General features: G+C 45.6%; 1 protein-coding gene across 1 annotated transcript; it reads right to left on the bottom strand.

Annotated features, from left to right (window-relative positions):
* Positions 1-32,098: 32,098 nt before the first annotated feature.
* ASZ1 (ankyrin repeat, SAM and basic leucine zipper domain containing 1) lies at positions 32,099-154,725 on the bottom strand. The gene is made up of 14 exons (XM_044277193.1): positions 154,579-154,725; positions 131,212-131,302; positions 120,798-120,920; positions 115,744-115,855; positions 86,799-86,910; positions 67,025-67,159; positions 57,924-58,028; positions 56,584-56,597; positions 49,997-50,069; positions 40,190-40,249; positions 37,079-37,188; positions 33,107-33,209; positions 32,249-32,362; positions 32,099-32,140 (listed from the first exon to the last, which is right to left on the bottom strand). The coding sequence occupies exons 1-14, from the start codon at positions 154,723-154,725 to the stop codon at positions 32,099-32,101; spliced, it is 1,341 nt and encodes a 446-aa protein (XP_044133128.1).
* Positions 154,726-201,956: the final 47,231 nt, after the last annotated feature.

Below are 201,956 nucleotides of genomic sequence, written 5' to 3'. Positions count from 1 at the left end.
AGCATTTTTACCCCAAAAGTGTTTTTCAAAAATGAATGCACAGTAGTTGGTGCAAAGTCAAAATTGTCATTTTTACAGATATGCTATTTCAGTGCCCAATATTTTGTGTGCAGTGTGGGCCAGTATGAAAAGTCAGCCATCTTGTTATTATGCTATGCTTCCTGTTTTTAGAAACATCCAAATTTTTTGGCTGGACATACAATAGGGCTCAGGATTAAAAGGGTACTATGTGTATTTGGGGCCCAATGTGGTGAAACCTTGTCGCGGTAAGTGGGCCTATGCGCTTTGATCAAACTGTATACTAATGCCTCTTAATAGTGCACAGCCAATGATTGATACTAGTGCTGTATAGCCATGTTTTAATCAAAAGAAATGCTGCAAATTGCAAACAGTTGTCATAGGAATGAGGATGTGCGATTTAGATTTTCTCTACATATCAACCCAATGTGGTGAATTACACAGCTTGTGCTGACAATTGTAGAGGCCCTGGGATGCAATCCCCGAGAAGGAACCCATTTCGGAAACTCCACCCCTCAACCCCCAATAAATTACCTCATTTTGCAAAATACAGTGAGTGAGCATTTTGACACCACAGGTATTTTGCAGAAATTAACGAGCAGATGAGTTTTCCACAGATATGCCATTTCAGTACCCAATATGCTGTGCCCAGCTTGTGCCAACTGAGAAACACTATGTCCCTAAATTGTCAGGTAGGTCCTACTGGTAATGCCATAAATAACGACGTAAACGGCAGTTTGGGTACGATGCAGGGTTTAAAAGGGAAAGACCACCTATTAGCTTTTGCGGCACTTATTTTGAAGGATTGGTTTACAGGTGCCATGTACAGTAGCTTTGAAACAGCCCCTGGGTACCAGTACAGCTATTCTCTGACAACCATACTTTTTTTATTTATGTAGCTGTGCGAGGGCTTATTTTTTTGCAGAATGAGGTGCCATTATCACTGGTACTATTTTGGGCTACATAAACTTTTTGATCGCTTTTTATTTTGCTTTTTTGGGGAAAAAAAGGCAGCAATTCTGCCATTGCTTTTTGGGTTTTGTTATTGCTGGGGTACTCCGTGGGGGAAAAATGACATACATTTTTTTCTGCTGGTCAGTATGATTACAGAGATATCAATTTTAAATACCAATTTTATATATATATTTTTTTTTATGTTTTGCTACTTTTACACAAAGCATTTTTGCCATATAGCCATTTTCTGAGAACCATATTGTTAAAAAAAATTTGGCAATGGTCTTATATGTGGGCTTATTTTTTTGCAGGATGAGTTGACATTTTTAGATACAATTTTGGAGTACATAAGATTTTTTAATAGATTTTTTTTTTTTTGTAAGGCAAGGGGACCAAAAAATGGCTGTTCTCGCATAGTTTTAATTTATTTGTTTTTACGGCATTCACCTGACAGGGTAGATCACAGATTTTTTTTAATAGAGCAGGTTGTTACAGACACAATACTAAATGTTTTTTTTTTCCAGCTTTAGGCCTCATGCACACGACCGTTGTTGGTGGCTCGGATGCGGACCCATTCACTTCAATGGGGCCGCAAAAGATGCTGACAGCACTCCGTGTGCTGTCCGCATCCGTGGCCCCGCTAAAAAAATATAACATGTCCTATTTTTGTCCGCGCTTTGCGGACAAGAATAGGCATTTATATTGCCGACTCCCCTTTTCCGTTCCGCAAATTGTGGAAGGCAACACGGGCGGCTTCCGTTTTTAGCGGATCTGCGGTTTGCGGACTGCAAAAAACAGCACAGCTGTGTGAATGAGGTCTTACTCAAAAGGATTTTTGGAATAAAAAAATGTTTTTGTCACCATATTCTGAAAAAAGTTTCTTTTTTTTAATTTCCGGCGATGGTCATGTGTGAGGGTTAATTTTTTGAAGATGAGGCGACTCTTTCAGCGGTACCATTTTAGGGTACACACAACTTTTTGACCACTTGATATGATTTTGGGGGGGGGGGGGCAAGGTGATCAAAAAACGGCTATTCTGGCATAGTTTTTTTCTTTTTCTTTTACGAATTTCACCTGATGGGGTAGATCATGTGACAATTTTATAGAGCCGGTCGTTAATGATGCTGAAATACCTGCGATATGTCTATTTTCTTTATTTATTTTTTGCAATTGTAAATGGTTTAATTAGGGGAAAGGGCCACTTTTTTTTTTTTTTAAACTTTTTTATTTTATAAAAACACATTGTAAACTTTTATTGAACTTTTTATTTTAATCTCACTATGGGATTTCCAACTTTTGAGGGTCTGATCGCTGTTAAAAAGCAGTACAATGCATGCACTGACAGTTGCCTAGGAGACAGCCTGGTAGGCTTCCACACATGGCAGGCCCACAGGCCTCTGTAAGTCTTCTGGGTGTCATAGCACCCATCGTCACCCCGCAATCGCATAGCGGGGAGTTGATGGGTGGAGAAAGGGAGAGCCATCCCTCTGTAAACCTCTTAGAAGTGGTTAATCCACTGGGCATCAGAGTTTTTAGAGTTGCTAAGGATAAAGCAGGGGCTTGGCTGTCAGTAACAGCCAGACCACTGTTCCTGTGCCTGCCCGATCAGCAAGTCTTGACTTCCCGCTGCGTTGTACATGTACATCGAGTGGGTTAATATTGTTTTAAACTTAGACATTTATCATAGTTCCATATTTAGAATGTTCGAGTTTTATGTACAGTTACAAAAGAGCATTGATTGCATAACAAAGTTCTGCTCACAGTAAAAGGTGGTTATCACTGTATCTGGTCTAGGCAATAGTTTTATATTTTAATGCATTAGAGGAGTTCTCTGGGATTATGATATTGTCGGCCTATCCTCATTCCAACTCCTGACACTGCCACCAAATCAGTTGTACAAAGAGGCTGCAGAGCTCCGTGAATGTTTAGATCTCTTCCAAGGCCACGTGATACAGTCCTGATCAAAAGTTTAAGACCACTTGAAAAATGGCAAAAAATCATTTAGCATTGCTGGATCTTAACAAGGTAGAGCTTCAACATGCAACAAGAAGAAATGGGAGTGAGAAAACATTTTTTGAGCATTTAATTTAATGAAAAACAACTAATAAACTGAAACAGGCTGTTTTTCAGCTGATCAAAAGTTTAGGACCACACCTCCCAAAAAAAACTAAACCCCCCCAAAACAGAAATCCAACTTCCAACCATGAACTCAGTAATGAGTAGCTCCGCCGATATTGTTTACCACTTCAAAAATTTGTTTCGGCATGCTTGATGCAAGCGTTTCCATGAGGTGAGTGGGAACATTTCTCCAAGTGGTGAAGACGGCCGCACGAAGGCCATCTACTGCCTGGAACTGTTGTCCATTTTTGTAAACTTCCCTTGCCATCCATCCCCAAAGGTTCTCAATTGGATTTAGATCAGGGGAACACGCAGGATGGGCCAAAAGAGTGATGTTATTCTCTTGGAAGAAGTCCCTTGTCCTGCGGGCATAGTGTACTGTAGCGTTGTCATGTTGAAAAACCCAGTCATTACTACGCAGACGAGGGCCCTCAGTGAATGAGGAATCCTCTTTGCAACATCTGGACATAGCCAGCGGCCGTTTGACGCCCCTGCACTTCCTGAAGCTCCATTGTTCCACTGGAGGAAAAAGCACCGCAGACCATTATGGCGCCCCCTTCACTGTGGCACGTAGAAAACATTTCAGGTGGGATCCGCTTGTCATGCCAGTAACGTTGGAAACCATCAAGGTTACATTTTTTTCTCATCAGAGAATAAAACTTTCTTCCACCTTTGAATGTCCCATGTTTGGTGCTCTCTTGCAAAGTCCAAAAGAGCAGTTCTGTGGCGTTCAGGGAGACGAGGTCTTTGAAAACGTTTTTTGTTTTTGAAGCCCTTCAGTCTCAGATGCCGTCTGATGGTTATGGGGCTGCAGTCAGCACCAGTAAGGGCCTTAATTTGGGTCGAGGATCGTCTAGTGTCTTGACGGACAGCCAATTGGAACCTCCGGCTCAGTGCCGATTAAATTTTTTGGGGTCTTCCACTTTACTTTTTTGTTCCATAACCCTCAGGATCATTTAAGAAATTCAAAAAGGGAGAGTTTTTTTGCCTTTGCCATCACAACGTGTGACTACCTGACAGAAAATGATAATGAATCCACATCTTTGCACAGATTTGGCCTTTTAAAAGGCATGTGGTCCTAAAGTTTTGATCAGCTGAAAAACAGCCTGTTTCAGTTTATTCGTTGTTTTCATTAAATTGAATGCTCAAAAAATGTTTTGTCTCACTGCCATTTCTTCTTGTTGCATGTTGAAGCTCTACTTGGAACCTTGTTAAGATCCAGCCATGCTAAATATGATTTTCTTGCCATTTTTCAAGTGGTCTTAAACTTTTGATCAGGACTGTATCACATTCATCAGTCACATGGCTTGGTACAGCTCAGTCGTATCCAAGTGAATAGGGCTAAGCTGCAATACCAAGCACAACCATATACAATGCTGTGTTTGGTAAGCAGTGAGGAGGCAGCAGTGCTCACCAGAGGTCTCAAAGCAGACGGGAGACGGTGGTCCTGGTATGCTCAGACAGTTAGTAGTAGGAGATTCTATAAATCAGGAAGACGGACAGAATAATTTGTTGTTGAGACTCAACAGAACGGTTTGTCGTCTCCTTAGTGCCAAGGTTCGGCATGTGGTGGAACGGGTTTATAAATTACTGGGAGGGGCTGGTGATGACTCCACTGTCGTGGTTCATGTTGGAAACATTGACACAATATATGGTAGGTGGTCCATGTTGGAAACATTGACACAATATATGGTAGGTGGGGAGTCCTTAAAGGGGTTGTCCGGGTTCAGAGCTGAACCTGAACATACCCACATTTTCACTCAGGCATTTCATACTCAGACGTTCTCCTTTGTTTCTGTAGAGCCCGGTACGTCACCAGATCCCCTAAAAAAATGTCTTTACAGGGCAAAATAGAGCATCGGAGCGTGATATGCTCTGATGCTCGTATTAGGGGGGTGCCTTGGTGAAAATGTGGGTATGTCCAGGTTCAACTCTGAACACAGACAACTCCTTTAAAAATAATTTCAAAGCACTAGCTTGCAAGTTTAAAGGGGCTTTCCCATGATTTATGTAAAAAATGAATATCAATCAGATCCTGCTCCGAATGCCCCTGCAAATCTGCGGAGTTCTCCTGCACTACTCCCTGATCTTTACCAGCCTGCACTGAACTGTGACCTGATGTCAGACAGCTCCAGGTCTTATGGCTCATGCACACGACCGTTGTTGTTTAGAGGTCCGTTTTTCATGGATCTCTTGCTCCGTATCCAAGTTTTTTTTTTTTCTGATTTAAGTCCTCTACCGTTCCGTTATTCCACAAAACATATCCGTATGGTTTCTGATTAAATACGGTCGACATACGGATGTGTTCCAAGTGCGTTCCATATTTTTTGCGGACCTATTGACTTGAATGGGGCCTCAGACTGTGATTTGCGGACAATAATAGGACATGCACTACTTTTTTGCGGAACGAAATGCACACGAAGTACCTTCCGTTGTTTTTGCGGACCTATTGAATTGAATGGTTCCGCATACGGGCCGCAGCGCTGCACTCCACACTCCTCCTGCATACTAATGAGTGCTTCTATAATTCGATCACACATTAGTATTTGTTCAACTACCATTTTTCCCCCACTTTGGTGTGGCCTCATTTGAAATATGCAGTTCAGTTCTGGGCACCAGTTCATAGAAAGTGAACTGATAAGGGGCATGGAGGGTCTTAGTTATGAGGAAAGAGTAAAAGAATTACATTTATTTAGTCTTGATTAACTTTGCAGGATAAAAGGTGGGACCAGAAGGATGTATGTCTTTTTTTCAACCTTACAAACCATGTTACTAAATGTATAAATGGCCCATACAAAGAATAAGGTGAAAAGCTGTTCCTTGAAAAGACAATGGGGCACTGCCTCTGTCTGGAGAAGAAAAAGTTCAGTCTCCAGCGGCGACAAAGCCTCTTTTGAAGGGAAACTGTCACCATAAAAATGCAGTACAATCTGCAGGCAGCATGTTATAGAGCAGGAGGAGGTTAGCAGACTGATATATAGTTTTGTGGGAAAAGATTCAGTATAACAACTAGCATGTTCAATGTGACAAGTTCCCTTTAAAAAAAAAAAAAAAAAAAAAAAAAAAAAAAAAGGCTTAGATGATTTCTTAGAACTGACTAAGATTAAAGGGGTAGCCCGGTGGCGGTCCAATTCCCAGCACCCCTGCCATGTTAGGTCATCAATATCAGAAACCAGACAACCCCTTTAATGTTTATGTAAATGTGTAGTCTGGCACTCACTCCCCTTTCCTAAAATTCCCATCTCCACCCATCCTTGTTTAACTTGATAGACAGGTCTTTTTTCCTAACTACGTAACTATTGTCTCTGGATTTACACAGATTTGATCTATTGCTATGCACCAGGTGATATCTACAGCAAAAACTTAAATGAATCTTACCCAAATCTTACGGATAAAATTTGTAAAAGTATATAAATGCTACAAAAAAATACCATAGAAACGGCTTACAATTTCTTTTCTATGCCATGTGTTTTTTACTTAACAACTGTGTGAGCCACGTGTTTTTCTCTCTCGCTCCCCTTCCCACTAATTAACAAAAAGACCAGTAGCATCAAAAATGCTTGTTGTATGTCCTGCATTTCATATTTCCCATAGACTTTCAGCTACCTTCTGGAGCTGGCATTATCACAGCAAAAAATAAATAAAAATCACTAAAATGACAAGTTCACAAATTTACCAGTAAAAACCTGTGTGAATCTACCCTCTGGTAATGTTTAGGAAAAAATATATAAACTTTTTAAAGTGGAAAGCTAAAAAAAAGAAACATTCTTTAAATGAAAGGAATTAATTTAGAATTGAAAAGTAATTGAACTATATTGTTGAGGTGCGGTATTATGTAACTAAACACAATCCTGTAAGTGATGACCCATTACAGAACAAATGCTGCTGCAAAATCTAACCCAAATTTCTCTAAAAGATTATGTGGGACTATAAAAGGTATGGCCTACACAAAAACAAATAGGCAGTTTTCTCTTCTTAACCCCTTCAGCACACTAAGATTTTCCATTTTCTCCCTGCCTTCCGAGAGCCATAACTTTATTTCTCTGTTCACATACCTGCATGAGAGCTTGTTGAATTTTCTAATGGGACCATTTATTATTGCATACAACGTAGGAAGCTAGAATTTTTTTTAAAGTTCGGTGGAATTGGAAAACAATGCAATTCCACCATAGTTTTATGGGTATAGTTTTTATGGCATTCCATATGCAATAAAATTAAGGCTACTTTCACACTTGCGTTTGGTGCGGATCTGTCATGGATCTGCACAGACGAATCAGTTCAGATAATAACAGATCCGGTTGTGTTATCTGTAACAGCCATGACGGATCCGTCTTGAACACCATTGAAAGTCAATAGAGGACGGATCAGTTTTCTATTGTGCCATATTGTGTCAGTGAAACGGATCCGTCCTCATTGACTTACATTGTGTGTCAGAATGGATCCGTTTGGCTCAGTTTCGTCAGATGGACACCAAAATGTTGCAAGTAGCGTTTTAGTGTCCGCCTCCAGAGCGGAATGAAGGCGGAACGGAGGCAACCTGATGCATTCTGAGCGGATCCTTTTCCATTCAGAATGCATTAGGGCAAAACTGAATGGCTCTCACAAAAATAAAGCCAAAACGCCAGTGTGAAAGTAGCCTAACTACATTCATTCTCTGGTTCAGTACAATGACAGTGATTCATTTTTACTTTTCAAGGTCATGTTCTGACCTCCATAACCTTTTTAGAGTTTATCTGTTGAGCTGTGTGGGGTGAGTGTGTAAGACTTTTTGATCACTTTCTATTTAATCCTCAGATACACCAGGACATTCACATACAACAAATGGCTCCCCTAATCGACATGCGGTGAAGCTGTTCAGGCCCCAGTAACGCAGTGCTCCCGAGGAAAGCTGCTTCAGATGCCGTCGACAAAACTTACCACGGCATATGAGGGAATAAACGTCTGATCGGCAGAGTTTTATTTCAGGATAGTTTCAGAAGTACATGTTATGTATGCATCACAGGGACTACACTTTAGAAGATTAGCACTAGGGATGAGTGTATCGACTTCAGATGTTTCATCCGATGAGCTGAAATTATTACTTCGCGAAGTTTCACGAGGCTTCGTGTAATAACTTTGTGAATTGATTATTACTGTAAAAAACCTTGATACCGAACTCTGGTTCGGTTCCAAGTTTTATGAGAATCTACTTCGGATGAAGCATCCGAAGTCGATTCGCTCATCCCTACTTTACATTACAGGGGCATATAATAATTTTCATGAAACTAGTGCTAGTATTTACTTAGATAAGCGCTTTACATTTTGAATTTTGGGCATGTGAAATTGTGCTCTTGCAAATCGGTATTTTTGTGATGCCAGTTCATTTTCTGACCGACGTGCTTTGTGAGTAGGCGCACTTACACACTGAGCATGCCAAGATATAGGCTGTACCAAGGTGTTCTGAAAATGTTTGAATTAGAACTGCTTATTTTTTTAAACATTTTACAGGCAGTAAAATTGAATATAGTGTAAATTACAAGTAATGTGGAGTTTTCCGAACCCGCAGTGATGTAGAATTTCCGGCACATTACTACCAAAGGTCTAATCCAAATGTTGTAGCCAGGGCACCTTTTTCCACTGAGTGATAAGCTGCAGTGAAAAACAGATACAAGCCCTTTCTTTATAGTTTTGCTTTCTTTAGCATTAACTCTTAATTATAGATGTAAAAAAATCATGTATGAATTGCACCAAGTTTCACAGTGTAAATGTGGCCTTACTACATCTAGACTTTTACACTACAGATTCTAGATATTAATTCTATAAGCAATCCTATCTGTGTACATTTGCTGAGATACCCAAAATTGGCAACTAGATGCTTCCCATCTGTAAATGTCTTACTGTGAAATGATGGATTTCAGTTTGTTTGGAAATGGCCTTATAACCTTTCCCAGACAGACAGTTATAACCAATTGCTTTTCCAAGACCACTAGACATATCTTTTCTCCTTTGCACGGTGTAAAAACAAACATGAACATCCAAACTAACTGATTGAACTTGATACGGAATTTAATTTTTTAATTCTACTGGAAGATTAGGGACCATTCACAGAAGAGAGGTAGGAAAGTGAGGCCTCTTGCACACGTGTTCTGCGGACCGTGCATGGGCACTGACCGTGGAGATGCCCCATGCGGATCGCGACCCCGTTCACTTGAATGGGGGCCGCGATCCGTCGGTTCCGCAAAAAGATAGGACAAGTTCTTTTTGCGGAAGTAAGCATGGAACAGAACCCCACGAAAGCACTCCGTAGTGCTTCCGTTCCGCACCTCCGGATTTGCGGACCCATTCAAGTGAATGGCTCCACATCCATGATGCGGAATGCACACGGCCGGTGACCCGTGTATTGTGGACCCGCCGTATGCAGGCCGCGATATGGCCACGGGGGACACACAGTCGTGTGCAAGAGGCCTTAGGTGAAACAGTCATTAAAAATCTATGTGCAACACTATAACACATCATTGACCCAGAACAGGAGTTGTTACTGTTTTGATGCAGTTTTTGAAGACAAAGAAACTGTATTTCACAATACATTTCTTTTAGTGCACACAACATTGTAGGGCGATGGACTTTAGTGTAGCCCTAAAATAAAAATAAAAAAATAAATATTTTTACTATAAAGTAAAAATATAGCCAAGTGCATGGCCACTGAATGGTCTACACGTCTACCAGCTCCATGGGATGCCATATGTATGGAGATGTTCTCCTCTAAAAGTAATACTACTTCTGATGGAGTGTTCTAAAGTTTGCATACAGCTGACTGGCACTGACCAGAAAAACTTACATAAAAATACAAAGCATTCAGAGGTCTACAAAGAAGCCTTAGGGACATGACATGAACCCTAACAGAGTGTGATTGCAAATATGCAACCATTTCTCCAATGGTCTCTACACTGCATTTTTTTTTCTGGAAAAGCCACTGTAAAGATAGTTTGTGCCAGGCAGCAATAACTGCAACCCAAAGTTTCTAAAACTGTTGGACTATATGACACTTTTACTACAGGTAATATATTATTGTACAATAAATATTACCTATACACAGAATAGTCTTGTTAGAGAATTATGAATAAATTAATAGGTGCTGAGTCTTATATATAAAACATTTCTTTGAATGCTGACGACATGTATGTGTGTCAAGATTTGTAATACCACTATGCCTCATATAAATAAAAAACATGAGAGAGAGAATAAAATTCTAAGGCAATATACCAGTAAAAGCTAATAACTCCAAGATAAAGAGTATTCCTAGAATTTGCAAGCAAATTTCATTCCCAGTAGAGTAAAAAGAAACCACTTAGAGACTCACCACAGCAATCTCTTGCTTAGTTCTTTTGTGCTTACGATAACCGCGTCCCACCCACTGCCATACATGTACGGCAGAAGTCGGGTTTTTAAACATGGCGCCTGCTTGCAAGCGCAGAGGTTGCCAGAGTTGCCAGGTTTCTGCTGTAACAGACCCAGGGCTAATGTCTGCAATTGGCGATAATGTCAATTTAACCCCTCTAAGAGCTAAAAAACCTGGGTTTGCACACTCCTGGGGCCCAAACACCTTCCTTTCGTTGAGATCGAGGAAGGAGTTCCCAAGTAGTAATCAACCTAAGCCTGTACAAGGTTTCCAGGACTATGACTGCCATTTTTTCATTGCTTCTCTTCCCACAAAATATTTAATAAAAAGTGAAAAAAAAAACTAAATGGTATCAGTAAAATCTACAGATCATCTCACAAAAAATTTCAGGAAGACGGAGTGAAAAAAAATGCAAAAAGGAAAAATTATCTGAGGTTGCAAGGGTTAATGTTATACTGGGTTAAGGAGCTGAATGAAGGATACATTTAGACACATTTTTAATTCAATTGGTCACCCATTGAATGTGGTGACCATGCATTACCATGTTTTGGCAACGGTGGGAGTTGCCTGAATAAAAAAAAAAAAAAAAGGTTGGCTAGAATGCCTTATACACAGAGAATACGGATAGTAAAGATGTGTGGTTACTGCTGTTGCTGTTAAATGTACCTGTCAATACAAATTCCCTCCTCAGGCATCTGTACAATACATGTAGGGCAGCCAGAAATGTGTCTAATCTGCACATTATGAGTCTACCTCTTTTTTTCTAAACACACATTATGGGGCACATTTACTAATAATGTAAACTTCTACCAGACAGGCTAAAAATGTGTCAGATTTAAGTGTCTGAATTGTTGTCTACTTACAATAAGACCTTCCTTACCTTTCATTTTTCTTCCCTATGTTCCTTGAGCCAAAACTTTTTTAATTTTTCTGTTCACTTAGCTGTACGAGGGCTTATTTTTTGCAGGACACGTTGTACTTTCCAATGCCACCATTTAATATGCATACAATGTAGTGGAGGCGGAAATAAAATTCCAAATGTCGCGGAATTCGAAAAAAAAACCCACACACAATTCCTTCAGTTTTACAGGTTTTGTTCCCATGGCATTCCGTTTGCGGCAAAACTGACTGTGCCCTTCATGCTCTGGGTCAGTACAATTACAATAGTACAACATATGTAAGGTTTTTATGTCTAAATAGAGCAAAATTGAATGTAATTTTTTTTTTAATATCACCATATTCTGACCCCCATAGCTTTTTTTTATAGTTCTATCTACTGAGCTGTGTGGGGGCTCATTTTTTTGAGGGACAATCTGTAGTTTTTATTGGAAACATTTTAGTGTGTGTGACTTTTTCATCACATTTTATTACTTTTTTTTGGGTAAGAAAAGCGATGAAAAAATAGCAAATTGGTCATTTTGACCCTTTTTATGGCATTTGCCATATTGGAAAAATATTTTAAGAGTATTTTTTGTTATTTATGTATTTTTCTTTTTGTTCTTTGCTGGCCAAAATAAGAATTGCAGCTCAATACCCTTGGCATCTACAGCAAGACCTAGGGCATTGAATTAATTACCGGTATTCTCATTGGCCGCAGAGGATGCCGGTAAGAAGTCGAGCTTCCAGGGTTTTCCACCCTTTAGATGCCATGATCTCACTTGATTACGGCATCTAAAAAGCTGTAATGACCGCGATCAGCATTATTGCCGGTCGCGGTAATTAACCGCGGGTCTCTACGGCGCTGGTAGCAAAGGGGTTAACGTATCCAGTGGAAGAGCGATCAAAAGTAGTCATGAGGTTATAACTGGAAGCAATTAAACTAGTGTGAATCTAATAGTCATGTTCCTGAAATAGTGACTAGTTTCAGATGACCTCACAGTAGAATGCTTTCTTATGCAATACACTCAATAACAAAACATAATGCACCCAGATAGAAATGATGAACTGGTGCAAAACTCAGCATGCAGTTATGTCAGGCAGATATTTAAATGGTTACAGGTCTGGTATCATTAGACAATGAGCTTTGCTACAAGAGGTCATACAAATGCTCCCCCCTCCCAATAAAAAGGCTCACAGAAGTTTTTTGGTTAGTAAACCACTTGGTAAGAGATCACTGACTACTACACATGCCTCTACGACATTTTGCCCAGCTGACAAACTTTGAGAGGGGGTGCATCATTGGATTGCACCCGCCATCTAGGCCCTTTTGACCTAGCTGTTTGGATGTATTGGAAGCAGTGGTTACACAAGGGCATGCACACTTGGCAAACAGGCTCCGGACGGGCCAGATGGACCACCACTAAAACGGATTGTTTGATCAGACAGCTCCCACGTTTCCTTGGCCTGCCCGCTCACCAGATTGATCGCCAAATGAGCATTTATGGGGCCAACTGGAACACCAGCTTTGGCAATTTATGAGTGTGCAAGATCTACAGACCCAGCCACAACTGCTGTGGGCAAATGTACCTCAGAATACCAGACGGAACCTGTATACCTCCATGCCCAACCATATCCCATCTTGTGTCCAGGCTAGAGGCCGTATCGCATCTTGTATCTAGGCTAAAGGCAGCACAACATAGTACTAGAGGCTCCTTTCAATTGTACAGTTTTCTCTAATTAACCTATACATTCACTCTAACATTGTAATCACATATATCCAGGGGAGCACCCAGGAATTTTGTCTGGGGGGGAGGGGGTCCAAAAAGAAAAAGTGCGCTGTGCAATTTTTAGATCCCGCCCATTGTTATAAGCCCCTCCTACATCTAATAGGCCACTCCCAAGAAACACTGTACAGCTGAAATGATATTGTTGAGGATGAAGGTAAGAGTCTCACCCTCATCCTACATTGACGCACTGTACTCAATACTCAGGGCCCCGACAAAGCTCCTGTACGCACACTCACACTGCCCCCCACGTAGCTCAGTGGCAGCAGCTGTTGCAGTTTCACTTCCTCGCTCCTAGACCTGAAGGCACCAAAAGAGGTGTGGAGGAGGAGCTTTGCGATATTAAAGTTGTGCAGGTCCGGATGGGGGCCCGGCTCTACACATCATACAAAGAGGGGAGGGCCTGCCCTGGCTGCTTTACATTATACAATAGACAAAAGCAGGCTACAGCCAGGAAGATCCTGCTCAAGGCCTGTGGTTCCCCCCCACCGTCTGCCACACGCCTGTGGACTGCTGCCCCCCTTGGCCGTCCTCACCCAGCTCTGAATCCTCCTTCTGCAAATAGCAGGGGGAGGAGACAGAGCATCTCCTCTCCTATGTAGCGCCCCATACCCCTTACATCCAGTGATGCCAGTTTGATGTAGATGTTCTCTTTCCTCATCTTCTCCATTCAGACCAGACCGCCCTGATGATTTTTCAGCCATTTCCCATCTCTGCAGAGATTGACAAACAGACATTAGTTTTCCACTTTTCCATTGTCTTCTTAACACCCATACTGCCACCCCCAATTCTGTGCCCGCTGTGCTCCCCAATACTATACTGCAGAAGCTGTCTCTTCAAAAATATTAGTACCACAGATAGTGCCCCCTTCAACAATTATTGGCCCACAGTGCTCTAAAAAAAAAAAACAACTGCACCCAGTAAATGGTATCCCGGACACTAATAGTATAAGCATAATGTCCCCAAAAATAATTGTGCTAAGCTGATACTGTGCCAGGGTGCCCCCCAAAGTAACAGCGCTTCCCAAAATCCCACCAATAAAAAAAATTATCTGCCAGAACACACTTAGTCATAATAATGCCCCCATAGTGCCCATACTAGTAATCATGTTCCCCATAGCCCCCCAGTAGTAGTAAAGCTCACCATAATGCCCCCCTAGTAGTAATAATTCTTATAATATGACAGTACAAGAAATACCTCCGCTTAGTGGCCACAGTTGAGCTAATGTCCCCATAATGTATACCAGCATAAAATACCCCTATATAGTGCCCCAGTAAATTCCCCATAGTGTTCGTCTCCCCCTTCCCCATAGTGCCCCCATAATGTACCAGTATAAAATACCCCATCTTGGTGCCACCAGCACATGCCTCTATTCTGCTCCCCCCCTCCCCATAGTGCCCCTCCATAATATGCAAGTAAAAAAATGCCCCTTCTTAGTGCTCCTCTCCCCAATAATGTGTCAGTAAAAAATCCCTTCTTAATGCCACCAGATGACCCCAAAGTGCTCCTCTCCCCTATAGTGCCTCCCATGTGCCATCACACTGCCACCAATGTATTAAAACAATAGAGGGAGGAAGGGGAGGGGTGGGGTGGCGCACACTGCCACCAATGTTAATGCAATAGAGGGAGGGGGGAGGGGGGCGCACACTGCCACCAATGCTATTATTACAATAGAGGGAGGGAGAGGGGGCAGTCATGTACACAGTTTTTTAGTATATTCTAACCTGAAGCGTCCCCATCACCATGGGAACGCCTCTGTGTTAGAATATACTGTCGGATCTGAGTTTCACGATGTAGCTCATATCCGACTGTATATTCTAACAGAGGCGTTCCCATGGTGATGGGACGCTTCAAGTTAAAATGTTCGGGTGTCCGCTTGTGAGCTCCGTTTGAAGGGGCTCACAAGCGGCCCCGAACACATCCGTCCAGCCCTAATGCATTCTGAGTGGACGCGGATCCGCTCAGAATGCATCAGTCTGGCAGCGTTCAGTAAGTCAATGGGGACGGATCTGTTTGAATATGACACAATATGGCTCAATCTTCAAACGGATCCGTCCCCCATTGACTTTTAATGTAAAGTCTGGACGGATCCGTCTGAGGTTACTTTCACACTTAGAAATGTTTTAACAATATAATGCAGACGGATCCGCTCTGAACGCAAGTGTGAAAGTAAAGGGACTCCTCACTTTACATTGAAAGTTAATGGGGACGGATCCGTTTGCAATTGCACCATATTGTGTCAACGTCAAACGGATCCGTCCCCATTGACTTGCATTGTAATTCAGGACGGATCCGTTTGGCTCCGCACGGCCAGGCTGACACCAAAACTACTTTTTTTTCAGGTCCGTGGATCCTCCAAAAATCAAGGAAGACCCACGGACGAAAAAAACGGTCACGGATCACGTGACCCGTTTTTGCGGACCGTGAAAAAATACTGTCGTGTGCATGAGGCCTTAGGGTTATTCACTTTAGAAAAAAGACCACTGAGGGGAGATCTAATTACTATGTATAAATATATCAGGAGTCAGTACAGAGATCTATCCCATTAGCTATTTATCCCCAGGACTGTGACTGTGACGAGGGGACATCCTCTACATCTGGAGGAAAGAAGGTTTGTACACAAACATAGAAGAGGATTCTTTACGGTAAGAGCAGTGAGACTATGGAACTCTCTGCCTGAGGAGGTGGTGATGGTGAGTACAATAAAGGAATTCAAGAGGGGCCTGGATGTATTTCTGGAGTGTAATAATATTACAGGCTATAGCTACTAGAGAGGGGTCGTTGATCCAGGGAGTTATTCTGATTACCTGATTGGAGTTTTTTATTCCCCTAAAGTGGGGAAAATTGGCTTCTAACTCTCAGGGTTTTTTTTCTTGCCTTCTTTTGGATCAACTTGCAGGATAACAGGCCGAACTGGATGGACAAAAGTCTTTTTTCAGCCTTATGTACTATGTAGTGCCACCAGATGCCATAGTGCCCCCATAATATGTCAAAAAAAGGCCCCTTTAGAGCCCCCAAATGTTCCCATAGTGCTCCACTCCCCCATAGTACCCCCAAATAATGCCCCTATAGTGCCACGAGATGTCCCATAGTGCCCCCCCCAAATGGGGCAGTAAGAAATGCCCCCAGATGCCAACTGGTGTCCCCTATACTGTGCCATTTAAAAGAAAAAACACATACCTCCATGCAGCTGTCAGCGATGCGATTCAGGCCTCTTCCGGCCTGCTGTGTCCTGGGCATTGTGCTGCCAGGCTAGAGCGGTAATAATGACTTAATCGCGCCACCTGAGCCGGCCTCTGAACAGAAGAACGTGGAAGGGAGATGCCTCTCCCTCACCTACTGCAGCACAGCCATCTGTAGGCTGCGATACAGATGCATATGGAGATGAACGCTTCCTCAATGGAAGCGCTCATCTCCTAATGCCCCACTGTGGACCTGAGGAATAAAAATAAAATATGAATGGGTCTAGGAAGGGGTCCAGACCCGTTGGACCCCCCCTGTCGGTGCGCCCCTGCTTACATCATTACATTCACACATAGAAAGTGTCATTCAATTCCAACAACTCCTTCTTGGTGCATTATCTTTTTTGTCAGAAACATTAAAATATCACTCATCTAAAAAACTAAAATTACTTCCAATAATTATACCGTACTTCACAAGCTCCCCTTACTGTATAAAGCCGTATACTCACAAAAATTGATTTCCACAGATGGCTGTACGGCTCGAGTTTGCTATATATTTTTTTTAAATAAGTATCTGGTTCACAGCTTTTTGCTCAAATGGAGCAGTTCTAAACATTTGTGTGATATCACATCACAGCATGATATTAGGTCACAATAATAACTTTGAAAGTCACCAAGAAAGTAAATTAATTGCAATTATTTTTTTTTAACACAGAAACCGATCAGTCATAAAACTAAAACCACCTGCCTCATCCCTCCAAAGCAACTCTGACCCTTTGAGGCATGGACTCAACAAGATCTCTTAAGATGTCCTCTTGCATCTAGCACCAAAACTTTAGCATCAGATCCTGCAAGTTGAGAGATGGGGCCTCAATGGATCAGCACAACTGACAGATGATTTAACTGAAATCTGATAATTTGGAAGCCATGTCAACATGATGATCACTGTCATGTTCCTCAAACCATTCCTAAACAATTTTTTGCAGTTTGGCATGGCCTCTGAAAGAGGACATTATATACATACTTGGTATGAAACAATGTTAAGGTAGGTGGTAAATGTTAAAGAAACATCCACATGTATGCTAATCCATTTGCTGATTTCCCAGCAGAAAATTTGCTTATACCATTGTTGAAATGAGATACCAATGTTATTCACTTCACCTTTTAGTGAAGTGAATAACATAGTTAGTTACTATGAGAACAGCTATGCAAAGAAATATTGTATAGTACACAGACAGTAATGTTAATACCTGGTTCTTCTGCATATACAGTGGCATGCAAAGGTTTGAACACCCCCTGATGAAAATTACTGTTACTGCGAATAGATAGTAAGTTAAAGATGAAATGATCTCTAAAAGGCATAAAATTAAAGATGAAACATACTTTTCAATATTTTTCAGTGTACAGTATTTTGGTTTTGTATAATTTTAGAGTGAAAAAAGGTAAAAAAAAAAAAAAAGTAGTACCTTAGTACCTTACAAAAGTATGGGAACCCAGAGAGCTTTGAGCATTCAAATAACTGACAGTGGTCTTAGACCTTAAATTAATTTAGGGTTAAGGCTTGTTCACCATCATCGTTAGGAAAGGCCATGTGATGCAAATTTCAAAGCTTTATAAATACCCATACTCCTCTAACCTTGGCACAAAAACAATAGCCATGGGTTCTTCTATGCAGTTGCCTAGCACTCTGAAAATTTAAATGGTTGAGGCCCATAAAGCAGAAGGAGGCCGTAAGATAGCAAAGCATTTTAATGTTACTGTTTCTTCAGTCCGAGTCGTAATTAAGGAAAGGCAGTTAAAGGGAACAGTGGAGGACAAGAGAAGGTATGGAAGACCAAGACAAAATTTCAGAGACTGCTGCTTGTAGGATTGCTAGAAAGGCAAATCAGAAACCCCACTTGACTGCAAAAGGCCTTCAGGAAGATTTAGCAGACTCTGTACTTGAGGTGCATTGTTCTACTGTTCAGTGACACCTGCAGAAATATGGCATTCATGGTAGAGTTATTAGAATAAGACCTCTCCTGCGAACTACAAAATTCAGCATCAGAAGTTTTAAAAAGAACATCTAAACAAACCTGGACCATGGTTAAAATAGAACTCTTTAGCCACAATGAGCAAAGGTATATACATTTATATCTCTCCTGTACAAGGTGTGTCTATTAAATAGAATGACTGATGCTATAACCTTAATTTTAATCATACATTCTTACATGGCCTTTTCTCCTTCAATATACTCTCCTTATTTTACATAATTATTTTAAATTGCTCAAAGCCATATTTAAGGTCATTTTCAGTTAGCTGTTTTAGGAGCTTGGTTGTTTTCATCTTGTTTAACATTTGTAAGTGATGCAGAACATATTGGAGCACAGATTTGATTTTGGGATAGAGAAAAAAGTTGCAAAGTGCTATATAGTCTATAAGGAATGGAGAATGGCAATATCTGGATGGAGTTTATATTTTCTCACTGTGTTTACGAGTATTTTCTCCTGGTACGCTGGTTTCTTCCCACACTCTAAAGACATACTGATAGGAAACCTAGATTGTGAACCCCGATGGGGACAGTAAGTGAAGATAATGTCTGTAAAAGCACTGTGGAATATGTTGAATCTATATAAGCAGCAAAAATAATAACATTTTAAAAAAGTGCTCTAGTAATTTAATCCCTATCGTGGCCAAAAATTGCATCACAGACAGTGCTGAGTAAGCTGGAGCAATGTCCTGATGCCGAATAAATTCCATTGGCCCAACTCTGTCCTCTTTCTCTTCTCAACTTTCCAAGGAGTTGTTTGCAGCAATTATGGTTTACCGTAGCAGATTTATCTAAAATCACACCTTTGGCATGGAAGAAGACAACCAACATCGAATTTGGACTTGCTTTGACATGCTTTATTCAGCCACTGACGCTGATATTGGCAGATTACACTATATACATGCAACACATACACAGGAGTGGATTGGGAACTTACAATGGCCCTGGAAAAAAACTAAAAGTTGCCCCATGTAGGTGGGTCCAAAGTGACACAACGGGACAACAGAAGTAGGCAGCACCTGCAATACCGTAGTACAGGACAGAATACTGCCCAACAGAACCGAATACCACAGGGCAGCAGAAAATACTGCCACCCCAACAACAGCATTCAACTGTTGAGTTTAGCAGGGCACCTGTAGCCGTTGAGCATCAGATAATTATATACCTGGCCTGCGGTCATCAAAAGACTTGAGTGGCCCCCCTGCCCCATCAGGAAATTTCCCTTTAGGGTCTAGGGCCAATCCGCCCCTGCATATACAGGTTACAAGACACTGCTTACCCAAATAACTGCACATAATAACTTAGATCTCTGTCTTACTTAGAATATCGCATCATCTTGCAGTACATATCATGTATTGAAAATATGTTGTTTTTGGGAAGGGATGAAAAAACAGCAACTACATTTTTGGGAGCATTATTTCTGATCCAGGGCATGCCAGCAGGATGTTGGCTGCTAGTTACAGCCAGTTCCAGTGTCTGCACCATTACCATGATCTTTTATTACGGCACGGCATATTAAACAGGCTCCTGCTCACCATGTAATAGTACATCATGGAACTGGAAGTGTCAATTTTCCAGGTCACTATAAATGTATTAAAAAAAAATAAAAAAAATCCTGAAATGTTTTAATAGCAAGCCTCAATCCACTAGGAAGCCTAACAGACTGACAAATCTATTCAGCTGTCATCTCATTATCTCAGATAGGATTACAATGAAAGGTAACACCTATCTACAGGAAACACAGGAGCATGCCTAGAACACTCTCCCATAAAATTCAATAAACAGCTCCAGGGCTATGGTCCATGTGGCTGCTGTAAAGCATATCTGAATGCTACTAACAGCTGATGGTGCAAAATGGATACTTCTCATAAACATGCACAGAAAAACACAATAAAAAAAAAACTACCATTAGAAAATAAAGATATCAGCACTTGTTTTATTAGGTAAAAAAAAATAAAAAGGTGACACCTAGGTGGGGTACATACACCGTCACACACCTTTTTAGTCACTGCTTTACATTCTGTCCCCCCCTCTGCTCAGAATTGTGGGAAGGAACACCTTGTGCCCATAAACAGTACACAAGTAATAATGCAACCACAAGGCACTGCTGAGAAAATGGGTGCCGTTTTACATTAAACCTAATGGAGGACATTTACTAGTCATGTTGCTCCAGAATTATGCTGTAAAATAAGGCAAAAATTGCGTTTTTGTGCCAAAAAAGTGTTTTAAATATCAAAGTGGGTGGGGCTACCAAATTAGCATATATTATGCCTTATTTTCAACATATGCTTGGCTTAAAAGGTGCAAAATATAGCGGTAGATTAAGCTTGCTTCTGTGGTAGTGTAAATTGTTAAAAAGGTGCACGGAGGAGCAGATAGATGCGACTTATTTAAAAAGTTGCAATTATAGCAATTAAATGTCATATAATCGACCTTAAAAGAGTCGCCAATTCAAAATCAGTTGAGCACAATTAAAAAAGACATTTTAAAAATAGCAAGTGCCTTTTGATAAATGAGGTTTGATAAATCACCACTTATGATTCATGATGTAAGGATTTTTCTGGAACAAAATACGCCATTATTGATAAATGTCCCCCAATGTCCAGCAAGGCTAAAAACCACCCAGCCAATCTCTCATTCTTCCCTTTATCTTTGGCCATTCATTTTATAGGGTGTGATCTGTAATCCTAGGTCTTACTCACAAGTCCATGAGAACACTGTCTGTTTTTCATCTGTTTTAATTCCTGTGAAACATCCATTTTGGTCCCCGTGTCATCCACATTTATCAGACATAAAAATAAAATTTAAGGAAGTCCATTTAGACTAAACCCACTGAAAATACATAAGAAGGTCAGTGACTGCCCACATGCCATTTTCTACAGTGTTTTTTGCATAGATAAAGTGGCTTTTCGCCTGTCATTTGGAATTGTGGCTGTTTGACTGCAAACATGCCCACCATGTCTTTTAACCATCTTTCACTTGCCTGACCCTCTGTAGACATTTTGAAGAGTAATGTCAGATGCTGGAGGAAGAACCATTGAAGTGGAAGATGCTATGGGTTCATTCCACGGTCTCCCAAAATGCCAGCAAAGGCATACCCCATACCCGTTTTTCTGGACAAAGGAAACTCATACCTCTGCATTTTGAATTTCAAATTGTAACAGCAACCATTATAGATATTGTCTCAGAAACTTGTGACACTGTCTGGGATCCACTGAAGCCTATGCCTAAACATTGCCCAACTGTGCAATTTCCAAAGTACGCTGAGGCCACAGATGGGAAACATATCGGTATGAAGAAGCTGCTGCATTCAGGGTACCAGTTCTTTAACCTCTTCACAACATGTAACTATTACATCACATGTTGGGTCTTTAGAGATTATGTCTGCTCCGGAGCGGAGCAGGAGCCATAGCAGCCGGGTGTCTTCTGTTTCACACAGCAGACACCTGGACATAATGTACGCAACCGGTGGTAATGCTGATTGCTGACATTTAACCCCCAGAGTACATGGTCAAATGTGACCATGACATTTGAGAGGCTGGAATCCCGGAAACACGCACTTCCCGGGCAGGAACACCTTCCCGGGCAGGAACACAAGCTTCCCACTACATTCCATGCAATATTGATGCCCTTAGAAAGTACAACTTGTCTAGCAAAAAAAAAGTCCTTAAACAACTATGTGAATAGAAAAATAAAAAAACCTAGGACTCCATGGAGACAGGGAGTAAAAAAAGGAAAACTTAATGGAAAAATCCCTTCATCGGCAAGGGGGTAATTATAAACCATATTTCTTGGTAATGCCTTTGGCCTTGGCTCACAGAAGGTATTGGTTTGCAGCATTTTCAGGGCTTACAAAATAAGGCAGTAGCTTCAAAGTAACTGAGCTTCCCTGGACCCTGTCTTATTCCTGGATCTACTGGTTCCCAGACCCTTTTTGTTACTGTTGGGGTCTGGACTCCAAATCATGTGATGAGGCCCTTTGCACACCACTATTTGTACAATTGTAGGTGCATTTTTAACTTTCACCTCGCTTTGTTGACCGCATTCTCCCTTTCAAATGAACAGTGCTCTTAGGCATTATTCAGATGACTCCCACCAATATCCAGTCTATAATCAAAGAGTGTGGTCCTGCACAATTTCTCATGGATCTATGATGCCACAATAGATCTGGCTGAGGAGACCCACCATTCAGTATCACAAAGTTCTCATTGACCAAATCCAGCTTGGAAGACTAAGAACACCTGGACTCTGGGACATATTTGTACACTACTTTTGTCACCTGAGGTAGCTTTTTTTATGGCCAGCAGGATCCAGATAATAATGCTTTTTTTTATGCCTCGTTATATCAATTTTTTTGACCCATCTGATATGTGTTTATTTAATTTAGCCAATTTAGTTGCTTTTTGTTGTTGTTAGGGACATGCAAGCAATTGAAGACACTTTGGTGTGGATCGTGAGTTTACGTATTTCAACCTAAACACAAGCTGTTTTTCATGTTGTGTGATTTAAGTACAAACCAGAAACGCATTCTTTTTATTTGTCTTGTAGATTTCTAATAAAAATGTTTCTACATGTATGTCTTTATTGTGTCACCCCAACTGTAAACATACAAGAATATGGATTGTGTTCTACTTAAATTCACAACAACACAAAAAGGTTTAAATGGGATGAATTTGCATAAAGCACTAATTAAAATAAAGTGTAACTCAATCATTTACAAGTTGAGAATGTCCTCATCCCCAGTTTGCCCAACACTTTAGTACTCACAACCCACATTGGGAGGCTGGGACTGTGATGGAGAGAGGCCCTGAGATGTGTAGGAAGGTATAGTACACCACATAACAAAAAACATACCCAGAAAACAAGGGGTTGTTTAACACTAGCATTAAAAACAAACAGGTCCAACAAAAAAATTACTTATGCAAGTAGCAGCCATATTGTTGGCAAGAAGCCTCATAGGGAAAGGGGACCATACACAGAACATGCAGTAGTATAAATATGCGGCACACAGAATATTCTTAGTAATTTAAAGGTAATTTTATTTAGTGACTTTCACAATAATATATTATTGTGAAAGTCAATAAATAAAATTACCTTTAAATTGCAAATAATATTCTGTGTGCCGCATATTTATACTACTGTTAGGCTGCTTTCACACTAGCGTTCGGGTTTCCGTTCGTGAGCTCCGTTTGAAGGAGCTCACGAGCGGACCCGAACGCAGCCGTCCAGCCCTGATGCAGTCTGAATGGAGGCGGATCCGCTCAGACTGCATCAGTCTGGCGGCGTTCAGCCTCCGCTCCGCTCGCCTCCGCACGGACAGGCGGACAGCTGAACGCTGCTTGCAGCGTTCGGGTGTCCGCCTGGCCGTGCGGAGGCGTGCGGATCCGTCCAGACTTACAATGTAAGTCAATGGGGACGGATCCGTTTGAAGATGCCACAATGTGGCTCAATCTTCAAGCGGATCCGTCCCCCATTGACTTTACATTGAAAGTCTGGACGGATCCGTCCCAGGCTATTTTCACACTTAGCTTTTTTTAGCTAATATAATGCAGACGGATCCGTTCTGAACGGAGCCTCCGTCTGCATTATTATGGGCGGATCCGTTCAGAACGGATCCGCCCGAACGCTAGTGTGAAAGTAGCCTTAGATGACCATGGGGTATTTGCTGGCATCGGGAAGTGCAAAACAGTGCGCTGTACTCCATTCTTTAATACACAGAAAACGCAGTGTGAGCAAATGGACATGGCGACAATAGTGAATAGGGCTCATATAAAGTACATGCAGCGTCAGCAGGGGAACAGTATACTGTATATACTGCATGAACAAAATAACATGGAAAACAATTGGAGGCAACCAAGGGACCAAGTAAGGTTGCACTTACCTATCCTCATTCGCTATGGCAAAGTATTGCTTTCCCACTCAGTTGGCTGGAGTTCATGGTCCACACGTGTGATTAAGCGCATACGAATCAAATGGATCAACAACAGCACATGTGATGTGTGAATAAGCCCATAGTGACACAATGGCAGGCTTACGCAAGGCTTTCTCTAAACTGCATAGCTCACTTCTGAGGAAATAAACTTTCTACTGAGGTAAATTAATTCCCCACTGATACCAGAAAATGGAGAGCTCCCGGACCAACAGACATCTGCTTATACCAAAAATGATTCTCTACATTTGGGAGCGATCAATATAGGCCTCTGGATCTAATGCATGATTCACCATGTTTAAACTGTGTGCTGGTATTAATATAATATGCCCCACTGGTTCCAGTCTGTTAGAACAAAGCTTATGTTGGGGTTGAGCAAATACGAATCACCTAGAATACATCATTGCAAAACTTTGTTCTGAATCAGCAGTGGTCGTGAACTACATAAATATCCCTAGACGTAAACGTGTTAATACTGTCATTACAGAGAAAACTGCTATTATCCAGCATCAATAAAATATTCGGGATTACTGGACCATCAGATTAAAGTATATAATGCTCAACAGTAAGCGTAAAGGTCCGATATTGAAATGGAGACAAAATCTGATAATGAATTTTAAAAAAGGGACACTGACAGGCCCAATAAGCATATTTAGCTATATATATGACTGCACCGGTCTTCTAAAGTGTATTAAAATCATATAGTATACCCCCTGTCCACCTTATAAATACAGTAAACTCATGTTTTATAACCTGGTCGAATAGTCTTCTTTCTGTCCAAGGGGCGGCGTTTCAGCTTAACTTGTGCCCAGCCAGCCGCCCCAACCGCCGTTTTGAAGCGCCGCCCAGCTCATCAATATTCACTTCGCTGGGCGGCTTCTGCTGTCCCCAACGTTCCGAGATCCCATAGCTTTCTACTGGGCATGCGTGGGATCTCTGAACGTCGGGCAGAAAGAAGACGATTCGACCAGGTTATAAAACATCAGTTTACTGTATTTATAAAGGTGGACAGGGGGTATACTTATATGATTTTATTACACTTTAGAAGACCTGTGCAGTCATATATATAGCTAAATATGCTTATTGGGCCCGTCAGTGTCCCTTTAAAGACTTTTTAAAGAATGTCCTAATTATTTATCTTTGCTCATTTTCCCATTTCTGTTGATAAATTCTGGATTTCACTGCAATTCTGATCTGGACTATCTGGATAATTGCATCACAGACAGTTCCGTTACATGACAGAAGTTAGGTTCTGTTAAAACATTTAAATTATTTTTTCATATTCTTCTTTTTAAGCAAAACCTGGAGTGGGCCCCTTACAAGATTGCCCATATACCAGGCATGGGAACACATTGTGTGGCATTTGTCTTTTTAAGAATAATTCCAGAACACGTTTACGTTTATTCAGGGTGAAACTGTTCAAACCAACCAGTCCGAGAAGTGATTTTACTTTCAGAAGCTCATAACATTATCGTCCCTTACACAGTTTATTTTGTGAATTAAGATTACATAATCTCTTACATGAAAATATTGCTTACATACTTTTAGTGCAAGGGGCTAAAGAAAAACATTTACCATTGCTAAAACAAACAGAAAAACAAACCAACATTCTAAACTACAAGTATAATACAATTCTATCACATTACTGCACTACAGTACATTTTTATGCCTTGCTGCGATCTGAAAGACTGAGATAAACCCCAAACCTAACATTGCCACCAAAGCCATTCTCCCAGGTTTCCACCATCTGCAGTTTTGCTTTTCTTCAAATGGCAAAAGACGGTACGGAATGCTCTTCTGGCCATGCTGAAACTGATGAGAAAATCATGAATTGGTACATGTTTCTACAGTCACCAATGATTAACAGTGGTTTCAAGACTGAAAACTTGCATAATCCCTTCACTAACGGACAATTTTTTTAGAAGGACTAACTCTTTTCAGCCAAATTTCATTTTTTCTTCCCGCTTTCCAAGAGCCACAGCCTTTTTTTTTTTTTTTTTTTTATACATTTTTTTTTTGTAGAAAAAGTTGGATTTTAATAACACCATTTAATTTAACATATCATGTATTGAGAAAAGGGGGGAAAACTGTGTGTGTGTGTGTGTGGGGGGGAGGAGGGCTTCTGGGGGGTAATGCAATTCTGCCATGATATTTAATTAGAGCAGTAGAATTAGAGCAGTACCAAACATCATAATTTTTACTACTTCAAAAATAAAGTTTGAAGAAAATTTGCTTTGTTTCGCCATATTCTGACTCCCATAACTTTTTTGTGTTCCCCATTATCTACAAAGGTGTCTGCGGATGGGTATCGGAAAATGGCACCCTAAAAAAATAAAATAAAAATTCCCCATAAAATATGCTTCCACTCAGCAAAAGTAAAACATAAAAGACATTTCTGTAAATGACTAATGCTGCAATTGTATGTTACATACTATTTATATTTCACAGTGCATGGCATATAAGAAACAAAAACATCAGAATTGATGACACCCCCCACCCAAAAAAATTTGTAAAATTATATGAAGCCAATAAAAAGTACAACTTCCCGTGCAGAAAATAAATAAATCCATGCCCTGATAGTTTTGTTGATGGGGTTGGGGGGGGGGAAGGGTTTTAGTTCTTGGAATGTGATGAGAAAAAATCCCTTGAAAGCCCAAAATAGGCTGGTGCTTAAAAGGGGTTGTACAGGTAGTATTTATTGATGATATCTGATCTGTAGAGGTCCAACACCCCAACGCTTAGCTGTTTGAAGAGGAGGCGGCGCTCAATGCGAGCACTACTTCCCCTTGGTTACACTGCCCGTCATCTCTCAAGTGCAGTGTAATTACTCACTTCAATGGAAATCGTACTTAGAATTACAAATACAGTATTTTTCATCAGACCCGAAATCTATTCTTCATAAGACCTCAGATCAGACCCCCAAGCTCCATGAGCCTCAGATCTTCAGACCCTCCATAAACCTTAGATTAAATCGCCCATCAGTGTCAGGTCACAGTGTGCGCTTACCAGCACTATGCCCTGACATTGTGCGCCGTCAGGACACAGTGCAGAGCCAGGCCTGGAAGAAGACCGCGCCTCCTGCACTGCCATTTTTCCCTCACTTTTGTGCATCTCAGTCTAAAAAGAATGCTATTTATCTCATAATCTGTATAACAATGATTAATAAAGAGCCTAAAATAAAAATTACAAAAAAAGAAAAGATCAAATGCGAAATCCAGAGTAAATAAAAACCCACATATGCAAGACCCACAAATCAGAAGCTTCACAACTGCAAAGCACAAATGTCAAAGTTGGGAAGCAAAAAAGGGGAAAAGCTTTAATGCAATCTGCTATTATGTATATAAACCAAAAGTAGTCTTAAAGTAGATAATCGCTCCTATGCCATATTATGCACTTGGCATCGTAAACAAATGTCATGTTTTTTTTTCCTCCCTGCCTTCCAAGAGCTGTAACTTTAATATTTTCCCTTCACATAGTTATATGAGGGCTTGTTTCTTGTGGGACATGTTGTACTTTCTAATAGCACCATTTAATAACCTACACAGCATACTGCAAAGCTGAACAATATTAATAGGATGAAACTGGGACAAAATACAATTTCTCCACAATTTTATGGCTATTACATTTATTGCATTAACTGGGTGGTAAAAAAAAATATCACACATTACTTTTATTTTGTGGGTCAGTGCCATTACAGCCATACCAAATTTATATTTGCTGTTTTTTTTAAATAAAGTTAAAAAAACTTTGGAAAACCATTTATTTGCATTGTTATATACCAACTCCCATAATGTTTGTATATTGTATCTACAGATCTTTGTGAAGGCTTTTATTTTTGCGGGATGTGGAGTTTTTATCGATACCCTCTCAAAAGGTGACATATACTGCAAGTGGAAAGACTTTTACTATTAAACAGTATTTAAATTGTAACACTGAATATGCGATATATCTAATCACTTGCAGTGCATGTAGAATTTTACAAGCCCACCCGCGCTCCCTGATTCACTGAAATCTTAAGTGTCATACAGAGGATTCGCTGCAAGGTTCACTGCCACGGTCTGCTGCAGTGACCGTAATAGGAAAAAGTTAGGGAGGTCTGATTTGAATACAAATCAGAATCGGAACCTGCGCTGATTCCAATCTGTGTCCGAGTATTAGCTCACAGTACGAGAGCTAATACTCGGACACAGATTGGAATCAGCGCAGGTTCCGATTCTGATTTGTATTCAAATCAGACCTCCCTAACTTGCAGTGCATGTTCCTTGCAATATGTTGGGTGCACTACAAATGACATCAAGACGCGGATAAGGAAACATTTGTCTGAGATCTCTCACGATCATACCACGAATAAGGATGTAATGTTTACCACAGCATTGTCATGAGTAAGGGTCATATTTTAAGATCTGAAACGTGTAGACGCCAACGCTGTGTACCTGTACTGTGTCATTGGATATTTTATCGCTTTAAAGAATAAAGTCTCCCCTTGTTGTGCCGTTTTGGGAATGTATGACTTTTTAATAAATTTCTATTAAGAGGAGGTAATACTAAAGATGTTTTTTTATGTACAGATGTGGCAGAGTTAAAAGTCAGTCATAACTAGATGTACAGCTTTTTTTAAAACTTTATTTTCAGTCCCCACATGGGGACTTGAACATGCAATTGCCAAACTGCTTATAAGGCCTCAAGCACACGAACGTGGTTTTGGTCCGCATCCGAGACACAGTTTTTGTGGCTCGGATGCCGACCCATTAACTTCAATGGTGCCGCAAAAGATGCGGACAGCACTCATGTGCTGTCTGCATCCGTTGCTCCGTTCCGTGGTCCGCAAATATAATATAACCTGTCCTATTCTTGTCCGTTTTGCAGACAAGAATAGGCAATTATATCAATGGCTGTTTGTGCCGTTCTGCAAACTGCGGAACACACACGGACGCCATCTGTGTTTTGCGGATCCGCAATTTGCGGACCGCAAAACACACAATGGTCGTGTGCATGTAACCTTACAATGACTAACTTGGGTTATCAATGCAGTCTAGGGTTGAGCGAATTGAGTGTTGGATCCAATATACGAAGCGGATTCATTCAAAATCTTCGTTTTAATGCTGTACAGAGACCTATCTGTACAGCATTAAAACGTATGTGCTTTGGCAAGGCAGAATTGGTCAAGTCTGAAGTCGCGCAAGACTTTGGTGAATAACTTCAGGCTTCGATTCTATGACTTTAAAAACAGGAGTCCGAAATAGGCTTAAGTACAGAGGATTCAGGTTTTAAAATGTTTTTAAAGTTGTAGAATCAAAGCCTGATGTTAGATCTTGGATCCAAAGCTCGATTTGCTCACTCCTAATGCAGTCTATGTAAAATCACAATTTTCTATTAAGAGGTAGAGCTTAACAGGAACTTTATTATGGTGGGTCTCAGAGGCTTCACAAGGCCCCAGGCTGCCATAGCAACTAAAGGACTCCTAAGATCTCAAAATGAGGGGGTCCATTCAATCACCATATAGAGTCCTCTCTCATCAAATGACCTCTAAATGCATTGGCTGTAACGGACTACAGCATCTGTGGGATTAAATGTCTGATCGGAGTAGTCTGTGACTACGGTGTAAAACTGCATTGACCGCTATGACAGCTAGAGGCTCATTTGCATATTATAAAAGTTATTTTTTCTCAATAACGGCGGCACACAGTGAGATGGCACTAATATAGTTATGTTCAGCTGACATTAGTACATCACTAATGTCAGCCAGGTTAATAACCATTTTCCTCCTGACAGAAACCATTTAAGTGCATGCCCCTTCAAAGAGCATCTGTCAACAGGATCAACCCTATTAAATTAGGTATACTGAGTAATAGGGTCAATCCTGCCGATTAAAATTATACCTCTCTTATTAAAAACCATGGCTTTGCACTTGCGAAATAGGCTACTTCTTAATTATGCTAATGATGGCTATAGTATAGAGCGGTGGCCCTAGCTCCTTGGAGCACTGCAGCCCCTCGGCTTTCCACCCGTAGTCACTTCCCCTTCCCTTGACTATCCTCTCCTATGCATACTGCATTGAATCTACAATCAGTGCATGTGCAATTAGTATCTCAGTATCGTGGAAAGCCAACAAAGATGTACTACGCATGTGCTGAAAGAAGATTACATGGGATTACAGGGCCAGGCAAGAGGATAGTTAGGATGCCTGGCCTTTTCTGTTAAGGGGGGAGTGAATGTCTAAGGGCAGAAAGTGGAGGAGTTCAGGTGCTCCAAGGAACTAGGGTCCACTCTCTGGTGCACCGAATCCCTCATTAACATAATTATTAAATGGCCGATTTCTCATGAATGGGTATAGAATAAAAAATAAAAATTAGAGAGAGTTATAATTCAGTATTTTGGGAAATAAATTTTCCCAAAATGGAAGAAAGGAAAGGCGCCAATGGGAATGTGATTAGATGGACCTCTAGATGGAAATTCGATCAAGGTGGAGTTAGCATAAAATGTAGGTATATTACCGTTGTGGTGTAGCAAATGTATAAGAAAAGGCTAGAATAGGCAGAGGCTGCTCAGTTACATGGAATTGGTGTCCATTGGTTATCATAAAGAACTATTTGAAAGTACCCTTATGGGAATAAATTCCTCAGTGGGTGTTTCTGGGGAAAAAACAAGCGCCAATATTCCATATATATGTTATATATAGCTTTACATGTTTTACTATTGCTGTATTGCTCCTGAAGGGGGAAACACGTTGAGCTGATTTAGTAAAAGGTCATTGATGAAGATGCTAATACCTGAGGCTGACATTGATTTCTAATACCTTACAAGCGATCTCGGTGGGGGAGGATAAAACCTGTTGGTGTCTTAAGTTTATCATTCAGGCCTCCTCTCTGGTAAAGTGGGTTGATACTTATTTCTAATGTTTTAATTTTTAGGCTATACAAGATATATTTTAATTACACAACTTATACATGAATCCGGGAATTTATTTGAAGTATACCATTGGGCTAGGAGGGTATTCAAAATACAGTGTGAATTCACCGTCATAGATTTATAGTCCTACACTCTCACTCATATAGCTTTACATAGAATATTGCCGCTAATTTTTTCCTCCTTCCCCCTCTCTCTTTCCCCCCCCCCCCCCAGAAACACCCACTGAGGAATTTATTCCCATAAGGGTACTTTCAAATAGTTATTTATGATTCTTATGAAGGGGCCACAGATTTTACTAAGGTAGCTATAGGCTTTATCAGCAGGATCAACCCTACAAAACTGTTTGCGTGATTTAACAGGGTTGGCCCTGCTGCCAGGTGCTCCATAAGATCTATAGAATCTGAACACACATTCTACGCAGCCAGGAATCCTTAAGTGTATCCAGTACAAGATTACATAAATCAAGATCTGGGATTATGAATTAGATTCCCCAGTTTTATTATTTTTTGGGAAATGTTAGTTTAGCTTTGCAGTTTACATTTCCTAAGAAAGAGATGACAACGTCTTCCGTTACAGCCTGTGTGGGCTTACCTAATACAGACTATATATTTTCTTAAGGTCACAAGTACGTCTCTTTTGCAGCACAATATTTATAACCTCTGGCTGTCCCCGACGTATTTTTATACTCTCTTCAATTCCAGAATTACAGAATCCTGTGTTGTAAAATCTTTTTGCTTTCTAACTTCCACATGGCATCATTCAGCAACAAATTCCTCTGTGACACTAGAGTTCAATTTAGTGAATCCTATCCTGTCACTTTTTCCCCCTACAGCCCATTACTCAAAGTGACCTTCCAGACAAGAGCTTGTCACTGTGTTGTTGGTTTGTAAGTGAATGATTTGGTGCTAACACCAAATCTTAACTTTCCCACCTTATTCCTCTGTCATGTTCATGTTTCTTCTAAAAAGAAAAAAATCTTACTTTATCATACACTGCAGTATGCACCTTCACTTTTCTCCAAAAGAAAAGCGGCCCATGAGACCCACAGGACAGAGGACACACACAAACCTTATTTAAAAGATCCTGAAGTCTGCTGATTTCTTTATTCAGCTCTGTAACGCTTGTGAGAATGTCTTCACAAACAGTACAAAAATTTAGAGAAGAATCCCACTCCAAGACTTCCTAATGATGAAAAGTGTGCAGAAAAGGAATAGTTTAAATAATAATAATAATAATAAAAAATAAAAAAAAAACAGATACGAAGAGAGAAACAGACAGGAGACAAATAGACATGAGATAAACAGATGTCCTCATTAAAAATTGCATCCAGGAGCACTTTTTGTTAAAAAAACAAAACGTTTTATATTGTTGTCAAGATTATTCATATTCAGTGAATGGGAGCGCTCCAGAAAACATACAATTCTATTGCAATTTTCTTATGCTATATCCTGATGAAAATGGTATGTATATTTTACTGTATCGGAAAATGTCATCTAATATTGTGAAATTTAATTTTTTTTTGTTTTTGTAACAACGTGTACATATTTTCTTTCACTTCTAATATGGCCAGACGGCATATGCACAATTACTGCGGCATGCCGCTATGACTAATACAATGTGATACTGCACCGACATGAGTGCATTCCACAACACAGTTGCAATGGAAAGCCACTCAAACAACGTGAACTAAAACTGCCATTTCTGGAAAGAAAAAAATACTAAAAAAAACAACAACAGCTATTTAAAAGATTGCACAACTGATCATGACAACTTGCATCTCAAAAAAAGATTTAAAAAATGTTTGTGTGAGCTCTAGAGACATTTTAATGGAAAACAAAAATTCCCTCCCTTACACATTTCATTTAGTCCGCTGTTTCTGGGGACCACCCAAGGCTACATACGCTTCTATCAGAACAACGGATTTACCTTTTGAGGATTCGAAGGCATTTGGTTGCTTACAGTTACCACTGCTTGAGTTATAGCATTACACTGACGATTCAGCTTTAAGAGAAATGCGAACAGCTCATCACTGTCATGGGAAAAAAAAGGAAACATTACAGTGATGTAACGCAGTTTGGATTTTGGGGAATAAAAAAATAAATAAAATAAAAAAAGCTAATTTTAGACGTCATCAGAAACACACATGGTCACCTCGGCGTTAGTCAAGCACACTTATTTATACATATGAAAAAACGTTTACATACATAAACAAGTACAATAAGCATGACCTAACTGGGCGACTGCTCCAGAGGAGGAGAGGGCCCCGACCACTAGGGCTTGTAATCTACAGTCTATCCATCTGTCCCAGGCTGGTTTTAATAAGTGCAGGATAGAGGTGGTTCCCCTGCATATTTACTATGTTCAGTAGGTCTAGAGAAGGGAGTGAGTGGACCGTTCTGAATATTTAATACAAGCATATGTCAGTGCCAGGGGAGTTCTGCTGCACCCATGTTTTTTCCAGTTCTGCATCTGAACACTTGCCTTTCTTGTATGTAAACCTTATACTTATGAAGAACTCTTTAACCCTTTCCCAAATATGGACATACTATTGAACCCTAATTACCACAACCAATATTCTGCAGCAACAGCTGGGACAGAAGTTATCTCTGTTCTCAGCCATTTATTCCCCCGTTAAGGAGTATATGCAGCATCTAAGGAATGGGACACAGAATTCTCTGTCAGTGCCCCACAACACAATTACAAAGTCACAATGGGCAGCCAAAGGCCCCCCCATGTGTACCAGAGGCCTATTAGAACATGCAATAGGCAAAGCATTATCTAAGTGATAGTAACTTCTAGTCCCCTAGTGGGACAAAAAAGAGGAATTGAAATTAAAGAGAATATGCCACCAGACGGCAACATAAACCGGTGACATCGAGACCCTGAGCAAAATGCTGGGACACTTTACTTTAAAGAAGCACTCCAACAAAAAATATTATTCCTTGACCATGATGTAAAGTGTAGTGAAGGTAATTGTCTTACCAGTGACTGTATTTGTGAGTTATAACCTCCCTTCTGATGCTTAGTTGTGCTACGTGACCACTACTCTGCCTTTCCAATTGACACAGGACAGGAAGTCAGTTTCTCTATTCATTCCTATGAGACTGACATTGAGGCTCCCATAGGAATACACAGATAAACTGGCTTCCTGTTCACACAAAATACAGAGCGTTGGTCATGTGAGATAGTTATGGATTAGAAGGGAGGTTATAACTCACAAAAACAGTCACTGGTAAGAAGATTACCTTCACTGCGGATTACATCATGTACATGTCTAACAGGTCAGAGAATAAAAATTTTGTGGTAGTGCCTCTTTAAGGGAGCGCAGTTCTGACATGCATTCAGGGTGCAGTTTTCAATTCAGGCAGTTTGGCAGCCTCGCTAAACCCTGGTGTTCTGCATAGTGGGAATGATTTAATCAATTTCAGTTTTCTACAATAAAAAACTGCATCCTGAATGCATGTCAAAACAGTGCTGCGTGCCAGGACCCTAAGTGACCCAGTCGTTTTGCACTGAGCGTCTCCAGTGCAATTTGACTGCTGAATTCCACTCAACACGCTACACAAGCGAGTCCTAATATTCATGAGCTCCTCACTCGCCCCACACATAGGATTGCATAAGCAGGGTCTCTCACAGCGCACCATCGCTGCCGAGGTGGGACGCAGTAAGACAGTCATTTGGAATGTCAGAGTCAGGGGGTGGAAGAGCTGCAAACTCCTGAATATGAGGAATCACAATACAAGAATGTCACAATACAAGATTTTAGCAAAATAACTTGGTTAAATCACGAAATGATGCTGCCTTCAGATAAGACACTATAAAAAGTGGGACAGACTCATCTTAAGTTCAATAAAACATAATAAAAATCTCTCCAACGCTTCAAAAACAAAACAAAAAGCCAAATGGCCTAAAAAGGTCACTTTATGGCTGAAATGTTGCTTTCACTGTATGTGTATCTGCTGTATATGGAATGAAGTGGACATTTGATCTTTATCTGGAGTTTGGTGGAGTGGCATTTTATTTTTGAAATAAAATAAAAACTCAGATATATAGTACTACTGCAGGTATAACATGTAGAAAAAAAACATGGTGTAAAAAAAACTATAAAAAAAAAACAAGCTTGAAAATGGCTCCAATGAGGAGTTTAAAGCTTGCCAGTGAACATAGCTCCTTAAATCTACACTGACTATTTGCTGGAGTGACATGTCATCTTCATGTTTGTCTTGTACGGTCAAGTGCTGCAGCTCCGCAGTGCAGAATCCACACCACAAAGCTGCAGCATATGCGCCACATCTGAACATGTCCATCACACCTTGCTTCTCGACAATTTTCCCCACATCATTAACTAGTTATTTTTCCATAAAAGTAACTGTATGAAGGCATTTTAAGTCAATGACTATGCAGTATAAAAATAATTGTAACTTTATTTTATGCACTTATATAGCGCTACAACACTCTGCAGCGCTTTACAGACATTAGATTCAAGCTTTCCCCAATGTGGCTCACAAGCTAAAAGTTCTCCATCAGTATGTCTTCGGGCTCATGCATACGACTGTATGGCGTTTTCTGTGTTTTGCGGGCAGTTTTTAATGGATCCGTTTTCCGTTTCAGTAGTGTTTTCGGTTCAGTTCAGTTTTTTCGTATGGCATATACAGTATACAGTAAATACATAGGAAAAATTGGGCTGGGCATAACATTTTCAATAGATGGTTCCACAAAAACTGAAAAGATACGGAAGACATATGGAGTACATTCCGTATGTGTTCAGTTTTTTTGCGGACCCATTGACTTGAATGGAGCCACGGAACGTGATTCGCGGGCAATAATAGGACATGTTCTATCTTTGAACAGAACAGAAAAACGGAAACAGAATGCACACGGAGACACTTCAGTATTTTTTGCTGACCCATTTAAATAAATGGTTCAGTATAAGTAACGCATAGTGAACTAAAAAAAAACGCCCAGTATACTGAACACAAAAAACATTTGTGTGAATGAACCCTTTGTGTGGGTTTCCTCCCACACTCCAAACACGGGGCGTACATTCAAACTCCATGCAGATGTTGTCCTTGGTCAGATTCAAACCTAGGACCCCAGTGCTGTAAGGCACCAGTTCTAACCACTGAGCCACCATGCTGCCCCTTATTACACAGGTCATTACAAATAGCAATCACTATAATTGGATACATAATGGGATTTCATTCTTTACTTTAACCTAATGACTAGAGATGAGCGAGTTTCAGGCTATAAAAATAGTTTACGCTTCGTTTGGTGGTAAAAGCAGAATTGCGTTATGGATTCCGTTACCACCGACCATAACGCAATTCTATGACGGAATGCCTTTAGAGGCATTCTGTTATTCATTCCGTCATAATAGAAGTCAATGGGCTGCATAACGGATCCATCAGGAGGGGATTCCCCAGCATAACGGTAACGGGACGGATCCGTTTTGCAGCCCATAGACTTCTATTATGACGGAATGAATAACGGAATGCCTCTAAAGGCATTCCGTCATAGAATTGCGTTATGGTCCGTGGTAACGGAATCCATAACACAATTCTGCTTTTACCACCAAAATGAAGAATAAACGAATTTCAAAATATTAAATTCGCTCATCTCTACTGATGACCTTGTGCGGTACCTTATGACATGTGCAGTAATGCTGTATGTAAATCGGTGGATGCCTAAATAGACTCTTAGGAGACATCAATGACATGTCAGAACAGTCTTGGCTGGGTTTCCAAGTTAGGTCCTAAGTTGTCCTACCCACTAATTATCTGAATTGATTTGATTAGAAATGTAAGAAAAATCAAGCAAACTTTTGTGGTAAAGAATGATTCAGCTAAATCTGTTCTGGCTATACAACTCAACATGTCAGGAAGCTTTATGAGGGAATACCTTGATTCCAATTTTGAAAGTGATGGCAACTTTTCAAGTTTTCTCTCTTCAGCATGAACTTCTTTCATTGCCGCCATAATTTTTTTACAGTCTTCATCTGTAATTCCTGCCTGTGTTAAGACCAGCAATGATCAATATACCTAGGCTATACTACAGCTTTAAGTGGAGACTAATAACATAAGTCACACATCTGTAAATGTTTCAGGAACAAACTTCAGGACATAGATCTTATGGCTCATTTCTAAACGGAAACCAGCTTTTTCTTGCATCCAGCAGAGAGATAACGATTAGTTACATTTTTATAATTAATTACTGACCTTTTGGGTATAATTTGAACATGCAGAATCAATTTGTTTTTTACAATAATTACTAAGACTAAACAGGCTTTCAAAGGGGTCTTCCCATAATGATTTCATATGAGTGGCAGCTCAAGATCAACTCTTGGTGTTATTTTCAGTGAAGACATGGCCACACAAGCACAGACTCTCCTCCACTCCGATGAATGGGGAGTTTCACATCGCGAGTTAGGCTACGTTCACATCTCCAGTGAACGTTTCCAGCAGAGAACAGCCTGCTGACGTTCACCGGATCCGGTACTGTTGGATTTAACAGATCACCTCCGGATCCCTATTAACTTTAATGGGATCCAGCTGTTTTCTGGCATAATTGCTAAGTTTTGGCCAGACAAAAAACGCTTTTTTGTACAGTCAGCCTTTATGCCGGATGATCTGTACCAGAGATGTGAACACAGTCTAAGAGCATTTCTAGATTTCAATAATTCACTTAAAATATATATATATTTTTTTTTACTTGCATCTACTTTTCACACAACTTTCCATAAAACATTAAATAGTACAGGTGAATAAAACCAACTTTGTAATATCAGACAAAATGCCTCTTTCACCACTTATCAGCTCATTTACTTCCCCCTCCTAAACTAACATGATCTGAGATGGAGAGAACGGTCAGCCTGCTAAATGCTCAGATTACATGCTGTCTATAAAAGCCTATGGGGGGAGTGAGCAGACAATCTCTTTTTCTTGGAAAATGTTAGTTAAAAAGCAGAGTAAAAGAGCTGATAAGTGGGAGAGAGACATTTTTCTCTGATAAGATATTACAAAGTTTTTTGTATTCATCTGTACTATTAATTTATGCAAACTTGTGAAATGTTAATGACCATTTATGGCATACATATTGTTACAGCCACCATCCCTCTACAAAGACTGGGTTCAGAAGTCACTCTAATCCCACCTTATCCATGGTGAATAGTGTCAAAAGCATTTTAGTGACTTTATGGAGGGAGGGGGCTCCCCGTAATGTAATAAGGATGTCTTAAAACCCAAAACGTGTCAAGTTATTGAAAATGACAATGAAATAATTCAATAGCTATGAAGTATTTGCATCACAAGAAGAGTATTACACAAAACAGAACATCCCTGCTGAAATAAGTTTTAGCTAATTTAGCACATTTGGAAAATTTGATTTATGCATTTGTACTGTAAAAATTGCACTAAAAATTGGCAGAAGTTTTAGCAATTTTATAGTCAAAGCCTGACATAGTAAAATATTTGCATTGAACATGTACCACATCAATTATTTTAAGAAAGTATGAGTGCTCGTGATAAATGATTATTATATCCCTTGATTATTTACAGAGCTGGCGATTGTCATGAAAAATGGCCAGAATGTGTCTAACTATAGCCAAATAAAATACATTATCCAAACATCAAATTCTCTAAAGATATATATATATATATATATATATATATATATATATATCTGTGAAGCTAAATCACCCAAACCCAAGTTTAAGTGTTGCATAAGCCACTTACAGTATAAAAACGACAAGTGAATCAAAAAGAAAAATGCTCGGCGCTCTGGATACTGAAATATATATAACCCATAGTACAAATAAGAGCAATGAGGCCATAGCAAAAAGTAGCTTTGAGGTACCAACAGATATTCATTGTATAAAGTAAAATAAATGGAAAAATAAGTAAACAACGGTAATAGAGTGTTCATGATTAAAGGGGGTTTCAGGTCTTTTTATACTGATGATCTATTCTCAGAACAGGCCATCATTACCCAACTGTCGGGGGTCTGACACCCTGTACCACTGCTGGTAAACTGTTCTGCAGTGGCTCTAGAAGTACCACACAGTCCAATGTGTGTAGTGGAGGGAGTTGGTTACTGCAGAGCTGCTCCCATCGAAGTGAACCAGCTTCATCCACTACACACAATGAATGGCCCTGGGGCTACTGCAGAGCAGCCGATAGTCCTGCATGTCAGCTCTTAGCTTACTGAAGCAGGCAGAAGCAGTTGCTCGCTCCGCTCATCCTGGCATGGCACATGGTTTCAGGGTACCCATATGCTATTCGTGGGGGGCAGGAACAGCAATGTGCGCTCCTACCTGTACTTCATGCGCTGTGGCCCCATTGAGAAAATGTGTACTCCGTGCACTGCTGAGAAGTCAACAGTGTACTGAAAAGTCCATTATAAGTGCTCAGGGAAAGGTGCCCTTTCGGGAGGGAAAAATTTATTAAAACTATAAAATACATTAATAAAGTATATTACAGTAATGGTTATTATTACTCTTTTTTTTTTTTTTTTTTTTGCAAAATAGACAAGGAAAACGAATCGCTGTTCCTGCCCTTGCCAGCCCCGCGTTTGCTAAAGCCTAGGATAACATATTGAATGTGCTGTGTCAGGCTTTACTGTACCTTGCATACCACAACAGACTTATTAGCGCAGCGAGAGTAGGAGCTCACATAGCACGCTGCTGTGCCTGCCTGCACACGACCCACTGAACACGGACATAGCAGAGCTTTTAGAGAGCATCTCAAGGCACAGGCAGGAGCAACAATGTATGCTCCTGCCTGTACACTGCGGCCCCACAGAGGAATCTGTACACCTCCAACATGTCAGCAGTGTACGAGTGTAGATTCCAAAGCGTTATACGCACCTGAACTCCAGGTGCCTATTTCACAAGGAAAATTTGTATATTACCAAAATTCATATTTAGAACTGGTTTTAATAATGGTTATTCAAAAATGTACAAACATTTTAAGAACTTCTACTCTAAAGTATCTGATACATATAAGGCATACATACCAATTGTTTAAGCTCTCTTTCTTCCAAACACAAAAGTTGCCTCAAAGTCAAATCATTTTCCTGAAAAAAAAAAAAAAATGCATTGAAAATTTTGTATAAATAGCTTTAGAGACAATTTTTTTTTTTACTAAGTGTCCTCCCGTGGTCTTCCACACTCATTGCAAACAAACATAGTGGTATGCTAAACTGGCATGCTAGGAAATAAGCCTGTGTGCGTGCATCAGATAGGGAATTTAGTTTATGAGCCTGTGAAACATGCTACTTTGTCATTTTTATTGAATTTTTTTGGTTAGCATATTAATGACAATAGGTCAAGAAAACAGCTACAGCATTCTAAAGACCAAACCAATTGTAGATTGATTGGTTGGTAGCATAAACAGTATCATACAATAGGATGGCGATTAAACACCTAACTGTTTTGCCCGAGTCCAGCTCGGGCAGTGGGAAAAGTAGCTAACTAAAAATAAAAAAAAGTTATGACTGCTAGAACACAAAGTGGGAAAAGATTATTGGTTTTTAAGGCTAAAATGATTTATGTCACTAAGAGGTTAAAAATGCAATTGTGTCCCCTGAGCTGTGCACCAACAAGATTTACTGCAGACACGTATTAAAAATCTACAATTAAAAAAAAAGTGACATTTTTGTGAGGGTTTTTCCAATTTTAACGTGACTGTTAGGGAGTTAAAGGGTTATTTTACAGGAATCTTTCCATATACTATATTTTTCAGACTATAAGATACACTTTCCCCCCCCCCCCCCCCAAAAATGGGGGAAAAGTGACAGTGCCTCTTATAGTCAGAATGCTAGTAACCACCTCTATTATGGAAGTACTGTATTTTTCGTCCCAGAGCTCTATTAGGGTAAATAGGACAAGGGATTAAAATATCCCAGGTTCGAGCCCCTAAGGGAGGAAATAGTTATTAAATAAACTGTAAAAAATAGGATAGGACTGTTCTATTATGGCCCCGACGTTCCATAAAATGCGAATGCACGCTGATTTTTTGGGCGTGGTATCGAATATCGCAATACTTTTTTATGGTATCGAAACCAAATCCAAATTTTGGTATCGAAACAACCCTACTCATTAATACCGGAGGACCAGGAAACGGTGAAGGCTCTGTACGCGCCAGTTCACAGCACAGCCGACAGCAGGAGGAAGAGGATCGCGCTGGAGGAGAGGCTCCTGATATAACTTGGCTGGGTGGCTGGTATAACATGGCTGGGGGCTGGTGAGAGGCAATGGGGCTAATATAACATGGAAGGGGGCTGGTGAGAGGCAATGGGGCCGATATGAGGCTGCTGGGGGCTAACAAGAGGTAATGGGGGGCTAATGATAGAAAATGGGGACTGATCAGGGGTCGTAGCGCACATAGACACACACTATGACCTGACGTTGTGCGCTGTCGGGGGGGGGGGGGGGCTAATAGAGGCTGGAGGGGGGTCCAATCTGAGGCTGGGGGAGTCTGATGGGACGCTGATGAAGCTTGGGAGTTTTATGAAGAATGGGGGGTCTGCTCTAAGGTCTGATGGAAAATATTTTGTTTTGTTATTTCCCTCCTCCAAATCCTAGGTGCATCTTACAGTCTGGTGTGTCTTATAGTCCGAAAAATACGGTAGACATTTTCCTTTATATTTTATGATAAGTGGGAAACCAAACTAAGAAAATATAAGCATATACAGAAATGGATCCATGTCATATAGTACCATATAACACTGAGGTTCACAATTTCAAAAAAGATTAAAATATCTCAGAATCTGAAATATTGAAATATATCACTGTTCTTCTCTTCCAGGCAGGAACCAGATGCTGTCCTGAGTGTGTGCCAAAACTGTGGGGCATGGCGCAGGCATGAGATTATGGGGCCAGGCGAGAGCAGAATTCAGACACCTGGCCCTGTTATTCACCAAAGGGACGGAGGGTTTCTTGTCCAAGGGTTGGAACAAAAGGTGCAGCGAGCGTCTAGGGCCTGTCCTATGTGAGCTGGACAGCTCACTGGCATCATTAGCATACTAGAAAAAACAAGATTTTTGTTAAACTTACCAGTAAAATCTCTTTCTCGCTCTTCATTGGGGGGACACAGGAACCGTGGGTATAGCTATGTTCTCTAGGAGACATTGACACTAGGCAAAAGCTGTTAGCCCCTCCCATGGCAGCTATACCCCCTCCAGCCTGGAGAGAAAGCTTCAGTTTGTGCTCAAGAAGTAGGAGAAGCAAGTCAACCAACGAAAAAAAACATGGAACACCAACAATTCCAAAGGACCCAACAGGGTTCTAACCAGCAACTGCTGCCACTGTGGCCGAACAACACCACTGGGTGGGTGCTGTGTCCCAAAATGAAGAGCGAGAAAGAGATTTTACTGGTAAGTTTTACAAAAATCTAGGTTTTCTCGCCCATATTCATTGGGGGACACAGACCCATGGAAGCAAGCGTCCCTGCAGGCATCTAAGAAACTGCCGCCTGCAAGACCGTGCAGCATCCGCCGATGCACAAGTATGCACCTGGTAAAATTTTGTGAATGTGTGTAAGGAGGACCAAGTAGCCGCCTTACACAACTGCGCAGCCAAAGCACTGATTCCTCCGAGCCCAAGACGCGCCCACCGCTCTGGTGGAGTGAGCCCTGACACCCAAGGGTGGAACCCTGCCCTGGGTGGGTTATGCTTCAGCAACTGCAGACCGAATGTAACGTGCGTTTGCCACCTTGGAGGCCGCCAATCCCTTTCGAGGACCCTCCGGAATGACAAAAAGGGAGTCCGTGCGCCAGAAGGAACTGGAGGCTGCTAAATAAATCTTCAGAGCCCTAACAACATCCAAATGGTGTAACTCCCTTTCCTTAGGGTGTGCAGGAGTGGGACACAGTGAGGGAAGGACAATTTCTTCGTTCATATGGAAATCAGTGACCACCTTCGGGAGAAAGGAAGGAATGGGCCGGAGAGCCACTTTATCCTTATGAAGAACCAGGAAGGGTTCTCTACAAGAGAGCGCCGCCAACTCGGACACTCATCTGATGGATGTAATAGCTACAAGAAAAACTACCTTCCAGGACAGGATTCGGAGTGAAATCTCCCGCAAGTGCTCAAAGGGAGAAGCCTGGAGCGCTCAGAGGACTAAATTCAGATCCCAAGTAAAGGAGGACAGGACGGTACAGAGGAACCGTATGTGCCACTCCCTGAAGGAAGGTTTTTACAGGCCCCAGGGGGGCCAGAGGGCGCTGGAAAAGGAACGAAAGCGCTGACACCTGACCCTTCAAAGAACTAAGGGCTAGACCAAGGTCCTGATTGTAGAAATGATAGGACCGTGGGGAGAGAAAAACAAAGTGGGGGGGGGGGGGGGGGGGCGGGGGGTGTTCCGGCTTTCACAGAAGCCCAGGAAGGCACTCCAGGTCCTGTAATAGATCCTGGACGATGCAGGCTTCCTGGCCTAAATCATAGGGGGGATAACATACGCCGAAAACACTCTTCGCTTCAGAATGGCTTCAGGGGGCGAAGCCTCCAGGCGAAACCCGGGTCGGGCAGCGATATTTCAGATGACTTTATACTGATTGAGTCTCAAGACCATCAAGTCCACGTCCGCATGACCCCAACGCAAACAGATCGCCTCAAACACCTCCGGGTGCAGGGACCCCTCGCCCGGATCTATTGTCGTCCTGCTGAGGAAGTTCGTAGTCCAGTTCTCCACACCCAGGATGTAGATTGCTGAAAGTGCCGGTACGTGGGCCTCCGCCAACCGCAAGATCTTGGCAGATTCCTGCATCACCGTGAAGCTGCGCATTCCCCCCTGGTGGTTGATGTACGCCACCGCCGTAGTGTTGTCCGACTGGACTCTGACCGGCAACCCCTTATGAGATGGGTCCAGTGTCGGAGGGATAGAAGAATCGCCCAGAGTTCCAGGACATTGATCGGAAGCTTGGACTCTGACCGAGACCATGTGCCTTGGACTGTCTAGGGAGGGAAAACTCCTCCTCAACCTTGCAGACTGGCGTCGGTGGTAATAACCGTCCAGGATATTGGAAGGAAGGACCTTCCCAGAACTGGAACCGACAGCCACCAACAGAGGAACCACCTCACCTGAGGAGAGAGGCGGATGGGACAGCCCAGACTGTCAGACGATTTGTCCCAGGAGGACAGGATCGCTCTCTGGAACGTGCGAGAGTGGAACTGGGCAAAGGGAATCGCCTTGAAACAGGCGACCATCTTCCCCAACATGCAGAGGCGAATGGATGGAAGCCTGCAGTTGAGAAGAAATCTCATGGAACGGTGTAAAGCCAGGCGCTTGTCTGGAGGAAGGCGAATATGTGCCGCTTCCGTGTCCAGAAGCATGCCCCATAAGTTGTCTGGAGGAAGTCAGAGATGATCTCTGAAGATTGACCAGCCACCCGAAGCGTGCAAGGGCTTCCAGTGTGATCTCCACGCTGCTCGACGCTTCAGCGAAAGAAGGTGCCTTGATGAGGATGTCGTCCAGATAAGGCATAAGGAAGATGCCTCTGGAATGGAGGAGGGCGAGAAGAGGGGCCAGTATTTTTGGAAGGCTGCTCCGTATCCATGTCCAAATCAGAATTCTCTACCTCCCCTTCAGATTGCTTTTGAGGGCCCTTGCACACGACAGTATGCCCTCTGAGACCGTGCACAAAAAGTTTAACACCAAGTGATCAAAAAGGCGTATGTCTCAAAGTGGTACCAATAAAACCGTAACCTCATCCAGCAAAAAATGAGCCCCTACATAAGAAAATCGCTCAAAAAATAAAAAGATAGCTCTCGGAACGTGAAGACACTAAAACATAATTTTTTGGGTTTCAAAAATGCTATTATTGTGTTAAAGTGAAATAAATAAATAAAAAGTATACATATTAGGTATCGCCACGTCTGTAACAACGAGCTCTATAAAAACATCACATGACCTAACCCCTCGGGTGAACACCATAAAAAATAAAAACTGTGCAAAAAAACCAAAACTGTTTTAATTAACTTGAGGGGTGTAGTTTCTACAATGTGGTGATTTATGGGGGTATCCACTATGTAGGCCCCACAAAGTGACTTCAGACCTGAACTGGTCCTTAAAAAATAAAATAAATTTTCAAAATGATGCCAACAGTAGACATATGGGGAATGTTTAGTAATAAATATTTTATGAGGTATCACTTTCTGTTTTAAAATCAGAGAAATGTAAATTTATGAAAATGCTAATTTTTCTGAATTTTTGGTAAATTTGGGATTTTTTCATAAATAAAGGTGAAATATATTGACTCAAGTTTATGACTAGCATGAAGTACAATGTGTCACAAGAAAACAATCTCTGAATGACTTAGATAAGTTATTACCACAAAGTGAGATATGTCAGATTTGCAAAATTAGGCCTGGTCAGGAAGGGGGGCAAATGGCCCAGATGTGAAGTGGTTAAATTTGCTATGAAAATTGGATGTAAAAAGATACAACAATGATGTAGGTTTCTTTCTGTCTTGATGAAGATCAGGACCCAGACGGATCCTCTTTTCTGTAAAATAGGAGTCTACAGCAACAGGATCATTTTACACAACCTTTTAAATGGTACCTTAGTGCAAGTACAGTAAAAAGACGTGGTGTGAACCTGGCCTAAGTAAATTTACAGTACTTCCAAAGTTACTCAGCATTTTATGTGGATTTTAATGGTGAAATATTTTACATTAAAACAAATATTTTGGCCTAAGTGATCACATCATTTTTAAAAATTAAACACTAAACCTAGATTGAATGATAAAAGAAAATAAGATATAAATCTTGCCGCACACTGTTTCAGAAACAGGAAGAAAGCCTGCAAAGTAACAGTCTTGTAGAAATCCTACACAGAACACTGTCTCATCTTCTGCTCCATTACTGCCTGAATAATGAACTAACAATCTTTTGATGTACTGAAGACAGGGCATGACAAGTAGGCTCCTACTCCAGTCAACTGCCCAAAGGTGTCCACAATCCCTTCAACAGTTGCAAGGCTACAGCTATATCTCTCGACTTAGAAACATAGAATGTGTCGGCAGATAAGAACCATTTGGCCCATCTAGTCTGCCCAATATATCTGAATCCTATGAATAGTCCCTGGCCCTATCTTATATGAAGGATAGCCTTATGCCTATCCCATGCATGCTTAAACTCCTTCACTGTATTTGCAGCTACCACTTCTGCAGGAAGGCTATTCCATGCATCCACTACTCCCTCAGTAAAGTAATACTTCCTTATATTACTTTTAAACCTTTGCCCCTCTAATTTAAAACTGTGTCCTCTTGTGGTAGTTTTTCTTCTTTTAAATATGCTCTCCTCCTTTACCGAGTTGATTCCCTTTATGTATTTAAAAGTTTCTATCATATCCCCTCTGTCTCGTCTTTCTTCCAAGCTATACATATTAAGGTCTTTTAACCTTTCCTGGTAAGTTTTATCCTGCAATCCATGTACTAGTTTAGTAGCTCTTCTCTGTACTCTCTATAGAGTATCTATATCCTTCTGGAGATATGGCCTCCAGTACTGCGCACAATACTCCAAGTGAGGTCTCACCAGTGTTCTGTACAGCGGCATAAGCACTTCACTCTTTCTACTGCTTATACCTCTCCCTATACATCCAAGCATTCTGCTGGCATTTCGTGCTGCTCTATTACATTGTCTTCCCACCTTTAAGTCTTCTGAAATAATTACTCCTAAATCCCTTTCCTCAGATACTGAGGTCACGACTGTGTCAAATATTCTATATTCTGCCCTTGGGTTTTTACGCCCCAGGTGCATTATCTTGCACTTATCCACATTAAATTTCAGTTGCCAGAGTTCTGACCATTCTTCTAGTTTTCCTAAATCCTTTTCCATTTGGCGTTTCCCTCCAGGAACATCAACCCTGTTACATATCTTTGTGTCATCAGCAAAAAGACAAACCTTACCATCGAAGGCCTTTTGCAATATCACTTATGAAGATATTAAACAAAATTGGTCCCAGTACAGATCCCTGTGGAATCCCACTGGTAACATGACCTTGTTTTGAATGTTCTCCATTGACTACAACCCTCTGTTGTCTGTCACTCAGCCACTGCCTAATCCACTCAACAATATGGGAGTCCATGCTCAATGACTGCAGTTTATTGATAAGTCTTCTATGTGGGACAGTGTCAAAAGCCTTACTAAAATCTAGATATGCGATGTCTACTGCACCTCCACCGTCTATTATTTTAGTCACCCAGTCAAAAAAATCTATAAGATTTGTTTGACATGATCTCCCTGAAGTAAACCCATGTTGTTTTTCCATCTTGCAATCCATGGGATTTTAGATGTTCCACAATCCTATCCTTTAGTAGGGTTTCCATTAATTTGCCTACTATTGATGTCAGACTCACTGGTCTATAGTTGCTCGATTCCTCCCTACTACCTTTCTTGTGAATGGGCACGACATTTGCCAATTTCCAATCTTCCGGGACGACTCCTGTTACTAATGATTGGTTAAATAAATCTGTTAACGGTTTTGCCAGCTCACCACTAAGCTCTTTTAATAATTTTGGGTGTATCTCATCAGGCCCCTGTGACTTATTTGTCTTCACTTTAGACAGCAAACTTAGAACATCTTCCTCTGTAAAGACACATGCATCAAACGATTTAATAGTCATCCTTTCTAGTGGAGGTCCTTCTCCTTCTTTTTCTTTTGTAAAAACTGAACAGAAGTATTCATTAAGGCAGTCGGCTAGCCCTTTATTCTCTTCTACATACCTTCCGTCCTTTGTTTTTAATTTAGTTATTCCTTGTTTTAATTTCCTTTTTTCATTTATATATCTGAAGAATGTCTTATCCCCTTTTTTCATAGACTGAGCTAGTTTTTCTTCTGCCTGAGCTTTAGAAGTTCTTATAACTTGCTTGGCCTCTTTCTGCCTAATCTTGTAGATTTCCTTATCTTCATTGCTCTGGTTTTTTTTATAATTACAAAATGCTAGCTTTTTATTTTTAATGATTTGGGCCACTTCTGCTGAGTACCACAGTGGTCTCTTTTTTTGCTTTTACTGACAAGTCTAATGCAATTTTCTGTTGCCTTCAATAATGCACCTTTTAAGTAGTCCCATTTCTCCTGGACTCCATGTAATCCGTTCCAGTCTGATAAGGACTCATTTATGACTAATTTCATTTTTGAAAAGTCTGTTTTTCTAAAATCTAAAACTTTTGTTTTTGTGTGGTGGGACTCTTTCACAGTTCTTATATTAAACCACACTGACTGGTGATCACTAGATCCCAAGGTTTCGCCTACAATGACATCATATACCGAATCCCCATTTGTGAATATCAAATCCAAAATGGCCTCCCTCCGGGTTGGCTCCTCAACCATTTGTTGTAGGGATAACCCCAGTAGGGAATTTAGAATATCTGTACTCCTGGTAGAACTTGCTATTTTGGTTTTCCAGTTTATATCTGGAAGATTGAAATCTCCCATAATGATAACTTCTCCTTTCATTGTCATTTTAGCTATTTCTTCAACTAGTAGATCATCTAGTTCTTTAACTTGATCAGGTGGTCTATATATCACACCTACACGAGTTACTGCATGATTAACAAACTGCAACGTAACCCAAACTGACTATGTTGGCCTCACCAACTTGTATTAGGTTAGATTTAATGCTATCTTTCACATACAGGGCCACTCCTCCTCCTTTCTTGCCTTCTCTGTCTCTTCTGTATAAAGAGTACCCTGGTATGGTTATGTCCCAGTCATTTCTTTCATTAAACCATGTCTCCGTAACAGCCACTAAATCTACATTCTCAGATGCCATTATTGACCCAAGTTCATTGATTTTTTTACCTAAACTGCGAGCATTTGTAGACAGGACTCTGAGCTTATTATTTCTTAACCTCTGTGCTTCTGACCTGTTCTGGCATTGTTTCGGGGGGCAATTGGACTCTTATTTTCACTCTTTTGCCCCCCCCTTCCTAGTTTAAATACTCTTTCGCAAATTCTTGGAGTTGTTCACTAAGTACATTTGTTCCTTTGAGAGAAAGATGCAAACCATCTTTTTTGTACAGTTCCTTTCTATTCCAAGTAGAGCTATCATGAGAAACAAAGCCAAATCCTTGCTCTTGACACCATTTACCAAGCCATATGTTGAACTCCTTTATGCGCCTCTGCCTATCATTGTGAACATTATGCACAGGCAGAACTTCAGAAAATGAAATGGTGGATGCAAAATCCTGTACGTCATTACCAAGTGTGATAAAAGATTTTTTCACCTCTGACACTTCATTGCAAGCCAGGTCATTTGTCCCTAGATGGACAAGAACATCCACGTCCCCTTCCTGCTTTGCTTGCTTAACAATATTAATAATACGTCTTCTATCTCTTCTAGCAGTAGCCCCAGGGAGACATCTCACAAAACAATTTTCTTTAAGCTCCACACTTCTTATGATTGAATCATCCAGCAATTCCTCGGTCAAGCACGAATGTGTTTACAATTGAGCGAGAGGAGAAAATAGCTGCTGGACACCTCTGGTAGCAGCTTATGTTCCTTTAGAACAAAAGAATTGGATATTCAAATTCAATATTCCCGATCCTTCTCTTCCCCATCATCTGTTGGGGGAGAGTTTGGAGCTCCCCATACATATTAGATTGTCGGTCGATCCCGTCACAAACAGCCGGTTCAGCCAACAATTGTTGAAGTGGCTGATCTCCAGGGACACTGAACTATCCTTTATATATTTCTCAGTATTATTTGTAACATGAGACCAAACAGGATGAAAGGCGAGGAGGAGGACTGAAGGAGGAAGAGATGGAATATTTATTTTTGTACATTTTGTATTGCGATCTCTTAAGCAAATATATTTACCTTCAGTAATTCTGCCAGGTGCTCCAAGCCCACGCCATGCAAAAACAGTTCTAGATCAGTGGAGGCCGAGTAACTAAAACCAGATAAATATCATTGATTGCTCATTAAAATAACACATAAAGAAGTGGAAATGCAGTTTAAGTAACACAACAAAAGCATGTGAAAAATCATTATTAAGGCAAAGTAGTCCAATATCTTTTGTAGCAATAACATTGGCTTCAATTTTACCTGAGTGAGGTGACTGCCCACCAGTTTCAAGCTGCTATGGCAAGGCTGTTGGAGGAATATACAGCCAACAGATGGAGTGACATAGCCACTACAATACCTAGTCTACTGAAAGGCTCAGGCATCAGACAAGAGTATGTAACGCACACTGTGTGAGACACTGTCGTCATTTACGTTTGATTTGCGCAATAAACCCACTGACCAGAACAGTTCATTGTATATCAGCAGTGCTCACCCCCAAGCTGTTGAGAACTTTCCCAAGCTCACATTCAAACTATGTAGGGGATACCTCCACCCTTTGCTAAACAATGAATATGGGCTATTACAAAATCAGGGTAAGTCCCAAAGCGAAGATCAAATAAATCACTGGTCAACATGAGGCCAGTTTTATCCAGAGGTAGAGAATAGGGATCGACCGATATTGATTTTTTAGGGCCGATACCGATACCGATAATTTGTGAACTTTCAGGCCGATAGCCGATAATTTATACCGATATTCTGGGAATTTTCATTTTTGAAAAAAAAAAATAAAAATTCCCACAAATCTGCTGAAAATTAATGTTTATTGTTAATGTGTATATTTTTTTTTTGTAAATCTTTTTTCATTTATATTTAATATTTTGGTGTTTTTATTATTTTTTTGTAACTTTTTTTTTTAACTAACTTTTAGCCCCCTTAGGGACTAGAACCCTTGTCCTATTCACCCTGATAGAGATCTATCAGGGTGAATAGGAGCTCACACTGTTCCTGCTGCTGTGTGCTCTGTGCACACAGCAGCATGGAGCTTATCATGGCAGCCAGGGCTTCAATAGCGTCCTGGCTGCCATGGTAACCGATCGGAGCCCCAGCATTACACTGCTGGGGCTCCGATCGGAGGAGCAAGGGAGAGGGGATCCTGTGGAGGGGCGCACTGCGACTGGGGTGGGGGGGCCCTATGCGCCACCACTGCTTAATACTGGGGGGGAGGGGGGCGCACTGCGCCACCAATGCTTAATACTGGGGGGGCGCACTGCGCCACCAATGTCTGATACTGGGGGGCTTGGGGGGGCGCACTGCGCCACCAATGAAGCTTAATCTCACATTTATTCATATACAGGAGGCGGGAGCTGGCTGCAGGATCACATAGCCGGCTCCCGACCTCTATGAGCAGTAGCTGCGATCCGCGGCACCTGAGGAGTTAACTACCGTAGATCGCAGCTACAGCTCATAGAGGCCGGGAGCCGGCTATGTGATCCTGCAGCTCCCGCCTCCTGTATATGAATGAATGATAGATTAATCTTCATTGGTGGAGCAGTGGCCATAGCTCCTCCCCTCCTCCTGTCCCCTGTCCTCCCATTGGCTGGAGCGGCAGCAGCAGCACAGGGGGAGGAGACACTGCTCCTTCTCCCATGTGCTGCTAAGGGGAACACGGAGAGCGCTGTCAGCAGCGCGATCTGTGTTCCCCATAAACTATCGGAATATCGGCAAAATAGATGCCGATACCGATAGTGTTCAAAATCCTGAATATCGGCCGATAATATCGGTAAATCCGATAATCGGTCGATCCCTAGTAGAGAAGTTTAAATTTCCTCCTTTATCAAGTGATCAATAGGTAAAGAAGGATGTGGGCAGTCCTATTTTAGCTGCACGCAATTCTTCAAAACATTATGGTTTGGCACGTTGTTTAGGATGCGGACAGTATTCAAGTGTGATTTTATAACTTTTTTTTCAAAAATACATTATATATATATATATATATATATATATATATATATACACATATACATATACACATATATATATATATATACATACATACACACACATAGTGTATCTGTTGAAATATCTCTGCCATCTCATGTAGAGTATGTTGGGGAAACCATCAAACATACACTACTCACAAAAAGTTAGGGATATTTGGCTTTCAAGTGAAATTTATGGAAAATGTAAAAAGTTCATGCTACAGTGATATTATATCATGAAAGTAAGGCTTTTAAGTAGAAGCATGCAATGGTGATTTCCTTATCTCAAACAACTTATTGAAACAAAAGCCAACACTAGTGGGTATACCCCCACAAAAATGTCATTGTCTCATTAGCTTGTCATGTGGCCTTGAGCATCAATTACAGCCTGACAACAACGTTTCATGCTGTTCACAAGTCGACTTCTTGTCCAAGATATGGCATCCTACACTTCTTAAAGTGTCATTAAAGTTCTGGCTACTCAGCTGATCCCATAGGATTCAGGTGTGGAGAAAGTGCAGTCCACCCCATTTGAGCTACCCTAGTCTCCAGCAGCTGTTCCCTAATGATGTGACCTCGTTGAGCTGGTGCATTGTCATCCATGAAGATGAAATTAGGCCTGTGTTGTTCATGCAGAGGCACAATCACTGGATTAATGGGGTTATTTAAGTAGTATGGGCTTGTCACTGTACCATTCACAAAGTGTAGGGCGGTTCTGTATTGATTAGACACACCTGCCCACACTGTAACACCACCACCACCAAAGGCTTGTCTGGAGAAAACAGTGGCATATCGCTTTTCTTTTAGCCGAAAATGAACTTATAAGATTATGTTATGAGCCCTCTCAAGTGCCCAGGGCGGTCTCTCAATCCTCGGAGCCCCAGGCAGCACCTCCTAAACTGCTCATAACCCCGCCCTCCGTGCGCCTCTGCCCGCCCGTTTACTCCCCTCCCCTGTCCTTTTCCACTGCGGCTGTGTGATCCAAATCGTAGCGGGCGCATGCGCAGTAGGTATTGCGATGCCCTGCCAGGAGCGGGCATCGCATTGCGCATGCGCCCGCTACGATTTGGACCGCACAGCCACAGTGGAAAAGGACAGGGGAGGGGAGTAAACGGGCGGGCAGAGGTGCACGGAGGGCGGGGTTATGAGCCGTTGAGGATGTGCTGCCTGGGGCTCCGAGGATTGAGAGACCGCCCTGGGCACTTGAGAGGGCTCATGGGCTCATAACAATCTTATAAGTTCATTTTCGGCAAAAAGAAAAGTCAGTTTTCTACAACAAAGGTACAGTTTTTAAGTTCTGTGTGGATCATATAACCCTATTTGATCGGTCTAATATGCTGAAATGTGGTGACAGACTCCCTTTAAACATCGTTGGTGGCCATCATTTCTGCACAGAGTGAATCGACTGACGCCTTGCCTGAGCCTGGTGGTGTGGTCAGGTACCCTTGCAGGCCGTCTAGCACACAGACCATGCTGATGTAAACGGTTTTGAATGGTCTGACGTGACACTTGGGTGCCTCTCACCTCCCTTAAATGTGCCTGGAGTTGTGTGGCATTCATCATCCGCTTCCCCAGGGCATTGTTCACAATGTAGCGGTCATCAGTGTGGGATGTGCCCAAAGGACGGTCACTTCTATGCCTTTCTGAGACTTCCAGTCTCTCTGCATCTCTGTTGCAACCTGCTGATGACACTCTGTGACACTCTAAGCTCAGTGGTCACTTCCTTCTGAGAACATCCTGCTTGAAGCCTCGCAATGGCGAGGTACTGTTGATCAATTGTTAGGTGTCGTCTTGGTCTCATGATATCAAAGTGATAATTGAACCAAGAAATTTATTGGGCGATTCACGGATCAAACACCTGTTGTGAATTTTGCCGTTAAGCTCCTTGTTAGAGCAACAGCAAGTTTTGTAAAAAGTACTGAAACATTAAACAGTTGGACATGTGCATTCAAAAGTTTAGAGAAGAGCACATTAAGTTCACCTGTAAAGGTTTGAGTGCATTTTAGGTTCATCCTGAAATTTCACCCACAAGCCAAATATCCCTAACTTTTTGTGAGTAGTAAAGTATGTGTGTGTGTGTGTATATATATATATATATATATATATATATATATATATATATATATATCTCTATCTATCTATATATATATATATATATATATCTATCTCAATCATAAGAATGGCAGTACTTTCTCAAAAAATCCTTAGAAGAGAAATTATGCTGCCAACCCTCTAGATTCACGTATACTCCCAGTCCAGAGTTGTCCAAGCTATCCAGCTTACTTTTACAGGTGACCACTGAAGTTAGAGAGCTGAGCAAGCACAGCTTGGCTTTGATTATCTCTTACTGACTTTCAAGGGTTTTTCCCAGACTTTACTAGCAATGGTAGATCAACTGTTCTGCTATGGTTCATGTGAATGGGAACAGCAATGCAGAAACCATCAGTACACAAAAGGACAGACCAGTGGAATTCCAGCCCTGACTTCAAGCACCAGAGTACTTGGGAGGTGTCATGAAATGTTGGACCCCCCCCCCCCATTGATCACATATTGATGGCCTTTTGGCAGAATCTGATATTGGTGACCGAATTGGTGACTGAGGAAAAGCGTTTTTAGTGGAATACCAAAAAGTTTATTTTAACCCATTAGTGACTACCAATATGCATTTTAGGCTGGGCAGCAAACTTTTTTTTTTACGGCGGCCCAGTCCAAGCACTGCACGGGTCTCCTGTGCAGAGGACAGCGGGGGCTCGGCTCTCAAATGAGAGCTGCGCTCCGGCTATAAGAGCTTGTACCTGCAGGAGCGCCGATCCAGGCTGTTTAATCTCTTACATAAAAAAGGTGGGAGGGGGGGTAGGGTGTGTGTGTGGACCCTGGAAATAGCGCCAATCCAAATAGCGGGTGATAAAAAAAAAAATATAAAAAAAAAAAAAAAAAAAGGAGGTGGGGTGTAGGCTAGGTCCCAGATGGTGGCAGGATGGGTTGTGGACATTGCCCTTTAATGTTCACAACCCATCCTGCCACCATCTGTGACTTAGCCTACCCCCCACCTTCCTTTTTTCCATCACCCGCTATTTGGATTGGCGCTATTTTCAGGGTCCACTTGGAGAGGGACTGGGAGTGTACACACACCCTACCCCCCTCCCACCTTTTATATCTACATTTACCTGCAGACTCTCCTGCAGGGTCGACCCTCCCCCCTCACCCCCCCCCCCCCCCCAATCCCCTGGCGCCTCCAGTTACCTCGGGTCCCCTGGACACCCGTTCCATTTGGATCCCTGTTAACCCTCAAACGCTCTCTCTTTTTCTGCATAATCTCTTACATGCCATTGGAAATGGCAAAAGTGAGATTGCGGGATGCCAATTAGTGTATATGCAGGCCAGGACCTAGCATAGGCCCCAAGCCTGCCTCGAGTGTTCCCCAGCAGACTGCGCCTCTCTGGCACAGTCTGCTGGTCAATGTCAGTACAACATTGACATTAAAATACAATGCACTATAGCAGTGATGGTGAACCTTTTAGAAAAGTGCCCAAACTGCAACCCAAAACCCACAAATTTATTGCAAAGTGCCAACACGGCAATTTAACCTGAATACCGAGGTTTTAGTTTACAAAAAAACAACAACTCATACATGAACATGGGCAGGACAGGACTTAAAAGTGGGCTGCACACAAATCTCACCAGCCCACAAACAAAATGGCCACACAGCGTTTTGTGCAACGATGATGATCTATGTATTATATTGCTCTGTAAATGCATTCCATATACATGGCAGAATATTACATATAATCCTTGTTATACAGTGTTCTACAGTATAATACATAGCTCATCATCTCCTTAAATACATCCTCCAATGGATGACCTCCATCTGGCCCGGCGCACGTGCTCACCACCACTGCACTATAGGAATAGTGTATTGTATTTTAGAAGCTATCAAAAGATCGCCTGCTGTAGTCCCCTTGTGGTTAAATGGTTAAAAAATTAATAAATAAAAAATTGCCAGATTCGCCTTTTGCTTAGTTGCTGCCAAAGAAATGGAATAAAAAGCTATCAAAAGTGTTATGTACCCCAAAATGATACTAATGAAAACGCATAGATCAAGCCCTTACAAAACTCTGAAAAGAAAAACAAGTTAAAGGGTTTTTTTATTGTGCAAAAGTTGTAAATCATAAAAAATAATGTATTTGGTATGGCTGTAATCGTACTGACCCAGAGAATAAAGTTATTGTGTCATTATAATGTAAAAACTTAAGGGAGCATTGCTGTTTTTTCTCAACTGTCTCCCAGAAAGTTAATAAAACTTAATTAGTAAATTATGTGCACCCCAACATGGCACCATGAAAAACTACAACTTGTCCTGGAAAAAAAAAGGCTCTCATACCGCTACATAGACGGAAAAATAAAAACGTTATAGCTCTTGGAAGGATACAATGAAAAAGGTCCAAAACAGGCTGGTCACTAGGGGGTTAATTCTTCACAATAAACTTTTGAGCACAATATTAAAGTAAATTGATAACTGGGCATTTTTAACCCTACCAGCAAAATGTGAATATATTAGGTTATTTGCCCGACCACTTACTAGGGTCATCTTGGTCTTTGTTAACTCAACAAGGTGCACCTTCCATTACAGGGATCAGCAACCTTCGGCACTCCAGCTGTTGTGAAACTATAACTCCCAGCATGCTCCTTTCACTTCTGTGGAAGTTCAGAGAGCAGCCAAGCAAGTGCGCATGATAGGAGAAGTAGTTTCACAACACCTGGCGTGCCGGTGGTTGCTAAACCCTGCTCTACTATATATCTCTCTGTTGCACTTGAGTGAGTTGGGTGTGAGTCTATTTTTGTCCAATTCTACATTTTTTTATGAGTTTAAGAAAGATATGTCTTTTTTTTGTCATAAGACTGACTGCTTGTCAGGGTGTCAATTCAATTTGATATATTTATTTTGGAGATATTCATATACACATACTGAAATTCATTTCTTCACTACTATATATCTGATTTCATCTTTTTTTTGTGTGAATACATACTTTTTTTGACATTTTGAAAATTAAAAATAATCATAAAACAAATGGTTATTCTGCAATGTCATACAACACTTTCCTAGTCCCCCTCAGCGAACACTTTATTTTAAACTTGTATTCCAAAGGAACTCTAAGGAACCTAGAAGTAGGATACATCTAGCACATACGCAATCTATAAGATTACAGCACGGAAGTATACATATAACACATCACACTGTGCACCAGCATCACACGTACCAGATTTAGAGAGTACTATTGCCACCTAGAGGTGGAATGTTAATGGTGGAGGTATGCATAGACTTTACGGTCAAGTCAAATACACACCATTTCCTACTGTGTCTCACTAGCCTTTCTAACGTCATAAGAGTATAAAAATAATTCTAGGAAAGTATATGTTTTGTTAAAAGAAATAGAAAACAAGTTAATAGAAAGGACAAATGTGATTTTAGAACTGAAGAACAGAGGAGCCACAACTTACACTGATGTTCTCATAATAGTGGTTCATTCAGATAACCGTATCAGTTTTTGCGGTCTGCAAATTGCAGATCCAGCCATGCGCGTTCCGCATTTTGCAAAACAGCCCTATGATAGAAATGCCTATTCTTGTCCTCAACTGCACATGTAACATAGTTGCTGTGTATTTTCAAACAGAACCAGCCACGTAGATAAGATATCAAAGCACCTTATCCACAGGCTGTAGAGATTGGAAATTGACATATTGAGGATTTTAAAATTGGCATTATGCCGGTTTTCCTGTGGACATTCCCAGCCGATTTCACCCCTCTAATAGAGAAGGAGTAAACAAAATCACCAAAAACTGCATAGATACAGGTTTTAGTGCACATTTACAGTAAAATCTGCCATGGAAAAATCTGCAGGTGGCCTCACATTTCACATTTCTAAAAGCCATTTTACAGTAGCTTTCATAGAAGAACATAAGAACACTTGCCTAATGTTCACTGAGGTCTTGGGTTGTTCTCTCAGATATCTACCCATCGTCTCCTCTTTACTCAAGTTTAATTTTCCATTACTTAGATTTCCAGAAAATGAAAGGATGTTAAAAATCTTAAAAAGGAAAGAGTTATCATTCAGATAGAACATGGACTCTCAATTGTGCACAAAACTCTCAAGGCCAACTAACGTTATAAAAAAGGTGTAAAAGGGGTTATCTCACAAAATGCTGTTCATTAAATAATTCACAAAATCGTATTTTGTATTTAAATGGTTTGTGCAGTGCTATGATACTGACTAGAGATGAGCGAATTTCATATTTAGAAATTTGCTCACGCTTCGTTTGGTGGTAAAAGCAGAATTGCGTTATGGATTCCTTTACCACGGACCATAACGCCAATTCTATGACGGAATACCTTCAGAGGCATTCCGTTATTCATTCTGTCATAATAGAAGTCTATGGGCGGCAAAACGGATCTGTCTCGTTTCCATTATGCAGGGGAGTCATCTCCTCCATAACGGAAAATGGACGGATCCGTCATGCAGCCCATAGACTTCTATTATGACGGAAGGAATAACGGAATGCCTCTAAAGGCATTCAGTCATAGAATTGCGTTATGGTCCGTAGTAACGAAATTCTGCTTTTACCACCAAACGAAGCTTGAACGAATTTCATTTCTCGTTCATTAAATTTACATGAAATTCGCTCATCTCTAATACTGATGTCCTATCCTCAGGATAAGTCACCATTATAAGATCGGTGGTGGTCCGACACCTGACACCAGCCGATCAGCAGTCTGAAGAGTAGTGACTCGTTGGAGGGCCAAGTCCTCTTCACTGTTTAACTGCATGCGGTCTCCCTTGTAGCAGTGCAATTACAACTGTTCATCAAGTCAATAGGAGAGGAAGCTGTAGTTACACTGCACCTACAAGGGAGACTACATGCAGAAATACAGTGAAGAGGATGCGGTGCTCGCACAAGCATCATTACCCTTCAAAGAGCTAATTGTGGGGCTGCGGGAGTCGGATCCTCGCCAATCTGATATTGATGACAGCTCATTAATAACTTGGCACTGCACAAACCAATTAAAGAGATACAATTATATACCACCACCAACGGTTTAAGCATTACACCCATTATTGCATCCAGTTTACTGAAACGACTAAGATGGACAGGCATACAAGTGTCTCAGCTCTCCGCTCAGTCTTGCCAGCGATGCAAAGGAATACCTGCCCACTGATTCTGCAGAATGTGTGTTCCTTTGCAGAGGAGAAGCTGAGAACACAATGACATTCTTCCCCTCTGATAAGCAGGAGGATCCACCGCCAGCTAAAGGGGTATCAAGACTGGCGGCTAAAACCCCAGTTTTAGTAAATTACCCCAATAATCTTTAAGATTTATTCATTGAAAAACAAAAAAACTTTGCACACTGCCAATGACAGAAAAATAGAATATATATATATTTCAATTTGCAATGACATTATGACATCTTGTGACTTGCAAGTAATGGCCCACGCTAATAATTTGTACCCCTGAACAAAGCAACTGTTTCATTTAAAGGGGTATCCCAATGACATTTAAAGGAGCTGTCCAGGGTTTAAGTGATGGCCTATCCTGAGCCATCACTAGCAGATTTCTGGGATTCTGACAATCAGCTTGTCTGTGTAGCTCCATTGACTGAGTGATGGAGCTACACAGCACCAGTAAGAGCTCGCTACTACAGCATTGAAGTCAATGGAGCAGTGTTGTAGTAGTGAGCTCCTGCTGACTTCCATCAATGCAGTTAAGTAGACCAGCTGATTGGAGGAGAGGAGGTGCAGGGTGTTGGATCTCCGCCGATCAGCTAGTGATGGTTTAACAGTTGTAACTTTATTTGTTGGACTACCAAAATTATTTTGCTGACTTTTTAAAAAGTGACACATAGGGTTTTATAATGTTTTTTAAACTTTTTTAGTTTTATTTGGGAAAACTGTGCAAAAGTTTTTAAAAAGTAATTTTTTCAAACTATAGCCCTTTATTTTTTAAAGAGAACCAGTCAGCACAAAATGGAGTGCCATCTGCAGGCGGCACAGTTACAGAGCCGGAGAAGCTGGGCGGCGTTATATAGTTTTGTGCTTTTTCTAACTTAAAAGGTGTTTTCAGAGATTTTTATACTGATGACCTATCCTCAGGATTGGTAATCAATATCTTACCGGTGGGGGACCCCAGCCGACCAGCTGTTTGAGAAGGCACTGGTGCTCTTGTGAGCACCACGGCCCTCTCTCTGCTTTTCCTAGGCCAATGATGTCACGTTCATGTGTCACATGGCCCAGGAGCATTCGTGTGAATGGGGCTGAGCACAATACCAAGCACAGCCATAAGCTCACAGCTGATCGGTGGAGGTCCCGGGTGTCAGACCCCCCACCGTACAGATACTGATGACCTATTCTGAGGATTTTATTATCTCGGAAAACCCTTTTAAAAGGGAGTCACCCCGATTTTGGACTACTATCTAGAGTAACATGTGTACTACTGCAGATAAGGAGTCCCGATCATTATTTTTTATTTTCCTACTGTCCATTCACCCACTGACAGCACTCATCCTGCACTGAAAATACAAAGTCCAGTCGCCGGTGCTGTTCTAATAGACTAAATCCCGCACCTGCGCCATTCACTTCTGTCTTCGGCACAGTGAGTGAAGGCCGCTCTCCTGATGCCGGCTTCCTCACTGTGACGTAGTCGGCGCAGGCGCAGTGAGGAATCTGGCACCAGGAGCGCATCATTCACTCACTGTGCCTGCGCCGAAGACAGAAGTGAACGGCGCAGGCGCAGGATTTCGCCAACGATGCGGTGGACTGCGCCATCAATCAAGAGGAGCTGGGCGGGCAGAACAGGGGACCTGGGCGGGATAAAGCGTGAGTAGACGTAGCCTCTAGGTGCTGATTTTACGCCCACATAGCACCTAGAGGCTCAATAGCATATAATGAAAGTGCTTTTTTTTTTTACAAAAACTGCTGCAGGGACTACTGTTAGAAACCTACTGTTATGTAGTGCTGACATTAGCGCATCGCTAGATGGTAGAAACCCTTTAAGTTAGAGAAAGCAGAGATATAAATTATATTTTTTCCCCACAAACTATATCTCAATCTGCTCACCTTCTCCTGCTCTATAACATGCTGTTGGCTGCTGTATTTTGTGGTGACAGGTCCTCTTTAAAGAGGACTCATCACTTCTCCAGACATGATTGTTTTTGTAACCACTTGCATTATCCACGTAATAACAATTCTAGGGTATCTATTCTTTTAACTCTATGTTGTGCTGCTCTTCTGTTCTTCCTGCTAGAAGTTTATGGATAAAAGTAAAGATGAAAGTTATCAGTTGGGTGTGTGTCCCTCAGTCTGCTACTGCAGCTCCTAATGGACAATGTTAGACAGTGCAACCCCCCCCCCCCCCCCCCCCCAACTGGTAATACCCATTGTACCATTATTCATAAACCTCTAGCAGCCGCGCAGCGTGTGTAGCTGCATTGCTCTGTTGCTCTGAAACGCAATACCCTCTTGCTCTGAAACGTGTCGTCATCTTTCCGATCACCGGGCAGGCACCCTGGGACCCGTATCGGCGATCGCTGCAAACCGCAGGTCAATTGCAGCGTTTTCTGAAGTTTCTGATCTCCGCAGGGATCAGAAACTTCAAAATTACAGGCGGTGCTGGGGGGGGGGCGCGCGCGCGATCATCCCGTCTGCCACTTCTCATTTTCAGGATGGCCGAGCGGTATTCAAGCAGAGTGTCAGCACATTGCTGACACTCTGCTTGAAACGACTGACATCTGTTCCTTGATGTCAGCCGTTTAACCCCTTCCATGCCGCGGTCCGTAAGAACCGCTGTATGGAAGGAGTTAACAGGGAGGGAGCTCCCTCCCTCTCCCATCGGGGGCTGCTGTGCCTTTTCAGCCCCCGATGGGAGAGGGAGGCGGCCCCCCTCCCTCCCCATCACCCGCTGCTCTGTTGTGGCAGCGAGTGATAGTTAACATGGCAACCGGACGCCTTCATGGGATTCCTGCTGTCCATGGTGTTTATCAGAGGCTGTCCATGGTGCTGATCTGACTTCTGCTAAAGGCAGAAGTCTGATCAGACTTTGTAAAGTGAAAATACAGTACACCATATAGTGTATTGTACTGTATTATACAAAACATGATTTTTTTTGTTTCAAAAATTAAATAATTGTGTAAAACGTACATAAATTTAAAAAAAAAGTAGAAATTAGGTATCGCCGCGTCCGTAATAACCTGCTCTATAAAAATACCACATGATCTAACCTGTCAGATGAATGTTGTAAATAACAAAAAATAAAAAAGGTGCCAAAACAGCTATTTCTTGTTACTTTGCCTCACAAAAAGTGTAATATAGAGCAACCAAAAATCATATGTACCCTAAAATAGTACCAACAAAACTGGCACCCTATCCTGTAGTTTCCAAATGGGGTCACTTTTTTGGAGTTTCTACTCTAGGGGTGCATCAGGGGGGGCTTCAAATGGGACATGGTGTCAAAAAAACAGTTCAGCAAAACTCTACCTGGAAGAGCGCTGAACAGGAGCAACTGCCCAGCCAGCGCCAGGGTAGGTCCCCTACCTGAGGGGGGATGTCCCACTGCAGCAACTACGAACTCAAGCATTAGCAACAAAAGCTGCACCTGTGGAGAGTGCCAGCATAGGCACTTCCTAGAGAAGGAGGAGGAGTGGTGGGTAGAGAATACAGAGTCAGTGAAACACTCGACTCGCTGGAACCTACTCACCATATATGTGCAAAGGTATACGCACTACGTATTGAAGCGGACAATATGATGACTGACAGGAATGGTGGAGGCCCATGGAGATGGGGGGTCTCTGGGACACATACAGTTGTGTTCAAAATTATTCAACCCCCAATGCTGTAAAGGGTTTTAGGGAATTTAGTGTACATTTGTAATTGTGTTCAGAATGAACTCTTACAAGGACTTTTTAAAGAACCAAATGCAACTAAAATGACATCAATTGTTTTTGTAATACAGTATTACAATTTTTTTTTGTGATTTTTTTCATTGACACAATTATTCAACCCCTTAAAGCGAACCTTTCACCTCATTTTCACTTTTTAAACTACCAACAGTATGTTATAGATTACCTTTAGTGTGTTGTTATCCATGTTAGGTGCGCTTTCCTGCGCTCTTTATTCATCCAGAAATCGGCTTATAAAGTTCAAATTTTGTGCTGTAACAGTCAAGCAACAAGTCAAGGGGGTAGCCCTTTCCTCTCCTCTGGCCGTACCGCCCCTGCCCTAACGCCGCCTCTATGCCTTGTAATTGACAGCAGGCTCACTCGCAGGGACGGCGCTTCTGAATCCTGCGCATGCACCGTCCTCATTCGCCGCTCGCTCCCGTCTTTCTTGCGGACACAAGCGCGACCATGTAAGAGAATAGCGCATGCGCCGTACGCGATTCCTGTCTGCTTCTCTTCTCTGCCTCCCGTGCGCGCGCTCCACTATCTTCATGCTCCAAGTGCCCCACGTGATCACTGTAGACTTGTAACCAGATTGCAAGCCAGTGATCATCGGGAGCGGAGCTTGTGTCCGCAAGAAAGACGGGAGCGAGCGGCGAATGAGGAGGACGGCGCATGCGCAGGATTCAGAAGCGCCGTCCCTGCGAGTGAGCCTGCTGTCAATTACAAGGCATAGAGGCGGCGTTAGGGCAGGGGCGGTACGGCCAGAGGAGAGGAAAGGGCTACCCCCTTGACTTGTTGCTTGACTGTTACAGCACAAAATTTGAACTTTATAAGCCGATTTCTGGATGAATAAAGAGCGCAGGAAAGCGCACCTAACATGGATAACAACACACTAAAGGTCATCTATAACGTACTGTTGATAGTTTAAAAAGTGAAAATGAGGTGAAAGGTTCGCTTTAAAGACTACCACTCTTAAGAACAGAGTTTCATTCAAGTGTTTTCGATCAGGTATTGAAAACACCTGTGGATGTCAAGGAGCAGCAATCAAGCATAATAAGCACCAATTAGGCAGATTTAAAAGGACTGTAATACTCAGCTCCTTCTAGACATTTACTGGTGTGTTTACAAACATGGTGAAGTCAAGAGAATGGTCCAGGAAGACAAGAGAAGAGGTGATTTCTCTTCACAGGAAGGGCAATGGCTATAAGAAGATTTCAAAGATGTTAAACATACCAAGAGACACCATAGGAAGCATCATTCGCAAATTCAAGGCAAAGGGCACTGTTGAAACGCTACCTGGTCGTGGCAGAAAGAAGATGCTGACTTCGACTGCTGTGTGCTACCTGAAGCGCAAAGTGAAGAATAGTCCCCGTGAGACTGCTGAGGAACTGAAAAAAGATTTGTCAGCTGTGGGTACTGAAGTTTCAGCTCAGACAATAAGGCGCACACTGCGCAATGAAGGCCTCCATGCCAGAACTCCCAGGCGCACCCCCTTGCTGTCTCCAAAGAATAAGAAGAGTCGACTGCAGTATGCCAAAAGACATGTGGACAAAACACAAAAGTTTTGGGATAGTGTTCTGTGGACTGATTAAACAAAATTAGAACTGTTTGGGCCAATGGATCAACGCTATGTTTGGAGGAGGAAGAACAAGGCCTATGAAGAAAATAACACCTTGCCTACTGTGAAGCATGGCGGGCGGTCAATCATGCTTTGGGGCTGTTTTGCTTCTACAGGTACAGGGAAGCTTCAGCGTGTGCAAGGTACCATGAATTCTCTTCAGTACCCAGGAGGTATTGGATGAAAATGTGATGCAGTCCGTCACAAACCTGAGGCTTGGGAGACGTTGGACCTTTCAACAGGACAATGATCCCAAGCATACCTCCAAGTCCACTAGAGCATGGTTGCAGATTAAAGGCTGGAACATTTTGACGTGGCCATCGCAGTCACCAGACTTAAATCCGATTGAGAACCTCTGGTGGGACTTAAAGAAAGCAGTTGCAGCGCGTAAGCCTAAGAATGTGACTGAACTGGAGGCTTTTGCCCATGAAGAATGGGCGAAGATACCCGTAGATCGCTGCAAGACACTTGTGTCAAGCTATGCTTCACGTTTAAAAGCTGTTATAACTGGAAAAGGATGTTGTACTAAGTACTAAGATTGAATATCACTTGGGGGTTGAATAAAACTGATAATGATGTGAGCACAGAAAAGACATTTGTGGTTATTTCATTATAAATGTTATGTTATATTTGTCTGACTTACAAGTGCCTCTTTGATTTAATTGTACACAAGATGACTGAAATGATCAAAATCAATGTCAAACTGGCCAAAACACTCAATTTCAGTGGGGGTTGAATAATTTTGAACACAACTGTAAGTGATGCTAGGCAACTCCCTGAGAAGACAGGATGTTATAAGCATGTCCAAAAACCGTGCCAAAAGAAAAAAGGATAGCCACCGTATCCACTGGCGGCGCCTGTATAACACTAGAGTAAGAGTACCGGGTACCGACTGTTGCCACGACCCCTTGTGAATAAGCAAAGACACCTAGAGCCGTGGCGTAGTTGAATTGCAGCATCCCAAGATGTCTAGTTATTCCCCGCTAGTGGATCACTTCCGGAAGGGGTTAATGCAACAGTAAGCACGGCGAAGTGCTACACTCCGCCCATGGAAAGGGATAGTGCGACAGTCGGGACCGTATGCAATGGTAGTGCAATTACTCTACCTATGGAAGGTGGAATGCATACGGCAAGTACTTAAGCCAGTGGTAGGGAAATACTCCACCTATGAAGGGGGGTTAATGCCCACGGCGGGAATAGTGCATATGGCGAGTCCTGTAGCCCATGGGAGTGCAATTATTGCACCAAAGTAAGGGGGTAATGCATACCCCACCCAATGTAACCAGTGAAAATGTCATCACGCCACCTAAGGAAGGGGCTAATGCATACAGCAGGTACTGAACCCAGTGGAGATGCAATTCCGCCACCTACAGAAGGGGGCATGTATACGCCCGGCACCAAAACCAGTGTTATTGTACTTAGTCCACCTTGACAGGGGACAATGTATAGGGCAAGTACTGCATCCTTAAGAGGTGTGATTACTCCGCCCATGGAAGGGGCAATGCATACGACAAGTACTACTGGCCACCCTAGACGCAGTCCTGGGAGACTGCTTCGGATTCATGTCATGTCAGTGATTCGCCCGCCCCCCCCTGACGCTCTCCGGGAGGGAGGGTGTGTCTGAGTGTAGCCCAGGGAGGAAGTGCAGAGATATTTGAGGAGAAAGATGTCCTGCTGTGATCCGCTTACGCACAGGTCTACCCCCTCAGAATCTCCCCCCTGACCGTTGCGTACTGCGCAGGTGGGGACTTATCAACCAAACAACCATGGAGGGTGGATTGGGAAGTTCCAGAGGTTCTCCACTGGATTGCGCAGGTGGAGAATCATCAACCAACGACCCAGGAGAGTGGATTGGGAATGTCAGAGATCCTCTTTGATTGCGCAGGTGGAGGATTGTCAGCCAACGGGCCCGGAGGGCATATTGGGAATCCTTTAGGGGTCCCTCTATTGCGAAGGTGCATGCAGAATTATCAACCAAGCGGCCTTGTAGGGCGGACTGGGACTATGAGAGGTCCTCCTGTGACCGGGACAGGGCACAGGCCCAGTCTGGTATCGCACGGTTATGATGTGTGCTGAGGGGGGCGGGGGCCCGTATTAAATGTTCTATATATTTTTTTTTATATGACTGGATAAGTGGTAGAAGGGTTAATCCTTGAATAATAAGAACTGTACTGTCTATCTAACCCCTTGATGACCCTATGCTAGCCTAATAAGAAATGGCTGGCCAGGAAGGGTTAAAAGTGCCTAAACAAAACTGTGGCAGAATTGAGCATATTTTTTTTATAATTCCACCACACGTGAAATGTTTTTCCAGCTTCCTACAACATTGTATACAACAGTAAATGGTGCCATTAGAAAGTACAACTTGTCCTGCAAAAAACAAGTCCTCATATGGCTATGTTATGGTTCTGGGAAGGCTGCAAGTAGAAAACAATGAAAAAAACTGAAAATGGCCTGGTCTTGAAGAGGTAAATAAACTTACACAAGAATTAAATATTTCGTATAGCAAACAACAGGAATTACATCTTACAACATACCTCTAAATGGTTGTTTTGCCTAGCTATATCAGCTGCTGTATTTCCACCTTTAGTTGATAGCCTTATGTCAGCTCCCAGTTCCAACATCTTTAAAACTGTGTTCTTATGTCCATTATGGGCAGCCCAAGACATTCCCTATGCAAGAAAAGAAGGTAGATAGATGTGAATTCTTAAAACATGTGAACCAATAGATTTTTATTTTATTTTATTTTTTTAAAGGGTGATAGAGCCGACAGGCCCCAGGGAGCCTCAGCATATTAGTGTTGAGGTCTGCGAGTGGTATAACTTGGCCTAGTGTAGAGTCCTCGTGTCACGATGGTCCTGCCTCAGGCCATCACTGCCTGGGGGTGGTTCCCTGCAATAATTGAGCTGAAGTAGACAAAGTAGTCCAGACCGGAAAACGTGAACGTAATTTACTGAATGAACTTGGTAATACAAAAATGTTTCTTTACTTGTATCGAATTCACTCCACTTGGTACCAGCAGGGCACAAGGTGGCGGCAGTTGGTCCAAATGCTTCTCTTGCTTCCTATCTAGCTTAAGTCTGTTTTCTGTTCAATGAGTAGGGTGTGTCTGGTCAGTTTTCCCTCTCAAGTAAATAAAGTCTATAGTTCAGTCTGAAGCAGAAAAGGGGGGAAACGCATCCCATCGCTGCACGCCATGTCTTGTCCCTTAGGACTCCAAATTGAACTAACTACAGCTTCCTGAAAAAGCCCTCCCTTGGTAGGAAACAGGACAGCCCACTTCTGCCAAAAGGGTGAAAAATGAATGGAAAGGTTAGTTCCATTCTTGTCTCTAGGACTCTGCCAGACCTATGCCACCTGCTGGAAACCAGGCACATACTATCAAATCTAATATATAAAGCTGAGTGTATATGTATGTATGTCCGCTAAAGGAATCCGCACCGTCGCAATTACAATCACGAAATTTTGCACACAGGTACATCACACAGGTTTTAGACCGGGTCTCAGCTCTCTAAGATATAGAGATATTGCCCAAAAATGCATTAGCCAATAGAAGTCTGCAGGTCTTTCTCCTCATATTCCAACTGCCATACACGGTCACATGTCCCTTATCAGCCAATAGAAGCTCGCAGGTCATTAGTCTCCCCATACACACAGTTTTATATCAGGTTTCCTTAACAACCCAGCTTTTTGTCTTCACTGCTGTAGGTCAGCTTTAACCACTTCAACCCCGCTAGCTAAAACCCCCTTAATGACCAGGCCACTTTTTACACTTCTGCACAACACTATTTTCACCGTTTATTGCTTGGTCATGCAACTTACCACCCAAATGAATTTTACCTCCTTTTCTTCTCACTAATAGAGCTTTCATTTGGTGGTATTTCATTGCTGCTAACATTTTAACTTTTTTGTTATTAATCAAAATTTAAAGTTTTTTTAAATGACATTTTTCACTTTAAGTTGTAAAATTTTGCAAAAAAAAAAAACACATCCATATATAAATTTTTCGCTAAATTTATTGTTCTACATGTCTTTGATTAAAAAAAAAATGTTTGGGTAAAAAAAAAAAAATGGTTTGGGTAAAAGTTATAGCGTTTACAAACTATGGTACAAAAAACGAGATTTTTGTATTACTTACCAGTAAAATCTCTTTCTCGCTCTTTCCTTGGGGGACACAGAAGACCTTGGGTATAGCTCATCTCCATAGGAGGCGTGACACTAAGTGAAGACTGTTAAGCCCCTCCTCCACAGCTATACCCTCAGCCTGGAGAGAGAGACTGCCAGTTGCGTGTCCAAGCAGTGAGAAAAGGCAAAGTCCAACAAGGAACCAACAAGCCAACAACCCGACGGGTAACAAAAAACTCGGAAACCGTACAGAGAAAAAACAATGAATGGGTGGGTGCTGTGTCCCCCAAGGAAAGAGCGAGAAAGAGATTTTACTGGTAAGTAATACAAAAATCTCGTTTTCTCGCCCAGTTTCCTTGGGGGACACAGAAGACCTTGGGACGTTCAAAAGCAGTCCAAAAGGGGGAGGGACCACAGCCCAAGGTGAAGCACCCGAAAGGCATCAATGAACCGCCGCCCGCAACCCCAGGCGGGGCAAGGCATTATCTGCCAAAGTCAGAGTATGCACCCTGTAGAACACGGCAAGGCGCAAGGTAGACCCGTGGCCGCCTTGCCCAAATGCATGGCCGAAGCCCAATGCCTCCGGCCCAGGAGGCACCAACCGCTCTGGCGAAATGAACGGTAACACCAAAGACAGAATCCTGCCCTCGGTGCGGTAACCTCAGCAATAGCCAAACTGATCAAGCGGAGGAAAACCACCCTGGAGTCAGTCAACCCCATGCACAGACCTCCTGGAAACCCAAGAGGCCGAACGGCTACAAGAGTCGGAGATCCCCCAAATAAAAGCGGCAAGGCCCAAACAGGTGAAGTGTTGAAGCGAAAGGCAAACACCACCTTCAGAAGGAAGGAAGGAAGAAACTGAACGTAGAACAGCCCTGTCCTGGAAAAGACAGAAGGCTTGGAACAAAAAAAGGACCATTCCGGCACCCGTCAGAGACACGACTGATACGGAACACAACCGTACAAGACAGAAGGGGTAGAGAGAACTTCTGTAACGGCTCCAAGGACAAGATTGGAGCACCGAGAGCTCAGTATAAAGTCCCCAGGGCGATACCGAAGGACAGCACAGAGGAACCAAAGAGCCACTCCGAGGAAGAAGGTCTTGGCAGGCCCAGGGGGCCGAGAACGCTGGAAGAGGAAGAACAGCGCCGACACTTGACACCTCAAGTAAAAGACCGAACCATGGGGAGAGAAATTCAGAGTGGGGAATGCACAGCTTCCCACAGAACCCCAGACAAAAAAACCTAAGCCCTACGACAGATCCTGGACGAAACACTGCCAGGAGTGGACAGTAGCGAACCCGCTAGAGTCGCCTGGCAAGCGGGCGAAAACCCAATGTGATCAGGCGCAGACCAGCAGCACAGGCAGAAGGGTTGACAAAAATAGCCCCATCGGCCCTCGAACAACGTTATCCCGTATCCACCCGAATGGGGAAGCAGAAGGACAGATGGAAAGAACCCAAACGATCCGCCAGATGCCAGGAGAAGACAGGCTAAAATCCATGCTGACGTAACCACGTCGTACCGTCCCGGTGTGGGAGATCAGGAGAATCTGGAATGAAAAGGTAGTCCCCCCAAGTTATCGAGAAGGTAAGTCTACAGCAGGACCATCGTCTTAGAATGGGCCACGCAATCTGCACTCAGCGAGAGAACAGAACGCGGTAGACTCGGTAAATAGGCACACAGCTAATACAGCCAGTGTGAACAAGGGAGACAGTACGAGGCCAAAAGGAACACCGGAACCACCCACATGAACAACCATGCTCTCCCCAGAAGGGAGGACAACGAAGAACAGCCTCTGAAGACAGGCGGGAAGCCACATTGGAGCGATCTGTACCGAGCGGGAGCCAAACAAGGCCGGCGAGATAAGGCAGTCGAGACAGAGGCCGGCATAACACCCTCCCACCGAAAGGAGGAGGAGTGGGCAACAGGGAAGCCATAGGACAGCTCAAAGCAGAACCCACTATACTGTGAGACGCCCGGTCCACCGCCTCGCAGAAGGCGAATACCGTGAAGAACCCAAGGCGGAGGTCCTCCGGACCCGGGTAATCGAGCATCCAAGAGAAGTCGGGTGACCTTCCCGAGAAGAGCAGCCCGAACCTGGTAGCAGATCAGACAGAAGCGTAGAGGCGCCAAGAGGAAGGACTCATACCACACTGCATCCGAAGAGGAGGAAATTGCAGCAGGCAAGGGAACCGCAGTCCTGCCAGAGCCAACGAAGAATTCGAGAGGCGCTGCAGACAACAGCACTCTCGACCATGTGACCACCAGCGCAGGGAAGCAATGCCGCAGAAGGACGAATGGGCATGCATCTAGGACCCACGAACACTCCCTGGAATGAAAAGCCAACGAAATAAATGAGCACCACCCAGCTCGGTGCAGCAGAGAGCAATAGAACCTGTTCGGTCAGGAGGACAGAATGAACTCCTTAGGGACGAGTGCAAGGCTTGCGGCAAGCATCGCATCCCAAGAAATAAAGGTATGCCGCAGGAAGCAGGTGAGGCATACGTACGAGCAGCCCCGTAAGCAGCGGGAAGGCCCGCCCCAGAGTGCCACAGCATGTACGGAATTGCAAGTGCAACCTGAAAGGGAGTTATGCACAAACCTAGCATAGCATGCGATGGAACGCAACCAGTCCACCCCGAAAGGGGGAAATGTACCAGGTCAACAGCAGTCGGTAAGAGTGCAAAGGCCCGTCCCAAAAGGAAGTGATGCCTAAGGCCGTACCTACTTCAGAGAAGCAGGACATACCCTATAAACCAGCAGGAACGCAGGAGGTCCACCTAGCGAAAGGGGAACATGCACAGGGTATCCCAGCATTAAGTGAGTGTGCCACAATGCACCAACACTGAACTCAGCGAGAGTGCAACTACTCTGCCAACGAAGGGGGACATGTACAAGTCCAGCACAGCCATATAAGGACAGCCGTGAATCTCATGAGCGTGCCAAATTCTGCCCTTGAAATGAGAGGTGGTCACGCACAAGGCCAGCACCGTATCCAATGGAAGTGCAAGCGTTCCACCCCTGTTAGAGGGCCATTCACATGGCCAGCAATGTATCCGGTGAGAGTGTAGCATGCCGCCCAGAAAAAAAGGGGGGTAAAGCACATGGCCAGCATCTCATCCAGGGAGAGTGCGAGCACACCGCCATGCATGGGAGTCATACACATGGCCAGCAACGTACTGGCGAGATACAAACACAGTCACTAAGAATGTGGGCATGTCGCCTGAGGAAGGAAGGCAAGCCCCTGGCTGGCAGCGAATCCAGCAAGAGTGCGTACACCGCCACGGAAGAGGGGTCATGCATATGGCCGACAGCGGATCCAGCGAGAGTGCAAGCACCCTGCCATGTATTGGCTACACGCACATGGTCAGTGACGTACCTGCGAGGAAACAACCACAGACAGAGGGATGTATGTAAGCTGCCTGAGGGAAGGAGGCATACCCAAGGCCGGCAGGGAATCCAATGAGAGTGCAGCATACCGCCTAAGAAATGGCCGGCAGCGAAACCAGTGAGAGTGCAGCATAACAACATAGTACCTAAGTACAACATAGCACATCAGTGAGAGTGCAGCCTTCCGCCTATAGAAGGGGGTCGTGCACATAGCCAGTACCGTATCCGGTGAGAGTGCAGTATTCCGCCTAAAAAAGGGGGTCATGCACATGATCGGCAACAGATCCAGTGAGAGTGCTGCGTTCCGCCCAGGAAGGGGGGTCACGCACATGGCCGGCTCACGCACACGGCCGGCAGCGAATCCAGTGAGTGCTGCGTTCCGCCCACGGAAGGGGGTCACGCACATGGCCGGCAGCAAAACCAGAGAGTGCAGCGTTCCGCTTATGGAAGGGGGTCGTGCACATGGCCAGCACCGTATCTGGTGAAGATGCAGTATTCCGCCTAAGAAGGGGGTCATGCACATGGCCAGTCAGGGAGAGTGCAGTAGCCCGCCTAGGAGGGGGGGGAATGCACATGGCAGGCACCATAACTGGAGAGACGATGAATGCTGCCTACAGAAGGGCCGAACGCACTTGGCCAGCGCCGTACCTGGAAGAGGCAAGAAAACCGCCTAAAAGGGGAAAATGCCCTAGCAGCGACGCAGGCTGGGAGCGCAACACCATGCCGCCCGTGGAAAGAGGTCATGCCGACATGCAGCATTACTGATGAGGCTGCAGCGTCCTGCGCAGTCTAATAGAAATCATGATCTATTATTATTTAATTCATATATATTTTTTTATTTTTTTATTTATTTATTTATTGAAACACAGCCTCTGAGGCTAAAGGGGAGCCACCATATAGGGGCACCTGAGAGGCAGGAGAAAAAAGGGGGCCAACTAAACAGACCCATTTTTTGGGGACCGGCCTGTACCCAAAGGGTTAACAGGAATCCGGCCTGGAGGGCGGCGTGCGATCCCCTGGGGGCGGAGGAACCTCCAGGCGGGAAAAATTCGCGCCCGGAGAAGTTCCCGCCCCCTCCACCAGAGACCGGAATATTGCGGCCTAGTAGGCCGCGAAGCCGGAGGCTAAATTGCGGCGCCCGGCCCGTTATACCGCCGGGACCTGAGGCGGAATGCTGCAGCGACCTGCCGCTTTAGACCGGCCGCGGGAGCCCACCCCGCGGGTCGGTTGGAAATGCGGCCCAGCAGGCCGCGAAGCATGGGACCAAATTTGCGGAGCCCCGCCGACCGGCACCCGCTGGGGCATAGTCAAGCCCAATGCCGGCCGCAGGAGCCCACGCCGGCCGGAAGAGACAGGGACCTGGAATGGCGTTTTCCGGCCGCGGGAGCCCACCCCGCCGCCGGACAAGACAGGGACCTGGAATGGCGTTTTCCGGCCGCGGGAGCCCACCCCGCCGCCGGACGAGACCGGGACCCGGAATGGCGTTTTCCGGCCGCGGGAGCCCACCCCGCCGCCGGACGAGACAGGGGCCGGAATGACGTTTTGCCGGCCGCGGGAGCCCACCCCGCCACCGGACGAGACAGGGGCCGGAATGGCGGCTTGCTGGCCGCGGAGCCTAATTTTCGCGGCGCCCGGCCGCACCGGAATATTAGTGCTGGCCGGAGGGGAGGCCTTACTCCACTGCAGCGTCCTGCACACTCCGGTAAGGCCCAATGTGATCAGGCGAGATGGGGACGTGACCCAGAGACGGGATGCCCGTGAGGAGAAGGCAGGCGACGGCCGACCGCCACTAGCTGCATCGCCGTATCCTGGTCCTATGAAGGCCAGGAAAAAAAGGCAGGGAGCAGATTGCCGCACTGCGGCACCCCAGGGGCCAGCTTAGGTCCAGCAGGGGAAGGGTCCAGAGGCCCAGTATGGGGGGGTCAGGCACGCAGGAGACCATTGGGTGGGGGGTGGGGGACGTAGGGCTGGAGAAGCCACTCTCTTACCACAGCCGTCTTCACCCTCGGTCCACTCCAGCAGGGTCGCCCCTTCAGCTACTGGCACCGTAGTGGCAGGACGCTGGAAGAGGGACTTGGCGTGCGGGCGACCCTTGCGCTGGCGGGATGCAGGGGAGCTGGGCTGCCCTGGTCCACCTTGCCTTCTGTGGGGGAGGCAGCAGTGCGGATGACCGGCACTGGCGCAGCTCAACCCCGGGAGAAACAGAGAGGTCTAGTGCGACTCTGTTGTCCCTGATGTTCTGGAACAAAAAGAAAAGAAAAAAGTAAAAATCAAAAATTTAAACAAGGAGAAAAGAGCCCTGCAGAGCAGGGAGTGTCTTGCCTCCTTGGACACTAAGCAAAAACTGGCAGTCTCTCTCTCCAGGCTGAGGGTATAGCTGTGGAGGAGGGGCTTAACAGTCTTCACTTAGTGTCACGCCTCCTATGGAGATGAGCTATACCCAAGGTCTTCTGTGTCCCCCAAGGAAACTGGGCGAGAAATGTGAATTTCCGCTTTTTTAAACAGCTCTGACTTTATGAGCACCTGTCATGTTTCCTGAGGTTCTACAATACCCAGACAGTAAAAAAAAACCCACAAATGACCCCATTTCGGAAATAGAAACCCTAAGGTATTCACTGATGGGCATAGTGAGTTCATAGAACTTTTTATTTTTTGTCACAAGTTAGCGGAAAATGATGATTTATTTTTTATTTTATTTTTTTCTTACAAAGTCTCATATTCCACTAACTTCTGACAAAAAATAAAAAATTCTAGGAACTCGCCATGCCCCTCACGGAATACCCTGAGGTGTCTTCTTTCCAAAATGGGGTCACTTGTGGGGTAGTTATACTGCCCTGGCATTCTAGGGGCCCTAATGTGTGCGAAGTAGTTTGAAATCAAAATCTGTAAAAAATGACCGGTGAAATCCGAAAGGTGCACTTTGGAATGTGTGCCCTTTGCCCACCTAGGCTGCAAAAAAGTGTCACACATCTGGTATCGCCGTACTCAGGAGAAGTTGGGGAATGTGTTTTGGGGTGTCATTTTACATATACCCATGCTGGGTGAGAGAAATATCTTGGCAAAAGACAACTTTTCCCATTTTTTTATACAAAGTTGGCATTTGACCAAGATATTTATCTCACCCAGCATGGGTATATGTAAAATGACACCCCAAAACACATTCCCCAACTTCTCCTGAGTACGGCGATACCACGTGTGACACTTTTCCAGCCTAAATGCGTAAAGCGGCCCAAATTCCTTTTAGGAGGGCATTTTTAGACATTTGGATCCCAGACTTCTTCTTACGCTTTCGGGCCCCTAAAAATCCAGGGCAGTATAAATACCCCACATGTGACCCCATTTTGGAAAGAAGACACCCCAAGGTATTCAATGAGGGGCATAGCGAGTTCATAGAATTATATTTTTTTGGGCACAAGTTAGCGGAAATTGATTTTTTTTGTATTTTCTCACAAAGTCTCCCTTTCCGCTAACTTGGGACAAAAATTTCAATCTTTCATGGACTCAATATGCCCCTCACGGAATACCTTGGGGTGTCTTCTTTCTGAAATGGGGTCACACGTGGGGTATTTATACTGCCTTGGCATTTTAGAGGCCCTAAAGCGTGAGAAGAAGTCTGGAATATAAATGTCTAAAAAATTTTACGCATTTGGATTCCGTGAGGGGTATGGTGAGTTCATGTGAGATTTTATTTTTTGACACAAGTTAGGCTACTTTCACACTAGCGTTCGATCGGATCCGTTCTGAACGGATCCGCTCATATTAATGCAGACGGTGGCTCCGTTCAGAACGGATCCGTCTGCATTATAACTTAGAAAAATTTTCTAAGTGTGAAAGTAGCCTGAGCGGATCCGCTCAGACTTTACATTGAAAGTCAATGGGGGACGGATCCGCTTGAAGATTGAGCCATATGGTGTCATCTTCAAGCAGATCCGACCCCATTGACTTCCATTATAAGTCAGAACGGATCCGCTCGCCTCCGCACGGCCAGACGGACACCCGAACGCTGCTTGCAGCGTTCAGGTGTCTGCTCACTGAGCGGAGCGGAGGCTGAGCGCTGGCAGGCGGATGCATTCTCAGTGGATCCGCCTCCACTGAGAATGCATTAGGGCCAGACGGATGCGTTCAGGGCCGCTTGTGAGCCCCTTCAAACGGAGCTCACGAGCGGACACCTGAACGCAGGTGTGAAAGGAGCCTTAGTGGAATATGAGACTTTGTAAGAAAAAATAAATAAAAAATATATATATATTTCCGCTAACTTGGGCCAAACAAATGTCTGAATGGAGCCTTACAGGGGGGTGATCAATGACAGGGGGGTGATCACCCATATAGACTCCCTGATCACCCCCCTGTAAGGCTCCATTCAGACGTCCGTATGTGTTTTGCGGATCCGATCCATGTATCCGTGGATCCGTAAAAATCATACGGACGTCTGAATGGATCCTTACAGGGGGGTGATCAATGACAGGGGGGTGATCAGGGAGTCTGTATGGGGTGATCAGGGGTGATCAGTGGTTCATAAAGGGTTAATAAGTGACAGGGGGGGTGTAGTGTAGTGGTGTTTGGTGCTACTTTACTGAGCTGCCTGTGTCCTCTGGTGGTCGATCCAAGCAAAAGGGACCACCAGAGGACCAGGTAGCAGGAATATTAGACGCTGTTATCAAAACAGCATCTAATATACCTGTTAGGGGTTAAAAAAAATCGCATCTCCAGCCTGCCAGCGAACGATCGCCGCTGGCAGGCTGGAGATCCACTCGCTTACCTTCCGTTCCTGTGAACGCGTGCGCCTGTGTGCGCGTGTTCACAGGAAATCTCGGCTATCGCGGGAGGACGCGTATATGCGTCCACCCAGAAGAGCAGGGCCGTCGCCAGGACACAATCCTGCGTACGGCGGTCCTGTAGCGGTTAAAGGGGCAGGGCGCTGTGGATGACACTGTTAAGGGAGCGGAGTGCTGTAGAGGCCACTGTTAAGGGGGCGCAGTGTTGTGGAAATAACTGTTAAGGAGATCGGGTACTGTGGAGGCCACTAATAAAAGGGCGGGCGCTGTGGAGGTCTCCGTTAATGGGACAGTCTGCTATGGAGGTCAGTGTTAAGGGGGCGGGGTGTTGTGGAGGTCAAATTTTAAGGTAACGGAGCTCTGTGGAGGTCAAATTTTAAGGTAATGGAGCTCTGTGGAAATCAGTTAACGATACGGGGTACTGTGGAGGCCACTATTGAAGGGGCAGCGGGGTACTGTGGAGGCCACTATTAAAGGGGCAGCGGGGTACTGTGGAGGCCACTATTAACCACTTCAACCCCCCTAGCTGAAACCCCCTTAATGACCAGGCCACTTTTTACACTTCTGCACTACACTACTTTCACCGTTTATTGCTTGGTCATGCAACTTACCACCCAAATGAATTTTACCTCTTTTTCTTCTCACTAATAGAGCTTTCATTTGGTGGTATTTCATTGCTGCTGACATTTTTACTTTTTTTGTTATTAAATCGAAATTTAACGATTTTTTTGCAAAAAAATGAAATTTTTCACTTTCAGTTGTAAAATTTTGCAAAGAAAACCGACAGCCATATATAAATTTTTCGCTAAATTTATTGTTCTTTGATTAAAAAAAAAAAAAAATGGTTTGGGTAAAAGTTATAGCGTTTACAAACTATGGTACAAAAATTTGAATTTCCGCTTTTTGAAACAGCTCTGACTTTCTGAGCACCTGTCATGTTTCCTGAGGTTCTACAATGCCCAGACAGTACAAACACCCCACAAATGACCCCATTTCGGAAAGTAGACACCCTTAGGCTGGGTTCACACTTGAGCGCATTTTATATGCGCGTTTAACGCGCGTTTTTGTCGCACGTTTTTACGCGCGGTTTTTTGCAATAGTAAACTGCGCGTTTGACGCGCGTTTGTGTGATTGACTGCAGTGTCCTATGGCCACAAACGCGCGTCAAAACGCCCCAAAGAAGCTCAAGAACTTTTTTGAGCGTAGGGCGTTTTTCATCGCGTTTGAACGCGCTGTAAAACGCTCAAGTGTGAACCAGGGCCATAGGGAAGCATTGGTTTTCAGGTGTTGAGCGTTTTACAGCGCGTTTGAATGCGCTGTAAAACGCTCAAGTGTGAACCCAGCCTAAGGTATTCACTGATGGGCATAGTGAGTTCATAGAACTTTTTATTTTTTGTCACAAGTTAGCGGAAAATGATGATTTATTTTTTATTTAATCTTTTTCTTACAAAGTCTCATATTCCACTAACTTGTGACAAAAAATTCTAGGAACTCGCCATGCCCCTCACGGAATACCCTGAGGTGTCTTCTTTCTAAAATGGGGTCACTTGCGGGGTAGTTATACTGCCCTGGCATTTTAGGGGCCCATATGCGTGAGAAGTAGTTTGCAATCAAAATGTGTAAAAAATGACCGGTGAAATCCGAAAGGTGCTCTTTGGAATGTGTGCCCCTTTGCCCACCTAGGCTGCAAAAAAGTGTCACACATCTGGTATTGCCGTACTTGGAAATGGGAAAAGTTGTCTTTTGCCAAGATATTTATCTCACCCAGCATGGGTATATGAAAAATTACACCCCAAAACACATTCCCCAACTTCTCCTGAGTACGGCGATACCAGATGTGTGACACTTTTTTGCAGCCTAGGTGGGCAAAGGGGCACACATTCCAAAGTGCACCTTTCGGATTTCACCGGTCATTTTTTACAGATTTTGATTGCAAACTACTTCTCACACATATGGGCCCCTAAATTGCCAGGACAGTATAACTACGCCACAAGTGACCCCATTTTGGAAAGAAGACACCCCAAGGTATTCCGTGAGGGGCATGGCGAGTTCCTAGAATTTTTTTTGTCTCAAGTTAGCGGAAAATGATGATTTTTTTTTCTAACAAAGTCTCATATTACACTAACTTGTGACAAAAAATTAAAAATTCTAGGAACTCCCCATGCCCCTCACGGAATACCTTGGGGTGTCTTCTTTCCAAAATGGGGTCACTTGTGGCGTAGTTATACTGTCCTGGCAATTTAGGGGCCCATATGTGTGAGAAGTAGTTTGCAATCAAAATCTGTAAAAAATGACCGGTGAAATCCGAAAGGTGCACTTTGGAATGTGTGCCCCTTTGCCCACCTAGGCTGCAAAAAAGTGTCACACATCTGGTATTGCCGTACTTGGAAATGGGAAAAGTTGTCTTTTGCCAAGATATTTATCTCACCCAGCATGGGTATATGAAAAATTACACCCCAAAACACATTCCCCAACTTCTCCTGAGTACGGCGATACCACGTGTGACACTTTTTTGCCGCCTAGGTGGGCTAAGGGGCACACATTCCAAAGAGCACCTTTAGGATTTTACAGGTCATTTTTTTACACATTAGGGCCCCTAGAATGCCAGGGCAGTATATCTACCCCACAAGTGACCCCATTTTGGAAAGAAAACACCCCAAGGTATTCCGTGAGGGGCATGGCGAGTTCCTAGAATTTTTTTTGTCTCAAGTTAGCGGAAAATGATGATTTTTTTTTCTAACAAAGTCTCATATTACACTAACTTGTGACAAAAAATTAAAAATTCTAGGAACTCCCCATGCCCCTCACGGAATACCTTGGGGTGTCTTCTTTCCAAAATGGGGTCACTTGTGGCGTAGTTATACTGCCCTGGCAATTTAGGGGCCCAAATGTGTGAGAAGTACTTTGCAATCAAAATGTGTAAAAAATGGCCTGCGAAATCCGAAAGGTGCACTTTGGAATATGTGCCCCTTTGCCCACCTTGGCTGCAAAAAAGTGTCACACATCTGGTATCGCCATACTCAGGAGAAGTTGGGGAATGTGTTTTGGGGTGTCATTTTACATATACCCATGCTGGGTGAGATAAATATCTTGGTCAAATGCCAACTTTGTATTAAAAAATTGGAAAAGTTGTCTTTTGCCAAGATATTTCTCTCACCCAGCATGGGTATATGTAAAATGACACCCCAAAACACATTCCCCAACTTCTCCTGAGTACGGCGATACCAGATGTGTGACACTTTTTTGCAGCCTAGGTGGGCAAAGGGACCCACATTCCAAAGTGCACCTTTCGGATTTCACCGGTCATTTTTTACAGATTTTGATTGCAAACTACTTCTCACACATATGGGCCCCTAAATTGCCAGGACAGTATAACTACGCCACAAGTGACCCCATTTTGGAAAGAAGACACCCCAAGGTATTCCATGAGGGGCATGGCAAGTTCCTAGAATTTTTTGTCGCAAGTTAGTGGAATATGAGACTTTGTAAGGAAAAAAAAAAAAAACATCATTTTCTGCTAACTTGTGACAAAAAATAAAAAGTTCTATGAACTCATTATGCCAATCAGCGAATACCTTAGGGTGTCTACTTTCCGAAATGGGGTCATTTGTGGGGGTTTTCTACTGTCTGGGCATTGTAGAACCTCAGGAAACATGACAGGTGCTCAGAAAGTCAGAGCTGCTTCAAAAAGCGGAAATTCACATTTTTGTACCATATAGTTTCTAAACGCTATAACTTTTACCCAAACCATTTTTTTTTTGACCAAACATTTGTTTTTAATCAAAGACATGTAGAACAATAAATTTAGCGAAAAATTTATATATGAATGTCGTTTTTTTTTGCAAAATTTTACAGCTGAAAGTGAAAAATTTCATTTTTTTGCAAAAAAATCGTTAAATTTCGATTAATAACAAAAAAAGTAAAAATGTCAGCAGCAATGAAATACCACCAAATGAAAGCTCTATTAGTGAGAAGAAAAGGAGGTAAAATTCATTTGGGTGGTAAGTTGCATGACCGAGCAATAAACGGTGAAAGTAGTGTAGTGCAGAAGTGTAAAAAGTGGCCTGGTCATTAAGTGGGTTTCAGCTAGCGGGGTTGAAGTGGTTAAACGGGCAGCGGGGTACTGTGAGGCCACTATTAAAAGGGGCAGCGGGGTACTGTGAGGCCACTATTAAAAGGGGCAGCGGGGTACTGTGAGGCCACTATTAAAAGGGGCAGCGGGGTACTGTGAGGCCACTATTAAAAGGGGCAGCGGGGTACTGTGAGGCCACTATTAAAAGGGGCAGCGGGGTACTGTGAGGCCACTATTAAAAGGGGCAGCGGGGTACTGTGAGGCCACTATTAAAAGGGGCAGCGGGGTACTGTGAGGCCACTATTAAAAGGGGCAGCGGGGTACTGTGAGGCCACTATCAAAAGGGGCAGCGGGGTACTGTGAGGCCACTATCAAAAGGGGCAGCGGGGTACTGTGAGGCCACTATTAAAAGGGGCAGCGGGGTACTGTGAGGCCACTATTAAAAGGGGCAGCGGGGTACTGTGAGGCCACTATTAAAAGGGGCAGCGGGGTACTGTGAGGCCACTATTAAAGGGGCAGCGGGGTACTGTGAGGTCACTGCTAAGGCAGCGGGGTACTGTGAGGTCACTGCTAAGGCAGCGGGGTACTGTGAGGTCACTGCTAAGGCAGCGGGGTACTGTGAGGTCACTGCTAAGGCAGCGGGGTACTGTGAGGTCACTGCTAAGGCAGCGGGGTACTGTGAGGTCACTGCTAAGGCAGCGGGGTACTGTGAGGTCACTGCTAAGGCAGCGGGGTACTGTGAGGTCACTTAAGGCAGCGGGGTACTGTGAGGTCACTTAAGGCAGCGGGGTACTGTGAGGTCACTTAAGGCAGCGGGGTACTGTGAGGTCACTTAAGGCAGCGGGGTACTGTGAGGTCACTTAAGGCAGCAGAGTACAGTAGAGGTCACTGTTAAAGGGGCAGGCTGCTGTGAATGTCAAAGTTAAGGGGGTGGGCTGCTGTGGAGGTCCCATTTTAAGGAGGTGGGGCACTGTGGGGGGCGCTGTAGATGTCACTGTTATGGGGGATACTGTCGATATCTTAACAACACACACAAACATTAAATGAAATAGATGAAATATACCTGTGCGAAGCCGGGTCCTTCTGCTAGCGCAATATAAGTTACAGTTGCATAAATACAATACTTAGTAAGGAGGACATTTATTAAATAGGAACATGGAATGTTAGCCATAAGAAACAACGACAAGCTGTTAATTTGTAGTGCACCTATCCGGGGTACTGCAGATGTCCCACTGCTGTGCCCTACAGTAAAGAGCTGTATTGTGTGGGGAACCCAATGGCAGGTGCTTACTACTACTACAGTCCCACCACAGGCTAAATTAGGGTCCATTCACACGTCCGCAACTGTTTCTCTGTCCGCAAATTGGGGATCCGCAAAACACGGATACTGGCCATGTGCGTTCCGAAAAGCCTTTTCTTGTCCGTGGCTGCGGACAAGAATAAGACATGTTCTACTTGTATGCGGGGCCGCGGAGCGGAAGTGGACAGCATCTTTTGCGGCCCCATTGAAAATGAATGGGTCCGCACCCATTTTGCGGACGTGTGAATGGACCCTTAAAAGGGATATTCTCATTTTATAAAGTGATGGTAGATTGTCAGCATATGCCATCACTTTATGATGAGTGGAAGTCCCGCCTTTCAGCTGCAGTGGTTACATGGTGTCAACATGACGTCACTACCTCAGCCAAAGTGGGGGGTGGGCACCACTGAAGCAGTGGGGGAATCAAAGAAAAATGCTTCTTTTGTTATTCTATACCAGATGGCTAACTTCTGGTGAAACTACAACTCCCAGCATGCTCCATTCATTAGTAAGTGTGCATCTTGGGAGTTGTAGTTTTACCACAGCTGGAGTGCCAGAGGTTAGCCATCATAGCTCTATACCAGGGCTGGCGAACCTGCGGCTCTCCAGCTGTTTTAAAACTACAATTCCCACCATGCCCTGCTGTAGGCTGTCTGGGCATGCTGGGAGTTGTAGTTTTGCAACAGATGGAAAGCCGCAGGTTGGCCATCCCTGCTCTATACCATTGCCTGCCTTTACTGCAGGTTTCAAACAACCATTTGTAAGAGGACCCATCACCTCTCCTGACATGTCTGTTGAAGTAACTACTTGCATTCTCCACGTAATGACTATTCAGGGACATGGCTATATGTTATGCGATTCCTTTATTAATTCTTCTAGAAGTTATAAATGAGTTAATAGCAGTTTGCAATAAAGGTCCAGATGGGTGTTACCCTGTACACTCTGACACTATCCAATCAGTGCTGCTAGTGTCAGACTGTGAAGGGACACACACCCCAACTGGTAACACTCATCTGGAACTTCATTGCAAACTTCTAGCAATTCATAAGTTATAAGAATAGATGTTCCAGAATAGTTATTACTTGGGGAATGCAAATAATTACTAAAACAGTCATGTCCGGAGAGGTGACAAGTCCTCTTAAAGTTCAAGCTACAAGTGAAAATTTGGACACATAAGCAATGTACTGTAAATTTGACTACATCAGTGTCCAAGGGGAGACTTTTACTGGGAGTTCTGTGAACTGGTAACTATAGGTCTCCAAAAAACCTTAAAATATGAGAAACATTAGCCTCAGTCCATTCCCACTAAATACTAAACTGTCGGCAATATTTGCATAGAAGGGTGCAGTGATTAACAATCTATGACATGGGGCTGTATGCGCCAATTCATTGCAGACAGGAAACAAAGAGCTTCCATATTTCACAGATCGTCAGAAAAGTCATTTACTGTATGGCAGGTCTGATAAGAGCTTTATATTAATGTGCGTCATTCATCTTAAAAAGCAGTGTCAACTACAGGCACCAGGTTCAAGAGCAGACATTTCTCAGATTTACGACACATACCTTAGCAACATAAGGTCAACATAAGGAAGGTAATGAATGCCTCATTGTACGCCAGATCATGAGCACTACAGATGAGCGAATTTCATGGTAAAAGCAGAACTGCGTTATGGATTCTGTTACCGCGGACCATAACGTAATTCTATGACGGAATGCATAAGGAGGACTCCCCTGCATAACGGAAACGGGACGGATCTGTTTTGCAGCCCATAGACTTTATTATAACGGAATGAATAACAGAATGCCTCTAAAGGCATCCCGTTAAGCAATTGCGTTAGGGTATGTGGTAACGGAATCCATATTGCAATTCTGCTTTTACCAACATACGAAGCGTGAACGAACTTCATAACCTGAAATTCGCTCATCTCTAATGAGCACTTCTAAATAAGCAACCACAATTCATTGCAACAAAGTGGCATTGGTACTAACGCTGACAAACGAGCCCTTGAGAGAGTAACCCTAGAGCTAACCATAATGGACATCACACGGATACACGTATGTCCTAATCCCTTAAGGATGAGGCTTTATACACAACTGTATGACACCTTGTGTCCCTCCAGCACCAGCCATAATGGGGAATATAGATATCTGTGCATGATCCAGACCGGAGATGTCTGGATCAGGCACTGCTGGACGTTAACTGACTACCACTGGCTCCATTCACTGTAATGGGGACTGGTGGACATGCGGCTGCAACCTGGCAAACATGCCGAGAACCAGCCAGACAGAAAACGCTGCGTTCAACATATTTTCTGGGTTGCGACTGGATCTCCGATGGTACCCATTATAGTGTATGGGGCCGGACGTCGATGCCAGAATGGAGAGAGATCCGGCAGGCTGTTCCGGAACAGATTTTTTGTAAGCGGTTGTCCAATGTATTAATTTTTATCCAAAAGGAAGGGGTGCTTTCAGAATAATACGGTTTATGTTATACTTACCTCCCTGAGCCCCTTCCGGTACTGCGCTACCACTCCTGTTCTCCCATCAATGCAGCCTTGGTGAAAGTTTTTAGCTGCAGCAGAGACATGCCCGTATATACCCAGAACAATGAAGCCAGTGATTGGCACAGAGGGGGTTCAGGATGGCAAGCATAAACCTTTATTATTCTGATGGCTTTAAAAAACACCAAAATATTAAAAGTTTAAATCATCCCCTTTCCCAATTTTACATATAGAAACAATAAAGAAAATAAACATATTACCACGTCCGAAAAAGTCCAAACTATTAAAATACTGTAACAAAAAAATAAAATAAAAAATTTGCCATTTTTTTTTGTCACCTTGTCCCCCCAAAAAATAATATTATGGGCGGGACATTCCATAAAATGCAAAATGTACGCGGCTTTTTTAGTGTTTTATTTTTTTCGTGTGGTATCAAATAGTATTGAGTATCGCAATACTTTTTTATGGTATCGAAATCGAATCAAAATTTTGGTATCGTGACAACTAGGGATAAGCGAATTTCATATTTTGAAGTTCGTGTGCAGGTTTGTGTTGTGGCATTTACTGAATTGCGTTATGGATTCCGTTACCAGGGACCATAACGCAATTCTATGACGGAATGCCTTTAGAGGCATTCCGTCAAAATAGAAGTCTATGGGCTGCAGGAGAGGACTCCAGCATAACGTAAACCGGACGGATCAGTTATGCAGGCCATAGACTTTTATTATGACAGAAAGCCTCTACGGCATTCAGTCATAGAATTGCGTTATGGTCCCTGGTAACGGAATCCATAACGCAATTCAGTAAATGCCACAACACAAACCTGCACACGAGCTTCAAAATATGAAATCCGCTCATCCCTAGCGACAACCCTAAGAAGCTGTAAGAAAAGATGCTATTTAAACCTCAGCACACGACCGTATCCATTTTGTGGTCCAAAAATAGAGAATCCACAAAATCGACATACCGGCCATATGCATGCTGCAAATGCTTATTCTTGTCCGCAAAATGGAGAAGAATAGGACATGTTCTATAATTTGCAGAAAGGCCAGAAGGATGCGGACAGCACACAGATGATATCCCTGCACTGTCCACATTTTTTGTGGACTCACAGAAATTAAAGGGTCTGCAAGTGATCCACAAAAATGCAGATCAGACGTGGACCCAAAATATGATTTTTTTTATTTATTTAGACTGAGTGTCAAGACCCGGCTAGTATTAAAACCAAAGGGGCAGACTAGCTCTTCTATGCCTGGCCCTATCGGGAAGACTATGACCATCTATGCCTGGCCCTATCGGGAAGACTATGCCCATCTATGCCTGGCCCTATCGGTGGGACTATGACCATCTATGCCTGGCCCTATCGGTGGGACTATGACCATCTATGCCTGGCCCTATCGGTGGGACTATGACCATCTATGCCTGGCCCTATCGGTGGGACTATGAACATCTATGCCTGGCCCCATCGGTGGGACTATGACCATCTATGCCTGGCCCCATCGGTGGGACTATGACCATCTATGCCTGGCCCTATCGGTGGGACTATAACCATCTATGCCTGGCCCTATCGGTGGGACTATGACCATCTATGCCTGGCCCTATCGGTGGGACTATGACCAATGGGAAACTCCAACAGTCAACAAAATTAACGGGGCCTTGGTACCTGTAAAACCTAAAAGTGCTGCAGTGCTCAGACCAGACACAACGCTACTCATATGTCACTGTGCCTGGTACAGCAGCTATTTCACATCAATGGAGTGGAGCTTTGACTGCGCTGCTGTATTACATAGCTAATTTATGCTTCCTCCTCATAATTTAGGCACATATATGGCAGTCCATCAGTCCATGCGCCTGTCAGAAAGACAATGCGAGCAGCTGGTAGCTGTAGTTTTTAGTTTACTTTTTTGCTCCAGCACAGCCCCCATCCCGCCAAACTGTGACACTTGGTGTTTTGTCGAAAGGGTGATACAATAGTGGCAAAAATGTTCTTTGTGACTATTTTATGACTCCTATTGTGCCTGGAAAAGTCGAAGAAGCTGTGGAGCAGAGAGGGCCTTCATTCCCATAATCGCACTCCTGATCACGGGCATATCCAGAGTTCTACATAAAGATTGCCTATAGTGAAGTAAATAAAAGCTCATCTTACTGTAAAGCCATTCTCATCCTGTGCATTTATATCCGCACCATGGGCAACCAGTTGTGTAACTACTTTTGTGTGACCTTCACAAGCAGCAAGCATAACCGCAGTCATTTTCTTCCTGCAAACAAGCAGAATAAAATGTACATGGGTCAATAGAAACTGTACATTACAATGGAACAGAGTAGTCAAAATACATCAAATTCACAAGAAAACCTACTCTCAATATAGAAAATACAGAAGAGCTGCAGACCTCTATAAGGGACTCCCAAAGAACACCTTCCGGATAGTAAGATGGCGGGGTAAATAATTGTTTTTGCTGGAACCTTTATCTGCCCCTTCTGCACAACGTGATCGGCACTCCGACTCGCTTACAGTGTTCCTGGCTGTACCAGAAGTCTCTATACATTTCTATGACACTCACATTGAGAGTCTCATAGGAATGTATACAGAAAGTGACTTGCGGTCCAGCACATTATACAGGCAATTGTAGGGAGGGAAGCGTTCCTTCCCAGCAATCGCCTGCTCGCTAGCGGAGGAGAACGCTGCTACAGTATTACATGCAGTGGTGTCCTCCTCAGTATAGGGAGCAGCGATCATTAATATATCGCTCATCCCCATACTGAATCATTGTTTGCCCGCAGCAGATCATGATTAAACAGCAAGATCTGCCCATGGCAAACAATGATTTTTAAACCTGTGGAAAGATTAGGATTGCCCGAGGAATGACAGTTTGCTCGTTCACCGGGTAATCAGTGGCAGTATTACACTAATAATACACCTATACTCATAAGAGTATGGAAAAAGTGCGTGGAACATGAGCCACACAACACCAATATAACCGAACGCACCACTAATTCATAGAAAATCAACAAACTTTATTTATGAGCAAAATTACCTAAATATACACAACGTCAATGCGGTTATAAAGGACCCCACGCTAACAACACGTGGTGGGAACACTCACATGCGGTACATTATCCCTAAAATAATACTGTACACTCCCAAAACCCCAGTCATATGTCTATAAATAATTCAGGAAAGCCATAGAATGACATAAATGCAATGCATAAGACTGCAGGCCGACAAGAGTACATAATAGAAAGGAAATATATACCGCAAGCGGTGCTGCCACCAGCGACTCCCCGACGCGCGTTTCGCCACGCAGCTTCTTCCAAGGGGCGTGTAAATCTAAGTATTACACTGCCAGATCATCACTAACGAGCAGTCATACAGACGCTCATTAGCAATGATCTGGCAGACAATCTAGCAGTCTAAAACATGTGAGTATACAGAGACGGCCCCCTGTACAAATGAACTCAGACAAAGCAGACATTTAAATAATTAAATTACAAGTTTTAATTAATCATTTCCCATAAACTATGTGTCAATCTGCAGATTTTATTGCATTTAAGGCTAGTCTAGAAGAAGCCTGTAAGGGTGTGGAAGCCACAGCATTAGCCATATGTTCCATGACTATGGATATCTGCATGGCAACTCTGGACCAACCCTTACTCTTGGCCAGTACTCACACAAGAATGGAGAAGTCCAACGGTTTACATATGTACTTACTACGTCAAGATTTGTGTCAGCTTGTGTAAATGCCTTATCTCACCGGCAATAAAATGCAACTGGAAATCTACCATATCTATAGTTTACAACATACTATAGATATGGTACTAACAGGTCACAAGATTTTGCACGCAGTTTGCGACTTTGTGGCGCAGAGGGGATGATAAATGTTCCTCTTAGACTCTTTGGCTCCTATTGACTCAAGCCCCAAGAGAAGCCGATTCCAGGCCCACCCTGAGCTGGCAGCTTAAAGCAGTTAGGGCTCATTCACAGGACCGTATGAACGGGTCCGCATCTGTTCTGCAATTTAGCGGATTTCAATGGGGCTGCAAAAGATGCAGACAGTACACCATGTGCTGTCTGCATCTGTATATCTGTTCTGTGGCCCAGTAAAAAATATATGTCCTATTCTTGTCTTGCCTACATTGTTCTGGGTCATACTTGTTGCATGCGAATTACAATTTACGCATAATGCACGAGGTGTGTGAGGGGTGTATGCAGCAAGCTCATGAGCTAAACCTGCTTGATACGTGACAGCTGCCATCTGTATAATACAGCAGACACCTGCAGGCAATGACCAGGATTGAAGATAACTTCTGGTCAGCCACAGTCAATAGTAACTGTGGTACCTAAGAGGTTAATCAAAGACAGGGGTCTCCCTTTAACTTCCGATTGGAAAAATATATGGAAAAAAAAACCAACAAAAAAAATGAATAACTTATAATCACCCCCTCTCTCAATTGTACCGATAAAAAATATACATAATTGATACTGCCACATCCAAAAACATCCACACTCTTAAAATACAAAATTATTTATCCTGCAAGTTGAAAACCATAATAGGGAAAAAAAAAAATCAATAAGGTTGAATCACTGTTTACTTGGTTACTTTACCCTCTGAAAAAAACATAATATAAAAGTGATCAAAAAAGTTGTATGTATCCCAAAAATAAATGTCGTTATTTCCTATTTTCAATAAACTATATTGTAAATTAACTAGTGTCATTAAAAAAATACAACTTGCCCCACTAAAAAACATCATGCTATATAAACAGAAAAGTAATAGCTCTTGGAAGGTGGGGAGGAAAAAACAAAAACATGAAAATTAGCTCGGTCTCTGAAGTAGTATAGTATAGTTATAAATGGTTTGCCAGCAGTCTACAGTTACCAGTTGGGGAAAGGAAGGGGGGGGGAATCGCAGTTTTTGCGGCTCGGGTGTGGACCCATTCACTTCAATGGGGCCGCAAAAGATGCGGACAGCACTCCGTGTGCTGTCTGCATCCGTTGCTCCGTTCCGTGGCCCCGCAAAAAAATAAATAACATGTCCTATTCTTGTCCGTTTTGCGGACAAGAATAGGCATTTCTACAATGGGCCGCCTGTTTCGTTCCGCAAATTGCGGAAGGCACACAGGCGGCTTCTGTGTTTTGCGGATCCGCAATTTGCTATGGCACCCCTACACTCAAGAGTGAGGTATTTAAAGACCCTCCCAGTGCTGTACATGTACAGCGCTGGAAGTCTAAGGGTTAATTATGTATTCAGATAGGTTATGCATATACTGGTAGCGTAGGTGCACTCTGAATAGTGGTGAACCCTCTGGTGGATACCAGCTTAAATGACCGCTACTGCCATACTGTGCTGGCGAGTCTGATGGCCAGAACAACTTCTGTGCGCCTCTACATATATTTAAATAGATTGTGTCTGTGTTTTTAGACACTGGCTCAGGACCTAGGCTCCCACCATGTTGTGACACTTAAAAAGGTTATCTGAATTCTAAAATATCTCCCCCAATGCCCAGGTCCCTAGTATACATTATACATACATGCTCCCTGCGTCGCTCCGGATCCTTGCATCTCCCCGTCGCACAGATCAAAACATCCAGCGACAGAAGGGAGCAGCCAATATCTTCTGTATTTCAGTTTCATAAAAAAAAAATATATATATTGCAACGTAAACTGACCTAAAGTGCGGATTTTAAATCCGCAGCATGTCAATTTATGATGCTGCTATCTTCTGAGGATCTCACCTTTCGCGGTGAAAATTCCTCTATCTGTGGCCGTACCCTAAAGATACCAATAAAGGTAGCAATAAAAAGTAATAAAAAAAAAAGAACTCTGAAATTAAAGCATTTATTCTTTTTAATGCCCGACTTCACCCATTATTTAAAAGTAAAAAAAGCTGATCCATTCCAAAATTCCTTTTAAACCATCATTTCCTATATTTTGGCTGAGAACTGCATGTTTACTACAGGAGTGAAGGCAAATAAGCAGGCACAGATGCTTCGAAGAGTCAGCAAGCAGGAAGCACACCAACAGTTAGCCACGTGTAACTTCAACACATCCTGTGCTACATCCTTTTAGTCACCGATCCCCTTGATGCCATATCATCTGGACTGAATTGTGCTAAACTAACGGTAAAAAGGTCTATTTGCCATTCTGACATCCAGTAAACAGGTAAAACATTTACACACAGAATGTTCCTCTAATGATTTTGGCGTCACAAAAAACCCTAAATAGTAAATGTCTCACTCAAATGACTTGAAAAAGTGGTCAAGCACAGAACAAAAAATGTGGGCTATTACTGTCGCCAAGAAAGCTATGCAGGTTTCCTGACTTTCAATGACTCGGAGACACATCATAAAGGCTGATTTAGACGGGTGAATAATAGTTTAGGCTACTTTCACACTAGCGTTCATGGGTCCGTTCGGGAGCTCCGTTTGAAGGAGCTCACGAGCGGACCCAAACGCCTCCGTCCAGCCCTGATGCAGTCTGAATGGATGCGGATCCGCTCAGACTGCATCAGTCTGGCGGCGTTCAGCCTCCGCTCCGCTCGCCTCCGCACGGACAGGCGGACAGCTGAACGCTGCTTGCAGCGTTCAGCTGTCCGCCTGGCCGTGCGGAGGCGAGCGGATCCGTTCAGACTTACAATGTAAGTCAATGGGAACGGATCCGCTTGAAGATGAGCCCATATGGCTCAATCTTCAAGCGGATCCGTCCCCCATTGACTTTACATTGAAAGTCTGAACGGATCCGCTCAGGCTACTTGCGCACTTGCGAAATTTTTCTAAGTTATTAATGCAGACGGATACGTACTGAACGGAGCCTCCGTCTGCATTAATATGATCGGATCCGTTCAGAACGGATCCGATCAAGCGCAAGTGTGAAAGTAGCCTTAGGCGGTTGACGACAGGATCGCTATTACCAATTTAACGTCAATGACAGACAAGCGTTTCCATCATTCGATTGTTTACTCGCATAAACGATGATTGTTGACTGTATTCAGACATGGGTAGTAGCAGAAGATAATTGGTAGCACGCCTGCTTTGCTGAAAGATCCCACAAGGCACCGTTACATTACCACAATGAAATACCGACAAACGTGCCTGTCCTGCCCTGGCCCTATCACGGAGTAGGGGCTGGATTTCTGTGTAGCGAGCGTGAGCTTCACACACGTATCTGATAGATTTGGTAATGTACACCCCTCATATTTTTGTAATATTTTATTATACTGATGTAGTAGAGTTAACACTCATGCTGAGATTTCGGAGAGGTGTTATCTAAACTAAGCGAACACCTTCAATTGCTTTTCAATGGCTTTTGTTTCAAGATAACGCGATGATTTGAGAAACTTGAGTTAAGAGTTTGAGTGTTAACCCGGCTACATCTGGTATCTTGGCACTGAGGGGCAGCTGATGGCACTGGGGAGGGAGCCTGATGGCAAACATTCTTTTAATTTGTTTTTTGTTATTAGAGTACTTGATTAAAGGGGTTGGCCACCATAAGTATAAAAAACTCTAACGTGCCCCAGACAATAACTAAAGCCAAGAGGAATTTGTATCATGACAGATATACTGTATATATATATATATATATATATATATATATATATATATATAATTTTTCTACTGTATTCAGCATAGCATGTTCCCATTAATGAGAGGCTGTGTGGGCGGAGCAGCTGCAAAGTGAAAGTAAAAATCCCAGCATGCATCACAGCAAAGCGTCTCCAGGAGAGCAGTCACATGACATCTCTGCCTACTTGTGATGCCATAGTGACAACAGCACATTGGGTGTCATTTCATCAGTGCTTTAGCATACCTCCCAACTTTAGAATAGAAGGAAGAGGGACACTACGTGCCCAAGGCTACTTTCACACTTGTGTTTTTTGCGGATCCGTCATGGATCTGCAAAAACGGTTCTGTTACCATAATATAACCGCATGCACCCGTCATAAACTGATCCATTTGTATTAGGTCTTTTATAACCATAACGGATCCATCTTGAACACCATTGAAAGTGAATGGGGGGACGGATCCGTCCCCATTGACTTACATTGTGTGCCAGGACGGATCCGTTTGGCTCAGTTTCATCAGGCGGACAGCGTTTTGGTGTCTGCCTCAAAAGCGGAATGGTGACTGATCGGAGGCAAAACTGATGCATTCTGAGTGGATCCTTTTCCTTTCAGAATGCATTAGGGCAAAACTGATCAATTTTCAACATACCTCCCGCGTACCAGTACCGTCACTGAAATCCAGGACTGTCCTGCCGGATACTAGAAGGAGGTATGGCTTTAGGCCTCATGCACATGACCATAGCCTGTCTGTGCCTGTATGGTGGCCAGCGAACAGGGGGTCTGCAATATGCAGGCATCAGCCGTGTGCGCACCGTATCAAGTGATAGGTCTGAAATCCGAAAGATACGGTGTGGTCTGGAATGGAAGCACAGATCGGAAACCTATGGAGTGCATCCATGGGTTTTCTGTCCGTGCCTCCGCACTGCGAAATAGTACTGTAGGATGCAGATTGCAGACTCCATTTAAATGAATGGGTTCATGTCTGCAGACAGTGGACACACTGTGGGCGCCCATGCATTGCAATGTATACACACACGTATGTAAATATATGTATATAAATATGTATATATACATAAGTATGTATATTTCTATATATTTATATGTACACATACTTAGGCTCCATTCACACATCCATTCCGCATTTTGCGGAACGGAATAGCGGACCCATACATTTCTATGGGGCCACACGACGTGCGGCCCCGATCCGGAATTGCGGACCCGCACTTCCGGGTCCACAATTCCGATCCTGAAAAAAATAGAACATGTCCTATTCTTGTCCGCAATAGCGGAACATTTAATATATTAAACATGTATAGTGGAACATATAAATATATTAAACATGTGTGTTATATTTTGTGCATAAATATATATATATATATATATATATATATATATATATATATATATATATATAAAAATCAAGGAATGTGGGCAGCACCACTATCAGAATAGTACTGGCGGAGTGCCAGCGGCTGAGTCGGCGATCCACTTCCAAACGGTATAAAAAAAATGAACTCCGCGGCACATCCAAGTCGTGAAAAAGTAAAACATGCGACGTTTCAATCCTCTCAATGGGATTTTTCTCAAGCAATGATTTTTCTCATTGCTTGAGAAAAATCCCATTGAGAGGATTGAAACGTCGCATGTTTGGTGATTAAAATTTCTTTTACTTTTTCACGACTTGGATGTGCCGCGGAGTTCATTTTTTATATATATATATACAGCACAGACCAAAAGTTTGGACACACCTTCTCATTCAAAGAGTTTTCTTTATTTTCATGTCTATGAAAATTGTAGATTCACACTGAGGGCATCAAAACTATGAATTAACACATGTGGAATTATATACTTATCAAAAAAGTATGAAACAACTAAAAAATATGTCATATTCTAGGTTCTTCAAAGTAGCCACCTTTTGCTTTGATTACTGCATTGCACACTATAGGCATTCTCTTGATGAGCTTCAAGAGGTAGTCACCTGAAATGGTCTTCACTTCACAGGGGTGCCCTGTCAGGTTTAATAAGTGGGATTTCTTGCCTTATAAATGGGGTTGGGACCATCAGTTGCGTTGTGGAGAAATGAGGTGGATACACAGCTGATAGTCCTACTGAATAGACTGTTAGAATTTGTATTATGGCAAGAAAAAAGCAGCTAAGTAAAGAAAAACGAGTGGCCATCATTACTTTAAGAAATGAAGGTCAGTCAGTCCGAAAAATTGGGAAATCTTTTAAAGTGTCCCCAAGTGCAGTCACAAAAACCATCAAGCGCTACAAAGAAACTGGCTCACATGCGGACCGCCCCAGGAAAGGAAGACCAAGAGTCACCTCTGCTGTGGAGGATAAGTTCATCCGAGTCACCAGCCTCAGAAATCACAGGTTAACAGCAGCTCAGATTAGAGACCAGGTCAATGCCACACAGAGTTCTAGCAGCAGACACATCTCTAGAATAACTGTTTAGAGGAGACTGTGTGAATCAGGCCTTCATGGTAGAATATCTGCTAGGAAACCACTGCTAAGGACAGGCAACAAGCAGAAGAGACTTGTTTGGGCTAAAGAACACAAGGAATGGACATTAGACCAGTGGAAATCTGTGCTTTGGTTTGATGAGTCCAAATTTGAGATCTTTGGTTCCAACCACCGTGTCATTGTGCGACGCAGAAAAGGTGAACGGATGGACTCTACATGCCTGGTTCCCACCGTGAAGCATGGAGGAGGAGGTGTGATGGTGTGGGGGTGCTTTGCTGGTGACACTGTTGGGGATTTATTCAAAATTGAAGGCCTACCGAACCAGCATGGCTGCCAAAGCATCTTGCAGCAGCATGCTATTCCATCCAGTTTGCGTTTAGTTGGACCATCATTTATTTTTCAACAGGACAATGACCCCAAACACACCTCCAGGCTGTGTAAGGGCTATTTGACCATGAAGGAGAGTGATGGGGTGCTGAACCCAATCGAGATGGTTTGGGGTGAGCTGGACCGCAAAGTGAAGGCAAAAGGGCCAACAAGTGCTAAGCATCTCTGGGAACTCCTTCAAGACTGTTGGAATCCCATTTCAGGTGACTACCTCTTGAAGCTCATCAAGAGAATGCAGAGAGTGTGCAAAGCAGTAATTAAAGCAAAAGGTGGCTACTTTGAAGAACCTAGAATATGACATATTTTCAGTTGTTTCATACTTTTTTGATAAGTATATAATTCCACATGTGTTAATTCATAGTTTTGATGCCTTCAGCGTGAATCTACAATTTTCATAGTCATGAAAATAAAGAAAACTCTTTGAATGAGAAGGTGTGTCCAAACTTTTGGTCTGTACTGTATATATATATATATATATATATATATATATATATGCAAAAACAACAGCACTCATTAGATGAAAATAGAAAAAAGATTATTCACCCATGTGGACGCGATGTTTGTACACAAGGTAAAGGGGTGTATGTATATATATATATATATATTAATATATATATATATATATAGACGAAAACGGACAGCAACTCCAAGTAGTACAAAAAATAATAATTTATTGGGCCACAGTGGCGACGTTTCGGCTCAAAATCCAGAGCCTTTCTCAAGCCTGATGCTTGAGAAAGGCTCTGGATTTTGAGCCGAAACGTCGCCACTGTGGCCCAATAAATTATTATTTTTTGTACTACTTGGAGTTGCTGTCCGTTTTCGTCTAAATACAAGGGTAAGCAGTGAATTCCCTGGACCTAGCACCCTATTTTCTCTCTTTGGTATAAATTGGTGCTGCCACACATTTTTCTTATATATATATATATATATATATATATATATATATATATATATATATATACACACATACATACATACATACATACATACATATATACACACACAAAAACGAGATTTTTGTATAACTTACCAGTAAAATCTCTTTCTCGCTCTTTCCTTGGGGGACACAGAAGACCTTGGGTATAGCTCATCTCCATAGGAGGCGTGACACTAAGTGAAAGCTGTTAAGCCCCTCCTCCATCAGCTATACCCTCAGCCTGGAGAGAGAGACTGTCAGTTGCGTGTCCAAGTAGTGAGAAAAGGCAAAGTCCAACAAGTGGAAACAACAAGCCAACTACCCAACGGGTAAACAAAACTCGGAAACCGTGCAGAAAAAAACCAATGAATGGGTGGGTGCTGTGTCCCCCAAGGAAAGAGCGAGAAAGAGATTTTACTGGTAAGTTATACAAAAATCTCGTTTTCTCGCCCAATTTCCTTGGGGGACACAGAAGACCTTGGGACGTTCAAAAGCAGTCCAAGAGGGGAGGGACCACAGCACCAAGGCGAAGCACCCGAAGGCAGCAAGGAAATGCCGCCTGCAAAACCAGGCGGCCCAAGGCAGCAGCCGCCGAAGCCAGAGTACGCACTCTGGAGAACCTGGTAAAGAGTGCAAGGAAGACCGTGGCCACCCTGCACAATGGCACCAACCGCTCTGGTGAAATGAACGGCGACACCAAAAAAACAGAACCCTGCCCTTGATGCAGTAACCACAGCAATAGCCATTTGGTTAAAGCGGAGGAAAGCACCCAGGAGCCGTCAACCTTGGCGCGGACCTCCTGGAACACAAGAGACCGAGCGTCGACAAGAGTCGGAGATGTCCAAGCAAAAAAACTGCAGACACTTCAAGTAACAGAGTCCCAGTCGCAGGTCCAGGCCAGAGCTACTGAGGAAGAGGTCAGAGACCTTGAAACGCGTATAGCGGATGGGACCCTTATACTGAACAAGACACCTCACTATACCGGAGATATCAGCTGATCAGCACGCACAGTCACGGACATAACCGCATAGCCGGTAATTTATATCACCGCTGACTCACCATAGGAGCCTCGAACTGAATACCAAGTGAGGATTCCTCTGACGCCCTGACTGCGTGTAGCGCAGGTAAAACATAGAACGCCAGCTACAAGTGGGGCGCATAGAAGCCAGCGGTGAGCAGATCTTCAAGTTCCGTAACGTTACTGCGGATACTAAATATCGGAAGACCCCCCACAGTATCACAAAGAAACCGGGTGAGTGTACTGACCTGTGGTGGGACGCCACCACGGGCTGACACGTGCAAGTTGGACCCCAAATAGTGAGTAATATTGAAATCCATACTCACGGATATACTGCATAGGACTGTGAATATTTCCCTAATAGCACAATTACATGATTGAGACTCTGTAGCACTTTGAATAAAGGTGCAATGTTTATAAGGATATAAACAGAACTTTTTAGATGTGTTTTAAGGTACAAACCGTAATACTCCATATCAGACTGTGATATTTTATACTTTGTATTTTATATTTTATAATTTATACTGTCACACTCCATATTATGTATGATATATTGTGATATAATAAATAATTTATTACAAATTGGACCTGATATATAGCAACAGATATTGAGTGCTCACTATAACATTCTTATATCTTGGAGAAGACAGAATCATGGGAAGAGAAAGGCAGAGTGGGGGAATGCCCAGCTTCCTAAAGAACCCCAGGTAAGATCCTAAGTCAGACAACAGAACCTGGACGAAGCACGGCCGGGAGCGAACACTAGTGTGCTCGCTGGACTCGTCTGGGCAGGCGGGAGGAAACCCAATGCGAGTAAGCGCAGATCAGTGACACGGGCAAAAAGGTTGGTAAAACTGGTCCCGTCGGCCCCCGAGCAACGCCGTCCCGTATCCACACGGAGTGGGGGAGCAGAAGGACAAACGGAAGGAACCGAAAGGGACCCGGCCAGCATCCAACAGACGCCAGGACAAGTCAGGCTAAAGTCCCTGTCGTTGTAGCCACCACAGGAAGGTGTTCTACAGTCCCGGTGTGGGGGCTTGAAGGGTAATCTTGACAGAAGAAAGTAGTCCCGCCAGGTTACCGAGAAGGTAAAGTCCAAGCAGGACCATCGCCCAGAATGGAAAAAGTAATCTGCACCCAGCGGGAGGACAGAATGCGGCAAGCCCGGTAAATAGGCACACAGCTAGTACAGCCAGTGTGAACAATGGAGACAGTATGAGGTCATAAGGAACACCGGGACCATCCATATGAACAACCATGTTCTCCCCAGAGGGGAGGGCAGTGAAGGAACAGCCCCTGAAGCCTGGCCGGGGCAGAAGCCACATCGGAGTAAAACTGTCCCAGGAGAAGCCAAAACAGAGCCGTCGAGAAAAAACAGTCGAGAAGACGGATGACACCCTCCAACCGAAAGGAGGAGTGGGCAACAGGGAAGCCACAGGACCGCTCAAAAGCAGAACTCCGCTACTCCGAGATGTCCGGCTCACCAATTCGCAGAAGGCGAATACCCTAATGAACCGAAAGTGGAGGTCCCTGGGACCTGGGTAATCGAGCACCCAAGAGAAGTTGGGCGACCTGCTCGAAAAGAGCGGCTAGAACCTGGTAGCAAAACAAACTGAAGCACGGAGGGTGCCAACAGGAAGGACTCAAACCAAAACGCATCCAAGAGGAGGAATGGCAACAGGCGAGGGAACCGTAATCTCGCCAGAGCCAACGTAGACTACGAGGGACGCTGGAGACAGCACTCTCGACCATGTGACCGCTTGCGCTGGGAAGCAATGCCACAGGGGAACTAATGGGTACGCATCTAGGAACCACGAACACTCCCCAGGCGGAAGGGCCAACGAATATGGTGGATACCGTCACAACGGAAACACAATATACCCTCCGAACAGAGAATGGATACCACCCAGCTCGCTGCAGTAGAGAGCAATAGAGCCCGTCCAGGACAGGTGAACAGAAAGATCTCTTCAGAGAAGAGTGCCAGGCCGGCGGCAATCACCGTATCCCAAGAGAAAAACGGCAAGTCGCAGGAAGAATGGAGGCATACGTACAAGCAGCCCCATAAGCAGTGAGAAGCCAACCCACCTACGGAAGAAGAAGGCATACACGGCCCAACAACGCACAGAGTGCACAAGAGCGTCCGCCCACTGCAAAATAGTCACTCAGCGAAGAGGGCCAGCCACAGAGTCCCACAGAATCCACGGAAGTGCAAAGTGCAATCGGAAGGGGGGACATGCACAAGACTAGTATGGCATGCGATGGAACGCAAGCAGTCTGCCCAGAAGAGAGGGAAATGTACTTGGCAAACATTGCAGACAGCAAGCGTGCAAAGCCCACCCCTCAAGGGGGTGATGCCCAAGACCAGTACCTACTTCAGAGAAGTAGGACATACCATATTCCGCCCAGAAGAGGGCCATGCACATGGCCACACAGCATCCAGCAGGACGTCCACCTAGTGAAATGGGGACATGCACAGGGTTATCCTAGCATTAAGTGAGTGTGCAATAATCCACCAAACACCGAATTTCGTGAGAGTACAACTACTCCGCCAATGAATGGGGACAAGTACAAGTCCAGCACAGCATATACAAGGACAGTTGTGAGTCCTGTGAGCGTACAAAAGTCCACCCATGGAATGAGGGGTGGTCACGCACAAGGCCAGCACCGTATCCAATGGGAGTGCAAGTATTCCACCCATCTTAGAGGCCAGCAACGTATCTGGTGAGAGTGCAGTATGCTGCCCAGAAGGGAGAGCCATGCCCATGGCCAGTATTGCAACCAGGGAGAATGCGAGCACCCAGCCATGGATGGGGGTCATGCACCTGGCCAGCAGCACACTGGCGAGAGAACAAACACAGTCAGTGAGAGTGTGTGTATGTTGCCTGAGGAAAGGAGACATGCCCATGGCCGGCAGCGAATCCAGTGAGAGTGCCGTACACCGCCCACGGAAGGGGGAACATGTATATGGCCGGCAGCGGATTTAGTGAGTTGCAAGCACCCCACCATGGAAGGGGGTCATGCACGCGGCCAGCAACTTACCGGCGAGAGAACGACCCCAGTCAGTGAGGGTGTATGCATGGCGCTTGAGGGAAGAAGGCATGCCCAAGGCCGGCAGCGAATCCAATGAGAATGCAGCATACCGCCTATGGAAGGGGGTTATGCACATGGCCGGCTGCCCAGCACCATAACCGATGAAGTGCAGTATTCCGCCTATGGAAGGGGGTCATGCACAAGACCGGCAGCGAATCCAGTGAGTGCAGCATTCCGCCTATGGAAGGGGGTCATGCACAAGACCGGCAGCGAATCCAGTGAGTGCAGCATTCCGCCTATGGAAGGGGGTCATGCACATGGCCGGTATAAAATCCAGTGAGTGCAGCGTTTCGCCTATGGAAGGGGATCACGCACATGGCCGGCAGCGAATCCAGTGAAAGTGCAGCGTTCCCCTATGGGAGGGGGGTCGTGCACCAGACCAACACCGTATGTGGTGAGAGTGCAGATTCCACCTATGGAAGGAGGACATGCACAAGACTGGCAACGAATCCAGTGAGTGCAGCATTCCGCCTATGGAAGGGGGTTGTGCACATGGCCTGCAGCGAATCCAGTGAGTGCAGCGTGCTCATGCACATGGCCAGCACCGTATTCAGTGAGAGTGCAGTATTCCACCTAAGCGGGGGGTCATGCACCAGGCAAGCCTGCAGCCCGAGAGAGTGCAGTATCCCGCCTAGGAAGGGGTTGTCATGCACATGGCAGGCACCATAGCTGGAGGGTGACTAATTCTGCCTACAGAAAAAAAAAAAAAAAAAAAAAAAAAAAAAAAAGAGAGCGCATGCACTTGGCCAGCGCTGTATCCCGGAGAGGGCAAGAACCACTTAGAAGGGAAACATGCACCAGCCGGGGAGTGCGACACCATGCCGCTTATGGAAGGAGCACGCATACAGGCAGCACTACTGAGATAAGGCTGCAGCGTCTTGCGCAGCGCACAAGAAATCCGTTAGTTAACCATTTCATTTATTTCTAAATAAAAATAGCCTCACTGAGGCAGAAAGAAGTGCCAAGATACAGGTGCACAGCATAGAAGTAGGGAAAAAAACAGGGGGGGGCCAGCCATACAGGCCCATCGGGAGCCGCCGGTACCCGAAGGGTTAACAGCCATCCAACCTGGGAAGGGGGGAGGAGGCGGTGCCGCGATCCCCTGGGGGCGGGGAACCTCCAGGCGGGAAGAATTCGCGCCTGGAGAAGTTCCCGCCCCCTCCAACAGAGGCCGGAAGTTTGCGGCCTAGCAGGCCGTGAAGCCGGGGCCTAAATTTTCTGCGGCATCCGGCTGACCGGGGCCGCACAGGAAACCGGAGCAGACTGCCTGTACATACCGGCCGCGGAAGCCCACCCCGCGGACCGGAAGTCAGGGGCCCGGGTGGAGCGCCGGAATGCGGCCCAGTAGGCCCGAAGCCTGGGCCAAAATTTGCGGCGCCCGGCCGACCGGAATTCGCCGACGGCCGGCCGGAATCGTTGGAGCATCGTGCTCAAACCAAATGCCGGCCGCGGGAGTCTACCCCGCAGGCCAGAACAGTCGGGGGCCGGGAAGGAGCGCCGGAGGTGCGGCCCAGCAGGCCGGGAAGAAGCGCCGGAGGTGCGGCCCAGCAGGCCGGGAAGAAGCGCCGGAGGTGCGGCCCAGCAGGCCGGGAAGGAGCGCCGGAGGTGCGGCCCAGCAGGCCGGGAAGGAGCGCCGGAGGTGCGGCCCAGCAGGCCGGGAAGGAGCGCCGGAGGTGCGGCCCAGCAGGCCGGGAAGGAGCGCCGGAGGTGCGGCCCAGCAGGCCGGGAAGGAGCGCCGGAGGTGCGGCCCAGCAGGCCGGGAAGGAGCGCCGGAGGTGCGGCCCAGCAGGCCGGGAAGTAAAAATTCACAGCACTGCCGTCAGGAACGACCCCCGGCCCAGAGCAGCGCATCGGTAAGGGGATGGGGGGACCCTGAGACCGGGTGCCCGTGCGGATGCGAGTACAGCGTTCCCAGGAGGGACGCTGATAGGTGAAGGGAGGCGATGTGGCTGCCTATTCGCAGCATTCTGCAGCTAGAATGTCCCATGAAGGCCAGGAAGGGAGGAGAGGGAGCAGCGAGTAGATTGTCGCCCCGCAGCACCCCAGGGGCCAGCCTAGGTCCAGCAGTGACAGAAGGGTCCAGAGGCCCAGTATGGGGGTCAGGCACGCAGGAGACCAGGGTGGGGGACGTAGGGCTGGAGAAGCCACTCTCTCACCATAGTCGTCTTCACCCTCGGTCCATTCCAGCAGGGTCGCCCCTTCAGCTACTGGCACCGTAGTGGCAGGACGCTGGAAGAGGGACTTGGCGTGCGGGCGACCCTTGCGCTGGCGGGATGTAGGGGAGCTGGGCTGCCCTGATCCACCTTGTCTTCTGTGAGGGAGGCGGCAGTGCGGAGACCGGCACTGGCGCAGCTCAACCCCGGGAGAACAGAGAGGTCAAGTGTGTCTCTGTTGTCCCTGATGATCTGGAACAAAAAGAAAAGAAAAAAGTAAAAATCAAAATTTAAACAAGGAGAAAACAGCCCTGCAGAGCAGGGAGTGTCTTGCCTCCTTGGACACTAAGCAAAAACTGTCAGTCTCTCTCTCCAGGCTGAGGGTATAGCTGATGGAGGAGGGGCTTAACAGCTTTCACTTAGTGTCACGCCTCCTATGGAGATGAGCTATACCCAAGGTCTTCTGTGTCCCCCAAGGAAATTGGGCGAGAAATCATAGTTCCTGGCTAGATGTCCTGCTTTCTCTGTTGGTTGCAGGAGGCGTGGCCTAACGGAACCGGTGGGTGTGGCTTAGTGGGTCGGCTGTGTGGTGATAGTGCAGGGGGGGATGGGGATTGACTAAGTAGCTTCTGCAGTAGGGACTCGGAAGGTCTTTATCACAGCCAGCTTCTGACAGGAATCAGCTGTTTGTAGAGAGGGAACAAGCAGCGGATTCCTGTCACAGTTGGAGCGGGCAGCAGGGAGCCGACCACTGACAAGAGCAGACTGCACATGCGCATGGACGAGGTCCTCTCATGCTCCTCCATGTCATCGGGCAGCCATGGACGAACTCAGCTGCAAGGTAGAGCAGGACTAAGGGGACGTGGCTTATAACTGAAAGAGAAGCAGGCAGGTGTGTTTAATTAAGTATATGAGGGACTTCATTTTTTTTCCCTGCCTGCCACACTGTAGTGAAGAGTATTTAAAGAGTGGCCAACCGCTTTAACTGTTGGATTAAATCGATAGAATACTCAATTACAAAAATTGTCTATACTGCAGCCCTATATGACACTTTGATACAATGTAAGGGTACTTTCACTCTAGCGTTTTTCTTTTCCGGCATAGAGTTCCGTCCTAGCGGCTCAATACCGGAAAAGAACTGATCAGGTATATCCTAATGCATTCTGAATGGCGAGCAATCCGTTCAGTACGCATCAGGATGTCTTCAGTTCAGTCACTGTACGGTTTTTGGACGGAGAAAATACCTCAGCATGTTGTGGTATTTTCTCCATCCAAAATTCCATTACACTTGTCTGAATGCCAGACTAGGCATTAATTTCCATTGAAATGTATTAATGTCGGATCCAGTATCAAGTGTTCTGGTAAAATGGATCCGGTTTCCAGGTCTGCGCATGTGCAGACCTTTAAAAATATGAAAAATAATAAATACCGGATCAGTTTTTCCGGATGACACCGGAAAACCGGATCCGGTATTGCAATGCATTTGTCAGACTGATCAACTTGCCGGAATCAAACAACGCAAGTGTGAAAGTACCCTAAAGTGGTCAGTGTACAGCTTGTATAACATTGTAAATTTGGTGTGCCCTTAAAATAACTCAACACATAGCCATTAAAGAGTAACTAAAAATTTGTATACATTTTTGTGAACATGTCCCTAATAACATTTTTCGTAATATAGTTTATTAATGTTTTTTGTATTTTTTAATACACTTTACCATCCCCTGTACGCTTAAAATCTACTGACTGCTCAGTGGTGTACGGAGCGCACATTGCTGCTCCTGCCCGTTCCCCAGAGGTTTACTAAATGCTGGCATAGCACATGGGTACCCTGTAACCATGTACAGGTCCTTCTCAAAAAATTAGCATATTGTGATAAAGTTCATTATTTTCTGTAATGTACTGATAAACATTAGACTTTCATATATTTTAGATTCATTACACACCAACTGAAGTAGTTCAAGCCTTTTATTGTTTTAATATTGATGATTTTGGCATACAGCTCATGAAAACCCAAATTTCCTATCTCAGAAAATTAGCATATCATGAAAAGGTTCTCTAAACGAGCTATTAACCTAATCATCTGAATCAACTAATTAACTCTAAACACCTGCAAAAGATTCCTGAGGCTTTTAAAAACTCCCAGCCTGGTTCATTACTCAAAACCGCAATCATGGGTAAGACTGCCGACCTGACTGCTGTCCAGAAGGCCATCATTGACACCCTCAAGCAAGAGGGTAAGACACAGAAAGAAATTTCTGAACGAATAGGCTGTTCCCAGAGTGCTGTATCAAGGCACCTCAGTGGGAAGTCTGTGGGAAGTCTGTGGGAAGGAAAAAGTGTGGCAGAAAACGCTGCACAACGAGAAGAGGTGACCGGACCCTGTGGAAGATTGTGGAGAAGGACCGATTCCAGACCTTGGGGGACCAGCGGAAGCAGTGGACTGAGTCTGGAGTAGAAACATCCAGAGCCACCTTGTACAGGCATGTGCAGGAAATGGGCTACAGGTGCCGCATTCCCCAGGTCAAGCCACTTTTGAACCAGAAAAAGCGGCAGAAGCGCCTGACCTGGGCTACAGAGAAGCAGCACTGGACTGTTGCATGTCTATCGGAAATCAAGGTGCCAGAGTCTGGAGGAAGACTGGGGAGAGGGAAATGCCAAAATGCCTGAAGTCCAGTGTCAAGTACCCACAGTCAGTGATGGTCTGGGGTGCCATGTCAGCTCCTGGTGTTGGTCCACTGTGTTTTATCAAGGGCAGGGTCAATGCAGCTAGCTATCAGGAGATTTTGGAGCACTTCATGCTTCCATCTGCTGAAAAGCTTTATGGAGATGAAGATTTCATTTTTCAGCACGACCTGGCACCTGCTCACAGTGCCAAAACCACTGGTAAATGGTTTACTGACCATGGTATTACTGTGCTCAATTGGCCTGCCAACTCTCCTGACCTGAACCCCATAGAGAATCTGTGGGATATTGGGAAGAGAAAGTTGAGAGACGCAAGACCCAACACTCTGGATGAGCTTAAGGACGCTATCGAAGCATCCTGGGCCTCCATAACACCTCAGCAGTGCCACAGGCTGATTGCCTCCATGCCACGCCGCATTGAAGCAGTGATTTCTGCAAAAGGATTCCCGACCAAGTATTGAGTGCATAACTGAACATAATTATTTGAAGGTTTACTTTTTTTGTATTAAAAACACTTTTCTTTTATTGGTCGGATGAAATATGCTAATTTTTTGAGATAGGAAATTTGGGTTTTCATGAGCTGTATGCCAAAATCATCAATATTAAAACAATAAAAGGCTTGAACTACTTCAGTTGGTCTGTAATGAATCTAAAATATATGAAAGTCTAATGTTTATCAGTACATTACAGAAAATAATGTACTTTATCACAATATGCTAATTTTTTTTGAAGGACCTGTACTATGCAAGGATTAGCTGAGCGGAGCAGGCTACTGCTTGCTTAGCGACACAGGCAGGAAGCCTCTTTCTAAAGATGATGCACAAGAAAGCCTGAAACAGTCTGCTGAAGACAAGAGGACTAAGGATATGGATTACTGGAACCATGTCCTGTGGTCTGATAAGACCAAGATAAACTTATTTGGTTCAGATGGTGTCAAGCGTGTGGTGGCAGCCAGGTGAGGAGTACAAAGTCAAGTGTGTCTTGCCTACAGTCAAGCATAGTGGTGGGAGTGTCATGGTTTGGGGCTCTATGAGTGCTGCTGGCTGTGGGGAGATCTGGTTCATTGAGGGAACCATGAATGCCAACATGTCCTGAGACATACTGAAGCACAGCATGCTCTCCTCCCTTCAGAAACTGGGTCGCAGGGCAGTATTTCAACATGATAATAAACCCAAACACACCACCCACCAGCTCCATGATGTCATCGTGGAGGAGTGGAAGAGGATTCCAGTGGCAATCTGTGAAGCTCTAGTGATTTCCATGCCCAAGGGAGTTAAGGGAGTGCTGGAAAATAATGGTGGCCACACAAAATATTGACATTTAGGGGTGTACTCACTCTTGTTGCCAGCGGTTTAGACATTAATGGCTGTGTGTTGAGTTATTCTGAGGGCACACTGTTATACAAGCTGTACACTGACTACTTTAGATTGTATCAAAGTGTCATATAGGGCTGCAGCTATCGAATATTTTTGCAATCGAGTATTCTACCAATTAATCCAACAATTAATAGAGTACTCTAATAACAAAAAAACGAATTAAAAGAACGTTTTCCTCTATAAAAATTCATCAGACCCCCTCCCACGCCATGCGCTACCCCCCCTACCCTCCCATGCCATCAGGTTCTCACCCAGTGCCAACAGCTGCCCCCCCCAGTGCCATGAGCTTCCCACCCCCGCAGTGCCATGAACTTCTCCCCCAGTACCCATCTCCCCCTCCTAGCCATGTCCCCAGCTCCAGTGATATAAAACACTTGGCTCTCCTGTAGGAGCGTCGCCACACAGCTCGTCCATCTTCTTCCCTGTGCATTGCACAGGGACCTGACGTCACACCCGCTTACGGCGGGTGACCACGGAGCGTGAGTAATAGCCAACACTTCACTCATAAACGAATCCTCAATGCAAAAAATGTGCAGAGGATTTTTTTTTGTCGAGTTACTCGATACGATACTATACTATCGAGTAATCGTTTCAGCCCTAGTGTCATATCTTCAGTGTTGTTCCATGAAAAGATAAAATAATAAAAGTGAGAATGCGAAAAATGATAAATCTGGAGTAAAACCCATTAACACAGCAAAAAGTTGCAAAAGCCCTATTTTACAAGTGTTGCATGAGTGTTTTCAGTAGAACTGTTCAGATCGCTACATACATTCCCATTACACGATTATCGTCTAACATGAATTAATAGCGTTCGAATTGTAATGGTTATCTACTAATCTACATTTGCCATAATAGTACATGAGCCAAACGGTCCAGATAACTTCTTAAAGGGGTTATCCAACATTATATCAGACCTCACAGAGTCACCGACACATGGTGGTGACTTACCTAGTCGCCCCGCTGGGTTCATTCTCTGTTGCTAGTTGCCGAGTCTTCATCTCATTCGTACACTATCACAGCGGCGGCATGCTCCTCTTGTGTCACCGCAAATGTGCATGTGACGCAAGGGGAGCAGGTTACCGCGGCTGCCAGCGATTAGCTGCAGTGGTCACATGCGATAAATGTAAACGATTTCCAGCCACTGCTGTTGGTAAAATCCATTCAGTTATATTTCTTACCCGTTAAAAAGCAGCTACAAAATGATGGGTAAAAGCCAGGCCTTACATCTCTCTGGCGCATTTCACAAAAATATACATGACAATCTCCAAAATAGGAACTATTTAGTAATGTAGAATTCAATCCTGTTTAAATCAATGGGGGAAGCATGATTTAAGCTTGAACATACAGGAAGCCTCACAATCAAAAAGTTTCCTCTGTAGAGGTTATTCTTGTACATGACTGCTAAGGCCTGTGATTGGCCACAGTGGTCATGGGACCAAGAATCCTTGAAGACCGTCAGGGACTGGAAGTGCCTTGGAACTGCAGGACTGTGGTCAAAGGAGTTTTTTTTATTGGGGACAGGTTACGACCACTGTAGGTTGTTGGCTCCTAGGCTGGACAGCCTTTTCAAGGAAAGATTTCCACACCTTGTCTGTAGCCTTGGAAGGGATTGATCACATTCACATTTGGGTTTCCATCAAGAATCTCAGTGTCCACAGTAGGGCTGCAGTAAACGAATATTTTTGTAATCGAGTATTCTATTGATTATATTTCTCAATTCATCGAGTAATCTAATAAGAAAAAGCTACTTAAAATAACGTACGTAATTAGGTATGTATAAAGTTATTGGTTTGAAGGGGTTAATAACTTTATACATGCCTAATGCCAAGGTGCTTCCATTAACCCCTCCAAACCAATAACTTTATACATGCCCATTGGGTTTGAAGGGGTTAATGGAAGCACCTTGGCATTAGGCATGTATAAAGTTATTGGTTTGAAGAGGTTAATGAAAGCACCTTGGAGGTGCCTTCATTAACCCCTCTCTAAACCAATAACTTTATACATGCCAAGGTGGTGCTTGCAGCCTCCATTACCACTCTCTCTCTCCATCTGCCTCCCCCCAGCCTCTGATCTGCCTCCCCCCAGCCTCTGATCTGCCTCCCACCCTCCCCCCAGCCTCTGATCTGCCTCCCCCCCTGCCCCCAGCCTCTGATCTGCCTGCCCCCTCTGGTAACGCAACCCCCCCCCCTCCCTCCCTCCCCAGTATTAATCATTGGTGGCAGTGGCCACAGGGTCCCCCTCCTCCCCCCCATCATTGGTGGCAGTGTCAGTTCCGATCGGAGCCCCAGCAGTGTAATGCTGGGGCTCCGATGGGTTACCATGGCAGCCAGGAGTCACGCTACTGAAGTCCTGGCTGCCATGGTATGTTAGTGAGCAGAGAGCAGCGCATTATACTCACGTGCGCTGTGGCCGGCGGTCGCTCCTTCTCATAGGTCTGTGCGGCGCATTGCTAATGCTGTAAGCATTAGCAATCCGCCGCACAGACAGAAGAAGGAGCGACCGGCGGCCACAGCGCACGTGAGTATAATGCGCTGCTCTCTGCTCACTAACATACCATGGCAGCCAGGACTTCAGTAGCGTGACTCCTGGCTGCCATGGTAACCCATCGGAGCCCCAGCATTACACTGCTGGGGCTCCGATCGGAACTGACACTGCCACCAATGATGGGGGGGGGGGGAGGGGGACCCTGTGGGATATGGCCAGCACATTCATTGGTGGCGCAGTGGCCACAGTCCCTCCCCTCCTCCTCCTACTCTGTCCTCATTGGTCTTCAGCGGCAGCCGCGCACGGATGTGAGCAGAGCTTTAGATGAATGTGGTTTTAATTAGAATGACCTGGGAAAAAACCATTGTAAAAAGCAAATACTGTAACCAGAGGGCACCGTAACAAAGGGATTTTCTGGGAATAATTAACTATTAAAGGGGTTATCCCATAATTAACGTAAAAAAATAAAATAAAAATCAGACATAAAATAGTATATGACCATACCTTTCTAACAAAGCTAACACCAGCCCTGTACCTCACATGGATCCAAAGATCTCCCCATTAATTTCTCTGCTAGACTTATATCAAGCTGACAGCTCAAGGGGAGGAGTGTCTTTTCTGCTCTAGCTAAGGGGGCGTGTCTCAGCTCTCCCTATCACAGCTCAGGAGGCAGTTGAAGGATGAAACTGAGCATGTGCGACCTTCTCAGTGAGCAGGAAATAAGAAAAAGAACAAACTGCAGGTGGCGCTTTAGAGGAACATTTTATTGAACAACTAAGTAACTATACAAATTTTTTTATTACTTGCAATTACAAAAGTATTCAAATTCAGGTGCGGATTTGAGAACTGTAGAAATTTTTGGGTGGGACAATCCCTTTAACTGAAGGGGCGTGTAACAACAATGCCTGAGCTCTCCCTCATGAATATTTTGTGGGCGTGAATAATCTGACCTTCCCCGCCCCCTGCACAACCTAATCTAGCATACAAACACAATCACATGATCATCTCCTAGCTCACACAGGCAGAAGATCTTCCTGTCACATTGCAGATCTATATATATATATATATCTTTGTATACCAATATATATCAGCTACTGGTACTCCACATCTACACATTGAAACTGCTGTGCTGCCCAGTGTTCTTGTTTGTTTAGGTATAGCTTAGATATAGGTTATAGGGTTTATTTCAAAACTCTAGGATTCACTTTGATTTTATGAATTTTGTATATTTATGGATGCACTTATCTTTTTATAATATATGGCTATACACAATATGAATTGTATTGATGTTTTTTGGATATTTAGATACTTTGTACACAATTATTGATTAATTGGTCTTAATTACTTATGATCATGTGGACATGTATTTGTACCTGCACTGAACACTAGTTTATTGTCATCACTACTTGAGAAAGGTTCCATTGAGCGGACCGAAACGTCGCTGTCACTTGGTGAATAAACACACGTTTGATTTTAAAAGTGCCGTGGAGTTCAGTCAATTTAGGTATAGCTTAGATATAGCTCTTTATCCAATATATAAGTATATCTAAGCTATACTTTGTTTTGTTCCTGGGGGTGGCTTTTAGTTCTGATGGCCAGTGGAATAGGGCAATGCTAATTTGATAAGGCTGTCGGCACTGGTAATGATCGCGCAGGAGCCGTCCGGCAGCCAAACGCAGAGGCAGGGAAACAGGCACACTGGTGGATCACATGGAGGGAGCAGACACACCAGTCCAGTGAATCTTTTCACAAGGCTGCCGGCACTGGTAAGGATCGCGCATGCGCGATCCCTTACAGCAGCCGCGGCAGCCAGACGCAGAGGGAGGGGGCGGCCACACAAGGCTCTGACGTTTCGTGTAGAGCCAGGCCACTCCCTAAGGCAGGGATAAGCCTGTACACAAAACGTCAGCACAGGGAGCTTGCTGGATGACGTTGCGGGTCACGTGACCCACATCAGCACAGAAGAAACAAGACATCATACATAAAGAGTGATTTACAAAGGTAATAGTAGATATGTTATAATGCTGATTGCCCTAGATTTATATAACTCAGACAACCCCTTTAAGAGACCTAATATACAGACCTAATTATTTTAGAAATAATCCCCAGTACTCCCCTAGAACATGTGCAGCAAGGAAGTGTCCGTGCCCTCACACCAGGGACAGTCTGAGTCAGTCCGCAGACCTAGGTTGTATAGAAATGCAGGGGTTTTATACACTATGTAATAACTATATCTGGGATCATCTTTGAGCCTCACTAAACGTGAGGCTAATTGGCAGCAATTTCACAACAAAATCTGCATGTCATATGGAGTCCCTGCCAATTTCCCAGCTATACAAGTGGTGAAACGGTAGGTTTACTGGAATTTTCTGTAGATGTGCTGTGCGGAATCCATGCTACTAAACAAAACCGCCACATCTAAATCCTCCCTCAGACGCTGCATGTTTTCCCCCCATTTATTTGCTATATAGTTAATTAGAAATGTTATGAAGTGCTTGATATCAAACCTGAGATACAGCAGGAGTGAAGAAAGGTTTGTGTAGAACCAAGATGAAGCAGTAAGTGGACTCTAGATCTCCACCACCTTGGTCTGCTCTGCTCAGCACTGTCAGACATTTGTTGTTCAGCACGAGCGAGGTAGAACACAAAGTGCCGGTATTTAGACTGCACATTACTTGGAGGTCTGAATAAGGCTTTTCATGTTAAAGAAAAATGCTGTAACATAGCATGTGCAAAGAGAGGAGGATTGGATCTAGAGCTCCAAAAGACATGTGCAAACCAAGAAAAATAAGCAAGGGAAGTTTAGTTAACAAACAAGATGCAAGCAATTACAGGCATGTCTCCACATGGCTGACATTTGTTAAAAGAAATATATATACAGTACAGACCAAAAGTTTGGACACACCTTCTCATTCAAAGAGTTTTCTTTATTTTCATGACTATGAAAATTGTAGATTCACACTGAAGGCATCAAAACTATGAATTAACACATGTGCAATTATATACATAAACAAATGTGAAACAACTGAAAATATGTCATATTCTAGGTTCTTCAAAGTAGCCACCTTTTGCTTTGATTACTGCTTTGCACACTCTTGGCATTCTCTTGATGAGCTTCAAGAGGTAGTCACCTGAAATGGTCTTCCAACAGTCTTGAAGGAGTTCCCAGAGATGCTTAGCACTTGTTGGCCCTTTTGCCTTCACTCTGCGGTCCAGCTCACCCCAAACCATCACGATTGGGATCAGGTCCGGTGACTGTGGAGGCCAGGTCATCTGGCGCAGCACCCCATCACTCTCCTTCATGGTCAAATAGCCCTTACACAGCCTGGAGGTGTGTTTGGGGTCATTGTCCTGTTGAAAAATAAATGATGGTCCAACTAAAACGCAAACCGGATGGAATAGCATGCCGCTGCAAGATGCTGTGGTAGCCATGCTGGTTCAGTATGCCTTCAATTTTGAATAAATCCCCAACAGTGTCACCAGCAAAGCACCCCCACACCATCACACCTCCTCCTCCATGCTTCACGGTGGGAACCAGGCATGTAGAGTCCATACGTTCACCTTTTCTGCGTCGCACAAAGACACGGTGGTTGGAACCAAAGATCTCAAATTTGGACTCATCAGACTAGGGTTGGACGATATCAAAAATATTCAGACGATAACGATATTAAAAAAGTTATCGCGATAACGATATATATCGCGATAAATGCCCGTTTAAAAGAAAAAAAAACACAAGGAGACGTTATACTGTATGGGGGCAGCCACAGGGAGACGTTACACTGTATGGGGGCAGCCACAGGGAGACGTTACACTGTATGGGGGGCCACAAGGAGGCGTTACACTGTATGGGGGCAGCCACAAGGAGACGTTACACTGTATGGGGGCAGCCACAAGGAGGCGTTACACTGTATGGGGGCAGCCACAAGGAGGCGTTACACTGTATGGGGGCAGCCACAAGGAGGCGTTACACTGTATGGGGGGCCACAAGGAGGCGTTACACTGTATGGGGGGCCACAAGGAGGCGTTACACTGTATGGGGGGCCACAAGGAGGCGTTACACTGTATGGGGGGCCACAAGGAGGCGTTACACTGTATGGGGGGCCACAAGGAGGCGTTACACTGTATGGGGGGCCACAAGGAGGCGTTACACTGTATGGGGGGCCACAAAGAGGCGTTACACTGTATAAGGGGGCCACAAGGAGCGTTATAATAAGGTCTTATGGGAGCGAGGAGGAGGGAGAGTCGGGGCGGCCGCTGCAGGAAGTAGTAGGTTTATAATTTCGTCATCAGACAGAGCACACACTAGTGAGACAGCCGCAGAAAAAGTCTCTCCAGAGACACCAGTACTCACACAGGGGATCGCCAGTTCGCCACACACAGAGCCGGCACTGGTGGATGACGACGTCAGATGGTGGGTGGAGATTTGACTAAGGGAGGCGGAGCAAGAAGGAGGCAGGCCAGGAGCGAGAGGAAGTAATGTTACCCAGCGCTATGCAAGGTGCAGGGGCGGGCGGACGCACGTTTAGAAGAGGTCAGCGCACAATGTGCGCTGACCGCTTTGATGACGTCACAAAATACCGCGGTATTTAGGAAACGTCGATATCGCCATATCGCCGTTTTTTTAATACCGCGGTATATCGTGATACCGGTATATCGCCCAACCCTACATCAGACCAAAGCACAGATTTCCACTGGTCTAATGTCCATTCCTTGTGTTCTTTAGCCCAAACAAGTCTCTTCTGCTTGTTGCCTGTCCTTAGCAGTGGTTTCCTATCAGATATTCTACCATGAAGGCCTGATTCACACAGTCTCCTCTTAACAGTTGTTCTAGAGATGTGTCTGCTGCTAGAACTCTGTGTGGCATTGACCTGGTCTCTAATCTGAGCTGCTGTTAACCTGCGATTTCTGAGGCTGGTGACTCGGATGAACTTATTCTCCACAGCAGAGGTGACTCTTGGTCTTCCTTTCCTGGGGCGGTCCGCATGTGAGCCAGTTTCTTTGTATCGCTTGGTGGTTTTTGTGACTGCACTTGGGGACACTTTCAAAGTTTTCCCAATTTTTTGGACTGACTGACTTTCATTTCTTAAAGTAATAAAGGCCACTCGTTTTTCTTTACTTAGCTGCTTTTTTTCTTGCCATAATACAAATTCTAACAGTCTATTCAGTAGGACTATCAGCTGTGTATCCACCTGACTTCTCCACAACGCAACTGATGGTCCCAACCCCATTTATAAGGCAAGAAATCCCACTTATTAAACCTGACAGGGCACACCTGTGAAGTGAAAACCATTTCAGGTGACTACCTCGAAACTCATCAAGAGAATGCCAAGAGTGTGCAAAGCAGTAATCAAAGCAAAAGGTGGCTACTTTGAAGAACCTAGAATATGACATATTTTCAGTGGTTTCACACTTGTTTGTTATGTATATAATTCCACATGTGTTAATTCATAGTTTTGATGCCTTCAGCATGAATCTACAATTTTCAGTCATGAAAATAAAGAAAACTCTTTGAATGAGAAGGTGTGTCCAAACTTTTGGTCTGTACTGTGTATGTGTGTGTGTATATATATATATATATATATATATATATATATATATATATATATATTTGCTTATGAAAATGGTGATTCATACTTGTATACATCTGAAGACTTAGGCTGGGTTCACACCTGAGCATTTTACAGCGCGTTCCTACGCGCTGTAAAACGCTCAACAGGCAAAAACCAATGTTTCCCTATGAGCATGGTTCCCTATGTGCTATTCCACCAGTTTTATTTTTAGTCTTCGTTATGCAGTAAAGGTGACCAGTTACCTTCATTCTCTAGGTCAATGAGATTATGGCGATACCACATTTGTTTCGTTTTTCACATCTTTTAATATTTGAAAAAAAAAAAATAATCTTAAAATAAAAAACTTGGGGAAAATTTTCTTTGCATCGCCACATTCGGACCCCCCATAACTTTTCATATTTACATCTATGGAGGAGAGTGTGAGGGATCATGTTTTCAGGACAATCTGTAGTTTTTATTGATACCATTTAGGAGTGTGCATGACTTTTTGATCACATTTTATATATATATTTTTTTTAGTGAGGTGAAGAGATGAAAAAACAACAAACTAGTTATGTTGATGTTTTTTTTTTGTTTTGTTTTTTACGCAGTTCACTGTGCGAGAGAAATAATTTTATATTTTTAAAGTATGGGCATTTTGGGATATGGCCGCACTAATGATCTTTATTTTTTTAATGGTCTATTTACTTTTACTTTTAATATGGGAAAAGGTAGATGATTGCGGAACGGATACGGACCCATTCTACGGACGTGTGAATGGACCCTAAGGGCTGTTTCACACGAGCGGATGCCGTGCGTGACATCCGCTGCGTGAATGACAGCCAAGACCCGATGCGGACTGCAGAGGCACGGAACAGTAACATGACTGATAATGCTCCGTGCCTCTCTGTGACCTCTTTACTACGAAATCACAATGACAACTTTATCTCACTGTGATTTCGTAGTAAAGAGATCACAGAGAGGCACGGAGCATCATCAATCATGTTAATGCTCCGTGCTTCTGCTGTCTGCATCGGGTCTTGACTGTCATTCACAGAGCGGATGTCACGCACGGCATCCGCTCGTGTGAAACAGCCCTAAGAGTTATATGTCAATATACCCTTATGACTAGTTCACACGTCTGTGCTATGGTCAGTAATTGTGAGCCAATACCGAGCGGTATAAATCTTTCCACTACAAACTGGGCCATTATTACCATACCTGGTCTATCGATTTTCTTTTTACAACACATTCACACTGAATTACTTTTCATTTTCCCATTTTTTTCTGGTTGCAAAACCAGTCAAAATGACACATGATTTTTTAATATAAACATCATCAAATAGTATTCAGCAAGGTCTTATGCAATTTACACAATTTAGTATTATAGGCAATTCCAAGTCCTTACCTGCAGCATACATTTGGGTTCACATTTCTTGAAAGCAGCAAATCAACACACTTCACAATATTTTCCTCAGATGCCCGCGCAGTACATGCAGCCATAAGTGCAGTAAAGTTATCTGGCAGAGAAATAAACGTGCAAGAACATTTTATACCAATGTTAATTGTCCCACACCTTAATTAAAATCAGTTTAAATAATTAAAGGGGTTGTCTCACTTCAGCAAGTGGCATTTATCATGCAGAGAAGTTAGTACAAGGCGCTTAGGCCCCTTTCAGACGAGCGAGTGTCACACATTGTACTCGCGGCGAGGCATCTGTCCTGAACTTCCAGCACTGCCGGGGTCGCATAGCATTATATTGATTTATGATGCTATGAAACACTTACAGTTCTGGGATGTACTGTATAACACTGACAGCATTATTTCAGTGTTATCCAATACATTCCAGACCTCTAAGGGTTACATAGCATCATAAATCAATATAATGCTATGCTGGAAGTTCAGGACAGGTGCTGCTCTACGAGTACAATGCGTGACACTCGCTCGTCTGAAAGGGGCCCTACTAATGTATTGTGATTGTCCATATTGCCTCCTTTGCTGGCTTGATTCATTTTATCATTGCATTATAAACTTTGCGTGGCCATGGTTATGACCACCGCTGCAGTCCAGCAGCGGTGGCCTTGCTTGCACACTGTAGGAAAAAGGACCAACCTATATGTGCTTCCACGGTCCCAATCACCAGATAGTCTGGCGCTTTTTCCTACAGAGTGAAAGTATGGCCACCGCTGCAGGGTGGTCATAGTATCAACTTGCCTGGGCGGGGCTAAGCTCTGTTCACTTGAATGGAGCTTAGCCCCGCCCAGGCCAGTGATACAAGTCGTGACGTCACTGGGCCAGTGGTAAACTGTGAGAAGGCCGCCGCGGCGCTGCCTTCTCAAACAGTTGATCGGCGGGGGTCCCGGGTGTCAGACCAACGCCGATCAGATGCTGATGATCTATTCAGAGGATAGATTTCAGTTTAAACAAAGTGCAGAACCCCTTTAAGTTATTTTATTACAAGGAAGCCCAAATCTAGAGTGATTTCACATGTGCCAATTGTATAAGTTATTAAAAACAAAACTAGGGGTGGATTAAAAAATAAAACAAAAATGGCCACCCCTTTATAGAGGAGCTGTTGGTTTTCCTTTTGAAGTCTTTTATCCTTAATGAAGTCTGGAAAAACCCTTCTTAGAAATCTGTATTGTGATGGTCCTCGGTTATAACTCCTAGACATGTATAGATAATTTGACAACTGGGTGTAACCTGTTGGGCATGTCCCTAATGACTGAGCCAGAGTGTGTAGGGACACACCCATTCCATGGCACCGCTAGTGGCACGCATTGGTACCAAGGATACAACTGAAATCCATGGCACACTTCCTGATTTTTTTCTAATTTTATGCTCTACCCTTTCCCATTCAAAGGCCACTAAAATGTTGACTGCAGTTAAACCGCACCTTCCATCTTCCATGTCAGAAGATGGCAATTGTGAGGCTGAGTGCTGGACCTTTAATCTTAAGTTGATGTGCGATGTGACGATTTTGATGGCCTATCCTCAGAATAGGTAATCAATATCAGAACGGCGGAGGTCCAAATCCCGGAAATTAGCTTTTTAAAGAGGTTGTTCAGCTCCTGCAAGCACGGCTTCCTCTTCCCTGATTAATTGCACACTGTCTAGCCTGCAGCTAATGTAAAGTAACTATAAATACTCGTCCTATAAACTTAAGTGGATACACAGCTCCACTGCTATCAGCTTAAAAGACGTGCAGTTAAACAGAAAAGAAAATTCAGCCCTAGCACAGTGCAGCAACCTTTTGAAATAGCTGATTGGTGGGGGTGCCGGGAGTCAGATGTCTGCTGATCTGATATTGGTGACAGATCCTGAGGATAGCTCGTCAGCATTATCACATTGCACAACTTCTTTAAGAAAGGATCTCTGAGCTAGTTAAAAGTACCTAAAGGGTATGTTCACACACAACATTTTGCTGAGTTTTTTGCCATTTTTAGGGTAAAACAATAGGCTAATCTGTAATTTCAACATATTTGAATATCATTGAAAAGTTAATTTATTTCAGTAATTTAATTCAAAATCATTATACAGATTCAATACATACAGAGTGATCTACTTCAGGATTGGAGCCTTAAAATAAATACATTCACACGTTTGTGGTGTATTGCGGATCCGCAATACACCCGGCCGGCACCCCCCATAGAACTGCCTATTCTTGTCCGCACTAGCGGACAAGAATAGGACATTTTCTATTTTTAAGCGGAGCCGTGGCCCGGAAGTTCGGGGCCAAAGCCCGGAGGTTCGGGGATGCGCTCCGGAAATGCGGATGCGGAGAGCACATAGTGTGCTCTCCGCATCTCTTCCGGCCCCACAGAGAATGAATGGGTCTGCACCCGTTCCCGATATTGCAGAACGGATGCGGACCCATTTGCCGACATGTGAATTGACCCTAATGTTGATGATTATGGCTTACAGCTAATGAAAACACAAAAATCAGTATCTCAGAAAATAAGAATATTGTGAAAAAGTTCAATATTGTAGACTCAGTGTCACACTCCAATCAGCTAATCAACAAAACCATCTGGAAAGGTTTCCTAAGCCTTTATATAGTGCCTCAGTCTAGTTCAGTAGGTTACACAATCATGGAGAGGACTGCTGACTTGACAGTTGTCTAGAAGACAGTCATTGACACTCTCCACAAGGAGGGCAAGCCACAAAGGGTAATCGCTAAAGAAGGTGGCTGTTCACAAGGAGCATATTAATGGAAAGTGGAGTGGAAGGAAAAAGTGTGGTAGAAAAAGGTGTACAAGTAAAAGGGATAACCGTTGCCTTTAAAGAACTGCCAAGAAAAGGTCATTCAAGAATTTGGAGGAGATCCACAAGGAGTGTGGCTGGAGTCAGTGCTTGAAGAGCCACCACACACACACACACACAGACGTATCCAGGACATGGGCTACAACAGTTGCATTGTAAGTGTCAAGCCACTCATGACCCAGAGTCAATGTCAGAAGCATCTTACCTGGGCTATGGAGAAAAAGGACTGAACTGTTGCTCATTGCTCCAAAGTCCCGTTTCAGATTTTGGTAAATTTTTCATTTCATTTGGAAATCAAGGTTCCATAGTCTCAAGAAAGGGTGGAGAGGCACACAGTCCAAGTTGCTTGAGGTCTAGTGTGAAGTAGTCTTGAGCGAATGGAGCTACTGATGATCGATCTGAAGTCCATTCATTAAAAAAAACTTCGGTTTTAATGCTGTCTCCATACAGCATTAAAATGAATTGCCTCCATGGAGAAAAAATTTGTTTCACCTGAAGTCGAGCGAGACTTCAGTGAATGAATTTCGGTATTCATTTCTACATCTTAAAAAATATTTTAAAAATCTAAGTTTTTGAACGAATCGACTTCAGATCGATGATTAACACTAAGGCCTCTTTCACACGGGAGTCGCGTGTGATGCGGGTGCGTCGCAGGAAAATGCGCAATTTTTCTGTGCAAGTGCAAAGCATTTTAATGCATTTTTCACGTGCGTGAGAAAAATCGGCATGTTTGGTACCAAGAACCAAACTTATTCACCGAAGTTCGGGTTTGGGTTAGGTGTTGTGTAGATTTTATTATTTACCCTTATAACATGGTTAGTAAATTAGGGATGGAGGGGTAAAAAGGTAAAAAAATATTAATTTAACTCACCTCATCCACTTGTGATGGACCATGTGATGAGCACAGTGACGTCACCAAAGGTCCTTTTCCTCCCAGGTCATCAAAGAAGTTTTTTTTAACCCCTCCATCTCTAATTCACATAGCATTCTGTATTCAGAATGCTATTATTTTCCCTTATAACCATGTTATAAGGGAAAATAATAAAGATCGGGTCCCGATAGTCTCCTAGCAACCATGCGTGAAAATCGCACCGCATCCGCACTTGCTTGCGATTTTCACGCAGCCACATTCACTTCTATGGGGCCTGCGTTGCGTGAAAAACGCACAATATAGCTCTTGCAGTGATTTTCACGCAACGCACAAGTGATGCGTGAAAATCACCGCTCATGTGCACAGCCCCATAGAAATGAATGGGTCCGGATTCAGAGCGTTCATCTCACGCATTGCACCCACGTGGAAAAGTCGCTCGTGTGAAAGAGGCCTAACAGTCAGTGATAGTTGGGGAGCAATCATCAGCTGGTGTTGGTCCATTGTGTTATATCAAGTCCAAAGTCAGCGCAGCCGTCTACCAGGAAATTTTAGAGCACTACATGCTTCCTTCTGCTGACAAGCTTTATGGAGATGCTGGTTTCATTTTCCAGCAGGACTTAGCACCGGCCCACACAAATGTACCAATACCTGGTTTAACAACCACGGCATCACTGTGCTTAATTGGCCAGCAAACTCACCTGACCTAAGCCCAAGAGGAAGATGAGACACCAGACCCTACAATGCAGATGGGCTGAAGGTCGCTATAAAAGCAACCTGGGTTTCCATAACACATCAGCAGTACCACAGGCTGATCGTCTCCATGCCATGCTGCACTAATACAGTAATTCATGCAAAAGGAGCCCCAACCAAGTATTCACTGCATTTACTGTACATACTTTTCAGTAGATCAACATTTCTCTATTAAAAATATTTTTTTAAATTACTCCTATAAATATTCTAATTTTCTGAGATTTTGACTTTTGGGTTTTCATTAGCTATAAGCCATAATCATCATTAAAATAAATAAACGCTTGAAATAGATCATTCTGTGTGTAACAGATCTATATATGAGTTTCAGTTTTTGAACTCAGTTACTGACAGAATTTAACGTATCGATGATATTTATTGAGATGCATCTGTACATTGTACTTTGTTTTTGTAAAAATTACAGAATATTTGCCTATCCTTTTTACCCTAAAAATTTAAAAAAATTATATATATATATATATATATATATATATATATATATATATATATATATATATATATATATATATATATATATATCACTCATTATAAGAGGCAAGTTTTTAGACCATTATACATACCTCTTTCAAAGTTTCCATTAGCACCTCTATCGAGAAGAACATGTACCATTTCCAAATTCGCAACACTAGCAGCATACATCAAAGGAGTCCAACCAAACCGGAAGCAACATTCAACATTTATTCCTAATACAAGCAGAATGTAACATAACAAAAGATAAAAGAAACACATTAAATTAAATATTAAGGTCATACATTCTTCATAATGTTCAAAAGTATATCAATGATTTATAGGTAGCCTGGACCAATATCTAAGGCTACTTTCATACTCAGCGTTTTGGTATCCGTCTGACGAAACTGAGCCAAACGGATACGTCCTGGAACACAATGTAAGTCAACGAGGACGGATCCGTTTTCACTGACACAATAGAAAACGGAGATATGCAAAAAATGGATGGGCACTCTGATAGATGGAGTCACGTAGAGCTCAAGTGTGTCACTAAGGTTTTTATTTATAGGCAAATTACAATTAAAAAAAAGTCCCTATCTCGGCATTAAAGGGACTCTGTCACCACTTTCTAACCCCCCCTTTTAAAACTATTGTACTCTCCATGCCACCCTTGTGATTACAAAAGGTGTTGTTATAACATAAATTCGCCGTCTCGTTTTGATAAAAATACCTTTTAACTAACCTGTCAATCTCTTTGGATAAGGTGCCCAGGGCGTTTCTAAAGGTCTGAAGCTGCCGCCCGCCGCCGTTGGTGCCCAGCTCCTCCCCTGATCCTTTCAGTGCCGCCTGAATGTAAAGAAATCCGCCTCCGGCTCTCGCTCAGTCAGTGCCCCCTCCTCCTTTTCAAAGATCCCGCGCGTGCGCACAGGCCTGTGCCTGATGCGCCCGTGCGGACATTTAGAATCAGCCTCATTGAGCGAAGTGCGCGCGCGCGCACTTCGCTCAATGAGGCTGATTCTAAATGTCCGCACGGGCCCATCAGGCACAGGCCTGTGCGCACGCGCGGGATCTTTGAAAAGGAGGAGGGGGCACTGACTGTAATCACAAGGGCGGCATGGAGAGAACAATAGTTTTAAAAGGGGGGGTTAGAAAGTGGTGACAGAGTCCCTTTAAGCTGCCGATATACATCAAATATATAAGCAAAAAAATTGATAAAATAATGAAGAAAATAAAAGGTGAATAAAATGTCGACGGGTATCTTCACTTAACAATAAAATACAGAAGAGCTGCCTTCTTTTAACAATATGCAAAGTACAATGATCGGCAAACAATATATGTGTAATTCAGCTTTGATATACATAGAACATGGTTGCTAAATTAGGATAAATTGCAATAGTGTATGGCCAACATACACTGACCCAAGTCTACTATGGAGGCACACTATCAGCAAATATGAAACAAACCTCTGGAACCAACTTAAAGATATAGCTTCAAAGATAACTGTACTTTATAGCCAGAGATACAGAAACTAGACTAGTGAAGTAAATGTTGAGGTACTCTATAGGCTACTATACAATAATCATTGCTGATGTTTTCTGCATATTTATCTCTGTATATAATTTCCATTAATGATCTCTAAGAGCAAGTCTTAGATTTATAGTTATTTCTCCCTAATGCAATCCATGAAGTGGAAATGAAGACATAGGAATTTTATCATCATGACCATTGGAGATGCAATAGACCAAAAAACGCATCAGTCCATATAAAACCGCATATATACCACAAGTGAATTGCAAAGATAAGAAATGACTGGATCCTGTCCATACTTTCCAGGTAATCTTGGGAACGCCCTTATAAAATCCGGCTACCAACCCAGACCGAGTAGAGCCACTGAGGAAGGAGACGGCAAAGTCCCTGAAACGCGTCCGGCGACCATCAGCACAAAGCTGCATACTGACGCATGTCCGGAGACACATGAACTGTAGCATATGATTTATAGAAACATTCCCATACCTTTGATCGATTATAATTGACTCTATATCGAATCTACACTATTCCATATTAGGGAATCTATGAGTCTACGTGAATACCGGAACTAATTGGTCTTATTCCATGCGCAGACGGCTGTTCCATACACCTGTCAGCGTCTGTGCATTGTATTCGGCATATTGTTAAAAGACGATTGTTCCATACACCTGTCAGCGTCTGTGCATTGTATTCGGCATATTGTTAAAAGAAGGCAGCTCTTCTGTATTTTATTGTTAAGTGAAGATACCTGTCGACATTTTATTCACCTTTATTTTCTTCATTATTTTATCCATTTTTTTGCTTATATATTTGATGTATATCGGCAGCTTAATGGCGAGATAGGGACTTTTTTTTATTGTAATTTGCCTATAAATAAAAACCTTAGTGACACACTTGAGCTCTACGTGACTCCATCTATCAGAGTGCCCATCCATTTTTTGCATATCTCCTCTATTTCTCATTTGGTGTGTTGGGTGTAACACCGGTTTGGAGCACCTAAACATCACTAGTGAGAAGGTGAGCCGTCCTATATCTCCTTTTTTCTACAATAGAAAACGGATCCGTCCTCCATTGACTTTCAATGGTGTTCAAGACGGATCCGTTTTGGCAATGTTAAAGACGGTTGTATTATCTGAATCGATCCATCTGTCCATGACGGATCCGCAAATGCGAGTGTGAAAGTGGCCTAAGCCTCCGTAGCTATAGAACAGGGACATTAGGAACATAGGAGCTGTTCCTCCTCAACCCCAAAAAGGCAGCAAATAAATACTGCTGTATTGCGCTCACTAATTTACCACGGTTAGGCTGGGTTCACACCTGAGCGTTTTACTGTGCGTTCCTACGCGCTGTAAAACGCTCAACAAGGAGAAACCAATGCTTCCCTATCGGCATGGTTCTCACCTGGGCGTTTTACAGCGCGTTGTAAAACGCCCGACGCCCCAAGAAGTTCAGGAGCTTCTTTGGGGAGTCTTGTCGCGCGTTCCAACACATAGACTTCCGGGAACGCGCGACAATGGGCGTTCGCATACTACCGGAGCCGCGTATGTGAGACGCCAGAGAATCGCGCATACACAGTGCTCAGGTCAGTATGCTCAGGTCTGAACCGGCTGTCAGCTACTTAAAGGCAGTCTGTCAGAAGTTCTGATCATGCAAATCTGCTAACAACACTGGCCAGGACAATCAATCACTTTCTTACCAGGAGCAGTGTGAATATGAAGTTTTATTCTGCCACTCTTAAGTTTCAGGGTGGAGCTTCACTGTGAGATAAGTCTCTCCATTGAGCTGAATGACAGCTCCTTTACTCTGAGTGACAGGTGTAGCATCCATCCAGGACATTACTAGAGACACCATTTAGAGCAAAGGGAAGGGTCTGAAGCAGCTCAAGAAGAAAGAATGCATTTCATAGAGAAATCTTGTACCGAATAGCTCCAGTGCTGATATTCAGGAGGACCTGGATTTCCCCCCTCCCTGCCGCTGATTTAAATATATAATATTTTTTCTTACAGTAAAATCAGCAGTGGAGTGCAGGGAGAGCCAGGAGTTTATGAATATGAGGAGCCATCAGCAAGCCTTGTGTATTGAACAGCTTGCGCTGGAGCTGTTCAGTACAAGATTATAGCAAAATGGCTGGATAAAGAAAGTGATCCAGTGTTCTACTAAGAGATCTGTCACTTTCCCTTCCTCTCCTTGATTGGCAAGATCAGCCTCCTATATTGTCATCTCATTATGGCCCTGTCAATCAAGAAGTAGAGGGAGGGACAGGAAGATGAAGCAAGGAAGGCAAGGATGCACAGTGTGGCTTAGACCCACCCTTAGTGCACTTAAAGGTAACCTGTCACCGGGATTTTGTGTATAGAGCTGAGGACATGGGTTGCTAGATGGCCGCTAGCACATCCGCAATACCCAGTCCCCATAGCTCTGTGTGCTTTTATTGTGTAAAAAAAAAAAAACGATTTGACACATATGCAAATTACCCTGAGGTGAGTCCTGTATGTGAGATGAGTCAGGGACAGGATTCCTCTCAGGTTAATTTGCATATGTATCAAATCATTAATTTTTTTTACACAATAAAAGCACACAGAGCTATGGGGACTGGATATTGCGGATGTGCTAGCGGTGATCTAGCAACCCATGGCCTCAGCTCTATACCCAAAATCCCGATGACAGGTTCCCTTTAATTGTTCATTTGCATACAGACGTTTTCTCCAGAATAAAACTAAGTGATTCCGCTGAGCTAGCCCTACAAGGCATTGTGCCTGGTTTATCAGTGAAGTCCAGACACTACAGGTTTTACTTTTAGCATTGATATATAAGCCAATATACGGGGGATTACAAAAGGAAAATGGTAAACAGGGAAACATTTTGGTTGATCATTTTAAGAATGAGACAAGCAGGTGTTTTATCACAAGATCCAATCTATCATTATTGAAGACAGTAAGGCCGCTTTCACACGAGCGATACGGATTGTGTCAGGATCCGTTCAGGAAAAAACTGATGGTTTAGCATGCAATGTCTGCATTGTTTCCGTCCGGATTGTAAGCGTTTTGCACACGAGTGAAGAAGAACTGAAGAATAACAATCTATATTTTCTTGCAACCATCAGTGAAAAATGTTTTGCATCCGGAAGTCTCCCATTGTACAGGCACAGACCATTTATTTCTATGGGGTCAGGGCTGCATGAAAAACGCACAATATAGAAAATACTGCCATTTTTCCTGAACTCAGAAATGATGCGTGAAAACCGGATACTGTGCGTTTGCTACACATCACATCCAGACAGAAAACTCGCTCATGTGAAAGAGCATCTGTGTGATTCATAGAAGGAGATTGTTACACGTCTGCCAACTGTAGTACAAAGACGTAGAATTGCAGGTCGTCTGTTTGATTCTGGTAAATGGCCGTTATTGAGAAATGTCATTAAACTGCTTGAGATCATTGCCCAAACAGCTACCGGGGGGTCTATAACTCCAATGATTTTATGTACATTGGACACTGCCATCCAAAAGTATGTTTTTTTTAAAGGGGGTTTGTGAATTCAGCAGCTATGAGTAAGGACTAACTACCTGACGCATAGGTGACTGGGGAACATACCAAATTTATATTTTTTATGTTTTTATTGTTACACAACAAATTGAAAATTAATCTTTGTACAATGCACTCTGCAAGATAAATATTAAAATCTTTTTTTTTTAAATTATGAACTTTTACATGAAAATCTGTACTTTTCTAGAACTTTCTTATGCCCCTGTAGGGGACCTGTGCATGTAATCCATATGAAAATTTGTAGTTAAGTGCACATAGGATCAGCCTAAGCTGTGCACCCCTGCTCCTCCAACTTCCTCACTGACCTGACTGTCAATTAACAATAACACAAAAACGGGTGAACAGCACTCCTTAGTGATGATGCTGCGGGTGCTAGTCTCCAGGGGGGGTGGTAAAAAGCCCTCCAAAAAAGTAACTGATGGATGTCAAAAAAAAAATATATGGAGACAGCACGTCCAAAAGGAGGAATTTTATTCCAGTTGCAACGTTTCGGCTTAGTGAAAGCCTTTATTAAGCATGCATATACACCAGAGGGTGGAAATTAAATACCCACTTACAAAATATGTGAGGGGGAGTAACCTATGATACAATTAGCTTCATTGTCATCAGCAGGTAACACATAGTACAAAACATACCTAATCAAAGATGTGCAGATAAGTGTGGGCAGGTGACCTGTAGTCGTGGGGTATGAGAAACTCCATGTGGGACGCCAGGCCACGTGAAATGCTGATGGAACGCATCTGCGTTCCAATACAGCACTTCCGAGGGCATCATTTCCGGAGCCGGACTCTCGTGGACCGCATTTGCGTTCCAACACTTTGCTTCCGGGAGCGTCACTTCCGTTGCCATACTCTTGTGGAACGCATTTGGCTTCCAACCCAGCACTACCGGCTACGTCACATCCGGAATGCACAGGACGCCCTGAAATTGCATGTAATGCAACAAATTCACTGTATTTGCATAAAGGGCTTTTTTGCATGTACCATAATATCAGCGAATTACGTTTCCGTATCATAGACCACATACCGAGGCAAAGAAGAGGTGGCGACAGAGAAAAACTTCTGATAAGATTTGAATTTAAGTGGATTGATGAGTTGGACACTTTAACACCGAAGGGCATGAACATTGACTTTGCAATAACCCCTTTTCTCTGAATTACATATATTTACTATTTACAGGTTTATAAGCATTATCCGATTTCTTTGCGCTTAACCAATGTTTTTATCTTTTAGGTTTCTCTCTGATACACTTGCACTGGGACTTATGGACTCTTCACATGTTCACCCTCCCCCATTTTTCTTCACCATTATACGTGGGTTGGGTAAGATAACCATAGAATATGTAGTCTACTAGAAAGGTGCAAATCCCCACAGAGGTAGGCCCCTCCTCCACGATATACAAAGATGAAATAACGAGGCAGCACTTCCAGCTTTTAGTGTACGGGTGGTCCAATTTTTGGATACCATGGTAAAGAAACAGGGCACAACATTGGTGACTGATCTGTTCACCAAGCCAACTGACTGTAATAAGTTATTGAGGTTCGAGAGCTGCCATCCGCGATCAATGGACAAGACTTTGCCACGGAGTCAGTTCCTCCGTGTGCAACGCATAGTTAAAGACCCGGAGTTGCGGAATAAAAGGTTGTCGCAGATGGCAGACAAGTTCATCAAGAGAGAGTACCCGAGAAGATTGGTTTACAGACAGTACGATGGACTAGAACCCAGGAAGACTAGTGAGGTCATTAAACAGAGTAGGGTACCTTTTATCTCCACCTTTAATGAGGGTAGTTATCAGATAGCGGGAGCAATTAAAAAACATTGGCCGATACTAAGTAACAGCTTTAAAAAGGTGAAGGAGTTTGCCGTACCCCCCCCCCCCCCTGATGTCGTATAGGAGAGCAGACAGCCTGAAGGATAAGTTGGTGAGAGCAGAAGTTGCTGGGGGTAAGGCCCCCGTTCAAACCTATATAGGTCGTAAGAAAAATGGATGTTATCCGTGTTTAGGCTGTGTCAACTGTAGCTATATGCTAAAAGGGGAGAAATTCATGCATCCGGTATTGAAGACCCAATTTGAAATCAGACATTTCTTGACCTGTGATAGTTCATTTGTGATTTATCTTTTGTCTTGCCCCTGCATTCTTCTGTATGTAGGGGAAACCATTTGTGAGGTCAAGACCAGAATGAACTATCACAGGTACTCGATCCGTCAGAAGAGGAGAGACCTCCCGGTGCCGAAGCACTTTGTTGAGGCAGGGCACAGAGAAAGGGACCTTAAATTCAGGGTGATAGACCATATCCCCCCACTTAAAAGGGGAGGTAATAGGGAAAGACTGTTGAAACAACGTGAGATCATGTGGATACACAGATTACACACACTGAAGCCGGATGGCCTCAATGCTGAATGTAGATGGGAACTGTATGGATAAGGGATACGTGTAGTGCTTATTAACGTGGGGGGGTTCTCGACCATTCAGTCTGGTGTAGGAGAAACATAACAGTGCACGCTTTCTTGAAATTATTACTATCGTATACTGACACTGTATTTCCTCTTTTTCAGAATGTTTTGATTAGCTTGATGAACCTTTGTCTATGTATTGGATGGAGCCGCCCTATTATTTTGGATATGAACATGACAGTGAACTTCTTGTGGAGACATGCGGGACGACGTCGGACGGCCTGGGATTGTTACATGATGCACATTATGTCCAATATTGTCTTATAGTATACAAATGGATTGATTGTGTATGCGTTTTACTGACCACACACCTGAGGGTCAGTGACCTGACATGCACGCTATCTTAATACGTGTAGGTTGATGGGAGGAGTGTGTCCCATTATAGCCACACATCATGAGGTGTGATGGTGATGACCAAGGGGGACGATTTAATCGCTTAGGCTAAAGGCTGAGCTTGATTCTCCTCCCCCTTTGCTGTCTCCAAACAACCTCTGGTACGTTTTTATTTTGGATTTGTGCACATGTATGCGCTCTGGCCGCGTTGGGCTCGTCCGCCTGTCCAAGCATATTTACATCCCCATGGTTACAATATAGTCCCGCCTGTGGTGTGACATGCGCTGAGTCACATGGTCTGGCCTCCCTCCCCTCGTAGCTGCGACTCCTACGTGCGTTCCGGTGGATGATGCTGCGGTCCATTGGAGCGTAGCATGGGTGCGCGGCCAGAGGCGTCTGGTCCGGCGCATGCGCACCACCGACGAGGGGACGCCAACTCTGGCAGCATGGGGATGTCGATATGCAATGTCAATTTGTGGTGAGCTCCGTCCGATTTTTAATAAGGTACAGCTGCAAGGACAGCAGAAGATTTTAACCCTTTATGCACTCAGCACTGTATAACTTTTGCACTGATTATAAAGGGCATGGATCCTCTATATATTATATATGCACTTGAATAGTTGCTTACACTGTTTTTGTTGTGATATTAAAATGAACACATTGATGTGCTCTAATAAGAGTAAAATTATAATGTTTATTATGCACGAACACCATGTGACGATGTAGTCCTAGGTCATGTGACTAGATTGAAAACATGTGTAATCACTGATTGTAATTCATCTGTATTGGAGTGTGGGTATATATACCCTGTTATTTGCACTGTTATGTAGCTTGATAAAGGCCTCATTGAGCAGGCCGAAACGTCGCTTGGATTAGAGTTTGGGGTCTTCACCCGTACACTAAAAGCTGGAAGTGCTGCCTCGTTATTTCATGTATGTATGTATGTATGTATATACACACACACACACACATACACAACGCCATGTCATGTTGGATTGTAGTTTCGGTCTGTATGCATGTCATGCAATTGCATCGGGTCAGGTTCATGTGGTTGTATATGTATATGTGGACTGAAGGGTTTATTATTTATGTCACGTATGGGGATGGAGCGCAGCAAGACATATTCAAAGCTCAATTTGCCAGACGCTGGGGCACATTCTGTGTCTAATATTTACACGTAGGCGGGACATATATTTGCCCCTTCATTTTGCGCATAGGCATACTTTTTTTTTTTTTGCATGAAGCATCCCATGTACATACTCCCAGCTCCAAGCCCTTTAATTTGTGCATGGGCTTATCAGCCTCGTGTATTGACATACGCGCTATATTTTATTGCGCATGCGCTCCAGTCTACATATTAGAGCCTCCATACCGGGTGACGCTTACCGGAAATAAGAGTGGGGGCCGTGGAATGCTACCACAATCCACTACTTGTCTCCCCCATTACATGCACTGATCACCTATCCTACAGCCCTTTATGCAAATACAGTGAATTTGTTGCATTACATGCAATTTCAGGGCGTCCTGTGCATTCCGGATGTGACGTAGCCGGTAGTGCCGGGTTGGAACCCAAATGCGTTCCACAAGAGTACGGCAACGGAAGTGACGCTCCCGGAAGCAAAGTGTTGGAACGCAAATGCGGTGCACGAGAGTCCGGCACCGGAAATGACGCCCTCGGAAGTGCTGTATTGGAACGCAGATGCGTTCCATCAGCATTTCACATGGCCTGGCGTCCCACATGGCGTTTCTCATACCCCACGACTACAGGTCACCTGCCCACACTTATCTGCACATCTTTGATTAGGTATGTTATTGTTTTGTACTATGTGTTACCTGCTGATGACAATGAAGCTAATTGTATCATAGGTTACTCCCCCTCACATATTTTGTAAGTGGGTATTTAATTCCCACCCTCTGGTGTATATGCATGCTTGATAAAGGCTATCACTAAGCCGAAAGGTTGCATCTGGAATAAAATTCCGCCTTTTGGACGTGCTGTCTCCATTTTTTATTTTATTTTTTGACATCCATCTGTCAATTAACAAGGACAGGGAGGGGCTGGCAAAGGAAGCAGGAGGAGCAAGGGGAGTGGTTCGGCTCTGCTCTTAGGGCACCTAAAGACTTTTTAACTGACCAGATCATCAGTAACTGATTGGTGGGGATACTTACAATCGGGACCCCAGGCATTCAGCTGCTCGAGAAGGAACCAGCGCACAAGTGAGCAATGTCGCCTTCTCACAGCTTAGTCTAGGCAAGTGACATCACATTTATCGGTCACATGGCCTAGGTACAGCTCAGTCCCATTCAAGTGAATACCATACCAAGCACAGCCACTATACAATGTACCGCGCTGTGTTTGATAAGCTGCAAGAAGGCAGCAGTGCGTCAGGGCCTTCTCGAACAGCTGATCTATTCAGAGGATAGGTCATCAGTCTCGGAAAACCCCTTTAACTGCTCATCTGTATATGCGTTTTCTCCAGACTGAAGCACAGAAGGGTGTCATTACATTCAGCTGAGCTAGCACTACATGGCATTGTGCCAAGAGGGAGATTCTGCAGTCAGATTCCCTTTATGCTCTTTTGACAAATTATTATAAAGTGGTTATTAAATGGATTTGTGGTTCAGGTCATTCAGCGTCGTTTTTACTTCCAGATGGCATTATATATGTACCTGAATCCAGGAGATCTTCAACTAACTTCACATTTCCTGAAGTGAGAGCATTCTTAAGAGATTCTTCACTGCTTTCAATGTCCAACTTTGTCTTGGGTTCCAGTAAATAAAATTAACAGTAACAGTTAGTTTAGAAGAGCATAGCAAAAACATCATAAATGTAGCTAGTAAGAGGTTTTAGAAAGCGAGGCGGCGAAACGCGCGTCGAGGAGCCAGCCACCACCCAGCCCTGCCCCTATCCCGGCATGATCTGTCTTTCAAGTATACAAGAAGTTCATGCATTTTTGTTCCATTTCTGTCAATGTATTTAGGAATAATAATGGATGCATATATTGATTAGAGAGGATGCATTTCCCTGCTCACTAGGTTAGTTTACACCGGTCTAGTCCTTCATGCAGTGTCATTTCACTATTCATATGTAACCAGACATTTAAGGTTAGGTGGTGCTGCTAACTGAATGTCTCTGTGTATGTTGGTAACGATTATATATTTAATATGAATATGTCATTTTATCTTGTTATGAAATAAATAATACATTTTTTATTTCTGGGAATTAAGTTTACTCTTTTTTTTTGGGTGTGTAGATAATAGTAATTGAGTATCCCAGTTACATTGTTATAACTAATCTAGACCTAGTTGTGTGGTATTACTTATTTATAACTTGTTTACTGCCTAGCTAAAGTACGTTAAAAACACTATTTAGCAATATTAAAAATGAAACTCCACACGAATAGGCTAGTAAGGTGAACTGGAATTTTTACAGACTAATTATATGCTGATTCCTAGTGACACCCTACTACAAAGACTCCTTTATGTTTATGAGTATATAAAGTAAAGGATAATTCCTCTTGTGACCCTAAGAGAACGTATTGCACTCCATATACAGGGTTGTGGACCCCTTAGTAAGTGCTATCTAGGATCTCACACTCAGAGGATTTTTCCCTAACAGGCTCAATGTGAAAGCGAGAGTCAGTCTGCATGTATATCTTGTACTGCAGTCTAATGCTCGACGCGTTTCCCTTCCGACTATTGTCGGTAATTCATCAGGAGCATTAGACCTAGTGTTTGGCAGACATCAAACAGCGAGGCGTGCGCTGTTTAAATGGAGATATCTCCTCCCCTACTGTTGCCAAGCCTCTAACAGGCATCCAATAGGCGTACGATCGCTAGCTGGCCGCACCTATTGCTGTCATCATCACCAGTGGACAGGCAGTCCATTGCACAGCCATACGCGTCAGCTCTGCCTACTCCTATCAGCATTCGTCGCTATGGCAAGGGGGAGCATATAGTCGTGACGTTTGCTTGAGTCATCATCTGGGCTGGGACATATAATCCATCAGATCACTTCATGTTCAGGTAAAGCCTGTGTATGCATAAATCGGAACAAAGAAGAGAATTACCTGTCATAAGTCGTTACCAGAGTAACTAATGTAATAAAATCAATGCAGAAATCAATCCTACTTGAGACACAGAGTATCCCATTGTGTACAGTACCTTAAAAGTCCCCATAAGTCGCAGAAGCGTCAAACACTGACACTCATACTAGGACATCAGGGACATGTTTAGGTCTCACTTATGGGCATGCTTAGAACAATAGGGACACATTTGGGTCCCAATCAAAGGACAGTCTTCGTATATAATCAATATGGAGAGATCACAGTGGAGGAGAGTCATCAGAGGGAGCAAAAAGGAGATTTTTGTATAACTTACCAGTTAAATCTCTTTCTCGCTCTTCCTTGGGGGACACAGACCTTGGGTATAGCTCAGCTCCCTAGGAGGCGTGACACTAAGTAAAACTGTTAAGCCCCTCCTCCATCAACTATACCCTCAGCCTGGAGATAGAGGCTACCAGTTGCGTGTCCAAGTAGTGAAAGGATAACAACCAATAACGGAAACAACCAGCCAGCAACCCAACGGGGCGCCAGACCATAACCCTGTAACCAAACACAGAAGGGTGGGTGCTGTGTCCCCCAAGGAAGAGCGAGAAAGAGATTTAACTGGTAAGTTATACAAAAATCTCCTTTTCTCGCCCATTTTCCTTGGGGGACACAGACCTTGGGACGTTCAAGAGCAGTCCAAGAAGGGAGGGACCACAAACCCAAGGCGGAACACCACCGGAGCATCAGGAAACCGCTGCCTGCAAAACCAGGCGGCCCAAGCAGCATCCGCTGATGCATGCGTATGCACTCTATAGAACTTTGTGAAAGTGTGCAGAGAGGACCAAGTGGCTGCTTTGCACAACTGTTCAGCCGAGGCCCGATGCCTCTGCGCCCAGGAAGCTCCGACTGCTCTGGTGGAATGAGCAGTGACGCCGAAAGGCGGAGCTCTGCCCTTGGCTCGATAAGCCTCAGACACCGCCAGTTTAATGAAACGGGCAATAGCCACCTTGGAGACCGCCAAACCCTTGCGCGAACCCTCCGGAACCACAAACAGGGAGTCCGTGCGCCGAAAGGATCCGGTGACCTCCAGGTAAATCTTCAACGCCCTGACCACATCCAGACGGTGCAGTTCCCGTTCTCTGGGGTGGGAAGGAGAGGGACAGAGTGACGGAAGGACGATGTCCTCATTGATGTGAAAGGCGGAGACCACCTTTGGCAGGAAGGTCGGGACAGGCCAAAGCACAACCTTATCCTGGTGGAAGATCAGGAAAGGTTCGGAGCAAGAAAGAGCCGCTAACTCCGACACCCGTCGGAGAGACGTGATGGCCACAAGAAAGATGACCTTGCAGGACAGATGGCGAAGGGAGACCTCCCGTAAAGGATCGAAGGGGGCTGATTGGAGCGCCGAGAGCACCACATTCAGGTCCCAGGATGGAACTGGAGGCCGGTACGGCGGAACAGAGTGAGCCACCCCTTGTAAGAAGGTCTTAATTGGCCCTAGAGGGGCCAGGGGACGCTGGAGAAGAATAGACAGCGCCGAAATCTGTCCCTTCAGAGAACTGAGGCTCAGCCCCAGGTCCAGACCCGACTGGAGGAAGGACAGGATTGTGGGAAGAGAAAACCGGAGAGGTGGGATGCTCCGGGACTCACAGAACCCCAGATAGGACCTCCAAACCCGATAGTAGATCCTAGAGGATACAGGCTTACGAGCACGGATCATGGTGCGGACTACGTCCGCGGAGAAACCCCGTCGCGTTAAGACGGCGGTCTCAATAGCCACGCCGTCAAACGTAGCGAGCCTAAATGCTCGTGGAAGATCGGTCCCTGAGAGAGAAGGTCTTCCCTGGAGGGCAGTGGTCACGGTGCGTCTGCCAACAGCAACATTAGGTCGGCGTACCAAGACCGGCGTACCAAAATCGCGGGAACGCCCTCTGCCGCGATCCTCCGAAGAACCCGTGGCAGGAGGGGAAAAGGAGGAAAGACGTACAGAAGGGAGAATTTGCGCCACGGAAGGACGAGTGCGTCGGCGCTGTATGCCTTCGGGTCCCGTGCCCTGGCCAGGTATAAGGGGACCTTGTGGTTGAATTTTGAGGCCATGAGGTCCACGTCGGGGCGACCCCAGCGAAGACAAAGGGCTTCGAACACCTTGCATCGCTGTGAGTGCCTCCCTGATGGTTTATGTATGCCACAGCCGTGGCATTGTCCGATTGGATCCGAACAGGGTGGCCCCTCAGTAGATGGGTCCAGTGTCTGAGGGACAGAAGAATCGCCCTCAGTTCCAGAATGTTGATTGGAAGTCTGGACTCCGATAGAGACCAAACGCCCTGGACGGACCGGGGAGGGAAACCCCCCCCCCCCCCGTAAGCTGGCATCGGTGGTAATCACCAGCCAGTTCAGTGGAAGGAAGGACTTCCCCCTTAGAGGGATATGCAACCACCAGCTGAGGGAAGCCCGAGCCCAAACCGTCAGCCAGAGTTCCCTCCTGACAGAACTGCCAGGGCAGAGGAACGGGCAATGAGGGCACCCACATCAAGGGAGGCCTCACAGACAAATTTTCCGGCCTGAACAATTAGTTGGGCTAAGGAACGGAGGTCCTGAACAGGGACATCCGACCCTAACACCTGTTCCAGTTGCAAACCCCATTCAGAGACCGCTTTACCAACCCAGGCGGAGGCAAAGACCGGTCTAAGGGCCGAACCAGAGGCAGTAAATATGGCCTTGGAGAGGGATTCCGTACGACGGTCCTCAACAGACTGGAGGGAAGATCCGTCCTGTACAGGAATAGTAGTGCTTTTGGACAGGCGAGCCACGGGAGGATCAACCTTAGGCGGGGATGTCCACGTGGTCACAGTATCCGCTGGAAAGGGATAACAAATGTCCAGCTTTTTGGGTGTAATAAAGCGGACGTTAGGCCGAGTCCAAGCCTTGGATACCACAGAAGAAAAATCAGCGTGTATGGGAAAAACCTTGGAGGCCTGTCTGGGACGGAGAAAGGACACGCCGGCCTGTTCAGAGCTGGGGGGGTCATCGTGTAGCTTAAAGGTATCACGGATGCTAGTGATAAGATGCCCCACCGCGGACGCCAATTTGGACGGAAGCTCTGAGTCCATGTCCACGTCCGAATCCGCCAGTTCTCCCTCAGAAGGCGTATCCTTTTGAGAGGATAGACTTGACTGAGCTCGCACGCATGGCGGAGAGAGCGAAGCATCTGAGGAAGATGTGCGCTCAACCCTTGAACGTTTCTGAGTATGCCGGGCCCTGGAAGATTCGCTGGGAGGCAGGGAACCAGTGGGGGCGGCAGAAACGGTAGTCCCAGCGGGTGCGACAGGGATTGTGGCAGCCTGCGGGAGAGGCGGTCTATTCACGAGACGGCCCACTACGTGTGTAAGGCTTTCCACTGCCTGAGACAGAGACTTAGCCCAGTCAGGGGGTCCAGAGGCACCGGGGGGGCGCAGCGGGAAGCGGGCCCTGCACCGGGGCCTGACATGCAAGGATATGCGGCTCAGATTGCCCACGCGGAAAAGGTTCCCTACAGGCGGTACAGGCATGGTACCAGGGTTTGGGGGCACCCGTGGGATCTGACATGCTGAAATGTGGTCGTACTCTAATATAGAGACCACAAAGGGTTATAGCAGCTATGACCAGGAGGGTTAGGAGAGGGTTAACTGTCCTACCAGTGCCTCAGAAGAACGTCAGGAGTAGAGATGGTCCAGATCAGCAGAAGCAGTGAACAGCAGTGAGCAGCAGAGAGTGCCCACAGAAGCCGAGCGATGTACACAGGAGTTTAGAATCCCCCACCGTGTCCCAGCTTCCTGTCAGGAGTGAGGAAGCGCTGGAAACCTCAGCAGAAAGCGCGGGGAACAAGCTCCGCCCCCTCCAGCGCTTGAAATGTCTCCTGTGAAGGAGAACTTAGCTCCGCCCCCAAAATGACGCGCGCGCACGCGTAAGCCACGCCCCCTGCTGCCGAAACCGCTCTCAGGGCTAAGAAAAGCCAAATGCCAGAAAATAAAGGGCCCGCAGGCCCCTAGAGTGCGGCGATTTGCCCAGGTGGGTGACCCTTCTGCCACCATGTCCCTTGCCCCGCCGAGCCCGATCTGCCCATGTCGGGCATAAGCCCCGCCCCCCGTTCTCGGAACGGAGCGGGCGGCGGCGGCAAGGGAGAGAGGGAGAAGAGAAAAATGGAGTCAGCCCCCGAGTGAGGGGGAGGGGGGGGGGGAGAAAGATAGCAGCGTGGGGGGGAACGGCGTGGGGGTGCTGAGGATGCTGCTGTGCTGCATTGTCCCAAGCCTTGGATACCTGAGGGGAGCTGGGGAGGGTCTGCTGGAGCCCTGGTGATGTAGGGATGGTCTAGTCAGCAGATGAGCGCTCAGAATGAGCGACCACGGGTGCCCCCCTTACCCAGAGGGGTAGATGCTGCAGATAGGGACGGGGTATGGGCTGGAATAGCCATCTCACCGTCCGACGTCTTCACCCTCAGTCCTTTCCAGCAGGGTCGCCCCTTCAGCCACTGGCACCGCAGTGGCAGGAAGCTGGAAGAGGGGCTTGGCGTGCGGGCGACCCCCTAGCTGGCGGGATGTAGGGGAGCCATTGCTGCCCAGATCCTCCTATTGCTTCTGTGGGGGGAGGCAGCAGTGCAGATAAGTTGGCACTGGCGCAGCTCAACCCCGGGAGAGCAGAGAGGTCTAATGCGTCTCTGGTATCCCTAGGAAAAAATAAAATAACAAAATTAGAAGGAAAAGTAAAAATAACAAGGAGAAAACAGCCCTGCAGTAGCAGGGGTGTCTTGCCTCCTTGGACACTAAGCTAAAACTGGTAGCCTCTATCTCCAGGCTGAGGGTATAGCTGATGGAGGAGGGGCTTAACAGTTTTACTTAGTGTCACGCCTCCTAGGGAGCTGAGCTATACCCAAGGTCTGTGTCCCCCAAGGAAAATGGGCGAGAAATACCTATTCATGTTATAGGCCAAAGAGAAATTTCCTCATTCAATAAAAAATGCGAATGAAATAGCATCGTTCAAACCTTTTGGCTTAACAGTGTTTAGTGTGAAGATCCACTGTGCCTCCTTTATGAGAAGCACTGTATCAACGTCACCTCCCCTGGGTGGTGGTCTTACATGTTCGATGCCCTGAAATTTAAAGCAATCTGTTGTTCTTGGATGGCAAGTTGCTACATGTTGCGCAATAGGTGTATCACCAGAATTTCTGATCTTAAAAAGGTGTTCCCCTATGTGCCTCCTAAATTCACGCTTAGTTTTCCCTACATACTGTGATCCACAGATGCAGGTCGCAAGGTATACCACCCCTACTGCCTTGCAGTTAATAAAGGATTTGATGTTATACTCATATCCTGTGGTTGAACTCGTAAAATATGTACCCTTTAAAGGGGTTGTCCGGGTTCAGAGCTGACCCGGACATCCCTCCATTTTCACTCAGGCAGCCCCCCTGACATGAGCATCGGAGCAGTTCATGCTCCGATGCTCTCCTTTGCCCTGCGCTAAATCGCGCAGGGCAAAGGCATTTTTAGGAGTTCCGGTGACGTACCGGGGCTCTCCATGGGGCTGACAGGAACCCCGGTTACGTCACCGGCACTGAAGGGCGGGATTTAGCTCTGCCCTAGCCAGTAAAATGGCTAGGGCAGAGCTAAAGCCCGCCCCTCAGAGCCGGTGACGTCACCGAACACACTGCCGGGCGGAAATTACCGCCCGGCAGTGTGTTATTGAAAACAAAAGAGCCCGTGCCCTGCGTGATTTAGCGCAGGGCACAGGAGCGCATTGGAGCATGAGATGCTCCGATGCAAGGCTCAGGGGGGCTGCCTGGGTGAAAATAATACCCTTATTTTCACCCAGGCAGCCCCCCTGAGCCTTGCATCGGAGCATCTCATGCTCCAATGCGCTCCTGTGCCCTGCGCTAAATCACGCAGGGCACGGGCTCTTTTGTTTTCAATAACACACTGCCGGGCGGTAATTTCCGCCCGGCAGTGTGTTCGGTGACGTCACCGGCTCTGAGGGGCGGGCTTTAGCTCTGCCCTAGCCATTTTACTGGCTAGGGCAGAGCTAAATCCCGCCCTTCAGCGCCGGTGACGTCACCGGGGTTCCTGTCAGCCCCATGGAGAGCCCCGGTACGTCACCGGAACTCCTAAAAATGCCTTTGCCCTGCGCGATTTAGCGCAGGGCAAAGGAGAGCATCGGAGCATGAACTGCTCCGATGCTCATGTCAGGGGGGCTGCCTGAGTGAAAATGGAGGGATGTCCGGGTTAAGCTCTGAACCCGGACAACCCCTTTAAGATCACTTTGCAGGCTATGCAATTCCCACATTTATATGTGCCATTTGGTATATTTGCCCCTAACCAGGTCTCATTTTTTGGAGAGTTAAAGGCACTGTGGACCACCTTATCCTTAATGTTTCCACCACGGCGGTATGTGATCATGGGATACCCACCCACTAGGTGTCCAACATCTGGGTCAGTTTTAAGAATCTCCCAGTGTTCAGTCAGCAGTGCACGCATCTCCTTGTGCGCCGTGTCAAAGGTTCCTATGATGCGTAACAGTGCATCCTCAGATGTCCTATTTTTAGGATGCAAGAGATGTTCCCTATAACATGCAGCCGCATGTTGATAGGCCTCCTTCAGAACGGGTTTAGGGTATCCCTTCTCAACAAACCGTTTTTTCAAGGTCTATCTGCTGACATCAAGGACTACTGTGTTTCCCCCCCTTGTCCGAAGGCTTTATCACAATACTTGAGTCTCGCTGTAATTGTGATAATGCTAGTTGCTCCTAGTTGTGTCCCTATTGTTCTAAGTATGTCCATAAGCGAGACCTAATAACATGTCCCTGATGTCCTAGTACAGTGATGGTGAACCTTTTAGAGACCGAGTGCCCAAACTACAACCCAAAACCCACTTATTTATCACAAAGTGCCAACACGGCAATGTAACCTGAATACTACAGTCCAATATAGTATATCTTCCATGTACGTTATCATTTATTATAATAGCCTGCCTACATTCAATGCATCACTTGTGCCGTTCATAGTGTCCCTGCACTGATGAATAGCAGGAAAAATCTAAGGCATTCTGATACACCATAGACTTTTTCCAGAGTGTGGGTGCCCACAGAGAGGGCTCTGAGTGCCGCCTCTGGCACCCGTGCCATAGGTTTTCGCCACCACTGTCCTAGTATGAGTGTCAGTGTTTGACGCTTCTGCGACTTATGGGGACTTTTAAGGTACTGTACACAATGGGATACTCTGCGTCTCAAGTAGGATTGATTTCTGCATTGATTTTATTACATTAGTTACTCTGGTAACGACTTATGACAGGTAATTCTCTTCTTTGTTCCGATTATGCATACACAGGCTTTACCTGAACATGAAGTGATCTGATGGATTATATGTCCCAGCCCAGATGATGACTCAAGCAAACGTCACGACTATATGCTCCCCCTTGCCATAGCGACGAATGATGATAGGAGTAGGCAGAGCCGACACGTATGGCTGTGCAATGGGCTGCCTGTCCACTGGTAATGATGACAGCAATAGGTGCGGCCAGCTAGCGATCGTACGCCTATTGGATGCCTGTTAGAGGCTTGGCAACAGTAGGGGAGGAGATATCTTCATTTAAACAGCGCACGTCTCGCGTGCGATACGGCCACTACAGTGCCAGGAGGCTTGCTGCTGCACGTACGATATCGGAAGCGTGCAGCGTCTCTCTAGTCAGAAGACCTAAAAGTGTTTGGCAAAATCATTGCATACCCAACATCATGGTCGCAATGTATGACGTCTGCCAAACACTAGGTCTAATGCTCCTGATGAATTACCGACAATATTCGGAAGGGAAACGCGTTGAGCATTAGACTGCAGTACAAGATATACATGCAGACTGACTCTCGCTTTCACATTGAGCCTGTTAGGGAAAAATCCTCTGAGTGTGAGATCCTAGATAGAACTTACTAAGGGGTCCACAACCCTGTATATGGAGTGCAATACGTTCTCTTAGGGTCACAAGAGGAATTATCCTTTACTTTATATACTCCTAAACATAAAGGAGTCTTTGTAGTAGGGTGTCACTAGGAATCAGCATATAATTAGTCTGTAAAAATTCCAGTTCACCTTACTAGCCTATTCGTGTGGAGTTTCATTTTTAATATTACTAAATAAAGTGTTTTTAACGTACTTTAGCTAGGCAGTAAACAGTTTTTGAGTAGTACGTCTACAAGATTATTATATTTAAGTGAATCAGTCTTGAAGTTGCGCTGATCGGCCGCTCTGGAACCAAGTCACGCGACAAGCCTTCATCCGCCAACGTCATATCCATCAGAGCTGCTGTATGATATGTTGTCATGGTACGGGACGAGACACAGATCAGCGATTAAAGAGAAAAAAGGGGTCAGCAGCTCTCACCTGCCCTTCCTCCAGCTGTGAGCATGGATAACCCGAGGCAACGGGTGACTGAATGCAAATAATGTTTGAAGGAATCCAGCTCCACTTGTGTAAAGGAATATAAATTTATTTTGCTTTCGATAAAATCTCATCCATCAGTTACAAAAATAGCAGTCTTGTCTACGCGTTTCGGGCTACCAAAGACAAATGTCAACCCTTCCGCATGACACAGTGTCATGAGGAAGGGCTGAAATTTGTCTTTGGTAGCCCAAAACGTTTAGACAAGACTGCTATTTTTGTAACTGATGGATGAGATTTTATCGCAAGCAAAATAAATTTATATTCCTTTACACAAGTGGAGCTGGATTCCTTCAAACATTATTTGCATACAGATCAGCGATTATAGCGACGGGTGTGTATGTAAGGAAGCGGAAGCTGGTTTCTTTCTCACATGATTTCTAGTTTTCTTTTTTTTTTGTAAATGAATTGTGAGAACGTTTTGCCAGTTTTAAAATAAATTGCACAGAGAAGATTTCAGTTTTGGCGCACGAACAGCAGCGGATGCAACAAATTTATTAAGAGGCGTTGGATCTTCCACTAGCAGTATTTTTACTAAGACTGATATGGGAGGCGCCAGTGTTTAGTAAATGACCCCCCCCCCCCCCCCCCAATGTTTTATTTAACTGAAAGGCATGTTTATGATGCCAAGGTGCCCTTTTTGACAACGTGCACCTATGATGGGCATACTCTGAACAACTCATTTATCAGGGTTTTCTGATAGAATGTCCCATTCCCTATGGGAGCGCCAAAGATAGCAGCGATCGGCTATCTCCAGCGCTCCCATAGAAAAAAATGAAAGGAGCGGTAGGGTACATGCCCAACCTGCCGCTCCATCAGAATGGGGGGGAATGGGAACCCTGTTCTTGGTGGGGCAACATGGAGATATTACTGTGTACTGTATGGGTTCATCAAGGAGACATTACAATGTATGGGGGCCACAACGAAACACGAGTACATTTTGAGTGTTTTTCCTCCTAAATGAGAATTTATCACAATATATATTGTTGTTATCAGTTATCATGATAAATTTCTTAATATTGTTAACTTGGGAATATTTTTGACATTGGCCAACCCTACTCCTGAATCCACCTCATCTGTGCATGCGCCAGGAAGACAACTAGTTTGGGCCCAGTACACAGCACCTCACCATTCCTGGGCTGCCGAAATGAGGTCCCCAGTCACAGACCAGACCAGAAACCGAGTAAAGGACACTATGTCAGTGGATGTAGTGTTGGACGATAACGATATTAAGAAATTTATTGCGATAACGATATATATCGCGATAAATACCCGTTTAAAAGAAAAAACCACAAGGAGACGTTGCACTGTATGGGGGCAGCCACAAGGAGACGTTGCACTGTATGGGGGCAGCCACAAGGAGACGTTGCACTGTATGGGGGCAGCCACAAGGAGACGTTATACTGTATGGGGGCAACAAGGAGACATGAGGGCAGCAGCCACAAGGAGACATTACAGTATGGGGGCAGCAGCCACAAGGTACTGAACCCTCCCCCCCTATGTCTTATGGCCACCTGTGTGACTGTGACTTGCCTGCCACCACCATACAGTAATTCCTTCTTGCTGGTCATGTGATGGGGGAGGGAGGGACTCATGATGGCTCATTCCCTGCCTGTTATTTCAATGTGCAGTGCGGAGCATGCAGCTAGTTGCAGGCAGGCATGAAGGACTGAGTGGGCCAAGCCAGTTGGACAGAAGACATATAATTGAGGTAATCCGATAGAGCTAGGCAGAGACATTACACCTTTAATAGCTGCCCGTCTGGTATGAGACGGTATGTATACTGGAAACTTTCTTCTGCAGGCAAGATATGTTTAGTCAAGATGGTGTGATGGGTCCCACTGGGTCTCGTAAAACCCCTTTAAACTTAACTTACCAGCAGCGCTTGTTATATCATAAATACAAAAAATAAAACTATTGGGGGGTCATTTATCAAACTGGTGTAAAGTAGAACTGGCTTAGTTGCCCATAGCAACCAGATTCCACCTTTCATTTTGGACAGTTCCTTTGGAAAATGAAAGGTTGTTGCTATTAACTGCTGACAGATACCAGTGGCCCCTTGAGAGCCAACATGGCTGACAAGTAGTAGCCAGATTACACAATTATAGCCTATAAAGATTCGGTGACAATGTAACACTTTCATGTTTAGCAGGAAGTCCCCATTCATACGACTAGATCTTTTTTGCGGTCCGCAAAACACGGATATCATCTGTGTGCGTCCCACATTTTGCGGTCCCGCACACTCCGCCCTTTGTTAGATATGCCTATTCTTGCCCGCAAAACAGACAAGAATAGGACATGTTCTATTATTTTTTGGGGGCGCAGGACAAACTTAAGGATGTGAACAGCACATGATGTGCTGACATGAATGGGTCCGCATCTAATCCGTGTTGTGGATGTGGACGGAAGATAAGGTCATACGAATGCACCAGTAGGTTAAGGCCACTCACGCACAGACAGTAGTGTGACGTAATGTCACAATGTCATGGTACGCCCTATGACAGTGAATGTGGTCGCGACCTGCAAGGTGACGTGCTCCCTTACTAATAGCATGTCTGCTTCATAGTCTGCTCAGAAATGCTTTGGGTGGGACTGCATGTAACGACTACCAGTTACACAATAATATGTATGCACATATCCCATACAGTGAGCGCCCACTAGTGACTGGGGCAGGCCGTCCGAATTTTATGATTTAAAGGGTTTATCTGGGAATTTGAGATTGATGGCCTATCCTCAGGATAAACTGTATTAGTAGAGGTGGTGCTGTTTTTAGAGCACTGCCTGTCTACACTTAGGGGCTTTGTCATCTATAAATTGGCCGAGTGTGCCTTATAGAAAACGATAAAAAATAAAAAATAAATAGTCTTGTCGGTAAGGTAATAATTAAGGATCAAACAGGATTTAATAGCCTGGTCACTATTTCTTATGGTTGAGGCAAGGGTCAAAAAATGACTGGCGATTTCTCACGACCCTAAATCCCTAGTCTCAGGTAGGGGAAGCCTAGCATGGCTGTATGTCAGAGCACTCGCCCTGAAAACAAGATTTTTGTATAACTTACCAGTAAAATCTCTTTCTCGCTCTTTCCTTGGGGGACACAGAAGACCTTGGGTATAGCTCATCTCCATAGGAGGCGTGACACTAAGTGAAGACTGTTAAGCCCCTCCTCCACAGCTATACCCTCAGCCTGGAGAGAGAGACTGCCAGTTGCGTGTCCAAGCAGTGAGAAAAGGCAAAGTCCAACAAGGAACCAACAAGCCAACAACCCGACGGGTAACAAAAACTCGGAAACCGTACAGAGAAAAAAACAATGAATGGGTGGGTGCTGTGTCCCCCAAGGAAAGAGCGAGAAAGAGATTTTACTGGTAAGTTATACAAAAATCTCGTTTTCTCGCCCAGTTTCCTTGGGGGACACAGAAGACCTTGGGACGTTCAAAAGCAGTCCAAAAGGGGGAGGGACCACAGCACCAAGGTGAAGCACCCGAAAGGCACCAATGAACCGCCGCCTGCAAACCCAGGCGGGGCAAGGCAACATCTGCCAAAGTCAAAGTATGCACCCTGAAGAACTCGGTAAGGCGCGTAAGGTAGACCCGTGGCCGCCTTGCCCAAATGCATGGCCGAAGCCCAATGCCTCCGGCCCAGGAGGCACCAACCGCTCTGGTGAAATGAACGGTGACACCAAAGACAGAATCCTGCCCTCGGTGCGGTAACCTCATCGATAGCCAAACCGATCAAGCGGAGGAAAACCACCCTGGAGTCCGTCAACCCTATGCACAGACCTCCTGGAAACCCAAGAGGCCGAACGGCTACAAGAGTCGGAGATCCCCAAGTAAAAACGGCAAGGCCCAAACAGGTGAGGTGTTGAAGCGAAAGGCAAACACCACCTACGGAAGGAAGGAAGAAACGGGATGTAGAACAGCCCTGTCCTGGAAAAGACAGAAGGCTCGTAACAAAAAAAGGACCATCCCGGCACCCGTCAGAGACACGACTGATACGGAACACAACCGTACAGGACAGAAGGGGTAGAGAGAACTTCTGTAACGGCTCCAAGGACAAGATTGGAGCGCCGAGAGCTCAGTATATAGTCCCTAGGGCGGTACCGAAGGACAGCACAGAGGAACCAAAGAGCCACTCCGAGGAAGAAGGTCTTGGCAGGCCGAGAGGGCCGAGAACGCTGGAAGAGGAAGAACAGCGCCGACACTTGACACCTCAAGCAAAAGACCGAACCATGGGGAGAGAAATTCAGAGTGGGGAATGCACAGCTTCCCACAGAAACCCAGACAAAAAAACCTAAGTCTTACGACAGATCCTGGACGAAACACAGCCAGGAGTGGACAGCAGCGAACCCGCTAGAGTCGCCTGGCAAGCGGGCGAAGACCCAATGTGATCAGGCGCAGACCAGCAACACAGGCAGAAGGGTCGACAAAACTAGACCCGTCGGCCCTCGAACAACGTTATCCCGTATCCACCCGAGTGGGGGAGCAGGACAGATGGAAAGAACCCAAAGGATCCGCCAGATGCCAGGAGAAGACAGGCTAAAGTCCATGCTGATGTAACCACGTTGTACCGTCCCGGTGTGGGAGATCAAGGACAATCTGGACCGAAAAGGTAGTCCCCCCAAGTTATCGAGAAGGTAAGTCTACAGCAGGACCATCGTCTTAGAATGGGCCACGCAATCTGCACCCAGCGGGAGGACATAACGCGGTAGACTCGGTAAATAGGCACACAGCTAATACAGCCAGTGTGAACAAGGGAGACAGTACGAGACCAAAAGGAACACCAGAACCATCCACATGAACAACCATGCTCTCCCCAGAGGGGAGGACAGCGAAGAACAGCCTCTGAAATCTGGCGGGAAGCCACATTGGAGCGATCTGTACCGAGCGGGAGCCAAACAAGGCCGGCGAGATAAGGCAGTCGAGACAGAGGCCGGCATAACACCCTCCAACCGAAAGGAGGAGGAGTGGGCAACAGGGAAGCCATAGGACCGCTCAAAAGCAGAACCCGCTATACTGTGAGACGCCCGGTCCACCACCTCGCAGAAGGCGAGTACCTTGAAGAACCCAAGGCGGAGGTCCTCCGGACCCGGGTAACTGAGCACCCAAGAGAAGTTGGGTGACCTTCCGAGAAGAGCAGCCCGAACCTGGTAGCAGATCAGACAGAAGCGTAGAGGCGCCAAGAGGAAGGACTCATACCACACTGCATCCGAAGAGGAGGAAATTGCAGCAGGCAAGGGAACCGCAGTCCCGCCAGAGCAAACGAAGAATTCGAGAGGCGCTGCAGACAACAGCACTCTCGACTATGTGACCACCAGCGCAGGGAAGCAATGCCGCAGAAGGACGAATGGGCATGCATCTAGGACCCACGAACACTCCCTGGAATGTGAATGAGCACCACCCAGCTCGGTGCAGCAGAGAGCAATAGAACCTGTTCGGTCATGAGGACAGAATGAAACTCCTTAGGGACGAGTGCAAGGCTTGCGGCAAGCATTGCATCCCAAGAAACAAAAGGTATGCCGCAGGAAGCAGGTGAGGCATACGTACGAGCAGCCCCGTAAGCAGCGAGAAGGCCAACCCACCTAGAAAAAAGGGGGGCTCGCCCCAGAGTGCCACAGCATGTACGGAATTGCAAAGTGCAACCTGAAAGGGAGTTATGCACAAACCTAAGGGGGGAATTGTACCTGGCCAACAGCAGTCGGCAAGAGTGCAAAGGCCCGTCCCAAAAGGAAGTGATGCCTAAGGCCGTACCCACTTCAGAGAAGCAGGACATACCCTATAAACCAGCAGGAACGCAGGAGGTCCACCTAGCGAAAGGGTAACATGAACAGGGTATCCTAGCATTAAGTGAGTGTGCCACAATACACCCAACACTGAACTCAGCGAGAGTGCAACTACTCTGCCAACGAAGGGGGACATGTACAAGTCCAGCACAGCCATATAAGGACAGCCGTAAATTTCATGAGCGTGCCAAATTCTGCCCTTGAAATGAGGGGTGGTCACGCACAAGGCCAGCACCGTATCCAAAGGAAGTGCAAGCGTTCCACCCCTGTTAGAGGGCCATTCTCATGGCCAGCAATGTATCCGGTGAGAGTGTAGCATGCCGCCCAGAAAAAAGGGGGGTAAAGCACATGGCCAGCATCTCATCCAGGGAGAGTGCGAGCACACCGCCATGCATGGGAGTCATACACATGGCCAGCAACGTACTGGCGAGAGACAAACAGTCACTAAGAATGCGTGCATGTCGCCTGAGGAAGGAAGGCAAGCCCCTGGCTGGCAGCGAATCCAGCAAGAGTGTGTACACCGCCCACGGAAGAGGGGTCATGCATATGGCCGACAGCGGATCCAGCGAGAGAGTGCAAGCACCCTGCCATGTATGGGGCACATGCACATGGCCAGCGACGTACCTGCGAGGAAACAACCACAGACAGAGGGATGTATGCAAGCTGCCTGAGGGAAGGAGGCATACCCAAGGCCGGCAGGGAACCCAATGAGAGTGCAGCATACCGCCTAAGAAATGGCCGGCAGCGAAACCAGTGAGAGTGCAGCATAATAACATAGTACATAAGTACATCATAGCACATCAGTGAGAGTGCAGCATTCCGCCTATGGAAGGGGGTCGTGCACATAGCCAGTACCGTATCCGGTGAGAGTGCAGTATTCCGCCTAAAAAGGGTCATGCACATGATCGGCAACAGATCCAGTGAGAGTGCTGCGTTCCGCCCAGGAAGGGGGTCACGCACATGGCCGGCCCACGCACATGGCCGGCAGCGAATCCAGTGAGTGCTGCGTACCGCCCACGGAAGGGGGTCACGCACATGGCCGGCAGCAAAAACCAGAGAGTGCAGCGTTCCGCTTATGGAAGGGGGTCGTGCACATGGCCAGCACCGTATCCGGTGAAGGTGCAGTATTCCGCCTAAGAAGGGGGTCATGCACATGGCCAGCCAGGGAGAGTGCAGTAGCCCGCCTAGGAGGGGGGGGGATGCACATGGCAGGCACCATAACTGGAGAGACGATGAATGCTGCCTGCAGAAGGGCCGAACGCACTTGGCCAGCACCGTATCCTGGAAGAGGCAAGAAAAAACCGCCTAAAAGGGGAAATACCCTAGCAGCGATGCAGGCTGGGAGCACAACACCATGCCGCCTGTGGAAAGAGGTCATGCAGACATGCAGCATTACTGATGAGGCTGCAGCGTCCTGCGCAGTCTAATAGAAATCATGATCTATTATTAAATTTTTTTATTTTTTATTTAATTATTTATTTATTTATTGAAAACACAACCTCTGAGGCTAAAGGGGAGCCACCATATAGGGGCACCTGAGAGACAGGAGAAAAGGGGGCCAACTAAACAGACCCATTTTTTTGGGGGGGCCGGCCTGTACCCCAAAGGGTTAACAGGAATCCGGCCTGGAGGGCGGCGTGCGATCCCCTGGGGGCGGAGGAACCTCCAGGCGGGAAAAATTCGCGCCTGGAGAAGTTCCCGCCCCCTCCACCAGAGACCGGAATATTGCGGCCTAGTAGGCCGCGAAGCCGGGGGCTAAGTTGCCGCCCCGGCCCGTTATACCGCCGGGACCTGAGGCGGAATGCTGCGGCGTCCTGCCGCTTCAAACCGGCCGCGGGAGCCCACCCCGCGGGCCGGTCGGAAATGCGGCCCAGCAGGCCGCGAAGCATGGGACCAAATTTGCGGGCCCCGCCGACCGGCACCTGCTGGGGCATAGTCAAGCCCAATGCCGGCCGCGGGAGCCCACCCCGCCGGCCGGAAGAGACAGGGACCCGGAATGGCGTTTGCCGGCCGCGGGAGCCCACCCCGCCGCCGGACGAGACAGGGGCCGGAATGGCGGCTTGCTGGCCGCGGGAGCCGCGGAGCCTAAAAATTTCTGCCGCACCGGAATATTAGTGCACACTCCGGTAAGGCCCAATGTGATGGGGGGGGGGGTTCAATGTGAGGCCCAATGTGAGGCCCAATGTGAAAGAGCAGATTGCCGCACTGCGGCACCCCAGGGGCCAGCCTAGGTCCAGCAGGGGAAGGGTCCAGAGGCCCAGTATGGGGGGGTCAGGCACGCAGGAGACCATTGGGTGGGGGGTGGGGGACGTAGGGCTGGAGAAGCCACTCTCTTACCACAGCCGTCTTCACCCTCGGTCCATTCCAGCAGGGTCGCCCCTTCAGCTACTGGCACCGTAGTGGCAGGACGCTGGAAGAGGGACTTGGCGTGCGGGCGACCCTTGCGCTGGCGGGATGTAGGGGAGCTAGGCTGCCCAGATCCACCTTGCCTTCTGTGGGGGAGGCGGCAGTGCGGAGACCGGCACTGGGGCAGCTCAACCCCGGGAGAACAGAGAGGTCTAGTGCGACTCTGTTGTCCCTGATGTTCTGGAACAAAAAGAAAAGAAAAAAGTAAAAATCAAAAATTTAACAAGGAGAAAAGAGCCCTGCAGAGCAGGGAGTGTCTTGCCTCCTTGGACACTAAGCAAAAACTGGCAGCCTCTCTCTCCAGGCTGAGGGTATAGCTGTGGAGGAGGGGCTTAACAGTCTTCACTTAGTGTCACGCCTCCTATGGAGATGAGCTATACCCAAGGTCTTCTGTGTCCCCCAAGGAAACTGGGCGAGAAAAGAGTGACCCCCAGCCTGATAAGGCACACTCAGCCTATTTATAGATGACCTATCGGCCTCTTCCTAGGGCAGTGACATCACTATATCAGTCATGTAACCTAGGGGTAGCTCAGTCCTATTCAAGTTAACAGGGCTGATCTGCAATACCAAGCACTGCCACTATACAGTGTACGGCGCTGTGCTGGGAGAGCTGTGAGTAGACCACAGTGAGTGCAGCAGCCTCTTCAAACAGCTGATTGGTGGGGGTGCAAGGAGTCGAAAAGGAAATTTGGAGCTAGATAAATATATTCTCCTGCCACCTCCAATAACCACTTCACTAGCCCATTCATTTCTATGGGGCAGCAAAAGCATCTATTGCTCCATGCCGTGGCCGCGCAACAACAAAAAAAAAAAATATAGAATATGTCCTAATCTTGTCTGCAATTGTGGACAAGAATAGGCATTTTCTATGATAGCCGCGGCATGTGCGGTCCGCAAAGTGCAGACCGCACATGGGCCGGTATCCGTGTTTTGTGGATCAGAAAACACAACGTTCATGTGAATGTATCCAAAACTTGTGCAGATCTTCTTATACCTTAGTTCTGTGCAGCCTCCTGGTTTTGGCTCACAATCACCGACTGCGTGAAAGCTGCAGTCTAAGGGTTCATGCACACGAATGCAATTTGCGGCCCCCAATGCACGGAGAACGTTCGTGAGGCCTCAGGGACGGATCAAGACCCATTCAACAGCACACAGAACGATGTCCGTTTATTGCAGAGCCGCATATGTGGTCCGCAATATGGAACCCATACGTTCGTGTGAATGAGACCTAAGGCCTAGTTATCTGGTCAGTGATTTACATCAGTGATTGCGAGTAGGGAGGAGAGAAGTTTGAAAAATTTGATTCAGCAATGTTGCTGAAGTTAGCCAAGAAATTAAATTTATTTTGAATTAATTCATCACGAATCTCTATGAAGGCAGAAAGGCCGCTATGCCTTAGGGTACGGCCACACAGAGCGGCCATGCTTAGGTCGAGTTGTGGCTATGCTGCAGTGAAGAACTGCATGGCCAATTAGCCGCAGTTGCCTTTCAGGTAATAATGAAGGCTGCACTGTATAGTCTGTCTTCATTGTTAATGGCCGCAGGGCACCTTTAATCACCTTTAAACAGGGGCTGTTGCTGGTATGGGGTTTGGCTGGTTAGGTGGGGGCACAAAATGGTCTGCAATCTCGTGCAGGACATGGAGCTGGAGGTCATCATTAAGACCTGGCCCCCCTAAGGGTGCAGACTGGATGGTATTGGTTGGCATGCTGGCACTGGAATAATAAAGGCTTCCATCTTATTGGTATTGAATTGCATATCTTAGTTTTCGGCTGATGTAAGAATAAGTAAATGTAGGAATAAATAAATAAAACTGAAGCAGACTATGTCTCCCTGCACTCTCCCTCTCCAATATTCTTCTATTAGTCGTTTTCAGGAACACTGTCCCAAGCACATGATCGCTTGTCACATCTCTCCCTATGCTGAGCTCACAGGACAATGGTGGAGACCGCACAGGATGAGGGTTTTATAGGACTGTGACATCACAGGGGATGGCTATCTGCAGAGTGGCTGGCTGCACGGTGTTATAGGTGATCTTGTGTTCTCGGGCTTCTTACTTTCACTTTGAAACATATGCAGCTGACGTGTTAGGAAAAATTGATTGATTTAATTTTTATTTTTTTGGGGAAAAATTTATATTGAATAAGCGCAAGGAGAGTCAGATTCCTTGCAAATCAAAGTTTTTCCAAACTTCAGACCAAATTCCGCTTCAAATGATTCGCTCAACACTAATTGTTAGACAAAACCAGGAGTGAAGGCTATACAGAAATAAGGCATAAGGGCTGTATGAAGGAGTCCTCATGTGGAATCATTCATTTCAATGGGGCCGCAAAAGATGCGTGCTGTCCGCATCCATGGTTCCATTCCGCAGAAAAGATAGAGCTTGTCCTATTCTTGTCCACAATCGCGGACAAGAATAGGCATTTTCTATTATGGTTGCGGCCATGTGCAGTCCGCAAATTGCGGAACGCACACGGCCGGTATCCTCGTTTTGCGAATCCGCAAAACACACAACGGTCGTAGGCCTTATTCACACGTCAGTATTTTAGTCTGTGTTTTACATCAGGGATTGTGAGCCAAAACCAGAAGTGGAGGCTACAAAGACATAAGGTATAATGGAGAGATCTGCACCTGTTCTGCGTTTTGATCCACTGGTTTTGGCTCACAATCACTGACCAACTCTGGGTATTAGGCTAGGTCTACACGACGACATTTGTCGCGCGACATTTTGTTGCACCAATGTCGCGCGACAATTTTTATAATGGCAGTTTATGGTGTCGCACTTGGACATACTGCGACACAAGAGTAGCAAAAAATCCATTCAAGATGTATTTTTCTGCGACTGTCGCGTCTCAGTCGCAGCGCGGCACCATACACTAGCATTATTAAAATTGTTGTGCGACACATGTTGCAGTGTAGTTGCGACTTATTTTCGTCGTGTAGCCCTTGCCTTACTCAGGACTCCAGATGGCGACCAAAATGGTTGCCAATGCGACTTAGAATTTACAAATGGCGACAAGACTTTTTAGTCTTGTCGCCATTTGCGACTAGACCCACCGCCGCAGCTCTGCCATTGAATACAGCGGCGGGCACAGGAGCTGATAGTTCCCTGCCCCGCCGCCGATGTTCTTCTCAGCAGCGCAGTGGAGGAGTCTCCCTCCCCCTGTGCTGCTGCCGCCACCGCCTCCGCCAATAAGAAGAGAGACGGGAGGAGGAGGAGGAGAGGGGCTGTGGCCACTGCGCCACCAATGAAGATAACTGACCTGTTAATACAAATACAGGAGGCGGGTGCCGGAATCAAATAGCCGACACCCGACCTCTTTGACAGGGAGCTGCATCTGAGGGGTTAACTGCAGCGGATCGCAGCTCACTGCAGCTTATTTGATTCCGCCACTCGCCTCCTGTATTTGTATTAACAGGTCAGTTACCTTCATTGGTGGCGCAGTATAATAAACATTGGTGGGGCAGTGCCAATGAGGGTTAAAAAAATAAAAAAATATTAACTCACCTCCTCCAATTGATCGCGTAGCTGCCGATCTCCTGTTCCTTCTTCAGGACCTGTGGTGACGTCACTGAGCTCCATTACCATGGTGATGTATCATGTCATGTATCATGTCATGTATCATGTCATGTATCATGTCATGTATCATGTCATGTATCATGTCATGTATCATGTCATGTATCATGTGATGTCACCACAGGTCCTTTGACAGGTCCTGAAGAAAGAACAGGAGACCAGCTGCTACACGATCAATTGGAGGAGGCGAGTTAATTTATTAATTTTTTTTAACCCTCATTGGCACTGCCCACTGCGCCAATGTTTATTATATTGGGAGGGGGGTGCACTGCGCCACCAATGTTTATTATATTGGGAGGGGGGTGCACTGCGCCACCAATGTTTATTATACTGGGGTGTTGGGGGGGGGGGGGGGGCGCACTGCGCCACCAATGTTTATTATACTGGGGTGTATATAATGTTTATTATATTGACCTTCTACTGAGCATTCTGTATTCAGAATGCTATTATTTTACCCTTATAACCATGTTATAAGGGAAAATAATACAGTGAATAGACTATCACCTAGCAACCATGCGTGAAAATCACACCGCATCCACACTTGCTTGCGGATGCTTGTGATTTTCACGCAGCCCCATTAACTGCGTGAAAATCCGCCAATCTGGATGTGACTGAAAGCATTTGTGAGACGCATACGGATCAGTCTCACAAATGCATTGCAAGAACGAATCCATCTCTCCGCATGTCATGCGGACAGACGCATCCGTCTTGTATCTTTTTACACATTTTTACCGGTCGGCGCATGTGGATCCTGCATTCCGGTATTTTGAATGCCGGATCCGGCACTAATACATTCCTATTGGGAAAAATGCCGGATTTGGCATTCAGGCAAATCTTCAGGTTTTTTCGCCGGAGATAAAACGGTAGCATGCTACGGTTTTATCTTTTGCCTGATCAGTCAAAATTACTGAACTGAAGAAATCCTGATTTTTAGTCACCTTGTCACCCCAAAAATTAGGATAGGACTGTTCTATTATGGGCCAAACGTTTCATAAAATGCAAAATGCACGCGGCTTTTTTGGGTGTTTTATTTTTTTGCGTGGTATTGAGTATCGCAATACTTTTTTATGGTGACGAAAGCAAATCAAAATTTTGGTATCGACACAACAACACTACGCCGATCTGATCTGCGTAGCGTAAGCGTTGTCACGATACCAAAATTTTGATTCGCTTTTAATTTGACTCCTAAATTTTTCAGTTCAGGAGCCAATGGCTACTAGGTATTTTTTTTTAGTCTGGGGCACTGTTACTGCTAAATTACGTTACCTGGCTGCGGCACAAAGCCAATCACTGGCTTCTTCAGTGCTATGCTGAGGACAGTGATTGGCTGCGGCACTCCTGTGTTCTCGTGATGTCACCGCTGCAGCCAGATAAAATCAAAGCAGTGGCGCTGGGGGAGGTTTGCAGAAGGACCCATGTGTTGTCTGGTTTGTTCTGAACGTGCGCGAGGATTAGTCCCATTATCATTCAATACGCCTCATCCGCGGCTCCCTGTGCAGAATCCGCCACACGGTCATTATTTTTGCTCATTTACTTTTTCCATGACGCAGACAAAAACCTATGAACGTAATCTTATTAATGGGGTATAACATACACCACTTACTTGCACTGGATGCAGAGAACCGTGGCTTTGGCAAGGATTTAGGTGCAGAATCCGCACCTAAATCCTCACAAAATCCTGAGCATGTGAACACAACCATCCCAGTCCCAACATCCAGACCTCTACTGCAGTACACAGGCGGGAGACTTCATCGGCAGATGGACACTGGCTATGTACCTTACTCGTCTCCTGGTGGCTGTCAAAGCTCCACGAATCGTCACTGTCACTGTCCTCTCCGCCCCCGGGGACCGCATGATGCCTCCTCGCCGCCATCTTCTTCTCAGCGTCTTCAGATTTCCACCGCCGCCGTGCTTTTCTCGTCATACAATTAGAATTGCGCCCCCTGGCGGCTGCAGATGCCACACGTGACGCGCACTGGCGGCGGTGCTGCTGCAGGCAGACTCCAGAGGCATGGTCCGTGCGGCCAATCACACCCTCATGTCTCTATTATCTTTATACCAGTTATAATCCAAATATAATGGATTTCTACTGGAAAGCCCATGGGAAGGTGTATACATGCCCTAAGGGACTCTTTTGATCAAATGTATGTCTTTCAGGAACACAACATTAGTCGCCTCCATTTTGTTAGAGTCCACTTAAAACAGGCAAAGCAAGGCCCAACTGTGGCGATTTGCGGTAGAACCGTCAGCAGTTTTGCCTCTGTATTTGATGTGGCTTTGAATGCGTAGTCACAATCGTCTCGTGTTAATGCACCTTTCGGGTACGGTTACACAGAGTTTTTGGGTGCAGCACATGTCACGCACCCGTGTCACATCCAGGTATTGTAGTGTAGCCATAAGAATGAATAGAAACGCAGCAGCATTGGACTTTTTTGCAGTTCATATGTTGTGGTTGCAGAAAACATGCAAGTTGTACAACATCCCCATTCATGTTAGGGCTCATGCCCACGAACGGTCCGACATGTGGATCGTGGACCCATTCACTTGAATGGGGTCCACGATCCGCATCCTACGGTCTGCAATCCATAGTGCTTCCCTGGGCTTCCGATCCGTGCCTCCGTTCCACATCTCCCAGATTGCGGACCCATTGAAGTGAATGGGTCCGCGATGCGGGATGCACACGGCCGGTGCCAATGTATTGCGGAACTGTTTATGCGGGCCACAATACAGCCGGGCCGGGCAACGGCCATGTGCATGAGCCCTTAAACGGCGATACTTGGGCAATACACGGGCCTGCTCCCATGATCTCAGTAAAGCCACACCCTTTAGGCTCGTATTTTTTTTCCATATCTGAACTGCATTTTTTTGGGGTCAGATGTAGACCCATTCAGTTTCATGGGGCCACAAATGATGCGGACAGCACACCACGTGCTGTCCGTATCCGTATGTCCGTTCCGTGGCACCTGCAAAAAAATAGAACATGTCCTATTCTTGTCTGTTTTACGGAAAATGATAGGACTGTTCTATACTGGGCAGGAAGTTCTATTCCGCAAAACACAGATGGCCGGTATCTGTGGTTTTTATCCGTGCCGATTCTCAGAATATTTACCGGGTTGCAGCTGAATCTCCTCGGGTTCCCATCATAGATAGTGGGGCCAGCGAGTACCAAGTAGGTCCGGCAATGCCAGATCCACTCCCTGCAGGAACAGCATACCAGAGATGTAACCATATGGAATATGGTGACACGAGGGGAGCAGGTCACGTCTGCGGCCAGCGATTAGCTGCAGCAGCCACATGCTCCACCGTCAACAGGATGTTGATTTCAGATGAAAAGCCAGCTATGGAGCAATGGAGACCAAACTCAGCACTATTTTATATTGCATACGATGTTGTGGGAAGCTAGAAACAATTCTAAATGGGCTGAAATTGGAAAAATAACGCAATTCCTCCATATTTTTATGGTTTCATTTTTAGCGCATTTCCTATCTGGTAAAGTTTACATTTTAACTTTATTCTTAAAGGGTTTCTACCACTTTGATTTCACATAATTAGGTGTCAGACACTAGCGATCCGCTAGTGTCTGCTCTGCCAAACTATCCTGCTATAATAGCTTTTGGGGCAGCCGTTTACCTAAAAAAAGAACTTTTATTAATATGCTAATGACCCTCTAGGTGCTATGGGGGCGTCATTAGCACCTAGAGGATTGGTCTACCTTCTCAAGATGCCGCCGCCCAGCGCCTCCCTCCAGCCCGCCCATCTGCTTTAGAATGCATCGAACGGACGACTTCACGCGCATGCGCCGTGCGCGGCTGTATCCGGTGCATGCGCAGTGAATGTCCGACCGCTTCCCTGCTCAGACATCTCCACTGCGCCTGCGCCGATGGAGCGCTATGACGTCATCGGCGCAGGCGCAGTGGAGATGTCTGAGCAGGGAAGCGGTCGGACATTCACTGCGCATGCACCGGATACAGCCGCGCACGGCGCATGCGCGTGAAGTCGTCCGTTTGATGCATTCTAAAGCAGATGGGCGGGCTGGAGGGAGGCGCTGGGCGGCGGCATCTTGAGAAGGTAGACCGATCCTCTAGGTGCTAATGACGCCCCCATAGCACCTAGAGGGTCATTAACATATCCATATAAGTTCTTTTTTTAGGTAAACGGCTGCCCCAAAAGCTATTATAGCAGGATAGTTTGGCAGAGCAGACACTAGCAGATCGCTAGTGTCTGACACCTAATTATGTGAAATCCAAGTGGTAGAAACCCTTTAAGGGCAGTAGGATTACAACAATATCATATTTTTATACTTTTTAAGTATTTTATGTTTTACTGCTTTTTTCTTTACATAGACATATTCTGAACCCCCATAACTTTTTAATATTTATGTCCTTTCATTCAGTTTTATAAGGGAGGTGAAGCTACCAAAAACTAGCAAATCGGCTATTTAGATTCTTTTCTGTTATGCCGTTCACTGTAAGGGATAAACACGTTAAAAATTTTTTTTTTAAGAAAAGCATTCTGGGACACAGCGATACCAATACCAATTACCGTTCACAATTGTAGCCTATGGGAGAATCACTACTTTCCTATCAAGCCTCTAAAGCCGGCATCTCTAACTGCGGCCCTCCACAATGCCCTGCTGTAGGCTGTCCGGGCATGCTGGGAATTGTAGTTTTGCAACAGCTGGAGGGCCGCGAGTTTGAGATGCCTGCTCTAAAGCTTCAAAAGAACCAATGCTGACATAGCAACTGAACAGCATCCATGATCTCATCGCAGGTTAGCCATTTGGTCTCCAGGAGCACAGCACCCCACTAATTGACCATTCAAATGCCGTGGTCACAATTGATTGCTAATCAAGGACTTTGTTTAAAACAGTATGCACTTGGTGGCTATGGCACCTGCTCAGTTCCTGAGCAGGCACCATCTTTGAAGGCTATGTACACCTTTGGGGGCTATGTGGCCCCACAAAAAAATAGAACATGTCCTATTCTTGTCTGCAGCCACGGACAAGAAAAGGCATTTCGTTTATAGTGCCGTCCATGTGCGGTCTGCAAAATGCGGAACGCACATGGCTGGTGTCCGTGTTTTAGGGATCCGCAATTTGCGGACCGCAAAACAATTGTGGACGTGTGAATGGACCCTCATCTGTAATTTACTGAGAGGTCATAAACACTTATGTAAGCCACATTATTACCAGTAACATAAGAACTGAGATATGAGTGTTATAATGTCAGAGATAAGGAGCCCACCAAGAGTCAGAAAATTAAGATCCCTCTATTACAGCATGTCAGCCATGTACAGATAAAATGACTCCATATTTTGAATAAAGACCAATTGAAAAAATAATTTTTACCTCATAATGAGTATAATGCAATAATCGAAAAAAATTGCCCCCAAGGGTGTACATCACCTTTTAAAGACCTGTCAGCTGCGGTACATGTACAGCGGATGTTTGGAAGGGGTTAAGACTAGGGTTGTCACGATACCAAAATTTAGATTCGATTTCGATACCATAAAAAAAGTATTGCAATATTCGATACCATTCGATACCACGAATCGCGCATTTTATTAATTTTTTTTTTCTGTTACAGCGTTCACCACATAGATTTTTTTTTATATTTTAATAGTTTGGACTTTTCGGACGTGGCGATACGTAATGTGCTTTTATTTATTTATTGTTTATATATTTTATATGTAATTGGGAAAGGGGGTGATTTATACTTAATATTTTGGTGGGGGATTTTTTACTTTTTATTTTTTTACTTTTTATTTAATAACTATTTTCCCCCTTAGGGGCCAGAACCTGGTATATTTTGATCTCTTGTTCTATTCACCCTGATAGATCTCTATTAGGATGAATAGGACTTCATACTCTGTGCACACGGCTGGGGCTCTGATCACAACTGCTACTGCACCACCCATGAGGAGGTGGGGGGGGGACCCTGTGGCCACTGCCACCAATGATTTAATACTAGGGGGGGTTGGGGGCGCACTGTGCCACCAATGATTTAATACTGGGGGTGTTGGGGAGGGGTGCACTGCGCCACCAATGATTTTAAACCATTAATACAAATAGAGGAGGCAGGTGCCGGCACCCGCCTCCTCTATTTGTATTAATGGTTTAGTTATTATCATTACTGGTGGCGCAGTGGCCACAGCTGCTCCCCTCCTCTGCCCCTCTCTCTCCCCATTGGTGGCAGCAGCAGCACAGGGGGGGAGGGAGAGAGTGACTCCTTCTCCACTGTGCTGCTGAGGAGAACATAGTGCGCGCTTAGAGCAGCGCGCTCCATGTTCTCTGATACTAGGTAGAGAGTCGAATCGATACCGGTACAAAAGTATAGTTTGGGTATCGATAATTCGATACCTGGTGCAACCCTAGTTGAAGTGCTGATGTTGCAGTTGATAGGATCACAGATGGGTGGGTAGGTGGGTGTGTGTGTGGTGAGGTTTGGGGGTGTTCACATTAATAGGCTAATGACACTATAAATTGAATGCTGAGAACTGCAGCTAACAGACAGCCATGGTAACCTACGCCTAAGGCCCAATGCAAACAATGTAATGTTCCCCAAAAGTGTAATTTGACTATCTGTCTTGCAAATGAAAGTACAGCCCTTCATGACAACATTATTCTCTAACTGCAGTGGCCTCTTTCAGCAGGATAATGCTTCCTACAACACTGTTCAATGTGTTAATTTGGGTTCCGAAATTCAAAGATCTCCGTCAGATTGAGCACAGATGAGACGTACTGGACAAGTCTGAACCATAGAGTCCCCAACTCACAACTTAAAGGATCTGCTGCTAATGCCTTGGTACCACATATGAAAGAACACCTTCAGAGGCCTTGTGGCGTTTTGGAGTTGGTGGGCAGTGTTCTTTTTACTCCAAGCAAGGCACTGTGAAGGAAGGTGCTGCTGTAAAAAAAAATAATAAAAAAATCAATCATGAAAACTGTAGCCGTATGAAATTTGGCAGAGACCACCCCTGAAATGAACAGATAAGACAATGTTAGCACAAATGCACAACACTATAGGGAAGAATTACCTGAAAAGTCACGTTAAACTGTCGCAGGTGCGAATTTCTGAAAAAGATTCGCATCTCCCACTTTTTTGCCATTTTCGCGACTTTTCTAAAAGTAGTTGTGGCAAGGGCAGGGAAGGGGCATGGCCAGCCGCCCCCAACAAATTTAGCCATGCTCCTTGTCATAAATTAGGTGCATCCTCCAGTAGCGCAGGTGATATCAAAACTGGTGCAGAAATCACCAGTCTTGATAAATCTCCCCCGGTTTGGAGGAGAAAGGATGCTGCACACCAACACAAAAACCTTATCTCAACTGTAAAGCATGGTGGAGGGAACATCATGACTTGCAGGTGCTTTGATGCCTCAGGGCCTGGATATCTGAATTCTAAGGCCTCCTGCACACGTGGGCCAGTCGCATGTGGATCATGACCCCATTCACTTGAATGGGGTCTGCGATCCGTCCGTTCTACAAAAAGATAGAACAAGTTCTATCTTCTTGCGGAATGGAAGCACGGAACGGAACACCACAGAAGCACTCCGTAGTGCTTCCGTTCCGCATCTCCGCATTTGCGGACCCATTCAATGCAGACAGAACGGTGCCCGTCTATTGCGGATCTGCATATTCAGTCGGCAATACGGCAACGGGACACCTACGCCTAAGGCCTCCTGCACACGACCGTATGGTTTTGCGGTCCGTTTTAAATGCATCCGTTTTTCCATTTTTTTTTGTTTCAATAGTGTTTCCGTTCTATTTTGTAGTTCTGTTTTTCCGTTTGGTTTCCGTTTGTGATCCCTTTTTTTCGGATCGCAAACAAAAACATACAATAATGTTTAAACAGTAAGTACATAAAAAAATTGGGCTGGGCATAACATTTTTAATAGATGGTTCCGCAAAAGCAGAACGGATACGGAAGACATACGGATGCATTCCATATGTATTCTGTTTTTTTGACGGAAGCATTGACTTGAAAGGAGCCACGGAACGTGATTTGCGGGCAATAACAGTACATGTTCTAACTTTTAACAGAACGGAAATACGGAAACGGAAGGAATACGGAGTACCTTCCGTTTTTTTTTTGCGGATCCATTGAAATGAATGGTTCCGTATACGGTCTGTATACGGAACGCAAAAACGGAACATAAACATGTGCATGAGGCCTAAGGTTCATCAGTACATTTTCCAGGAGAATGTAAAAGCAGCAGGGTAATGCAAGAACAATGCACACATTGAAGACATGTACTAAAGAATGGTTGAAAAGAAGTAGATTTGTTTTTTGGAATGGCCAAGTCACAGTCCTGACCTTAAAGGGGTTCTCCCGGAATTAAAAAACTAAAATGACTGAAAATGCTTAAATATTACATTATTATAAATATATTCCCAAATGCCTTTCATTAGTTATAATGGCTCGTTTTGTCTAGGTAGAAACAAAATGGCCGCCATCCTATTAGTATACACAAAACGTGTCCTAATGACAGGAGGACAAGTTACTTCAGCACACTGAGGTAAAGAGCTGCCTCATCCTCCTCTCTACTCCACTTGTCAGGGATTATGATCCTGAATACGGCTAATAAGGTCTTCAGCTGAATCTCTGTAGGGTTGGAGTCCATGAGGAGACATGAAGGAGAGGAGGATGAGACAGCTCTTTAGCTCAGTGCTGTGAAGTAACTTGTCCTGCTGTGTGATTAGGACATGTTCTGTGTGTACTAATAGGATGGCGGCCATTTTATTTCTCCTAATGATTCCTCCCCAGACAGAACGAACCATTATAACTAATGACAGGTACGGTATTTGGGAATATATTGATATATATAATAAAGCAATATTTAAGTGTTTTCATTTTCTTAATTCCCGGAGAACCCTTTAACCCTATCAAGATGCGGTGGCATGACCTGAAGAGAGTTAAGCATGCAAGGCCTCCTAGAAATACTCATAAACTGAGGTCCAAAATTCCTCCTGAACAAATCTTATTTGCAGCTTCCAGAAATGTTTAAGAATCTACAGGTTAATAAATTCACAGGGTTCACTTACCTTTTCTCCCAGAACTGGTAAATACATGAACGGTGTGTGTTATTAGTTTAATTACAAAGTGTTCACTTACTTTTTCTTCCATCTGTAACATCATTCAGTTACAAGTATTTTTCAGATATTTATGGAATTTCCTGATTTAACATAATTTTTTATAGCTTCTTGTAATATTTCAATCAGCCATCAGTTAATATAGACCCAAATGACCTACTACAACGTAACTTTTTTTGTCATCATGACAACTCCCCATCTTTTGTTATAATGACCTGCTGAGTTTTTCATGCTCATATTTGAGAATTGCCATTTTCTGGCCACTCTCACAACTGTGTTGTCTTCGACAAGGTCCCTGGCCGCAAGTTCTCTACTTCCAATACATATTCTTGTACCCAGGGGCGTAGCTAAAGGCTCATGGGTCCTGGTGCAAGAGTTTATTGTGGGCCCCCCGTTCCCTCAGTGCTTTGTGGCCAGGGAAGCACATAGCATTCATGTTGCGTGAGGCAAAAATGGAACCCCCCCCCCCCCCCATGCCAAATTCTTAACCTAAACCCTTCACTCCGGGATAGGCCATCAATATATAAATCCCAGAGAAACCTTTTACCTTATGCTATCTGTAGTGTTACATAGGACTGCAAAAATACCCAGGAGCCATTGGCTCCTAAACTGAAAAATGTAGGAGCAAAATTAATTTTTTTGTTGCCAAATTTAAAATACATACCGTATTTTTTGCTTTATAAGACGCACCTGGATGTAAGACACACCCCAGGTTTAAAGGAGGAGAATAATAAAAAAATATTTTCAACCTAAAGGTGTGCTAAAACATGTGCAGTACATGGGTTCATACCTATGGATGAAGGGGGTTATAGTCATATAATATAAACACTGTTAAGTGTACCGTAATTCACCTGTGTTATAACCCCCCCCCCCCCTCCTCATCCATAAAATCTTATAGATGAGGGGACTTATGGTCACATTTAATATACACAGGTCATTATGGTACAATTCCTGGACAGTGTTAATATTAAATGTGACTATAAGCCCCTTCATCCATAGAAATTCACTAATGCACTGCTGCACATGGGTGTTTTCCTATGAATGAGGGGGGTTATAGTCACATTTAATGCAAACACTTAGGCCAATAATAGTACAGCTCCTGGACAGTGTTTATATTAAATGTGACTATACCACCACTCATCCTAAAGGGTGCACCCATGTACCCATGCTGGGCATTTGGGTCGGCGTTGGGCCTCCTAGCGATGTCGGGCCCGGGGCTACAGACCCAAACGCCCCAATTATAATCCGCCACTGATTGTATCTCGGTCCAGTGGAAGCAGATACAATTGAGTGCAGGGTCCGCAGTCAGAAAACGGCAGCCCTAAACATCTACCGCTCCTGCTGGAGCCCCTTCAAACACATGATCAGCGAAGATGCTGAGAGTCAGACCGCCACCGACCTAATACTGATGGCCGATCCTCAGGACAGCGGTAATAATAGTCTTTCATTGGCTTATAACGTTACACTTAACCCAGCCGGTGTAAATACAGGGGGTCGGTGGCAGTATTAACCATTTAAATAAGATATGCATCCCAAGTGCATCCATTCTGTGTGGATGTGCCCAAAACATATGTGACTACATGTGTCAGCCTAGTGAATGACTACTACTCCCCACAGGCAGCGTGTAAAGAGGCGCAGGCGAGTTGCGGGTATAAATGGCGCAGACACAATGCAGGAGCAGAGGACGTGGCAGGAAATCAATACGGTCTCGCTCCCGCGGCAGGGGTTCAGTCAGCAGTATGGGGTGCGCCACAGTCTTATCTACCTATAGGGAGGTATGTACTGAGCTCCCCCTGGTGGTGGCTGCAGGCAGCCGGACGTTTTCAGCTGAATTTATCGATTACAAATAGGGAGCAATATTCAGACCCCCCCTTGTGGAAAGCCCAAGGGGAGAAAAAAAATCGGTGTCACGTGTAGCCCACCATGGCAATATATATTTATACACTAAGCCAAGCCTATTACTCCACCCAGTGGCAGCACTGTAAGAATGACTCATTTATGCCTCTTTATAGTATAATGTACCCTTAGTACTCCTCAAAAAGTATGAAGCCTCCATAAGTGCCCCCTATACAGTATAACACCCCCATAAGTGCACTCCACACAGTGTGAGGCCCCTTAAGTGCCCCCTATAAATTGTGTGACACCCCCAAAAGTGCACTCCACACATTATGAGACCCCCTAAGTGCCCCATGCATTCCTAACTTTGAAATAAACCCATCCCATGTTCCCATAAGGAGCGGTGCAGAGCAGGACTGCTCTTCTCCCGTCTACGTCATGTGTGGCCCAGCACAGCAGGTTCGGTGATGTCACTGTATCGGGCCCGCCTGCGCTGAACCACTGGCAGCAGCTAAATGGTGGAGCTGGAGGAAGCTGATGGTTCCTTCTTCGCCGCTGTGTCCTGAGGATCCACATACAGATGAAGTCGGAATATGCGGCAGCTCTCAGGGACCGGAAGACAGAGAGCGAAATTAGGGACAGTCCTGCTGGATCTGCAATGGTCGGAAGGCAAGGTCATACTGTTTATAGGGACACTGTGCTGACACTAATGATGGGGGTCACGCTAACAGTGCTCTTAATGGAGGCACTATGGCTGTTTTTGGGGTGTGGCTGTTACTCCTGGTTGGGGTCTCCTTGTACCATGTGCATAGACCTGAACTGCATAAATAAAAAGGAACCAAAGAACTTAGAAAACCCAGAAAGATTTTATTAACTAAGTTCATTAATAATATAGAAATTCTGGAGATGTTAGTGGAGCTCTGCATCATGGATATCTGGCGGGATGGTGGTCCTCTGCATCATGGATATCTGGCAGGATGGTGGTCCTCTGCATCATGGATATCTGGCAGGATGGTGGTCCTGTGCATCATGGATATCTGGCGGGATGGTGGTCCTCTGCATCATGGATATCTGGCAGGATGGCGGTCCTCTGCATCATGGATATCTGGCAGGATGGCGGTACTCTGCATCATAGATATCTGGCAGGATGGTGGTCCTCTGCATCATAAATATCTGGCAGGATGGTGGTCCTCTGCATCATAGATATCTAGCAGGATGGTGGTCCTCTGCATCATAGATATCTAGCAGGATGGTGGTCCTCTGCATCATAGCTATCTAGCAGGATGGTGGTCCTCTGCATCATAGATATCTAGCAGGATGGTGGTCCTATGCATCATAGATATCTAGCAGGATGGTGGTCCTCTGCATCATAGATATCTAGCAGGATGGCGGTCCTCTGCATCATGGATATCTGGCAGGATGGCGGTCCTCTGCATCATAGATATCTAGCAGGATAGCGGTCCTCTGCATCATAGATATCTAGCAGGATGGTGGTCCTCTGCGTCATAGATATCTAGCAGGATGGTGGTCCTCTGCATCATAGATATCAGGCAGGATGGTGGTCCTCTGCATCATGGATATCTGGCAGGATGGTGGTCCTCTGCATCATGGATATCTGGCAGGATGGTGGTCCTCTGCATCATGGATATCTGGCAGGATGGTGGTCCTCTGCATCATGGATATCTGGCAGGATGGTGGTCCTCTGCATCATAGATATCTGGCAGGATAGTGGTCCTCTGCATCATAGATATCTAGCAGGATGGTGGTCCTCTGCATCATAGATATCTAGCAGGATGGTGGTCCTCTGCATCATAGATATCTAGCAGGACGGTGGTCCTCTGCATCATAGATATCTAGCAGGACGGTGGTCCTATGCATCATAGATATCTAGCAGGATGGTGGTCTTCTGCATCAAAGATATCTGGCAGGATGGTGGTCCTCTGCATCATAGATATCTGGCAGGATGGTGGTCCTCTGCATCATGGATATCTGGCAGGATGGTGGTCCTCTGCATCATAGATATCTAGCAGGATGGTGGTCCTCTGCATCATAGATATCTAGCAGGATGGTGGTCCTCTGCATCATAGATATCTAGCAGGATGGTGGTCCTCTGCGTCATAGATATCTAGCAGGATGGTGGTCCTCTGCATCATAGATATCAGGCAGGATGGTGGTCCTCTGCATCATAGATATCAGGCAGGATGGTGGTCCTCTGCATCATGGATATCTGGCAGGATGGTGGTCCTCTGCATCATGGATATCTGGCAGGATGGTGGTCCTCTGCATCATGGATATCTGGCAGGATGGTGGTCCTCTGCATCATGGATATCTGGCAGGATGGTGGTCCTCTGCATCATAGATATCTGGCAGGATAGTGGTCCTCTGCATCATAGATATCTAGCAGGATGGTGGTCCTCTGCATCATAGATTTCTAGCAGAATGGTGGTCCTCTGCATCATAGATATCTAGCAGGATGGTGGTCCTCTGCATCATAGATATCTAGCAGGACGGTGGTCCTCTGCATCATAGATATCTAGCAGGTTGGTGGTCCTATGCATCATAGATATCTAGCAGGACGGTGGTCCTATGCATCATAGATATCTAGCAGGATGGTGGTCTTCTGCATCAAAGATATCTGGCAGGATGGTGGTCCTCTGCATCATAGATATCTGGCAGGATGGTGGTCCTCTGCATCATGGATATCTGGCAGGATGGTGGTCCTCTGCATCATAGATATCTAGCAGGATGGTGGTCCTCTGCATCATAGATATCTAGCAGGATGGTGGTCCTCTGCATCATAGATATCTAGCAGGATGGTGATCCTCTGCATCATAGATATCAGGCAGGAAGGTGATCCTCTGCATCATAGATATCTGGCAGGATGGTGGTCCTCTGCATCATAGATATCTGGCAGGATGGTGGTCCTCTGCATCATGTATATCTAGCAGGATGGTGGTCCTCTGAACGATGGTGTTCCTCGGGTATGATTAGGTAATTGAATCAGATCTGTGATCCTGTGCTGTATCCGGTGGTAACACATCTGAATGGACGGTGGTATTTGTGTAATCTTCAGCCCATTCAGGACCCACAAAACAGATGTTCTTAAAGAGATTCTGGTTTATTTCTTCAATGTCGTTTTTGTAGACTTCACTATAAGGCACAGGAATTGCTTGGTTGAAAAAGTCACTTAGATCATCAGCCGGCAATGTTACTGGGGACTCGCTTCTTCCAGCCTCCAGGTCCGCCCAGTTAATAGATCAAAAAAATGTCTGCTGTGTGGAAGACGCCATACCCGTGGACTAGGAAGGGACACTCGTTGGAAAGCCTTAGGATGTATCTCTCGGTAAGGTGGGACTTTAATGACTTGGATTTTGACTGTATCTTAATTGCCACCTGCTCTCTACGGATGACATCCGTCGCTGAGATGACTTTCCCGAACCCACCCTCTCCGAGTATGTGATGGTAGCAAAACTTATCCGCACTTAAAGAGGCGCAAACTCTCTGGAGGCCGGAGCAGGACTGGCTGAGAGCTAGCACAGGTTCCTCATTTTTGATTTTTATCTTACCCTGTCTGGGTTCTCTGGTTTTGCTACCGTCAAGTTGCTCGCTTGATCTTTTCCTCTTTGGCGGTGATGGACTGGACGGCGTTTTTCCATCTGGTGCTTCTTTTTTGGTCCCAATCCTGGGTCTCTTATGTGGAACTCGCTTTGAATCTTTCTCCTCCTCATTTTCGGCCGCAGCCTCCTCTTTCTTTTTCCCTCTACGTCTTTTCCTGGAGCTCATTGTCAACGATTCCAAAAGACGTTAAAAAATAAAGTCAATTTACATCCAAACTCGCAAATAACACAGAAGTGTCGCGCCAGTTTGAAGTGTCTGGAAAGACTGAGCTTCAGGAGTCTCGGAACTGTAAAAAGGAACTCTATGATGTTATTGGTGATTGTGATGTCATAGTCTACAGGAGGTTGCCAAGTCCTGGTTTGTGATGTCATCTGATTTGCATATTCAGTGGATGAAGGAGGGCACTTGATTGTGATGTCATGGGATTTGCATATTCAGTGGACAGAGGTCAGCAGTGGATTGTGATGTCATGAACTCCATCTTGAAGGGAAGGGGAATGTACAAAGTCTGTGCGGATGAGGCAAACCAAGGCCCATCTCTAACATATCTGATCTTATTACACTGGCTTCCAATGGGGGCAACATATAGTAACCACATGCCGGCTCACAAGACCCCGACCCCCTGAACTGAGGTGTTGTGAGGGTATTTTACATAATTAATCCCTCCATGACCAGCCTGTTTAGGGCCCTATTGACCAAGGGATTTTTTTTAAAGAGCTATATTTTTTTTTTTTTCTGTCTATGTAGCCTTATGAGGGTTTGGCTTTTGTAGGACAAGTTGCAGTTTTTAATGGCACCATTTTGAGGTACACATAACTTTCATTAACCCTTTCTGCATGGGAGATAGGAAAAAAACAACAATACTAAGTTTTTACATCCAAAATTTTTCATCAATCACAAACAACATGATGAGGTTACTCTCTGGGTCAGTACCGTTACTAAGAATGCCACGTAGGGTGGGTTCACACTAGTGTTAGGGATTCCGTTATGGCTTTCCATTATAACATGGTTATAACGGAATCCATAAGACGGAAGGACGACGGATCCGTTCCTCTGCCCATAGACTTCTATTAGGACGGAAAGGAAAATTAATGCATTGGGGACCGCAATTTGCGCTCCCCAATGCACGGGCATCATGTTCAACTTGAATGGGTCCGTGATCCGTCCTACTACATGGTGACCTGAGGAACGTGACTTTCTTCACGCATGTGCCTCAAAAGGTGCAGTCTATTGCAAGCCCCCCATAAAACCATTCCCCATCCCTCCAAGCCAGTAGGCCCTGTGAGGGTCAGGGACGGGTGGCCCACTTCAGCCAAAGCCAAGGAAGAGCTTGTTGTTGCTCTGGCTTCCACCTCAGGTGTTAGCCAAGAGCCTTAGGGTCCTTCTTCTTCTTGGACCGATGAGCTGACAGTTTATCAGGAACGAAGCAGATGCTCCCGATAATCATCAGCATTTACATCCCTCGCCGTATGGGGACAAGAGAGCAATACAGCGACCGCTGGTCCCCATAGAAAGTCATTGTTCCAGTGCAGTAGATCATTGTTTATACTCCACGATCTGCTGAGCAGGAACGATGATTTCTGGTGCTGCCGGAACGACGGAATCACCTGACGGTGATCGCTAGCAGCTTATTGGGAATGGGCATTTATAGAAACACTCTTACCTGATAATCTGATAGATCACTGTATTGAATGAAAAGACCCTTAGTCGAGGTGTGGCCCCCCCCCCCAGATGCGAAAGACATGGGGTTGAGGGGGGCGAGGAACCTAATGGCCATACACGCCCATCCCCAGACCTCAGGGGATAACCTATAAGGGTGCCGGACCCTGCAAGTCCTTGTGACGGACAATGTGAAAAGTTAACACACAGTGAAACAAAATAAATAAAGTGTGCCTTATAAAAAAAATTATCATCTTGCCCAGCCTGAAGGCCCGAGCAAAGAGAGGTGAGTACGCTTCGAACGTGGGAAAGTGAAGGGAGTCCAAATGTGCCATCAATGGACTCTAACCTCCAGGTCACCACTCCTGGAGCACTTCTCCACCTCGGGCTTTTAAAGGCCATTCAAGTGGCTGTAAACGGGCTGTGTCTGCTGGAGCAGGAGTTCCGGAATTTCAGTGGCTGTGCTCTAACTCATAGAGAAGGGCCCAACACCTCTCACATTGAGGTGCTCCACAACCTGAGGAACATGATCGGATGAGTACAGGATAGATGAGGATTCCCTGGATTTCTCTTCCATCCCAAGAAAATATCTACAGAGAATACCAGTCACGCTTCAGTGTGGGAGGGAAACACCACACCGAGCATAGGAGGGAAGGGGGAAACAGGGAATCAGTCCTCAGAACTAGGGAAGGAAGATGGACACCTCCTAGTGAAACCCTAACCAAAATATTAGGGATAGGGCACATGGAGAAAAAAGGGGATGGCTGTCTCTACTCACTTGTCCCCGAGCGCTCCCATAATGAAGCCATGTAGACCCGGCCTCTCCTGTGGAACATCGCAGGTGGTGTGATGATGTCACCACGCCGTCTACGTCCCCATTGATACCCTTTTTCTGCTGACGCTGCTGTATGCTCAATTGTATCTCGGTCCAGTGGAAGCAGATACAATTGAGTGCAGGGTCCGTAGTCAGAAAACGGCTGCCCTAAACATCTACCGCTCCTGCTGGAGCCCCTTCAAACACATGATCAGCGAGGATGCTGAGAGTCAGACCGCCACCGACCTAATACTGATGGCCGATCCTCAGGACAGCGGTAATAATAGTCTTTCATTGGCTTATAACGTTACACTTATCCTAGCCGGTGTATATACAGGGGGTCGGTGGCAGTATTAACCCTTTAAATAAGATATACATCCCCAAGTGGATCCATTCTGTGTGGATGTGCCCAAAACATATGTGACTACATGTGTCAGCCTAGTGAATGACTACTACTCCCCACAGGCAGCGTGTAAAGAGGCGCAGGCGAGTTGCGGGAATAAATGGCGCAGACACAATGCAGGAGCAGAGGACGTGGCAGGAAATCAATACGGTCTCGCTCCCGCGGTAGGGGTTCAGTCAGCAGTATGGGGTGCTCCACAGTGTTATCTAACTATAAGTAGGTATGTACTGAGCTCCCCCTGGTGGTGGCTGCAGGCAGCCGGACGTTTTCAGCTGAATTTAATGATTACAAATAGGGAGCAATATTCAGACCCCCCCTTGTGGAAAGCCCAAGGGGAGAAAAATAATCAGTGTCACGTGTAGCCCACCATGGCAATATATATTTATACACGAAGCCAAGCCTATTACTCCACCCAGTGCCAGCACTGTAAGAATGCCTCATTTATGCCTCTTTATAGTATGATGTACCCTTAGTACTCCTCAAAAAGTATGAGGCCTCCATAAGTGCCCCCTATACAGTATAAAACCCCCATAAGTGCACTCCACACAGTGTGAGGCCCCTTAAGTGCCCCCTATAAATTGTGTGACACCCCCAAAAGTGCACTCCACACATTATGAGGCCCCCTAAGTTCCTCATGCACAGTGATGCTTCCTATCTTTGAAATAAACCCATCCCATGTTCCCACAAGGAGCGGTGCAGAGCGGGACTGCTCTTCTCCGGTCTGCGTCATCTGTGGCACAGCACAGCAGGTTCGGTGATGTCACTGTATCGGGCCTGCCTACGCTGAACCTCTGGCAGCAGCTAAATGATGGAGCAGGAGGAAGCTGATGGTTCCTTCTTCGCCGCTGTGTCCTGGGGATCCACATACAGATGAAGTCGGAATATGCGGCAGCTCTCAGGGACCGGAAGACAGAGAGCGAAATTTAGAAATTTAAAAACTTAGAAAACCCAGAAAGATTTTATTAACTAAGTTAATTAATAATATAGAAATGCTGGAGATGTTAGTGGAGCTCTGCATCATGGATATCTGGCGGGATGGTGGTCCTCTGCATCATGGATATCTGGCGGGATGGTGGCCCTCTGCATCATGGATATCTGGCGGGATGGTGGTCCTATGCATCATGGATATCTGGCGGGATGGAGGTCCTCTGCATCATGCATATCTGGAGGGATGGCGGTCCTCTGCATCATTTATATCTGGCGGGATGGCGGTCCTCTGCATCATGGATATCTGGCGGGATGGTGGGCATCTGCATCATAGATATCTGGCGGGATGGCGGGCCTCTGCATCATAGATATCTGGCGGGATGGCGGTCCTCTGCATCATAGATATCTGGCGGGATGGCGGTCCTCTGCATCATGGATATCTGGCAGGATGGCGGTCCTCTGCATCATAGATACTGTATCTGGCAGGATGGTGATCCTCTGCATCATAGATATCTGGCAGGATGGTGGTCCTCTGCATCATGGATATCTGGCAGGATGGTGGTCCTCTGCATCATGGATATCTGGCAGGATGGTGGTCCTCTGCATCATGGATATCTAGCAGGATGGTGGTCCTCTGCATCATAGATATCTAGCAGGATGGGGATCCTCTGCATCATAGATATCAGGCAGGATGGTGGTCCTCTGCATCATGGATATCTGGCAGGATGGTGGTCCTCTGAATCATAGATATCTGGCAGGATGGTGGTCCTCTGCATCATGGATATCTGGCAGGATGGTGGTCCTCTGCATTATGGATATCTGGCAGGATGGTGGTCCTCTGCATCATAGATATATGGCAGGATGGTGGTCCTCTGCATCATAGATATCTAGCAGGATGGTGGTCCTCTACATCATAGATATCAGGCAGGATGGTGGTCCTCTGCATCATGGATATCTGGCAGGAAGGTGGTCCTCTGAATCATAGATATCTTGCAGGATGGTGGTCCTCTGCATCATAGATATCTAGCAGGATGGTGGTCCTCTGCATCATGGATATCTGGCAGGATGGTGGTCCTCGGCATCATAGATATCTAGCAGGATGGTGGTCCTATGCATCATAGATATCTAGAAGGATGGTGGTCCTCTGCATCATGGATATCTGGCAGGATGGTGGTCCTATGCATCATAGATATCTAGCAGGATGGGGATCCTCTGCATCATAGATATCAGGCAGGATGGTGGTCCTCTGCAACATGGATATCTGGCAGGATGGTGGTCCTCTGAATCATAGATATCTGGCAGGATGGTAGTCCTCTGCATCATGGATATCTGGCAGGATGGTGGTCCTCTGCATTATGGATATCTGGCAGGATGGTGGTCCTCTGCATCATAGATATATGGCAGGATGGTGGTCCTCTGCATCATAGATATCTAGCAGGATGGTGGTCCTCTGCATCATAGATATCTAGCAGGATGGTGGTCCTCTGCATCATAGATATCTGGCAGGATGGTGGTCCTCTGCATCATGGATATCTGACAGGATTGTGGTCCTCTGCATCATAGATATCTAGCAGGATGGTGGTCCTATGCATCATAGATATCAGGCAGGATGGTGGTCCTCTGCATCATGGATATGTGGCAGGATGGTGGTCCTCTGCATCATGGATATCTAGCAGAATGGTGGTCCTCTGCATCATAGATATCTAGCAGGATGGTGGTCCTCTGCATCATAGATATCTAGCAGGATGGTGGTCCTCTGCATCATAGATATCTAGCAGGATGGTGGTCCTCTGCATCATAGATATCTGGCAGGATGGTGGTCCTCTGCATCAAAGGTATCTAGCAGGATGGTGGTCCTCTGCATCATGGATATCTGGCAGGATGGTGGTCCTCTGCATCATGGATATCTAGCAGGATGGTGGTCCTATGCATCATAGATATCAGGCAGGATGGTGGTCCTCTGCATCATGGATATCTGGCAGGATGGTGGTCCTCTGCATCATAGATATCTAGCAGGATGGTGGTCCTCTGCATCATAGATATCTAGCAGGATGGTGGTCCTCTGCATCATAGATATCTAGCAGGATGGTGGCCCTCTGCATCATAGATATCTAGCAGGATGGGGATCCTCTGCATCATAGATATCAGGCAGGATGGTGATCCTCTGCATCATAGATATCAGGCAGGATGGTGGTCCTCTGCATCATGGATATCTGGCAGGATGGTGGTCCTCTGAATCATAGATATCTGGCAGGATGGTGGTCCTCTGCATCATAGATATCTAGCAGGATGGTGGTCCTCTGCATCATGGATATCTGGCAGGATGGTGGTCCTATGCATCATAGATATCTAGCAGGATGGGGATCCTCTGCATCATAGATATCAGGCAGGATGGTGATCCTCTGCATCATAGATATCAGGCAGGATGGTGGTCCTCTGCATCATGGATATCTGGCAGGATGGTGGTCCTCTGAATCATAGATATCTGGCAGGATGGTAGTCCTCTGCATCATGGATATCTGGCAGGATGGTGGTCCTCTGCATTATGGATATCTGGCAGGATGGTGGTCCTCTGCATCATAGATATCTGGCAGGATGGTGGTCCTCTGCATCATAGATATCTGGCAGGATGGTGGTCCTCTGCATCATAGATATCTAACAGGATGGTGGTCCTCTGTATCATGGATATCTGACAGGATGGTGGTCCTCTGCATCATGGATATCTGGCAGGATGGTGGTCCTCTGAATCATAGATATCTGGCAGGATGGTGGTCCTCTGCATCATAGCTATCTAGCAGGATGGTGGTCCTCTGCATCATGGATATCTGGCAGGATGGTGGTCCTCGGCATCATAGATATCTAGCAGGATGGTGGTCCTCTGCATCATGGATATCTGGCAGGATGGTGGTCCTATGCATCATAGATATGTAGCAGGATGGTGGTCCTCTGCATCATGGATATCTGGCAGGATGGTGGTCCTCTGCATTATAGATATCTAGCAGGATGGTGGTCCTATGCATCATAGATATCAGGCAGGATGGTGGTCCTCTGCATCATGGATATCTGGCAGGATGGTGGTCCTCTGCATCAATACTAGCAGGGGGCATCATCGATATCTAGCAGGATGGTGGTCCTCTGCATCATAGATATCTACCAGGATGGTGGTCCTCTGCATCATAGATATCTAGCCTGGATGGTGGTCCTCTGCATCATAGATATCTAGCGGATGGTGTCCTCTGCATCTAGATATCTGCAGGATGGTGGTCCTCTGCATTATAGATATCTAGCAGGATGGTGGTCCTCTGCATCATAGATATCTAGCAGGATGGTGGCCCTCTGCATCATAGATATCTAGCAGGATGGGGAATCCTCTGCATCATAGATATCAGGCAGGATGGTGATCCTCTGCATCATAGATATCAGGCAGGATGGTGGTCCTCTGCATCATGGATATCTGGCAGGATGGTGGTCCTCTGAATAATAGATATCTGGCAGGATGGTGGTCCTCTGCATCATAGATATCTAGGCATGATGGTGGTCCTCTGCATCATGGATATCTGGCAGGATGGTGGTCTCGGCATCATAGTATCTAGCAGGATGGTGGTCCTATGCATTCATAGTTATCTAGCAGGATGGTGGTCCGCTGCATCATGGATAACTGGCAGGATGGTGGTCCTATGGATCATAGATATCTAGCAGGATGGTGGTCCTCTGCATCATGGATATCTGGCAGGATGGTGGTCCTCTGCATCATAGATATCTAGCAGGATGGTGGTCCTATGCATCATAGATATCAGGCAGGATGGTGGTCCTCTGCATCATGGATATCTGGCAGGATGGTGGTCCTCTGCATCATAGATATCTAGCAGGATGGTGGTCCTCTGCATCATAGATATCTAGCAGGATGGTGGTCCTCTGCATCATGGATACCAGGCAGGATGGTGGTCCTCTGAATCATAGATATTCTGGCAGGATGGTGGTCCTCTGCATCATGGATATCTGCAGGATGGTGGTCCTCTGCATCATAGATATCTAGCAGGATGGTGGTCCTCTGCATCATAGATATCTAGCAGGATGGTGGTCCTCTGCATCATAGATATCTAGCAGGATGGTGGTCCTCTGCATCATAGATATCTAGCAGGATGGTGGTCCTCTGCATCATAGATATCTGGCAGGATGGTGGTCCTCTGCATCAAAGGTATCTAGCAGGATGGTGGTCCTCTGCATCATGGATATCTGGCAGGATGGTGGTCCTCTGCATCATGGATATCTAGCAGGATGGTGGTCCTATGCCTCATAGATATCAGGCAGGATGGTGGTCCTCTGCATCATGGATATCTGGCAGGATGGTGGTCCTCTGCATCATAGATATCTAGCAGGATGGTGGTCCTCTGCATCATAGATATCTAGCAGGATGGTGGTCCTCTGCATCATAGATATCTAGCAGGATGGTGGTCCTCTGCATCATAGATATCTAGCAGGATGGTGGCCCTCTGCATCATAGATATCTAGCAGGATGGGGATCCTCTGCATCATAGATATCAGGCAGGATGGTGATCCTCTGCATCATAGATATCAGGCAGGATGGTGGTCCTCTGCATCATGGATATCTGGCAGGATGGTGGTCCTCTGAATCATAGATATCTGGCAGGATGGTGGTCCTCTGCATCATAGATATCTAGCAGGATGGTGGTCCTCTGCATCATGGATATCTGGCAGGATGGTGGTCCTATGCATCATAGATATCTAGCAGGATGGGGATCCTCTGCATCATAGATATCAGGCAGGATGGTGATCCTCTGCATCATAGATATCAGGCAGGATGGTGGTCCTCTGCATCATGGATATCTGGCAGGATGGTGGTCCTCTGAATCATAGATATCTGGCAGGATGGTAGTCCTCTGCATCATGGATATCTGGCAGGATGGTGGTCCTCTGCATTATGGATATGGCAGGATGGTGGTCCTCTGCATCATAGATATCTGGCAGGATGGTGGTCCTATGCATCATAGATATCTAGCAGGATGGTGGTCCTCTGCATCATAGATATCTAGCAGGATGGTGGTCCTCTGCATCATAGATATCTGGCAGGATGGTGGTCCTCTGCATCATAGATATCTAGCAGGATGGTGGTCCTCTGCATCATGGATATCTGTCAGGATGGTGGTCCTCTGCATCATAGATATCTAGCAGGATGGTGGTCCTATGCATCATAGATATCAGGCAGGATGGTGGTCCTCTGCATCATGGATATGTGGCAGGATGGTGGTCCTCTGCATCATGGATATCTAGCAGAATGGTGGTCCTCTGCATCATAGATATCTAGCAGGATGGTGGTCCTCTGCATCATAGATATCTAGCAGGATGGTGGTCCTCTGCATCATAGATATCTAGCAGGATGGTGGTCCTCTGCATCATAGATATCTAGCAGGATGGTGGTCCTCTGCATCAAAGATATCTAGCAGGATGGTGGTCCTCTGCATCATGGATATCTGGCAGGATGGTGGTCCTCTGCATCATGAATATCTAGCAGGATGGTGGTCCTATGCATCATAGATATCAGGCAGGATGGTGGTCCTCTGCATCATGGATATCTGGCAGGATGGTGGTCCTCTGCATCATAGATATCTAGCAGGATGGTGGTCCTCTGCATCATAGATATCTAGCAGGATGGTGGTCCTCTGCATCATAGATATCAGGCAGGATGGTGGTCCTCTGCATCATGGATATCTGGCAGGATGGTGGTCCTCTGAATCATAGATATCTGGCAGGATGGTAGTCCTCTGCATCATGGATATCTGGCAGGATGGTGGTCCTCTGCATTATGGATATCTGGCAGGATGGTGGTCCTCTGCATCATAGATATCTGGCAGGATGGTGGTCCTCTGCATCATAGATATCTAGCAGGATGGTGGTCCTCTGCATCATAGATATCTAGCAGGATGGTGGTCCTCTGCATCATAGATATCTGGCAGGATGGTGGTCCTCTGCATCATAGATATCTAGCAGGATGGTGGTCCTCTGCATCATAGATATCAGGCAGGATGGTGGTCCTCTGCATCATGGATATCTAGCAGGATGGTGGTCCTCTGCATCATAGATATCTAGCAGGATGGTGGTCCTCTGCATCATAGATATCTAGCAGGATGGTGGCCCTCTGCATCATAGATATCTAGCAGGATGGGGATCCTCTGCATCATAGATATCAGGCAGGATGGTGATCCTCTGCATCATAGATATCAGGCAGGATGGTGGTCCTCTGCATCATGGATATCTGGCAGGATGGTGGTCCTCTGAATCATAGATATCTGGCAGGATGGTGGTCCTCTGCATCATAGATATCTAGCAGGATGGTGGTCCTCTGCATCATGGATATCTGGCAGGATGGTGGTCCTATGCATCATAGATATCTAGCAGGATGGGGATCCTCTGCATCATAGATATCAGGCAGGATGGTGATCCTCTGCATCATAGATATCAGGCAGGATGGTGGTCCTCTGCATCATGGATATCTGGCAGGATGGTGGTCCTCTGAATCATAGATATCTGGCAGGATGGTAGTCCTCTGCATCATGGATATCTGGCAGGATGGTGGTCCTCTGCATTATGGATATCTGGCAGGATGGTGGTCCTCTGCATCATAGATATCTGGCAGGATGGTGGTCCTCTGCATCATAGATATCTAGCAGGATGGTGGTCCTCTGCATCATAGATATCTAGCAGGATGGTGGTCCTCTGCATCATAGATATCTGGCAGGATGGTGGTCCTCTGCATCATAGATATCTAGCAGGATGGTGGTCCTCTGCATCATGGATATCTGACAGGATGGTGGTCCTCTGCATCATAGATATCTAGCAGGATGGTGGTCCTATGCATCATAGATATCAGGCAGGATGGTGGTCCTCTGCATCATGGATATGTGGCAGGATGGTGGTCCTCTGCATCATGGATATCTAGCAGAATGGTGGTCCTCTGCATCATAGATATCTAGCAGGGTGGTGGTCCTCTGCATCATAGATATCTAGCAGGATGGTGGTCCTCTGCATCATAGATATCTAGCAGGATGGTGGTCCTCTGCATCATAGATATCTAGCAGGATGGTGGTCCTCTGCATCAAAGGTATCTAGCAGGATGGTGGTCCTCTGCATCATGGATATCTGGCAGGATGGTGGTCCTCTGCATCATGAATATCTAGCAGGATGGTGGTCCTATGCATCATAGATATCAGGCAGGATGGTGGTCCTCTGCATCATAGATATCTGGCAGGATGGTGGTCCTCTGCATCAAAGGTATCTAGCAGGATGGTGGTCCTCTGCATCATGGATATCTGGCAGGATGGTGGTCCTCTGCATCATGGATATCTAGCAGGATGGTGGTCCTATGCATCATAGATATCAGGCAGGATGGTGGTCCTCTGCATCATGGATATCTGGCAGGATGGTGGTCCTCTGCATCATAGATATCTAGCAGGATGGTGGTCCTCTGCATCATAGATATCTAGCAGGATGGTGGTCCTCTGCATCATAGATATCTAGCAGGATGGTGGTCCTCTGCATCATAGATATCTAGCAGGATGGTGGCCCTCTGCATCATAGATATCTAGCAGGATGGGGATCCTCTGCATCATAGATATCAGGCAGGATGGTGATCCTCTGCATCATAGATATCAGGCAGGATGGTGGTCCTCTGCATCATGGATATCTGGCAGGATGGTGGTCCTCTGAATCATAGATATCTGGCAGGATGGTGGTCCTCTGCATCATAGATATCTAGCAGGATGGTGGTCCTCTGCATCATGGATATCTGGCAGGATGGTGGTCCTATGCATCATAGATATCTAGCAGGATGGGGATCCTCTGCATCATAGATATCAGGCAGGATGGTGATCCTCTGCATCATAGATATCAGGCAGGATGGTGGTCCTCTGCATCATGGATATCTGGCAGGATGGTGGTCCTCTGAATCATAGATATCTGGCAGGATGGTAGTCCTCTGCATCATGGATATCTGGCAGGATGGTGGTCCTCTGCATTATGGATATCTGGCAGGATGGTGGTCCTCTGCATCATAGATATCTGGCAGGATGGTGGTCCTCTGCATCATAGATATCTAGCAGGATGGTGGTCCTCTGCATCATAGATATCTAGCAGGATGGTGGTCCTCTGCATCATAGATATCTGGCAGGATGGTGGTCCTCTGCATCATAGATATCTAGCAGGATGGTGGTCCTCTGCATCATGGATATCTGACAGGATGGTGGTCCTCTGCATCATAGATATCTAGCAGGATGGTGGTCCTATGCATCATAGATATCAGGCAGGATGGTGGTCCTCTGCATCATGGATATGTGGCAGGATGGTGGTCCTCTGCATCATGGATATCTAGCAGAATGGTGGTCCTCTGCATCATAGATATCTAGCAGGATGGTGGTCCTCTGCATCATAGATATCTAGCAGGATGGTGGTCCTCTGCATCATAGATATCTAGCAGGATGGTGGTCCTCTGCATCATAGATATCTAGCAGGATGGTGGTCCTCTGCATCAAAGGTATCTAGCAGGATGGTGGTCCTCTGCATCATGGATATCTGGCAGGATGGTGGTCCTCTGCATCATGAATATCTAGCAGGATGGTGGTCCTATGCATCATAGATATCAGGCAGGATGGTGGTCCTCTGCATCATGGATATCTGGCAGGATGGTGGTCCTCTGCATCATAGATATCTAGCAGGATGGTGGTCCTCTGCATCATAGATATCTAGCAGGATGGTGGTCCTCTGCATCATAGATATCTAGCAGGATGGTGGTCCTCTGCATCATAGATATCTAGCAGGATGGTGGCCCTCTGCATCATAGATATCTAGCAGGATGGGGATCCTCTGCATCATAGATATCAGGCAGGATGGTGATCTTCTGCATCATACATATCAGGCAGGATTGTGGTCCTCTGCATCATGGATATCTGGCAGGATGGTGGTCCTCTGAATCATAGATATCTGGCAGGATGGTGGTCCTCTGCATCATAGCTATCTAGCAGGATGGTGGTCCTCTGCATCATGGATATCTGGCAGGATGGTGGTCCTCGGCATCATAGATATCTAGCAGGATGGTGGTCCTATGCATCATAGATATCTAGCAGGATGGTGGTCCTCTGCATAATAGATATCTAGCAGGATGGTGGTCCTCTGCATCATAGATATCTAGCAGGATGGTGGCCCTCTGCATCATAGATATCTAGCAGGATGGTGGTCCTCTGCATTATAGATATCTAGCAGGATGGTGGTCCTCTGCATCATAGATATCTAGCAGGATGGTGGTCCTCTGCATCATGGATATGTGGCAGGATGGTGGTCCTCTGCATCATGGATATCTAGCAGAATGGTGGTCCTCTGCATCATAGATATCTAGCAGGATGGTGGTCCTCTGCATCATAGATATCTAGCAGGATGGTGGTCCTCTGCATCATAGATATCTAGCAGGATGGTGGTCCTCTGCATCATAGATATCTAGCAGGATGGTGGTCCTCTGCATCAAAGGTATCTAGCAGGATGGTGGTCCTCTGCATCATGGATATCTGGCAGGATGGTGGTCCTCTGCATCATGAATATCTAGCAGGATGGTGGTCCTATGCATCATAGATATCAGGCAGGATGGTGGTCCTCTGCATCATAGATATCTGGCAGGATGGTGGTCCTCTGCATCAAAGGTATCTAGCAGGATGGTGGTCCTCTGCATCATGGATATCTGGCAGGATGGTGGTCCTCTGCATCATGGATATCTAGCAGGATGGTGGTCCTATGCATCATAGATATCAGGCAGGATGGTGGTCCTCTGCATCATGGATATCTGGCAGGATGGTGGTCCTCTGCATCATAGATATCTAGCAGGATGGTGGTCCTCTGCATCATAGATATCTAGCAGGATGGTGGTCCTCTGCATCATAGATATCTAGCAGGATGGTGGTCCTCTGCATCATAGATATCTAGCAGGATGGTGGCCCTCTGCATCATAGATATCTAGCAGGATGGGGATCCTCTGCATCATAGATATCAGGCAGGATGGTGATCCTCTGCATCATAGATATCAGGCAGGATGGTGGTCCTCTGCATCATGGATATCTGGCAGGATGGTGGTCCTCTGAATCATAGATATCTGGCAGGATGGTGGTCCTCTGCATCATAGATATCTAGCAGGATGGTGGTCCTCTGCATCATGGATATCTGGCAGGATGGTGGTCCTCTGCATCATAGATATCTAGCAGGATGGGGATCCTCTGCATCATAGATATCAGGCAGGATGGTGATCCTCTGCATCATAGATATCAGGCAGGATGGTGGTCCTCTGCATCATGGATATCTGGCAGGATGGTGGTCCTCTGAATCATAGATATCTGGCAGGATGGTAGTCCTCTGCATCATGGATATCTGGCAGGATGGTGGTCCTCTGCATTATGGATATCTGGCAGGATGGTGGTCCTCTGCATCATAGATGTCTGGCAGGATGGTGGTCCTCTGCATCATAGATATCTAGCAGGATGGTGGTCCTCTGCATCATAGATATCTAGCAGGATGGTGGTCCTCTGCATCATAGATATCTGGCAGGATGGTTGTCCTCTGCATCATAGATATCTAGCAGGATGGTGGTCCTCTGCATCATGGATATCTGACAGGATGGTGGTCCTCTGCATCATAGATATCTAGCAGGATGGTGGTCCTATGCATCATAGATATCAGGCAGGATGGTGGTCCTCTGCATCATGGATATGTGGCAGGATGGTGGTCCTCTGCATCATGGATATCTAGCAGAATGGTGGTCCTCTGCATCATAGATATCTAGCAGGATGGTGGTCCTCTGCATCATAGATATCTAGCAGGATGGTGGTCCTCTGCATCATAGATATCTAGCAGGATGGTGGTCCTCTGCATCATAGATATCTAGCAGGATGGTGGTCCTCTGCATCAAAGGTATCTAGCAGGATGGTGGTCCTCTGCATCATGGATATCTGGCAGGATGGTGGTCCTCTGCATCATGAATATCTAGCAGGATGGTGGTCCTATGCATCATAGATATCAGGCAGGATGGTGGTCCTCTGCATCATGGATATCTGGCAGGATGGTGGTCCTCTGCATCATAGATATCTAGCAGGATGGTGGTCCTCTGCATCATAGATATCTAGCAGGATGGTGGTCCTCTGCATCATAGATATCTAGCAGGATGGTGGTCCTCTGCATCATAGATATCTAGCAGGATGGTGGCCCTCTGCATCATAGATATCTAGCAGGATGGGGATCCTCTGCATCATAGATATCAGGCAGGATGGTGATCTTCTGCATCATACATATCAGGCAGGATTGTGGTCCTCTGCATCATGGATATCTGGCAGGATGGTGGTCCTCTGAATCATAGATATCTGGCAGGATGGTGGTCCTCTGCATCATAGCTATCTAGCAGGATGGTGGTCCTCTGCATCATGGATATCTGGCAGGATGGTGGTCCTCGGCATCATAGATATCTAGCAGGATGGTGGTCCTATGCATCATAGATATCTAGCAGGATGGTGGTCCTCTGCATTATAGATATCTAGCAGGATGGTGGTCCTCTGCATCATAGATATCTAGCAGGATGGTGGCCCTCTGCATCATAGATATCTAGCAGGATGGGGATCCTCTGCATCATAGATATCAGGCAGGATGGTGATCCTCTGCATCATAGATATCAGGCAGGATGGTGGTCCTCTGCATCATGGATATCTGGCAGGATGGTGGTCCTCTGAATAATAGATATCTGGCAGGATGGTGGTCCTCTGTATCATAGATATCTAGCATGATGGTGGTCCTCTGCATCATGGATATCTGGCAGGATGGTGGTCCTCGGCATCATAGATATCTAGCAGGATGGTGGTCCTATGCATCATAGATATCTAGCAGGATGGTGGTCCGCTGCATCATGGATATCTGGCAGGATGGTGGTCCTATGCATCATAGATATCTAGCAGGATGGTGGTCCTCTGCATCATGGATATCTGGCAGGATGGTGGTCCTCTGCATCATAGATATCTAGCAGGATGGTGGTCCTATGCATCATAGATATCAGGCAGGATGGTGGTCCTCTGCATCATGGATATCTGGCAGGATGGTGGTCCTCTGCATCATAGATATCTAGCAGGATGGTGGTCCTCTGCATCATAGATATCTAGCAGGATGGTGGTCCTCTGCATCATGGATATCTGGCAGGATGGTGGTCCTCTGAATCATAGATATCTGGCAGGATGGTGGTCCTCTACATCATGGATATCTGGCAGGATGGTGGTCCTCTGCATCATAGATATCTAGCAGGATGGTGGTCCTCTGCATCATAGATATCTAGCAGGATGGTGGTCCTCTGCATCATAGATATCTAGCAGGATGGTGGTCCTCTGCATCATAGATATCTAGCAGGATGGTGGTCCTCTGCATCATAGATATCTGGCAGGATGGTGGTCCTCTGGTCCTCTGCATCATGGATATCTGGCAGGATGGTGGTCCTCTGCATCATGGATATCTAGCAGGATGGTGGTCCTATGCATCATAGATATCAGACAGGATGGTGGTCCTCTGCATCATAGATATCTAGCAGGATGGTGGTCCTCTGCATTATAGATATCTAGCAGGATGGTGTTCCTCTGCATCATAGATGTCTAGCTGGATGGTGGTCCTCTGCATCATAGATATCTAGCAGGATGGTGGTCCTCTGCATTATAGATATCTAGCAGGATGGTGGTCCTCTGCATCATAGATATCTAGCAGGATGGTGGCCCTCTGCATCATAGATATCTAGCAGGATGGGGATCCTCTGCATCATAGATATCAGGCAGGATGGTGATCCTCTGCATCATAGATATCAGGCAGGATGGTGGTCCTCTGCATCATGGATATCTGGCAGGATGGTGGTCCTCTGAATAATAGATATCTGGCAGGATGGTGGTCCTCTGCATCATAGATATCTAGCATGATGGTGGTCCTCTGCATCATGGATATCTGGCAGGATGGTGGTCCTCGGCATCATAGATATCTAGCAGGATGGTGGTCCTATGCATCATAGATATCTAGCAGGATGGTGGTCCGCTGCATCATGGATATCTGGCAGGATGGTGGTCCTATGCATCATAGATATCTAGCAGGATGGTGGTCCTCTGCATCAAGGATATCTGGCAGGATGGTGGTCCTCTGCATCATAGATATCTAGCAGGATGGTGGTCCTATGCATCATAGATATCAGGCAGGATGGTGGTCCTCTGCATCATGGATATCTGGCAGGATGGTGGTCCTCTGCATCATAGATATCTAGCAGGATGGTGGTCCTCTGCATCATAGATATCTAGCAGGATGGTGGTCCTCTGCATCATGGATATCTGGCAGGATGGTGGTCCTCTGAATCATAGATATCTGGCAGGATGGTGGTCCTCTGCATCATGGATATCTGGCAGGATGGTGGTCCTCTGCATCATAGATATCTAGCAGGATGGTGGTCCTCTGCATCATAGATATCTAGCAGGATGGTGGTCCTCTGCACCATAGATATCTAGCAGGATGGTGGTCCTCTGCATCATAGATATCTAGCAGGATGGTGGTCCTCTGCATCATAGATATCTGGCAGGATGGTGGTCCTCTGGTCCTCTGCATCAAGGATATCTGGCAGGATGGTGGTCCTCTGCATCATGGATATCTAGCAGGATGGTGGTCCTATGCATCATAGATATCAGGCAGGATGGTGGTCCTCTGCATCATGGATATCTGGCAGGATGGTGGTCCTCTGCATCATAGATATCTAGCAGGATGGTGGTCCTCTGCATCATAGATATCTAGCAGGATGGTGGTCCTCTGCATCATGGATATCTGGCAGGATGGTGGTCCTCTGAATCATAGATATCTGGCAGGATGGTGGTCCTCTGCATCATAGATATCAGGCAGGATGGTGATCCTCTGCATTATAGATATCAGGCAGGATGGTGGTCCTCTGCATCATGGATATCTGGCAGGATGGTGGTCCTCTGAATAATAGATATCTGGCAGGATGGTGGTCCTCTGCATCATAGATATCTAGCAGGATGGTGGTCCTCTGCATCATGGATATCTGGCAGGATGGTGGTCCTCGGCATCATAGATATCTTACAGGATGGTGGTCCTATGCATCATAGATATCTAGCAGGATGGTGGTCCGCTGCATCATGGATATCTGGCAGGATGGTGTTCCTATGCATCATGGATATCTAGCAGGATGGTGGTCCTCTGCATCATGGATATCTGGCAGGATGGTGGTCCTCTGCATCATAGATATCTAGCAGGATGGTGGTCCTATGCATCATAGATATCAGGCAGGATGGTGGTCCTCTGCATCATGGATATCTGGCAGGATGGTGGTCCTCTGCATCATAGATATCTGACAGGATGGTAGTCCTCTGCATCATAGATATCTAGCAGGATGGTGGTCCTATACATCATAGATATGAGGCAGGATGGTGGTCCTCTGCATCATGGATATGTGGCAGGATGGTGGTCCTCTGCATCATGGATATCTAGCAGAATGGTGGTCCTCTGCATCATAGATATCTAGCAGGATGGTGGTCCTCTGCATCATAGATATCTAGCAGGATAGTGGTCCTCTGCATCATAGATATCTAGCAGGATGGTGGTCCTCTGCATCATAGATATCTAGCAGGATGGTGGTCCTCTGCATCATAGATATCTAGCAGGATGGTGGTCCTCTGCATCATAGATATCTATCAGGATGGTGGTCCTTTGCATCATTGATATCTGGCAGGATGGTGGTCCTCTGCATCATAGGTATCTAGCAGGATGGTGGTCCTCTGCATCATGGATATCTGGCAGGATGGTGGTCCTCGGCATCATAGATATCTAGCAGGATGGTGGTCCTATGCATCATAGATATCTAGCAGGATGGTGGTCCTCTGCATCATAGATATCTGGCAGGATGGTGGTCCTATGCATCATAGATATCTAGCAGGATGGGGATCCTCTGCATCATAGATATCAGGCAGGATGGTGATCCTCTGCATCATAGATATCAGGCAGGATGGTGGTCCTCTGCATCATGGATATCTGGCAGGATGGTGGTCCTCTGAATCTTAGATATCTGGCAGGATGGTGGTCCTCTGAATCTTAGATATCTGGCAGGATGGTGGTCCTCTGCATCATGGATATCTGGCAGGATGGTGGTCCTCTGCATTATGGATATCTGGCAGGATGGTGGTCCTCTGCATCATAGATATATGGCAGGATGGTGGTCCTCTGCATCATAGATATCTTGCAGGATGGTGGTCCTCTGCATCATAGATATCTAGCAGGATGGTGGTCCTCTGCATCATAGATATCTAGCAGGATGGTGGTCCTCTGCATCATAGATATCTAGCAGGATGGTGGTCCTCTGCATCATGGATATCTGACAGGATGGTGGTCCTCTGCATCATAGATATCAGGCAGGATGGTGGTCCTCTGCATCATGGATATGAGGCAGGATGGTGGTCCTCTGCATCATAGATATCTAGCAGGATGGTGGTCCTCTGCATCATGGATATCTGGCAGGATGGTGGTCCTCTGAATCATAGATATCTGGCAGGATGGTGGTCCTCTGCATCATGGATATCTGGCAGGATGGTGGTCCTCTGCATCATAGATATCTAGCAGGATGGTGGTCCTCTGCATCATAGATATCTAGCAGGATGGTGGTCCTCTGCATCATAGATATCTAGCAGGATGGTGGTCCTCTGCATTATAGATATGTAGCAGGATGGTGGTCCTCTGCATCATAGATATCTGGCAGGATGGTGGTCCTCTCGTCCTCTGCATCATGGATATCTGGCAGGATGGTGGTCCTCTGCATCATGGATATCTAGCAGGATGGTGGTCCTATGCATCATAGATATCAGGCAGGATGGTGGTCCTCTGCATCATGGATATCTGGCAGGATGGTGGTCCTCTGCATCATAGATATCTAGCAGGATGGTGGTCCTCTGCATCATAGATATCTAGCAGGATGGTGGTCCTCTGCATCATGGATATCTGGCAGGATGGTGGTCCTCTGAATCATAGATATCTGGCAGGATGGTGGTCCTCTGCATCATGGATATCTGGCAGGATGGTGGTCCTCTGCATCATAGATATCTAGCAGGATGGTGGTCCTCTGCATCATAGATATCTAGCAGGATGGTGGTCCTCTGCATCATAGATATCTACCAGGATGGTGGTCCTCTGCATCATAGATATCTAGCAGGATGGTGGTCCTCTGCATCATAGATATCTGGCAGGATGGTGGTCCTCTTGTCCTCTGCATCATGGATATCTGGCAGGATGGTGGTCCTCTGCATCATGGATATCTAGCAGGATGGTGGTCCTATGCATCATAGATATCAGGCAGGATGGTGGTCCTCTGCATCATGGATATCTGGCAGGATGGTGGTCCTCTGCATCATAGATATCTAGCAGGATGGTGGTCCTCTGCATTATAGATATCTAGCAGGATGGTGGTCCTCTGCATCATAGATATCTAGCAGGATGGTGGCCCTCTGCATCATAGATATCTAGCAGGATGGGGATCCTCTGCATCATATATATCAGGCAGGATGGTGATCCTCTGCATCATAGATATCAGGCAGGATGGTGGTCCTCTGCATCATGGATATCTGGCAGGATGGTGGTCCTCTGAATAATAGATATCTGGCAGGATGGTGATCCTCTGCATCATAGATATCAGGCAGGATGGTGGTCCTCTGCATCATGGATATCTGGCAGGATGGTGGTCCTCGGCATCATAGATATCTAGCAGGATGGTGGTCCTATGCATCATAGATATCTAGCAGGATGGTGGTTCGCTGCATCATGGATATCTGGCAGGATGGTGTTCCTATGCATCATAGATATCTAGCAGGATGGTGGTCCTCTGCATCATGGATATCTGGCAGGATGGTGGTCCTCTGCATCATAGATATCTAGCAGGATGGTGGTCCTATGCATCATAGATATCAGGCAGGATGGTGGTCCTCTGCATCATGGATATCTGGCAGAATGGTGGTCCTCTGCATCATAGATATCTGACAGGATGGTAGTCCTCTGCATCATAGATATCTAGCAGGATGGTGGTCCTATACATCATAGATATGAGGCAGGATGGTGGTCCTCTGCATCATGGATATGCGGCAGGATGGTGGTCCTCTGCATCATGGATATCTAGCAGAATGGTGGTCCTCTGCATCATAGATATCTAGCAGGATGGTGGTCCTCTGCATCATAGATATCTAGCAGGATGGTGGTCCTCTGCATCATAGATATCTAGCAGGATGGTGGTCCTCCGCATCATAGATATCTAGCAGGATGGTGGTCCTCTGCATCATAGATATCTAGCAGGATGGTGGTCCTATGCATCATAGATATCTAGCAGGATGGTGGTCCTTTGCATCATAGATATCTGGCAGGATGGTGGTCCTCTGCATCATAGGTATCTAGCAGGATGGTGGTCCTCTGCATCATGGATATCTGGCAGGATGGTGGTCCTCTGCATCATGGATATCTAGCAGGATGGTGGTCCTATGCATCATAGATATCAGGCAGGATGGTGGTCCTCTGCATCATGGATATCTGGCAGGATGGTGGTCCTCTGCATCATAGATATCTAGCAGGATGGTGGTCCTCTGCATCATAGATATCTAGCAGGATGGTGGTCCTCTGCATCATAGATATGTAGCAGGATGGTGGTCCTCTGCATCATAGATATCTAGCAGGATGGTGGCCCTCTGCATCATAGATATCTAGCAGGATGGGGATCCTCTGCATCATAGATATCAGGCAGGATGGTGATCCTCTGCATCATAGATATCAGGCAAGATGGTGGTCCTCTGCATCATGGATATCTGGCAGGATGGTGGTCCTCTGAATCATAGATATCTGGCAGGATGGTGGTCCTCTGCATCATAGATATCTAGCAGGATGGTGGTGCTCTGCATCATGGATATCTGGCAGGATGGTGGTCCTCGGCATCATAGATATCTAGCAGGATGGTGGTCCTATGCATCATAGATGTCTAGCAGGATGGTGGTCCTCTGCATCATGGATATCTGGCAGGATGGTGGTCCTATGCATCATAGATATCTAGCAGGATGGGGATCCTCTGCATCATAGATATCAGGCAGGATGGTGATCCTCTGCATCATAGATATCAGGCAGGATGGTGGTCCTCTGCATCATGGATATCTGGCAGGATGGTGGTCCTCTGAATCTTAGATATCTGGCAGGATGGTGGTCCTCTGCATCATGGATATCTGGCAGGATGGTGGTCCTCTGCATTATGGATATCTGGCAGGATGGTGGTCCTCTGCATCATAGATATATGGCAGGATGGTGGTCCTCTGCATCATAGATATCTTGCAGGATGGTGGTCCTCTGCATCATAGATATCTAGCAGGATGGTGGTCCTCTGCATCATAGATATCTAGCAGGATGGTGGTCCTCTGCATCATAGATATCTAGCAGGATGGTGGTCCTCTGCATCATGGATATCTGACAGGATGGTGGTCCTCTGCATCATAGATATCTAGCAGGATGGTGGTCCTATTGTCATGGAACCATGAACCAGACGTACAACAGAGATAGGTGGAATAAGAAGGCTTTATTGAAAATCAAGCCGTAGCTAAAGTCCAAACGGATGGCTAAACCGAAGCAGGGTCTTGCGTAGACGGAGGTCAGGAACCAGGAGGGTAGTCAGACGTAGCCAGGATCAGGAACCAACGGGGTAGTCAGACGAAGCCAGGATCGGGAACCAACGGGGTAGTCAGACGAGGCCAGGATCAGGAACCAGAAGCAGCAGCAGTCTTTGAAGCATGTGCACACAGGAGGACCAAGCAAGGAACTGAAGCCACAGACCTTCTATATATATGAGCTAGGCATCCAGCTCCTCCCAGTGGGAAGGAGGAGCCGCAGGGTGGGAGGCTACAAGAAACCCAGAAACCAAGATGGCCGCCAGCACATGTCAAACGAAGGAGAACAGTGAGAAGGTAAGACCATGACAGTACCTCCCCCTCAAGGGCCCCTCCTCCGCGGAGTAAGGAACGGTTTCAGAGGGAAGCGTGCGTGGAAGGCTCGGAGCAACGCAGGAGCATGGACATCTGTGGAGGGAACCCAGGAACGCTCCTCTGGACCATAACCACGCCAATGGACCAAAAACTGCAACCGACCGCGGACCAGGCGTGAGTCCAGGATATTGCTCACCTCATATTCCTCACGATTGCCCACTTGGACCGGACGGGGCCGAGGAACCGAGGAAGTGAAACGATTACACACCAATGGCTTCAACAGGGAGACATGAAACACGTTGGAGATCCGCATGCCAGGAGGAAGCGCAAGGGCATAGGCTACCGGGTTTACCCTGTGAAGCACTCGGAAGGGACCAACAAAGCGAGGCGCCAGCTTGGGAGTGGGCACTCGAAGGTTGAGGTTGCGGGTGGACAACCATACACGGTCTCCGACCTGGTAGGAAGGAGCGGGCGCTCGTCTGCGATTAGCCTGGAGTCTCTGGCGTTGCGCAGAGACCTCAAGGGACCTCTGGATCTGTACCCAAGAAGTACGTAGGACGGAAAGGTGATCCTCCACAGCCGGAGTATCCTGGGGAGAGAATACCTCCGGTAACACGGCAGGTTGGAACCCATAATTGGCCATGAAGGGAGACGTCCCAGAGGAAGAGTTCACCGCCGTGTTCCTGGCAAACTCAGCCCAAGGCAGGAGGTCAACCCAATTGTCTTGGTGATCGGAGACATAGCAACGAAGGAATTGCTCCAAGGCCTGATTGGATCGTTCTGCGGCCCCATTGGACTGAGGGTGGTAGGCCGAGGAGAAAGAGAGATGAATCCCCAACTGGGAGCAAAAGGCGCGCCAGAACCTGGACACAAACTGACTCCCCCGATCCGACACAATCTCCTTGGGCAAACCGTGCAACCGGAAGACCTCCCTGGCAAAAATCGAGGCCAACTCTTGTGCAGAGGGTAACTTCTTGAGAGGAACACAGTGGCACATTTTGGAAAACCGATCCACAATCATGAGAATGACCGTATGGCCTCGGGATGCAGGAAGGTCCACAATGAAATCCATCCCCAGGTGTGACCATGGACGCTCCCCGGTGGCTATGGGTTGCAAAAGGCCCAACGGAAGGTGCCGAGGGGACTTACTCTGGGCACAAACGGAGCATGCCGCTACATATGCAGCGATGTCGGAACGTAGAGAAGGCCACCAGAACAGACGTGAAACCGCCCAGGACAGCTGATTCTTTCCAGGGTGCCCCGCGGCCTTGGAGTTATGGTAGGTTCGCAACAACCGAGTGCGCAACTCCTCAGGCACAAAACATCTGCCGTTGGGTCTCCCAGAGGGAGCACCAGATTGAGCCGCCAAAATCTGCTCACCCAGAGGAGAGGTCAGGCTGGTGCGAATAGCAGCCAGGATCTGATTCGGGGGTATGACCGTAGTCGGAATCGACTCCTCCCCGGACAGCTCGGAGTACTGCCGTGATAAGGCATCCGCTCTGATGTTCTTGGAGCCGGATAGGTAGGAGACCACGTAATTAAAACGTGACAAGAACAGAGCCCATCTGGCCTGACGTGGTGTCAATCTCTTGGCCTCAGAGAGGTAGGTCAGATTCTTGTGGTCCGTCAGGATGAGAACCGGAACCACCGAGCCCTCGAGCAAGTGCCTCCATTCTTTAAGGGCCTGCACGATGGCCAATAACTCCCTGTCACCAATCTGATAGTTGCACTCCGCGGAAGACAGTTTCCGGGAGTAAAACCCACAAGGAAGCAGAGGACCCTCTGGTGTTCTACGCTGAGACAGGAGGGCGCCTACTCCCGTCTCAGACGCGTCCACCTCGAGGACAAAAGGCAACCCAGGGTTGGGATGCGACAGAATCGGAGCCGACACAAAGGCGGACTTTAGAGCCTCAAAAGCTTGGATGGCCTCGAGCGACCAGACCTGAGGATTACTGCCCTTCCTGGTCAGATCCGTGAGAGGCTTGGCTAGCATGGAAAAGTCCCTGATGAACTTCCGATAATAATTGGCGAAGCCCAAAAAGCGCTGCAGGGCACGAAGCCCACTGGGCTGGGGCCACTGTAAGACAGCCGAAACCTTCTCAGGATCCATGGAGAACCCCTCAGCGGAAATGATGTAACCTAAGAAGGTTACCTGGGATCGGTGAAATTCGCATTTCTCAAGCTTACCGAACAGCTTGTTCTCTCGTAAGCGTTGCAACACTCGTCTGACATCCAGAATGTGGGCCTCCATGGATGCAGAATATACCAAGATGTCATCCAAATAGACCACCACACACTGCTGCAACAGGTCACGGAAAACATCGTTGATGAATTCCTGGAAGACTGCGGGCGCATTGCACAACCCAAAGGGCATAACCAAGGATTCATAATGACCGGTCCTGGTGTTAAACGCGGTCTTCCACTCATCGCCCGCCTTGATCCTTACCAGGTTATATGCCGCCCTCAGGTCGAGTTTGGTAAAGACCGTGGCCCCTTTGAGGCGATCGAACAGCTCGGAAATCAAGGGTATCGGGTAAGCGTTCTTGATCGTGATGCGATTGAGACCCCTGTAGTCGATGCAAGGCCTCAACTCACCGCCCTTCTTTTTCACAAAGAAAAATCCAGCCCCTGCCGGGGACGAGGATTTGCGAATGTGTCCGCGTGAAAGCGCCTCCCTCACGTACTCCTCCATGGCCTCATTCTCCGCTACCGACAGTGGATAGACTTTGCCACGAGGAGGAACGGCACCAGATTGTAACTCTATGGCACAATCGTATGGGCGGTGCGGAGGTAGGGCAACCGCGCGCACCTTATCGAATACATCCCGGTACTCCTCGTATTCAGGAGGCAACAGAGAGTCCGAGGAAGTACACAGCAACTTGACAGGCCCATGGATGCAACTAGCCCCACACTGCGGTGACCACGAGAGGATCTCGGCCGATCTCCAATCGAAAGTCGGATTATGCTTCTGGAGCCAGGGGTACCCCAAGACCACCGAGTAGTGTGGAGACGAAATAACCTGGAGACAGACCGACTCTCTGTGAATGGCACCAATGGCCATCCCCACTGGAAGGGTCTCCTGAGTCACGTGTGGCGGCAGAAGGGGTCTGCCGTCTATCGCCTCAAGAGCCAGTGGGGAACCTCGAGGCTGCAGAGGAATGGAATTGGCGGTGGCGAACACACTATCAATGAACAAGCCACCAGCACCAGAGTCCACCAACGCCTGGGTCGTCACCGAGCCCCCGACCCAGGAGAGGACAACAGTAATCAGTGGTTTGTCAACACGGGAAACCGGGGACGAGGAGACTCCACCCAAGATCTGCCCCCGACAGGATCTCAGGTGCGAGCGTTTCCCGGACGGTTCGGGCATGCCAACCGAAAATGCCCACCGAGACCACAGTACATGCATCGGCCCTCGCGTCTCCGGAGTACCCTCTCCCCCTCGGACAGGCGAGCAACCCCCAGCTGCATGGGTTGACCCCCAGACCAGTCATCCCCAGGAGGCGTGGGAGGAGAGGGAGGCACGGGTGGGACAGCAAACGTAGGCGCCAATCTGTTAGAAGGCCTCCGCAGGCTCTCCTTAAAGGAAGGTCTCTCCCTGAGTCTGGTGTCAATCAAAATCAGGAAAGAAATAAGGGACTCGAGCTCCACTGGTAGGTCCTTGGCTGCAATCTCATCCTTCAAGGCATCCGACAGACCATGAGAGAAAGCAGCGACCAGAGCCTCATTATTCCAGCCCACCTCTGCTGCCAGGGTACGAAACTCAATGGCGTATTCAGCTACGGATCGTGAACCCTGTCTGATGGACATAAGGAGCTTCGCAGCAGAGGCAGCACGAGCCGGCACATCGAATACCTTCCGAAGAGAAGCAACAAAACCGGAAAACTCGGCAACCACCGGATTGTTGTTCTCCCATAAAGGGCTGGCCCAGGCCAAGGCCTTGTCCGAGAGCAGCGAGATCAAGAAGCCCACCTTTGATCTCTCAGTAGGAAAGGCATGTGGCAGCAACTCGAAATAAATGGCCACCTGGTTAAGGAAACCTCGGCACTGAGTTGGCTCTCCCCCAAAGCGCTGTGGAAGGGGGGCAGAACCGGTCATACCCCGAAACACCGCAGGTGCAGCAACAGGTGTCGGGGTAGACTCTGGCGCAACAACCGGAGCGGCAGTAGGAGCGGGCCCAGGAGCGACAACCGACCCATCGGCAACGGAAGCTAAATGAGCCGTGCGTTCAAGCAGGGTTTGTAACGCCACAGCGAACCGACCCAACAGGTGATCCTGCTGATCAAGTCTGGCAACCAGCGTAGGTAGCGAGGATGGCCCTGTACCGTCAGAATTCATGGCTTGGTCCTAATGTCATGGAACCATGAACCAGACGTACAACAGAGATAGGTGGAATAAGAAGGCTTTATTGAAAATCAAGCCGTAGCTAAAGTCCAAACGGATGGCTAAACCGAAGCAGGGTCTTGCGTAGACGGAGGTCAGGAACCAGGAGGGTAGTCAGACGTAGCCAGGATCAGGAACCAACGGGGTAGTCAGACGAAGCCAGGATCGGGAACCAACGGGGTAGTCAGACGAGGCCAGGATCAGGAACCAGAAGCAGCAGCAGTCTTTGAAGCATGTGCACACAGGAGGACCAAGCAAGGAACTGAAGCCACAGACCTTCTATATATATGAGCTAGGCATCCAGCTCCTCCCAGTGGGAAGGAGGAGCCGCAGGGTGGGAGGCTACAAGAAACCCAGAAACCAAGATGGCCGCCAGCACATGTCAAACGAAGGAGAACAGTGAGAAGGTAAGACCATGACACCTATGCATCATAGATATCAGGCAGGATGGTGGTCCTCTGCATCATGGATATGAGGCAGGATGGTGGTCCTCTGCATCATGTATATCTAGCAGAATGGTGGTCCTTTGCATCATAGATATCTAGCAGGATGGTGGTCCTCTGCATCATAGATATCTAGCAGGATGGTGGTCCTCTGCATCATAGATATCTAGCAGGATGGTGGTCCTCTGCATCATAGATATCTAGCAGGATGGTTGTCCTCTGCATCATAGATATCTGGCAGGATGGTGGTCCTCTGCATCATAGGTATCTAGCAGGATGGTTGTCCTCTGCATCATGGATATCTGGCAGGATGGTGGTCCTCTGCATCATGGATATCTAGCAGGATGGTGGTTCTATGCATCATAGATATCAGGCAGGATGGTGGTCCTCTGCATCATGGATATCTGGCAGGATGGTGGTCCTCTGCATCATAGATATCTAGCAGGATGGTGGTCCTCTGCATCATAGATATCTAGCAGGATGGTGGTCCTCTGCATCATAGATATCTAGCAGGATGGTGGTCCTCTGCATCATAGATATCTAGCAGGATGGTGGCCCTCTGCATCATAGATATCTAGCAGGATGGGGATCCTCTGCATCATAGATATCAGGCAGGATGGTGATCCTCTGCATCATAGATATCAGGCAGGATGGTGGTCCTCTGCATCAAGTATATCTGGCAGGATGGTGGTCCTCTGAATCATAGATATCTGGCAGGATGGTGGTCCTCTGCATCATGTATATCTGGCAGGATGGTGGTCCTCTGCATTATGGATATCTGGCAGGATGGTGGTCCTCTGGATCATGGATATCTGGCAGGATGGTGGTCCTCGGCATCATAGATATCTAGCAGGATGGTGGTCCTATGCATCATAGATATCTAGCAGGATGGTGGTCCTCTGCATCATGGATATCTGGCAGGATGGTGGTCCTATGCATCATAGATATCTAGCAGGATGGGGATCCTCTGCATCATAGATATCAGGCAGGATGGTGATCCTCTGCATCATAGATATCAGGCAGGATGGTGGTCCTCTGCATCATGGATATCTGGCAGGATGGTGGTCCTCTGCATTATGGATATCTGGCAGGATGGTGGTCCTCTGCATCATAGATATATGGCAGGATTTTGGTCCTCTGCATCATAGATATCTAGCAGGATGGTGGTCCTCTGCATCATAGATATCTAGCAGGATGGTGGTCCTCTGCATCATAGATATCTAGCAGGATGGTGGTCCTCTGCATCATAGATATCTAGCAGGATGGTGGTCCTCTGCATCATAGATATCTAGCAGGATGGTGGTCCTCTGCATCATGGATATCTGACAGGATGGTGGTCCTCTGCATCATAGATATCTAGCAGGATGGTGGTCCTATGCATCATAGATATCAGGCAGGATGGTGGTCCTCTGCATCATGGATATGAGGCAGGATGGTGGTCCTCTGCATCATGGATATCTAGCAGAATGGTGGTCCTCTGCATCATAGATATCTAGCAGGATGGTGGTCCTCTGCATCATAGATATCTAGCAGGATGGTGGTCCTCTGCATCATAGATATCTAGCAGGATGGTGGTCCTCTGCATCATAGATATCTAGCAGGATGGTTGTCCTCTGCATCATAGATATCTGGCAGGTTGGTGGTCCTCTGCATCATAGGTATCTAGCAGGATGGTTGTCCTCTGCATCATGGATATCTGGCAGGATGGTGGTCCTCTGCATCATGGATATCTAGCAGGATGGTGGTTCTATGCATCATAGATATCAGGCAGGATGGTGGTCCTCTGCATCATGGATATCTGGCAGGATGGTGGTCCTCTGCATCATAGATATCTAGCAGGATGGTGGTCCTCTGCATCATAGATATCTAGCAGGATGGTGGTCCTCTGCATCATAGATATCTAGCAGGATGGTGGTCCTCTGCATCATAGATATCTAGCAGGATGGTGGCCCTCTGCATCATAGATATCTAGCAGGATGGGGATCCTCTGCACCATAGATATCAGGCAGGATGGTGATGCTCTGCATCATAGATATCAGGCAGTATGGTGGTCCTCTGCATCAAGGATATCTGGCAGGATGGTGGTCCTCTGAATCATAGATATCTGGCAGGATGGTGGTCCTCTGCATCATAGATATCTAGCAGGATGGTGGTCCTCTGCATCTTGGATATCTGGCAGGATGGTGGTCCTCGGCATCATAGATATCTAGCAGGATGGTGGTCCTATGCATCATAGATATCTAGCAGGATGGTGGTCCTCTGCATCATGGATATCTGGCAGGATGGTGGTCCTATGCATCATAGATATGTAGCAGGATGGTGGTCCTCTGCATCATGGATATCTGGCAGGATGGTGGTCCTCTGCATCATAGATATCTAGCAGGATGGTGGTCCTATGCATCATAGATATCAGGCAGGATGGTGGTCCTCTGCATCATGGATATCTGGCAGGATGGTGGTCCTCTGCATCATAGATATCTAGCAGGATGGTGGTCCTCTGCATCATAGATATCTAGCAGGATGGTGGTCCTCTGCATCATGGATATCTGGCAGGATGGTGGTCCTCTGAATCATAGATATCTGGCAGGATGGTGGTCCTCTGCATCATGGATATCTGGCAGGATGGTGGTCCTCTGCCTCATAGATATCTAGCAGGATGGTGGTCCTCTGCCTCATAGATATCTAGCAGGATGGTGGTCCTCTGCATCATAGATATCTAGCAGGATGGTGGTCCTCTGCATCATAGATATCTGGCAGGATGGTGGTCCTCTGCATCATAGATATCTAGCAGGATGGTGGTCCTCTGCATCGTGTATATCTGGCAGGATGGTGGTCCTCTGCATCATGGATATCTAGCAGGATGGTGGTCCTATGCATCATAGATATCAGGCAGGATGGTGGTCCTCTGCATCATGGATATCTGGCAGGATGGTGGTCCTCTGCATCATAGATATCTACCAGGATGGTGGTCCTCTGCATCATAGATATCTAGCAGGATGGTGGTCCTCTGCATCATAGATATCTGGCAGGATGGTGGTCCTCTGGTCCTCTGCATCATAGATATCAGGCAGGATGGTGGTCCTCTGCATCATGGATATCTGGCAGGATGAAGGTCCTCTGCATCATGGATATCTAGCAGGATGGTGGTCCTCTGCATCATAGATATCTGGCAGGATGGTGGTCCTCTGCATCATGGATATCTGGCAGGATGGTGGTCCTCTGCATCATGGATATCTGGCAGGATGGTGGTCCTCTGCATCATGGATATCAGGCAGGATGGTGGTCCTCTGCATCATGGATATCTGGCAGGATGGTGGTCCTCTGCATCATGGAAATCTGGTAGGATGGTGCTCCTCTGAACGATGGTGTTCCTCGGGTTTGATTAGGTAATTGAATCAGATCTGTGATCCTGTGCTGTATCCGGTGGTAACACATCTGAATGGACGGTGGTATTTGTGTAATCTTCAGCCCATTCAGGACCCACAAAACAGATGTTCTTAAAGAGATTCTGGTTTATTTCTTCAATGTTGTTTTTGTAGACTTCACTATAAGGCACAGGAATTGCTTGGTTGATTAAGTCACTTAGATCATCAGCCGGCAATGTTACTGGGGACTCGCTTCTTCCAGCCTCAAGGTCCGCCCAGTTGATAGATCAAAAAAATGTCTGCTGTGTGGAAGACGCCATACCCGTGGACTAGGAAGGGACACTTGTTGGAAAGCCTTAGGATGTATCTCTCGGTAATGTGGGACTTTAATAACTTGGATTTTGACTGTATCTTAATTGCCACCTGCTCTCTACGGACGACATCTGTCGCCGAGATGACTTTGCCGAACCCAGCCTCTCCGAGTATGTGATGGTAGCAAAACATATCCGCACTTAAAGAGGCGCAAACTCTCTGGAGGCCGGAGCAGGTCTGGCTGAGAGCTAGCACAGGTTCCTCATTTTTGATTTTTTTTCTTACCCTGTCTGGATTCTCTGGTTTTGCTACCGTCAAGTTGCTCGCTTGATCTTTTCCTCTATGGCGGTGATGGACTGGACGGCGTTTTTCCATCTGGTGCTTCTTTTTCGGTCCCGATCCCGGGTCTCTTATGTGGAACTCGCTTTGAATCTTTCTCCTCCTCATTTTCGTCCGCAGCCTCCTCTTTTCTCCTCCCTCTACGTCTTTTCCTGGAGCTCATTGTCAACGATTCCAAAAGACGTTAAAAAATAAAGTCAATTTACATCCAAACTCGCAAATAACACAGAAGTGTCGCGCCAGTTTGAAGTGTCTGGAAAGACTGAGCTTCAGGAGTCTCGGAACTGTAAAAAGGAACTCTATGATGTCATTGGTGATTGTGATGTCATAGTCTACAGGAGGAGAAGAGAACGACCCCAGAAGTCCCTCAGCCTATATAGCAAGGGCAATGCCCGTATAATAAATAAATATAGGGGGACACCCGAAAGAAAATAACTCGGTACAAGCTCCGAGCATAACGGCAGAAAGCAGAAGAAAAGAGCTTAGAGTACCAATAATTAGAAAAATATATACGCTTTTATTAAATTCATGATATAAAACACACATATAGTGAATGCCAAGGACAGGGTAGGGGAGCAGGGGAAGAGAAAACGAGCGCCACCCTGGACGGACACACTGGTCACAACCTATAATAGTCTATCAATAGAGTTACTGCAGATATGGGAAAAACAGATAAAGTATGGTACAATGACCAACCCATAGGTGCAGACCTGATAAATCATTTACTGTAAAGGGTGAGTGGAGATCAAAGAATGGTCAAACCGCCATGGCTGTAGTGCATAATATATGGTACAAAAGACATAAGTCATACGAGGTATAGACAGTGTACCAATGAAGAAACAATAATGGGCCAAGTGAAATGGCTCAACATTGGCAGCACATAGCCATGGCTGGGAACCTATGATCAGACACTCACCAATATGGGACCAAGTGTGAACGGAAAACCAGGATGGCGCTACCCTGGTTTTCCGTTCACACTTGGTCCCATATTGGTGAGTGTCTGATCATAGGTTCCCAGCCATGGCTATGTGCTGCCAATGTTGAGCCATTTCACTTGGCCCATTATTGTTTCTTAATTGGTACACTGTCTATACCTCGTATGACTTATGTCTTTTGTACCATATATTATGCACTACAGCCATGGCGGTTTGACCATTCTTTGATCTCCACTCACCCTTTACAGTAAATGATTTATCAAGTCTGCACCTATGGGTTGGTCATTGTACCATACTTTATCTGTTTTTCCCATATCTGCAGTAACTCTATTGATAGACTATTATAGGTTGTGACCAGTGTGTCCGTCCAGGGTGGCGCTCGTTTTCTCTTCCCCTGCTCCCCTACCCTGTCCTTGGCATTCACTATATGTGTGTTTTTTATCATGAATTTAATAAAAGCGTATATATTTTTCTAATTATTGGTACTCTAAGCTCTTTTCTTCTGCTTTCTATAGTCTACAGGAGGTTGCCAAGTCCTGGTTTGTGATGTCATCTGATTTGCATATTCAGTGGATGAAGGAGGGCACTTGATTGTGATGTCATGGGATTTGCATATTCAGTGGACAGAGGTCAGCAGTGGATTGTGATGTCATGAACTCCATCTTGAAGGGAAGGGGAATGTACAAAGTCTGTGCGGATGAGGCAAACCAAGGCCCATCACTAACATATCTGATCTTATTACACTGGTTTCCAATGGGGGCAACATATAGTAACCACATGCCGGCTCACAAGACCCCGACCCCCTGAACTGAGGTGTTGTGAGGGTATTTTACATAATTAATCCCTCCATGACCAGCCTGTTTAGGGCCGTATTGACCAAGGGATTTTTTTCAAAAGAGCTATATTTTTTTAATTTTTCTGTCTATGTAGCCTTATGATGGTTTGGCTTTTGTAGGACAAGTTGCAGTTTTTAATGGCACCATTTTGAGGTACACATAACTTTCATTAATCCTTTCTGCATGGGAGATAGGAAAAAAACAACAATACTAAGTTTTTACATCCTAAATCTTTCATCAATCACAAACAACATGATGAGGTTACTCTCCGGGTCAGTACCGTTACTAAGAATGCCACGTAGGGTGGGTTCACACTAGTGTTAGGGATTCCGTTATGGCTTTCCATTATAACATGGTTATAATGGAATCCATAAGACGGAAGGATGACGGATCCGTTCCTCTGCCCATAGACTTCTATTAGGACGGAAAGGAAAATGAATGCATTGGGGACCGCAATTTGCGCTCCCAAATGCACGGGCATCATGTTCAACTTGACTGGGTCCGTGATCCGTTCTACTACATGGTGACCTGAGGAACGTGACTTTCTTCACCCATGTGCCTCAAAAGGTGCAGTCTATTGCAAGCCCCCCATAAAACCATTCCCCATCCCTCCAAGCCAGTAGGCCCTGTGAGGGTCAGGAACAGGTGGCCCACTTCAGCCAAAGCCAAGGAAGAGCTTGTTGTTGCTCTGGCTTCCACCTCAGGTGTTAACCAAGAGCCTTAGGGTCCTTCTTCTTGGACCGATGAGCTGACAGTTTATCAGGAACGAAGCAGATGCTCCCGATAATCATCAGCATTTACATCCCTGGCCGTATGGGGACAAGAGAGCGATACAGTGACCGCTGGTCCCCATAGAAAGTCATTGTTCCAGTGCAGTAGATCATTGTTTATACGCCACGATCTGCTGAGCAGGAACGATGATTTCTGGTGCTCCCGGAACGACACAATCACCTGACGGTGATCGCTAGTAGCTTATTGGGAATGGGCATTTATAGAAACACTCATACCTGATAATCTGATAGAGTACTGTATTGAATAAAAGGACCCTTAGTCGAGGTGTGGCTCCCCCCCCCCCAAAGGCGAAAGACAAGAGGTTGAGGGGGGCGAGGAACCTAATGGCTATACACGCCCATCCCCAGA

This window comes from Bufo gargarizans, chromosome 2, assembly GCF_014858855.1.
Source record: "Bufo gargarizans isolate SCDJY-AF-19 chromosome 2, ASM1485885v1, whole genome shotgun sequence".
Taxonomy (NCBI): Eukaryota; Metazoa; Chordata; class Amphibia; order Anura; family Bufonidae; genus Bufo; species Bufo gargarizans.
Note: the sequence above shows the minus strand (reverse complement) of the source record. Positions and strands in the feature narration are given on the sequence as shown.

Coding starts and splice junctions, on each gene's coding strand:
- ASZ1 (XM_044277193.1), bottom strand. CDS start 154,725: ATGACGAGAAAAGCACGGCGGCGGTGGAAATCTGAAGACGCTGAGAAG. Junction 86,911..115,743: donor AACCCAAATGTATGCTGCAG/GTAAGGACTTGG, acceptor GCTTGTTTGCAG/GAAGAAAATGACTGCGGTTA. Junction 32,141..32,248: donor TTCAGGATCTTTTAAATAAG/GTTTGTGTGTGT, acceptor TTTTCTTTTTAG/AAGAAACATGAACATGACAG.